This window comes from Phoca vitulina, unplaced genomic scaffold (assembly GCF_004348235.1).
Source record: "Phoca vitulina isolate PV1807 unplaced genomic scaffold, GSC_HSeal_1.0 scaffold131, whole genome shotgun sequence".
Classification (NCBI taxonomy): Eukaryota; Metazoa; Chordata; class Mammalia; order Carnivora; family Phocidae; genus Phoca; species Phoca vitulina.
The window spans coordinates 84,868-373,225 of NW_022589834.1; the positions used below are offsets into that span (position 1 = coordinate 84,868).

Here is a 288,358-nt window from a genome sequence, read left to right on the forward strand (position 1 = left end):
TGCTCTCTCTTTCTCTCTCTAAAATAAATAAATAAATCTTTTTAAAAACTTCAAGAAGAAATCACAATTTTATTAACAGGGACTAAAAATATATTTTATAAAATTTAGCAGCCATTATTGATAAGATTAATGTAAGTGTATATATATATATATGTAAGTATATATATATACATGATTAAAAGAAAAAATATATATAATGACTATTTACAAACAAATATTATCCAAAACACTAAGACTATTTAAATCAAAGTCAGGAAGTGGATAGGATGCATGTTATCACCACTATTATTTAATATGACCTTGGAGGTCTCAACAAATGCAATAAGACAAGAAATTTAAATAACTGGTATAAACCTTGGAAAAAAACAAAACTACCTTTTTTGAAGATATGATTATATACCTAGAAAGCTCATGACGGTGTTAAAAATTTACTAGGTTCTGGGGATGGACTACTAATGGGTATGGAGTGTCTTTTGGGGGTGATAAAAATGTCCTAACATGGATTATAGTGATAGTAGCATAACTTTATTCAATGGTCTAAAAACCACTCAATTGTGTATTTTAAATGGACGAATTGTATTGTATGGTATCTCAATAAAGTTGTTAATATTCTACTAGATTAAATAACAAAATTTGATAGTTTATTTTAAAATAAAAGAATAAGTATACAAAAATCAATAGCTTGCTTCTTCTAGCACTAAACATTTAAAAATAGAAATCAGAAAAAGTATTTCATTTAAATAATGGCAAAGCCTATAAAATACTTAGAAATAAATTTAACAAGACACATGACCTATATTAAGAAAACATAATCTGATTAAAGAAATATAATCTCATTAAAGAAAATAAAACCAGATCTGATGTTGGGGTACACACACGCAAAAGCCATGGTTTAAAAGGACAATTAGCATATAAAAGAGCTAGCACTCTGCCAAGCAGTGGGGGAGCTGCTGGAACACTCTCTGGGGGAAGGAGCTGGCAGCATGGTTTATGCTCCCCCTCCACCTTAACAATATGGAGGAGAGCAGAGCCCAGGTGCACTGGCTGGTCTGCCACATTAGCGAGCCCATGTCTGTAGACCCACACCAGCCCCAGTTGCACAGGGGCACAGAAAAAAGCCATGGTTTGAAACAGCAATTAGCATAGAAAAGAGCCAGCCCCAGATTTCAGCCGGATGGCAGGGGAGCTGCTGGAATACTCACTGGGAGCAGACAAGTTTACACTACCCCCCCCCCACCTTGAAGGCATAGAGCAGTGCACAGTTCAAGCACCCTACCAGTCTGCAGCTTCACTGAGGCTCAGGCCCCTAGCCCACATTATTCCCAGTCATCCCACTAAGATGACCACAGGGCAGTGTACATGAGAACACTCCTAGTTAGTGCTCACTACAGCTCTAGCTTTTGTGCCAAGGTGACATGGGTGCAAAGCACTCTGGAACACTCCAGGCCTATGCCATTTTGGATTGCTAGGCACCCCCAGTGCAGAGTGCCTTGGAACTTCCCAGCTGATATCTGCTTCAGATACAGCCACCCTGCCATAGTGACCCCTGAATAGAGCACCCCAGGGACCCTAGAGTCAGGTCTGTTTTGGTTTTAGTTACCCTGCCAAGGCACCTTCTGTGTGGCACAACCTAGAACACACTCACCTGCACTGACCTCAGTGCACCTCCAACCAATGGGACAGGGTCCCCCTTGTGCCGAGCATCTTGGGGCAACCCAGCTTCCAACCACTTCAGCTTCAGCTGTTCTGCCAGGGGCACATTTTACACAGAGAGCCTAGGGATCACACCAGCCTATGACCACTTTAGCTTTAGCTGTTCTACCAAAGTGCCCCTTGAATGGAGTACCTCCAAGACTTCCTAGCCTATACCCCACCTTTGCTCCAACTACCCATTCAGGACACTCTCTGTGTGAAGAGTCCTAGAATACCCTAGTTTACATTCACTTGAGCTTCAGCTATCCTGACAATGTACCCTCTCTGAGTAGAACCCTATGTCCTCAAGACTGTACCCACTTTAGTTTCAGCTATCCTGCCAGGGCACCCTCTGTGCAGAGAGCCCAGAGACCTCCTAGTCCACACACTACCACAACTCCAGCCACCCTGCCAGGATGCCCCCTGCAAAGAACATACCAGAACATTCTGACTTATACCTGTTTCAGCTTCAGCTGTCCTTCCAGGATGACCTCAGTGCACAGAACCAGGAGACACCCTGCCTTGTACCCACTTCAGCTTCAGCTGTCCAGTTAGGGTGCCCTCTGCATGAAGAGCCCTGAGATTTCCCAGCCTACACACTGCCTCAGCTCAAGCCATGCTGCCAAGGCACCTTCTGAGCAGAGAGCTCCAGGATACTCCAGATAACACCCACTTCAGCTTCAGCTATCCTACCAAAGTCCCCTCTGTGTGTAGTCTTGGGACACCATGGCTTGCACACACTTTAGACTTACCTGTCCTGAGAGGGTACCTGCTGCATGGAGAGCCCAGGGAATGCACTGATCTGCACCTACTTCAGCTTTAGCTATCCTGCCAGGGCTCCCACTGAATTGAGATCCCTGTGAACCCCACCTCACACGTCACAGCTTCAGCCAGCCAGCAAAAGTCACCAGCCATACATAACCTACATGGGGGACAACCATACACAAGACCATGCTTTCAAGTTTAGGAAAAGTAACTGTCCCATTAATTCATAAAAACAAACATAGAAAGTCAAGCAAAATTGCGAGACAGAAGAATACATTCCAAAAGAAAGAATAAGACAAAACCTCAAATAATGAACTAAATGAAATGGAGAAGTGAGGAGAAGAAGATGGCAGCAGGGCAGGAGGACCCTTGGCTCACCTCATCCCACGAGTACAACTAAATAACTATCAAATCATCCTAAATACCCCAGAAATCAAACTGAAGACTGACAGAACAAACTCCACAACTAAAGGGACAGAAGAGGCCACATCAAAGAAGGTAGAAAGTGTGGAGACGTGGTTTAGGGGAGAAACGGATTGCAGGTGCTGCAGAGGGGAGGGAGCCATGGTCATGGAATAAGGCAAGGGAGAGAAGCCCACACAGGGGAATGCACAAGGAGAACATTTCCCAAAGCCAACAGTTTGGAAAATTAGAGGGGCTGAATTTTGTGAGTTCTTGCAACCAGTGGGACTTAAAGCCTTGAGTTTTAAAGGTCAGGGGGTTTGGCTGGGATAGAGCCTTGAGGGCACTGCCCTGCTCCCAGAGAGAGGGCAGGCAAACAACTCAGAAGCAGATAGGGTGGAAACAATGATTTGAAGAAGGCCTGGGGCACACAGGTGGGAGATTATTTGCTCTTCTGGAGCCTGTCCCTGAGAGGTAGTGCTCATGGAGACACCTCTCACGGAACAAAGGAGCTGGCCAGCACCATTTCCCTACCTCACCCTTCAGCATAAACACACAGCCACCTTCAGGAAGCAGCACAGTTCTGACACCGACTGCCTAAGTTGCTTACACCAAGCCCCACACCGCTATGCTCTGGCAGGACTGCCATTATAAGTCAAGCTTGCCTCAGTCCCAGTGCTACCAGCCCCTCCCACAGAAGACCTGCACAAGCCCCTGCCCACACCATGTCTCTAAAGTGTGGAGTTTTAAAGGTCAGCAGGATTGGCTGTGATAGAGCCCAGAGGGCACTCCATTGCTCCTGGAGAGAAGGCAGGCAAAAAACCCAGAGCCAGACAGCATGAAAAGCGCAATCTGAAAAACACATGGGGCATACAGGTGGCAGATTATTCACTTTTCTCAGAGTGTCTCCCTGAGAGGCAGCATTCATGGAGACACCTCTCCAGAGACAAAGATTTCCCTCCCCTGCTCCTCAGCATAAACACAGAACCACCTATAGGAAGCAGAGCAGCACCCACACTGACTTGACTAACTTGCTTACACCAAACCCCACAGCCCCACACCCTGACAGGACTGCCCTTTTCAGTCAAGCATCAGTCCCAGTGCAATGGGCTCTTCACCCAGAAGACCAGCACAAATGCCTGCCCACACCACATCTCCCCACCAGAGGGTTCTGCAGGGCCTCAGTTCTCATGGAAGTATATCAGGTATCATTTAACAAGCAGACCAGAGCACACCAAGTTAAAACTTGCCACATTCTGTCCAAGGACCAAACACTGCCCATAGTAGGCAAGGAGAGCCTCTGCAGAGGACTGGCCTGAAGGATAGAGCAGTCAAAACACAACATCAGAGCACATGCAGCACACACCAGAGACACTCCCTGAAGTGCCCATCCCTGGGCACTCCATGTCTTCTTCCTTATGAAGCCATTACTCTCAGGAACAGGAAACATAACTGGCTTTTCTAACACAGAGAAGAAGGCAGAGACTTAGAAAAAACGCCAAGATGGAGGAATTCATCCCAAATGAGAGAACAGATGAGGCCACAGCCAGAGATCTAACTGAAACACATATAAGTAACATGCCTGATGGAGAATTTAAAGCAACAATCATACAGATACACACTGGGCCTGAGAAAAGAACAGAAGAGACACATCTTCACTTCTCCTCAGGGAGACCCTTTCCATAGAGAAAAAAGACATGAAAAAAATCAATCAGAAATGAAGAATGCAACAAATGAGACTAGAAACAGGCTTGATGCGATGAGCAGCAGGCTGGAAGAAGCAGAGGAATGAATTAGTGACCTAGAAGACAAAATAATAGAAAATAATGAAGCTGAACAAAAGAGGGAAAGAATTACAGGCCATAAGGATAGACCTAGGGAACTCAGTGACTCCATCAAATGTAATAACATTCATATTTTAGGAGTCCTAGAAGAAGAGAGAGAAAAGGAGGCAGAAAATTTATTTGAGGAAATAATAGCTGAAAGCTTCCCTAATCTGGGGAAGGAAATCTAGGAAGCATAGAGAACTCCCATCAAAATCAAAAAAGCAGGCCAACACCAAGACATATTGTAATTAAATTTGCAAAACAGTGATAAAGAAAATCCTAAAAGCAGCAAGAGAAAAGAAGTCCTTAACTTACAAGGGAAGACAAATAGGCTAGCTGCAGATCTCTCAAAAGAAACTTGACAAGCCAGAAGGGAGTGGCATGATGTATTCAAAGCGTGGAATGGGAAAAATCTGCAGCCAAGAGTCCTCTATCCAGCAAGGCTATTATTCAGAATAGAATGAGGGAGAAAGAGTTTCCCAGACAAACAAAAACCAAGGGAGTTTGTGACCACTAAACCAGCCCTGCAAGAAATATAGGGGACTCTGTGACTAGAATGGAAAGACCAAAAGTGATAAAAACAAGAAAGGAACAGAAAAAATCTCCAGAAACAATGACAAAACAAGTAATAAAATGACACTAAATACATATCTATCAATAATTACTCTGGATGTAAATGGACTAAACACTCTAATCAAAAGACAAAGGGTGTCAGAATGGGTTAAAAACAAAACAAAAACAAAAACAAAAAAAACCAAGACCCATCTATATGTTGCTTACAACAGATTCATTTCAGACCTAAAGTTACCTGCAGATTGAAAGTTAGGGGATGGAAAAATATTTCTCATGCGAATGAACATCAAAAGAAAGCCAGAGTAGCAATACTTCCATCAGGCAAATTAGATTTTAAACCAAAGACTATATCATAATAAAGGGAGTAATCCAACAAGAAAATCTAATAATTGTAAATATTTATGCACCCAACATGGAAGCACCCAAATATATAAAACAATTAATAATAAACATAAAGGAACTCATTGATAATAATACAATAATAGCAGGGGACTTTAACATCCCATTTATATCAATAGACAGATCATTTAAACAGAAAATCAACAAGGGAAAAATGGCTTTGAATGACACACTAGACCAGATAGAATTAACAGATATATTCAGAACATTCCATCCTAAAGCAGCAGAATACACATTCTTTTCAAGTACACATGGGACATTCTCCAGAACAGATCACATACTAGGTCACAGATCAGGCCTCAACCAGTACAAAAAGATTGAGATCATACCATGCATCTTTTCTGACCACAAGGCTATGAAACTTGAAGTCAACCACAAGAAAAAATTTGGAAGACCAAAGTAGCTTAAACAACATATTACTAAACGATGAATGGGTCAACCAGGAAATTAAAGAAGAAATTTTTTATGTTAATAATGTATATATAATAAAAAACAAAACAAATGAACAAATTTTTAAAAATTTAAAAAAAAACAAAAACAGACTTAAATACGGAAAACGAATTGGTGATTACCAGAGGGAAGGTGGGTGGGGGAAGGGTGAAATAGGTGAAGGGGATGAAGAGTACACTCCTTGTGATGAGCACTGAGTAATGTATAGAATTGTTGAATCACTATATTGTACACCTGAAATGAATATAACACTGTATACTAATTATATGTCAATTAAAATATTTTTAATTTAAAAAAGTTTTAAAAAGTAATTAATTAAAATAAAATACATGGAAACAAATGAAAAGGAAAACACAACAGCCCAACACCTTTGGGATGCAGTAGAAGTACTCCTAAGAGGGAAGTATATAATAATACAGTCCTACCTTAAAAGCAAGAAAAATCCCAAATAAACAACCTAACCTTACACCTAAAGGAGCTAGGAAACAACAACAAACAAAGCCTAAAGTCAGCCAGAAGTGGGAAATAATAATGGTTAGAGCAAAAATAAATGATATAGAAACTGAAAAAACAATAGAACAGATCAATGAAACCAGAAGCTGGTTCTTTAAAAAAATATATTAAAATTGATAAACCTCTAGCCAGACTTATCAAAAAGAGAGGAGAAAGGACCCAAATAAAGAAAATCTAAATGAGAGGAAATAACATCCAGCAACACAGAAATACAAACAATTATAAAATAATGTTATGAAAAACTATATGTCAAAAAATCAGACAAACTGGAAGAGATGGATAAATTCATAGAAACATATAAACTACCAAAACTGAAACAGGAAGAAATAGAAAACTTGAATAGACAGATAACCAGCAAAGAAATTGAATCAGTAATCAGAAAACTGCCAACACACAAAAGTCCAGGGCCAGATGGCATCACAGGCAAATTCTACAAATATTTAAAGTTCTTCACATAGTATTCCAAAAAATTGAAAAAGAAGGAAAACTTCCAAATTCATTCTATGAAGCCAGCATTACCTCATACCAGAACCAGATAAAGACTCCACTAAAAAAGGAAACTACATGCCAATATCCCTGATCAACATGGATGCAAAAATTCTCAATAAAATACTAGCAAACCGAATGCAACAGTACATTAATAGAAGCATTCACCACAATCAAGTGGGATTTGTTCCTCGGTAGCAAGTGTGGTTCAGAATTCACAAATCAACATGATACACCACATCAATAAAAGAAAGGATAAGGACCATATGATCCTTTCAATAGATGCAGAAAAAGCATTTGACAAAGTACAACATCCATTCATGATAAAAGCCCTCAACAAAGTAGGGTGAGAGGGAACATACATCATCAAAAAGGCCATATACAAAAAACCCAGAGCTAATATCATCCTCAATGGGGAAAACTGAGAACTTTTCCTCTAGGGTCAGGAACAAACAGGGATGTCCAATCTCACCACTCTTATTTAACATAGTCTTGGAAGTCCTAGCCACAACAATCAGACCGCAAACTGAAATAAAAAGCATCCAAATCGGCAAGGAAGAAGTCAAACTTGCACTACTTGCAGATGACATGATACTATATACAGAAAACCCGAAAGACTCCACCACAAAATTGCTAGAACTAATAAAAAATTCAGGCAAGTCACAGGATACAAAATCAATGTACAGAACTCTGCTGCATTTCTATACACCAATAATGAAGCAGCAGAAAGAGAAATCAAGAAATCGATGCCATTTACAACTGCATCAAAAACCATAAGATACCCAGGAATAAGCCTAACCAAAGAGGTAAAGGATCCGTACTCTGAAAACTATAAAATGCTGATGAAAGAAATTGAAGATGCCACAAACAAATGGAAAGACATTCCATGCTCATGAATTGGAAGAACAAATATTGTTAAATGGTTATATTACCCAAAGCAATCTACATATTTAATGCAATCCCTATCAAAATATCAACAGCATTTTTCACAGAGCTAGAAAAAACAATCCTAATATTTGTATGGTACAACAAAAACCCCAAATAGCCAAAGCAACCTTGAAAAAGAAAAGCAAAACTGGATTCATCACAATTCTAGACGTCAAGTTATATTACAAAGCAGTAGTGATCAAGACAGTATGGTACTGGCACAAAAATAGACACATAGATCAATGGAACAGAATAGAAAACCCAGAAATGAACCCACAACTATATGGTCGATTAATCTTCAACAAAGGAGGAAAGAATAACCAATGGAAAGAAGATAGTCTCTTCAATAAAGGGTGTTGAGAAAACTGGACAGCAACAATAAAAGAATGAAACTGGAGCACTTTCTTACACCATACACAAAAATAAATTCAAAATGGATAAAAGACCTAAATGTGAGACAGGAAACCATCAAAATCCTAGAGGAAAATGCAGGCACTAACCTCTTTGACATCGGCCATAGCAACTTCTTACTAGATATGTCTCCTGAGGCAAGGGAACAAAAGCAAAGTAAACTATTGAGACTTCAAAATAAAAAGCTTCTGCACAATCAACAAAACTAAAAGTCAACCTACGAAATGGGAGAAGATATTTGCAAATGACAACTCTGATAAAGGGTTAGTATGCAAAGTATATAAAAAACTTATCAAACTCAACACCCAAAAACCAAATAATCCAGTTAAAAAACAGGCAGAAGACATAAATAGACATTTTCCCAAAGAAGATATCCAGATGGCTAACAGACACATGAAAAGATGCTCAACATCACTCATTATCGGGGAAATACAAATCAAAACTACAATGAGATGTCACCTCACACCTGTCAGAATGGCTAAAATCAACAACACAGGAAAAAACAAGTGTTGGCAAGGATGTGGAGAAAGGGGAATCCTCTTCCACTATTAGTGGGAATGCAAACTGGTGCAGCTACTCTGGAAAACAGTATGAAGTTTCCTCAAAAAGCTAAAAATAGAACTTCCCTATGATCCAGCAATTTCACTACTAAGCATTTACCCAGAGGTTACAAAAATAGTGATTTGAAGGGATACATGCACCCCAATGTTTATAGCAGTATTATCCACAATAGCCAAATTATGGAGCAAGGCCAAATGTCCATTGACTGATAAATGGATAAACAAGTGATGTATACATAAACAATGGAGTATTACTCAGCCATAAAAAAGAATGAAATCTTGCCATTTGCAATGACGTGGATAGTGCTAGAGAGTATTATGCTAAGCGACGTAAGTCAGAGAAAGACAAATATCCTATGATTTCACTCATATGTGGAAGTTAAGAAACAAAACAAATGATCACAGGGGAAACAAAGAGGAGGTAAACCAATAAAGAGACTCTTAACTACAGAGAACAAACTGATGGTTTCTAGTGTGGAGATGCATGCGGGCATGGGTTAAATAGGTGATGGGGATTAAGGAGTGCACTTTTCGTTATGAGCACTGGGTGTTGTATATAAATGTTGAATCACTAAATTGGACACACCTGAAACTAATATTACTCTATATGTTAAGTAACTGGAATTTAAATAAAAACTAATATAAAAAAATAAACATAGTGCTCTTCCCATACACTTCTACAGAAAACTTTAAAAAATAATTTCAGCAAATAAATGAATATGGAATGATGGCATATCACTATTTTGCAACTTTAAATGAATTAATGGATCTAGCCATTGAGGGACACCCAGACATTATGTGACTCCTGATGAGAGACCTCCCCATGAGCTGTCTAGCCAAGAAAATTGAACGTGAAGCTGATTAAGCCTCTGAAGTGAAGCACCAATTTGTAGGAAATACAGAAGACAGAGAATATAATATGTTAAACAATACCATGGCAATGAAATCAGCAAAGTCCAACTGGGGTAATCCTACCGGACAAACAAGCAGATTTCCTCAATAAACTGCAAGGAAGAAAGAAGAGATAAGAGGAGAAACCTATGGCTTAAAAGAGACAAAAAAATTCATGAGCCATATAAATCAAATGCAATGCATGGACCTTATTTGGATCCTGATTCATTCTTTCTTGCTCTGTCTCTCTGTCTCTCTGTCTTTCTCTCTCTCTCTCTCTCTCTCACACACACACACACACACACACAAGCATTTATGAAATAATTGGGAAGTTTGAACAAAGAAAGAATATTTGATGATAGAAAGGACTTGTATTTTAGGTGTAATGGTATGTAATTATATTTAATAAAACTTCCTTATCTTTTATAGATACATACTATTTATGGACGAATGGATATGATGCCTGAGATTTGCTTCAGAACAATATGGGGGAAAAGAAGGCAGGAGTATAAATGACATAAACAAGATTATTAGTTGATAATTGTTGAACCTACATGGTGGAATTCATTGTATTGTACATTCTGTCCTTGTAATAAGATATTTTTAAAATGTGTCCATTTATTAAGTCACAAAGTAATACAGAAATAAAGATATACTCAATAAATAAAGCTAAGAGCTGGCTTGGGGAAAGACTAAATAAAATAGACAAACTTTTGGACAGGTCCATCCTATAAAAAAGGGAGAAGACACAGAGAAAGTACGTCAGGAGTACAAAGGATGACATAATCCAGATTCAAAGGAGACTTAAAAGTTATAAGCAGTTTTGCACAACTTTATATAAATAAATTTTGACCCCCAAAGTATATTTGGCAAGATCTGGAGACTGGTTGTTACATCTAGGGGTGGGGAGGATGGTACCACTGACATCTAGCTGGTAGAGACCAGGAATGCTGCTAAACATCCTCCAGTGTGCAGGACAGCCTCCACAACAAAGAATCATCAAGTCCCAAATGTCGACAGTGCCAATATTGAGAAACCCTGACCTGGATTAAATTGGCGTTTTCTATGGAAACATTAATTATCAACAGTGACCCAAGAAGAATTAAAAATCTGGATAATGCAATTGAAATTGTTTTCACAAATCTACCTATTCCCAAAAGACCCCAGGTGAAAGAGTCCTACCAAATGAGGTTCTACCATAACTTCAAGGAACACATAATTTTCATTTCATATAAACAACCTTAGAGAATAGAAAAGAGGGGAAAGTACCAAACTCATTTCACAAGTAAGCATAACCTTGATACTAAAACCATACAAGGACTCCATAAAAAATAATATTATAGGCCAATATAATATAAAAACAAAGATGCAAAAATCCTAAATAATATATTAGTAAATTGAATCTAGTGCATATTAAAGGGAGGGTCCATCATGACCAAGTGTGCTTTCTCTCAGCAAAAAAAAATATGGTTCACCATAAGGAAGCCTATTGATATAATTCACACATTAGCCAAATAAAGGACCAAACAAATGATTCTTTTCAATACATGCAGGAATATCATTCAATAAAATTCAACATTCATTCATAATAATATTAATAATAAAGATTTAGGAAGTCAAGGAGAGAAAGAAATTATTTTAATGTAATAAATGGTATCTTCTGGAAACCCAGTGAAGACATATTTAATATGAAACATTAGAAACATTAGAACCAGTCCATTAAAGTCAGGAACAGGAAAGGATAGCCAGTATCCCCACTGTAAGTTTTCTAAAGATTTGAAAGGTAAAGACATAACTGTTACTATTTGCAAACGATATGCCTGTTGATCTAGAAAATCCAAAAACATCACCTTCAGACATCTAGTGAGTTAACACAGGAAGTGGATATAAGATAAACATACAAAAACTATTTTCCTATACATAATAACTAATTAAAATGTAATATACGGGAAAAAATCTTAATAGCAACAGAAACTACAAAGTACCAAGATACATAAAATTTACCAAAAAAGTGCAAGGTCTTCATGGAGAAAACTACAAAGTTTACTAAAAGAAATAAAAGAAGTCCTGAATAAATATACATTGTTTGTAGACAGGAAAGCTAAATATTATCAATATGTCCATTCTCCCCAAACAAATCTATAAATTTAGTGCAATTACAATAAAAATCAGGCTTTTCCTTAGAACCTGATCAAATAATTCTAAAGTTCATATGAAAGATTAAAGCTTGATGATGGTGAAGGCACTGCAATATTAATGAAGGAATGGAAAAATAGATTAATGAAATAGACTAGTGATCCAGAAACAGACCCATGGGTATAATCAAAGTAGCATTTCAAATCAATAGGAAAAGGATAACTCATTAAGTGGTGTTAGTGCAATTGGCTAACCATTTAGGAAACTATTAAGTTAAATTTCTATCTAAACCCACTTGTAAAAAATAAATTATAGAGGCATTAAAAGAGTTATAGATAAAAAGCAAAACAATAAAAGTATTAGAAAACTCGATAATGTGTTAATGATCTTAGGGACAGAAAGGCTTTATTAGATTTTTAGGGTTGCCATAACAAATTACCACAAACTGGGTGGTTTAAAACAACAGAAATTTATTCTCTCACATTCTGGAAGCCAGAAGTCCAATATCAAGGTGTCAGTATGGTTGGTTCCTCCCAGAGGCTCTGAGGGAGAATCTGCTCCATGTTTCTCCCCTAGCTTCTTGTAGTTGCTGGCAATCCTTGGCATTCCTTGGCTTGTAAACGCATCACTTCCATCTCTGGCTCTGTCTTCACATTGCCTTCTCCTCCCTATGTATCTTTTCCTTTTCTCATGAGGACACTTGTCATTGGATTTAGGAGCTAGTAGGAAATCCGGCATGATCTAATCTCCAGAACCTTAATTACATCTGCAAAAGCCCCTTTTCCAAATAAGGTCACATTCACAAGTTCTGGGTGGACATATCTTTTGGGGAGTCACCATTGAACCTCCTATAAAAGCCTTCTAAAATAAGACGAAGACTCATAAATTTGACTTCATTAAAAATAAAAACTACATGAAAACACCATAAAAATGCAAATAGATAAACTGCTTATGGTAAAACAAGTACAATATCTCTTTTAGATTTCTTTTTTTAACAAAAGCTAAAATGCAGAATACATATATTTTTTTAAATACCTATAAACCAATAAGAAAAACAGCCCAATAGAGAAATGACTAAGTATATAAAGAAGACATAAACTAACTAAACATAATATAATAAAATATAAATTAAATTGAACATAAAAAGATGCTTAGTGACATTAGTAGTTAGGTAAATGAAACTTAAGGTAAGATACCATTTTGTACCCACTAGATTGCTCAAAATTAAAGTCTAATCATATCAAGTTTTGGTAAGAATTGGGGAAGTGGAGACTCATTCACTACTGGTTGGTGCAGATAATTTAAATGGCTTTTTGGCTATATCAAAAATTTTTAAATGCCTATTTCCAAAACATCCATATGCATTTACAAGAAGACATATACGCATATTCCCTGAAGTACTGTTCTCAAGAGTTCAAACCCGGAAACAAACTATGTAAATGCTCATCAATAGAGGAATGCTTATTTCTGTAGCAAAAATGCTTTTGAAAAGTTTTCAATCCCGTAGAAAGTTCCAAGGTCTAAATATATATGAACTTTTTGTATTGTAGTAAGTTGTTCTGTTACCCACACATTTTAGTCCAGATGGCTATTCTGAGACAGTGTAAGCAAAACTGGTTATAATAAATGAATTTTGTATTCCCAAGATTTGTTTTTCTTTCAGTATGTTATCATTTTGAGCTACATTTCTGGAAGCATATATGACAGGTGTACTTACCAACTGTGCCTGAAATAATTACATTTTGAAAAAAATCTGCCACTGCAAATCTCTAGCTTCCTGTCATTTCTTCATGTTGAAATTATTCCTACATGAATTTGTTTACTTCATATTTCTCAGGTGTGTTTATTTAAAATTTATACCCTGCCTACTTCCCAAATGATTTTAAGATAGCTTTTTAAAATTCATGTATAATAAGACAATTAAAAATAGCTCAAACTCATATGAGTGTATGTGAGGGAGGGGTTCTCAGGGGAAAAATACATATGCTTTAATTCTCAGTAATTTATATTAAATTTAGCTCTGAACTTCCTGGTAGAAGCACTGATTAAAAGAGGGACTATTCCAAGTTAATTAGAGTTGACAACTATTTTCTTTTTCTCTTCCTAAATTCTGAAAAGCATTTCTTGCATGGTTTTTACCTATCCAGGAAATATGTCCTCTACAGAACTTTTGCAAAAGCTGCAGAGATTTTCCTCATATCCTAACGCATCCTTGATAATGTCTTTTAGTGAAAGTGTTGGTTGATTTTTGGGTTTGGAGTTATTTTATTTCTTTTTGGTGAGACTGGGCTAATGTGGTCCAGTTATGTTGCTTTCTGCTATGGTGAAAAATAAAATATTTAACAAAGTATTTATTAAAAGATGGCCCCCTTACCACCTGCAAAATAAAAAAAAAAAAAATAGAGGAATGCCTACATAAACCATGGTGTATGATAACATGACAAGATCTCCATGACATAATTTTGGATGAATAGGGCAATCTGCACAACAGGAAGTAGGGTATAATATTGTTTATATTAAAAGAATACACAGAAAACAATGATATTTTATATGCATTTCGACATATATATGTTAATCCATCGGAAAAAAGTCTGGAAGGATACAAACCAATCTTATAACAGAGGTTACCTTTGGGAAGGGAGATAGAGGAGCCTCTGATTGTGGGTGATAGACATAGGGAACTTCAACCTTATCTGTAATGTTTTAACTTTTTTCATGAAGAATGTGCTTATATAGTGCTTCTATAATTTTTTCAAAAAATTGAAAGAGAGTGAACGGGAAATGATGGAAAGGAGATAGTGTATGAACCTTTTCTTTCAAGAAATTTGATAATAAAAGATTTATTTTTACTTAATAATAAGAGAATAGCTAAGCAAACTGGAGGACATGTACTAGAGGGAAGATTAGTGCAGATATTAACATAAAATGTAAACCATGGAAATATTTATCAAATGTGAAGTTTTAAAAATTTTGGATTTTTGAAGATTAGTATAATGAAAGCTTCCAGGAAATATAAAGGATCGACAATAAAATATTCCGAGGAAGTTGGAAATAAAATTTTATTTTAGAGTTAAACTATAAAATTAATATACTTTGAATCAAATAGAAAAATCACCTTCAAGAAACATAATGGCTTTCAGACTGGCAAGTCTTGGCTATAACCTGATTGATAGTTTTGACATATTTAACAAATGTGTCAGTGAGCCATGGAAGCACAGAAAAGGGAGAGTTGGTGAAGCCAACATAGAGCAGACGTGTTAGTTACTTAATCCTCCCCTGCCCTAGTTTCTCCATCCCTACGATAGGGTTAATAATAGTATTTACTTCATACAGTTATTGTATAAAACAAAATAGCACTTGGTAAGGAGTAAGGCTTATGCAGTATTTAAGGGAGGGACCCGTGGTGATGAGGCCAACATAAACCGTCACAGTTCTATTTCTCATTATCAACCAGCTCTCTGGTTCTCATCCATCAATCTCATAAGGTAATCAGCATGAGTCAGCCTCCTGACGCTGACCAGTTCTGGGGCACTGAGGAGATCAAGTTTCTAAGGCTGAAGGACTATATACCCAGCCTGGACTGAGGTTGAAAGCACCAAGCTAACGCCATTCCAGCCAGGCCTCCTGTTAGCCAGCCAGTTACCTTTCTTGGTGTCACCCTACCTTGGATATTCCTAATCTAGTCATACTTCTAAATAACTCGGGGCGCGGGGGGGGGGGGGGGGGGGGGGGGGAGGGAGGTCTGTGCAGAAGAAATAAAAAGACTAGAAAAGTTACACTAAAATATTAACAGGTGGTTGTGTGTGTGAAGGAATTATGGGTGATTTGCTTTACTTTTCTATACTTCTCAAGTTTTCTTTACTGAGCATTTATTATTTTAATATTTTTAGAACATTTTTAAATGATGGTAAGGTGAAAAAAAGAGAGGGCAGTAGCCTGAAGGGGACAAGGATAGAGACAAGGCTTCGGAGGCTACAAGCTGAGGGGAAGATGTCAGGGAGTTAGGGCCAGAGCAGGGAAGGTCAAGCACTCTTTCGTCCAAAATGAAGTAGTTTTCCCTGGAAAGACTTTTTCTTCCCCTGTGCCCTTGGGCCTTGAAATGGCTTATTTGCCAATCCTGGCATTTGCATAGCAAGCGACTGCAATGGGAACTATTTGCTTGAGAATTCTAAGTGTATCACCGTGTCTAATTGTATCACTGACTGGCTGTTGAAACTGAAAGTTCCAGATCTGAGTTCTTGAGCATTTCCTCATTCCTCATCACCAACATTAGGGAATATTTGCTAGTCACCTCCTTGGTGCCAGGCTTGATGCTAATTTGGGCAGGGGTGCGCGGGGTGTTGGAAGGGAGGGAGCTTGTGAGAAGAGACTAAATTTAGAGAAATAAAAAGGTAAATGAAAATACAAAATCACCGTAGCCTGGGCGAGGTGGCTGGAGACGGCTTAGAACCACAGATTCTCGGAGTTGGAGTTGAAAAGTCAGTCTAATTCTCTTACTCTGAGATTCAGAGAGCAGCTGGTACTTAAAGCGAGCTTTGAAAGGCGTGCAGGCTTGGCACCAGCGGAGATCGAGCGTGGGGGTTGAGGGCCGCAAACGCAGGGAGCAATGGCCCTGGCGCCAGGACACCGAGCGGGGTGCGGGCCGAGAGTACCCTGTGGCCAATGATCAGTGTTACCTACAGGCTTCTTTTCTATCCTCCCTTTGGCCCCTTTACTTTCAGCTGAGTCTTCGTTGCCTCAGCCTTGTGACCGACGTGCGCACGAGGAAGCCTTCCAAAGCAGTTACACAACCTCCTCCAACTCCTCTCCAGCCAAGGCCGTCCTGAGGCCCTGCTGGCCTCGCAGCCCAGGCCCCCACCCGGGGAACTAGTTTCCTCAAAGCGCACCACTGCCCCCTCCTTCCCGTGCCTGGCTCTTCCCCAGTTTCTAAGGAAGAAAGTACCTTAGGGAGTTCTTTCTTGTTCGGTTTGGGTCAGAGTGAGGAGTTTAATCTGAGCTTTTAGTCAAGAGTACGAAATACAGTAAAGCCCCGGAGATTCCAATTCTTTAGACCCTGGCCGCCAAGCGCGCATCTCGCCTTTTAGGTTTGAAGTTTCCCTAGGTTCCTAAAACCAGGCCGGCGGAAGAAACGGCCTCCTCAACATCCTGCGTGCACAGCAAGCGTGGAAAACTTAACTAGTCATTGGAGGTGTTTCGAAAATAAACCTCTGGAGGCATATTGCCTACGGTGACACATTCTCGGCCGCGGAGCGGGCGGGGGCGCTGGGGACCCGCGCGGGCGGGGCGGGCCGAGGCGAACCCCGAGGACGCAGCGCGCAGCTGCCAGGACCCGCCGCGCCCGCCCCGCCCCCCGCTCGCGTCTCCCGCAAGGTGGAGACGGCGCTGGCGCCCGTGACCCGCTGCCGGCGGCCGCGTCCGGGAGTTCGGCGGGGGATGCAGGATCCTCTCTTGGAGGCCGGACGGGAGTAAGGGCGGCAGAGGGCGACGCCGGGCGGGGAGCTGCGGCGGGGCGCTAGACCGCGGGAGTCTCGGGCACTTGCTGGCGTGTGCTGGGGCTCCAGAGGCCGCCGGCGCGCAGACGGCCGGCGCCAGGCCTGAGCGGTGGGAGGGCTCAGCCGGGGCCTGGCACTCGGGCTTCCCACCGCGAGGGCGGAGCTGCCCTGGAGCCTCCTCACTTGGAGGACCGAGGGCCCCTGTGGCACGCAGGCCGTTTCTCTGAGGGGATTGGAAACGTGGCGCGATGAGGAGCCGGAGTAACTCTGGGGTCCGACTGGATGGCTACGCTCGGCTGGTGCATCAGACCATCCTGTGCCATCAGGTAGGTGAAGGGGTGTCGCCTGTAATCACCGAGGGTGTGCAGTGTGATAGCCTAGACGGAGACGGCTGGATGAACGCCCCACCGTGTGTGTGTGTGTACGTGTGTGTACGTACCAGGTTCTCCCGCCCCCTAGCTGGGGAAGCCTTAGAGGACCCTGAAGAAAAGATAGGTGTTGGGCTTGGGCCGAGAGCAGAACTAGGGGCAAGCACCGTTAGCGGGGAGCCCTGAGCCTTGGCTTCTAAGCCCTGCCCTTCGCCCCCTCCGCCGTCCCCCAAGCCACAGCAGGGTTCCAGGGGGGCACAGTTGAAAGACGTGTTGAAGGGGCGCCTGGGTGGCTCAGTCGTTAAGCGTCTGCCTTCGGCTCAGGTCATGATCCCGGGGTCCTGGGATCGAGCCCAGCATGGAGCCCCGCATCGGGCTCCCTGCTCGGCGGGAAGCCTGCTTCTCCCTCTCGCACCCCCCCTGCTTGTGTTCCCTCTCTCTGTCTCTCTCTGTCAAATAAATAAATAAAATCTTTAAAAAAAATAAAATAGGGGCGCCTGGGTGGCTCAGTTGGTTAAGCGTCTGCCTTCAGCTCAGGTCATGATCCCAGGGTCCTGGGATCGAGCCCCGCATCGGGCTCCCTGCTCGGCGGGAGGCCTGCTTCTCCCTCTCCCACTCCCCCTGCTTGTGTTCCCTCTCTCACTGTCTCTCTTTCTGTCAAATAAATAAATAAAATCTTTTAAAAAAAAAAAAAAGAAAGAAAGAAAGACGTGTTGAAGCTTGTTTATAGACAACCCCCTCCCCTGCCCCAGGCTTGGGCGTCATTTTCTTGCGCTCCAGCCGAAGAAGAGAACTAGGGGAACATTTAGCCATTTTAAGGCTAGACTAATGTGAAGATTTGAGGTACCTTGTATATACTGTTAATTATATACTTTTTTCTAGTCCTTTAATGCTAGTTTTTCAGTTTTGATAGTTTATTCTTTCTAACTGGGAAGTTAAAACACTGCCTTTCTTTTAACTACTCACATTTCAGACTCGTAAAGCTTCAGCTAGCTTTTTCCCCTTATTCAAGATAGCAGTTGCTTGCACTTGGTAGGAAGAGGAGGTTCTAAAACTCGGGAGTAGTGGAGTAGAAGAAAGACCAAAGTCCCTAAGTGACCCCTTTGATAAGTTTGGTCTCCTCATATGAACAGCTTATGGTTACCTGCCTGTCCTGTTTTTCTTGGTCTTGCAGAATCCAGTGACTGGCTTGCTTCCAGCCAGCTATGATCAGAAGGATGCCTGGGTCCGAGATAATGTGTACAGTATCTTGGCTGTGTGGGGTTTGGGCCTGGCCTACCGGAAGAATGCAGACCGGGATGAGGATAAGGCAAAGGCCTATGAACTGGAGCAGGTACTCAGAATAAATACACAAGGAGATCTGGAGCTGTGTGTGGTAGTGAGGGTGGGAGGGCGGGTTGGGGAGCAGGAATTAAAGGAAATGTAGCTCTAAGGAGCTAAAAGAACTGTATTTTGCCTTTCTCCCTCCCTCTTCACTTTGTTGAAATTACATTCCAAAAAGCTTTCCTGTATTGTACTAAATTTTTTTTTGATGTAGTGGAAACTTGAAACTTGCTGATTCAGGGGAAGAGGGCACAGTCTGTTCTGTTATAGTGGAAAAGCCTATCCTGGGATCTTTGCTGAAATTTATAATCCTCTTCCTAAGTAAAAGTATTTTGCAGCCTCGAGGATATTTATTCTCATTGAGAAGAATGTTTGGGGGCAGGTATCTATCATTTTACTTCATTTTTAAAAAAAATTATAGGTGGTATTTGTATGAGGGTAACTGATACAAATTCGCAGACCTTCACAACTAGACACAAGTAAAGAATTTAGTTGTTGAATTTTATACCTATGACCTCTGTTTCAGAGCCTGTCCCCCTCCCTCAGCAAAATAAGGTCAGAGTCAGCAGATGCCTTTAAGCCAACTTTTAAGGCCCTTCACCTTTATAGAAAGTAGCATCCTTTATAGAACTGTTCAGACAGAGGGTGCTGCGTTCTCTTGAGTGACCCAGAAAGTGATATTCTGAGTTTCATAGGGTCTCTTAATGTGATACTCTGCTGTCCGTTGTAAGGTACATGTGAACTCTTTTCCATTAGTGGAGAAGATTCTACACCAGCCGTTTGCTCAAGTGGTATCCCTCTGACTTAGGCAATCTGAGCTCTGGTCTTCATCTATAAATCAGAATATTAAGGTTTGGTTATTTTTAGAGGGCATCAGCATATTGTGGGGTTGCAGTCCCTGGCGATAGGGAAGTTTCACTATATTGTCCTCTGCACAGCAGGTATTCATTATTCCTTCAAGCCATTATTGAGAGGGACTTAGGCCCATCAGAAAAAAAAAAAAAAACTGTTGGAGTTTTTGCTCTAGCCCAGGAAGTATAGATCAATATTTTTATGACTTATAAAAATAATACATAACTATTGTAAGAATTTGGAAAATATAGAGGAGTATTTTAAAAATCCTGTAACCCTACTCCTCCTCTCACCCCTGAAATTCTACATCCTACTGTAATGTTTTGCTATTTTGACCTCAGTATTTTGTTTGTTTTGCTAGAGATTAATATCAGTGGAACAGTACCCAAGATTCCATACCTAGTACCATTTGACCGATTTTTTTTTTCAATACTATTAGAAGAAATCTGTTGTCTCCTTGCTGACATTTTTCCTTCTATGGTCCAGGAAGAAATAATTTAACAGAGGAAGGGGGGGAAATTAAGGAAAGACTGAAATGTTTATTTTTTTATTATGTTCAATTAACCAACATATAGTACATCATTAGTTTTTGATGTAGTGTTCAGTGATTCATTAGTTGCACATAACACCCAGTGCTCATCACAACACGTGCCCTCCTTAATGCCCATCACCCGGGTACCCCATTCCCTACCCCCCCCTTCTGTAACCCTCAGTTTGGTTCCTGGAGTCCAGAGTCTCTCATGGCTCATCTCCCTCTATGATTTCTCTCCCTTCAGTTTTCCTTCCCTTCCCCTATGGTCCTCCGTGCTATTGCTTATGTTCCACATATGAGTGAAACCATATGATAATTGTCTTTCTCTGCTTGACTTACTTCACTTAGCATAATCCCCTCCAGTTCCATCCGTGTCATCCATGTCAATGCAAATGGTGGGAATTGTTTACTTTAAAATTTTAATGTTTCATTAAATAGTTTTTAACATAGCCCAAAAATATTTTTCATACTACCTCAATAATAACTTCGAAATATCTCAAAAACATTACGGCAATAGGAAGCATCTTCAAAAAAGAAACATTTCTCTGGGAATCCTAAAATTTGTATGGCCTTTCATTATGAATTAAAACAGATTTTATTATTAGGTCTCATTAACTTTTTTTCTCAAACCTGACTCAGTTAATTCAGACCAGGGATCAGAAAACCATCTCTGTAAAGGGCCAGGGAGGAAATATTTTTGCCATTGTGGGTCATGTGTGATCTCTGCCCAAATACTCAGCTCTTCAGTTATTGCACAAAAGCAGCCAGAGATTTATTTACAAAACACGTGGTTAGCTAGATTTGTCCGTAATCTACATGAGTGGTTCCAAACTCTGGCTGTACAGTGGAATCATTTGAGAAGCTTTTAAGAACTACCCTTACTGGACCCCACCCTAGAACAATTTAGATAAATCTCTGGAAGTGAAGCCCTGGGACATTAATATTTTTAAAAAATACTGATTCTAAAGTGCAGCTAGGGATAATAACCACTGATTTGTGGCCAATAAGTGAGTATAGATTAAATCCAGGAAATCCATAGATTAAATTCCCACCTATTCTCAACTCTCCACTACTGTGTGGATTTTCCCAAACCACTGACTGTTAATCATTTTCACCCTTCCTTCCAACTCTCACCTTGGTTCCTCTCTAAGAAACAATATCAGAGAACTAAAGAGAATTAGGAGACAAGGGTTTAGGTGACTATTTCTATCTTAGATTGAGAATATAACTGTGCACATATATGTTTTTATAAATGCCCTTTGCTCTTGGTCACATAGATATAGAAATACACCCATAAAAATAAATAGGCATACAAATAGACATAGCTCTTTGGATGCCTTCAGTTCTGCTTCCTCCTCAGTTTTGTTCTCTTTGTGTAGTCTCTTATCTTTTCTCAGGAGTTAACTATTCCCTTTCTAAGGATGACTTCCCAAACTGCATCTTTAAATCTGATCTCACTTGTTTCAAACCCTGATTTTCATTGTCTTCTGCTCAGCTGCACCTGGCTTCTCAAGCTCAGAATGTCTGAAACCCCATGTTCCCTACTAAAAACAATAAAACAATAAAAGCGACTCCCGAAAACAGCAACTCAGCATACATCCTTTATTCTCTTATTGGTGTCCCCGTTCTACCTCATTCACCTGGGCAACATTATTTAGAGAATTTCCCATAGTGTATTCCACGGAACATTAGGTCAAATAAGTTTGGGGATATGTTAAACAGTGTGTTTCTTTACTCCATTATTTCTCAGAGTCTTTGATGTACTAATGTGCATTTCGAATCTAAGATGAGGGTGGGTTTTACAACCTTTCCAGAATTTCCTGGACTAACTAGTGTTCTATAAAACAGTGTTTGAAAAGTGCTGCCCTTAGGGTGATTTTTGACTTGCCCCTTTTGCCTTTTGATACATGCAGGCCAAAGTCTGTTGATTCTTATAATTTTTCCTGAATTCATCTCCTTTCTATTCCCTTCTGCCTCAACCACAGTCTAGACTTTGATCACTTAACACTGTTGTGAAAATTCAAATCATACCATTTGCATCCCCAGCAATTTTTCTCTGGCTCTCATTTCCCTACCAGTAAAATCCAGATGTTTGAGATTGATAGGCAAGACTCTCTGGGGCTTGGTCCTAGCCTGCTTTTTCAGTATCGTATCATTCTGGTGCCCTGCATTGTCACCCCCAGTTCCAGCCAGTTTGGTGTCTTCATTACTCCTCTAACAATCCCTTAATAAGAATACCTGACATTTGTGTAAATACTTTTTGTTGTACTACATACTTCCCCATAATTACTAGTATTTTATTCTCACAGGACCCTGTGATTTAGGTATTATCTTCCCCAATTTACAAGTGAAGGGTTTGAAGCTTGGAGATGAGGCTGGAATTCGGTGGTGCCATGAACACAACCTGGACTTAATGACTACAGATTAAGTCTTTTTGAATTTTTCCTCCCTGGAAGTCATGGACATTCTCACCTTCAAATCTTTTTACAAGTTGTGTCTTCCACCCCTAATGCCTGTTGTCTTCCAATCTGAACTAATACTCCCCTTTCAAAGCCCAGCACCACTCCCACTTTTTCTGTGGTTCCTATCCTCATAAGACCACCACTCAATTGTATAGTGACCACTTCTTTCCTGGGACTACTTTCTTGGAATTTCTAGATCACTTGTGGTCTGTACCATTCAACATGTTCACTTTTTCATTTAGCAGACTTTATGTAATTTGTCGTGTGCCAGGCCCTGTGCTAGATATAAAAAAACAAAACGGGACAAAATGTTTATATTTAGCTCTCAACTTCTTATTTTTAAAATTTTTAATTTACAGAAAAGTTTTAAAAATAGTAAAATGAGCATATTTGTATAGACTCTTTATCCCGATTCACTAAATTGTTAATATTTGGTCATACTTGCAACCGCCCTCTCTCAAAATGCATGCACACACACATACACACACACGCAATTTTTTTGATGAGTGATTTGGGGGTTACTTGCAAACATGGAATATACATTTTTAAAAATAAAGCCTGTGTGGGGCGCCTGGGTGGCTCAGTGGGTTAAGCATCTGACTCTTGACTTCGGCTCAGGTTAGGATCTCAGGGTCATGAGGGCTCTGTGCTGAGCATGGAGCCTGCTTAAGATTCTCTCTCTCTCCCTCTCCCCCTCCCCTGCTCCCTCTCTCTCTAATAATAATAATAATAATAATAATAATAAAGTCTGCTCAGTCCATTGACTTAAAGTTTTATTTCTGAACCTGGTCTCTGTCCCTTTTTCTTAAGGAGTTTATAGTCTAATGGAGGAGACAGATATATAAGCAAACAGTTAAACAATACATTAGGACAGATACTGTAGGCACAATATCTATAGGAGAGAAGTACAATAGAAAGTGCTGTGGGACACAGAGGCAGGAATGTCTTTACTTTGAGCAAAGCAAGGAAGGACGCACAGAGGAAATGGATTTTAAAGGATAACTAGGAGTTGTTAGGTAGACTATATTTGTAGTTTACTTTTTTTTAACTTTTGTGTTCTGTCTCCCCCTTATCTTTATGTTCCACAGAGTCTGGTAGAGTGTTTTATATATTTTAGATGCCCAACAAACATCTGATTGTACATATAGCTGGAGAGCGAGAGAGAGAGAGAGAGATGAATACTTACATAGATATGGTGGCACTTGATGTGGTTAGAAGTGCTACTATATGAATGAACATGTATAATTAATGCTAACTAGAACACTGAAACAGAAAATGGCCAGTTTGGGGGAACACCAAGTACAGATAGTTTCCCTCATTCCTATATCCCCATGCTTTCTATTAATTTTATCCTGACTTGGAAGTTAGAACTTGAGAACAGAGATGACTGGCAGTGGCCATTCCAGGAGGACAAAAGTGGAATTAGGAATTCTCCCCTGGGTCCATGATTCCCACGTTTGCTGTTTAAGTTAAAGAAAACATAGGCGTGCCTGGGTGGCTCAGTCAGTTACGAGTCCAGTTCTTGATTTCACCTCAGGTCAGGATCTCAGCATTGGATCATGAGATTGAGCCCCCTGTAGGGCTCTGTGCTGGGCGTGGAACCTGCTTAAGATTCTTTCTTCCTCTCCCGTGGCCCCTCCCCCTCCCTGCTCTTGTGGTCATTCTCTCTCTCAAAAAAAAAAAAAAAAAGAGAAAAGAAAAGAAAATGTAGGTGGCAGTAACAGGGCTTGATGGTAAAGAAAGTTGAAAGAATGTGATAGAAACCTGTGAGTATGTGGTGACATGTAGAAGATAGTTCGGAATTGAATCAAGTTCCCCACAGAGGAGGCTGTGTTAAATGCTTTCTCTAACAGGGTATATTAAAAGGATGGTCTCTTCCATTAGGGTCAAAGTAGTGATAGAGATTTTTTTTTTTTAATTTACGTGACAGAGAGAGAGAGAGAGAGCGCACAAGCCAGGTGGGGGGGGTGGCCAGAGGGAGAGGGAGAAGCAGGCTCCCCGCTGAGCAGGGAGCCCGATGCAGGGCTCGATCCCAGGACCCTGGGATCATGACCTGAGCTGAAGGCAGATGCTTAACTGACTGAGCCACCCAGGTGACCCCCCCCTTTTTTGTGATAGAGATTTTTCTTATAGGGGTTGCAATCAGTTTCACTATTTATAATAAATGCTTCATGCTTTAAAAGGTGACGAGATCATATACTGCCTGCCTGCTCTCTCTCGCTCTCTCTCGCTTTCTCTGTCTATCTATCTATATATACATACATATGTGTATATATATATACACACTTCCCTTGCTCTGTAAGGGGAGGGTACCATTTGTAGACAGAAATTACTTAAGAAAGGGAACTCTCCCAAGGAAACACTTTTTATTTTTTCTCAATAAAAGACTACATAAAGACTTGGAGCATAATTTAATAGATACTTATCCTTATCATGCCTGTTGCTTATAGTCCCACTTCAGTGTTTTGAAGGAATGACAGAGTGATCTGGCTCCCAAGCAGATTAGTTTTCAGGGATGTCCTGAAGCCACCTCTGAGCTAGCATTCCTTGGAGTAACCTGGTTGTATTTCTTTTGGACTGTGAAACGGAAAGCTTAAAGAAATGGAGAAGCCATTTGATGCTATGTTTTTCCAAAACATATTGCCTACCCGTGCCTCTGTTGATGGGCCCGTCTAGTGTCATTTACTATAACTAGTGTAGCATATTATTACTATACCATATTATAATTAAATATATTATTATTACTATGTTATGCCAACTAGTACAGTATATAGTTGGTGATCAGAATTTTGGAATGTGATTGGAAAACTAAGTGCGTTAGAAATTGCCAAGCCCTAGTAAGAGAAAGAGTGTTGATTTGATAATGAAGAATGGCTGTAGCTTTTTTTTCATGGAAAAGAGGTTGAGTTGCACTAACAATTCCCCTTTACACTTATTCTGAATTGAAGTTCATTTATTCTTTAAGGAAAATGTACAGATAAATATTTCTGTGAACTCCTGAAGATAAGTCTTGGCTACTTTAGAAAAAAGAAAATGATGATGTTGGCTTCTCTAGGCCATAGGATCTATGATAAAATATCCTCATAGCTTTAGGAATTTTGAGCTGTCTTTTCTCCAAGCAGAATGTCCTCTAACAGGATGGTTGGCTTGGTTTTATATAAACCTGTTGGAGCTTGGATTTTTTTTTTTTTTTTGACTTGAAGGAGGCACCAACTGCAGCTTTTGATTCCACTTTTAGCTGCAGTTTAGCTCTTCTGTGTGCCTATAAAGTAAATGCCATGTAAATAGGAACCCTGGATAGGGTTACTTGTTCTGAAAAGGTCATGTACCAACCGCAGTTGCTGAGTAAGTGTTCCTGCATCTAGGGGTGTTTATAACAGTCTTGTTTCCATTTATTTCTGCAGAGTGTAGTGAAGCTGATGAGGGGCCTGCTGCACTGCATGATCAGACAGGTATGGCATTGTTAACAGCTCCCCCTGTAATAAAAGCACATTGTAATAGTGTCTCTACCCTTTAGGAATTGTTCATAGCTTATATTCTTTCGATTTCACAAATAGTAGACACTAATTTTAGAAAAATTTGTAGAATCGAGGAGGGAAATGTCACCCGTGTTCTCACCACCCAGTTACCACTGAAATGTTTCTTTCCAGTCTTTTTTTTCCCCTCTACAAATGCCTTTTTAGTAGACTTCATCATTATTGTACACGCAATTACGTACATTGAGTAAAGATGATACAGGCCTATAAGCCCTCATATGAAACCCTTAGGACCAGATAAATTTTGGAATTCAGACTTTTTCAGATTTTTCAGTACAGCACAGATACTAGGATATTATGCTCTCAGCAGGTCCAGAACAGCACCGTATCACCAAAAACATTAATCTCTCCATAGAGAAACATGCATTTTCACACTCAGTGAAATAAGAAAAGACTACAAATAGCCCCATGTCAATTTGAATCAAGTGTTGCCACCAAGTGAATTTTGGCACAGAACTTAAAGAGGAAGAACTTTTGTGGCAGTATTTTAGATTTTAGGATTAGAGATTAGTGCCAAAGACTTATATCTGCTTGCATTAATTTGCATTTTCCTGACCTTGAATGAAGTTGAGCATCCTTTCCTGTGTAGATTGAAAACTTGCATTTCCTCTGTTAATTGCCTGTTAAGTCCTTTGTCTATTTTTATTTTGGGCTGTCTCTTTCTTGACTAATTGAGGAGTTGCTATACATTATGGATATTAATGTTTTGTCACACACACTGCAAATTTTTTTAGCATCCTATGGTTTATCTCTTGGGTTTATGTTTTTTTTCATTCAAAAGTATTTTACTGAAAAGAAAGTGTTTTGCTTTTATCCTAGGAGATCTTTACACATGCTGCACACATTGAATCTGAACTGACTTTCTTGAGACCAAGATTACATTTTATTAGAAGAAGCAGTCGAGGCCCAGATTAATAAAGTGACTATCCACAGGCACCCAACAAGTCTAAAGTAGAAAGAAATCAACTCCAGACTTCTGAACTTCTTTATCAGTGCTCTCTCGCCTGGGGTAGCTCATTGCCATCATTTCTTTTTTCCCCTTCTCTGCTCCTTTTTTTCTTTTTGTATTTTAGATATTGTATTTTCTATTTTCCACCTTACCAAATAGGTTTAAAGCCACCAACTTCATGAACCTTATTTAAAGGTATAGTAGTTTCTATCACATATCAGATGCACATACAATCCAACCTCAGTTTCAGGAACAAAGTCTTTCAGTTGGTCCCTTGCACGATGTTTCCTTTCTGACCTCTGGTTTCAGCCTTCGTTCATACGTTTTCTCTGCCACTGCATGTATCTCTCCCCAGCTCTTTTCAGTATTCCTTCAAAATAGATCCCCTTATCCTAATTTCCCTCAACATTCCTCCCTCTGTTTCAGGAACAAAGGAATCTTTTTTACAACTCAGTTGTCTCTTACTAGGCTGTTCACACTCAACCCCTCTGCATCTCGGTTTGTATCTACAGTGTGACAAAACAGCCATCTGAAGAGCAAAAGAGAGGTAGTGAGTAGGAAATAGCTGGCTTTAACTGGCATGAATTTATAATTGAATTGCTTAAATTAAAAAAAAAAACAGCAACAGCAGACTTTCCTACTTGCCTTAGTGCCGGGGGGGGGGGGGGGGGGAAGAAGTAACAATGTACTTCAAATATTCACCATCGCCTGAAAACTAAATGCGGTGATACATGTTAGAGTACTACAGAAGGATGGCATATGGGACGAAGTTTCTGCATTGCCTTCCTTTACTGTTCTTGTTTTCTTCAGGTGCATAAAGTAGAATCCTTCAAGTATAGTCAGAGTACCAAGGATAGCCTCCACGCCAAGTACAATACCAAAACCTGTGCCACTGTAGTGGGTGATGACCAGTGGGGACACCTGCAGTTGGATGCTACCTCCGTGTACCTGCTGTTCTTAGCGCAAATGACTGCCTCAGGTCAGTACCAGGACAGAATGGCTGGGAGCCCCTGCAGTAAGGAGCACGTGCTCTGGCACGTGTGGCTTCTCCCAAGGTGTTGACCGGAAAACGACATAGCTGTTGACGTTCCTCAAAGACACACAGCGGAAATATAATATTTTGCAAATTTTTTACAGAGAAACAACTCTCTGAGGTCTAGTTAGTATTCTTTTACCTTGAAAAACAAGTCTGGGGTACTAATTAATTTTTTTAAGAATGGAGAACCAAGAAATCTGGGGTAGATTTTATTTAGGTGGGTATTTTTTATCTTTATCTTTCATTATGCCTCAGATACCATGAGATGGTGACATGGGAAAGAAGGGCTAGGGTTTATTGCTTGTTCTCATGCTATGCACTGACCAGCCTTTAGTAAGTATTAACATAACTGAATCACCTACTTTATACTACTCTTTATGTATATATTATAAACAAGGCATCTAAATTATATTAAGGGAATTAACTTAGGAATCAGAATTCAAATATTGATTTTTTTTATTATTGAATAATATACCCTTTTCAGATGGTTTTGTTATTAGCTTTAGGTGCTTTACCTGAAAAAGGCAAGTGTAAGAACCAACATAATTCCCTTTCATTTCTCCTAACTTGGGGAGGACAATGAATCTGATTATACTCAGTTTGTAAATTAAACAGGACCTTTTCCAGATCTTCCTGAGTAATTAAAATGTACTCAGAATACTACATTTTTGACATTCTAATTTCCCTCTCTTTCTATCTGGCTATAGAACTAAGTACTAAGGGCATTCAGGATAAGAATTGTCCCAGAATATTCTTGTTCTCCTTTTCTTGCATAAATAAATATTTGGTGATAAAGCCTTCCTTTTTTTTCCCTCTGCAGTGCACAGCCCAGAACCTGAATTACCTTTTATTAAAATTATAACATAGCTACCCACATACTCCCATCTTTTGGAGGGGAGGTTCATCCCTGAGTAAATATATTTTTAAGTTTTATGCATTTAAATAGAAGGCAGCTATAACTCCATTTCTAATATTCTTTTAGTACCAACTCTGGAGTGTTTTCCTACAAAGCAAACTGCCTAAATATTTCTTATGGTTTTCATTTTGAGTCCAGAAAGGAAGCAGAAATATACTGAAGAGGCTTATATGAGACATACGCATTCAACAAATATTTGTTGATTTCTGACTTAATATTTGATTTTCACCTTAATAAGCTGACTTTGGTAGGTGCTTGGAAAAAAAGATGGATATAATTTGATCAGGCCGGGCACCTGGGTGACTCAGTTGGTTAAGCATCTGCCTTCGGCTCAGGTCATGATTCCAGGGTCCTGGGATCAAGCCCCACATCAGGCTCCCTGCTCAGTGGGGAGTCTGCTTCTTCCTCTGGCCCTCCTCCCCCATGTGCTCTCTCTCTCATTCTTTCTCTCTCTCAAATAAATAAATAAATAAAATATTTAAAAAAATAATTTGATCAGGCCTTTGCAGAGTAAATAGGAATAAGTAGAATTTCACAAGTCAGAGAAGGAAAGGGAATAGCATGGCTACAGCACAAAAATTGGAAAGATACTGGCCACCAAGGTAAGACTAGTTATCTTCTATGGCTAGAGTATAAGACAGATCTGGAAAAATGCCAAAAGCTGAAGCTAGAAAGTTGGAGCTAGCTGTTTAAGGGCCTGTAAATCATGCTAGGTAGTTTGGAGTTTAGTCTATAGTCATTAGAGAACCACTCAAGGTAAACAGTCAAGAAAGTTTCAGATGATTTGCTCAGTTGCAGGAGGATAGATGGAATGGGAGAGAAAATTATGCTGGAGGACTAGTCAGGAGGTTAGTGAAATACTTTAGGCAAGAAATGATGGAGAACATATGTAAGGCAGTAGCCTTGAGGATGAAAAGGATAGATGTGAGAGATAATCAGTAGATAACATATGAAAGATCTTTATGGAAAATTTTCATCTTTCATGGAAGCAATTCTCTGCACATGTTTGAACTCTTAAAAATCTCAACCTTGGTTAAAAGAGAGGCTTAGACAGAAGCTGACTGCCCTCCCCCCCAGCAAAATAACCATAAATTATGAAAATATATTTTTAAGAAAACCGACCATTTAGTCACTGGACGTTGTCCTAAGGGCATACGGCAAGTAGAGAAACATTTATTCAAGCAAATCTAAATCTTGATAAGAGCAGTGAGAGTGTGGCATTTAGACCACAACCTACTCCCTCCCTCTCCCCGCTCACCATGACACAAGCACTACTGAGCATGGATGTAGCCAAGAATATAAGGCTTCCTCTTCCCCTAGCTCCTGGTTTAGGGCTATGATCTCTCCCCGAGAGAGGTTGCCAGCATTTCTCATTCTCCCCACCTCTGTGTTACAGAAGCTCTGGTCTAGCCAAGAATAACTAAGAGGTCTGGAACTCCGTTCCTACTCCTCAGTCCCACTCATGGAGCTTAACCCCAGGCAGAGCAGTCCAAGAATAATAGGCCTGGCCCACCTTGCTAGTAGCATGGAAGGAAAGGTAGGCCACGTGAACAGAAAAGCTCCATAGTCCCTCTCAAGAAAACTGACTTTATTTGGAACTGACTGTGGGAAAGTTCAAGTCTAAGGGCGCTCTGAAAAACAGTGAAGATTTTTGTTCTAAGAAATTATGAGGCGTCTGATGCTCAATTAGAGCAACACACTAACCCATAGACTAGCTAGAAGTTTTAGCAAAGAATCAGGGACAGAGACAGCTAAAAAGAGTTATCCTAGGGTTAGAACAAGTGTCAAAGGCTGGCCTCAAAATCCTGAAATGGGTCTTGAATTTAACTGGATGAGACCGTGGAACAATTTTTACTTCAGGGCAATATACAATCAGCTGGCAATTGGTGGAGGTTAACAGCTGAGTATGATACCAACAGAGGCAGACACTTAATAGACCACAGAAGACTAAAACAAAAACTGTGATCTTCCTTAGGTGACAGTGTGTATGCCCAAGGCTACATCCTCCAAGGAACAGCATCAGAGGCTGCATACTGTGGGAAAAATAGAGTTCATTGAAATTGTCCAGCCAAGTCACTAAACAAATAGCAAGTAAACATAAACAAGCCCCATATAGGAGGGTATCGACATATCTATAGAGTTTCTACAACATATTATCCGCAAAATCTAGTTTGCAACAAAGACGTATGACACATGCAAAGAAACAGGAAAGTCTGAGTCAACACACACAAAAAAGCAGGTAACAGAAACTGCCTTTGAGAGGAACCATTATGTTGAATTTAGGAGACAAAGACTTCAAAGCAGTTACTATAAAAATGTCCAAAAATCTAAAGGATACCATGCTTAACAAAGTAAAGGAAAATATGATGAAAGTATTTCATCAAATAGAGAATATCAATAAAGAGATGACAGACCTGTACCTCTGAAACAAATAATACATTATATGTTAAAAAAAAAAAAAAAAGAAGAAGATAGCAGGAGGGGAAGAATGAGGGGGGGGAATCGGAGGAGGAGACGAACCTTGAGAGACTATGGACTCTGAAAAACAAACTGAGGGTTCTAGGGGGGAGGGGGTGGGGGGATGAGTTAACCTGGTGATGGGTATTAAGGAGGGCACGTTCTGCATGGATCACTGGGTGTTATATGCAAACAATGAATCATGGAACACTACATCAAAAACTAATGATGTACTGTATGGTGATTAACATAACATAATAATAAAAAAAAAGAGATAAAAATGAACCAAATGGAGATTTTGGAGTTGAAAAGTATAGTAACTTATTTTTTTTCCAAATTTTTATTTCAATTCTAGTTAGTTAACCTATAGTGTAATACTGGTTTCAGAAAAGAATTTAGTAATTTATCACTTACATATAACACCCAGTGCTCATCATAACAAGTGCCCTCCTTAATACATATCACCCATTTAATGCATCCCCCAACCACCTCCCTCCATCAAACCTCAGTTTGTTCTCTGTTGTTAAGAGTCTCTTATGGTTTGCTTCCTTCTCTCTTTTTTTTCCCTTGCCACATGTTCATCTGTTTTGTTTCTTAAATAACACATACGAGTGAAATCATATGGTATTCGTCTTTCTCTGACTGACTTATTTTGCTTAGCATATAGTACACTCTAGCTCCATCCACATCATTGCAAATCGCAAGATTTCATTCTTTTTTGATGGCTGAGTAATATTCCATTGTGTATATATACACCACATCTTCTTTATCCATTCATCAGTTGATGGACATTTGGGTTCTTTCCATAGTTTGGCTATTGTTGATAATGCTGCTATAAACATCAGGGTATATGTACCCCTTTGAATCTGTTTTTTTTTTTATTTATTTACTTGACAGAGAGAGATACAGGGAGAGAGGGAACACAAGCAGGGGGAGTGGGAGAGGGAGAAGCAGGCTTCCTGCGGAGCAGGGAGCCCGATGCGGGGCTCGATCCCAGGACCCCGGGATCATGACCTGAGCCGAAGGCAGACGCTTAACAACTGAGCCACCCAGGCGCCCCTTAAATCTGTATTTTTATATCCTTTGGGCAAATACCTGGTGGTGCAATTTCTGGATCATCAGGTAGTTCTATTTTTAACTTTTGGAGGAACCTGCATACTCTTTTCCAGAGTGGCTGCACCAGTCTGCATTCCCACCAGCAGTGTACAAGTGTTCTCCTTTCTCCACATCCTCACTAACATCTGTTGTTTCCTGACTTACTAATTTTAGCCATTCTGACCAGTGTGAGGTGGTATCTCATTGTGGTTTTGATTTGTATTTCCCTGATGATAGGTGATGTTGAGTATCTTTTCATGTGTCTGTTGGCCATCTGGATGTCTTCTTTGGAAAAATGTCTATTTGTGTCTTCAGCCCACTTCTTAACTGGATTAATTTGTTTTTTGGGTGTTGAGTTTGATAAATTCTTTACAGATTATGGATACTAACTGTTCTAAAGAAAAGATTCACGGCAGCCATACTCTTAGTTTCAAAGGGGAAAAAATACTTTATTGATATTATAAAAATCTAATAGAAACAGAAAGAAGAAAAGGGAAATCTACACATAGATGAGGGCAATACTAAGCAGAAAAGGAGAATAAGACAGAGTTACATCAAATTGGGTACTTACAACATCCAGTCTCATTAGCTGGGGAAGCCCCTTGGAGATAGCCAGGCCGGAGACCTGATTGAGAGGCCTGGACGGAGAGTCCTCCCCTCAGGTGGGACTTCCAACTGACCGTCCCCATAAGGGCCATATTTATAGGTCAAATGACATGGCAAGTGATGGGGTCTGAAGTTAAACAGTTGTTTGCTTGTGTGCAATTTGGAGCAAGCTGCAGTCCTATATTATCATATCTTTACATATTCAAGGATCCTGGGTTAGGTGTGCTTGCCTCCCCTCCCAGATTCCACTGGGGCGGGGGCGGCAGCCCAGCCTGGAGCTGGAGGGGATGTAAGGCAAAATTTATAGCTCTTGGCATCCAGACCAGAAGGGCCAATTCTGACCTAGAAGCCAGCTAATGTCAACTAATCAGGCTCCCAAGGTCACTTACACAGCACAAGTGTCACAAATAACATTCTTTATCCCACCTGTGTAGGTACAGGTTGGGGTGGTCAGTTATGCAAAACAAATCATAGAAACCTCTATCCATACAAAATACTAACCCTTTATCAGATAAGTCAATTGCAAATATCTTCTGCCATTCCATATGTTGCCTTTTAGGGTTTTTTTTTTTTAAGATTTTATATATTTATTTGAGAGAGAGAGTGAGAGAGAGAACATGAGCAGGGACAGAGGGAAAAGCAGACTCCCCTGCTGAGCAGGGAGCCCAATGCAGAGCTCAATCCCAGGACCCTGGGACCATGACCTGAGCTGAAGGCAGGCGCTTAAGTGACTGAGCCACCCAGATGCCCCTGTTACCTTTTAATTTTTTTAATTTTTTCCTCGCTGTGCAGAAGCTTTTTATCTTGAGGAAGTCCCAATAGTTCATTTTTGCTTTTGTTTCCCTTGCCTCCAACAATGTGTCTTGTAAGAAATTACTATGGCCAAGGTCAAAGAGGTGGCTGCCTGTGTTCTCCTCTAGGATTTTGATGGTTTCCTGTCTCACATTTAGCTCTTTCATCCATTTTGAATTTATTTTTGTGTATAGTGTAAGAAAGTGGTTCAGTTTCATTCTTCTGCATGTTGCCGTCCAGTTTTCCCAACACCATTTGTTGAAGAGACTGTCTTTTTTTCCATTGGATATTCATTCCTGTTCTGTTGAAGATTAGTTGACCATATAGTTGTGGTTCCATTTCTGGGTTTTCTATTCTATTCCATTGATCTACGTGTCTGTTTTTGTGCCAGTACCATACTGTTTTCATGACTACAGATTATTTGTAATGTAGCTTGAAATCTGGAATCATGCTGCCTCCAGCTTTGCTTTTCTTTTTCAGGATTTCTTTGGCTATTCGGGGTCTTTTGTGGTTCCATACGAATATTAGGATTGTTTGTTCTGGTTCTGTGAAAAATGCTGGTGCTATTTTTGAAAATTTCACTAGAGAGGCTGAACATATTTGAGCTGGCAGGAGAAAGAATCAACATACTTGAAGATAGATCAACAGAGATTATGCAATCTGAAGAACAAAAGGAAAAGATAATAAAAATGAATAGAACCCAAGAGAAATGTAGGACACAATTTAGAGCATCAACTCATGTGTAATGAGAGTATCCAAAGGAGAGTAAGGAGAGAAAATATATTCAAAGAAATCGTGGCTGAATACATCTCAAATCTGATAAAAAAACATTGATCTATACATCAAAGAAGCTCAATGATCTCCAAGTAGGATAAATAGAGATCCACACCCAGAAACATCATAGTAAAAATATTAAAAAGCCAAAAATAAACAGAACATCTTGAGAGCAATATGAGAAAAATGACTTGTCATGTACAAGGGAACCCAAATAAAGTTATTAACTGACTTCTCTTCAGAAAAAAAAATGGAGACCCAAAGGAAGTGGAATGATGTATTATTCAAAGAAGAACCTGTCAACAAAGAACCTTTTATCCAACAAAACTATCAGAAATGAAGTGAAATGAAGACATTCTCAGATAAATAAAACCTGAAAATTTGTTGCTGGTAGACCTACTGCATAAGAATTATTAAAAGAAGTTTTTCATATTGGAATCAGGTGACCCCAGATAGTAATTGGAATCCATACCAAAAAAAAAAAAAAAAAACTACTTGTGAAAGACAAATACCATATAATTTCACTCATATGTGGAACTTAAAAAACGAATGAAGAAACAAGAGACAAAATGAAAAAGCAGACTCTTAAATACAGAGAACAAACTGGTGGTTGTCAGAGGGGAGGTTGGTTGGGAGTGGGAATGGGTGAAATAGATAAAGGGGATTAAAAGTACACTTAACTTGGGGCACCTGGCTGGCTCAGTAAATAGAACATAGGACAGTTGATCTCAGGGTCATGAGTTGAAGTCCCATGTTGGGCATAGAGCTTACTTTAAAAAAATAGGTAAAAAAATTTTTTAAAAAGAGTACACTTAACTTGATGAGCCCTGGGAAACATATAGACTTGTTGAATCATGATATTGTATACCTGAAACTAATATAATTTTTTTAAAAATGAATTTTTTATAAATTAAAAAAAGATAAAAATAGAGAAAAAACAGTGGTAAAAATAATTATAAAATGCAATATAATTACATATCCCTTCTTTCTTAACTGATCTAAAAATCAATTGTATAAAATAGTATAATTGTATCACTGGGGCTATAGCATATAAAAGTGTAATGTATTTGATAATGACAGAATTAAGTAAGTGTGTGGGAACAAAGCAATATTGAATTAAGGAAATAATACCAAATGGTAACTCAAATCCACAGGAACAAATGAAGACCACCAGAAATGGTAAATTATAAGATTAATATTACAAAATGTAAATATGTAATTTCCTCTCAACTTCTTTAAAAGATATACAATTATATAGAAAAGTTTGAGATGATGGTGGCTGAGTAGGAGGACCCTAAGCTTGTCTTGTCCCACAAACACAACTAGATAACTATTCAAATCATTCTGAATACCCCAGAAATCAACCTGAAGACTGACAGAACAAACTGCACAACTAAGGGGCAGAAGAAGCCACATCAAAGAAGGTAGGAAGTATGTAGACATGCTTTAGGGGAGAAACAGATCATGGGGTGCTGCCAAAGGGAGAGAGCTGTGGTTGAAGAGAGAGGAGAGAGGGCGGGGGGGAGAGGGAGGAGCACATTAGAATGCACAAGGAGAATGTTTCCTCAAAGCCATTGGCTGGGAAAATGAGAAGGGCTTACTTTCGTGAGTTCTTGCAACCAGCAGGGCTTAAGGACTGGAGTTTTAAAGATCAGCAGGCTTGGCTGGGATGGAGCCATGAGGGCACTGCCCTTCTCCTGGATAGAAGGCAGGCAAACAACCGGGGGACAGATTCTGTGGAAACAACAATCCGAAGGGCACTTGGGGCACACAGAGGGGAGATTATTTGCACTTCCTGGAGCATGTTCCTGAGAGGCAGAGTTCAGAGAGATGCCTCTATGGGGACAAAGGAGTTGTTTGGCACCATTTCCTTCCCCTGCCCCTCACCATAAACACAAAACCACCTGTGGGAAGCAACACATTGCCCACACTGGCTGCCAAACATGCTTACACCAAGCCCCCTCTCCCCTGTGTTCTTGCGGGACTGCCCTTCTCAGTCAGGCTTGCCTCAGTCCCAGCATGGCAGGTCCTGTGCCCGGAAGACCAGCAGAAAAACCTGCCCACACCACGTCACCTGACCAGAGAGTTCAGCAGGGCTTCAGTTCTGCTGGAAATGGTGTCAGGTCTCATTTGACAACCAGACAAGAGCATTAGTTAAAACTAGTTAAAATGTGCCACATCATGGCCAAGGACCAAACACTGCCCACTTCAGGCAAGGAGAGCCTCTGCAGATGCCTGGCCTGAAGGATAGAGCAACCAAAACATGACAGCAGATGCATGCAACACATACCAGAGACACGTCCTGAAGCACCAAACCCTGGACACTATATGACTTCTTTATTCTCAGGAGCAGGAAACATATGGGCTTTCCTAACAGACAGAAGAAGCCAGAGATTTAGACAAAATACCAAGACGGAGGAATTCATCCCAAATAAAAGAACAAGATAAGGTCATGGCCAGAGATCTAAGTGAAACAGAAGTAACATGCCTGATGGAGAATTTAAAGCAAAAATCATAAGGGTACTAACTGAGCCTGAGAAAAGAATGGAAGCCTTCAGGGAGGCCCTTACCACAGAGATAAGAGAAATAAAAAAGAATCAGAAAAAATGCAGTAACTGAGAATGGAAATAGGCTTGATGCAATGAACACAAAGCTGGAAAAGAAGAGAAATGAATAAATGATGTAGAGAACAAAATAACAGAAAATAATGAAGCTGAACAAAAGAGAGGAAGCTGAACATGAGAATACACTTAGGGAATTCAGTAACTCCATCAAATGTAATAACATTCATATTGTAGGCATGCCAGAAGAAGAGAGAGAGAAGGGGACAGAAAATTTATTTCAGGAAATAATAGCTGAAAACTTCCCTAATCTGGGGAAGGAAACAGACATCTAGATCCAGAGGCACAGAGAACTCCCATCAAAACCAACAAAAGCAGGCCCACACCAAGACATATTGTAATTAAATTTGCAAAATATAGTGATAAAGAAAAAAATCTTTAAAGCAGCAAGACAAAAGGAGTCCTTAACTTACAAGGGAAGACCCATAAGGCTAGCTGGAGATTTCTCAACAGAAACTTGGCAAGCCAGAAGGGAGTGGCATGATGTATTCAAATGGTGAATGGGAAAAATCTGCAGCCAAGAATCCTCTCTCCAGCAAGTCTGTCATTCAGAATAGAAGGAGAGAAAGAGTTTCCGGACCAACAAAAACTAAAGGAGTTCATGACCACTAAACCAGCCCTGCAAGAAATACTAAAGGGGGACTCTTTGAGTGGAAAGGAAAGACCAAAAGTCACAAACACAAGAAAGGAACAGAGAAAATCTCCAGAAACAATGGCAAAACAAGTAATAAAATGGCACTAAATACATATCTATCAATAATTACTCTGAATGTAAATGGACTAAACACTCCAATCAGAAGACAGAGTGTTAGAATGGATTTTAAAAAAAACGAGATCCAACTATATGCTGCCTACAAGAGACTCATTTTAGACCTAAAGGCACCTGCAGATTAGAAAGTGAGGGGATGGAGAAACATTTATCATGCAAATGGAGATCAAAAGAAAGCCAGAGTAGCAATGCTTATATTGGACAGAGTAGACTTTAAAATAAACTGTAACAAGAGACGAGAAGGGCACTGTATCATAATATATCAAAAGGGGAAAATCCAACATGAATATCTTAAAATTGTAAATATTTATGCACCCAACATGGGAGCACCCGAATATATAGAACAATTCATAATAAACATAAAGGAACTCACTGATAATAATACAACAATAGTAGGGGACCTTAACACCCCACTTACATCAGTGAACAGATCATCTAAGCAGAAAATCAACAAGGAAACAATGGATATGAATGACACACTGGACAAGATGGACTTAACAGATATATTCAGAACATTCCATCCCAAAGCAGCAGAATACACATTCCTTTCACATGCACGTTGGATGTTCTCCAGAACAGATCATGTACAGAACAGATCTAGGTCACAGATCAGGCCTCAACCAGTACTGATGAGATCATATCGTGCATCTTTTCTCATCGCAAGGCTATGAAACTTGAAGTCAACCACAAGAAAAAATTTGGAAAGACCACAAATACATAGAGGTTAAATAACATGCTACTAAACAATAAATGGGTCAACCAGGAAAAGAAAGAAGAAATTTTTAAAAATACATGGAAATAAATGAAAAGGAAAACACAACAGTCTAAAACCTTTGGGATACAGCAGAAGCAGTCCTAAGAGAGAAGTATATTACAATACAGGCCTACCTTAAGAAGTGAGAAAAATCTAAACAACCTTACCTAAAGGAGCTAAAAAAAGAACAACAAAACCTAAAACCAGCAGAAGGAAGGAAATAACAAAGACTAGAGCAAAATTAAATTATATAGAAAATTTAAAAACACAATAGAACGGTCAATGAAACCAGGAGCCGGTTCTTTGAATATATTAATAAAATTGATAAACCTCTAATCAGACTTATTAAAAAGAGAAAGGACCCAAATAAATAAAATCAAATGAGAGAAGAGAAATAACCAACAACAGAGAAATACAAACAATTATAAGAGAATATTATGAAAAACTATATGCCAACAAATTGGAGAACCTGGAAGAAATGGATAAATTCCTAAAAACACATAAACTACCAAAACTGAAACAGGAAAAAGTAGAAAACTTGAACAGACCAATAACCAGCAAAGAAATTGAATCAATAATCAGAAAACTCCCTACACACAGAAGTCCAGGGCCAGATGGTGTCACCAGCGAATTCTGCCAAACATTTATAGAAGAGGTGTTGGGGCGCCTGGGTGGCTCAGTCATTAAGCATCTACCTTCAGCTCAGGTCATGATCCCAGAGTCCTGGGATCGAGCCCCACATCGGGCTCCCTGCTCAGCGGGGGACCTGCTTCTCCCTCTGCCTCTGCTGCTCCCGCTGCTCGTGCTCTCTCTCTCTCTCTCTTTCTCTCTCTCTGTGACAAATATATAAATAAAATCTTTAAAAAAAATAAAGAAGAGGTGTTAACTCTTCTCAAACTATTCCAAAAAACTGAAAGGGAAGGAAAACTTCCAAATTCATTCTGTGAGGCCAGCATTACCCTGATACCAAAACTAGATAAAGACACTACACAAAAGAGAACCGCAGGCTAATATCCCTGATGAACATTGATGCAAAAATTATCCACAAGATACTAGCAAACCAAATCCAACTGTACATTAAAAGAATCACACCACGATCAAGTGAGGTTTATTCCTCAGTAGCAATGGTGGTTCAGAATTCTCAAGTCAATCAACATGATACACCACATTAATAAAAGAAAGGATAAGAACCATAAGATCCTTTCATTAGATGCAGAAAAAGCATTTGACAAAGTACAACATCCATTCATGATAAAAAGTCCTCCACAAGTAGGGTTAGAGGGAACATAACATCATAAAGGCCATATATGAAAAAAAACCACAGACAATATTATCCTTAATGGGGAAAAACTGAGAGTTTTTCCTCTGTGGTCAGGAACAAGACAGGGATATCTACTCTCACCACTGATATTTAACATAGTACTAGAAGTCCTAGTCATAGCAATCAGACAACAAAAAGAAAGAAAAGGCATCCAAATTGGTAAGGAAAAAATAAAATCTTCACTATTTGCAGATGACATGATACTGTATATAGAAAACCCTAGGGACACCTGGATGGCTCAGTTGGTTAAGTGTCCAACTTGTGGTTTTGGGTCAGGTCATGATCTCATGGGTCATGGGATTGAGCCCACATCAGGCTCTCCACCCAGCGGGAAGTCTGCTTGAGATTGTCTCCCTCTGCCCCCTCCCCCAACTCTCCCTCTCTCTCTCTCTGTAAAATAAATAAATCTTAAAAAAAAAAAAAAACCCTGAAGACTCCACCAAAAATTGCTAGAACTGATCAGGAATTCAGTAAAGTTGCAGGGTATAAAATCAACATACAGCAATCTGTTGCATTTTTATACACCAATAATGAAGTATCAGAAAGAGAAATCAAGGAATTGATCCCATTTACAATTGCACCAAAAACCATAAGATACCTAGGAATAAACCTAACCAAAGAGGTAAAAAACCTGTACTCTGAAAACTATAAAACAGTGATGAAGAAAATTGAAGATGACACAAAGAAATGGAAAAACATTCCATGCTCATGGATTAGAAGAACAAACATTATTAAAATGTCTGTGTTATCCAAAGCAATCTACACATTTCATGCAATCCCTATCAAAATACCAATAGCATTTTTCACAGAGCTAGCACAAACAATTCTAGAATTTGTATGGAACCACGAAGACCCCGAATAGCCAGAACAACCTTGAAAAAGAAAAAGTTGGAGGCATCACAATTCCGGACTTCAAATTATATTACAAAGTTGTAGTGATCAAAACAGTATGGTACTGGCACAAAAATAGACACATAGATCATGGAACAAAATAGAAAATCCAGAAATGAATCCACAACTATATGGTCAATTAATCTTTGACAGTGGGGGAAAGAATATCCAATGGAAAAAAGTCTCGTCAGCAAATAGTGTTGGGAAAACTGGACAGCAACATGCAGAAGAATGAAACTGGCCCACTTTCACACACCATGCACAAAAATAAATTCAAAGTGAATTAAAGAGCTAAATGTGAGACAGGAAACCATCAAAATCCTAGTAGAGAACACAGGCAGTAACCTTTGTGACATCGACCATAGCAACTTCTTACTAGATATGTCTCCTGAGACAAGGGAAACAAAAGCAAAAATAAACTACTGAGACTTCAACAAGACAAAAGGCTTCTTCTGCACAGCAAAAATCAACAAAACTAAAAGGCAGCCTAAAAAATAGGAGAAGGTATTTGCAAATGATGTATCTGATAAAGGGTTAGTATCCAAGTATATAAGGAATTTATAAAGTACAACACCTTAAAAACAAATAACCCAGTTAAGAAATGGGCAGAAGACACGAATAGACATTTTTCCAAAGAAGACATACAGATGGCCAACAGACACATGAAAGATGCCAAACACCATTCATCATCAGGGAAATACAAATCAAAAGTGTAATGAGATATCAACTCACACCTTTGGGAATGGCTAAAATCAACAACACAAGAAACAACAGGTGTTGGCGAGGATGTGGAGAAAGGGAACCCTCTTGCACTGTTGTTAGGAATGCAAACTGGTGCAGCCACTCTGGAAAACAGTATGGAGGTTTTCCAAAAGTTAAAAAAAAAAAAAAGAACTACCATATGATTCAGCAATTGCAATACTAGGTATTTACCCAAAGGATACAAAAATACTAATTTAAAGGGATACATGCACCCTGATGTTTATAGCAGCATTATCAACAATAGCCAAATTATGGAAAGAGTGCAATGACCAAAGAACAGATAAAGAAGATGTGATAAAAAAAAAAAAAAAATATATATATATATATATATATATATATATATAATGGAATATTACTCAGCCATCAAAAAGAATGAAATCTTGCCATTTGTAATGATGTGGTTGGATCTAGAGTGTATTATGCCAAGTGAAATAAGTCAGTCAGAGAAGACAAATACCATATGATTTCACTCATATGTGGAATTTAAGAAACAAAACAGATGAACATATGGGAAGGGAAAAAAAGAGAAGGCAGCTAACTGTAAGAGACTCTTAACTACAGAGAACAAACAGGGTTGCTGGAGGGGTTGTGGGTGGGGGGATGGGCTAAATGGGTGATAGGTATTAAGGACGGCACTTGTGATGAGCACTGGGCTTTCTTTTTTCTTTTTTTTTATTATGTTCAATGTGCATCAGTAGCTTTTTTTTTTTTAAAGATTTTATTTATTTATTTGACAGAGAGAGACACAGTGAGAGAGGGAACACAAGCAGGGGGAGTGGGAGAGGGAGAAGCAGGCTTCCCGCTGAGCAGGGATCCTGATGTGGGGCTCAATCCCAGGACCCTGGGATCATGACCTGAGCCAAAGGGAGACACTTAATGACTGAGCCACCCAGGCACCCCAGTACATCAGTAGTTTTTGATGTAGTGTTCAACGATTCATTGGAGCACTGGGTTTTATATGTAAGTGATGAATCACTATATTCTACTCCTGAAACTAATATTACACTGTATGTTAACTAACTAGAATTTAAATAAAAACTTGAAGAAAAAAAAAAGAAGAAAAACAAAATAAAAATAGGGATAGACATAAAAAATCAACAAAAATAAAATGAAAATTAAAAAAATAAAAAACTTAATTGCTTCCCTAAAAGTCTTATCTCCAAATACAGTCACATTGAGGATTAGGACTTCAACATATGGATTTCAGGGTGACACAATTGAGTTCATAGCAAGCACTTAAGGAAAATATAGTAGTAAATCTTCATGACCTTGGATTAGACAAAGCCCTGTTAGATATGACATCAAAATCATAAGCAACTAAAGAAAACATAAGCTGAAATTTATCAAATTAATAACATTTGTGTTTCAAAGGATCTCTAAAGAAAGTTACGAACAATCCAGAATATGATAGAAAGTATTGATAAATCATATATCTGATAAGGGACTTATATCTATAATATATAAAGTGCTCCACAAATCAATAATAAAAAGATAACCTAATTTTAAATAGGCAAAGAATCTGAGTTGACATTTCTCCAAAGAAGATATTTAAATGGCCAATAAGTACACGAAAAAAATGCTGAACATTATTAGTCACTAGGCAAATGCAGATCCCAATAACGAGATACCATGTCACACCCCCTAGGGTGGCTAAAATCAAAAAGACAGAAAACAACAAATGTTCCTGAGGATATGGAGAAATTGGAACCATCATACACTGTTGGTGGGAATGTAAAATGGTGCAGCCACTTTGGAAAATAGTCTGGCAGTTCTCAAAAGGTTAAGCAGAATTACCATATGATCTAGTGATTTCACTCCTCGGTATATGCACAAAAGAAATGAAACAGTGTTCACTCAAAAGCTTGTATATATACATGAATGTTCATAGCAGTATTATTTATAAGAGTCAAAGAGTGGAAACAACCTAAATGTCCATCAACTGATAATTGGATAAATATGATTTATTCACACAGTGAAATATTTTTTTAGCAACAAAAAGAATGGAAGCACTGATACGTTCTGCAACACGTATGAATCTTGAAAACATTATAAGTGAAAGAACGCCACATGAAAGGCCACATACTGTATGATGAACGTACGGTAAGGCAAATCTGTGGCGACATAAAGTAGATTAGCGATTGCTTAGGTGGAGGGAGAGGGAGATCAAGTCATGAAAGGAAATGGGGAATGACTGGTAATGGGTATAGTGTTTCTCTTAGGGGTGATGAAAATGTTCTAAAATTGATTGTGGCCATGGTTGCAGAACACTGCATGCCCTAAAAACCATTGAATTATATACTTGAAATGGGTGAATTATATCTCAATCACGTTGTTAAAAATGAAGGAGAGAGGCTTATTGATAGATGAGTACAAGTCAATGTAAGTGGAATAGACCACTGAGTTGGCCTCATTTCTGGAGCTCTGCATGTTTTAGTATGCCTTAAATAGTACTGCCGTCTTTGGCCTTACCCAGCCCTACCTCATTTCATCTCTATGTATCCTCTGTTCTACAAGCAGTGTCTTGGCTCCACAGAGGGGACAGGATGCAGAGGTCCTGAATGTATGGTGTTGCCTCAACAGACAGGTCCCTCTCCTGTGGTTAACAGGGTTGTTTAAGATCATTCAGTAAATCATTATTGAACATCTATTGTTCAGTATTATTTAATACCATTCACAATACTATGTGAGATACTTTTGGGGACTATAAATATAAATAAGAAATGGTTCTCTCCTTCAAATTTAGGTACAGATTTATTTATAGTACAAAGTAAAAAGTAAGTTCATTAGAGCAAGGAAAATAAAATTCTATGAAACACAGAAGAGAAGAATCAATGACAGCATCACAGAGGAGATAGAATTTGAGCTGGGCCTTGAATGAACAGTTTAGATTTCAAGATGTGGAGAAGGCCGTTTAAACAATATCATGAGCAAAGGGACAAATAATAGAAATGTGGCATTTAAATTGTATAGTGATTTGTTAGCTGTGACGCAAGTCTGAGAGATGGACAAAACCAGTTTCACACCGTCTGCCTTCTCTCAGTCTCTGCACAAGCACTCTGGCACACAAAGGGGACGAGATAAAGCTGTGAAGCTGATGTCCAATATTATAACTCTCGTCTCTTTTTTCTCTCTCTATCCAAGAGGTTAAGGTCATTACTGCTACAAGAAAGACACATTGCTAATGCTACTGCCCTGTGCTGTGGTTGCTGGTTTTGACAGAGCCATGCATCAGGAGGAGTTTGCTGTTTGATGATATGGATCATACAGTCCTTTTTGGCTCAAAAGTTACAGAGTTCTGTGATCTAAAACCTCTGTCAATAGATAAAAGATTTAAATGCAAAAAAAAATGAAATTATAGGGGTGCCTGGGTGGCTCAGTCAGTTAAGAGTCCGACTCTTGGTTTCAGCTCGGGTCATGATCTCATGCATGGGTCGTGGGATTGAGCCCCGCATCAGGATCCACGCTTGGTGGAGAGTCTGCTTGAAGATTCTCTCCCTCTACCCCTCCCCCCACTCTCTCACACTCTCTCTCTAAAATGAATAAATAAATCTTTTTAAAAATGAAATTATAGAAGTACCAGAAACATTCATGGGATAAAGCTTCTTAATTAAAGAGTCTGAGAATAAAGTAAGATAAAAACAGAGAGGGAAGCAAACCAGAAGAGACTATAGGGAACAAACTGAGGGTTGCTGGAGGGGAGTTGGGTGGGAGGATGGGATAATGGGGTGATAGGCATTAAGGAAGGCACGTGATATAATGAGCATTGGCACTGGATGTTATATGCAACTGATGAATCACTAAATTCTACCTCTGAAACTAATAATACACTGTGTGTTAACTGACTTGAATTTAAATAAAATCTTAAGAAAAATAAAAGTTTCTGAGAAGAAAAATATACTGTAGGCAAAGTCAAAGTTCAAACAAACTAGGAAAAATACTTGCAACACATATGATGAATAAAAGGATAATTTCCTTAATGTTCATCAACATGTCAGTAGCTCAAAGACCAGCAATTCCATGGAAATTGGCAAAGGACACAACCAAACAGTTCGTAGGAAAAGAAATGTGGATGGCAATAAACATATGAAAAGACTCACAACCTTACCCACAATTAAAAGAACTACAAATTAAACTACAAAGAGATTTTATTTCTCCTTCATTACAGTGGCAAAGATCAAAGATTTTTATTAAAGCCTGTGTTGACAAGGGTATAGGGAACAGGCAGGCAGGGCTGATTGGTATGTAAACTGTAGAACTTCTTTGCAGAGTAACTTGGTGATGATTATCAATGTTTAATGTACACATGGTGAAGTATTTAGGGAGAAGTGTACTGATATTTGCAACTTACTTTGAAATGTATCAAAAAAGATGGATTGATGGATGGATCAATGTTAATGTTAATGCTTGAATCCAAATGATGTGCATACAGATGTCCACTGTAAAATTCTGTCATTTTTTCTGTTTGTTTGAAAGTGTTCACAATACAATGTTGGGAAAAAATAATATGCATAAATCTGTGACTCAGCAATTCTTCTAAGAATTTACCTTGATATACTGGTACATGTGCACAAAGATATATAAATATATCACTCATGTATATATCATATATATATTCATGTGTATCATATATATCATATATGTATTCATATATATATATGTATTCATTACAGCCTTGGTTATAGTGATGAAGCATTAGGTACAACCTAAATGTTTTCAATAGGGAAATGGTTATATAATTAGCCATTTAGTGAAATGCCATGTTGCCATTAAAAAAAATACGGCAGATCTCTTTAAAATTGTCTCCAAGGTATATATGAAAAAAGCAAGGTACAATATAGTATACTACTCTTTGATACTTTTTATATATGCATAATATTGCTCTGAAAGGATACAGAAGAAACTGGTAAGACTGGTTTCTTTTTTTTATGTAACAGAATTTTTATTAAATATTACATAATTAAATAATCGTTTTAATATTAAATAATGTGAGGGGATCACTTCACATATCACACAAACTTTGCAAAATGTGAAAATGCAGACTCCTCCTGCCTCCCTGGAAATCTTACCATTTGGAATACCTCATGCAGCACTCCAGTCTTTCAGCATATAAATGGCTCTCTTTTTTCAAGTCTATCAAAGTATAATTTACCTACAATAAAATCCAGCCATTTAAGGGGCGCCTGGGTGGCTCAGTCGTTAAGCGTCTGCCTTTGGCTCAGGTCATGATCCCAGCGTCCTGGGATCGAGCCCCGCATCGGGCTCCCTGCTCCATGGGAAGCCTGCTTCTCCCTCTCCCACTCCCCCTGCTTGTGTTCCCTCTCTCTGTCAAATAAATAAAAAAATCTTTAAAAAAAAAAAATCCAGCCATTTAAAATGTACATTTCAGTGAGTTTTTACAAATGTATAGTTAAACCTGTTGTGTCTTGTGTTGTTAATTTTAGCCATTCTGACTTCTTTCAGAGAGGAGTTTTGGCAGGTGGGGAATGATGTGATTCAGGGTGGGAGAAAGAGTCACTGTATGCCTGTTGGTATTTCTTTATAGGGGTTGGGGGGACAGGAGAGGGGAGAGGAGTTTGTTTTGTTTGAGAGGAGTTAATTTTTAAAGAAAAATGTATCGTACTATACATACTGGGAAGCAGTATAGCATCTTGGTTAGGAACTCAGTCTCTGAAGTGAAACAGAAGATGATAGTTGGGTCTGGTTTCACTATTTATAGTTAAATGGTCTTAGGCAAATATTTAATCTCTCTAAGCCTCATGGAGAAAATAGAGGTACCTACTTCTTAGGGTTGATGTAAAAATTAAATGGATAATTCATGCAAAACACTCCATTTGTCAGCTATAACTATCTTTGTATAGTTTACATTTAGAATAATTATCATTTTTTTACTCCAAAAAGTATAGTTTTAAGTTTTCCTTAAAACCATAATCTTTTTCTACTTCTTGCTTAGTATTTAGACTCTCTCCAACTCTTTTTTGAAATAGTTGTCTTTCTTCTTCCAGATACCTTAAGGTACATTATAAATTAATTACCTATAGAATTAGGAGTCTGAGACTTTCTATGGAAACCTACAAATAACAGTTAAAATTCTTCCATGTTATAATATGCTGGTATCTCACATAGTCGAAGACTAGCCTAGGTCTGATTTGTGGTTTTGCTTTTATGGTTTAGGAATCAAAGTGCCTCTCATTGTTCCATTACTTAGGAGTAATGGGATCAGTTAGTTACTGTGGCTGCCTATAAAGCCTATAGTGATAATTGACCAGCTCTATATCCTTATTCTCTTTTTCCTCAGGACTTCATATCATCCACAGTCTAGATGAAGTCAATTTCATACAGAACCTTGTGTTTTACATTGAAGCTGCATATAAAACTGCTGTAAGTACTCATTTGGGAATTGATTTTAAGCATATGTTTCTAAAAATACTGAACAACCCCCTCCTTCTCCTAATGCTGCCCCTCATAGTGAACCAATCTATAAAACTTCTGGCAGAAATTGCCTTCAGCCTCTTTCTTTGCTAAGCTCCATCATCCTCTGTTTGCCTTCTCTCCAAAGGAGTTACAGAGACAAAAGGGTCAAGATGCTATGCTTCCACTCCTGTCAAATTCTGTAATATCTCATATCATGTATTTGGGAATCTGGAGCTAAATTGTCTTATTTTAGTGGTCTGTGGTCTTGAACTGGAGCAAGATGGCTAGGGAGTATAATGGGTAAGTTAGCTACTTAGACATAAAATTTAGTCATATGTTTAATATTATCTGTAGACATTCAGTGCTTACTATACAAAAAATAGTTCCTTTTTCTCACAACTACCATATGAGGTAGGTTTATATTAAATCATAATATATTTAACATCTCCTCTCTCAGGGATCACTGTTCTTCATTGCATAATGTTCACTGTATTGAAAATGGCTGTGTCATAAATAGTCCAGTTTTTTTAGTCATCTAATTGTTTAATTTGTTTAGTTGTTTCTCGCTGGTTTAGATGGGAGCGTAAACCTGTGGCCTGTCACTCCATATTTGCCAAAAGGATAAGTTTAACATAGATATATTTGATGCAAGCAGACCTTATTTGTTGACTGATCACTTTGCCTTCTGATACCGTAGGCCTGCTAAGGTCCAGGGTACAGGTCAGGGTTCTCTGGCCTCTCCATTGCAGCCAGGGGTTGCAGCAGCAGAATTAATGACATGTGCCTTCTCATACTCTAATCTTGCTGCACAAATTAGGGTAGAGCTGGGTTTGGGAACAAGTGAGGCTAGCCATGGGATAAATATGGCTTACCTTCCAGAAGCTTCACTTTAACTCAGAGATTTGATATAAAAAGTAATTTAAGGTAAATATAGAAACAAACATAGGGGGGTGTGTGTGTATGTGCATGCACACATGCATGTGTACACATGGATATTTCCAAATTCTGTTCAATGAGAGAGCCTAGAAGCAATGACACCACAGTGACAATGAGCCAGTGCCTAGGTCTTGGATTGTAACTATTCGTAATAAAAAAAAAAAAAAAAAAAACAGGTTTCCTTGTAGAAGTGATTGTTTCTAGGGCTGGGGGGAGGAAAATACAAGATGAAACTACAGTATCTTGTAGTGACAGAAAGTGAGGACGTGTTCAGAAAGAATGGGGCATGTCCAAAGGGTGCAGGAGCCAACCTGGAAGAACTCCCAATGGCTAAAGCTGGAACAATTTGAGCAACAAAACAAGTAATGATAATATTTTATTATAACCCAGAGAATAACCTAAATATCTATAAGTTCATACTGATATAAACAAATGAATAAATGAGGGAGAAAGGACAGCTCTTCCTTAGAGAAGAATTGCAATTAATGACTGTAGAGGTAATGAAGGAACTAAAAAAATCACCATTGAAGCACCACTGTAATAATTGTTGCAGACAAAATTCACCAATGGTTGCTAAATTGGTGGGTAGATGTTTGAGGAGATACAGGATATTTGCACAGTTGTAAAGTATCTTTCTTGAGATAGTTATTAATCATACGGGGGAAAATGGTAACAGTAGACTGGAGAAACCCTGTAGACACCACCTTAACCGCGTGATGAAGGTTAACATCACCATAATAGGACATATCAACATCGTGTACTCCCTGATATGATGCAGTGAGAAGGACACAGCATAACATCTGTAGAAATCTTGACCAAAAAATGCACAATCTTAATCTAATGAAGGGAAGACATCAGGTGAACCTAAATTGAGAGAAATCTATAAAATACCTGACCACTGATCTTCTGAAAGTGTCAAGGTCATGAGAGGCAAGACTTGAGAAACTTTAACTGATTGGAAGAGACTAAGGAGGCATGACAAATGCAGCATGGTATTCTGGATTGGATCCTGGAACATAAAATGGTTATTAGTGGAAAAACTGGTGAAATCCTAACAAAGTCCATAATCTGGTTACTAGTATTGTACTAATGTTAATTTCTTAGCTTTGACAAGTGTTATGTCAGATGTTAACATTAGGGGATGTTGAGTGAAAGCTATATGGGAACTCACTGTAGTATTTCTGTAACTTCTCTGTAAGTTTAAAGTTATTTCAAATAAAACAGTTCTTAAAAAGTAATTTTAAATGTTATATTATCGAGGGGCCATATACAGCTATGTTTAAGAATTTACACTTTGGACTGAGAGTACTTGGACTCTAATCCTAGCTCTGTCACGTATTAGCTGTGTGGCCTTGGGTGAGTCACTTAGCCTCTCTCTGCACCTTAGTTTCATCATCTATAAGATAAAAGGATTAAGGAAGATAGTAGTATAAAGTGCATAGGTTAGTGTATGGTACATTGTCAATGCCAACAGAGAGTAAAATTAGATATTTAAGATAAAACACTGGGGTGCTGTTTGGGCTCCATCTTCTAGACCCCCTGAGTATCTGCCTTGATAAAAAATTTTGAGAAGCATTTCTCTACATGGACTGAGTTATACTTCTTAGGCCTGATCAGCTGTTGAGGAGTCTTCCAACTTCTTAGAGGTCCCAGGAGAATTTGAAGCTACTAGGAAAAGAGCTACAGGGGCAACCCAACTCATTGGCATCTCCTTAATAGGTGTTGTGGGTACACATATGTATGGCAAATTAGCTACTATGTGTGCCTTTTATTCAAGAATTGTGTGTCTAGTAAGCATTTAGTAGTAATGACTTGCTAATGGTATGCTGGTTATTTTATGCTAGGACTTTGGGATATGGGAACGTGGAGACAAGACCAACCAAGGGATCTCAGAATTGAATGCCAGTTCAGTTGGCATGGCAAAGGTAATTTTCCTTGCTTTGTTTGTACCAAGTGTGGGGTAAGGAAATACACCTTTATCATAGATAAAGGCTTAACATGAATTTGGATCATCATCAAATTTTAAGACACAGGCAAAATTTGGATTCTCCCATAGAACTATGGACATGTAGGTAAAGATTTATTTCATTAGCTCCAGATTTGTATATCCAACTGCTTTCGTAGCATATCTCTACTTACATATACCACAGAGACCTCAGAGAACATATTTTTTTAAAGATTTATTCATTTATTTGAGAGAGAGAAGTGAGTGTGTGTGCACATGAGGGCCGGGCAGAGGGAGAAGGAGAGAGAATCTCCAACAGAGTACCCACTGAGTACAGAGCCCAACACAGGGCTCGATCCCACGACCCCAGGATCATGACCTGAGCTGAAATCAAGAGTCAGACACCTAACCAGCTGAGCCACCCAGGCACCCCAGAGAACGTATCTTCAACTAAACTCATCTTCTCTACCATTACAAAAGTAAAAAGAGGCCTTCCCCTTCCATACACCAGTTGACAAAACTTGATTGTCAGAGAACCATCTGTCAATCCTGAACCCCCCTCACTCTCCTGAATCCCACATATCATCATCATCATCATTAACTACCTTTCCACTTGACTCCATCTTTTCCTTCCCATTGCTACTGCCTTAATTTCAGCTCTTATTTTTGGAGACAGAAAGAAGCCATAAAATAGAATAGCAGGAATAGGATCAGACATATCCATTATAATAATAAATATGCATGACCTAATTGAAGTTTCCCCTCCAAAAGACACAGATTGATTTTAAAAGGATAATACATCCCTGTGTTCATTGCAGCATTATTTACAATAGCCAGGATATGGAAGCAACCTAAGTATCCATCTATAGATAAATGGATAAAGAAGATGTGATACACACACACAATGCATTACCCAACCATAGAAAAGAATGAAATCTTGCCATTCATGACAACATGGATGGATGTAGAAGGTATTATACTAAGTGAAATAAACCAGACAGAGAAAGACAAATAGCATATGATTTTACTTATGTGTGGAATCTAAAAAACCAAAACAGTAAGAGCAACCTAAATTTCCAACAATTGTTAAATGGTTAAATAAATAAGAGAGAATATTATGTTGAAATACAGAATTTTCATAATATGGAGAAACATTTATGCTCTAGTATCCTAACCAAATTTCATATGAAACATGATCTCAACTATAGACAGATTTACATAAAGAAAACTAATAGGAAACATGCCAAAAATATTAGCATTATTTTGGGTGATTTTTTTGCCCTCTCTATACTTTTTATGTTTTCAAATATTCTATAACAAGTATGTTATATTTTATAATCAGAAAAGCAAGAAATTAATAAGCAAATTCTATTTTTTTAAAAAAAATCTTCTGCCTTGGTGACTAGTAACTTTCATCTTTAAGTCAATCATAGTATCTTTTTAGGGTATTCACTTCCCTATGGAAACTCAGTGATGTGCCAATACCTAATGGCTGTTGCATTTTAATATCTTACATCCACACAACTTCTAGCATTTCTTATGTGCTGGTATCATACTTGCAGCTACCCTACCAGAAGAGTGGTTTACTATAAATTCATCTGTGCCTTGTTCAAATTACTTTTGAAGTGTGATGCTTGGCTTGATAATGCTATAACTTTATCTATGCTGTATCTTTTTTTAAATGCATTTTTAAAGAATTCAGCCGCTGGAGATAAAAATAATAAAACAATAAAATTTTAAAAACAAAATGTATCTTTATTGAGATGTAATAGGCATATAACGTTGTGTAAGTTTGGAGTGTACAACATGTTGATTTGACACATTTTTATTGCAATATGATTACCACCAAAGTGTTAGGTAACACCTCTATCACATCATACAATTATCATTTTTTCTGTGATAGGAATGATTAATATTTGGTCTCTTAGCAACTTAGAAGTTTATAATACACTATTATTGTCCATAATCACTGTGCTATGCATTAAGTCTCCAGAACTTATTTATCTACTGGTTGCAAGTTTGTACCTTTTTTAAAAAAGAATTATTTATTTTAGAGAGAGAGAGAGACAGAAAGGGAGCAAATGGGGGGAGGGGCAGAGGGAGAGAGTCTTCAAGCAGACTCCCTGCTGAGCATGGAGCCCTGTGTGGGGCTCAGTCCCACCACCTGTGAGATCATGACCTGAGCTGAAACCAAGAGTTGGGCGCTTAACCAACTGAGCCACCCAGGAGCCCCGCAAGTTTGTACCTCTAAACAACATCTCCTCAATTCCTCCATCCCCCAGCCCTTGGTAACCACCATTTTACTCTGTTTTTTGAATTTGACTTTTTAAGTTCCACATATAAGTGATGTAGTACAGTATTTGTCTTTCTCTAACTTATCTCACTTAGCATAATGACCTCAAGGTCCATCTCTGTGGTCACAAAGGACAGGATTTCCTTCTTTCTCACAGCTGAATGATATTCCATTGAGTGTGTGTGTATCATGTCTTCTTTACCCATTCATCTGTTGACAGTGTTTCTGTATATTGGCTATTGTGAATAATGCTGCAATCAACAGGGAGTACATATATCTCTTTGATACCCTCTTTTCATTTCCTTTGTATATGTGCCCAAGAGTGGAATTTCTGGATCGATCATATGATAGTCCTATTTTAAGTTTTTGAGGAACCCCCATAGTGTTTTCCATAGTGGCAGAACCAATTTGCATTCCATCCAACAGTGTATGAGGGTTCCCTTTTCTCCACATTCCCGAGCCACTTGTCTTTTTGATAATAGCCATTCTTGCAGGTGTGAAGTGAAATCATATTGTGGTTTTGATTTGCATTTCCCTGTTGATTAGTGACTTTGAACATCTTTTGATGTACCTGTTGGCCATTCGTATGTCTTCTCTGGAAAAAATATCTATTCAATTCCTCTGCTCATTTCTTAATTGAATTGTTTTTTTATTTTTGAGCTGTATGAGTTATTTACATATTTTGGATATTGACCTCTATAGTTTGAAAATATTTTCTCCTATTCCATAGGTTCCCTTTTCATTTTTTTGATTGTTTCTTTTTCTGTGCAGGGACTTTTTAGTTTGATGTAGTCCCACTTATTGATTCTTGCTTTTATTGCTTGTGCTTTTGGTGTCATATCTAAAAAATCATTGCCAAGACTAGTATAAAGGGGCTTTTTTCTTATGTTTTCTTCTAGAAGTTTTACAGTATCAGGTCTTATGTTTAGTCCATGTCAAGTTAATTTTTGTGAGGGTGTAAGTTAGGGGTCTGATTTCATTCTTCTGCATGTGGTTATCTAGTTTTCCCAACACCATTTGTTGAAGAGACTCTTCTTTCTGCATTGACTCTTCCTGGCTCCCTTGTCAAATATTCATTGACTGTAAATGCAGGGGTTTATTTCTGACTTTTATTCTGTTCCATTGGTGTGTGTGTCTATTTTTATGCCCATACCATACCATTTTAATTACTATAGCTTTGTAGTATAGTTTAAAATCAAGAGTGTGATGCCTCCGGCTTTGTTCTTTCTTGTGATTGCTTTGGCTATTTGGTGTCTTTTGTGGTTCCAGACACATTTTAGGATTGTTTATCTATTTCTGTGAAAAATGCCATTGGAATTTTGATAGCAATTGCATTGGATCTATAGATGGCTTTTGGTAGTATGGACATTTTAACAATATTATTTCTTCCAATCCATTGAACATGGGATATCTTTCCATTTGTTTGTTTTTAATTTCTTTCCTCCAAGTATTGTAGTTTTCTTTTTTTTTAAAGATTTTATTTATTTATTTGAGAGAGAGAGAATGAGAGAGAGAGAGAGAGAGCACATGAGGGGGGGAGGGTCAGAGGGAGAAGCAGACTCCCCGCCGAGCAGGGAGCCCAATGCGGGACTCGATCCCGGGACTCCAGGATCATGACCTGAGCCGAAGGCAGTCGCTTAACCAACTGAGCCACCCAGGCGCCCCAAGTATTGTAGTTTTCATTGTATAGCTCTTTTACCTCCCTAGGTAAATTTACCCTTAAGTATTTTATTACTTTTGATGCTATTGTGAGTGGGATAGTTTTCTTTATTTCTTTCTCCAGATGTTTTTTTTGTTGTTGATGTACAGAAGTGCCACTGATTTCTGTATGTTGATTTTATATCCTGCAACTTTACTGAATTTATTGATTGTTCCAACACTTTTTGTTTGAGTTTACAGTTTTCTGTATATAATATATCATCTTCAGATAATGACAGTTTTACTTCTTCCTTTCTGATTTAGATGCCTTTTATTTCTTTGTCTTGCCTAATTGCTCTAGCTAGGACTTCAAATATTATGTTGAATAAGAGTGGTGTGAGTGGGCATCCTTGTCTTGCTCCTGATCTTAGAGGAAAAGCTTTCAATTTTTCACTATTGTTTTTGTTTTTATTTGAATTCCAGTTAGTTTCAGGTGTGCAGTATAGTGATCCAACACTTATAATACCCGGTGCTCATCACAACAAGTGTTAGCTGTGGGTTTGTTGTATATGGCCTTTATTATGTTCAGGTATGTTCCTTCTATACTGAATTTGTTGAGGTTTTTATCATGAATGGTTGCTTGCAACCTCCATCTTAACTGTCTCTGGGATAATATGGGAGGCAAAGAAAAACTCAGAGGCCCCTGGGAATAAAGAATGCTACATTGTTTTTGCTGTTCTGCTGAACAAATTAAAAATGACTTCATATGCACTGATATGATACTGGGGTACAGGGAGGAGAAATCTGTATCTTTTGCGGAAAATGTCCTTTCTTTCTTTGCTCTTCATAGGCAGCCCTGGAAGCATTGGATGAACTGGACCTGTTTGGTGTGAAAGGTGGGCCCCAATCAGTTATCCATGTCCTGGCTGATGAAGTACAACACTGCCAGGTAAGAGAATAATGAAGGACATTATAGAAAATGTTATTCTTACCCAGACTCGGGATGAGAATGGCCTTGAGAATAAAGAGACCCGAGAGTACATAATCTGATTTATTACCATGTGCCAAAAATGTATTATCCAAGCTTCCCATGCTGAGATAAGGCTGATATAGCATGAACTATAACATACGTCATAGTCCTGTTCTCTCAGCCATACTTATAAAGGAATCTCATCATAGTATGTGGAATTCTCCACTGTTGTCCTATCAAGGGTCTATGGGCTCTGCTCCTTTTCTAAATATACCAAGAGAACAAGAGGTGACTGATTTGAGTGTTCTTCTTGATAGTGGCTTTGAAACATTCTCTTGTCCCCAGTTGGCTCTAGGCTTAGATGTTTGGAGATTAGACTGTTTAAGTGGTAAATATGTATCTTCACTTTTGTTTAGGGTTACTCTCTGTATTGAAAGAGTAAGGTTCTTCTCATTGGCAAGATGACTTTCTCCCCATCTTCAAACCCTGATTAGATAACAATGGCGAATATAAACTCATCTTCTCATTTCAAAAATGTGAAATTTTCCTTGGAAAAAATAAATGTCAGCAGTGTAGGAGCTGAGCTTTCCACATCCTGCTTTCTCAGCAGCTGCATTTTCTCTATCTTTATGCTTCAGTGGTTGCTAATGGCGCAAGGGGATTGTGGACAGATGATGTTTAGAGTATTCTTTATCCATTAGCAGCTCTTTAAGATTCAGGATTGGGAAGTCTTGAGAGCAGTATTAAGACAAGAGATGATGTACAGAAATAGCTAGTTTTCTAAGCTCTCACTTAGAAATTATTACTGAATTATTATGGAATTCAGTGTTGATTATCATTGAATCATTATTATGGTATAATGTTTAGATTTTCTCCCGAATGATCCTCTTCCACATAGATCATTTGAAACTAAAGCTGTTAGTTTTATAATCCCAAGTTATTTACTAATGTGCCACTTTTGACTTCCTTTCTTCCTTTTTAGTCTATCCTTAATTCGATACTCCCCCGCGCTTCCACATCCAAAGAGGTAGATGCTAGTCTGCTTTCAGTTATTTCCTTCCCAGCCTTTGCAGTAGAGGATGGCCAGTTGGTAGAGCTCACAAAGCAAGAAATCATCACCAAGCTTCAGGTATGTCCATACGTGCCCTTCTTTTCTTTAAGGCTTTGACTTTAAGGAGAAATTAATGTCGTTGGGGGCTTCAAGTCAGTGATTTAGCCAAATGATCAGGGTTAACACCCCCAGTAATAGAACATATTGACCAGTGTGGTATCTGTGCAAACAATGCATTATCTCAGTCTAATCATGAGAAAACATCAGACAAAACCAAATTGAGGGACATTCTGCAGAATAATGGATGATCTCTTCAAAAGCGTCAAGGTGATGAGAAACAAGGAAAGACTGAGGAACTGTCACAGATTGGAAGAGACTAAAGAGACGTGACAACTGAATGCAGTGGGATACTGAAATGGGTTTTGGAAGAGAAAAAAAGCCATTAGTGGAAAAACTGGAGAAACCCAAAGAAGTTTTGTACTTTGGTTAATAGTGTTGTACCAAGATTAATTTTTTAGTTTTGATAAATGTTCTACAGTTATGTAAGATGTTAATATAAAGGAACAGTGGATGAAGGGTAATGGGGACTCTCTGTACTATTTTTGCAACTCTTCTGTAAGTCTCAAATTATCTCAAAATTTAACAAAAAATATGTTGTCTTTTCTTAAAAAAAAGCCTGTTGCTCTCTTATGAGCTCTGTGAACAGGACCACATAGATTAGTAATTGGGCTGTTACAGACTTACCCTATGGTGGAAAGTGATGGAGAGGATAATATTAGAAACTCTGCTTTAGGGAAAAGCCTGTAACTTAGCCCTCACTTGAACTCACATTGATTGCTGAAATCAGTTTCTGCTGCTGGGCTGATATCAGAGGTTTTTTTAAAAAAATTACATTTTATTATTTTTTAAATCCTGTATCTGTGTTGGTGATAGGTCGGCACGTGTAGCTGTTGCAAAGGATGTATTTCTGATGCATTATATGACTGTACCAATGTACATGCTTCTGATTTTTTTTCTCTGCATTCCCAGGGGCGTTATGGTTGTTGTCGCTTTCTACGAGATGGATATAAAACTCCTAAAGAGGTAGGTTTCTTTTCCCCAAAATGAGTCCACGGTAGAATGGTCACTACTGTCCGCGGTCTCATTCAGAGAAAATACTTATGTTGGCTAACTGAACATAATAAAAAAAATACTCAAAAGAGAAAATACTTAACTCACTGGTGGTACTTAAAATAATCACTCAATAGGATAACAATAACTCATGTTTGCTACCTTCGTTGGGCTTAGTTGCCAAGTTCTATTTGTGAGCCTTTATGGATTAAATAAAATAGAGGAAGGTGCAATTCTTCCACTTCTTGCAGCTGGTTGGTTTCAGGAAAGAGCTACTGATAGATCCTTAAATCAGTGGATGAGAGTTTAAGCAGAAACAGAATATTTGAATAGTCTCAAAGTATCTCCCTCCCCAATATTTCATAATTACAAAGGGGAAAATCTTTCCTTTGTTAGGTCTTCCTGGCCCCCTTCCATCTCTTGCAGTTGGTTAGTTCTAAACAGAACCTGATCTTGAAAAGTTAACATCCTTCTGTTCCACTTGTCAAAAGTTCTCCATGGAATTATCAATGGAGAAAATTAAGTATTAAAGGGAATGAATGGTCAAGAAGGAGCACTTCACTGGCAATGTAAACGTTGTTTAGGGCTTTTTTTAATCATCGAGCTCAAACTCTTCTGGTCTACTTCCCTTCTTCCACTTTATTCTTTAGCCCTGTTGATTTCTAGCTCTACCAATCTATTAAAATTACACTCTGAAATATCATCAGAATCTCCCAAGTGATCAATCCAATAGCCTTTACCCCATCCTTATTATACTTGACTTCTCTGTCGTACATTACTGTTCCCTACCCCTCCATTTTCTTGAAATTCTTTTCCCATTTACTTTATACAACACTACACTATCCTAATTCTTCTCTTTTTGTTCTTTCCTCACCGAACTATGAGGGTTTACCAAGATTCTGTTCTTGGGTCCTTTGTTCACTGTATGTAGGTGCTACATCTGTAACTTGTGCTTCAAGTGTCACCTCTACAAGAATGATTCCCAAACCCTCATCTCTTGCTGTCCTTGTAAACATTTCTGTTTGTATGTTCTGCTGCTACCTCAAACTTAACAGATATAAAATCACACTCATGTTTATTGTAAATGAATCTCACTTCTTCATATACCTGCCTATGGTATCATTCTTATCCCAGTTCTACTAGTTACAAGTCACATCACAAAGTACTCGCTGGGGGAGGGGGAGTATGTAATGCCCTGCCTTCTCCGAAACAAACTATCAGAAGTGAAAGGCTGTGTTATGAGACCTCCGAACAAAAGACGTATGGCCGACTTTGCAGTGATAAGATAGACTTTTTTGTGTTTTTACCAGGATCCCAGTCGCCTGTATTATGAACCATCTGAGCTGAAGTTATTTGAAAACATTGAGTGTGAATGGCCACTGTTCTGGACGTACTTTATCCTCGATGGGGTCTTCAGTGGCAATGCGGAACAGGTAATATGCCAGAGAAAGAGCTTTCCAGAAGAATGGGTTTTAGTATGTCTTCGTCTTTCAGTTAATGGCTGTGCTGACCCTGTGACCAAATGGAATTCTTCCCTAATAGGGAAGAAACAGAGTCCTCTAGAGTCTTCTAGAGACTAGTACTTGAGGGTACTAGGTTAAGAGTTGGAAGGCCTTTATATTGCCATCACTCAGACTTGGCTTTTAACAAACATAGATAGCAAAATAGCAAGCCCTGTCCACTTGCCTCAGTTGTTACAGGTGCTTGAGTTTACTTCCTGGCTTTGTGTATATATATATTTTAATAAATCTTGGAAATGATGTTCTGACTTTAGCCCCCCCAAAACAACAACAACCCATTTATACCTTGTCCTTGCCCCCCAAAACATGGTCATCATTGCTTTTTTGAGCTACATGAATAAAGTAATTTAGAAACCATCATTGGAAAATAGTGAGACTGGGAGATTTGATCAAGGAAGTTTAGTGCCAGGCATTCTACAAATTGGCTATGGTCTAAACTTGGACATAAATCCAACACATTTGGAAGTCACTTATACTTGGCTACATAAAACGCAATTCTGTGTAATTTGAATGCTTTGGCCAATATTAATCTGTAACTGCCAATATGAGTTTAAATAATAGGGTTACACCAAAGTTTCAGGGGCCACAAAGTGCTGTTCTACTCTAAATTTCAGTAAATTAAAGGATATCCCTTTTTGAGAAATCAAATAAGATAACAGTAATAGAAATAACCCACCCTATTTTGACCACCCTATTTTGATTCTGCCATTTTTCTCAGACCTCAAATTCCACAGGATTATTTATCAAAAACTTTTCTTGCTCAAAGAAAGATGTATTTATCAAATGTGCCTACGCCTACTAAGTACAAAGCACATTCAGGTTTTTTGGACTCGGGGGGTGGGGGAAAGAGTTGGGAAATCTGGATTCTTTTTTATTCTTTTTTTTCTGGCTTCCCTCCTGACTCTTTTTTTTTTAAGATTTTATTTATTTATTTGAGACAGAGAGAGAGCACAAGTGGGGAGGAGGGTCAGAGGGAGAGGGAGAAACAGACTCCCCAGTGAGCAGGGAGCCTGACGTGGGGTTCGATCCCAGGACCCTGGGATCATGATCTAAGCCCAAGTCAGACGCTTAACTGACTGAGCCACCCAGGCGCCCCATTCCCTCCCAACTCTTGAGTAGCCCAGATATAGTCATTGACTTCTTCGGATTCTCTGTATACAATGGAAATAGTTTTTCACTCTTCTTTAAAGAAGATGTCTCTAAAGTTGTTTTTTTTTTTTTTAATTTCACAGATGAAGATATGCCATAAGCACAAGGGACAGTCAGTTCGGCTATAATAAGACATACATGTTTCTTGAAAATCACCATGCTCTGCATATTTGAGAAATAAAAACTATAGGGCTCCTGGGAAAATGAGGTTGGGACACAACATTTTAAAAGTTTGCCAGAGGGCTCCTGGGTGGCTCAGTCGGTTAAGCATCTGCCTTCGGCTCAGGTCATGATCCCAGGGTCCTGGGATCAAGTCCCACGTTGGGCTCTCTGCTCAGCGGGGAGCCTGCTTCTCCCTCTCCCTCTGTCTGCAGCTCTGCCTACTTGTGCTCTCTCGCTCTCTCTCTGTCAAATAAATAAAAAAAAAGAAGTTTGCCAGAAATACATACAAAACGATAGGAATCTGATAAACACAGCATCATAACTTTATGCATGTGAAATGGTTAAGAAGTACATAAATACCACAGTAAATATGGCACTTGTAGCTTTAAAAAGACCTTAGGTTTGCTCGTGGGTATGTGCACCCTCGGTCCTGCCAGCTCACCTGACGGGCTCCCATGCCCACCACCCTGCGTGCCAGAGGAAGGGAACAAGAAAGATGGCAAAAGAGTGAGGGGAAGGAGAAAAAGAACATAGAGCAGACAGGACGAATACAAAATAAACTGAGGAGAAAGGGGAAGAAATGAAAGAGAAGGGAAGGCACCCAGAGTCAGGCAGCAGCTCAGGAGTGATTATGAACCGGTAGAAGGAGTGTTCCCTGAACTCAGACAAAAAGTTCTAACACGGAATGTGGATGGGTGGGGTTCATTGCCGTCCTGAGGCATGTCCATGTGCGTGTTTTGGGTATTCTTACAGGGGCTCAGTTCAGCTGAGTGTACTCTCAGGTCAAGACTGTGCATAAACACATGTCAAATCTGGGTGATGCTCAAATCATTCCGTCATACATCAGACGCATTGGAATAAATGTGTGCTTTCAAAACGACTGTGATAGCAGAACTGTTTTTTCCACCATAAATTATAGTGGGTTTTTTTTTTCCTTTTTGTGTTTTGGTGTTTGCTTTTTATGTATTACTAATCTAGTCTACAGCAAATTGTTAAGCAAAAAATGTGAACTTCACTACAAGAGAAACTTATTTTAGCAGTTAAATTCAGTTTTTAAAGCCAGTACATGTAAAGGCAAGAAGCTGTATTTCAAGTAGTGGATAAAAACAGGCCTGTGGGGCTCCTGGGTGGCTCAGTCGGTTAAGCAACTGCCTTTGGCTCAGGTCATGATCCCGGGGTTATAGGATCAAGCCCTGCATCAGGCTCCCTGCTCAGCGCGGAGTCTGCTTCTCCCTCTGCCTGCCACTCCCCCTGCTTGTGTGCTCTCTCACTCTCTCTCTCTCTGTCAAATAAATAAATAAAATATTAAACAAACAAACAAAAAACAGGCCTGCGGAGGCAGGCTGACTTGGGCTCAAATCTGGGCTCAACCTTACACTTGCTGTGTGATCTTCCACAAGTTCATAACCTCTTTGAGCCTTACTTTTTCAGGAAAAAAGGCTTTAATTGCATATACCTCCTAGGATGGTTATTAAAATTAAAGGTGTTATACACAACTAATGAATCATTGAACATTACGTCAAAAACGAATGATGTATTATATGTTGGCTAATTGAATTTAAATTAAAAAAATCAAATGTGTTAAAGCACACAAAATTTCTAGCATAGTATCTGGCCTGTAATAAGCATTTAGTAAATGCTACTCTCCTTTCTTCTCCCTTTCACCAGGTGAACATGCTCCTTTGCAACAGGAACTTCTTTGGCTACAACCCTCCCTGAGATCCCCAAAGGGAACTCTATAAACTTTTTTCTCCCTTTCTTTTATCTACAGGTTGAAGAATATAGAGAGGCTCTTGAAGCAGTCCTCATCAAGGGCAAAAACGGAGTCCCACTCTTGCCAGAGCTGTACAGTGTTCCTCCAGACAGGGTGAGTTGGACAGTGCCTTAATAACATGGAGCTGGGAGAAGGAGAGCCGGACCTCAACAGGACTGCCTCATTTGAGTCAGACAGTTTTTAATTTTCTGATTTTAATGTTCTAAAACTTTGTCTTTTGGTATAAGATGATGAAAATATGATTTTAGGCCTTTGAAAAGAAATTTTTAAAGCAGTCTCAGGTATTGCGCCATTGCATAGTGAGACAAGAGTAAGACCAAACGTTACAATGCTAGTTTCATGGGTGTATTACTTACCCTCAGACTCATCAAGATGCATACATTAAATACGTAGGGCCTTTTTATATGTCAACCATACCTCAATTTTTAAGAAAAAATTAATTGTTTAGAAATTGATTTTTTTTAAAAGACCAAACCTTAAAGTTGAGAATGATACGGAGTTCAGTAGGCAGAACTAGAGCGGTGTTCTGTGCGAACTCTCAGGATTTGGTGTTCTCTGCTTTGAGGCCAGTAATCTGGGATTGTTTGAGTAGATCAGGCTTGGAAAATGAAGTATGTCCTCATTTCCCCACAATGCCAGTTGGGAGTACCGTTGTTCCTCTTCTCCGTTACGAAGGAGCATTAGCCATGGGAGAGTTGCGGTCTTCCATTCTGGTGGAGATGGATGGAATAAGCTACTAGCAGCATCGGCAGCATCACCTGAGAGCTTGTTAGAAATGCAGATCTCAGGCCTTCCTCCACACCTACTCGGTCAGAATCTGCCTTTGGACAAGGTCCTTAGGTGATTTGTATGTACACACATTTAGAGGAGCCCTTCCCTAGACTGTAGTCATAGTGCTGGACTTTTCAGTGCATTGCATATGTAACTGTTCTATAGGGTATGAGTCACAATCCAGATTCAGCCTTTTTGTTGTCTAGTATCTTTAACCTTCTATCACCTTTTGTGTGGCTTCTTTATCTTTTCTTTTAGGTTGATGAAGAATATCAAAATCCTCACACTGTGGACCGAGTCCCCATGGGGAAGTTGCCTCATATGTGGGGTCAGTCTCTGTACATCTTAGGAAGTTTGATGGCAGAGGTAAGGGGAAACTTCAAGGCTCTTCCACTTTTTTTCTCCTTTAGTCATTATAATAATGAGATTTGTGAGTAGCTCATTAAATCTGGATCTGTCTTTTGCCTTTTATATTCTGCCTTAATTATATATTTTCCTCCAGGTCAGGTCCTTAGAGTGGGAGCAGTGCCAATCCTTGACAAAAATCTTTTCCCCCTGGCAACCATGTCTCTCATACTGCCCAGGGCTTCCTACCTTGACACTACTTGGACCTGCTCTCGGATCAGGGCCTCAATCTGGCCCTTTCAAAACAACCCCCTACCAGTGCCTTGCCTCGTGACTGATGCATGCACCTGTGCTTGGTAGTAATGATGACTGATAATGGATTTAAGTACTAACTTTTTCAAGCAACATAATGTTTCATTATCTAATTGAATAAACTGATAAGATAATTTTAGGCATCATGAAAAGTGGTTGGGAACATCATTGTTTTTAAAAATTTATTGTTTGTGTACTTTTTGCTGTGGGGCTCTTTAAATGTTTTTTATGTTAAATTCGGTTGAAACAGTCTTGTTTTTTGGCTTTTTAAAAAAAGATTTATTTATTTATTTTAGAGAGAGCGTGCAAGCATGGGGAGGGGCAGAGGGAGAGGGAGAGAAGTTCTCAAGCAGATTCCCCGCTAAGCACGGAGCCCCCACACAGGGCTTGATCCCAGGACCCCAGATCATGACCTGAGCCGAAATCAAGAGTCAGATGCTCAATGACTGAGCCACCCAGGCGCCCCTTGGTTGAAACAGCTCTCAGTGAAGCACTTGGGAATTTTGTCCTTAATGCCAGCTTTTTTTGAAATTGTGAGCTATAGTAAGGGTTCTCTTTCTCAAAGTTTTCCAGATTTACTGACAAATCTACTTCCCCATTATAGGTTATTATGGTAAGCTATAACTGAGGCTCCTAGAAGATCCAAGGTGGGACTTAGCTATCCTTTCTGGGTCAGACTCTTTGACCTGTTTATGTATGACTATTTATTTTCTGCAGCTGTTTCTGTTCACTCTGTTTTGGGTTTTTTCTCAGTTTTACTGAGATATAATTGACATACATCAATGTGAATTTCAGGTGTACAGCATAAAGGTTTGATTATCTTTAGTTGATGTTATGAATAATGTAGCAATAATGAGCAGAAAGATCTGTTTAAAATAATCCTGACCTGATGACTTTCTCATTCAATGCTATAAAGAAATTAAATATGTGAAAAAGGAGGAGATGAATGGCATTTTTAAGGGTAAAATGGGTGAGTTCATCCCGTTTCATCAAGGACAGAAATTCAAGTCAAAAGATACCTGCTGGGGCACCTGGGTGGCTCAGTCAGTTGAGCATCTGACTCTTGGTTTCAGCTCAGGTTATGATCTCAGGGTCCTGGGATCGAGCCCTACGTTGGGCTCTGTGCTCAGTGCAGAGTCTGCTGGAAATTCTCTCCCTTTCCCTCTGCTCCTCCCCCTGCCCTCCTTCCCTCTCTCTCTGTCTCTCAAACAAATAAATAAAATCTTTTTAAAAAAAGATATTTGCTGAGCAGGACGTATAGCAGTTACATGAATAAATGAGAAAACAAGACTTCAATTATTGATAATAAGCATTGTGGTCTGATGGTCTAATTATATACATCCAGAGAGCAGGTGGAAGTGTAACTAAAAAAATCTTTGGGCTTATCACTTGTACCTCCTCTGTTTCCAACAAAGAACTTGTGGCCATCACTAGAAATTAATTCCAGATGAAATTAATTTGGATGTGAATTCAGGAGTTCAAACATGTTTTATATAGTGAAGGTATTTTTTTCCTTTCCATACCTGCCTCTCACATGTTATAGGGCAGGTTTTTGACACTGGTATATTGTTTCTCCTCAAACATTAGCTTTTTCTTTGAGAAATAGTAACCTGTCTTTTTATGGTTTTTCTTTAGGGATTTTTAGCTCCTGGAGAAATTGATCCCCTGAATCGAAGGTTTTCTACAGTACCAAAGCCAGATGTTGTGGTTCAAGGTATGGATTCTTATTCCCAGCAGCAGAAACTTTATATTAACGATCTGTTTTGGACCAGTAAATGATGGTGTTATTGTTCATCTCATGGGTTTTGTTAGGCCTCAAAAAGTATACAGTGACCTCGGTTCTTTTTGGCTTCAAGATTGCTATTAATCTTAATCATGAACAAATGCTTAATAAATGATGTTATTTGGCACTCTTAACCACTTCTTACTTCTAGAAACTCTTTTCAGTTGTCATGATATTGTAGCCTTTAGATTCTCTCTGCTTTCTTTCTGAACATTCCTTCTGTGCTTTTTCTGTTAGTATTCCTTTCTTCTCATGCCCTTTTAGTGGTTGTGTACCTAATCTTATACTGTTGTCTGTCTGTATTTACACTCTGTGTTAGTTTGCTAGTGCTGCCTCCTTCATAATACATTTGCTTCCATGGATCCAGCTATTCCTTCTTTGGAGAGTACTGGAAACCTTTATTTTTTGTTCCTAACAATTAACTTAAATTTTGAGGTATCTACTCTATGCAAAACGCTGGGCTAAGCTCTATAAACATTATAAGAATTCTAGTCCCAATATCTATAAAACATCTTTATCACTGATAGTTCAAATGCAAAATTGACCTCTTTTGTCTCCATCCCATCCTTTCCCCCCTCCCATGAAAAGCAGATCTTTCTACCCTCCTTATCTCTTGTAATGAGCTCACTATTATTTTAGTCTCCTAGGATATAAAGTTCCAAGTGATTTTTGACTCTCCAACGACACAATCCAGTATGGTACTAAGCTCCTATAAAACGTCTCTGGTCACTTGACTTTCGGGTTGGTGCTATATGGGAAATAATCCTGTGTATTTTACTCTTCCCTTCCCATGAGACACTTCGTTCTCCTTTGAGGCTTATGCCATCTGGCTGTATTGATCTCCTGGTTGCTCTAATTTATTCATTTAGCTTACAGCCTTCCTCTTCTTCCCCAATTCCTGCCATAGTGCTAGATTTCAGCATCATAATAAGTGCCATCTAACATTTTAGCCTCAAAATTCTTGGATACCCATAATCCTAGTGGCATTTCCCTCCACCTCTGTGTTACCCACTCATTTTGAGGACCAAACTTTGGAACTGTTCCACCTCATATATCTTTGATTCCAGAAAATTCCAGTTTATGGTCATAGCTATGTATTATTTCAGTTTTCCTTTCTACCCATGGCACTTGTCTCTATTTTCTCTGAGTCTGCTCTTCCCTATTTGCTGATCATTTAAATATCTTAATCACCCATGCACCATAATTCTACTACACCCACCAGAAAAATCATAGCCCCACATCAATCTTACAGTCTGCATTTTCTTTTTCTACTAAGTTTTTTATTTTAATTCCAGTATAGTTAACATATAATGTTATATTAGAATCGGATGTACAATATAGTGATTCAACCATCTTATACATTACTCAGTGCTCATCATGATAAGTGTACTCTTTAATCCCCATCACCTATTTCAACCATCCCCCCCCACCAACCTCCCCTCTGGTAACCATTAGTTTGTTCTCTATAATTAAGGGTCTCTTTCTTGGTTTGTCTCTCTTTTTTTTTTTCCTTTGCTTTTTGTTTTATTTCTTAAATTCCACATATGAGTAAAATCATATGGTATTTCTCTTTCTGTGACTGACTTATTTCATTTAGCAGTATACTCCCTAGCTCCATCCATGTTGTCACAAATGGCAAGATTTCATTCTTTTCTATGGCTAAATAATATTCTATTGTATATATACACACACATATATATAATGGAATTATATATGTGTATATACATGTATATATATATGCATATATATAATGAAATTATACATATGTATATGTTTAATGGAATATTATTCAGCAATAAAAAAGAATGAAATCTTGCCATCTATATATGTAAATATATGAAATCTTGCCATATATATGTGTATACCACCTCTTCTTTATATATTCATCTATCAATGGACATTTGGGCTGCTTCCATATGTGGCTATTGTAGATAATGCTGCCGTAACATAAGGGTGCATGTATCCCTTCGAATTAGTATTTTTATATTCTTTGGTTAAATACCCAGTACTGTGATTACTGGATCATAGGGTATTTTTTTCTATTTTTAACTTTTTAAAGAAACTCCATACTGTTTTCCACAGTAGCTACAGCAGTTTGCATTCCCACCAACAGTGCAAGAGGGTTCCTTTTTCTCTACATCTCAACAGCACTTGTTACTTATGTTTTTGATTTTAGCCATTCTGACAGGTATGAGGTGATTATCTCATTGTAGGTTTGCCTTGCATTTCCCTGATGATGAGTGATGTTGAACATCTTTTCATGTGTCTGTTGGCCATCTGTATGTCTTCTTTGGAGAAAGGTCTGTTTATGTCTTCTGCCCATTTTTTAATTGGATTATGTGTTTTTTGGGTCTTGACTTAGATCAGTTCTTTATATATTTTTATACTAACCCTTTATCAGATATGTCATTTGCAAATATCCTCTCCCATTCAGTAGCTTGTCTTTTAGCTTTGTTGATTGTTTCCTTTGCTGTGCAGAAGCTTCTTATTTTGATGGAGTTACAATAGTTTATTTTTGCTTTTGTTTCCCTTGCCTCTGCAGACATATCTAGAGAGAAGTTGCTATGGCCTAGGTCAAAGAGGTTGCTGCCTGTGTTCTCCTGTAGGATTTTGGTGGTTTCCTGTCTCACATTTAGTTCTTCAATCCATTTTGAGTTTATTTTTGTGTATGGTGTAAGAAAGTGATCCAGTTCCATTCTTTTGCATGTAGCCGTCCAGCTTTCCTAGTACCATTTATTAAAGAGACTGTCTTTTTCCCAATGGATATTCTTTCCTCCTTTGTTGAAGATTAACTGACCATATAATTAAGTTTATTTCTGGGTTTTCTATTTTGTTCTATTGATCTATGTGTCTATTTCTATGCCAGCACCATGCTGTTTTGATCACTACAGCTTTGTAATACAACTTGGAGTCTGGAATTGTGATACCTCCCATTTTGTTTTTCTTTTTTGAGGTTGACTTGCCTATTTGGGGTCTTTTGTGGTTCCATACAAATTTTAGGATTGTTTGTTCTAGTACTATGAAAAATGCTGTAGATATTTTGATAGGGATTGCATTAAATCTATAGATTGTTTTGGATAGTTAAAATAGATATTTTAGCAATATTTGTTCTTCTAAACCATGAGCATGGAATGTCTTTCCATTTCTTTGCATCATCTTGAAATTCTTTCATCAGTGTTTTATGGTTTTCAGAGTACAGGTCTTTTACCTTTTTGGTTAGGTTTAGTCATAGATATTTTATTGTTCTTGGTGAAAGTGTAAAAGGAACTATTTTCTTGATTTCATTTCCTGTAGCTTCATTATTAGTGTATAAGGATGCAACAGATTTCTGTACATTGATTTTGTGTCCTGCGACTTGTCTGAGTTCATTTATCGGTTCTAGTAGTTTTTTGGTGGAGTCTTTAGGGTTTTCTTTTTTTTTTTTAAAGATTTTATTTATTTATTTGATCGAGAGAGAGAGAGAGAGCACAAGCAGGGGGAGCAGCAGGCAGAGGGAGAGGGAGAAGCAGGCTCCCCGAGGAGCAGGGAGCCATTATGTGGGGTTTGATCCCAGGACCCTGGGATCATGACCTGAGCCAAAGGCAGTAGCTTAACCAACTGAGCAACCCAGGCACCCCTAGGGTTTTCTATATAGAGTATCATGCCATCTGCAAATACTGTAAATTTTATTTCTTCCTTACCAATTTGGATGCCTTTTATTTCTTTTTGTCATCTGATTGCTATAGCTAGGACTTCCAGTACTATATTGAATAAAAGTGGTGAGAGTGGACATCCTTGTCTTGTTATTGACCTTAGGGGAAAAGCTCTCAGTTCGTCCCCATTGAGGATGATGTTACCTGTGGGTTTTTCATAAATGGCCTTTATTATGTTAAGGTATGTTCCTTCTAAACCTATTTGGTTGAGGGTTTTTATCATGAATGAATGTTGTACTCTGTCAAATGCATTTTTTGCATCTATTGAAATGATCATATGGTTCTTACCCTTTCTCCTACTGATGTGATGTATCACATTGATTGATTTGCGAATATTGAACCACGCTTGCATCCCAGGAATAAATCCCAATTGATCATGGTAAATGGTCTTTTTAATGTATTGTTGGATTTGGTTTGCTAATATTTTGTTGAGGATTTTTGCATGTATATTTATGAGAGATATTGGCCTCTAGTTCTCTTTTTTTGTGGTGTCCTCATCTGGTTTGGGTATTATGGTGATACTAGCCTCACAGAATGAATTTGGAAGTTTTCTTCCTCTTCTAACTTTTGGAATAGTTTGAGAAGAATAGATATTAACTCTTCTTTTAATGTTTGGTAGAATTCGCTTGCGAAGCCCTCTGGTCCTGGACTTTTTGTTTGTTGGGGGTTTTTTTGTTACTGATCAGTTTCATTGCTGGTAGTTGGTCTGTTCAAATTTACTTTTTCTTCCTGCTTCAGTTTTGGTAGGTTATATGCTTCTAGGAATTTATCCATTTCTTCTAACTTGTCCAATTTGTTCGCATATAGTTTTCCATAATGTTCTCTTAACAATCCTTTGTATTTCTGTGGTGTCAGTTGTTATTTCTCCTCTTTCCTTTCTGATTTCCTTTATTTGAGTCTTCTCTCTTCTTTTCTTGCTAAGTCTGGTTAGAGGTCTATCAATTTTGTTGATCATTTCAAAGAACCAGCTCCTGCTTTCATTGATCTGTTCTATGGTTTTATCAGTTTGTATATCATTTATTTCTGCTCTAATCTTCATTATTTCTTTCTGTCTGCTGGTTTTGGGTTTTGTTTATTCTTCTTTTTCTAGCTCCTGTAAGTGTAAGGTTAGGTTGTTTAATTGAGATTTTTCTTGGTTCTTGAGGTAGGCTTGTATTGCTGTAAACGTCCCTCTTAGAACCATTTTTGCTGCATCCTGAAGATTTTGGACCATTGTGTTTTCACTTTCATTTGTTTCCGTGGAATCTTTTATTTCTCCTTTGATTTCCTGGTTGAACCATTCATTGTTTAGTAGCATGTTATTTAACCTCCAAGTACTTACGCTCTTTCTAAATTTTTTCTTGTGGTTGATTTCTAGTTTCACAGTGTTGTGGTCAGAAAAGGTACCTGGTATGATTTTGACCTTTTTAAATTTGTCGAGACTTGTTTTGTGGCCTAATATGTGATCTGTTCTGGAGGATGTTCCATATGCACTTGAAAAGAATGTGTATCCTCATATTTTAGGATGCAGTGTTCTGAAAATATCGTTAAATCCATATGGTCCAGTGTGTCACTTACAACCACTGTTTCCTTGTTGATTTTCTGTTTGGATGAACTGTCCATTGAAGTAAGTGGGGTGGTAAAGTCTCTTACTATTATTGTATTCCTATAATTAGTTCCTTTATGTTTGTTATTAATAGTTTTATGTATTTGGGTGCTCCAATGTTTGATGTATAAATATTCACAATTGTTATATCCTCTTTTGGATTGTCCCCTTTATTATTAAATAGTGTCCTTTTTTGTTGCTTGTTGCAACCTTTGTTTTAAAGTCTAGTTTGTCTGATACAAATATTGTTACCCCAGCTTCCTTTTGACCTCTATTTGCATGATAAATGTTTCTCTATCCCTTTACTTTTAATCTGCAGGTGTCTTTAGGTCTGAAAGGAGTCTCTTGTATGCAGCTTATAGAAGGGTCTTGTTTTTTATCCATCCTGTCACCCTAAGTCTTTTGATTGGAGCATTTAGTCCATTTACATTTAAAGTAATTATTGTTAGATATGTATTTATTGCCATTTTGTTACTTGTTTTGTGGTGGTGGTTGTAGTTTTTCTCTGATCCTTTCTTCTCTTCTTGCTTTCTTTCATGGTTTGCTGCCTTTCTTTAGTGATATACTTGGATTCCTTCTCTGTATTCTTTGCATATCTATTAGTGGTTTTGGATTTGTGATTACCATTAGGTTTGTATATAACATCTTCTGCATATAGCAGTCTATATTAAGTTGATGGTTGTTTACGTTTGAACCCATTCTTTATTCATCTCCCCACCATTTTAGGTATATGGTGTCATATTTTACATCCTTTTATTTTATGAATCCCTTGACTGATTTTTACAGAAATACTTATTTTTACTGCATTTGTGTTTTTTACTTTTCATACTCTCACTTATGGTCTTTCCTTTCCGCTCCTTTCTTGTAGGGCTGGTTTAGTGGTCATGAACTCCTTTAGTTTTTGTTTGTCTGAGAAACTTTCTCTCTCCTTCTATTCTGAATGTTAGCCTTGTTAGAGTAATCTTGGCTGAATATTTTTCCCTTTCAGCATTTTGAATATATCATGCCATTCTCCTCTGGCCTGCAAAGTTTCTGCTGAAAAATCTGATAGCCTTATGGGGTTTCCCTTTGTATGTAAATGTCTTCTCTCTTGCTGCTTTTAAAAATCCTTTTTTAATAGTACTTTTTGCTATTTTAATTAGTATGTGTCTCAGTGTAGACTTCCTACGATTGATTTTTTATGGGGATCTCTGTGCCTCCTGGATGTGGATGTTTCCTTCTCCAGATTAGGGAAGTTTTCAGCTATTATTTCTTCAAATAAATTTTATACCTCCTTTTCTCTCTTTTCTTCTTCTGGGATCCCAGAATGTTATTACCTTGATGGCATCACTGAGTTCCCTAAGTTCCCTAAGACTATTCTAAGTTTGTATAATTTTTTTTTCTTCTCATTTGCTCAGCTTGGTTACTTTCCATTACTCTGTCTTCCAGGTCATTAATTCATTATTTTACTTCCTCTAGCCTGCTATTTATTACACCAAGTGTATTTTTAATTTCCGTTATTGTTTTCTTCATCTCTGATTGGTTCATTTTTTATCTCTTTGTTAAAGGTCTCCCTGATGTCCTCCACTCTTTTCTCAAGGTCAATGAGTATCTTTATGATCATTACTTTAAATTCTCTATCAGGCATACTACTTATATCTGTTTCACTTAGATGTCTTGCTATAGTTTGGTCCCTTTCTTTCTTTTGTGACATATTCCTCTGTCTCCTCATTTTGTCTACTCTCTGTGTCTGTTTCTGTGTTAGGAAAGTCAGCTACTTCTGTTGCTCTTAATGATAATAGCCTTATGAAGAAGAGGTCCTGTAGTGCCCTGCAGTGCAATTTGTCATTCCCAAGGACCTCGTGCTTCAGGGAGTATCTCCTGTGTGTGCTGTGTATGCCCTGCTCTTGAGTCCTGGCCTCTTTTTCCTTCAGTCCAGTTGTCTGCAGAGGCTCTCTTTGCCTGTTGTGGGCAGTGTTTGCTCCTCAGCTGGGTGAGGCATGTTTTAACAAGGTGTGCACCTGTCAGCTTATGAAGTGAGTCCTGCCACCACCACTGGAACTTCAGTCCCACAGAACATGTGGATTGGAGATAAGGTGTTAGTGGGGTTTGCACCTGTGTTCTGGGGGAGGGGACTTGCAGCACCATGATGGAGGCCGGCGTGACTGGAAAGGGAGGATCTGCCCAAGCACGGGAGTGACAGGGTTTGGTGTAAGCAAGTTAGTTAGCAAGTTTCAGCACTGTGCTGGTTCCTGTGCAGGTGTCCATGTGTTTATGCTGAGGGGTGGAGGAGGGAAATAGTGCCTGCCAGCTCCTTTATTCCTAGAGGGGTCTCCCTGCGATCCCTGCCTCTCCAGGACATGCTCTGAGAGGAGTAAATAACTCTCCCTCCCATCTGCCCCCAGCATTTTTCAAACTGCTGCTTCCACGCTGTATCTCTGCTGGCTCTTTTTCCTGTAGCCTCTTAAAGGGCAGGGACTCCACTTCCTAATGCCTTCTGGGTTCTCCCAGAACCAAGATTGCTGATTTTTAAAATTCCAGGCTTTAAGTCCTGCTGGTTGTAAGAATTCACAAAATTCGGCCCCTCTCACTTCCAAAGCCAAACGTTATAAGGATTCATCTTCCTTGTTCAGGCTCCCCGGTGTATAGTCTGTTTTTTGCCTTTCTCTGTGCCACCAGCTTCCTCCCCACTGCAGATGGCCATGGTCCATTTTGCTCCCAAACTGCATCTCCATCCTTCCTGCTTTCTTCAGTGTGGCCTCTTCTCTACCTTTAGTTGTGGAGTTTGTTCTGCCAGTCTTCAGATCGTTTTCTGGGTTATTTACACTGCTGAGTGTTATCTAGTTGTATGTATGGGACGAGGCAAGCTGAGGGTTCTCCTCTGTCATCTTCCCAGCCTCTTCCAGTCTGCATTTTCTGATCCTGTACCTGGCCTGCTAAAACTACTAGAAAAAAAAAATCACACAAAGGAGCAGATGGTAGCACTGTAATTCTGCAGTCTCCAACTCAACTAGACTCACAGTGCCTCCTGCTGGTCCTTGTTCTTACTGTTACTCAGCATTTTCATTCTTTTCGACCACTATTCCAAACCTGTTTTCAACCCCATCCCTTACTTTCATCCTCTTTCTTGGCCTGCTACCAAGGTTAGATATCTTAATCTAGCTAGATAATCTTAATATTCTGATTGTTGTCAGTTTCCCAGCCCCCCACCACAATCTTACTTATATTTTCACTCATCCTTGTCTCCTTTTCTCTGGTCTCAGAAAAGGTATTTCTTCTCTTCGAGGCCAACTCCTCCTTCCAATGCTTGATCTTATCCTCTTCCCCAGCCTTCCTAGAAACCTACTCTTTCCTGTTTCTTCAAACTCTTCCTCTCTGTTGGTTCTGGTTTTTAGTTTATTTACTTAGTCATCTCCCTTTAGTTATCCTATCTTTCCTTTCTCAACTGAATTTCCTCTTCTTTATATGCCATGCATTCTGCAGTCCTTTCCAGTAGCTTATAATTCCTCTGAAAATGCTTTTGCTTAAGTTATTGAAAAATTCAGTAGGTATTTTTCAATCCACATCTTAGTAGATCTTTCTGTTTCATTTATTGTTTATCTTTCTGGAAACTCTTAACTCCCATGTCTTCTGTGATACCATCTCTTGGATCTTCTTCAACCTAAATTTTGCAATTTTCTGTCTCATTCTGGGCTTCCTATTCTCTTTGCCCCCTAACTGTTGGTATTCCTGGGAGTTCTGTCCATTGACCTTATTACTTAGATTATTTGTTCTTGTCTCTCAGCCTCCTCCTATTCCAAACCTTCTCCCTTTTCCTGTCTCCTGAGTTCTTCACTCTCAGAAGATGACTTCACCTCCTATACCACAAAGAAAATATAAGCCTTGGGACAAAAACTCCTCATTCCCACCCTAGACTTTTCTTCATCTGCCCATTTCTTGTATGTTGAACTTCCTCAAGGTTATATTCTGGGGTCTCTTTTCTTTTTTTCTATATATATTCTCCTTGACCCATCTCATCTCTTTATATGCTAATGACTCCTGAATCTATATCACTGTTCTTTAAGATGACCTCACTTGGATGTTTCACATGCACTTTAAACTCAACATGTCTAAAATTAGACAGCTGCACCCTCCTACTATTATATCATCCATGCCTGCTTTTCTCCCTATGTGCCTGTGTCACTAAAGGCCACACCATTCTCTTAGTTACACATACAAATACCTGGGAAATCATTCTCAATATCTCCCCCTCTTTCACCTCCTATATTCAATCAGCTAACAAATCCTGATTTCTTTACCTTCTAATTGATTCTGAAATCCATCTAGTCCTCTCCAGCACAAATGTCATGATCCTAATCTAGGTAATTAGCATCTCTCACTTACATTAGTGCAATAAATTTTTAAGTGGTATCCCTGTCTTCAGTCTAGGCCCACAACAGTCCATCAGTTTATTCTTTAATCATCAAACATTAATATGTTCTTTTTTAAGGTGCAGTTATGGACATATTAATCCCCTCATTACAACTTACAAGGGTTTCCATTGTCAACCTCCTTCACATGGCTTATAAGGCCTTTTATGATCTGGTGTCTGACCCTGTCTGCATTGTCATTTTTTTACAATGGCCCCTTCACACTCCACGCTCCTACTGTAAAGAACATTTTATAATTCCTAGATCTGCCTTGTTCCATGTTGCTCTTGAGCCTTTGTCTGTGCTGTTTCTTCTACCTGGAACAACTCCCTTACTTTTACCTTCACCTTTGCCAGATTAATTTCTATTCAGCCTTCTAGCAGAACTCAGTATCAGCGCCATTTTCTCCAGGGATCATGTCTATCTCTGTACTCCTAGCATTTGGCAGTGCTTAGCACATAGGTGGAATTTCCTAAATATTTTATAAAACATAAAGTAAAAAAAAAAAAAAAAAGCTCAGATGTTGGGGTCGAAAGTGTTCCTAGCACCCCTAAGTGTTGTTCATTTGCCTCTCTTTCAGTGCATTGCTCTCTGCAGATCCCTGAAGCTCAGTAGAATGCAGTTTGGAAATCATTACCCAAAGATAAAATACAAAATCCTAAAAGTGACACATACGCCCTCCATAAAGATCTAGCCTCTGTCTGCCTTTCCAGATTCTTTTTTTTAAACCACTGTGCAAACTATTTTATGCTACAGCAATATTGAAGTGTATGTAGTTCCTCCCCAACCCCCACACACGTTCTTTTTTCATTTCCATGTTTTATGATCATCGTGTACCTTGTACCTAAAATGGATTTCCCCATCCCTATTCCCTTCTTTCTCCTGGCTAACATTCATTCTTTCAAACTCAGCTTAGACATCATCTCTCATCTCTTTCAGAAAGCCTTTTCTGAAACCACTCTCTACCTGTCCCAGACTTGATACGTGTCGCTCTTTGGGGCTTACAGTGTTTTGTGCATATCTCTAGTTACCTAGCAGCTTATTTTATAATTGGCTTATGTGTGTGTCACTTCCATTACACTGTAAGCTCTTCAAGAGAGAGACTAACTTACCCATCTCTTTATCCCTAGTGCCTAGTATAGTACTTCATCCATTTAGGTGCTTAGTAAATGTTTGTTAATGAATGAATGGATGACCACATGTGTTTTCCTGGACTTTCCTTAGCTCACTATCATTCTTCCTTTGTATATTTTCCCTGGAGAATCTTTGTCATTTTCATGTTTCCAGTTATAAGTAATCGAGATTGTGTTATGTCCAGAGGGCCCTGTGATCACTATATCCTGCATATCCTGACCCAGACCACAGCAGCACAATACCATGAGGCTCCCAAGATAGAAAGATACACACACACACACACACACACACACACACACACACACACACAAAGAAAGACATATACGAAAGACAATGGCAAAGAAAAAGAAAGTAAAACTCTGTTAACTAGGGTTTTGTCCCAAACACTCAACATAAAAAATACTGGTAAACTTGAATGAATCAAATGGTACCTTCATTTTCGCATAAACCCAACTCAACACATCCACCAGCACTGGAGAAACAGGAATACGGCACATATTTGCCCTCAGTGCTTAGTGTCAAGCCAGCTGAGGCCCCACTCAGGTTATTAGCCCCCAGCCAGGTATCTGTCCCCTAGAGGGAAAGTAAACAGAAGGGTCAGGGAGCTGACTTGGCCTCCTCCCTTGTGAGTATGATAAGCACTTCAGAGACATGAATATAACAGGAATAAAAGGGAGCTGTCCAGGCTTGTCATGCTCAGAGTCTAGAGCCTACCCCCCCAATCCCAAAACAACCACACACAGTTTTAACTATGGCACCTCAATTCTTTATTCCCAGTTTACCTTGTCTTCTACCATGCTCTGGCTATAGAGTAATTCTTATTATTTGGGTGTTCTTTATTACCCTCAAACTCCTGTCTGGTCTTAAGGATATAAAAGAGCCTTGGAGAATCAACTTTTACCAAAGCTGTAACACACCTCATGTTGGATTTTTTTTCCCTATTCAAACATGGGATCTCAGATATAAAGAGTATTGCATTCTCTAGGAGCACATAGGTACTTAGCCAAAAAAGCAGAATCTAATACTCTAGTCATGAGATCCTTTTTCCTTTTCCATTTAGGTAATAGTGTTATGTACCTAGCATGAGACTTGTTTCATCAAAGTTCCTCAATAACTGTTAATTTCCTCCCATTTTCTTTCTCTTCCCTTCAAAAGAAATTATGTGGCTTGAGAGATTTTTAGGTTCCTATTGAAATAAAAGTTTCTGTTGACCTCATCTTCTTTCCTTCCTATAGTTTCCATTCTAGCTGAGACAGAAGAAATCAAGGCCATTTTGAAGGACAGGGGAATCGATGTGGAGACCATTGCTGAGGTATACCCTATCAGAGTACAACCAGCCCGCATTCTCAGCCACATTTATTCCAGCCTAGGTAAGGAGATCGGCCTTAATAATCTGTCATTATAACAATCAAAGCATTATTCGATACAGGCTGGTTTCTATCCTTTTTATTTATTTATTTTTGATCTTGTACTGCTTTATTAAACTGGATCTGAGAGGGAATTTAGAGCCTCTGGAACCTGTTTCTAATCCAGTATATCCTGAGCAAGCTTGATAATTTTAGATGTGCTTATGAATCTGGTACATAGGGTGTGACTGTTAGCAAATAATATTGTATCTTCATTCCAAGTGCATGCTTAACTAACATGTTCTCCCCTTTCTTGAGACCTATATTTCCACTTTGAATACATGTTAATTTTATGTAGAGTAATAGCCAAGGAACTTTTTTTAGGTCTTTTATACTGTCATGTAATGAATTGGTTGACAATATTAGAAAATTCCACTTAATCTAATACTTATTTTAATTAGTACTTCAATTTTTATTTAATTTATTAAACTTAATGATAGACACATTAAGCAGATTACTACAAATTACAAACTTATACAATTTATTACAAATTTGACATTAAACAAATCACTACACTATTAACTAAAAAAAAAAAAAAAAAGCTCTGCAAATTTCCAAACTACCCTTGTGGAAGACTGATTAATGGTCCCCAAAGGTGTATAGGTCCTAATTCCTGGAACCTATGAATATTACTTTATATAGGCAGGTATGATTAATTTAAGGAGCTCAAGACAAGGAAGATTATCCTGGATTTTCCAGGTGGACCTTAAATGTAATCACAAGTATCCTTATAAAAGGAAGGCAGATGGAATTCAGACTATAGAAGGTAGGACATGTGACAACAGAAACAAGAGATTAGAGTGATGCAGCTATGAGTCAAAGATTTCCAAGGAATGCCCACAGCCTCTAAAAGTTAGAATTGGCAAGGAACAGATTCTGTCCTGAAGATTCCAGAACAGCCTTTTTAACGCCTTGATTTTGTTTTTAGTCCTGAAAGACTCATTTTGGGCTTCTGACCTCCAGAAATGTAAGAGAATAAATATGTGTTGTTTTAAGCGATTTAGTTTGTGGTACTTTGTTAACAGCAGGAATGGGAAAGTAATACAGATTTTGGTACTAAGAAGTGGGGTAATGCTGTAACAAATATCTAAAAAATGTGGAAGTGGCTTTGTAATCAGGTAATGGATAGAGGCTGGAAGAATTTTGAGTCACATGATAGAAAAAGTCTATATTGCTTTAAACAAACTGTTGGTAGAAACAGGGATGTTAAAGGCATGGCCAGTGAGGGCTCAGAAAGAAATTAGGAATGTGTTATTGCAAACTTGAGGAAAAGGATCCTTGTTGTATAGTGACAGAAGGATTGTTAGCTGAATTGTGTCCTGTATTATGTGGAAAACACAACTATAAATTATGAACTTGGATATTTAGCTGAGGAGATTTTCAAGCAAAGTGTTGAAATCATGGCCTGGTTTTTCTCTTGCTGCTTATAGTAAAATGCAAGAGGAAAAAGGTAATTGAGGGAAGAATAGTTAAGCAAAAAGGAACCAGGACTTGATGAAAGTCTTAGATGGGAAAAGATGATAAAATTAGGAGATTGGCTGTCAGGAAAGCATGCTCTGGAAAAAAGGTCAAGGATATGGCTGGACAACCTTCTTCTAGAATTTCAGAAAGATCAAAAGATCGGTTGTATTCATTCACACTCTTTGAAGAGATAAGGCTGTGACTCATGGATTCCCTCAACCATATTAGCAGAATCTAGGAATAGAGATATGATTATCCAGGAAAGATCTTAGGAAGGACACTCTTGTCTAATGGCATGAACCCCCATGACATATATGCAATACCCACAAAGTTTTTGAGAATGTTATATATGCAGAAACACTGCCAAATTGGACTGAAAGAGACAGAGGACAAGATTAAAGAAGAATATTGAACTCCCCAAGTTCTATAGCCAGGAAGCAGGCTGATAAAACTACTAAGCTGTGAACAAGTGCTATTCTTCAAGAAAAAGGAAGGATGACTCCAAGGGAGGTGCCTTGGGCCCAGAGGACAGAGCCTCAAACCACAGAGGATTACTACCATGCCTTGAAACCTAATGGAGTTTGCCCAGTTGGATTTTAAAACTGTTTGGGGCTGCTGACTCCTTCCTTCCATTTTCTCCCTTTTGGAATGAGAATGTCTATAATTTGTATTCTACCCCTGTATTTTTAGAGAATATAACTTGTTTTCTAGTTTCAAATGGAGAGGAATTTTGCCTCAGGATGTATCATACCCATATCCTCACCCATACCTGATTTAGCTGATGAGATTTGGGGCTTTATAAATAATGATATTTAGAAGAGATTTGGGACTTCAGTTGATGCTGTAATGTGTTGAGAGTTTGCAGAATGTTGGGATGGGATGAATACACTTTGTAAGTGGGAAGGATATGAATCTTTAGGGGCCAGGGGATGGACTATGGAAGGCTAAAAAATGGTCCCCAAAGATATCCAGGCTCTAATCCCTGGAACCTGTGAATGTTACCATGTATAGCAAAAGGGAATTTACAAGTGTGATTAAGTTAAAGAGATTGAGATGGGAGGATTAGTCTGGATTATCCAGGTGGGCCCTAAATGTAATCACAAGTGTCCTATTTATAAGAGGGAGCCAAAGGGAGATCTGCCTATAGAAGTAGATGTGAGGACTGAAGCAAGAGATTGAAGTGATAAGGCTACTAGCCTTATCCTCTGAAGTTGCAATAGGCAAGGGACAGATTCTCCCCTCGAGCCTCCAGAAGGAACCAGCCCTGCTGACATTTTGATTATACCTTATAATACCCATAAAGCCTATTTTGGACTTTTGACTTTCAGAGCTGTAAGAGTTTAAATGTGTGTTATTTTAAGCCACTAAGTTTGTAGTAATTTGTTATAGCACCACTTAGAAATTAATACAATCTTAAATCAAGCCACAAAAGGGCAAATTTATAAATAAAGATTATATCCTAGATAATGGATTGTCACTTACAAACCCAAAGCCTACTTTGTGTGTGTGTGTATATATGTATATATATGTGTGTGTGTGTGTACTTTTCTTTTTCACCAAGAATGGTCTGTTAGTAATTACAGCCAAGCCAAATCTTGTCCAGCTCAAAACCAGTCTCCTTTCCTTTTTACTAACACCTACTTCAGACACTCAATTTCTACAGCAGTTATGTATGTAGATCTCAATTGAGATGGAATCAACCAAGGAGGAAAGGACCAACAGTAAGAGGTGACTTTTCTCTGTCTCTCCTAAACACTCATATTTTATGCCAATAGGGCCTTAACTCCCAGAGCTATTAATATTACATCTGACTTTAGGAATATACAGATTTCCCCTTTCTTCCATCCTAGCTGTAATGTACAAAATTCCTTTTCTTTTTAATTCAAGTGCAAAGTTGAAATGTTCTAAAGAAACTTTACTTTAAAAAATGGGAAACTATGATTCATCAGTCTAACACAATTCACAGAGCTCACCATAGCACATACCATCCCCAATGTCCATCACCCAGGCACCCCATCCCTCCCACCCCCCACCACTCCAGCAATCCTCAGTTTGTTACCTGAGATTAAGAATTCCTCATATCAGTGAGATCATATGATACTTGTCTTTCTGTGATTGACTTATTTCTCTTAGCATAATACCCTCTAGTTCTATCCACGTTGTTGCAAATGGCAAGATTTCATGTTTTTTGATGGCTGCATAATATTCCATTGTATATATATATATATATATATATATATATATACCACCTCTTCTTTATCCATTCATCTGTTGATGGACATCTTGGCTCTTTCCATAGTTTGGCTATTGTGGACATTGCTGCTATAAACATTGGGGTGCTCATATCCCTTCGGATCACTGACCTCTACCTCTGAAACAAATAATACATTATATGTTAAAAAAAAAAAAAAGATAGTAGGAAGGGAAAAATGAAGAGGGGAAATCTGAGAGGGAGACGAACCATGAGAGACTATGGACTCTGAGAAACAAACTGAGGGTTTTAGAGGGGAGGGGGTGGGGGGGATGGGTTAGCCCAGTAATGGGTATTAAGGAGGGCACCTATTGAATGGAGCACTGGGTATTATATGCAAACAATGAATCATGGAACACTACATCAAAAATTAATGATGTAATGTATGTTGACTAACATAACCTAGTAAAATAAAATTAAAAAAATGGGAAACTAAAATATAAACACATCGAAATCAACAAGTTGATTGAATATAGATCTCAGCTCTTAATTAATTTCTGAAATCTAGCCACAGCTTAGCTTGACTATTACAAAATACTGAGCCCCTGGTTCCCCTCACTTATTCAACCCTATCCGAGATAAATTCCAAGTCAAGACTCTGAAACTTCAGAGATTAATTTGGGTTGATTGTTTACAAGATGGGATGGGTATTTTAGTCCTTCCCAGAATCTGCTTCATGTTTTTTATCATCTCGGCCATTCCCTCTAGTCTCAGACTATAATGTGCTCCTAATTTCCAGATACCAGTCCACTAAATCTGTTGACATAAGGAAAGTATTTCTCTATCTAGCCCAAATCTTATTCCAGGAACAAGTATTAGTTGATTTTCTAGTCACCTTCTTTGCCCCTCTTAGAAGTCTTTATGGTTTGAAGTTCATGTAAGTCCTACTGGTGCCTTTGACCTGATTATCTCTGGCTCTTACTCAGAAGATGATAGGTGAAATTTACCCTTTGCTTCTTCACATTTATTGTTCTAAATTCAGCATAATCTTACTAGGATATAGGTAATTTCCAAGTGCTGGGCCATTATTCTTGGAATCGACCTGCATCACGTCACATTTTTCCAATAAATTGAAGCAAACTCCTTACTGATTGCTTTTTCAAAGCCTACACTTTGTTTAGAGCCTCTTCCTAAGTTATTATTTCCTAGTCAAAGGAAATGAAGACTGATGGGTCTTGGGTTTAATGAGTGATTAACCATTACAGGGACTCTAGTAACAAGCTGCATTTCCTTTCCAAATATGTTCTTTCGTTTGCTTCATTCATTTATTCTTTCATAACAATCTGTTGCTCACTTATTATGTACCAGGCACTGGGCTAGATGCTGTGGGTGACATAGACATGTAACCAGCTAATTATAGTGCAATCTTATAAATACTGTAGTAGTGGTGTTATGTACAAAGCCCAGGAGAAAAAAGGTAGATTTGTCTGCAAAAGTCATAAAAGGCATGATTTGATAACTTATCAAATGAGTGAATCTTCAAAATTTTATCATAGCAACAATTTCACAATTACAAAATTACTTCAAGCATACATAAAGTGACAACTGTAATACCACCAAAAAAAAGATTTCTTCATCAGGTGTGTTCATGTATATATGTTAACTAAATGGGAATGTTTGCCTCACCTCAAACATTGTATTTCATGTATTTCAGTTCCATAATATATTTTTAAAAAACTTTTAAAGTATGAGATTAATTGGGGCGCCCGGGTGGCTCAGTCGGTTAAGCGTCCAACTCTTGGTTTTGGCTCAGGTCATGATCTCATGGTTGTGGGATGGAGCCCCATCAGACTCCATGTTCACTGAGGAGTCTGCTTCTCTCCTTCTCCCTCTCCCTTTGCCCCTCCCCCGCTCACCCATGCCCGCTCACTTGCTCTCTCTTAAATAAATAAATAAATAATAAATAAATAAATAAATAAATCTTGTTTTAAAAGTATGAGATTAGTCAACTTTAGGAACATAAGAACTTCATAAATGTTCAACTTAAATCTTTATATAATTCTAATTCTTTTCTAATCTGTTAGGGCACATAGATATATAGTTTTCAGTGTATGCATATTAACTTGTGGTTTTTTTCACTTATTCTTTCATGTGAGTATTCTTACATATTGAAAGAACTATATATTATTCCATCAAATTAAAGTAATTATTCCCTAATTATTGGGTACTTGAATTGTTTCAAAAGTTTTTGTCATTCTATGAATGCCTTTGTATAGGCTTTCATATGTATACTTCGGATTCTTTGGAGTATATTCTCAGAAAAGGGATTCTGGATAAAAGAGTATGGACGACTTTGTAGTTCTTGTTTTATGTTGCCAGATTATTCTTTAGAAATACCAACCAATTTTTAGTGACATCAGTAAATAATAAAATATACCTTTTTATTTTTACTACACCACCAACATTGGATTTTTATCATTTGTTTTTGTTAGATTAATAGTTTTACTACACGTGCTATTTTAATTGCCTTTCTTTGATTCCCAGTGAGGGTATGCATTTCTTCACTTTTGCTTTACTTTTTTTTGAAATTGTGTTTCCTATGGCTTGCATATCTAACAGGATCTGCACATTTTCATATATATTTATCAATTCTTTAAGTATACGTTATGGTAAGCTTTTATCAATGAAGTTTGTAATGGATATATTTTCTGTTCTGTAATTTTCTTTTAGATAATTATTTTCTTGCTTTTGTGTAGATTTTTGAACATCAAATACATCCATTTTATCAGATACATCTTTCATTTCTTCAGGAATTGTAAATTTATCTCCTAGTTTCATTTGAATAGATGTGCTATTCTCATTCTCTTCAGTTTTCATAAGTAGTAAGTTGTGATTACAAATTGATATGTACATGTTGAATGAAGGGAACTGGAAAATAGAGAAAAGCACAAAGGAAAAAGATAAAAGTCACCTATAATTCTAAACTCATAGGAAGCCACTATTTTTGTTTTGGAGTATTTGCTTCCAGTTATTTTTTTATAAAATAAATACACACTTGTTTTTTAGAAAAATGGTGTCAGAAAGAATAGTCTTTGCTATTTGTACTTTGCAACATAATAATGTATGATGAACCCTATTATATTTTCTTTTTTTTTATTACATTTAAATTTTTTTATTGTTATGTTAATCCCCATACATTACATCATTAGTTTTAGATACAGTGTTCCATGCTTCATTGTTTGTGCATAACACCAAGTGCTCCATGCAGAACATGCCCTCCTCAATACCCATCACCAGGCTAACCTATTATATTTTCTTAAATAACCTCCTACAACACTATTTTAATATCTGTGTTAGCATGATTTCAATTTTTTAGACATATGGATGATAAATTGTTTTTATAAATTAAGTAGATGTTTTTTCTATTTATTTTGCAAATTATTTATGTATATTCTTTTGCCATTTTTCTACTGGAAAATTGTCAATTTCTTATTGCTTTAGACATGATTTTTTATATATTAGGGATGCTAATACTTTGTCTTCCACGTGTTATTGCAATATTTTGCTATTTTATTATTTGCCTTTTAATTTTGTATTTGATTTTGATATATAAAAGTTTTACATTTTTGCATAGTAAAATTGTCTCCTTTTTGGTTTCTTTGTTGTTATGCTTAGAAAGATAGATTCATCCCTAGGTCAGATACATTTTCACTATATTTTCTTAGTTCTTTATAGTTACAATTTTACTTTTAGCTCTTAGTCTAGAATTGTAATTTTAGTTTATTTTATGATGTAAGAATCATAACTTGTTTGCCAAATACTTCCCAGCACTATTGACTGAACAGTTCATATAAACACTGTTTTGAAATGTCACCTTAATCATTTACTGTACATACATAGACTCACTAACACATGTATGTGTGTGTATGTTACTTTTTGGTGCTGTTGGTCACAGTTTCTCCTTTTTAAGTCGTCAAGCTTCAGCCTCTTTAATAATTGGGGAAATGTAAGATAAAACAACAATGAAATAAAAACTTTTCCCCATCAATTTCACAAAAGTTAAGATTGATAATATCTATTGCTGGTGAATATGTGGAGAAATGGACACTCTCAGCACTCCTGGTAGTAGTGTAAATCAGAGGCAATTTGGCATTACCTATAAAAAAAATTTATACACATATCTTTGACTAACAACCTTACTTACAGGAATCTATCCTATATAGTGCTCATACAAGTGCACAAGGATATATGTACAAAGCTGTTCATTACAACATAATTTGTAATGGCAAAACAACAGTTAGGAGCAACCTAATATGTATGAACAAGAATGGTTGAATTATGATATGTTGTGCCACAGTTAAAAAGAATAAGGTAGACTTTCAGCTTCCAGCTGTGAAATTGTTTGTATCAGACTAATCTTCATACTAAGAACAACTACAATGGCTATATTTAAAAAATAAAGGTAAATGAGGGCATTAGAAAATAATTAAGGGGGCGCCTGGTTGGCTCAGTCATTAAGTGTCTGCCTTTGGCTCAGGTCATGATCCCAGGGTCCTGGGATCGAGCCCCGCATTGGGCTCCCTGCTCCGTGGGAAGCCTGCTTCTCCCTCTCCCACTCCCCCTGCTTGTGTTCCCTCTCTCGCTGTCTCTCTCTCTGTCAAATAAATAAATAAATTCTTAAAAAAAAAAAGAAAAGAAAATAATTAAGATGGCCAGAACTTGAGAAGCCAAAACCCTGAAGAGAAGAGAACTTCAGAAAAGTAAGCACCATTCTTTATTCTCTGTGCAGTTTCCCTTTGAGGCATTTGCTGTGCTTGCATGGGATGAGAGACCAAGAAACGAAGTATAAAGTCTCACTGCTAGGAAAACAAAAATTTTATTTCAGGACCTTTCTTTGTGGAAGAAGCTGTGATAAACAGTCCAGGTTTTCAGCTGAGTCCCTGAAGGGTGAGCTACACCCTAAAAGTAAAGGCAAATCGCAAATAGACCTGTTCTTGGAAAGCCTGAAACACAAAGCCTAAAACACAGTCTTCTCAGTCACTGATTGGACTGAGGTGATCTGCTTGTAGTGTATCTGCCTGCCAAAATAAACTAAATCACCTCTGGAAGAAAATAATATCGTCCAGAACCTCTACAATTCTTTGTATAGTGTATTCAGCATTGAAAATATATAATAAGATATGCTAGGAAACCAAATAAACGAAAGCCAAAAGAAAAAATACAATCAAAAACAGAAATGCAGACTTCTATTTAACATAGTATTGGAAGTTCTAGCCAGAGCAAGTGGGCAAGAAAAAGAAATAAAAGGCATTTAAGTCAGAAAGGAATAAGTAAAAACGTTTGCAGACTACATGGCCTTACATGTAAAAAAAACCCTGAAGGTTCTATTAAAAAAAAAAAAAAAAGCACAAATTCAGCAAAATTGCCGGATACAAAAGCAACATGCAAAAATCAGTTGCATTTTTAGACATTAATAATAAACAATCCAGGGGCGCCTGGGTGGCTCAGTTGGTTAAGCGACTGCCTTCGGCTCAGGTCATGATCCTGGAGTCCCTGGATCAAGTCCCGCATCGGGCTCCCTGCTCGGCAGGGAGCCTGCTTCTCCCTCTGACCCTCCCCCCTCTCATGTGCTCTCTCTCTCTCTCATTCTCTCTGTCTCAAATAAATAAATAAAAAATCTTAAAAAAAAAAAAAATAATAATAAACAATCCAAAAGGAAAATTAAGAGAACAATTCCATTTACAATTACATCAAAAAAATAATAAAATAGGTTGGAATAAATGTAACCAAGGAGGTAAAAGATTTGTACACTGAGAATTGATAAAATGTTATGAAAGAAATTAAAGAAGACACAAATAAATGGAAAGGCAGCCATGTTCATGGATTGGAAGATGTCAGTACTATCCAAAATGATGGACAGATTCAATGCAATCCTTATCTAAAACCCAATGATATTTTTAGCAAAAATAGAAAAATTCATCCTGAAATTCATACAGAATCTTAAGGGAGCCCAAAACAATCTTGAAAAAGAAAAACAAAGATGGAAAACTTACATTTACTGATTTTATAACTTACTACAAAGTGACAGTAATCAAAAGAGTGTACTACTGGCATAAAGACAGATCCATAGAAAAAATGAAATAGAAATCCCAGAAATAAATCCTTGCAGATACAGTCAAATGATTTTTGACAAAGGTGCCAAGTCCATTCAGTGGCGAAAGGTCAGTCCTCAAGATACTGTGCTGGGAAAACTGGATATCCATGTGTAAAAGAATGAAGTTGAACCCTTACTTTACCATATACCATATACAAAGATTAACTCAAAATGGATCAAAAACCGAAACCTAAAATTATACATAGAATAGAGGAGGAAAGCCTCATAACATTGGATTTGCCAATCATTTCTTGGATATAACACCAAAAGCACAGACAACAAAAGAAAAATTAGATAAACTGGACTTCATTAAAATTGAAAATTTATTTGCATCAAAAGACACCATCAACAAAGTGAAAAGGCGACACACAGAATGACAGAAAATATCTGCAAATCTTACCTGATAAAGGATTAATATCCAGACTATATTGAGAACTCCTACAACTCAATAACAACCAACCATTACGAAGCCATGTATAGATTCAGTGCAATCCCTATCAAAATTCCAGTAGCTTTTTTCACAGAAATAGAAAATATAATCCTAAAATTCATATGGAACCATGAAAGACCCTTAATAGCCAAAGCAATCCTGAGAAAGAACAAAGCTGGAAGCATCATACTTCCTGATTTTAAACTATATTATAAAGCTATAATAATCTAAACAGTATGATACTGCATAAAAATAAACACATAGACAAATGGAACAGAATCAAGAGCCTAGGAATAAACCCATGGTCAACTAATATGTGACAAGGGAGCCAAGAATATTCAATGAGGAAAGGATAGTCTCTGAAAAATGGCACTGGAAAAACTGGGATAACCACATGCAAAATAATGAAATTGGACCACCATCTTACACCCTCACAAAAATTAACTCATAATGGATTAAGGACTTAAATGTAAGACCTGAATCTGCAAAACTCCTAGAAGAAAACATAAGGAAAAATCTTGACATCAGTGTTGGCAAGGATTTCTTGGATACGACACTAAAAGCACAAGCAACAAGAGGGACTACATCAAACTAAAAAGCTTCTGCATAGAAAAAAAAATGATCAAAAAATGAAAAGGCAGCCTATGGAATGGGAGAAAATATTTCCAAACCATATATCTGATAAGGGATTAATATCCAAAATATATAAGGGAAAAAAAACCCAAAATATATAAGGAATTCATACAACTCCATAGCAAAAGAGCAAATAATCCAATTTAAAAATGAGCAGAGGACTTGATAGACATTTTTCCAAAGAAGACATCCAAATGCCCAACAGGTACATGAAAAGAAAAAGGTACATCAGTATTCAACAGTGAAATACAAATCAAAACCACAATGAGATGTTACCTCACACCTGTTAGAATGGCTTTTGTCAAAAAAGACAGATAACAAATGCTGTCAAGGATGTGGAGAAAAGGGAACCCTTGCACACTGTTAGTGGGAATGTAAATTGATATAGCCATTATGGAAAACAGTATGGAGGTTCCTCAAAAAATTAATAGAATTACCTTATGATCCAACAGTCCCACATCTGGGTATATATCCAAAGGAGATGAACTCACTATCTCAAAGAGATATCTGCACTCCCATGTTGATTGCAGCACTATTCAAAATAGCCAAGACATGGAAGCAATCTAAATGTTCATTGGCAGAAAAACAGGTAAAGAAATGTCATATACATATGTACACATATGTGTGTGTGTGTGTATATATACATATATATGCGTGTATATATGTATATATGTGTGTGTGTGTGTGTGTGTATATATATATATGTATGTATATATATTTATACACCAGACTCCTAGAAACAGGGTAGAATGGTGAGTACTAGGAGCTGAAGAGTGGAGGAAATCAGGAAATGTTGGTCAAAAGGTACTAACTTTCAATTATAAGATAAATAAGTTTGGAGATCTAATGTGCATTATGGTGACTATAGTTAACAATACCATATTGCATACTTGAAAGTTACTATGAGAGTAGAGCTTAAGGTTTTCACCAAAACAATAACAAAATGGCAATTATGTGAGGTGAAGGATGTGTAAACTAACCTTATTCTGGTAAACATTTCATAATATATAAATGTGTCAAACCATTACATTGTACACCTTAAAGTTATACAGTGTTATATGCCAGTTATATCTCAATAAAGCTGGGGGACATTTTTTTAAATTAAAAAACCCAAACCCAATTAAAAAGGGCAAAAGACTTGAATAGACATTTCCCCAAAGAAGATATATAAATGGTTAATCAGCACATAAAAACAGGTTCAACAATACTAATCATTAGGGAAATGCAAATCAAAACCACAATGATGTATCACTTCACACCCATTAGTATGGCTATTGTAAAATGAATAAATGAATGAATCCATCCATCCATGCATCCATCCAGAAAATAACAAGTATTGGTGAGGATGTGGAGAAATTTGAATCCTTATGCTCTGTTAATGGGAATATAAAATGGTGCAGCTGTTATGGAAAACAGTATGGCAATTCCTTATAAAATTAACCATAGAATTGATCCAGCAATTCCACTTCTGCATATATACCCAAAGGAAGGGAAAACATGAACTGAAACAGATATTTGTTCACCAGTATTCAAAGTAGCATTAGTCACAATATCCAAGAGGTGGAAATAACCCAAATGTCCATTGACTGTTGAATGAATAAACAAAATTATATATATGATATGATATATTATTATAATTTTACATATAATATAGCATGTTAATATATAATTTATAAACTTAATTTATAATGTATATATATATATATATAGAGAGAGAGAGAGAGAGAGTATTATTCAGCTTTAAAAGGATGGAAATTCTGACACATGCTAAAACAGGGATCAACCTTGAAGACATTATGTTCACTGAAATAAGCCAGATACAAAAGGATAAACATTGTATGATTCGATTCCACCTATATGAAGTACTTAGAATAGTCAAGCTTATAGAGACAGAATATAGAATGGTGGTTGCCATTAAAGCATTAAAGGTTGGTTGCCAGAAGGAAAAGGTAATGGGGAGTTATTGTTTAATAGGTATGAAGTTTCTGTTTGGGATAATGAAAAGTTCTGGAGATGGGTAGTGGTGATGGTTGCAGAACAGTGAGAATATACTTAATGTCAGTGAGCTGTATATCTAAAATGGTACGTTTTATGTTGTATATATTTTAGTACAATAAAATCAATTAAATTTTTTGAATAAAAAGATAATTCACATTTTTGGAGTTATCAGACAGTTTGTATAAACTATGCTGTATGTTCAAGAATAGATTCGGAATTAAAAAATAAAAGAAGGTTACAATACAAAAAGAATAGGTTTGGAAGATGAATTTCACTAGAAAAATGAAAACTATAAAAAAAGGATCAAATAGAATTCCAAAACCAAAGATTACAGTAACTGATATTGGGAATGCAATAGATGGGATTAACACCATAGGAGAAACAGCAGAAGAGAGGATTGATGAACTAAAAAATAAATTAGTAGAAAATACTCAGATTAAAGCACAAAAGAGAGAAAAGAATGGAAAATTGAAAAAGTATTACAAGACAGATATAGTGGAGGGTCTGGAGTCCAAGAATAAGAGGAAAGAATAGAACAGAAACTGTATTTGAAAAAATAATGACTAAAAGTTTTTCAAAACTGACCAAAGATATTAATTCACACATTCAAAAAGGCTAAAAATCTGTGAGCAAGATAAATACAAAGAAAAACAACCTAAGCATTTAATAATCAAACTTCTGGAAACCAAGACAAAGAGAAAATCTTAAAAATAGCCAGAGTTAAGAAAAGATACATTTCTTCAAAGGAACAATGATCAAATTTATAGCTTACTTTTCAACAAACCAAAGAACTCCACAGGACAATGAACGACACTTATGAATTACTGGGAGAAAATAACTGCCAGACTAGAATTTTATATCCAGTGAAAATATCCTTCAGAAATAAAAATGATATGGGGTGCCTGGGTGGCTCAGTTGGTTAAGTGTCTGCCTTTGGCTCAGGTCATGATCTCAGGGTCCTGGGATTGAGCCCTGTGTTGGGCTCCTTATTCAGCGGGGAGTCTGCTTCTCCCTCTCCCTCTGCTCCTCCCCCCTGCTCATGCTCTCTCTATCCTTCTCCCAAATAAATAATCTTTAAAAAGAAGAAATAAAAACAATATAAAGTCATGTTCAGATAAGTAAAAATTGAGACTGTATCAATAGCAGACTTATAGTAAAAGAAATACTAAAGGGAGTTCTTTAGGCAAAAAAAAAAAAAAAAAAAAAAAAAAATGACCCCAGACAGAAGCATAGGAACACAGGAAGGAATAAAGAGAAAAAGCAATTGTAAATATAAAAGACTATTGACTGTTTAAAGCAACACTAATAACAGTGCTTTGTGGACAAAATAAAAGTAGAGGCGAAATAAATGACCAAAGTGGCAAAAAAAAAAAAAAAAATGCAGAATACGAATGGAGTTAGTGTTGTAAGATTCTTGCATTATTCAGGGAATAGTAAAAGTACAAATTTAAGATACACTCTAATTAGTCAAGGATGCATGTTTTAATTTCTGGGGCAGCTTTTCTCAAGCAGGATTCTGTGACAAAATTAAACTACAGAAAATGGGGTTTTTCAGTTCCCCAAGGGTTGCACATACTAGTTCCATTTTAAATGCAAAGAATGTAAGTTAATACTTACAATCAATGTCTTAAAAATTAGAGCATAATACTCTGGTAGAATCTGGTTGAGAAGAGCTGTTACGGAGTAACAGTCAAAGGAGTAATGAAAGAATGTTTGACAAGCTGATGGAGGTGAAATGATATAATAAAATTCATGTTTAATCCAAAAGGAAGTGAGGGAAAAAAAGGAATAAACAGAACAAATAGCAATTCTGTAGCAATTTGTAAGATTTAGGTTGGCTCAGAAGATGTTGAAGTAGGAGAACCCTAAGCTCACCTTGTCCATGGATGCAACTAGATAACACTCATATCAGCATAAATAACCCAGAAAATGATCTGAAGACTAGCAGAACAAACTCCACATCTAAAGGTAGAGAAGAGGCCATATCACAGAAGTATGAAGGGCAAAGATATGGTTTAGATGAAGACAGACCATGACCACCTGTGGTGAGGAGAGAGCCAATGGTGTGGAGAAGGGCAAGAAACAGATTTTCACACTGGGGAGCATGCAAACAGGGAGGACGAATCCTCATAACATTTACCTTTGAAAGTGAGAGGGGTTGAATTTCATGAGGTCCTAAAACCAGTGGGACTTAAAGCCTGGAATTTTAAAAATTGGCGGGCTTGTCTCTGGGAAAGCCCCAAAGGCATTAGGAAGCTGAGTTTCTCTCCCCCCCCCAAAGAGACAGCACTACAAAGAGCCCATGCTGATACAGCATAGAACCAGCAGTTTGAAAAACACCAGAGGCAGATGGGATAGAGAGTGATTTGCTTATCTCAAAGTGTGGCCTGGAGAGACAGGGATCATGGGGATGATCCCTCCAGGAACATAGGAGCTGGCAGGTACCATTTCACTCCCCCACCCAGCATAAACAATGGCTACCTGTGGAAACCAGCACAGCACTGATACTCATTACCTAACTTGCTTGCACAGGCCCCCTCCACAATGTGTCAGTGTATTTACCCTTCCCAGTGATGCTGGCCTTGGTCCCCATGATGTGGACCCCTTCACCCAGAAGACCAGCACCAACACCACATCTCTTGACCCACACAGTTTTGTGGGACTTCAGTTAAGGCGGCAGTGGGGACAGGCCTCATTTCACAAGCAGACCACCATACACCTTATTAAAACGCACCCTATCCCTGCTGGGGACCAAACACTGCCTGCCCAAAATAAACAAACAGGGCTTCTGGAGAAAACTGGACTGCAGGAAAAAGAAGCCAAGTTTCAAGAGCAGAGCACTAGCAACACACATAGGAGACACTCCATGAAGCACCAGCCCTCGGGAACAGGGGACACTGCACTGCAGGACACTACAGGACCTCTTCTTCAAGGCTATTATTAGCAAGAGCAACAGAAGTAGCTGACTTTCCTAACACACAGAAACAGGCACAGAGAGTTAGACAAAATGAGGAAACAGAGATATATGTCCCAAATAAAAGAACAGGACAAAACCACAGCAAGAGACCTAAGTGAAATGGATATGACTAATATGACTGATAGAGAATTTAAATTAATAATCATAAAGATACTCACTAGACTTGAGAAAAGAGTGGAGGATATCAGTGAGATCCTTAACACAGAGATAAACAAAAACAATCAGAGATCAAGAACACAGTAAATACATTAAAAATACACTTGATGGAATAAATAGCGGGCTAGAGGAAGTAGAGGAAGGAATAAACGACCTAGAAGACAGAGTAATGGAAAGTAACCAAGCTGAGCAAAGGAGAGGAAAGAAATTATACACACTGAGAATACTCTTAAGGAATTCAGTGATGGCCATCAAGCATAATAATATTCACATTATAGAGATTCCAGAAAAAGAGAGTGAAAAGGAGGTAGAAAATTTATTTGAAGAAATAATAGCTGAAAACTTCCCTAATCTGGAGGAAACATCCACATCCAGGAAGCACAGAGATCCCCACAAAAAGCAACAACCCTAGGAGGTCCACACCAAGACACATAAAAATTAAAATGGCAAAAAAGTGATGATAGAGAAAGAATTTTGAAAGCAGCAAAAGAGAATAAAACAATTACATACAAGGGAAACCCCATAAGGTAAGTATTTCTGTAAAAATCAGTCAAGGATTAATAAATGTAAAATATGACACCATATACCTAAAATGGGGGGGGGATAAAGAATGGGTTCAAACTTAATGATCAACTTAATATAGACTGCTATATGCAGATATTATATACAAACCTAATGGTAACCACAAATCCAAAGCCAGTGATTAGCAAAAATAAAGAGAAAAGAATCCAAGTATATCACTAAAGAAAGGCAACAAACCATGAAAGAGAGCAAGAGAAGAAAGGATCAGAGAAAAACTACAAAAACAACCATAAAACAAGTAACAAAATGGCAATAAATACATATCTAAGAATAATTACTATGAATGTAAACAGATTAAATGCTCCAATCAGAAGACATGGGGTAACAGAGTGGATAAAAACAACAACAACAAGACCCATCTATATCCTGCCTACAAGAGACTCCTTTCAGACCTAAAGACACCTGCAGACTGAAAGTGAGCAGATAGAGAAATATTTATCGTGCAAATGGATGTCAAAAGAAAGCTAGAGCAGCAATACTTATATCAGACAAAATACAATTTAAAACAAAGACTGTAACAAGAGACAAAGAAGGACAATATATATATTAATAAAGAGGACAATCCAATAAGATTATATAACAATTGTAAATATTTATGCACTGAACATGGGAGAACCCAAATACATAAAACTATTAATAATAAACATAAAGGAAATAATCAATAGTAATACAATATTAGTAGGAGATTTTGCCACTCCACTTACATTGATGCACAGATCATCCAAACAGAAAATCAACAAGGAAACAGTGGCTTTGAATGATACACTGGACCATATGGATTTAACAGATATTTTCAGAACATTCCATTCTAAAACAGCAGAATACACATTCTTTTCAAGTGTACATGGAACATTCCCCAGAATAGATGACGTATTAGGCTACAAAACAAGTTTCAATAAATTCAGAAAGATCAAAATCATACCATGCAACTTTTCTGAACACAATGCTATCAAAGTAGTAGTCATAAGAAAAAATCAGGAAAGAACACAAATACATGGAGGTTTAAAAATGCTACTAAACAATGAATGAGTCAAGCAGGAAATAAAAGAAGAAATAAAAAAAGTACATAAAAACAAATGAAAATGAAAGCACAATGGTCCAAAATACTTGGGATGCAGCAAAAGTGGTTCCAAGAGGAAAGTTTATAGCAATACAAGCCCACCTCAAGAAGCAAAAAATAAATAAATAAATAACCTATCCTTATACTTAAAGGAGCTAGAAAAGAAAGAACAAACAAAACACAGACCCAGCAAAAGAAAGGAAATAATAAAGATGAGAGCAGAAATAAATGATATAGAAACCAAGAAAAACAATGGCATAGATCAATGAAACCAGGAGTTGGTTCTTTGGAAAGATCAACAGCATTAATAAACCTTTAGCCAGACTCATCAAGGGGCGCCTGGGTGGCTCAGTTGTTAAGCATCTGCCTTCGGCTCAGGTCATGATCCCAGGGTCCTGGGATCGAGCCTCACGTCGGGCTCCCTGCTCAGCAGGAAGCCTGCTTCTCCCTCTCCCACTCCCCCTGCTTATGTTCCCTCTCTTGCTGTGTCTCTCTCTGTCAAATAAATAAATAAAATCTTTAAAAGAAATAAAATAAACCTCTAGCCAGACTCATCAAAAAAAAAAAGAGAGAGAGAGAGAGAGGACCCAAATAAACAAAATCAGAAATGAAACAGGAGAAATAACAACTGACACCACAGAAATGCAAAGGAGTATAAGAGAATATTATGAAAAACTATATGCCAACAAATTGGACACCTTAGAAGAAATGGATAAATTCCTAGAAGCATATAACCTACCAAAACTGAAGCAGGAAAAAATAGAAACTTTGAACAGACCAATTACCAGGAATAAAATTGAATCAGTAGTCAAAAATCTCCCAAAAAGATAAAAGTCCAGGACCAGAGGGCTTTACGAGCAAATTCTACCAAACATTTGAAGAAGAGTTAATACATGTTCATCTCAAACTATTCCAAAAAAATAGAAGAGGAAGGAAAACTTCCAAATTCATTCTGTGAGGCTAGTATCACCCTAATACCAAAACCAGAAGAAGACACCACAAAAAAGAGAACTATAGGCCAATAACTCTCACAAATATATGTGCAAAAATCCTCAACAAAATATTAGCAAACCAAATCCAACAAAGCATTAAAAATCCTAAAGAATGATCAAGTGTGATTTATTCCCAGAATGCAAGGATGGTTTAATATTCACAAAACAATCACATGATACATCACATCAATAAGAGAAAGGATAAAAACCATAAGATCATTTCAATAGATGCAGAAAAAGCATTTGACAAAGTACAATATCCATTTATGATTTTTTTAAAAAAACCTCTCTGCAACATAGGTTTAGAGGGAACATACCTCAACATAATAAGGGCCTTATGTAAAAAACTCACAGTCAACATCATACTCAATGGGGAAAAAATGAGAGATTTTCCCTAAGGTCAGAAACAAGAATGTCCACTCTCACCACTTATTCAACATAGTATTAGAAGTCCTAGCCACAGCAATCAGACAACAAAAAGAAATAAAAGTCATCCCAATTGGTAAGGAAGAAGTAAAATTCTTACTATTTGCAGATGACATGATACTATATATAGAAAACCCTAAAGATTCCACCAGAACACTACAGAACCCATAAATGAATTTACTCAAGTCTCAGGAAACAAAATCAATGTACAGTAATCTGTTCATTCCTATACATTAATAATGAAGCAGCAGAAAGTAAAATGAAGGAAACAATCCCATTTAAAGTTGCACCAAAAACAAACATAAACTATTGGGACTACATCAAAATAATAAGCTTCTACACAGCAAAGGAAACAGTCGACAAAACTAAAAAGCAACCTATGGAATAGGAGAAGATATTTGCAAATGACATATCTGATAATGGGTTAGTATCCAAAATATATAACAAATTGATAAAACTCAACACCCAAACAACAAATAATTTAAAAATGGGCAGAAGACATAGACATTTGTCCAAAGAAGACTTACACATGGCCAACAGGCACATGTTCATCATCACTTCCCATCAAGGAAATGCAAATCAAAATTACAATGAGCTCTCACCTCACACCTGTCAGAATAGCTAAAATCAACAACAGAAGAAACAAAAAGTGTTGGCGAGGATGTGGAGAAAAATGAACCCTCATGCACTATTGGTGGGAATGCAAACTGGTGCAACCACCAGTGGAAAGTAGTATGGAGGACCCTCAAAAAATTAAAAATTAAACTGCCCTATGATCCAGTAATCACACTACTGGGTATATACTTAAAAAATAGGAAAACATTAATTCAAAGTGGTACATGCACCCTTATGTTTATAGCAGCATTATTTACAATAGTAAAATTATGGAAGCAGCCACATGTCCATTGGTAAATGAATAGATAAAGAAGATAGAGGAGGAAGATGGCAGTTGAGTAGGAGGACCCTAGGCTCACCTCATCCCACAAATACAACTAGATCACTATCAAATCATCCTAAATACCCTAGAAATCAACCTGAAGACTGACAGAACAAACTCCACAACTAAAAGGAGTGAAGAGACCACACTGAAGAAGGTAGGAAATGTAGAGATGTGGTTTAGGGGGAAAACAGATCCTGGCTGCTGCAGAGGGTTTGGAGCCATGGTCTTGGAGAAAGGTGAGAGGGTGGGGAGCACACAAGGGAATGCACAAGGAGAACCTAGAGCAGCTGAATTTTGTGAGTTCTTACAACTAGCAGGGCTTGAAGCCTGGAGTTTTAAGGGTCAGCAGACTAGACTGGGATAGACCCCAGAGAGCCCTGTGCTGCTCCTCAAAAGAAGGCAGGCAAACAACCTAGGGGAATCCAGCATGGAAATAATGATGTGAAGATTGCCTACGGAACACAGTGGGGACATTATTTGCTCTTCCTGAGTGTCCCTGAAAGGCAACATTCATGGAGAAATCTGTCCAGGAACAAAGGAGCTGGCTGGGGCCATTTCCCTCCTCCGCCCCTCAGCATAAACACAGAGCCACTGGCTGGAAGCAGCCAAATGCTGACACTGGATACCTAACTTGCTTACACTAAGCCCCATCCCCTTGCACTATAGTGGAATTGCCTTTCTCAGCCACGCTTGCCTCTGTCCCAGCACAGCTGGCCCCTCCCCCAGAAAACCAGCACAAAAGACTGCCCACACCACATGTCCCAAACGGAGAGTTTTGCAGGACCTCAGTTCTTGTGGAAGTGGTGTCAGGTCTCATTTCACAAGCAGACTAGAACACACCTAGTTAAAACCACATTCAATCCAGGGAGGAAATAATGTCCACAGAAGGCAAGGAGAGCATCTGCAGATGACAGGCCAGAAGGATAGAGCAAAACACAATAGCAGAGCACACGCAACACACACTGGAGGCACTCCCTAAAGTGCTAGGCCTTGGGCATTACATAAGGACCTCTTCTTCATAAGACCATTACTTTCATGAGCAGAGGACATAACTGGCTTTTCTAACACAGAGAAGTCAGAGACATAGACAAAATGCAAAAATGGAGGAATTTATCCAAAATGAAAGAACAAGATAGGGCCATGGTCAGAGATCTAAGTGAAACAGATAGAAATAACATGCTTGTTAGAGAATTTAATGCAATGATCATAAGGATATTCACTGGGCTTGAGAAAAGAATGGAAGACACCAGTGAGACCCTTACCACCAGGTTAAAGAGTTGAAGAATGCAATAAATGAGATCGGAAAGTCTTAATGCAATGAACAGCAGGCTGAAAGAAACAGAGGAATAAATTAGTGACATAGAATACAAAATAATGGAAGACAATGAAGCCAAACAAAAGAGAGAAAGAATAATGATGGAACACGATAATAGACTTAGGGAATTCAGTGACTCCATCAAATGTAATAGCATTCATAATAGTAGGAGTCCCAGAAGAAGAGAGAGAAATGGGGGCAGAAAACTTATTTGAGGAAATAATAGCTGAAAATTTCCCTAATCTAGGGAAGGAAACAGACATCCAGATCCAGGAGGCACAGAGAACTCCCATCAAAAAAAATCAACAAAAGCAGGCCAACACCAAACCGTATTGTAATTAAATTTGCAAAATATAGTGATAAACAAAAACCTTAAAAGCAGCAAGACAAAAGAAGTCCTTAATTTATAAGGGAAGACCCATAACACTAGCTGCAGATTTCTCAACAGAAACTTGGCAAGCCCGAAGGGAGTGCTGTGATATATCCAAAGTGCTGCATGGGAAAATTCTGCAGCCAAGAATCCTCTATCCAGCAAGGCTATCATTCAGAATAGAGGGAGAGAGAAAGAGTTAACCAGACAGACAAAAACTAAAGGAGTTCATGACCACTAAACCAGCCCTGCAAGAAATATTAAAGGGGGACTCTTTGAGTGGAAAGGAGAGATTAAAAGTAACAGTATAAAGGCAGGAAACAAAAAAGCAGTAAAAAATGAATATTTCTGTAAAAAATCATTCAAGGAACTCATTTTAAAAAGGATATAAAATATAATAACAGACCTAAAATGTGGGGGGGAAGAGGAGAAAAGAATGGGTTCAACCTTAATTGAACATTAACTTACTATAGAGTGCTATTTGCAAAAGAGGTTATATACAAACCTAATGGTACCCATATATCAAAGACCACTCATAAGTGCAAAGAATACAGAGAAAGAAATACAAATATATCACTAAAGAAAATCAGCAACACAAGAAAGACAAGAGAGGATCAGAGAAAATATACAGAAGCCACCAAAACAAGTAGTAAAATGGCGCTAAGTACGTATCTATCAATAATTACTGTGAATGTAAATGGACTAAATACTCCAATCAAAAGACATAGGGTGTCAGAATGGATTAAAAAAAAAAAAACCATCTGTATGCTGCCTACAAGAGATACATTTTAGACCTACAGACACCTGCAGAATGAAACTGAAGGAATGGAGAAATATTTATCATCCAAATGGATGTCAAAAGAAAGAGTAGCAATACTTATATCAGACAAACTAGACATTAATAAACACACTAAGAAGAGACAAAGAAGGGCACTATATAATCATAAAGGGGCAATCCAACAATAGGATATAAAAATTATAAATATGCACCCAACGTGGGATCACCAAAATATATAAAATATTTAATAATAAGCATAAAGGAACTCATTGATAATGCAATAATAGTAGGGGACTTTTACACCCCACCTACATCAATGGAGAGATCATCTAAACAAAATCTGCAAGGAAAAAATGGCTTTGCATGACACACTGGACCAGATGGACTTAACATATCTATTCAGAACATTCCATCCTAAAAAAGCAGTTCTTTCCAAGTGCAAATGGAACATTCTCCGGAACTGATCACATAATAGGCCACAAAACAGGCCCTAACAAATACAAGAAGATTGAAGTCATACCTGCACCTTTTGTGACCACAATGCTATGAAACTAGAAGTCAAAAACAGGAAAAAATTTGGAAAGACCACAAATACAGGGAGGTTAAATAACATGCTACTAAACAATGAATGGGTCAACCAGGAAAAAAAAGAAGTAATTTAAAAATACATGGAAGCAAATGAAGATAAGCTTTCCTAAGAGGGAAGTTTATAGCAACACAGAACTATTTCAAGAAACAAGAAAAATTTCAAACAACCTAACCTTACACCTAAAGGAGCTAGAAAAGGAACAACAAAGCCTAAAGCCAGAAAGAGGGAGGAAATAATGAAGATTAGAGCAGAAATAAATGATATAGAAACTAAAAACAATAGAACAGATTAATGACACCAGAAGCTGGTTATTTGAAAAAATTAATAAAGTTGATAAAACTCTAGCCAGACTTACCAAAAAGAAAAGAGAAAGGACCCAAATAAATAAAATCATAAATGAGACGGGAGAAATACCAACCAATACCACAGAAATATAACAGAATATTATGAAAAACTATATGCCAACAAATTCCTAGAAGAAATGAATAAATTCCTAGAAACATATAAACTACCAAAACTGAAACCATAAGAAATAGAAAAGTTGACCAGACTGATAACCAGCAAAGAAATTGAATCAGTAATCAAAAAACTCCCAACAAACAAAAGTCCAGGACCAAATGGCTTTACAGGCAAATTCTACCAAATATTTAAAGAAGAGTTAATACCTATTCTTCTCAAACTATTCCAAAAAATACAAGAGGAAGGAAAACTTCCAAATTCATTCTATGAGGCCTGCATTACCGTGATACCATCACCAGATAAAGACACCACAAAAAAAGAGAACTACAGGCTAATATCAGTGATGAACATTGATGCAAAAATCCTCAACAAAATACTAGCAAACCCAACCCAACAACACATTAAAAAAAGTCATTCACCACGATCAATTTGGATTTATTCCTGGGTTGCAAGGCTGCTTCAGTATTTGCAAATAAATCAATGTGATATATCACTTTTAAAAAAGAAAGGCTGGGGCACCTCGGTGACTCAGTCAGTTAAGCGTCTGACTCTTGATTTCAGCTCAGATCATGATTTCAGGGTTGTGAGGTTGAGCCCTGCATCAGGCTCCATACTGGGTGTGGAGCCTGCTTAAGATTCTCTCTCTCCTTCTCCCTCTGTCCCTCCCCAACCTCTCTCCCTCTCAATAAAAAGGAAGGATAAGAACCATATGATCATTTCAATATATGCAGAAAAAGCATTTGACCAAGTACAACATCCATTCATGATAAAAACCCTCAATAAAGTAGATTTAGATGGAATATACCTCAACATAATAAAAGCCATATATGAAGAACCATAGATGATATCATCCTAAATGGGGAAACACTTGAGAACTTGTCCTCTATGGTCAGGAACAAGGATGTTCACCTACCATTTTCTTCAACATAGTACTAGAAGTTCTAGCCACACCAGTCAGACAACCAAAAGAAATAAAGGCATCCAAATCAGCAAGGAAGAAGTCAAACTTGCACTACTTGTAGATGACATGATACTATATATAGAAAACCCAAAAGATTCGCCAAAAAACTGCTACAACTGATAAATGAATTCAGTCAAGTCACAGGATATAAAATCAATGTACAGAAATCTGTTGCATTTCTATACACCAATTGTAAAGAAGCAGAAAGAGAAATTAAGGAATCAATCCCATTTACAGTTGCACCAAAAACAGTAAGATACCTAAGAAAACCTAAAAAAAAAAAAGAGGTAAAAGACCTCTACTTTGAAAACTATAAAGCACTGATGAAAGAAATTGCAGATGACACAAACAAATGGAAAGACATTCCATGATCATGGATTAGAAGAACAAATATTGTTAAAATGTTTATACTTCCCAAAGCAATCTACACATTTCATTCCTATCAAAATACCAACAATATTTTTCAAAGAGCTAGAACAATCCTAAAATTTGTATGGAACCAGAAAGACCCCAAATAGCCAAAGCAATCTTGAAAAAGAAAACCAAAGTGGGAGACATCACAATTCCAGATTTGAAGTTATATTACAAAGCTGTAGTGATCAAAACAGTATCAACTGGCAGAAAAAATAGACACATAGATCAGTAGAGCAGAACAGGAAACCCAGAAATGAACCCACAACTATATGGTCAATTAATCTTCAACAAAGCAGGAAAGAATATCCAATGGGAAAGACACAGTCTCTTCAACAAATGTTTTTGGGGAAACTTGACAGCAACATGCAAAAGAATGAAACTGGACCACTTCCTTACAAAATAAATTCAAAATGAGTTAAAGACCTAATTGTGAGACCTGAAACCACAAAAACCCTAGAAGAGAACACAGGCAGTTACTTCTTTTTTTTTTTTCCACACTTTTTTAAGTAGGCTCCATGCCCAATGTGGGGCTTGAACTCATCACCCCAAGATCAAGAGTCACATGCTCTACTGAGGAGCCAGCCAGGTGCCCCACACAGGAACTACTTTGACATCAGCCTTAGCAACTTCTTCCTAGATATGTCTCCTGAGGCAAGGGAAACAAAAGCAAAAATAAACATTGGAACTACATCAAAATAAAAGGCTTCTTCACAGCAAAGGAAACCATCAACAAAACTAAAAGGCAACCTACAGAATGGGAAAAGACATTTGCAAATGACATATCTGATAAAGAGTTAGTATCCAAAATATATAAAGAACCTATACAACTCAACCCAAAAAACAAATAATCCAATTAAAAATGGGCAGAGGGCCTGAATAGACATTTTTCCAAAGAAGACATCCAGATGGCCAACAGACCTATGAAAAGATACTCAAATCACTCATCATCAGGGAAATACAAACCAAAACTACAATGAGATACCACCTCACCCAGTCAGAATGGCTAAAATTAACAACACAGGGAACAACAGGTGTTGGTGAGGATGTGGAGAAAGGGGAACCCTCTTGCACTGTTGGTGGAAATGCAAACTGGTGCAGCCACTCTGGAAAATAGTATGGAGTTTCCTCAAAATGTTAAACATAGAACTACCCTGTAATCCAGCAATCACACTACTAGGTATTTACCCCAAAAATACTAATTGAAAGGGATACATGTACCCCAATGTCTATAGCAGCATTATCTACAATTGCCAAAGTATGGAAACAGCCCAAGTGTCCATCGACTGATGAATGGGTAAAGATGTGGTATTAATATATACAATGGAATATTACTCAGTCATAAAAATGAATGAAATCTTGCCATTTGCAATGACGTGGTTGGAGCTAGAGTACTACGCCACACAAAATAAGTCAGTCAGAGAAAGACAAATACCATATGTTTTCACTCAGGTGGAATTTAAGAAACAAATGAGCAACACAAAAAAAGAGAGAGACAAACAGACTCTTAAGTACAGAGAACAAACTGATGGTTATTAGGGGGGAGGTGGGGGGGTTAGGTTAAATAGATGATGGGAATTAAGGAGTGTTCCTGTCAGGATGAGCCCACCGGGTTATTTATGGAATTGTCAAGTTAGTATATTGTACACCTGAAACTAATATAACTATGTTAGCTAACTGGAATTAAAATAAAACTTTTTAAAAATGCAAATAATGAAAAAATGTAAGATTTAAACCCAAACATTCAGTAATTATGTTAAATGTAGATGGACTAAATGTTTCAGTTAAAAGATAGATTTGTCAAATTGGATTATAAGGTAAAACCCAACTTTATGCTACATAAACAAGTCTTACCTGAAGTATAAGGACACAGGTTGAAAATAAAAGGATGTAAAACAACATTCCATGCAAATAGTAAATAAATTGAAGCTGATGTAACTATGCTAATGTCAAAGTATACTAAAGGCAAGAAATATTAGTAGAAACAATGAAAAACATTTTATGGTAGTAAAGTGTCAATTTAACAGGCAGCTATCCCAATCTTTAATTTTTATTTATGTAATAGCATAGCCTCAAAATATACATAGCACCAAAAAAGAGCAAAACTAAAAGTAAAATAGATAAATCTAAATCATAGAAATTTTAACACATTCTTGTCAGTAACTGATAGAAGTAGACAAAAACATCAATGAAATTAACAGACTTGACCTAATTTGTAAATATTGAACACTATACCCAACAACTGCACAATACATATTCAAGAGCAAATTGAATATTTATCAAAACAGACCATATGCCATGCCACAATGCAAGTTTCAACAAATTTCAAAGGATTGAATTCATATAGGGTGACTGAAATCAATGTGGTCTCTGACCACATTAGAATTAAGCCAGAAATAAGTTTTTAAAAGATAGATAGGAAATCCCCAGTGATTAAGCATTGTACTTATAAATAACCATGGATTAAAGGAGAAACAAGAAGATTGGGATTTAGAGATCATTTTCAACTAAACGTATGCATGGGTGGTTTAACATTTATAAATCAATCAATATATTCCAACATAAAGAGAATAATGGAGAAAAAATCTGAGCATTTCAATAGATGCAAAAAATTGGTAAATTTTAATAGCCATTCATATAAACATATTATAGGAGTCAAAGGAAACTTCCTCAAATGTTATTAATAAAGGATATATTCTTAAAACCTAACATCATACTTAGTGGTAAAATATTAAAAGTTTCCTCACCCTACCCCCTCGGATTAGGAATAAGATGTCTGAAATGCCCACCACCACCACTTCCTTTTGGCATTGTACTGGTGCTTATAGCCAGTGGAGCAAGGCATGAAAAAGAAATAAAAGTTATTAGGATTGGAAAAGAAGGAAAGCTGTCATTACTTACAGATCACATGATTATATAAGTAGAAAACCCAAAGTAATATACAGATAAGCTATTAGAATTTATAAGTGAATTAATAAGTTTGCTAGATGCAAGATCAATTCACAAAAAATTAATTGTATTTCTGTATATTAGCAACATTGAATTAGAAAATAATTTTTAATTATATCATTGACAATATTATCTACAAACATCAAAACAAAACAAAATATGTAAAAACTAAAACCAAAAATATGTAAAAACAAAATGTGCAATAGTATTGGGACATGGGCTGCAAAGCCTAAAATATTTACTATCTGTCCCTTTATAGAAAATGTTTGCCAGCACCTGGATTAGAAAAATCAAACTTTTAAAGATGTCAGTTTTCTATAGTTGCAATAATTCTATTTAAATTCCCAGCAAACTGTGTGTGTGCATGCATGGATGTGCATGGATGTAAGATAAGAGATGATTTTCAAATGTATAGGGAAATGCAAAAGGCTAAAAAGAACCAATAAAATCTTAAAGAACAAAAATCAAGTTTCAGGACTTCTACACCCTATTTTCAAGATTTATTATAGTGCTACAATTTATATGGCACAAGAATAGACAATTAGGTTAGTGGAACTATGCCAGAATAGAGTTCAGAAATAGACCCACATGATTTATGGCATGCTGCCGTATCAGTGCAGTAGGGAATAGATGACCTTTTCAATAAGTGACACTGAATCCATTGTATATCATCTGTGAAAAAAACTAAAGGACCTTGACCCTACCTCACACCATATGGATTGTATGCCCAAATATGAAAGGTAAAATAGTAAAGTTAATGGGAGATAGAGTAGGAAAACCTTTTGGCAACCTTGGGGATAGGCAAGGGTTTTTAAATCAGGACATGGAAGGCACTAAACTTAAAGAAAGATACTGACAAAATTAAGAACTTCTAGTCATCAAAAGAAACTACCAAGAATAAAAAGACAAGCTACAGAATAGGAGAACATATTTGCAATTCACATAGCTGACAAAAGATTCAAATACAGAATTTATAAAGGACTCCTATAAATCAATAAGGGAAGACAACCCAATATAAAAATGAAGTTATTTCACAAAAGTAGATGACCACTAAACATATGAAGAGGAGCTTAACTTCATTATTTCATCAGGAAAGTACAAGTTAAAGCCACAGTGAAAATACCCCTACATACCTCTTAGAGTGGTTAAAATTAACAACTGATCATACCATTAGCAAAGATGTGGAACAAATGGAGCTTGTATACACTGCTGGTGGGAATGTAAATTGGTACAACTACTCTGGAAAACTATTAGGCAGTATCTGCTAAACCTGGACATACACATACCCTGTGACCTATCATTTCTACTACTGGGTATATACTCAACAAAAATGTATATATATATACACACACACACACACACACACACACCATTGTTAGAAAGGCCTGCTTGCAAGGTTGGCCCTTGGCTGGCATCTGAAGACTTGGATTTGGGGAAGGTTTCCACCATCTTTCTTTTTTATTATTATTTTTTTTATTAACATAATGTATTATTTGTTTCAGGGGTACAGGTCTGTGATTCATCAGTCTTACACAGTTCACAGGTGCTCACCCTAGTACATACCCTCCCCAGTGTCCATCACTCAGCCACCTTATCCCTCCCACCCCCCTCCACTCCAGCAACCCTCCCTTTGTTTCTTGCGATTAAGGGTCTCTTATGGTTTGTCTCTCTCTCTGGTTTCGTCTTGTTTCATTTTTCCCTCCCTTCCCCTATGATCCTCTGTCTTGTTTCTCAAATTCCTCATATCAGTGAGATCAAATACTTGTCTTTCTCTGACTTATTTCGCTTAGCATAATGCCCTCTAGTTCCATCCACATCATTGCAAATGGCAAGATTTCATTTTTTGATGGCTGCAAATATATATATATGCCAAAATGTTAACTATATATATATATACCACATCTTTATCCACTCATCTGTTGATGGACATCTAGGCTCTTTCCATAGTTTGGCTATTGTGGACATTGCTGCTATAAACATTGGGGTGCACGTGCCGCTTCAGATCACTACATTTGTATCTTTGGGATAAATACCCAGTAGTGCAATTGCGGGGTCGTGGGGTAGCTCTATTTTCAACTTTTTGAGGAATCTCCACACTGTTTTCCAGAGTGGCTGCATCAGCTTGCATTCCTACCAATAGTGTAGGAGGGTTCCCCTTTCTCCGCATCCTCGCCAACATCTGTAGTTTCCTGACTTGTTAATTTTAGCCATTCTGACTGGTGTGAGGTGGTATCTGATTGATCCACCATCTTTCTAATGATAAGTATAGTTTAGTAAGTCTTTCTTTTTAAGATTTATTTATTTATTTTGAAAGAGAGAGCACGAGTGGGAGGGACAGAGGGAGAAGGAGAGAGAATCTCAAGCAGACTCCATGCTGAGCACAGAGCCCAACGCGGGGCTCGATCCCATGACCCCAAGATCATGACCTAAGCCCAAATCAAGAGTCGGATGCTTAACCGACTGAGCCACCCAGGTGCCCCTAGTTTATTATGTCTTAATTGTGCAAATAATATAGCTTCTGCTGAACACCTGCTCTCCTTCTGAGAGTCTCGAGTTTGGGTACCTGTCAGGCAGAGGGTGCCTATATGATCAGCCCCTTTATTAAAATATTGGGTACCAATTCTCTAGTGAGATGGTAAGCAGCATTTCACACGTGTTGTCACAATTTGATGCTGGAGAAAGTAAGCATGTTCTGCATGACTCCACTGGGAGAGGACTCTTAGAAACTTGTGTCTGTTTTCCTCTAGACTTCCCACCATGCACCTTTTTCCTTTGCTGATTTTGCTTTGTATCCTTTTGCTGTAATTAGTCTTAGCCACAAGTATGACTAGAGTCCCATGAGTCCTTCTTAGCACATCACCAAACCTGAGGTGGTCTTCAGGACACCCAACACAGTGGTGACAGTGGTGGGATTTTCTAGAGTGACCCTAACTCACTTAAATATGGCAAAAGCATTGTTTGAAAAAGGGAAGGTAGAGGATGACAAACCTGTGGTACCTGGGTGGCTATGGATTTATCCATGATACAGAACAACAGATGAGCTGCTTTCTGTTGTGAGAGGTAAAAGTCACCAATGAAATTTGAAAATGATTGATCCAACTCCAGGAGAGTTGGCTCAGTGGATCCTCTGGCTACTTTTGGCCATGATGGCTGAAGTGAGGGGGAGGGGAAGTGCATCCTAGATGACACCTTCGGTTTTTCTTTTCTCCTCCAGGCTGGAGGAGAAAGGGCCCAAACTTTGCTCCCAAAGGGGATCCATGGATGGGCCAAAATGTTAAGAAATTCATGCACCTTTTGTCCAAGTGGGAGGAAGAAAGGTTAAATCACTTCCCAGGGCTGGAGCAGTTTTATAAATCAAAGGGCAAAATACTCTGGCCACTGCTACAGCAGCCTCCCACCCCCACCCCCTTATTACAGCTGGGAACTCTCTGCAACTATAATGTTACATAGGTAAATGCTGAATTTTCTGCGAGAGGTTTGAGCAAACTTTTAATAAGGGGGAAAAGGGAGAATTTTTTATTTTATTTTATTTTATTGTTATTATTATGTTCAGTTAGCCAACATATAGTACATCATTAGTTTTTGATGTAGTGTTCAACGATTCATTAGTTGTGTATAACACCCAGTGCTCATCACCACACGTGCCCTAAATGGCTTTGTTATTTTGTGGCTATTGCATCTGGAGATAGGACAAAAAATGATGTAAAATGTTATATTTTTGTAATCTCGTAAAGCTAGAGGCATCATTCTGATCAGGGAAAGATACAAAAAAGAAAGAGTGTTAGTGGAACACAGCCACCTTGTTCTTTGTTGCCAGTGAGCAGATAGAAATTCAAATTCTTTGAGTAATGGAAACAGAACTAGTCTCCATAACTAATGATTTTTTTTCATAACTAATGATTTTATACTATCATTTTTACCTATTGGAGCTTCTAGAAAAAGGAAGACATGAAAAGACGATCTCCAGATGAAAATAATTTTTTTGAGTTTAAAAAGCAGGTTTTAGTTGGTAATAAGCTTTTACAAAACCAAATGGCTAACTCTTAGAGACTGATAATTTTTCATCCTGATGTGCATAATTTTGAGTGGTCAGTTTGGACTGTAAGACACAATAAAGAGTTTAGGGAAGTCTTGCTTATCACTTAGACTTGGACTTAGACCATGGCCGACTGGCCCTGTAGCATCCCAGCTTTGCTGCTGCCTAAGAAAGCCTGCTAACTTTATTGACATCCTAATTTGGCATTCGCAGATCCTAATTGCCTGGACCCGACTCTCAGCTGAAACCTGGGATGGTCTGCTATAGATTGTTCCCACCTCAGCACCAGATGTGCTGAACTGAAAGCAGGCACAAGCTAAATGAACTCTAAAGGAATAAAATGAACTTTAAATGAATTCAGACTCAAATCACTACAGATTTGGGTCACCCCTCCTGTGGGGCTCTAAATTTATGAAACCATCCTGCGTTCTGGCTGGGCCATTTAGGACAGTTGCTGATGCCCACAGGAAAAGGCTTGTTCTCTGACTGGACCATCTGAAATTGATCTGCTGCTTGGCTCTTTATGTCTGATACACAAACTGATTGCATTCTTGTGATTTCTGCAAAAACTATAAATTGGGGGAAGGCACGTCACAAGAAATGTGACCCCTTCCCCACTCCTGACAGATTGCTCTTGACCCCTTCTTGGGACTGTACCACTGCTGTTGGTGGTTGTGTTTGGCTTTCCAAATTAGTTCCGGTTTACAAAAATGGATTGATAACTTCACTCCTCTCACCTTTCTCCTGGTACACAAACCTTAGTAATGCAATTTGCTTAGTAAATGCAGCTGTCCCCAGAAAGAGAGTGATAACTTTTCTAAGCTGCTCACTGGATAAATGATCAGGACAAAAGGGAAGAGTGGTATGAAAACTCATTTTCAAAATATTTGAAAATTCAGGATTTCATCTTGACCAATTCCTTGACATGATATGTCTTTCTGGTTAAACTGTATAAAAATGTTTGCCTATGAAAATGCTCTTAAACATCTTGCATACAGTTCTTCCAGACAAAAGTTCTGAATGAGAGGAGAAAATTGTAAAACTCTGGTTGCTAAATGAGACAGCTGCTTTCAGGAGACACTCCCATTGGAATCAAAGAATGAACTGAATTGTTTGGACTGGAGTGGAAACCTTAGGATAGGAGGCCTGCGATGGGAGGCCCTATTGGAGGTCCTGTTAACCTAAACTGCCTGATTAATGTATGTGATGCCTAACATTTGTAAACTCTTTTTGTCCAAGAGTACTGTGTGTGCCCTCTGGAATTGTACTTGTCTGTGAGCCCTGACTGTCCTGGCACTGCCTCAGCCTTGGAAGGCATTCAGGTCAGGTTCAATTTACTGGCCAGGCTTGTGCTGTGCCTGGATTGATCCCTCAAGCCAGGAAAAAAAAAAAAAGGTTAATACAGAAACTTAAGGAGGAAGCTTCCTGGTTGTTGAAGATACATACTTATAGTAATGGCTTATTCTTTTTTTTTTTTAAGTTGTATCTTTTTTCTTTTTTTTTATTATTATGTTATATTAATCACCATCACTACATCATTAGTTTTTGATGTAGTGTTCCATGATTCATTGTTTGCGTATAATACCCAGTGCTCCATTCAGTACGTGCCCTCTTTAATACCCATCACCGGGCTAACCCATCCTCCCACCCGCCTCCCCTCTAGAACCCTCAGTTTGTTTCTCAGAGTCCATCATCTCTCATGGTTCGTCTCCCCCTCCGATTTCCCCCCCTTTCATTCTTCCCCTCCTGCTATCTTCTGTGAAATGCTATCTACCAAGGATGTTCTTAGAGACTCAAACTTGCAAGCAGTTTTTTTCTAAGAATAGCATTCTCAGGCTTGTCATGTGAACTCTTTTTCTGCACAGTCCACCCCATTGGCTCTTGGCCAAGGTGTCTTTGTCAGTAGGCCCCAATGCAGCAAAGTAAGCTTAATCTATAGTGTTAGCCTCAAGACTAAAAACTGCTTGCAAGTTTGTCCCTTGGATGACATCTGAAGACCTGGATTTGGAGAGGATTCCACCATCCTCTTAAGGATAAGAGTGGTTTACTGTGTGTCTAAACTGTACAAAGAGTATGCCTTATGCTGAATACCTGTTTTCCTTTTGAGAGTCTGGAGTTTGGGTGTGTGCTATGCAGAGGGTGCCCATGTGACCAGCCTCTAATAAAAACATTGAGTCTCTAAGAACATCCTTGGTAGATAGCATTTCACACATGGTGTCACATTTTGATGCTGGAGGAATTATGCATGTGCTATGTGACTGCACTAGGAGAAGAATCTTAGAAGTTTGTGCCTGGTTTCCTCTGGACTTTGCACCATGCACCTTTTTTCTTTGCTGTTTTTGCTTTGTATCATTTTGCTTAGTAAACCTTAGCCATTAATACAGCTGTATACTGAGTTCTGTGAATCCTAGTGAATCACCAAACCTGGAGGTAATCTTTGGGACCTCCAGAACAACAAGAATGTTCATAGAAGCTTTATTTATAATACCAAAAAATGGGGGGGGGGATCTCAAATGTCCATCAACAAGTGAATGGGACAAATAATTATACATTCACACACTGGAATATTATACAGCAATGAAAACAAGTGAACCAATTCTACATACACCAATATGGTTGAATCTAATAGACATAATGTTGAGTGAAAGAAACCAGATGCAAAAAGGTACATATTTTATGATTTTATTAATATAAAGCTTAGAAATGGACCTACTTATTTATGGTGATTGATGTTTGAATGGTGATTAACTTTGGGAGCTGGGGGATGTTAGTAACTGGAAAGCGGCACAAGGGAGGCTTCTGCAGTGCTGATAATGTTCCATGTCTTTTTTATTATGTTCAATTAGCCAGCATATAGAACATCATTAGTTTTTGATGTAGTGTTCAGTGCTTCATCAGTTGCGTATAACACCCAGTGCTCATCACCACACGTGCCCTCTTTAATATACATCACCCAGTTACCCCATCTCCCCAACCCCTCCCTTCTGTAACCCTCAGTTTGGTTTCTGGAGTCCAGAGTCTCTCATGGTTTGCCTCCCTCTCTGATTCCATATATTGATTTGGGTTGTGTGCTTACTATGTAAATATTCATTAATTTTTACATTTAACATTTATATACTTCATGTATATTATACTATAAGAAATTACCCCCAGAAAATACTCTAGTGTCCAGTGATGGGTGAAAAGATAAACACAACGTGGTGTGTACATACAGTGGAAAATTTTTCAGTCTTGAAAAAGAATAAAATTCTGACACATAGTACAAAATGGGTGAACCTTGAAGACATTATTCTAAGTGGAATAAACCAGTCACAAAAGGACAAATATTGTATGATTCCACATATATGAGGTACCAAGAGAAGGCAAATTTATAGATACAGAAAGAATGGTGATTGCCAGGGGCTGGCGAGAAGGGAACATGGGGAGTTATTGTTTAATGGGTACAGTTTCAGTTTGGGAAGATGGAAAAGTTCTGGAGATGGGTGGTGATGATAGTTGTATTACATTGTGAATGTACTTAATGCCACTGATTAAAAATGGTTAAAATGGGGCGCCTGGGTGGCTCAGTTGGTTAAAGCGTCTGCCTTCGGCTCAGGTCGTGATCCCAGGGTCCTAGAATCGAGCCCCATGTCAGGCTCCCTGCTCAGTGGGGAGTCTGCTTCTCCCTTTGCCCCTCCCCCTGCTCTTGCTCTCTCTCTCTCTCAAATAAATAAATAAATAAAAGATTTATTTTAAAAAAATAAAATAAAAATTGTTAAAATGGTAAATTTTATGTTATATATATTTTACTACAATAAAAAAAGAAACAAAATGGAAGGAGCAGTGTATAAACCTGGTTGTGATATCAATCTAAGGTAAAATGTGTGCTTTCCAGAGTGGACCCTGGAATATGACCAAGGCATTGACAGCTCTCTGGTTCTTTCCCTAAAAGTGAAGCAACACTAACAATGTGCATCTTTGATAAGTTTCATACTTAGGATAAAACAGGGGCAAAAATAAAATCCCCAAGAAAAATGTGTTCCAAAAAAAAAAGTGGTACAGTTCTGTCAGTACTAACATGAAATGATATTCAGTGTATATTTTGGGGAAAAAGTTTGAGAACAAGCTCTTTGTGTATAGTGCTATCCTATGTTATACAATATATCCTATGTTATAAAAGGGAAAAAAATGTGTGAATAAATGAACTATTTCCTTGTTATAAGAGGTATTGATGTAATAATTGCCTTTTGAAAGACAAAAAGAAATTCAACTACATGTAACATAAACATCAATTATCAGATAGATTCTAATTTCAGAATGCTAACCTATAAAAAAACAAGACATCTTATATTCAGGGAAATAAGGTGTGTGTGTGTGTGTGTGTGTGTGTGTGTGTGTGTGTACATGCATACATACACACATAATATTTAGACACATGAACAGATTCTGTATAAATTTTCATTAAAATTATGCCTTTTGTAGCTGTCTGATAGTTCAAGTGTTCCCTTAAGTTTTCAAAAATGTTCCTCTGCCAAGTGAATTTTACACTATGTGTAAGGTTTCACAAAATTTCCTATCAGACACAATAATATTAAAATATTTTGACTTATTTGGATAAGATGTGCTGTTCATTGAATTAAAATGTGTCAGCACTATGCAATTGAAGGAGATCAAGATAAATTCATTTCAGTTTTTTGGTTTAGTATGCCATCTTTAAGCTGATGAGCTTTTGTTCAGCTTTATTGAAGCATAGTTTACATTAATATTTGATAGTCAATATAGCTTTTGCCGTTTTCGTGGGATTTAAGGAAATTCAGCATATAAATATCAGTAATAGAATTTTATCATTCATAGAACTATTAATTTTCATGTGCATTCTTTTCTCTCATATATAGATTATGTGACTTCTTTGTAAAAGCATAAAGTCCTTTAAGAACAGAGATAATTGCATACTCTTTCTCTTGGAGAGCCCTACAGTGCTTCGTATGCCCTTGTACATGACATAGATACTAACTTTGAGACACAGAACTTTGTTCAGTCAGGAAGTGTAAACCTAATACAAAGGAAAAAAACTGTTTCCTGATTGGATTTGTGCCCTAGAAAGATCTTGAGCATTTCTCAATTCTATCTCAGGATGCAACAGTAGAATGAAACTCAGTGGACGACCCTACAGGCATATGGGAGTCCTTGGAACTTCAAAACTCTATGACATTCGGAAAACTATCTTCACCTTCACTCCACAGGTGGGTGGAATGAGCTTTAGCATGCATTGAGATGAATGAAAGTAAAACAGAAACATTATAGAAATAAAACATTACTGGAGTTAGAACAAGTATTAGAGTATTTTAGAATTAATATGTAACAAGTATTAGGCCTTGCACATATTAAGTTGCTTAATAAATATTTGTTGAGTTGGACTGAATGGAAGTTGTAGCACAGAACAATGCCAAGTGATTGTGGCTACCAAGAGTAGTCCTGGGTGTTGCAGAAACAGTGACTAGGGATTTTATAAATGTTGGAGTACTTTAAAAAACACTCCTTTTAAATGTTAAAAATAAGACTGTATTTGTCCTTTATTAACAAAATACAGTCTTTTTTATTTAGCTACCGAATTATGTGTTCCCTTTGTTTTGGGCAGGGGCCCTTTTTATATGCCTGGAAATCATTGATATCCTCTTCTAAACAAAAATGTCAGTACTGTTTTAGCCATGATTATGCACATTATTAGCCTGATATTTATTAGCCACATTACAATAATAAGCCAAATTATATGTGTGCATAGGAGGAGAAACTATTTTCCGGAAAGAAAGCTGATGCTCCCCATTTGTCATCTTATATCTGAAATTGTGCAGCTGAGGTATAGACAAAAGAGTAATGGACCATAGATTCTATTTCTGACCTTGCCATTTGCTAGCCATATGACTTTGTTAATCCGCTTAATGTCTCTTGGCCTTATTTTCATCTATTAAAAGATAAGCCCTCACTCATTTGTTATATAATTAAATAAAATTATGTCCTTGAAAACATTTTGTAAACTATAGTACACTGTAAAAATGTCAAAAAGTATTATATGTACTAATGGACTATCAGATTCTTTGGAAAGAATGAGGCACTAAAGTTGGGGATATTGTTGCCTCTGTGACATGTTATATAGCCCTGTGAATATGTGAGTACTTTAAAATATTACTGGACAGTTGTAAGAGCAAATTATTCTGAGCTGTTATTTTTCTTCTTTTTCTCAGTTTATAGACCAGCAACAGTTCTACCTGGCTCTGGACAACAAGATGATAGTAGAAATGCTTAGAACAGACCTCTCCTACCTCTGTAGCCGCTGGAGGATGACAGGCCAACCCACCATCACCTTCCCCATCTCACATACCATGCTTGGTAAGGTTGTATGAGGCAAGAAACAAATGTATTTTTGGAATAAATCATGTGGTTAGTCCTTCAAACGCTTAGAGTCACCGGAGAGCTACTCATTATCATTTAGTCTTTCAATACTTATATATTAGCCCCTATTTTGTGCCAGGCACTTATCAAAGCACTTGGGTTACATGAGGTGAATAAGGCAGCTGAGGTTTCTACTCTCATGGAGCTTATGTTTTAGAATTAATATGTAACAAATGAACCAATGCAGAAGAATATTTCAGATGGTTTGAGAGCTATAATTCAAAAAATGTAATAGAATAACTTGGGGGATACTTGGGGACTAATTGGCTTTTAGGTCAATTTGCAGAAACTTTATTAATGCAATTCATTTTAAAGATAATAATAATACATTCTGCATCTGTCTTACTCCAGTGGAGCATCAAGATTTTATAGATGAGTTCCCAGACTTATCCTTCCAAGGCTTGCCTAACCGAAGCAGTAAGATTTAACAGGGAGAAGTGAATAGGCTTTCAGTTTATCTTTCCCTTATTGACTGGGCTTCCTGACATTGCTTATTTGAAACTGGGTGAAAGGACTTATTTTTCTTTCAGTTCCTGGAGGACTAGAGCCAATACTGAAGCACTGCTTTCTTTCTGTGTCTTTGCAATTGCTTCCAAAAGCCTGTTTGTACTGCCAGAGTACATAGAATTCCTTTTCATTAGAGAAGAATCCTTTCTCATAAATCATTCAATGTCCAGTCAGACTGTTAGGGATATTGGTCACATCTCTAAAGTGCTTCAAAAACAGAGGAACTGAGAAAGTAGGATAGTCTTTCTTCTTTTTGCCTTTCTTCTTTATTTAAGCCAATTAACAAATACCTCATTAATAAACACTGTGTTCCCAAAATTGTCTTCAGAAAGTATAGAGTCCAATTGGAGAGGCAAAGCTGATACACAAAAATAATAGAAAACAATTGAAGACAGTATATAAAGAAGTACCAAACCATTAGATTAGTATTTTAAGGTGAAGGCGATCAAGTTGTTAAAGAAAATTTCTTGACTGAGGTGGGACTTATCAAGGCTTTTTGGGTTGGGTAGAATTCATATGGGAAGAGGGAAAAAGGAAAGGCACTTTAGTTAAGGGAAAAATACCATGAATGAGACTAGAGACAGGGTTGAGCTTGACTTGTGAGTGCACAATGGAGAGGCCAACCTGCATAGAGTGGCTTTGCATGTTAGAGTATAATTATCCACAAAGTTAGATAAGGTGGGGTCACATTATGAAGGCATTGAAAATAAGCAAAGATATTTAACCAGATTTTCTCAGAAGTCTGAAAGTATCAAAAGTTTTTGAGCAAGGAGCGACATGATGAAAGTAGTGTTTACAGAATATTGATTTGATGACAGTATACACTGTAGTGAGGAGAATTTGATATCAAAGAAAATAATCCAGGTTTGAGATGATGAGAAGATACATTGGATTGGTGGTAATAACAATAGAGTGGGAAAGAAGAATACAGGAGTCAGTTTAGACAACACCTGCAAGTCAAATGTTGGCTAACTAGATATGGGATATGAATCAAGGTGATGTGAAGATTTAGAGACTAGGTAAATAATGCTGCCTTTGATAGAAGCAGAGAAATTCTATAGGAAGATGCCAATTGTAAAGGGACATGTTGAATTTGTGGTGACAAAGATTTCAAAATTGAAATATCTAATAGGTGAGATACACAGCCATGGCTTGGGGAGAAAAATAAAACTAAAGATCTAGATTTAAATCACAAAGTTTTGATACTTGGTATTTGGTCACACAACAAAAGTAGCAGTAACAATAGCAGTAATAACTGCAATATTTATTGAACATTTTCTCTGTGCTAGGCACTGAGCTAAGTGCTTTCAATGCATTATTTTGAAATCTCTACAACTCTATTCAGGTAGGTAATATTAATAGCCCCATTTTATAGAGTCACAAAGCTTGTGACAGAGTCGGGCCTCTAACCAGGTCTGTCGGTCCCCAAATCCTACATTACCAACAGCTGTGTGTTTTTGGTAGTGACAATTTTGTGCTGGTGAAATGAGAATGAATATGCCAGCGATCACATTAAAATGTGAATTAGTTAAATTATCATATTAAAGATAAAGATATCCAGAATACATATAAGACCAAAATCCAGCTAGATGCTACTTACAAAAGCTATCCCTAAGATAAGATTATACGGGAAAAACAGAAAATAAAGGAATGTGTAAAGATAAATCATGTAAATGCTAACAAAAAGGAAGCAATGGTGGCAACACTAATATTAAAAATAGTAAATATAATTCAAGGCACATGTCAGTAAAAGGGACAGGAAGGATATTTTATATTGATAAGAGTTACACAGAAAAAAGCAGAATCAAATCTATAAATACTGATAACAAACTGATGGTTGCCAGAGGGGAGGGGGTTGGGGGATTGGACAAAATGCGTGAAGGGGAAAGGGAGATATAGGTTTCCAGTTATGGAATGAATAAGTCATGCGAATCAAAGGCACAGAATAAGGGGTACAGTCGATAATATTGCAATAGCAATGTAATGAAACAGATAGTAAGGACACTTGGGGTGAATATAGCATAATGTATAAACTTGCCAAATCAAAAAAAAAAAAAAAAAACTTGCCAAATCACTGAGTTGTACACATGACACTAATGTAACATTGTGTGTCAACTATACTCAAAAAGGGAGTTGCAGTATAACAAGATGATATAACAGTTTTAAACTTTTATCTACACAGCATCAGTGAAATGTATAAAGCAGATATTTAGGAAAACTTAAAGACAATATGATAAAACCATTGTACAGTCATAGTGGGAAGCCATAACATACTTCTATCACAATGTCACAGATCAATTATAAAAAATAAAGATATAGAGGGTTAACAAGCCTGATTTTTGTATTTATGGGTATATATAAAACTATATCCAAAAAGAATACACAAAGAATGTTTATTTTTTAAAAAGTAGAAATCATGTAGATGATATTGCCAGACATAAGACATAAAACTAATTAACACAAGAATAATAAAAAATCTGACCATGAAGGAATTAATTTTTTTTTACAAATGATACTTAGATTAAAGAAGACATCAAATTTGAAATTAGTGTTCTAAAAAAAAAAAAAAAATGATACTACTACTTATCAAAACTTAAGAGATTTGGCCGGAGTCATCTTTGGAAATTTTCATATCCATAAATACTTTGGAAAAAAAAAAGGGAGTTCCAGTTTCCAGACAAAATGGAGTAGACTCACTTCTCACTATTCCTCCTGCTAAGTACAGTTAAAAACCCTGGACATTATCTATAAAAAAAAATAAGAAAACTCTGAAAGTCTGAAAAAAGAAGGGAGACTGGCTAGGGACTTTGCACCTGAGAAATGACACAGCAGTGAGTATTCTGTCTCATATATTCTGGACTGGATGCTGGAGAAGTTTTTATCCCAGAAATCCAAATGTGTAGCTTTAAAAAGGCCCAAGAAAAACCTTTCTTTTCTAGCCAAAGTAACAGGAGATGGACAACCTAGCCAGACAGAAAACTTTCAGACAGTAACTGTCCAACTCTAGCCAAAACCACAGAAAAAAACTGCAGCCCCACTCCCACTCCTATAACCAAAGGCTGAGTCCCCAAAGGGGACCCTAGACTTCTACCTTCACATAGCTGTGAAGAAGCACCCCTCTTCTTCCTTAGGGGTAGTGTCTGAGAAGTGCTAGTGGGGAGCTTAGACTTTCGTCCTTGCCCAACAATAGAGGAACCTCCTTCCGTACCCACTATTAGTAACAAGGCAGTGTTCCCTTCCCTGCTGCACAGTATCAGAAGAGACGTGCTGAATCAGAAGATTCAGTAAGATCCAAAGTCTCATAAGATGATACCCCATATTTCCAGAATACAATAGAAATCACTTATACCAATGTCCAAGAAAATCATAACTTCAATGAGAAAAATTGATCAGCAAACACCAATACCAAGATAACAAAGATGTTGGAATTGTGACAACGATTTTAAGGTAGTCATCATAAAAAAAAGCTTAATGAGAAATTATGACTGCACTGCTCTTGAAACTTGAAAGTAGGAAGTCTCAGCAAAGAAATAGAAATCCTCAGCAAAGAAAATGAAGATATAAAGAACCAAATGAAAGGTTTAGAACTGAAAACTACAATAACTAAAGTGAAAAACTCACTAAATAAGCTCAATAGCAGACTAGAGATGATAGAGTGAACTTGAATATATAACTATAGAATACCAGGAGGAATTAAGATGTGTGGAAGAACTTCACAATCAAGAAATGTAGAAATGTAAAGAAATGCAATTAAAGCAAGAGAAAGACTGACGTAGAAGGGAAAAGAGATGAAGACTGGTCAATATGAGATGGAAGAACAAATGAGACACCAAGGAGAGGAAAGTTATAGCCAGATGGGCTACAGGGATCCAAGAGAAAGAGACATGGGAATGGGTGGTAGAGGAGCAAAGAACATGGGAGAGCCCTGTGATTCAGGAGGCCAGAAATTTCTACCTCTAGATGGTGGTGTGGCATAGGTTATGAAGCTAATCCTGGAGTTCCACCAGCAACCATGAGTAATGCCATGATGGGAAGCAACATATGTACTGAGCCTTTGGGGCAGAGAGGTGTGACACCTGTGGGTGGACAGGGTCCTCGAGGAATGAGGCCTAGAAATCCAGAAGGATGCATCAGAGGGAGAGAAGAGTATGAAGGCCCAAACAAAAAGCCCTGATTTTAGATGTGATATCTAGGTTTTCATTCCAGTTTGTTTTTGTCTTTTCTTTTTTAGATACCAGTCTTTCAAATTCTTATATTTTAGTAATAAAGCTGCCTTTTCATGGATGTTAGCAGTTTATTGACCTAATATTTGTAAATGGTCTAGTTGGGCGGGTACAATTACATAATGCAGTGTTTGAAATGGGAATTTTTTTCCTTATTTCCTTTTTTATTGTTTATTTAAATTCAATTAATTAACATATAATGTCTTATTAGTTTCAGAGGTAGAGGTCAGTAATTCATCAGTCTTATATAATAACCAGTGCTCATTACATCATGTGCCCTCCTTAATGTCCATTACCCACTTCCCTCTCCCCCCACCCCCCACCCCCCCAGCAACCCTCAGTTTGTTTCCTATACTTAAGAGTCTCTTATGGTTTGTCTCCCTCTCTGATTTCATCTTGTTTTATTTTTTCCTCTCTTCCCCTATGATCGTCTGTTTTGTTTCTTAAATTCCACAAATGAATGAGATCATATGATAATTGTCTTTCTCCGCTTGACTTATTTTGCTCAGCATAATACCCTCCAGTTCCATCCACATTGATGTAAATGGTAAGTATTCATCCTTTCTGTTGGCTTGAGTAATATTCCATTATACATATATGTCACATCTTTATCCATTCATCTGTCAATGGAAATCCACGTTCTTTCCATAGTTTGGCTATTGTGGACATTGCTGCTATAAACATTGGGGTACAGGTGCCCCTTCAGATCACTACATTTGTATCTTTGGGGTAAATACCCAGTAGTACAATTGCTGGGTCATAGGGTAGCTCTATTTTCAACTTTTTGAGGAACCTCCATACTGTTTTCCAGAATGGCTATACCAGCTTGCATTCCCACCAACAGTGTAAGAGGGTTCCCCTTTTTCCACATCCTTGTCAACATCTGTTGTTTCCTGACTTGTTAATTTTAGCCATTCTGACTGGTGTGAGTTGGTATCTCATTGTGGTTTTGATTTGTATTTCCCTGATGCCAGGTGATGTTGAGTGTTTTTTCATGTGTCTGTTGGCCATTTAGATGTCTTCTTTGGAGAAGTGTCTGTTCCTGTCTTCTGCCCATTTCTTGATTGGATTATTTGTTCTTTGGGTGTTGAGTTTGATAAGTTTTTATAGATTTTATAGATTTTGGGTACTAGCCCTTTATCTGTAACCTTCTCTCATTCTGTCAGTTGTCTTTTGGTTTTGTTGACTGTTTTCCTTTACTGTGCAAAAGCTTTTTATCTTGATGAAGTCCCAATAGTTCATTTTTATCTTTGTTTCCCTTGCTTTTGGATATGTGTCTAGCAAGAAGTTGCTGCAGCCGAGATCACAGAGGTTGCTGTCTGTGTTCTCCTCTAGGATTTTGATGGATTCCTGTCTCACATTTAGGTCTTTCATCCATTTTGAGTCTATTTTTGTGTATGGTGTAAGGAAATGGTCCAGTTTCATTCTTCTGCATGTGGCTGTCCAATTTTCCCAACACCATTTGTTGAAGAGACTCTCTTTTTTTCCCTTGGATATTCTCTTCTGCTTTGTCGAAGATTAGTTGACCATAGCGTTAAGGGTCCATTTCTGGGTTCTCTATTCTGTTCCATTGATCTATGTGTCTGTTTTCATGCCAGTACCATACTATCTTGATGACAGCTTTATAATAGAGCTTAAAGTCTGGGATTGTGATGCCACAAGCTTTGGATTTCTTTTTCAACATTCCTTTGGCTATTCGGGACTTTTCTGGTTCTATACCAATTTTAGGATTGTTTGTTCCAGCTCTGTGAAAAACGTATTTTGATAGGGATTGCATTCAATGTATAGATTGCTCTAGGTAACATAGACATTTTATTTTTTTTATTTTTTTTAAAGATTTTATTTATTTATTTGACAGAGAGAGAGAGATAGTGAGAGCAGGAAAACAAGCAGGGGGAGTGGGAGAGGGAGAAGCAGCCTTCCCGCCAAGCAGGGAGCCCAATGCAGGGCTCGATCCCAGGACCCTGAGATCATGACCTGAGCCGAAAGCAGACACTTAACGACTGAGCCACCCAGGCGCCCCAGCATAGACATTTTCACAATATTTGTTCTTCCAATCCATGAGCATGGAATATTTTTCCATTTCTTTGTGTCTGTGCCCAGCTAGTATCTTTATAATCGTTATTCTGAACTCTAGTTCTGACATCTTACTTGTATCCATACTGATTAGGCCCCTGGCAGTCAGTACTGCCTCTTGTTCTCTTTTTTTGAGGTGAGTTTGTCCGTCTTGTCATTCTCACAGAAAGTGAATTCTATTTGAATTTGAATTCTATTCAAATAGAAAGTGCTTTTCTATATGTAGAGTTGCAGCTATTATTTTCTTAGATCTCTGATTGAGTTCACAGGTGTTCAGAATGATTTGATAGTTATCTAGCTGAATTCCTGGGACCAGACAAAACTAAGATCTTCTACTCCTCTGCCATCTTGGACTATGCCCTTAGTACCCCCCCCGCCTTTTTTTAACTGTATAACGTCCCTCAAGCTATGCTAGTATACCTTGTGCCACTAAATTTCCAAAGTGTACCAATTTTTTCAACTGTGCTTCAAATAAATAGAAAAATAGTGATAAAAAATAATAAAAATTATAAGAGAATACCAAATTTAATTTTGTAAATCCAGATAAAATTAACAAATTTTCTAGAAAAGTAAATCATATAAGAATAAGCTTAATAAGAAACATGCATAGAATCATATGAGAAATTATAAAACTAATGAAGAGCATAAAAGGAGATTATAATTACTAGAGAGACATACCATGTTGCTAGATGGAAACAGTTAATATTGAGAAGATGTCAATTCTCATTAATCTATCAATTCAGTGCAATTCCAAATCAAAATAAAAACTCAAATTTTTATGAACAAGCTGAATCTAAATTTCATATGGAAGAGAAAATGTGCAAAAATAATCAGATTTTTAAAAAACTAAAAATGATGAGAGGAGACAGAGCCACTGTAGTTAAAATAATGATAAAAGTTGCAATCCAGATAGAGGCCAAAGAACATTATCAACAATAGCCAAATTATGGAAAGAGCCCAAGTATCCATCAGCTGATAAATGGATAAAGAAGTTGTAGTAGATTAGATAGATAGATGATAGATAGATAGATAGATAGATAGATAGATAGATAGATAGATAGATAGAGGAATATTAGTCATCAAAAAGAATGAAATCTTGGCATTTGCAAGGACATAGTTGGGGCTAGAGAATATAATGCTATGTGAAATAAGTCAGTCAGAGAAAGAGAAATACCATATTATTTTTCTCTCATATGTGGAATTTAAGAAACAAAACAAACGAGCATAGGGGGAAAAAAAGAGAGAGAGAAGCAATCCAAGAAATAAACTCTTAACTGTAGAGAACACACTGACAGTTACCAGAGGGGAGGTGGGGGGTGGGTTAAATAGGTGATGGGGATTAAGGAGGCACTTGTCATGATGAGCACCAGGTGTTGTATGAAGTGTTGAATCACTAAATTCTACACCTGAAATTAATATTACACTGTATGTTAACTAACTGGGATCTAAATAAAAACATGAGAAAAAATATGTAAATAAATACATTTGGGAAAATCATTCATTTAGGCCTGCTACTTTACATTTTATTCAAAATTAAATTCTAAATAGTTTAAAAATCTAAGCAAAAATAAGGGCGCCTGGGTGGCTCAGTCATTAAGCATCTGCCTCCGGCTCAGGTCGTGATCCCAGGGTCCTGGGATCAAGCCCCACATCAGGCTCCCTGCTTGGCGGGGAACCTGTTTCTCCCTCTCCCACTCCCCCTGCTTGTGTTCCCTCTCTCACTGTCTCTCTCTCTCTCTCTGTCAAATAAATAAATAAAATCTTAAAAATATATATAAGCAAAAATAAATAAACCTATAAAAGTATTAAAAGGAAATATGGGAGAATGTTTTTGTGATCTTGAGCTGAAAAAAGCTGTACTTTTTGACACAAAAAAGGAAAAAATTGGCAAATTCAAAAACATGAAAATTTAAATAAGTCTTTTATACAAAAATGAACTATGAGGTTGAAAGACAAATAACAAAGTAGGTATTTTCCATACATATGGTAGAGAAAAGAATAATATTCACAAAACATAAAGAACCCTTGAAAGTCAATTAGCAAAAAGATAAATAATAGAAGCAAGGGAAAAAGGACACGAACAGGCAAATCATAAAAGAAATACAAATAGCCAGTATATACATGAAAACATGCTCAATCTTTTTTTTTAATTTTTTATTGTTATGTTAATCACCATACATTACATCATTAGTTTTAGATGTAGTGTTCCATGATTCATTGTTTGTGCATAACACCCAGTGCTCCATGCAGAACGTGCCCTCCTTAATACCCATCACCAGGCTAACCCATCCTCCCACCCCCCTCCCCTCTAGAACCCTCAGTTTGTTTTTCAGAGTCCATCGTCTCTCATGGTTCGTCTCCCTCTCCGATTTCCCCCCCTTCATTCTTCCCCTCCTGCTATCTTCTTTTTTTTTTCTTAACATATATTGCATTATTTGTTTCAGAGGTACAGATCTGAGATTCAACAGTCTTGCACAATTCACAGCGCTTACCAGAGCATATACCCTCCCCAGTGTCTATCACCCAGTCACCCCATCCCTCCCACCCACCCCCCACTCCAGCAACCCTCAGTTTGAAAACATGCTCAATCTTACTTGCTAGTAATAAAACAATAAAAAAATAAAAACAGTATCTTATAAGTATCACATAAACAAAGATTTAAAAGATCATTATTAAAGATGTGGGAAAACAGCCGCTTTCTATACTGATGGTGGAAATATAACTGGCACAACTTTTTTAGTGGGCAATTTTGGCAGTCTCTATAAAATTTTTAGTAAGTGTTCCCTTTGTCCTAACAGTTTTACTTATTAGAGTTTATCCTAAGGAAATCACAGAATAGGTGCATAAAGATGTAAGTACAGTGATCTTCATCACAGTGTTGCTTATAATACAAAAATAGTTTAAATGTCTGCTCTGGAATCTTTTTTAGCTTTTACAAAGGATAAGTTAGAAAAAGTGGATCATGAAAGAGTATGTATAGTATGATCCCCTGCACATAAAGTCAGGTAATTGTTAGCCTTCTTTATTTTGTATGCCTACACACACACACACACACACACACACACACACACACACACCAAGGCTCCTTACATGAGATAATATATAAAATGTTTAGCACAGTGCTTGGCACCTAACATTAAACAAATGGTTGTTGTTGTTATTGTCAGCTTTCAGTAACCATTAAGTATTCCGCCATCAGGCACTGTGCTAAGTGCTTATGATAAGATACTATCTTTGAGGAACTCTGTCTATTGGTAATCGCCCTTACCACTTGCCCATTCTATGGTGTTGTTGGCTCTCAGACCAATTGTTGAAATACAGGGTGGACAATGAAGAGTGTCTCATCTGTACCATTACCACCAGAAATGTTGGTTTGAAATAATTGAAATATTCCCCTTATTTCAAAGTTAAAACCACAAAAAATTGTTTTAAAATTCTCTTCATTTCAAGATGAAGACGGAACCAGCTTGAATTCAAGTATCCTAGCAGCACTCCGAAAAATGCAGGATGGCTACTTTGGTGGAGCAAGGTAAGTGACCTCTACACACTTTTTAGTGAAAAGAAATGAAATTTGGAAACTGGGTATAGTAATGGTAGACTTGTAATGCCTTTCTCTGTGTCTTTTTTATTTATTTATTTAAATTCAATTAGCCAGTACATAGTACATCATTAGTTTCAGATGCAGCGTTCAACAATTCATCCGTTGCACAGTATGGTCCCATTCTATTTAGAGGAACTCATTTTTGATAGTTCGAATGAAGGAATTTAATGTTATAGAGAAGGCTTGGAATGTTTCCCCACCCTGTTCTTTGCCTAGACCTCATCAATTCAGTGGACCAGAAAACTTATTCTTTCAAAAGCAAAAAAGCTACTGAACTGTTCAATTCTGGCTGCTTTTCTTTTCTCTTTTCCCTAAGTTTTTATTTGAAAAATTTCAAGCTTACAGAAGTGTGCAAAAATGGTATTGAACACCATATACCCTTCCTTAGGATTCACCTGTTGTTAACATCTGTTTCACTTGTACATTCTCTCTCGCTCCTCTTCCTTCCTCTCCTCTCACTCCTCCCTCCCTTCCCTTCTTCTCTACTCTCCTCCCTCTCTCACACATACATATGTGCAAATGTACACACACACACACACACACACACACTCTTTAATTGCTGAAGTATGAGATTTAGCCAGAGACATCATGACAATTCAACTCTAAATACTTCAGTTTGTCTTATGAGGACAAGGGTATTCTCACACATAGCTACAATACAATCATCACACTCACAAAATTCAATATTGATACAGTACTATTATTACCTAATCTAGAGTCCATATTCACAATTACCCAATTGTCCTAATAATGTTTTTTTCCCATACCTTTTTTTCCCATTCTAAGACCCAATCAAAGATCACACATTGGCATTTAGTTATTATATCTCCTTGATGTCTTTTAATCTAGAACAAATCCCCAGCCTTTTGTGAACCTTTCATGACAGTTTTCAGCACAGTTTTGAAGAAAGAAGGTCAGTTATAATGCAGAATGTCTTTCAGTTTGGTTAAAGTGGTATCTGGTAGGTTTCTCCATATCCTTTCTATGATAATCTTTAACTAGTCTTATCTTCCATTGGTGAATCAGTTATTACTAATGGGGTTTTAAAGTGATGATTCTGTGTTTCTATCATCCTGTGCATATTTATTAGTTAGAATCCTTGTGTTAAAAAAAAAGAGAGAGAGCTTTCCGTTATCCCCTTTTATTTTGTAGTTTTAGTGTAGCATAGATTCATGGATTCTGATTTTATTCAATATGCTATGCTCCATTCCTGTCATTGTTTTTTTCAGTGTTCAAATTATCCAAGGTCTGGCCTTTGGGAGCCCCTTCAAGCTGACTTCTTTTTCTTTTTTGTACATCTATTTTGAGTAATGGCCTTTATTGAGCCTGTCCACCAATTCTGCTTTGAGTGGGTTTTTTGCTTGAGCAGCAACCCACAGCTCGCCTCACTGAAGGCAGAAGGACAGTCCCTCCAGTCTGCGAAGGGAAGTGGGAAGCGCATTACTCCCCTTCATGGAAAGGAGGACAATGTCCTTCCTCTGAGAAAGCGACCAGGCTTAGTCCTTGCGCTAGCTTCCTTAGTTGATTGTGTCCTGGAAAACGTACAGGATGTTGGTGGCAGCCACAGCAATAATGTTCTCCGCCAGGTGCCAGGCTGTGGTTCTTGAGAAAATCAGTACTACTGACTTTCCCTTTGGGTTTTGCAATTGGCTTTATACGTAGGAGAGGATATGGCCTACAATCCTCTATAATTCATAAAATTTTCAAATATCATCTTTCAATTCCAAAATGATCTTTGAGTATTTTTTTCTAATGATGTGATGGATTTGTGATGATTTCTCTTCATTCTGTCCCAGCTTCTCTGCAGCCAGTGGAGATTTTGGCTGGATGTTTGACATAGTTAGCAGCATAGTATATGGCAGTGAAAGAGAACAAAACTGATCTGCTGGTAGATTGTGAACCCATAATTTTAGTCTTTGTTAACACAACACCCCAGCCTACACTATACCATGCCTAGAAGTGCTATAAAATTTCATATTTACAAAATTTATACTAATATATAAAAGCATTAGAAGTCCCCCAACCACAAACATTCTACGTATCCTTTTTCTTACTGAAATGTGGGGTTTTTTTAAAAGATTTTATTTATTTATTTGACAGAGAGAGACACAGCGAGAGAGGGAACACAAGCAGGGGGAGTGGGAGAAGGAGAAGCAGGCTTCCCACTGAGCAGGGAGCCCGATGTGGGGCTCGATGCCAGGACCCTGGGATCACTACCCGAGCCGAAGGCAGACGCTTAACGACTGAGCCACCCAGGCGCCCCCCTGAAATGTGTTGTTTTAAAAGGATTTCCTCTGATTTTCTGTTTTCTATTTGCCCTGTAACTGTCAGGATTCAAACAGGTAAATTGTCGGAGTTTTTGACAACATCTTGCTGCACACATTTGAGCTTCATGGATCCTCGACCTGAGGGTAAGCTGTACAGTGAAGATTATGATGATAACTACAATGAGCTGGAATCTGGTGACTGGATGAACGGCTCTGATTCAACCCGTAATGGTAAGGGAGCTTCATAAAGGCAATGGCCTTGCTGGGCAAGAATACAAAGTAGTGTTAAGCATCCTCCTTAATATTTCTCACCGCCAGCACTCTCACCCCTATTTAATACACCTAGACTTCTACTTTTGTTTGGCTTCACCTTTCATCCTTCTACTTACCTTTGGTTTCTGGTCTAATATCCCTGTGGTGATTGTGGATTATGGAGTTTGACTCTCTCTTACTAAGGTTAGGGAAGATTTCTGTCCTGTATATATATATATATGAAATGGCTGGTGATTTCAAAATGAGAGGAAGCAATGGTAAGTGAGAGCTATTTAATCAAATATGTAGTAGGAGAACTGTACATATACAGCACTGCTTTTTGACATTTAAAAGTATAAAAATAAGAAACTCAATTGGAATGCTTTTTATATATAATGTTACCAGGGCCCATTAGAATCTCTGGGGAGGTCTGCATAATTTGAAAAAGCCTCTTCAGTGTGCCTTTTGCTTTCATACTGCAAACTAGACAAATAAAGCACAACAAATCTAATTGGCTACTAGGAATACAAGGATGATATAGTGAGAAAGCATCATGGGGGCATATATTAAAAATGTCTGAGAAACACCCTGAAGTGTTAAAACACTAACCTAGGCAAGGCAGGAATTACATTGTTTGAATCCCAAAGAGAGAAGGGCCAATAGGAGCGAATTCTTCTAGCTATCTAAAAAACAGTTCGCCTGCTTTCATTGTCTGGGTATTTGCCTGTTAGCCTATATCTTAAGGCAGCCAATTTCTTTATCTTAAGAGTGGTATGTTAGAGAAAAGAATAAAAATAAATTGGCTTTCTTTAGTGAGGTAGCAAGCATTATCTCATATACAATAGACCAACACATTATCAGTCAGAGGATGATTTTCTTGTTTGGGCTCAGCATTTACTCACCTAAGTGCCATTTAATTCACTCTGCATTTGTTTTTGTAAGATCTAAAATAGTGAATTTCTTCACTGGAAGGATACTATAAATACAAAGTTATTTCCTGCTATTAATAATTACCAAAGTCATGAGATCCATCTTGGCATGAACAAATATTTTGAAAAGCAGACCAGAATAATCATATATTGAGGTTGTTTGCTATGCTATGGGTAGTTGTGACTTTCATCTGTAGCACTCATTCTCTTACTTTCTAAAATGTTATCTTTTTCATGATATATATTACTATATTTGATATCATGCATTCTAAGTCACTTTCTCCTCTCTGGTTTTACTCATCAGTGGTCTCACAATGGCCATGTTTATTGCTTGCCAGCCCTGCCATGCCAAGAACACATCTCTCCCTATTCTTCATAATCCTCCACTCAAGTATCTATATTGTATTCAAGGTTATAATAATTGTCATTAGGATGTCACTGAGAATGAGTTCCATTTTTACAGCTTTGCTAGTTTCCATTAATCACATCAGAACAGGAGCGCCTGGGCGGCTCAGTTGGTTAAGTGTCTGCCTTTGGCTCAGGTCATGATCCTGGAGTCCCAGGATCAAACCCTGCATCGGGCTCCCTGCTCAGCGAGGAGTCTTCTTCTCCCTCTGACCCGCCCCCCTCTCATGCTCTCTCACTCTCAAATAAGTAAATAAAATTTTTTTAAAAATCACATCAGAACACAGAAAAACATCTGTAGAGATCACTGAAGATGATCAAAAAAGATGATACATAACTGACCTCACAGACTTTAATATTGAACCAAACACTGTGCTTTCCAACTATAAATGTTGCAAATGTTCATGTACAGTCTGAAATGTTAGGATCCATGAGGTATGTGTATGTGTTTTGTTTCCATTATCCATAGTCAGAGATAATGTTATAGGAGGTGTATGGGGGAAGGAGAGTCCAAGAGGATAGGGACCATGTCTGTCTTCTTCACCACTGAAACCTCGGCACCTAGTACACCCCCTAGTACATAATGGGCAATAAATATTTGGTGAATAAATGAATACGGTGATGAAAAGGACCAATGTGTGGCCAGTAATCCTTTTGACACCAAGGCAACATGGAGATTGTTCTTTCCATTAGCAACTATAGCTGCCATTTATGGGATTTGTCTGTTTTTAGCGAGCTTCGGTGTTTAGTTGAAGATTTTTGCCTTTGCTCACAAAAGTCTCCTCCTACCAGTGAGACTCCGAGGGCCCTATTCCACTCCTTGACCACCACTGCCGCCACCACCACCCCCATCACATGCACATCCGCAGATTATGAAATCCTTGTTCCACCTGTCCTATAATAAGCTCATACTGCTTTCAAGGACCGTAATAGTGTGTCAGCAAAGTTGAAGAACAGGTAGGTCCTGGTAAATGGCCATAGTTTCTAAATGGTAAAGCTACAAGATTGTACAGTGATCACAATCCCCCCCCCCCACCCCGCCAATGACCTAAAACAGCCTACTTCCGGTGCTATGTTATGGGCACAGGAGCTGATCATTCTCTGGTGGGGCAGATTGTGAAGTAACTAAAATGTTCATTTTTTTTCTCTTCCCCCTACCCCCACTAACCTTGCAGCTCGCTGTGGTGATGAAGTTGCTCGTTATTTAGATCACCTTTTGGCACACACTGCTCCCCATCCTAAACTAGCCCCTACCTCACAGAAGGGAGGGCTAGATCAGTTCCGAGCTGCTGTGCAAACAACCTGCGATTTAATGTCCTTGGTGACCAAGGCCAAGGAGCTGCATGTACCGAGTGAGTAATGCCATGACTCACTGGAGTCAGGCACAGGATTGACGTGAAGCCCAGGATGGGGGCGGGACGTTTATTACAGTGCAAGCAGGAACTGTTTTTTCACTGCTATATCCCCAGCAGCTCAGACAGAAGGAACATATTAGGCACTCAGATATTTGTAAAGTTAATGAATTGTGTATAGTTTTGCTGCTGATAGTGCCACGTAGCCCAGTTTAACCATTACCTCATGAGAAGCAGCAGAACAAGAGACATGGAGCATTTGAACATCGGGGTTAAAATGATGGAAAAAGGTGTTTCCTTTGGGAAAGTTACTCCTTTGGAAGCACTTTTATTTAAAGAGAAAGCACTGCCAACTATTAAAAGATAACCTTGCACCGAAGAGGGAGATACTCTCCCTTGAGCAAGCCGCCTCTGGTTCCCTTAGGCCAGCTGTGCCATTTACAGTCAGTTGCTCCGGGCAGCTTGTAGAGCTGCATTTCTCAACTACAGTAGTACCGCAACAGCCCTGTCGTTGTCCTCCCCGTGACCACTACCCCCCTTCGGTGGGTATTTGCAGTGGAGGATGTCTTCTACTACACACTGCTAGGAATAGCCATGGCTCCTAAGAGTATTCAGTGCCTCTATGGTAGCTGCATATGAAGGGACAGAAGGGCTCCTTGACCACACCGACAGGACCTAAATGGTAACATTTTACAGATGATGAGAATGATTGAGATGCATGTTCTTGCTGTCTAAAACTTAATTGACCATTACTAACCACAGATATTAAACATGAATCATTTAACATTTAGAACAGGGAAGAGCTCAGCGTACCCTTTGAGGATGCCTCCTTGACAAAGGGCTTATGTGAAAAAATCAACTTTATTAAATTACACTTCTACATTGTGATTCAGGAAACTTGAACTTAATTCCCGGCTCTGCTACTTACTTGCCTGAACAGTTTTTTGAACTCTGTATCTTTCTTTCTGTATCTATAAAATGGTGAAAGGGACCAGACAGTCTCTCCTTTAAGGTTATGGTAAGTATTTGGACTATAAATAAAAACATTAGGAATATCTCAAAGTAGGTCAGCCACTACATTTTGGATTCCCTACGTGGGGTCATCCATTTATCTATTCTCAAGGAAACACAACTGCTGACAGCCAGAGATTTCCCCAGGGCAGTCCAGAAAATAGAAAACAGAATTGGGTTCTTTCTGTTATATGTGGTATTCTATCAAAGTATCAGGAATAGCACCATTGTGATGTTGATTACATCCATAGGCTTTAGTATCTTAAATGGCCATTTAATGCTACAGTTCTAGGCATTCCATTGAAAGTATGTTTGATGGAACAATCTTTAAATTATCTGATACTCATATTTCTTTTCTGTGATATTAGCAAGAAACGATAAATTTCTTACTCTTGTTCTATAGAGAACAACTCCTATGCAACTCCATTTTGAGGGCAACTATGAATTTTTTTTTATTTAAATTCAATTAGCCAACTGATGGTACATCATTAGTTTCAGGTGTAGTGTTCAATAAATTATCAGTTGCGTATAAATGTGAATTTTTTTTTTAGTCTCCTAAGTTATCTAACCTTTCGCATAAATGTCAACCTCTTGCAGATATTCACATGTATCTTCCTACAAAGATATTTCAGGCTTCCCGACCTTCATTCAACTTACTTGACTTGCCTCATTGCCCACGAGAGGACCAGGTAAACTTGCACATGAGGTTTTTTTCTGTCAGCTATTCACAAAACTGCCATCTGTATGGCAAATAACAGAACTAGCCATTATAGTTTCTGCTAGTAGCTGGTGGTAGGCAAAAGGCTACCCTGGTGAAGATATACTCCTTTTTAGTTCACTTTTTTCTTTTTTTTTAATTTAAATTCAATTAATTAACATGTATTATTTGTTTCAGGGGTACAGGTCTGTGATTCATCAGTCTTATATAATACCCAGTGCTCATTACAACACATACCCTCCCCAATGTCCATCACCCAGTTACCCCATTCCCCCCACCCCCTTCCCCTCCAGCAACCTTTTCTAGCCAGGCTCTAAGAAAACTAAATTGCTACATCATTCATTTTGAAGGTTTCATTGTTTTGTTTTACTTCTCATCAAAATTTAGGGAATTGTTATAGAAAAGGTTTAGAGGTGAAAAGATCAACACTCTAGGGCATTATTTAAGTTGAGCACTTGTGGACTTATTTATTTATTTATTTTTTGTCCTTTCTCAAACTAAAGGTTCCCTCTGTTCGTGTAGAAAGACATCTTCCTAGAGACCAGTCTGGGGAGGTGGACTTCAAAGCACTGGTTTTACAGTTGAAGGAGACCTCCAGCTTACAGGAGCAAGCTGATATCCTTTACATGCTGTATACTATGAAGTAAGTGATAAATATTCTGTCTCCTTTCATGTTCACGTAGAGAGGAAGTAAAACATAGTAAATACAGCACAGCTTTGGAGTCTCATTGACCTGGATTTGAATTTTGCAACCTACCCACTGTGTAGCCTCAAGCCTCAGTTGTTATCATTTATAAAATTTGGATTATACCTATACTCACAGAACTTGTAGAGATTAAACAAGATATAATATCTGCAAAGTCTCTAATACAATGCCTGGTACATAGTAGGTGACCAATAACTGCTAACTATTATTATCATTATTATAGTTATTTATGGTTATTTCAAGCCTCTGTTACTTGGTAAAAATCCACAGATAAATAAATTCTTAACTCAAAAGAAGTATGAACATGGAGGCTTACAGGAAACGATAAACTAGCATTTCTGAGTATTTGCTATGTGTCCGGAACCCTGCTAGGTATTTATACCTCAAACTCAGTATACCTAAATTAAACTCTCTCCTATCCCTCGCTTCCCCCCAAATATAACCTGAACTTCCTCATTTATTCATGTAGTCATCAACCTGAAGAGGCAGGATGGGCTTCCCTCCCCTAAATTTGGTTTGGATGTTGAGACTGATGATGCCACCCATGTACCAAAAGAGTGTAAAATGTTTATTACTCACATAATGAGACTTCTGGGGAGAGTGGAACAGATTCCCAAGCTGGTCAAAAAAAAAGCATAAGTGAGCAAGGAAAGGAATCTGCATTGGGGTTTTATTATGATTAGGAGGTGAGGCTGAGATAAAGGTTCTCACCAGCACCAAAGGAGGGAACACTCGGATTTCCCTGGCACCATGCCCAGGTGTAGGCCGGAAGGGAAAGAGGAGCGGTAGGACTTGGAAGCGGTCAGTAGTCAAACATTAAAAGTGGAGTCACATTCTGAAATTCTACATCCTTGTGGTTGAAACCAATACCTGCCTAATCAGCAAGCTTCACCCCATGTCCAGTTAAGCACCAAGGCTATTCAGTTTTACCTCTAAATGTTTACCTTCTGCATCACTAGCATGGCTGCCTTCACTCACATCTTTGTCTCTCACCAGGACTATTGCTATGGCTTTCTAACAAGTCTTCCTATTTCCACCCTGTTCTCCTCAAGCCCAGCCTCCACAGAGGAGGGAGAGTAACTTTTCTTTTTTACTTTCTAGGATAGAACGTAAATTTATACAAAAATAGAGAGACTAGCATAATGATCCCTCGGGGACCCATCACCCAGCCTGAGCAATTATAAACACATGGTTAATCTTGTCACATCTATATTCTCGCTCTCTCCCAGAGTATTTTGAAAAAGAGACCAGACGTTTTATCATTTCATTCCTGAATATTTCAGTATTATTTCTAAAAGTCAGTGAAGCTCTTAAAACATAACCACAATGGGACTTCTGATTCCAGACAAGAGAGATAAATGCATCTCTCTCTTTGTTCCTCCTGCTAAGTACAAGAGGACATTATTTATAAAACAAACATAACAAGGTGTTAAAAGGTGGAAAGAAGAAGGCAGACTGGTTAAGGACCTCAGGATCTGAGGACTGACAAGGTGGTGATGTACCTGGGTTTTCTTTGTTGCCTCATATATCCTGTAACAGATGCTGGAGAAGCCAGCACCCTGAAAATGCCGATGGACACAGACGACAGGAGCCCTCAGAAAAACCTGTTCCTTCTAAACAAAGGACCAGGAAAGGGCAGACTAGCAAGACCAACAACTTTTAGACAATAACCACTCCTACCATAGAAAAATCTGCAGCCCTGCCCCTGTCCACAAGGACTGAGTGCAAAGCCCAGACGTCCACTCTGGCCCTACTGTAACAAAGGAGGCACTGCTCCACCTTCCCCTACTGCCACGGTGGGGTCAAAGAAGACCAAGTAGGGATCTGGGACTTCATGCCCTCTAGGCGGTAATGAAGTCCCCCGGGTCTGTCTGACTCCAGAGCCCATGCTGCTTCCATCAGATCGTGCTGGTTAACGAGTAAGTGACAAAGATAGCTGAAAAGACCACCAGCCCCAGAATCAATTTTTTACACCATTCCATTGTATCAAAAGTAGCCCAAACATATTTTTAGCCATTTGGGGCCTGCCTCCTTTGCATACTCCTTGAAACCTACTCCACATCTGCCAATAAGAAGCAACTAAAATGGGGCCACGAATACCCCAAACCACTGCTGCCATTCATTGCTCTCTAACCGAGAGAATCCCCACAGTGCTACTGGAAGACATCACCTAGGCATGTAACTTCCTGTTCCCCTCTCCCCTGGGAGTTCCCTTGTGCTCCACCCCTTCTGGATGGTAGAGCTGGTGCCCTAGATAAGCCTCTGGACAGTCTTCTGCTCTGAGGGACTTCCCTTCTCATACAACCCTAAGTGCCACCCAATAAGCCTTGTTATGTGCTACCGCCCAAAAAATGACATGACATGACACCCCTGTTTCTTTCGTTCTTCCCTTAGGGTAAGGCACTCTATTCAACAAATACCTGTTGAGTGCTTATTATGTGCCAGGCACAAGGCTAAATACAAAATAATGAAGAGATAGAGAAGGTAAAACGAGATAAGGGGTAAGGACAGAATGAGTGTAGCTTGAATGAAAACTGAAGATTCAGTCAGGTAGCTGATACGAGCAAACAAAGGGAGTTGTACATGAGAAGCTCATACTTTCCCACCAATTCAGATGATCCAGGGTTGACTGCCAACTCTTCTGTTCCTAGCATGGGTTTTCTTTATCTAATCCTGTATTACTAACTTCACCATAACATCTGATTGAACCTGCAGTCTCCCTAAAACTAGTATTCCAGGTAATGTCAAACCACTTGGGCAGAGTGTATATGATGTGCTGCATGGGTTTTAATACACTTGGAATTCTGCCCAATATCCCTCGTGGATTTAAGAGTAGAAGTTGGAGGTGGGGTTTCGTATCTCTGTTGATTAGCATTCCTTCTGCAAATTGTCCGTTTATAACCTTTGTTTGTTCTATATTGAGTTATTTATATTTTTCTTATTGATATTAGATATTACTATTTTGTTTATTATACTTGTTGCAGATATTTCATCCAACTAATTTGCTAACTATTTATATGCCTTTCTCTATGCAGAAGTTTAGTTTTTATACCATCAAATCTGTCAGTCTTTTCCTTTTTGGCTCTTGGGTTTCTTGTCATGGATCCCCTCCCAGAATTTAAAAAATATTTTAAATACCTTTAATAATTTTTAAAGAAATTTTTATGTCGGGGCGCCTGGGTGGCTCAGTCAGTTAAGCGTCTGCCTTGGGCTCAGGTCCTGGGATCAAGCCCTGCATTGCATAGGGCTCCCAGCTCAGCAGGGAGTCTGCTTCTCCCTCTCCCTCTGCCCCTCCCCCCACCGTGCTCTCTGTCTCTCTCTCTCCCTCTCTCTCTCTCTCAAATAAATAAAATCTTTTTAAAAAAAGAAATTTTTATGTCTTTAATTCTACTTGGAATTTATATATGTCTTCTTACTCAGCATATCTAAACTGCAGTTCACTGTCTTTATCAGAAACCTACTACTTCCTGACCATGTTCATAGTATCATCATTCTTTTAGTCACCCAGACTTGAAATTGTGTCATCTTCAACTCGTCCTCATCCCCTGCCTCTCCCTGCAACATCACCACCACCATTGGGAATCAGTGGCCAAATACATCCTCTGTGATCTGACTTTCAACCTTTATCTACTATTGCTCCCCCGTCACAGTGTGAATACTTTCACCAAAATAGCCCACTGTACACAGCCTATACATAACGACTTTCACACCTTGGCTCATGTTCTTCCCTCTGCCTGGACTACTCTCCTTTACCACACCCCATCTCTCCTTGTTGGAATTCTAGCTGTCCATCAAGGCCTAGTTCATCTGTCATCTCCAAAAAGCTTTCTCTAATCTCTAGGAATGAAAAGGTTCATCCCTGACTGTGAGATCTCAAAGCATGTCCTTTAATATTATTTATTTATCTATTTTTATTTTGACCATTTCAAACTTAGAGAAAAGTTGTAAGAATAGTACAAAAAAAATTTTATGGATATCCTTCGTCCAGATTCCTCAGGTTTAATTTCCCTCTCTCTCTCTCTCTCTCTCTCTCTCATTCTCTCTGTCATCATCATCATCATCACATACATATGTTTTTCTGAATCATTTGAGAGTAAGTGGCAGACCTGATCCCCTTCTACCCCTAAGTATTTGAGTGTGTATTGTGTATTTCCTAAAGACTAGGAATTCTCTTACATAAGCACAGTACATTTGCGAAAATCTGAAAATTAGGGGCACCTGGGTGGTGCATTTGTTTGAGTGTCCAACTCTTGATTTCAGCTCAGGTCATGATCTCAGGGTTCTGAGATGGAGCCCCACATTGAGCTTCTCCCTCTCCCTCTGCCATTCTCTCCCGCTCGTGCTCTCTCTCTCTCTTTCTCTCTTTTTCAAATAAATAAATAAAATCTTTTAAAAAAATAAAAAATAAATCCATCGGTATTTGACATTTTCTTTTGTGTCTTTTGTTTCTTTTTTTTAAATTTTCTATATTTGTTGCAGTTCTTTCTTTCCCTCTTTCTTTCTTTCTTTCTTTCTTTCTTTCTTTGAGAGAGAGAGCATGAGCAGGGTGAGGGACAGAGGGAGAGGGAGAGAGAATGAGGAGACTCCCGCTGAGCGTGGAGCCCAACGGGGGGCTCGATCTCATGACCCAGAGATCATGACCTGAGCTGAAATCAAGAGTTGGACACTTAACCAACTGAGCCACCCAGGCGCCCCTGTTGAAGTTCTTTATATATTAGAGAAATTGGCCTATGAATTGCAAATACTTTTCTGTTTGTAATTTGTCCTATGACTTTGCTTACAGTGGTTTTCTGCAGTATGAATTTTGTTGTTTTTATGTATATAAATGCATCACTGTTTCTTTTATGGCTTCTTGTGCATAGGTTATAGTTAAACAGTCCTCTTGCCCCCAAAGTTATAAAGTAGTTCTCCCATATTTTTTCTAGTACCTTTACATTTAAATCTTTGATACATCTGGAATTCTGATGTTCAGTGCAAGGCATGAATCCAACTTCTTTTTCAGATGGCTACTTGATTGTCTTAACGTTGTTTAATAAATAATCTACCTTCATCATAAATTAAATTCTCAATTTCGTAGCACTTTACATGTATTTTATGATACTTCACGGTTGACTTGTGTTATAGTAATCTTTACAACAATAATGTATATGCATCCTTTAAAAATAAGCACACATCCTTTCCTTTTATCTCTCTTAGTTTCCTAAGTGTAGCATACTTTCTGAACTTTCAATAGTTAAATTAAGTCTTTGACTTTATTTTCAGCTACGTTGAAGCCTGTGAAGAGGGTAAAAGAATGCATTTTGTCAAAGCACAGCTGAAACTAAGACTTGTTCTTGTCTAGGTATTTGGGTTTCAGAGCCGACTACTAATCATGGATTTACAAGGATTCTTGGTAAAAATACATTTATTTCCTAATGAGAGAGACCTATCAAAAACAGTCATATCCATTATAACACTGAAACAAATGATTGTTGCCAGCAGCTTTACTTATAATTAACATAGGCCTTTCTTTAACATTCCAGAGGACCAGACTGGGACACTGAATTATATGATGAAGGGGGTACGACAGTCCGAGAACTGCTTACTGAACTGTATGGCAAAGTTGGAGAAATTCGTCACTGGGGCCTGATCCGATACATCTCGGGAATCTTAAGGAAGAAGGTGGAAGCACTTGATGAGGTACTATAAATTCTTCTTGAATTTATACCAAGTCTAAATGGAGGTGCTTTTTAAAAATTGGTTTCCATAATTGGTTTTTAAGGCAACCACAGCATCTAATCATTTGAGATGTTGTCTTTCCCGCATAAAGTTCCTGATATTCAATTAGCTTTTTGTTTGTGAATGTCAAATATACAATACTGAAGTTTATAAATGATAAGATGTTATAAACGATAAGAATTCTACAGCTCAAGAATGAATTTGCAGTAGGCTAAAAGTTCTTACCTCTTAGGAGATAAAGATACCTCATTGTTTCTTAAAAATCTCTCTCTTCTGATCTACATGGTATTTCCTGAGAAAGAGGGTTTGGTGTGTCAATAAATTAAGGGGAAGCAAAGGTCTGTGGGCTGAGAAGAATAACTGTCATGGAAAGCTGAGGTGTTATGGGAAGGATAATGCTGTTATGCTATCTCTTCTTAGGCCTGCACAGCTCTTCTCTCCCACCAGAAACATTTGACAGTGGGACTCCCTCCAGAACCTCGAGAGAAGACCATCTCTGCGTGAGTATGGTTTTTGGTTGGGTTTGATCAAGCTTCTCTGAGCCTTTCAGGAGCTGTGTGGACTGACCACAGTTCTCTTGCCCTAATCTGTCACTGGATGATAATGGCCTACCTGTGTGGGCTTCTGTCAGAGACACTTGGCATGAGAATGTTGATAATGACAGGGCATGAGTAAATGAAAGAGTAAATCCACAAGAAGTAGTACGCAAATGTAGTTTGCTTTTTACGGGTTTTTTTGGTGGTGGTGGTGGTGGTGGTGGTGATGGTTTTTGTTTTTGTGCTTGTTTTTTATTTACTGACTTTCCCAAACCTCACATCCAAAAGCAGTCCAAAACAGGGCGGGCAACTAGAATTAGCACCCACAAAAAATCCGCTATACTCTAGACTTTCTTCCAAGCCTCTCTCTTTGGCTTTTAGATGGCTGTTTGCTCCCTATGTCTCTTCACATTTCTTTCCTCTATATGTGTCTTTGTGTCCAAATTTCCCAAATTTTTATGTAAGAACACTAGGCATAAAGGTTTAGGGCCCACAATGACCTTACTTTAACTTAATTACCTCTGTAAAAACCTCATCTCCAAATGGGGTCACACTCTGAGGGACTCTGGGCTAGGATTTCAATATATGAACTTTGACAGGACATAATTCAACCCATAGTGCCTTACTCTGAGCAAACAGAACCTTCTTATCACAAATCAGATCAATTTTTGCCACTACTGTGGCAATCCAAAAGAAGATGGCATTGTCCATGCCCCATTCCTCCAGAGTGCTTAGTATCAACAGGAGAGTCAGAAGTAGGAAGAGGTCGGCATACCCCTGTGTGTGTGTGTGTGTGTGTGTGTGTGTAAACTGATGAAACTAGAAAATCAATGTAACTAAGGTGTGATCATAAAGTAATAAAATGGTTTCCAGAAGGCACAGCTTAAATTAAGTTTATTACTTTCTGGCCATAATAGTTACTTGTCATATGTTAAGAATTAACCATGAAAGACTGATCTGGAAGGACCTCATGGGGTGAGTTTTAAATAAAAGTTTGAAGGAGAAGGGCAATCCAGCTTTAGAGAGGAGAGGGTAGAGCTCTCCTGAGTTGATATAGGCCAAAGTGGTTTGGGGAGGCAATGAACTTTAAAGACTGAAAGAACCAAATGCTACCAGCTATGATGGGACGTTGAAGCGGTGACTTGGAGCTGGGAGGAGATTTTTTATATTCTCCGTGTATTTAAGCTTAAATAGTCACAGAATTTTGTCTTTCTTCGCGGTCTTCTCCCTCAGACCTCTGCCCTATGAAGTGCTCACTCAGCTGATAGATGAAGCCAGTGAAGGGGACATGAGCATCTCGATCCTTACACAGGTGAGCAGAATTATGACGTCTAAAATGGTGATTGATATTTTTGTTTTCAATTGATCTGGCAGTTTCCAAAGCCTACCAGGTAGGCTTTGTGAGACCTGGACCATATTTGTTTCTATATTCATTCCATGCACAGGAAATAATGGTATATCTAGCCATGTATATGCGAACTCAGCCTGGTCTCTTTGCTGAAATGTTTCGACTTCGAATTGGTCTAATCATACAAGTTATGGCAACAGAACTGGCCCACTCCCTTCGATGCTCAGGTACTCCTTTTAGTAACTATTTTTGGCAGAATTCACTTTTAATGTAGGGCTATTGAGTTTGGGATCGGGAGGCAAAGAAAGAGAAAACATTTTATCAGTAGCTCAGAAGCTGCGTACAGTCAACCTCTATTTATACAAACCCCGAGACTGGTGTTATGACAGATTTATGTATTCGTTCTGCAACTTCACAATTCCACCTCTTGGGGGCTCTGCACTCCAAATTACATGCCTTCCAACTCCTAGCGTGAGCCTAAGTGTGCATCGAATTTGAGTGGGACAGACTGGGTTTCATTCTGACTCAAGCAGTGAAGCTTCTTTTTTTTAAGATTTTATTTATTTATCTGTCAGAGAGAGAGAGCACAAGCAGGGGGAGCGGCAGGCAGAGGGAGAGGGAGAAGCAAGATTCCCGCTGAGCAGGGAGCCCAATGCGGGGCTGGATCCCAGGACCCCGGGATCATGACCTGAGCCGAAGGCAGACACTTAACCCACTGAGCCACCCAGGCGCCCTGGTAGTGCAGCTTCTTGACCCCAGATTAAGTCATCACATCAGTTTGATCATATTGTCAGTATTCTGTCTAGTCAACAACAGGATCGAATAAAGGAACACCCTATTTCTATTGATATTTACCTGACAGGGCTCTCTCTGAAATTAACTGTAGGTGTATTTGGCAAGACAACAGGTTTAGTTAGAAGAAAAGTGGGGGCCTGTGGAAGCTGCAGCACAAAATTGTATAAAGTGTGAGGGAGGGAAAGGGACCCCCGTGGCGTGACTATTTTTTTCCATTGGTATTTGTTTGATTTCAATAAGAATGGTAAAATTAAATAGAGATAGAGATTGCATACAAAAATGAAATTAGAGTTGCAAAACTCAATTTTAGCCATTATTTGTTACCTTTCCCCGAAAGGCTTTTAATTGAGCTATTAACAAGTAGCTAAATTTATTGGCTTGAGTCTAACCTGAATTACATAAGATAATTTATATTAAAATAACCCTTTGAAGGAAAAGAGCGAATGATTATTTTCTATCTACCATATGTCAGACTCTGTGCTTTTTTGCTTTATATTTACAAACATTATCTCATTTAATCCTTATGACCACCCTCTGGAGAAGATATTTTTGTTCCTCTTTTAAATAAATCATCTGAATCTCAGAGAGATTAAATAACTTGCCTAAAGTTACATAGTAACTGTACTTGCCTAGTAAATAGTACAATTTGAGTCCAAGTCTGCCTGATTCCAAATGATTTCCAGTTTAGCACATTGTTATGGATTACATGTATTGCATTATACACACACACACACACACACACACATATGTCTGTATATACACATATATATATATTCTCTAGCTATGGTATGCAGGGATGTTTTATTAGGGTCTAATTATTTAATAATAAACCTCAACAAAGAAAAAAAAAACAAACATTCTTCACTTTCCTTTAATTGCCTATTACTGATCTTTTTTTCCCTGTGGCTTCATCAAAACCAAGGCCCTTTACTTCTCATACAATAAAGTCAAGATCCCTTGTTCTGATACTCAAAACCTCAACAACCTTATCTCCTACTTTCACAGTATTTCCCACTAATTTTATCAGTCACCATCCTTGGAGATTGATGTCTCCTCTGATTTCCAAAGCATTTATTGTCTATACTTCTCATTTGGTACTTAGTACTAACATGTTTTATTATTGTTTATCTTGTTTACATGTGTAATCTGTCCCAAATAGCTGTTCAGCTTCTCAAGGTCAAGTACATGTCTTAACTGCTTGTTACTAACATTGTTTAAAGTTATGACCTACATGTAGTAAGCTCTCAATAACTGTGATTATTTTTTATCTTTTTCAAGTTTTTATTTAAATTCCAGTTGGTTAACATCCAGTGTAATATTAGTTTCAGGTCTAGAATTTAGTGATTCATCACTTATATACCACACCCAGTGCTCATCACTACAAGTGTACTCCTTAATGCCCATCACCATTTAACCCATCCTCTCTAGTAACCCTCAGTTTGTTCTTTATAGTTTAGAGTCTGTTTTCTCTCTCTTTTTCCCCTGTGTTCATCTGTTTTGTTTCTTAAATTACACATATGAGTGAAATCATATGGTATTTGTCTTTCTCTGACTTATTTCACTTAGCATAATACTCCCTGGCTCTATCCACATCATTGCAAATGGCAAGATTTCATTCTTTTTGATGGCTGAGTAATATTCCATTGTATATATATTCCACTTCTTTATCCATTCATTGGTTGATGGACATTGGGCTCTTTCCATAATTTGGCTGTTGTTGATAATTCTGCTGTAAACATTGGGGTGCAGGTGCCCCTTCGAATCACCATGTTTGTATCCTTTGGATAAATACCCATAGTGCAATTGCTGGATCAAAGGGTAGCTCTATTTTCAATTTTTTGAGGGACCTCCATACTGTTTTCCAGAGTGGCTGTACCAGCTTCCATTCCCACCAACAGTGTAGGAGGGTTCCCCTTTCTCCACATTCTCACCAACATCTGTTGTTTCCTGACTTGTTAATTTTAGCCATTCTGACTGGTGTGAGGTGGTATCTCATTGTGGTTTTTTTTTTTAAGATTTTATTTATTTCAGAGAGAGAGAGAGAGAGCGCACAAGTTGTGGGGGGAGGGGCAGAGGGAGAAGGAGAAGCAGCCTCCCCACTGAGCAGGGAGCCCGACTCAGGGCTTAATCCTAGGACCCTGAGATCATGACTTGACTCGAAGGCAGACACTTAACCTACCGAGCCACCCAGGCGCCCCACTCATTGTGGTTTTGATCTGTATTTCCCCAGTGCTGGGGGATGTTGAGCATTTTTTTCATGTGTACATTGGCCATTTGTATGTCTTTTTTGGAGAAATGTCTGTTCACCTCTTCTGCCCATTTCTTGACTGGATTATTTGTTTTTTGGGAGTTGAGTTTGATAAGTTATTTATAGATTTTGGATACTAGCCCTTTATCTGATATGTCATTTGCAAATATCTTCTTCTCCCATTCTGTAGATGGTCTTTTAGTTTTGTTGACTGTTTCCTTTGCTGTACAAAAGCTTTTTATCTTGATGAAGTCCCAATAGTTCATTTTTGCTTTTGCTTCCCTTGCCTTTGCGCCAAGGATGGTTCAACATTCGCAAACCAATCAACGTGATACACCATATTAATAAAAGAAAGGACAAGAACCATATGATCCTCTCAATAGATGCAGAAAAAGCATTTGACAGACTACAGCATCCTTTCTTGATTAAAACTCTCTATAGTGTAGGTATAGAGGGAACATACCTCAATATCATAAAAGCCATATGTGAAAAACCCACAGCGAATATCATCCTCAACAGGGAGAAACTGAGAGCTTTTCTCCTAAGGTCAAGAACACAGCAGGGATGTCCACTCTCACCAGTATTGTTCAACATAGTACTAGAAGTCCTAGCCTCAGCAATCAGACAACAAAAAGAAATAAAATGCGTCTGAATCGGCAAAGAAGTCAAACTCTCACTCTTTGCAGATGACATGACATTCTACGTGGAAAACCCAAAAGACTCCACCCCAAAATTGCTAGAACTCATACAGGAATTCAGCAGCGTGGCAAGATACAAAATCAATGCACAGAAATCAGTTGCATTTCTATACACTAACAATGTCCTAACATTTCTGATGACTAGCTGAGGAAGCCACAGACAGCCTAATGAATCTCAGTCCTTCGGCCTTGAAGAACCTCCTGCATCACATTCTCAGTGGCAAAGAGTTTGGAGTGGAACGAAGTGGTAAGATTTGAGTAATGGCATTTCCATTTCAGAGTGTTAGTTTCATTTCATTGATTTTAAAATGTTTTTCTTTTATCAGAGGAACCTTTCCCCCAACTAAATAGAACCCCATTATATGCAACAGTTAAAAGCAAAGCTGTCTTCTGGAACAAGATTTGGAAACTACTGTGTGTCTCTTTTTTCTCCTTAAATGATATATCACCTAAGTGGATTACTACCATGTTTTGTTTTGAACTATCTATTCCTTTACATTATCCTAAATCTCCACTTTAGGACAACTAACAACCCATATAACTTGAAACTTTCTTGTATTCCATTTGGCAGTAATTCAGTAGCATTTACAGTGATGTGTCTATGTGTATGTAGTTGTTACAGTGCATCTGACATATCCTTTCACCTTTGAATTCAGACACATCTTGGGATCCAGCACAAATTAATCCTCCACCTGCACTTGGTGGTTTGGCAGTGGTATTTGGTATAAGGTACCTAAAACAGGGCAAATTAAAAAGGTTATCTCTCATGCTCAACTTTTAGGCTTAGGATAAAATAAATATATAATGTCAGACGATGGATACTAGACCCCAGAGTGGTAAAAGAAAGTTATAAAGCAGTGCTTCTCAAGCCTTACTGTGCATAAGAATCACCTGGGGAACTTGCTAACATGCAAACTGATGGCCTGGAGGGTGACCCAAGATTCTACTAACAAGCTCCTAGGTGATGCTGATAGACCACACTTTGAATAGCAAGGTTATAGTTGGTTGGTTGCTTTTGATTATTATTAATATAAAAGGAGGACACATATCTAAGTCTTTTAAGTGTGGTGGAGCAAAATAATTGGAACCTGATTATCCTCTCTCTTTCTCTTTAACCTGTCATGCTATATAGTTCGTCCCACTGATTCAAATGTTAGCCCTGCTATTTCTATCCACGAGATTGGTGCTGTTGGGGCAACCAAAACAGAACGAACTGGGATAATGCAGTTAAAAAGTGAGATAAAGCAGGTAAGACATCTTGGGATATCTTGGGAGATGAGCTGGGATATTGTCATGCTCAAGAACATTCTTTTGGAATCAGACTTTGTTGGGATCATTTATTTTGTTTCATATCCTGCATTTAATCAGAGCCATTTTTTTTTTCAGGTGGAATTTCATAGACTATCTGTCTCAACTGAGAGTCAGGTGAAACAACTAGGGACCCTTTAACATAATTTAACCTACCTTTAGGCATGTATATGACATGCATGAGTTCATGGCCTTTTTACAAATAAGATAACAAACCACACAGCAGCTTGTTTGATTCTCCTTCATAGCATTCATTTTACAGATAGCTTTCCTTTTCTGGACCAAACTATTTTGCTAATTTTAGGAGGGAAGTAATTTGTTTCTGATAATAAGAAAATAAAACCCTGAATTCCTCTTGTTAGAATTAACATGTAATTTTGGACTTAATTTTCTTTATGAAACTAGACTCCAATTCTCACTTTTAAGAACAGGTACTAGAGAGAACACCAGATTAGGTGAGAGCCTTTTTAAAAATCTACTTTCAGGCATTGTCCCCAAATTAGATTTTTATCATTGTCATGATAGAGGTAGACAAAAAGTGTATGGACACATAGAGGAAGAAACATCTAAATCACCCTGGAGTTGGTGGGAGTCCTCAAATATCATACTGTAGCCTCTTACTCTTTTTTTTTTTTTTTTTTGGTCACCTCTTACCCTGCAGATGAGAATAGGCAAATTTTTGTGCTCTACGATGAAATACTTAACATAAACTTCCATAGCTTCTTTCAAAACTCTGGGAAATCATGTGATTTCAGGGTCTCCGAGTTGAGAAGGTACTGAGTTGGTCTCCCCTAGTAGCGCTTTTTATGAAAATCTTAAAACTACTCCTCCTGCCTTCAAAATTGATTTACAGTAGCTTGAAGAATTAAAGCCCATCCAGAGGAGGAGAGGCAAAATGGAAATTTTATTTGTTTGGGGTTTTGTAGGAGTCCGAACCATTTAGGACAAGAATGAAGCCAATGCTTGAAGTTCAATTTGAAGGAAACTTTTCAGATTTATATTATGCAAGGGCAAGAACTGAATGGACTAAGGAAGGGCTTTGTAATAGAAAAATGTTCACTACTACATGTTTTTTCGCAGAATATTTGGATAATCTGAACATTTTCCTATCTGAAAAGTGAAAGAACTATGCTTCATACTGAAGAGTTAAACTGATGTTGGTAAACAATCCTTGTTTTGGCCAAGGGTGATTGGCTAAACATTTTACAGTTGTTTATAGTCACACAGTATTACTTACAAGTTCATTATATGTTTAGAACTTGAAGTCCATGTTCCCAGCTAGATTACTATGATATTAAGAACTTGACCTATCCAGCTATATCATTTAATTCTTTTTTTACACATCCACTACCTATAGGACTGCAAGAAAGCCCAGATCATTAGGACTGTAATTTCGAGGACTGAGAGCCCTAAATGTTCATTACTTTCTAATTTCTAATTATTGATTTCCATCCTTACCTGCCTCTCTGGTATTTTGTATTGTTTAAGTCCTTTTCTCTACCACTCACCAATGCCCTTTTTTCTGATCATGGAAAAAATATTTTTAAACATAGTTTGTTGTTGTTTTTTTCCCCTACAGTAAGGCTATTTATCAGCTTTTTAAATAACATGCTGGCTAGGGACATGAATTGTCTGTAATTTTACTCTACTAATAACTTTTAAAAACACAAATAATGTTTGCCTTGCCTCATCCCTTTTAAAATCTTATTTTCTCAATTTTTTTTTTATAGTCCAGTGGTGGTCATCCCTTGGGTATAGATTTGATGTCACCGTCTTTTCTGGTAACTGCTGTTATATTATATACCAATCACAAGTGCTTTGAGTGTGCTGTTACATAAGTCATGACATATACTGACTGACTGAAAAGATAAACAAATGAATCAAGAACTAAAATAAGTATAAATCAACTTCATATATGGTGGTAAAAGTCTTTCCATTTGTTTTCCCAAAAGGGCAGGCAGGGGGTTCAACTCCAGCCTCTTTTCCATTTCAGAAAGTAAAATTCAATTTAATAAGTATTTGTTAAGTGTCTGTTTATACATTTATTCTTTCGACTACTCTAATTAACTGCATGCCTACTATGTGCCAGGCACTGTGCTAGATGGTATCAGCATCCCCTGGGAACTTCTTAAAAATGTAAAATCTTTGTCCCCACCGTAGGCCTACTGAATCAGAAAGGCTTGGGTGAGGCCTAGCAATCTGTGTTTTAATAAGCTTTCTAGGTGATTCTGATGCACTTTTAAGTTTGAAAACCACTGGATCGGCTATTATTCTGATTATTAATTTATCTAGTAAATATTAATTGAGTGCCAATTTCGTGCCAGGCACTGGAAATACAATAGAGAACAAAACAGATATGGTCCTTGCCCTCATGAAGGTTACATTTTAGGAAGACTGATCTCCAATTAAATTTCCTTGGTTTAAATCAATGATTCATAATATAATGGCCTATGATTTCAGATTTCTTAAACTGAAGAGATTAAGGCAACTCCAACTTTGGTCTTTTTTTTTTTTTAAGATTGTATTAGCTATCATGGGTCCCTTGAATTTCCATATGAATGTTAGGATAAGCTTGTCAATTTCTGCGAAGAACCCAGTTGGGATTATGATGAAGATTGTGTTGATTCTGCAGATAAATTTCAAGAGTATTGCCATCTTAACAATGTTAAGTCTTCTGACCTATGAACATGGGATTTCTTTCCATTCTTTAATTTCTTTCAACATGTCTTAAAGTTTTCAGAGTATATGTTTTACAACTTCTTTTGTTAAATTTATTCCTACGTATTTTATTCTTTCAGATGCTATTTTTTTTAAGACTTTATTTATTTATTTGACAGAGAGACACAGCAAGAGAGAGAACACAAGCAGGAGGGGGAGTAGGAGAGGGAGAAGCAGGCTTCCTGTGGAGCAGGGAGCCCAATGAAGGGCTCGATCCCAGGACCCCGGGATCATGACCTGAGCTGAAGGCAGACGCTTAACAACTGAGCTACCCAGGCACCCCCAGATGCTATTTTAAATGAGATTGTTTTCTTAATTTCATTTTCAGAATATTGATTGCTACTATTTAGAAATACAATTGATTTTTATATTGATCTTGTACAATTTTACTGAGCTCATGTATTCTAATGCTTTTCTGTGAATTCCTTCTATATAAGATCATGTCATCTGCAGATGTAGTTTTACTTCTTCCTTTCCATTCTGGATGATTTTTATTCCTTTTCTTGCTTAATATCACTGGCTAGAACCTCTGGTACAATGCTGATCAAAAGTAGCAAGAGTAAAAAACATCTTTTTTTTGAGAGAGAGAGAGAGCGCGCGCACAAGTGGGGGAAGGGGCAGAGGGAGAGGAAGAGAAGATCATTAGCAGGCTCCACTCTCAGCACAAAGAATGATGCAGCGCTTGATCTCATAACCCTGAGATCATAACCTGAGCCAAAATAAAAAGTTGGATGCTTAACCAACTGAGCCACCCAGGTGCCCCTACTTCTTTTTTAGTACAAGTATTTATAACATAAATTTCTCGTTAAGCACTGTTTTAGCTGCATCCCTTAAGTTTTGGTATGTTGTGTTTTCATTTATCTCAGTGTTTTCTAATTTTCCTGTGATTCCTTTCCTAAACCACCAGTTATTTAGGGGCGTATTGTCTAATTTGCACATATTTGTAAATTTCCTAAATTTCCTTCTGTTACTAATTTCTAATTTAATTTCATTGTAATCAGAGAACATGCTTTGTCTGATTTCAGTTCTTTTAATTTGATTGAGGCTTGTGTTGAAAGCAACAAACTAAGCCATAGAACAGCTAGAAGTTTAACAGAGAGATAACCAAGTAAAGAGACAGCTAAGAACCTCCCAGATGATCAGTATTTTTATGGCTCCTTTTAAGTATCACTAGATTGCTTTCTAAAAAGGATTGTATCCATTTACATTGTCGCTAGCTATTCATCAGTCTACTGGCTTCACTGTAATCTCTTTATCTTGGATGTTACACTTATTATGTGGTTTCTAATTCTACAGTGTGTTTATTATTCTGTTCAGAGGAACAGAGATGACTTTTGCTTTATGTTCTTTCCTCTCCTTTTGTCCCAAGTCACCTGGAACACCTGTGGCTTCAAGTAGTGGGTCCTTTCCTCGTGCATATGCTCAACAGACATCTAAAGATAATCGTCAAGGTCAGTGGCAACGCCGAAGAAGGCTAGATGGAGCACTGAACAGAGTCCCAGTTGGATTTTATCAAAAAGTATGGAAAGTTTTACAGAAGGTGAGAAAAACACATTGTAGACATCTCTTTATTTTCCCCCTTGATATCCTCAATCTCCTTGGCTGAGATATGACATGACTGTGATGTCACCACAATTATATAAATGTCATATGCTCATATGGACAAAACCTAGAAGAAGACCTAATTAACAAAGTTGATTTGTTATTTTGATACTATTTATGATTCAGTCTCTTTCTATTATTGTTGCTATGGCTATGGTGTTGTTTATAAATTAGATTTCAAAAATCATGGCTTCTCTGCTTTTGGCCATAGTTGAGCATTGTTGGACATTGTGATACATTTATCAAATTTGGCAACAAAGAGCCGCTTTCTTTGTAGCTACTGTAGAGTGGAAATGTTTTCTGTAGCAATGTGCTAACGCTATTGTAAAATGACTGTGGTATCTGGGGAGTTAGTGTAAGGAGCTATTACTTATATTTTTTTCTTGGATGAAAACTACTAAATAAATGCAAGATCATAATGATGCTAATGGTCCAAAGACTCTGTTGGCATGACCAATTTTTGTTTTTCTTTCAAAGGCCTAGCTTGCCAAAGACAGTTAAGGGGACATCACACCATTATGATTGTGACAGCTTTAGAGGGCCGAGAAGTCCACTGTACTCGTTCATAGGTCTCAATTATAGTCTCTTGGGTGCCACTTTCAGCTTTGTCACCCTTGGCAAGGACCTGAAGGAAATATCATCCAGGACATCAAAACCTTTAGTTACGTTTCTCCCCTTAGCACACTGATATTCTCCCAGGGACAGAAACAGGTGATCTTTTGGAAAGGTAGAAGTTGAATCCTCAGACTACCAGCTCTGGCAATCTTCTTTTCAATGAGTACTTAAAACTTGCTTTCCTCCATCTAACCTCTACAGACAGGTATTTTATCTGCACAGTTATGCCTGGGCTATGGCAATTCAATTTCACAGACATGTAGTAAGTGCTCTTCTGCCCCAGATACCATGGAAGGTATGTGTTCTTGTCACCAGGGAGTTTAATCCATAGTTACCTTCATAAATAGCAGCTATGATGCAAAGCCAAGATGTGTTATGATAAAGGTGCAAAACCACAAGGCCTTGAGACTACAAGAAAAGGAACATTTAAATATGACTGGGAAGATTGACTATTTTGTGGTAGAATCAAAACCTGGACTTGGAACCCTCATATAAGAGGAAAAACAAATGCCCTCTGCTTTGTCATTCCATTCCTTTTAGAGTATGAATGTAACATAATTACTTTGCGCATATGTTTGCAAGCTGGTAATTCTCTGTACAAAGACTGTTATTTGGCATATGGAACATAGGATGGAAGCGTCTGGGGGTTGGAATCTTTGTCTGTGGCTTACTGTGTATTGTTTTGATTTACTTAACATCTAAAATAGCAAGTCATTAATTCCCATTGCTCTTTAATAATTGAGTTGATGGTGAGAGAGAAGATGAAATATCATTCATTTCTGTACTATTTCTTGAGCATCCGCTGTTGCACTAGGCAGTGTCCTAGGTGCTCACAGCGATACAGCAAAGAACAAAATAGACAACAATCTCTGTCCTTATGGAACTTACATTCTGCTAGGGAGAGACAAGCAATAAATAATAAACATACTAAATAAGTAAATTATCTAGAATGTTAAAAGATGACAAGTACTATGGAAAAAAGTACAGCAGGGTGAGGGCATCATCAAGGGTGCTGACGGGGGGACGCTTCACTAGAAAATGCAGTAATACATGTCTGCAAATGCAGCTTTTGAGTTTTCTTCAGCCTAAACATCTTTCTGAAAGCTAATTTGTGATGAGTCTGGGACCTAACATGATATCCTCTTGGGTAGTCTCTGAATCTTTGGGGCTAGTCTCTCCCAGAAGGTAGACCTTCTCTATCCCTTCCACTCCTTTAAATAGAGGGTAAATCTTGCATGTCCTGTAGTCCACCCCTGATTCTTGCCACATAGTAATCACAACCCCTTGGCAAGGACACTTGGGCTGCAGGGCCTTCCACTGGCCTGCGATTACTCAGCATCTATCTGATGGAACACACTCAGAAATACTAAGTGTCTTCTTACAGGCCCCCAGTTGTCAGCATATCCTTAGTGACAACATGTTTTTGCTGTTTTGCAGTGTCACGGACTCTCTGTGGAAGGTTTTGTGCTTCCTTCTTCAACCACTAGAGAGGTGAGATTCTGTGTCTTTCACATTTGTGTGATTGATAGTTTGTGTAGCTCAAGTATTTCAGGGATCATTTTTCAAAGTAATGGTTCTATGACTCCAAATCAACTAAAAATGAAGTGCATTGGAAGAAAGGAGAGAATGTTTTTTAAAAACAGAATGGGAACATGAGAGAGCAATTATGTGTTATATTAATTATATAAGGACAGCCTCATTTAGTGGTTGACTAAATTAGGCTGGTTTATGTGAGTGTGGCCAGAGTCGGAGAGGGCAGTCAAGATAGAGATCTAAGAATGTCTCTCATTTCCCCATCCTTCTCATCCCAACCTTTCTCTTTTTTTTTTAGATTTTTTTTTTAATTTTTATTTATTTGACCGAGAGAGAGACAGCAAGAGAGGGAACACAAGCAGGGGGATTGGGAGAGGGAGCAGGGAGCCTAATGCGGGGCTCGATCCCAGGATCATGACCTGAGCCAAAGGCAGATGCTTAACAGCTGAGCCACCCAGGTGCCCACCCCCCACCTTTCTCTAGTAGGATGCTTGTAGACTTTTAGATGATGAACTAGTGGTCCTTAGCTCGAACTATGTGTCACAGCAACCTGAACGCCCATCTCCAACTTAGTGGATTAAAATCTCTAGGGATGGGGCCTGAGCATCTGTACTTAAAAAAAAAAATCTTTAGAATGAGTCTGATAGATAACCATGGTTGGAAAACATTGCCGTGAACCACACACATATATTATCGGGTACCTTTATATTTCCTTTCTCGCCCAATCACATAGAAATGATAAAGAATCGCCTTTATACAAAACCAACAAAGGAACTAGAATTAGCAAATTAGGAATTGTAAGATTGGATAGTGGGAAAATTCTCAAAAACACTGGAGTTGTTGCAGATGATGGCTGGACGGGCTGGTACAGAAAGCTAATGCTATGCTTCAGGGCTTTACTCTTGCCTAGAAGCCTCTTCTCTAATAAAGAACACTGTGACCTCTATTTGTCCTTTCTCTGCTTTTAAGCATGATCAGAATGTTAGTATAATTAATAACAATGCATACCTGAATGGTACCTTTACGAGTCTTCAAAGTACCTTCACAAAGGTATGTGAGACAGCCAAGGAAGGGATCATAGTTCCCGGTTTACAGATAAGGAAACAAATTTAGGGAAACAAACTGTTCAAGGTCATAGAACTAGTAACTGGCAAAGACAGGACTTGAACCCTGGTCTTTAAAGTTCAAATCTCCAGTGCCACTGTAAAGTATATACTCAATACTGTTTTACCCAAACTTATCCCTCAATCCCCTTCACCCTAAAATAACTTTTTATTTCTTCCTGCCCATTTTAATCTAACAGTATATAACTGTTTTACATAATTCTAGTCATCATGTAAATACGACTTTAAGTTCCACTTAGATTTTTCTTTTATGCACGGTCGTCATATTTATTCTTTCAAATGACTCTATAAAAACTCATGAAGTTGCTGTACCATGATGTGCCATTATTTACACAACCATTCCCGTGTTCAGATTACTTTTAGTTTTACACTTGTGACTAATGCTGCTATAAACACTCTTGCACATGGGGCTTTTTTTTCCCCCCTCTCTTGAATTATTAACTTAGGACGAACTCTCAGAAATAGGATTGTGGGTTAGAGGGCATTGACACTTTTATGACTCTTGTTATGCGCCACCAGACTGCCTTCCAAAAAGATTGAACCAATTTATACTCACTCAGGTACTTTGAAGGAGACTGAGCAGCACTCTTGGCTATTTGCTTTTACTGCCTTTCAGAATAGGTGATTGGTGCCTCCCCAGTGATGAGCGCTTAGGAATTGATTTTCTTTTTCTCTATCACAGATGACTCCGGGCGAGATTAAATTCTCTGTTCATGTGGAATCTGTCCTGAATCGCGTACCTCAGCCCGAGTACCGCCAGCTTCTGGTTGAAGCCATCCTTGTCCTCACTATGATGGCAGATATTGAAATTCATAGCATAGGAAGCATCATTGCCGTGGAAAAAATAGTGCATATTGCTAATGACTTGTTCCTTCAAGAACAGGTAGGCAAACGGCAACCCGGTTGTTTTCTCGAAGGGGAATGTCCGACACTAACCTGGCTGCACTCAGAGAGCTTCATGAAGCCAAGGTCACTCTTTTGCGCCCTCTTCCTCAGCTCTTTTCTGGTCCCCCTTTGTAGTGAGTGGCTCTGAGCTCTGATGGCAAAAGAAGTAGGCGGTGGGATGACCTCCATGTTTCACCAAGTGTTTTGCGATTGTATTAGATGGTAAAGTTGCCTGGAACTCAGGAGGCTTTTATGCTTTTCATCATATTTCATTCTTCTTATCACATGACTTTCTGTAGCAAGAAGGACTTAATAAGAGACTATTGGATAGCATATCCTTTTTTGGACTTTTAAGGAAAAGAGAAGGTTTGATTTTACCTTGGTTTGGTTTTGTTTTTGCGTTTGCTACTTACCTATAGGAAAATATTAAAGTGAAACTTTTAATTCTACATTTAAAAAATTTTTCTCAACATACCTTCTTCCAGGAAATTAACCACATTTAATAAATGCAAACTACTTATTGAAAGCTTTCCAAATGTTTCCCAGATGAAGAGTAGGAATACTAAGGTGAAGGGCATGCACTCTTGTCAATAGGAAAATCTCCAAAATATATAATAGGTGTTTCATTCTATTTGGCACTGTGGGGGAATGCAAAAGAAATCACAATTATTTTGATTTTCCAGGACAGTCCTAATTTTAAATATTCTGGATTGCTCTCTTTTCCCCAGAAAAGATACTCTTCCATGTATCGGATAATGTGATCCCTTTTAGGCGTAGGCTCTAGCTTGGAAAGCTTACAGTCTATTTGAATTAAGGTGACTTAGAAAGAAATCAGGATCAAATGCAAGATAAAATAATACTAGCTGAAATCAGTGGTACTAGAAAGATTCAGACCAAAGTCCCTCCGGGGTGATTTGTTGGTATTAACATTTGACCCTTAACAGACACAACTCGTTTAATTAACTGTTATCTTTAACTTTCAAAACTTCTACACAATCAGTTCTTTACAAATAATGCCATAGGATTTGGGGGATCTAGTGAAAAATGCATGTACAGAAATCCATATTCAACAGTTTGTGCCAAACTCTGATCCCTTCCTACCTACACAACCTAAGACCCAAGTAGTTGGCAATGGGGAGGAGGCTCGGAGTTATCCTAATCAGGACTTTAATCAGTAGGATTAGTAATCTTGCCTTTCCCCTGTGTTCTCCCACCCTTAAAAACCAAACAGAAAACCCTCGGTGCAGATGATACCATGTTGGCCAAGGATCCTGCGTCTGGCATCTGTACTCTTCTGTATGACAGTGCACCCAGTGGCAGGTTTGGCACCATGACCTACCTCTCCAAGGCAGCCGCCACCTACGTGCAGGAGTTCCTGCCCCACAGCATCTGCGCCATGCAGTGAGGCCTTTGGGCCCTGGCTGCTGGGAGCCTTTTGACAGCTTGTTCCTGCCTCGGTTGATTGTGCATGAGACTGAAACGTGTTGGCCTGATCACTCCTCCCCTGCCCCTTTCCACCCCATCCCACCCAAGAGGAGTGAACGTTTTCGACAAACTAATTGCTTTAGAAGTGAACCCTGGCCTGGGGGAACATGCTCCCCACCAGGCACTCCATCGTAGGCCTTAATTCTTTCATAGTTCCTGAGAGTTTGCATGTGTTTTTATTCTCTAGATCTGTTACAAACGTAGTTTTCTAACTACTGTTTGGAGAGCAGGTATTAATAATAACTTACTACTAAAGTTTGGTTTTTCTCATGTGTAGTTTCATTGTGTGAATGAGTGATGGGTGCTTTGGGACATTCTTTCAAGTGGGTAAACCCTAAATTGCTGGATTTTTATACTGCCATAACTTGGAAGTGTCTATTCTAAGTGCCTTTTCTGGGGAAAAGAGAGTACCAGGTCATGGTTTCCTTCTTTACTCACATGTTGCCCCCCACAGAGTGATGAACTCCTTTCTGTATAGAATTATCATCCCTGTTCTTGCCTTCACTGTATCCACATACATAATTGCTACTCTCCCTTTGGGGAAATATCAAAAAATGCTAGTGCAGCATCTATACGTAAGAATTTCTGTATTAATAACCGAAATCACATTGTATGAAGATGGCTGGTACTCCGAGATGTATTTGTAGCAGAAAGCGCAGAATAACCCAGGAGTCAGGAGCCCAATTCCCAAAACGAAGGGAGAAGATGCCTGTGTGGTGTCTTACACTTGGGGAGCAGAGAGGGAATCAGAGGTAGGTTAGTGCCCTGAAGAGAGCCTTGTGCGCCCAACTTTTGCCTCTGAAGAGTGGGCCGACACACAGCACACACGGCAATTGAAGTCTCTGTCTTTGGCAAACAGGAATCCAGCAGTCTAGTCTACAGCTGCCTTACCAAGCAGTCCTTCCTTGGTGGTCCTTACCTGTCTCTGTCTCACTCGCCTACTCACTTTCTCCAGCATCCAACCCCGGACCCACCAGCAACTCACTGCCCTCCCATCTGTTCTTAAACTCCTCACTTGCATTTTCACTCCCTGACTCTAGTGAGTGTTCGTAGCTATGTTATTTTGATATCTGTGGGCATCTATCTGTTCCTTGTAAATGCCTGCATTTGGGTGCGTGTCTAAGCATACATGGGAATTTTTCTGAATGTAAATAGTTTCGATGTTTCTGTATATCTATCTGTATCTACATTGGGCAGGCTATGTAAATATGTGTTTGTTACGCGGATGGTGGTGACCGTGGCCCCCCAGGGCTGACACCCCGAGGGTAATGGAGGAATCCTTAAGTCCTTTTCCCTAGTCCCATGTTAAGGTAGCCTTGTTTGAAGAACGCTTCTCCTAACTTTCTGCCTTAGTTCAGGCTGCTGTAACAAAAGACTGTAGAATGGGTGGCTTAGACCACAAACATTTATTTTTCACATTTCTGGAGGTTGAGAGGTCCAAGATCGCCAGCAGATTCAGTCCCTGGTGAGGACCGGCTTCCTGGTTTGCAAATGGCCACCTTCCTGCTGTGTTGTCACATGGCCGAGAAAGGGGGGGAGGGCGGGCACTCTAGTCTCTTCTCCTTCTCAATAAGGGCACTAATTTTGTCATGGGAACTCTTCCCTCGTGACTTCATCTAATCCTGGTTACCTTCCAAAGGCCCCCACCTCCAAATACCATCATGTTGGGGATTAAGGCTTCAAGGTATGAATTTCGGAGGGAAACACACATCCAGTCCATAGCACTCTCCTTCCCCTTATTTATGTGTAAAATCTCTACTCATTTCCCTGTTTGCACTCAGGTAACTCCCTACTTCAATCCTGTCCTTTCTCTCAGATTTTTCAGATTTCTCTCCAAGAATGGGGATGGGGATGGGGAGCTCTCTCAACCATTCTCATAGAACCAGTGACAATCTTTTGAGTACATGAATAAGTGAGCATAGGAAGTAGGGTGATAGAAAACAGGCGAGTGGAAGTGAGAGAGGATGGCCGACCTTTTTAGTATGTCTCTTAGAGCAAATGGAAACACACAGTAAGTAGCTTTCGGATCGTGTGATTTTTCTGGTCGCTGATAGAGAGAATTTACAACCTGTGCTGAAACTGTTGGTCTCCACACTGGCTGCAAGCCTACCCAACCACAGGAAGTACGTCTGGAGTGGCACGGGGGGAAAACCGCCACTCTCTGCCACGCTAAGCTAAGTTGCCTCAGCTAATACTGATGGCTGCAGTTCCCCGGGCTTTACGAAGTTGTCCATCACTATGCTCTCCATACAGCACAGCTTCACATTTAAAGCAACTTTTTGGAAAACTTGATTTGTATTTTCTTCCTTTTAAGCATGTGATACTAAAAGACACCTTGGACCTTCTTTTTTTTTTTAAGCACTTATGTCTTGAAAATAGAATTAAAAATTGGAATGTCCAATTAAATCACGTCTCATGCCAGTGTGCAAAACTTTATGTGTGTCTTTGTGATTGGAGTTTCTTTGGTGGCTCTATTTTACCTACTCTATTTAATTGCACAGTACAGCCAAAGCTCATGGAGTGGAATAATATTAGTATAGAAATTCTATATTATACGTTATATAAAATGTTAGATAATGTATGTAAAGAAATGCACTTTTATCTTTCAAACACATACCCACTCAAACTAGGCTCACTAAATTAAAATGGGCTTATTGACATCTTTAGGGAACCTGTTCTTTTTTTTTTCCAAATTTTTATTTAAATTAGTTAACATACAGTGCAATATTGGTTTCAGGAGTAGAATTAAGTGATTCATCACTTACATATAACACCCAGAGCTCATCATAACAATAGGGGACCTGTTCTGATAAATGAATAAGACCGATTTTGACTCAGAATTACAACTGTGTGCAAATGGTGCTTCTGTGCCACTGGAGGGTACTTAAAAACAATTTGGTCTCCGAAGTACTATAAATATTTAGCAGAAACTTGTTTATACTATGTATTAGCCTTTGTGTAACAAGTGAGGGTTTATGCAGTAAGGATGAACCAGTCTCCCGTCCCATCCTGGTTACTTAGGTTTTACTACCCTGTGGGAATTTTATGCAACTGGTGGGGCAAAAGTTGTTGTTCTTAGCCACAACTCACAAAACCTCTACTGTCCCCCATTGTACTTACCAAACACCTAGTACCTACACTAATGCAGTGGAGATAAATACAGTGTTGTCCACATTCAGTCTTCATTTCCTGTTAAACTTGAGTGACCTTAGGTCTTGGTTTGCCCAGGACATGCTCCATTTATGCCTGTTGTCCTAGCATAATTATTAATAGCACTCTTTGTCACTCTCAAAAGTGTCCTAGTTTGGATGATATGGTTGCCCTATATTTAGCAGAAGTCTGATTTCTTTTAAGGCTAGGCCTCAAAGCCAAGGACCTGTTCTCAAACCACGAACAATACTCTTGCAGTAGCGGTACGGGGGTAAGGAAACAGTGAGGGGAGACTTTCCCCCAAATTAAGGAACATTTGGCATATTGTCTCTTAGAAGATGAGCAATATTGGAGTGCTTACCAAGTGCCAGACGTTGTTATAAGGTAGCTGGCATGAACCATGTTATCCTGTCTTCACAATTACCATGTAAGATTAGAGACTGTTGTCATCCCCATCTGACAGATGAGGGAACTGAGGTGCTGGGCACTTAAGCAAATGGTTCAAGATCAAAAAGCTCGTAAGTGGTAGAGCTGGGATTTGAGCCCAAGCAGTTTGACTCTAGAGTTCACATTCTCAACAATGACACTCTCCAAGGAAAAGACATTAAAACAAGGGTCAGTCTGTTAAGTACAGTTGAGGCATCAGTGGGCAGATTGTATGGGGCGGTGGGCAACGGGCAGAAATGCACAAAGAAGGTAGCCAGAGGAGTAGTGCCTTTTTAATTGTTTGCTTCCCCTTCTGCCTGTTTCTGCCAGCAAGTGAAGACAGGAGAGATCACCAAAAGAAGTGGCATAGTCCAGCCTGACCTTGCTGGTTCAGAAACTACTTTTAGCAAAATAACGGTTGAAGAGAGTGAGTCAAGGAATTTACCCAGGGTCACCACACCAGTAAACTTTGGAGCCAAAATCCAACCTCCTTCCTTTGAACTTAAAGTCCTCCAACTGCAAATCCAGTGCTTTGGGAAGGGTTTTCTTCCCAATGTAAGGACCATATGGGGATTAAGCATGTGGAAAATTGAGGTTAGGGACCTGTGGCATGGCTTGTGCTCTGTTTTACTCATGAACAAGGGTCCAGCCACCCTGTGAGATTTGCTGCAGGGATATGCTGCCAATTTCAGAGCCTCGTTGCAACAATTTATCTTTCTCTGTACTTGAATCATCTTGCCACATTGTGTGCCAAATGAGGATACTGTTTCCAGTTTAGAAGTGTGTTGAAGTGTTCAGCTACCTGTTGCTAGATCTGAAAGAACACATAGAACAATCCATTTTCATGTCATCTTATTTTGGTCCGGATTTTAGGGCATCAGTTAGCCACCCTGTATCCTGCCCTCTTCCTCTCACTGCCTATCCACGAAAGCCCAGGACAAATCTCATTTCCTCTTTATATGGCCAGCCTGTCATGCTCTCACCTTTCAGGCAACTCCTACAGCCCCACAGACTCCTTCCCCTCTGTCTGTAAATATGTGCATTTCTCTTATCCTAAAAACAATCATTCATGAGCTCTACATCCCCTGATTTACTAACTCCTTCCTTCCACAATTAAATTTCTTCAAAGAGGAAGCTACACTTGACAGTGTTGACTTCACTCCTTAACCCCTTGCAGTCTGGCTTCCTCCCCTGCCTTGTGGTGTTTTTTGTTTTTGTTTTTGTTTCTTAGAACATCAGCGAGCTCCTAATGGCAATGACATTGTTACTACCTCTCCCTTCTTGTAACCCACATCATCCCTCCATGTCTGTGAAACTGTACTACACTTGTTCTCACCCAACTATTTCTTTTTTGTCTCCTTTCTGGCATCTTTTTCTCCTCCTAACCTCCACAAACAGGCATTCCCAAAAGTTACATTCTTCTTCCTAGCTCAAAAGATTCTCACCGTGAGGTAGGGGAGCCTTTAAAAAGTGACATGACCTGATTTACTTTTTGTTTCCAAGTTCATTCTGGTGGCTGCAAAAAGACTGGATTGTAGTTCTGCAAGAGTACAAGTAGAAACCTGTTAGATATTGCAGAAAGTCTGGGTGAGAGATGACAATCCAGGACGGGGGTAGTGGTTTCTGTGTTCCCGTGGCCCATACGCTAGTTTGAACCATCATTACTTTTTATGTGGACCATTGCAACACTGACTGCCTCTAGTCTTTCAATAGCTAATCTTTTCTACCCACCACTGCTGTGGAAATCTTTTTTTTTTTTTTTTTTTTAAGATTTCTGTTTAAATGTCTCCTCGTTTTCCACAGAGTGAAGTCTGTTCTCTTTAGTCTGGCATTCAAAACCCTTCATGATCCAGTCCCTTCAGCTAAACTTGACTAGAAATGGTCTCCTTTTTGTTTTTGCTTATGCTGTGGATTCTAGTCAGCATGCCCTCCCCTGGCTCTCATCCCCACCAAGTAAAATCCTGTCCATGCACTAAGGCCATCTCAAATGCCACTGAATAGGAATCCTAGTTGCCATTTATTAAATACTTAATGTTTATTCATTAAGTAATCTAAGCATCCTACATTCATTATCTGACTCTGCTGCATTGCATACAGTTTCTTATGTATTTGTCTCATCTGTACAAGAATGCAAATTCCTTGAAAGCAGAGATCAGATTGCAATTCATCTTGAGAACTGAATCCTTAGCCATAGTGTATATTTAGTTGATGTCAGATAAATGTTTGATGAATGACTGAATGATCACAGAACTTTGAACTAGTTGCTATGGGAAGATATAAAAGAAGCATAAGGGCTTACATTCTAGTTAAAGAACACATCACAGGGGGAAAATATTTCCAGAATGCTAAGTATTCAGGGAATACTAAATGGAGGGTTGAGCAAAGTTAGATTTACCACAAAGTCATCCTGGAGGAATGAAGTTTACATAGTGAAGGGAATGTTCAAAGGCTTCAGTGTCAGGTAGACCCGGTTTTGAATTCCTGCTTTTCTGCTTAGTAAGTGTGTGACGTTGAATAGTTATTTCCTTTCTCTAAACTGCCTCTGTAAAATGGACATATTACAACATCTTTCATAGGACTTTTGCAAAGGTGAAATGAGATAAAATATCCAAGTGCATATCACAATGCTCAATAAATGCTTAAAGAGTCCAAAAAGTAAGTTAGATTTTAAAGGAGGTAAGAATATTGGATTGTCTGAGGGGTGTTCGTAGGTCACTTCAGGTTAGATGTGAGAGGTGGAGGCTTGGGCATTGGCTTGGCCAGCTTGCATCATAGCATAGGGGCTGCCAGGAACCCGGAAATACTGATGATAATTCTAAAACCGCTTCAGGATATTGTTTAATGTAGACCCTCACACTAAACCTAAAATATGTCAGTAACGCTTGTATAGTTACAGAAGCAAAAGGAGGGAAGGAAGGGGAGCTGCAGTTTCCAAACATCACTGAAAGTATCTGCTTACCCCCCTTACTCCACATGAATTTTCAAAGAGTAATTTGACATCTTTGCTTGATTGGAATCTACAAAGCAATTTCCAGAGTACCGGCCAGACTCTTAGGAAAGTGCTATCGGCTTTGCCAGAGTAAATTATTGAGATTGTTAACTCTTACATGGACATGGATTGTTAATGATGAAAAGGAATAAACTAAAGTTGCGGTACAGAATTTACTGTGCAAACTTTTCAAACCCTTTACACCATTAATTAGTTCCGAAAAAAAAAAAAAAAAAAAAAAGCCTTTCTAATGTAGCTGGGTGGTGCTGGGATCTTGGTGGCCACGTTGTGTCTATTTTTAAATATTTATATGGCTGTATTTGCAGATTGAAACAATTCATAAAGAGTTGAGGCTGCTTTTTTTTTTTTTTTTTAAGCGCTAAAACTCACATTCGCGGCTATTTTAGTAATTAGCCCCGGCTCTTCCGCTACCCGAACCCCTCAAAACTACATCTCCCAGCATGCTCTAAAGCTGGTCTGACCTCATCTCAAATGGCCCCGTAGGGCAACAAGGATGGTTAGTTTTGACCGTGCTTATTTGTGCCATAAAATATTGATCCTAATTGGCAGCTATTTGGGCTTTTATATTTGCCGACCTCCCGTTTTTGAGCCGTGGTCACTAAATGAAGAGGTTCTGGCCTGGGAAGGCCCATGCATTCCTTCAATTGGATGGGGAGCTGGGACAGTGTCTCTGGCGATAGCGAGAATAGGAGGGAATGTTGACCAGGGAGCACCGCTGCGGCCGTTCAGAGGAGCAGGAACCGGAGCCCGGGTTGAGTCCGAAAAAAGCCGGATCCAGACGGTGGCTCCGGAACGGCTGCAATTGGAAGATGGAGGAGCCGGAGGAACCGGCGGACAGTGGGCAGTCGCTGCCTCCAGTTTACATCTACAGTCCCGAGTATGTCAGCATGTGCGACTCCCTGGCCAAAGTCCCCAAACGGGTAAGAGAGCTGGGGGAAAAAGACCGTGGGCTTCTGGGGTGGGGGTGGGGGCCGTTGGACCGGAGGGCATTAGGACGGGGCAGAGGATTGGGCTGGGGAAAATCAGCAGAAATTTGGGCAGCTGCACCAGGTGATGGAAGAAGTGTTCCCTTATAGTTTCTGAGAGCGCAGCATTTATCTGGGGGGCGTCCAATGCACCGGAGGGGGTAGGGGTGCGGGGGAGGGGATGGCACTGAGGCGTTGGTGTCTCTACTACAAGGGATCCCTGAAGTGGGGAAGACGCTGCAGGAGAGAAATGTTCCATCACCTCCGTAAGGCCCGGTAGCTTTCGCCTTAGCAATTTGTCTAAAGTGCATTGTAACTGTTAAGTAAAAAGAGGGGAGTTAAAAGTTACTTTCTTTGTTCAGGATGATGAAGTTGATGGTATTTCTCTGAATTAAACATTTAAGAGACATTTTTTTCTGCCTTTTTTTTTTCTTGCTTTTCTTTTCTTTTTTTGTTGATGTTTTTAGGCCAGTATGGTACATTCTTTGATTGAAGCATATGCACTGCATAAGCAAATGAGGTAAGTTGTCTTTCATGAACAGAGCCCTGAACCTAGGTGTTCTAGCCTTAATATCCTACTTCACAGTGGAGCAAATTAGAAAGAGAATGGTCCTTTTTTTTTTTTTAAGTTTTTTTTTTTTTGTTATTCAACGTTTGTAATGTCTGTAATCTAGTGAAAGTTCTTGAAGAATTAAGAAAACCTGAGAAAAGTACCTGAAGCAGTTAAGATCCATTAGAAATAAGACTCTATTGCTGGAAGGGAAAGTATTCTAGGGATAGGTGCTTTGTGGAGCTTTTGAGGAGAGTTACATTAGGGTACTAAAACCCACCTGATAGGGGAAAAAAAATTGGTGTTTGGCTGGGAGGTGTTCTGGGGTTTGTGTGTATTTGTTTGCAAGCCAGATGTGAGGGTGTGTGTTCAACTTCAGACTTTTAGACACCCCATCACCACCACCAGACCTTTACGAGTAAGCCTGGAGACAAGTCAAGACCAAAGCAAAATTCCTGCAACTAGGCCAGAACTCAGCACTGAGTTAAGTGCTTCTTTAAGAAAAAAAAAAATGAACTTGCTGTTAATCTTTGCAGAGTAAATCTTATAACCCTGTCTTGTAGGATTGTTTATGACATTGTCTGGCCAAATAGGTGAGTGTCTGCACGGGCTTTTGTGGTATGATTCATTTATCTCCCAGAAGGTAGTGTAATAGGATTTCAAATTTTATCCTTATTATCAAAATCATTTATTGAGTACCTTATTTTTTAACCCATATGTTTGTTAGACATAAGAACTACATGCCTTCCATTTATTTAACCTTTCTCTTTTTTTAAGATTTTATTTATTTGTCAGAGAGCGAGCACAAGCAGGGGGAGTGGCAGGCAGAGGGAGAAGCAGGCTCCCCTCTGAGCAAGGAGCCCGATGTGGGCTTCGATCCCAGGACCCCGGGACCATGACCAGAGCCGAAGGCAGACGCTTAATTGACTGAGCCACCGAGGCATCCCTCAGTTATTTAACTTTTCAAAAGTTACTTTAAGACAAACAGGAAATCAGTGCAAAGCAAAACTGTCCCATTTGCTTGCTATTAAGCAGAGAGGCTTTCCTTGTTTGTTAAACAAGAGGAAGGGTGCTAGAAAAGGGACCCATTAGGGCTGGGAAACATGGTCCAAGAAACTGTAACATTTTTATTTTAATGTGCAGATTTGTCACCTCTGAGGGTGTAGCCATATTTTCTTGAAGGAGAAGTAGGAATCCTTGGCTCTTGACCATATACATGATTTTTTTTGAGGCTGAGCTACAGGATTTTTCTGGCTTGCTTGGTGATATGGTAGCCTGTATAGTCATATTAATTCATGAAAAACTCATGGCTGAGTTCCCATTCAGCAAACATAAAAAGCCACTACTGCCTCCCTGTAGCCTAGGTCATTGCTCTTCCAACTTGAATGTACATATGAATCACCTTGTTAAATTCCGATTCTGGAGATCTGAGGTGGGGCCGAAGTTCTGCAAGTCTAATGAGCTCCTAGGTGCCGCTGCTGCTGGTCCATAGACTACCCTTTGAGTGGCAGTGGCAGAGTCGGGGAGAGGAAATGGGGAGTAGGCAGCTGGAGGTTAGACGTGGTAAGTCCTGGCGTTAACATCACCCTGTATTCTCTCAGTCGCTTCTTTTTTTTTTTTTAAAGATTTATTTATTTATTTGAGAGAGAGAGAGTGGTGGGAGGGGCAGAGGGAGAGAATCTCAAACAGACTCCACACTGAGCACAGAGCCCGACACAGGGCTCCATCTCTCGACCCTGAGATCATGACCTGAGCCGAAACCAAGAGTTGGACGCTCAACCGCCACCCAGGTGCCCCTCTCTCAGTCACTTCTATTTGTCACTTGTTGTGAGGAGTTGATTAGGAGCTTCTGAGTGAAGCCCAGTTCCAACCAGTTTGCCCCTTCTCTTTTTCCTCTCAGAGGTAGGTGTGAGGGACCAAATAGAGAAACTTTTATGTTTTGAGTTGCCATTTTTTTATCCTTTAGTATTAATAATAATGATAGTTACCCACAAAGCATTTTCATATGTTATCATTTAATCTTCATATATGTCCCATTAGATCTCCCTACTTTACAGATGAGAAAACAACTATACAGAACAGTCAACTTACCTGAGGTTATAGAGCTGTTAAGTAGAGTTAAAAAGAGGTGCCCAGTTCTCTGACTCCAAATTCAAAATTCATGAAAATACAGTTGCCTACTGAAGTTAAAATATAGAGTTAAGTCTTGATTTCGGCTCAGGTCATAATGTCAGGGTCTGGGCATGGAGCCTGCTTAAGATTCTCTCTCTCCCTCTGCCCCTCCCCCCCCCAAAAAAATAAGTAAAAAAACAATAAAGTAAAAATATAGCTGAAAGGATTCTATGTACCAATTAGGAACTGATGCAATTGAAAATATCTCTGCCTACTAGTTTGTCATGCAAGTTGTAACTCACAGAGTGAAGTTTGTCCAGTATCTGATTATTTAACTTAAATATATATTTAACTTAAATATAAACTTTTTTTTTTTTACGTACCTATAAACTCAAGGGCTTCGAAGATCGGTCCTCTCACCCCTTATTAATGGAATCATTATATCGATGTGAGGAAGTGAAGACTAGATCGCACAGTAGAGGAACAGAACGTGTTCATTATTTGAGCCCACTGGAACTGGAAGCTGGGAGTTGTATTTTCTGCTCAGACTGCTTTCCCCTGCTTCCAGTTTCTGGCATACTCTGGGTCTGACTCACTCACCTCTCTTTGTTCTCTGTTATTATTAGGATAGTTAAGCCCAAAGTAGCCTCCATGGAGGAGATGGCCACCTTCCACACTGATGCCTATCTGCAGCATCTCCAGAAGGTCAGCCAAGAAGGAGATGACGATCATCCAGACTCCGTAGAATATGGGCTAGGTAAAGTCATTATCGGGCAGTGATGGGAGGTAGACAGCCTCCATCTGTAAATTGTAACCACTCATTTCATAACTTGCATGATGGTCTTTAGTATTTGTTAATTAAGAACTAATGTGTTAACCACAATCTTAATCTCTTAGTTTAGATACACATATCTCGCTTGCTGAGCAAGCTGTATGAGTTGAGCAAAACTGAATGATGGATCAGATGGGGGAAAATCTTTTAGTTGTCGAGGCCCTAATAGTAGTGCCCAGATTGGGCCTGGCTCTATGTATGCTGATTTAACCATCTCGTGACCTTATATTTTAACTTGAGTACATATTTATGTTCCGGCTAAGTTTTCAACCCTGCTTCATGTTGAACAGCTGTATTTTTTTAAAAACTGTAGGTGGCCGATAGGATAGTCTAGAGAAACAGCATGGTTTGGTAGAACTCTGGTCTGGGAGATGGGTGAGTCAAGGGACGTGGGTCCCAGGCCTGGCTCTGTGTGACCATAGATAAGACATATCACCTCTCAGGACTCGGTTTCTCCATCTGTAGGATGTGACTAGCTAATCTGGAAGGTTTAGCCTCTCTAGTTCCAACACTTCAAAAAATTCTTCCCCCAACATTGGAGATGTTTATCTCTCATTTGGAAGCTGATGTTAGCACAGTCGCTTTTTGGTAAGATATGTTGTTGTCGCACCTCAAACTATTCCTCCCAGTAGGGTTCTAGACCCAGTTCCAATGTGTGGAGGTGGGGCTTTCCTCCCACACCACCCAGCAATGCTCAGGACACCAGCTGGGTGTCCTACAATTCAACTCAATTCTGACACTATCTACCTGGCCATAGATCAGGTCCCACAGGTTAAGGGCTCAGTCCCACAAGACTGCTCTGCGCGTCACATGCCAGTCACAAGCCCAGCTTGCTACCTGTGCTTCTGACTGACTGGCTATAAATCAGAAGGTTCCCACAAACACCCTCTTTTGGGTTGAATTTGCTAGAGCAGGGCACAGAACTCAGGAAACCCATTTACTCACTAGATTACCGGTTCATTATAAAAGGATATAACCCAGAACTGCCAGATGGAAGAGATGCATAGGGCAAGGGATGACCAAAGGGTGTGGTGTGGGGCTTCCACGCACTTTTCAGGCATGCCCCTCTCCCCACATCTCCACACGTTCACCAAACCAGAAGCTCTCCCAGCCCGCCTTTTGGGTTTTTATGGGAGGCTTCATAACATAGGCATGCCTGATTAAATCATTGGCCAATGGGTGGTTGAGCTCAATCTCCAGCCCCTCCCCCTCACAGGAGGAGGTCAGGGGGTAGGACTGGTAGTTCCAATCTTCCAATCACCTGGTTTGCTCCACTGCTCACCGCCCGCCCCCACCCCCACCCTGAGGTGTGATCCGCAAGTCACCTCATTAACACAACAAAGACACCTTTACTGCTTTCCTCACTTGGGAAATCCCAACAGCTTTAGGAGCGCTGTGTCAGACACGGGGATGAAGATCACGGGACGAATTTCTTATTATGGGAACCACCGTATCACACCTGCTCTTTCTGCAGTTCATCTTGTAACAAGCTCTTCTGATGTTTTTGCCCGAAGGTTATGACTGCCCTGCCACGGAAGGGATATTTGACTACGCAGCAGCTGTAGGAGGGGCCACAATCACAGCTGCGCAGTGCCTGATTGACGGAACGTGCAAAGTAGCAATTAACTGGTCTGGAGGGTGGCATCATGCAAAGAAGTAAGAAAATGACCTTTCTGCTTTCTGCCTCTTTCCTTGAGTCAGTTTCTCAGTTATGCAAACGCTGATGCTTATTGTATGGGCATTCCTTGAGAGATTTGTGTATGAATATAGCCCTTTTCCCAGGCACTCTGAAGAGATACAAGTGAAATAGAAGAAGGTGACACACAGTATAATGGAAAGCACTCTATCGAAAGTCAGGATACCTGGGCCCCATGCCTAGTTTTCCTGCAAACTTGGCTAAGTGACTTGGAAAGATTAACCTCTCAAGGCCCCAGTTTCTTCATCAGGAAAATGGGCAGGGCGAAGGATATAACTAGGCAGTCTCTACATCCCTTTTCCAGCTTTTTGGAAATGCCCCTGTCTTCAAGGGACTTATGCTCTAGAGACACTCACAGAACTAGAATAATTAGGGAGCAACATCAGTTTGGGTACCAACTGAATATACGTATGAGCTGAGGAGATTGTAGTGCTATGCAGAAATTAATCATGGAAGTCTTGGAAGAGGTGCGATTTAGAGCTAGTTCTTGAAAGAAGTGCCAAACAGGTTTCCAAATAGGTGGGAAATTGATGAGAATAGATTTAAAACAAAAGGCTGACGAATCAAGGAAGCTTTTGCCACCATCTCTAAGGCAAGTGGCAAGCGACTGAGAGAATTAACTGTCACTCTAAGGAGAAAGGGCTTGTGAAACAGCTGTTCTCAGGTGCTACTTGGAGCTAGAGAAGTCCTTTTGGAGTTTCATGTTGACATTTCAAACAGCTCTACCCTGTGTGTGACAAGGACCGCTGGGACGGCATTTGTCATCTTGCTTGATATGCTTGCTTGCTATGTGGGTAGTAAGTACTTAATACATACTGGAGGAGAAGAATTTTTAAAACTTTGAATTGCTCTATGTGCTGTGTGAGTGAAATGAAGCAGTGGTGGTAGTAACTGGTGATGCATCTTTCACACGCCAGTTGTTCATACTGTTGGCCATGACCTTGATCCTCCTTGGTGCTCTTGAGTCCAGAGAAAATGTGGCGTTTTTTTTTTTTTTCAGACTAAAACCTTGAGCACAGTTTCAGCATATGCAGGTTAAGATGATAACATGGAATTCTTTTCATCAAATCGACAGATTTCATGACCAAGGAAGTCCTTGAGAAAGTTTACTACTAGAATCTACTACTGAGGTGATGGAGCAGAGAGAACCAGTGTTTAATAATATGTTTTACATGGCCTTAGAAACAAAGAGAAACCACCTACCTTTTGTTAGCTCTTGCTCTATTAAAAAATTTCAAAATAAAGACAGTGATCCCTAGGACAAAAAAGAAAAGAAAAATGACCCTCTCTCCTTTAAACTACAGATGAAGGTGGGGGGGGGAACCAAGCCTCTCTGAACCAAGGACCTCTTTTCCCTCTTGTGCTTAGCAAGTTGAGAAGAAAAGTAGTGTGGTTTCATGGAAAATGCCTGATCCTGTTAATCAGATCTGCTTTCTGCATGTGGCACTGGAGGATCTTATATATTTAAATTAACTGCTTAAGGCCTGCTAGGGCGTGGGTCAGTTTCCAGTGGAATACCCGGATACTTGCCACTTCTTCTCACTGTTTTGCTTTGAAATGAAGCATGCTCTATCTAGAGCAAATCATGGCTGCTTCTGGGCTGCATGTAGGTAGGTATTATCTTAACTGTTTCAGACAGCTTTCAGCTGATCCTACCTGGAAACAGACACTGTGGTGGATATAAATTGCATAGAGTCTCTAGGGATCTCCCCAATTCAGGTCCAAATTCTAGGGGGTTCTTGGCACCTCTAGAACATCTCTGCAGGTGGACTCCAGGCATTTAGCCCACAAACTGACATCTAGCCAGCATTATCTTTCATAAGCGCAGTATTTGTTTAAACGTTTCCATCCCCAAATATGTGTATAGATTCATACATGCCATTTAGTCATTCAGCATGCACTGATTAAGCACCTACTGTATGTCAAGCATATGTTTATCATCACTAATAAGCAGAGAGATAAAAATTGAAGCATGGTATCTTTCTCCCCTACCAATGTTGAAAAAAAATCTTCAAAATATCCTCATGCTGGCATGATTACGTGAAATTGGTACACTCTTTTTGAAAACTTCGGAGCTAAGTGTTGAAAGAGTGGGGAAAACATTCATACCTGTATGACTCGGTAATATTGTTCTTAGCAGTCTATTCTAAGGAAATGAACCAATCCGGCCTTCACAGAATCCATATCTTAGAGGTAAGACAGCAAATAATTGCATTTGGAAACTAAAGAACAGTAATTTTCAAAGAAAATTCTTCAAAAGAAGAATGATGAGTGATTAATGCTATTAGATATTAAACATACAAAACTAGAATAATGAAAACACTGGTACCCCTGGTATAAGAGGAGACAGATGATATTATACTACACTCCACAAAGAGACTGTTATGTATAAGAATTCAGTCTATTATAAAAGATGCTTTGCAAGTGGATGGGAGTGGAAAGGATTCGTCAGTAAATGGTGTTGTGACACCTGGCAGCATTTATACCCTCATCTCTTGTAATAAACGAAAAAAAAGTGGCAGCTAGATTGAAGAGTTCAGTGTAAAAAAGCAAATTTAAAAAAACTAGAATGAATGGATATTTATCAAGCTTCTCAAGGAGAATAGTTTCCCTAAGCTTAGGAAGTAATAGAGAAAGAAAAAAAAAAAACTCCCAAAGGAAACGCTCAACGAATTTAGGTGCATAAAATTTTAAAACCAAAATCACTTTTAAAAGTTTTGTGGCCCTTTAAAACACAACATCTAAATACAGACTAAAAAGGCATATTTGACATAAATATGACAAAGTGTGGTAGGTTTGTGTTTTCTAAGGCACTCATATGGTATGATGTGTAAGAAGAAGTATGGGCAAAGAACGTGAAGAGACAATTTGCAAAGGTGTTTAAGTACCACTGGAAAACATGGGGCAATGTTCATTGCTACTAATCAAAGAAATGCAAATTTTAACAAGTAGGTAGCCCCTTTTTAAGCCAGAATTGGAAAACATGGTACTCAGTTGGCTAGTAATAGCGTGGTTTTTTTCAACCCCTTAAGAAAGTAACTTGGTAGCTAAGGTATATTAATGCCCTTTGTCTACTTTAGGGATAGGATTAATGCCCTTTAATCCTACTACTGAGAATGCTTCCTGAGAAGACCACGCAAAATATGGAAAAAACTATTTGCATGGAGGTGCTTATCAGTGTTCTTTATGAAACAAAAAAATTAGAAATAACATGAATATGTAGTAATAAGGAAATGGTCAATCTGCTCCATAGAATATTATGTATTATTTTAAATGATGATTATGAAGACTATAGGGCATTTCAGAAAAAAAGACTTGTGTTAATAAAAAGGCAGGTTTTAAAACTGTATGTACACCACAATTACAACTTTATAGAATGCACACATATAAAAAAAAGCAGTGGGAATGATAATAGTGGCTATTTCAGGGTGGCAGCATTATTGATGATTTTTTTAAAAGTGTAATGCAAAATTTCTGTAATGAGATTTTATTACTTTTGCAGCTAAAATATTACCAAAATGAAAAGAGGCAAAAAAAAAAAAAAAGTTGCAGCAAATACTACAAAGGGTTAAAATCTTTATTCTAGGGGTGCCTGGGTGGCTCAGTCAATTAAGCTTCCAACTCTTGATTTCGGCTCAGGTCGTGATCTCAGGGTTGTGGGATCCAGCCCCGCATCAGGCTCTGTGCTGAGCGTGGAGCCTGCTTGGGATTCTCCTTCTCCCACTCCCTCTGCCCCCCCCTTTCCCCCTCTCCCTCTCTCCCTCTCTCCTTCTCTCCCTATCCCTACCTCTCTCCCTCTCCCCTCAAAAAAAATAATAAAATAAAATCTTTATTTTAATTGATTTTTTAAAACACTGAAATTTAGATAAGTGGGCAAAAGACATGAACAGTTCACAAAAGAGGAAACAAATAGTAAATAAATATGAGTAAATATTTAGCATCACTAAAATTACAGGAAGGGAGATTGAAACATAATATACACCTGCATGTATGTTTTCCCCTCCCAAATTTGAGCTGAAAGAAGAAAGATTCTTAACTCATATATCTATTACTCTCGGTAATCTATTCTAAGGAAATAAACCAATCCAAAATATTGGAGAACCGTGTGTATGAAGATGGTAATTTCTCTCTTAATTATAATAGCCCAAAAAAAGGGGGGGAAGGAGGGAGACCTAAATATTCAACAACAGCAGAATGTTCAGGATGTTTAGGTAGTATACTGTAACATATCCACTTTATGGGCTATTATGTAACCATTAACAAGTGGTGGTTAGGATGACTGTATAACAAAAAAAAAATTCATATCGTATAATGTTGGCTTTGTTCTTAAAGCGCAGGTAGCTACAACATTGCACATTCACTCTGATTAGTCATGTTAAAAAATAGATGCTTACGAAAAACTCTTAGAAGGAGGGGCGCCTGGGTGGCTCAGCCGTTAAGCGTCTGCCTTCGGCTCAGGTCATGATCTCAGGGTCCTGGGATCGAAGCCTCGCATCGGGCTCCCTGCTCCACGGGAAGCCTGCTTCTCCCTCTCCCACTCCCCCTGCTTGTGTTCCCTCTCTCACTGTGTCTTTCTCTGTCAGATATGTAAATAAAATCTTTAAAAAACAAAAAAGAAAAACTCTTAGAAGGAAATACAACAAAATGATACCCGTGACTTTGTGAAGCTGACGATACCATGAGGGATAAAGAGGTATGCACGCACACACACATATACATGTATCTTTCTTCTGTTTCCTATATTTTTCCTGTGTTTTCTCTAATGTGTATTAGTTTTATCAGTAGAACTTTTTATAGTAAAAACTGCTTGGAACAAGCTGGGAAGCAGTTACAATACAGACACAGTATGGTCAGTGTATATGCTGCAGTTATGTGCAAGGTAGTGGAGTGTACAGAAGGAGGAGAAGGAGTTTGCCTTCCCATCGGTGGGGATAGAGAATTCCAAGCAGAGGGAATAATAAAAAACATGGCAGTGGAAAGCATGGGACATTTGGAGAATTACAAGTTGTTAAATGTGGCTAGAATGTGAGAGCAAATAGAGCAAGACCAGACTGTAAAGGTTTTGTCAGCCATGCTGAGGAGTTGGACTTCTTTTTTTTTTTTTTTTTTTGGACTTCTTTTCTGGGGCCAGTGGGAATTTATTGAAGAATTTTAGAGAAGGTGGCAATGTGCTGATTGGATCAGAGGGAACTGAGACTAGATAGGGAGGAGAAGGCCATCACTGCAGTTATTCATTTAACAAACTTTTATTAAGCTCCTGCTGTATGTGAGGCAATGAGGAAACAAAGGATTATAACAGGAAGTTCTTATTATTTGAGGGCAGTTGGTACCAGGCAGAAGACCACCAAGTGAATCCATTTAAAAGGGGGACTAAAATTTTCGAGTAAATAACAGAGAGGGCAGGACTTGATTAGCATACTAACTTGAATAACTATTAAAATATGTCTATTTGGTCTCTTTTAATAAAATTGAATGCTACATAATTCTTCAAACAAAGAATGTATCAAGGATTGATTGTTTTGTTTCGGCCTAATTCTTCTAACAAAATTGCATGATATTTCAAGATGGTATATTTTACTTCCTGTGAGATTTTTGCAGCATGATCATTAAGAGGGTTGATTTTGCCAAAATGTTCAAGGGCCTTTTCAGTTTTTTCTGAGGGCTTCTCCTTAATCATTTTGGCATTCAAATCACTCTCTTTCGAACCACTTCCAAAATCATTATCCTTATCCTTATTTATATTTCTCCTCTTCAATTGTAAACTGGTCTACAGATCCTTGCCAGTTTTGTGTGTTGACTTCAGGGTATCTTGCATCCTTTTATAAGATTTGTAATTTCACTTTGTGATAGATTTTCAGTGAATTGCTCACTGATGTATCTGACAATCCATAAAAGACAAAGTGATTGAACAGATGGGGAAGGATAGGTGCTAGGACTTAGAGGAGTAGGTTGTTTGAATGGGGACTGATAGAAGTGGTCGATTCATTAGCAAGTGCTTTCATGCTATTGACAGCTTTTGTATCCCTAGGAAACCTCAAAACCTTGATGCTTCAGGGACTAAGATAATAAATACTCAGTAATAAGAACTTCCTGTATGAGCAAAGGTCTAGTGCAGTGTTTTTCAAACTGAGAGTTGCAGCTCATTAAAGAACTCATATCAAGTCAGTGGGCTGCAACCAGCATCTGTTGAAATCAAGGTAGATTTCACAAAACTTGTTCTAGTGTATGTGTATGAATTTGTGTGTACTAGGCCACAGGGGAAAATGTCAGGTCACTGTAGAGTGGAATGACTATGAACTTTGAAGTAAGACTCCAGTGCAAATCCAGGCTGCACCATGTACTGACCATGTAGACAACTTGGGGGTTATTCCAGAAACAGCATGTGCAGGGGCGGAGAGGCATGAAACCTGAGGGAACTTCCAAGTCCGTAATTAAAGCTGGAACTCCTGTAGGTAAGTGACTGGAAGTAAGGTAGGGGAGGTATAAAGGGTCCTTGTATGCCAAACTAGAGAGTTTGAACTTGATCCTTCAGGTCAGTGGTTCTTGACCTGTCTCGGTCACGGATCCTCTGAAAATCTGAAGAAAGCTATGTATAATGTCCCTAGAAAAGTGTACATATGCGAATTTTTCCTTGTAACTTCAGAAAGTATCAGACTCTCTTGAAGCCCATGTATGAATGGATGGATCCCTGGTTAAGAACCCTGGCTTTGGACAGTGAGAAATCACTGAAGGAAGTTTTAGCCAGGAGGAGGTAACATGATTAGATTTGCATTTTAGGGATATGATTCTAGCAATATGGTTCTATTCAAGCAGATAAACTGGTGGGGAGTCAGAGAAGGATGTCGATAGAGAAATCAATTAGGACTTGACTGTAATAATATACCCAAAAGGAGGTGAAAGCAGTGATGATGAGCATAGAAGAGAGAATAAATTCAAGAGCCATTTAGTAGCTAGAATAGATAGGAGTGGTAACTAATGATAAGGAAGGAGTGATCTAGATTTCTTGTGTAGATGACTCAGTAAATTTGGTTACCATTAACCAAGAAGAGTAAGGGATGAGAACTGATGTGCTTATGGAACATCCAATTCAAGAAGTCTGCTAGAGGGCTTTTGAGCCTGTAATGTGCATATGAAATACTTGGGCGTCTTGATAAATATGTAAATCTGGTTCAGGAGGTCTGTGGTGAAACCTAAGAACCTGCATTTCTGACAAGCTCCCAGATGATACTAAATGCTGCCAATCTGTGAACCATACTTGGACAGCAAGAAGCTGGAGCTCAGAACTGTCTCCACTGAAGATACAGATCTGGGAGTCAACAGCATGATAGATGGTAATTAAAACTAAGAAAATAGATAAAATCACCTGAGAAGCATCTATAGGATGATACAGAAAACAAAACAAATACTGAGCCTTGTGGAAGGCCAATGTTTACAGGACAGGTAGAAGAAAGGCCTACAAAGGAATCTTGAGAAGAAATGGTCAAAAAACAGGAAGAGAATCAGTAAAAACTTATCACGGAAACCAAAGGTGAACCTTAAGAAGACCAGTTTGGATAGCAACGTCTGCCACCAGAGCAAACACTGATTCTTGGAGGGGGTGGGGAGGGCGACAAAAAGCCTAGATGTTACAGGGTTTATGGCCCCCCAAAGGGTGACAGTACATAAGCAGATGTTCAGTATATCTGTGATATGAAAATTGTGTAGAGTGGCCCGTTAGGAAAAGGTATCTGAAAAGGCTCCTTGGATTAGGAAATGATAATGAGCAAATGGTTGAGAAACAGCGCTGTAGAGGAGTGAAGTAAGATATGTCAATAAGGAGGTTATGGTGAAAAAAAAAATAAGGAGGTTATGGTGAAGACTTCAAAGGATGCAGAGGAGTGAGTGTGCCAGGGAGAGAAGAAAGTGAACAGCATTTCAGAAGGCCACCACTGCCTTTGCAAAAGCAGAGCAGTGTAAATAAAACAGCTTGGTGGATTTCGGGAATGACATGCAGCCCACTATTGCTGGAGGGTTACAGTACAAAGTGGACAACGGCAGAAGATGAGGTAGAGAAGTAGGAAATGGGTCATGAAAGGCTTTGCATATATCTGAAGCACCAATTTGACAGATGCAGATATCTAGTTCTTTCTCAGAGATCTTGATCAGGTAGGTTCGGAGGAGTGTGTCAGAACCTGAACTTTCAAACTCCAGGAGTGATTCTGCTGTGCACACTTTGAGAAACTCTGTGGTAGGAAACGGAGGGCCACTACAAAATCATGTGAGGAAGTAACATGGTTAGATGTGTGTTTTAGAAAACTTAAGTCTGACTATAGTCCTAGAGGATGGATTGATGGAGGTGTAGACTGGAGGTAGGGAGAGTGAATAGGGTACCAGCAGCCCCAATGACAAGTGATGAGGACCTGAACTAAGGCAGAGCAGTGAGATTGGGGGATGGAGAATGGTGAAGGCTGACTTGAGACAGCTTCAAGAGATAAAATCCAGTATCAGTGATTAGTAGATATGGGTGGAGAGGAAAGATGAGGAAGATCACTCAGGTTTCTGGCTTGTTTTGAGCAGAGTCCCAAAGAAGATAGGACTTGATAACAATAGCCAACATGTGTTGAGCTATGTGCTAGATGCTACCTTACACGCATTGTTCTCATAGATTCTCATATTTCTTGTATATTCTGGAATGAAGAAGTGGATATTGTTATTTGCTGTCTTTTACACATGGGAGTACAGAGAGGTTAAACAACTTTGCTCAGGCTTGGTAAGTGATGACGTTGCAGTTCAAACCCAGGCAGTCTGACTCATCAACCTGTGTGCTTAACCCTTGTATACCTCAGTAAATCAAGAGTAGGAGTTGGTGTGCAGCAGAGGTAATACCCAGAGAAAACAGATACTCAGACTTGGAGATGGAGGTGGAAGCTAGAAATAGAAAACAGATGTGTTGCCAGTATATAAAGGGGTGGTGCAAACCATGACAATGGACAGAATAACTGAGGGAAAAGGCAGAGAGAGAAAGAGAGTAGATCCTAGAGCCCCAGGAAACACCAACTTGTAATGGGCCAGTACAAGAAGAGGTCCCAGTGCATTCAGCCGAAAAGCAATAGTCAGGGCTAGCCAGATAATCAAAATAGAAAGGGACCGCGGAATCCCCAGGGAGCAGAAGAGTTTCAGGAAGAAAAGAGCTCTCAGTAGTGTCACACACTAGGGAGGGGTCAGTCCAGAGAGGTACTAAAGTGTGTCAGTCATATTTGGCAAGTAACATAGTCAATAATGATTTTGCTAAGATAACTTCCCAGAGAGTGAGGGGAATGCAAACTGTTGAGGCGTGAGTAGGAACTAAGGAAATGGGCAGGAAAGGAACATAAATGGTCCAAAAGTTTGAATGGGAAAGAAAGGAAAGAGGAGGGCAATGGCCAAGGGAAAGTAAGGCTTGAGGGGTGGCCCGTTGGATTTGTTCTCAAAGATTTAAGAGCATTTATGGGCTGAAAGGGAAATCTTGGAAATATGAGAAGGATAAGAATGGAGCAAAGTCTCAGAGGAGGCAGGAGAAGATGGGGTGAGTGGCTTTGGGAGGAGGAGAACCACTGCTTTTACAGTCACAGCAAAGGAAATGAAGGAGGGTGTAACGTGAGTGTGTGAGTTGCCTAGTGAACTGAGGGAGCACCTGCCCCATGACCCCTACTTTCTCTAAAAAAAAGAAAAAAATACTCTTGCCCTCTTCTAGCACTTGCTCACAGGCTGTTTCGAATCCTTCGATTCTGCTTTTTGTAGTCAGTCTCTTAGGAAGTCACCTTGTCCCATCCAGATTCCCTTCAATGGGACTTACCCTCTCCATGTAAATATGTGCTAGGAGATATTAAAACCCAACACAGAACAGTGACTCCTAACCTCCAGAATTTGCCAAGAGATATCGGATTTGTCTGCTTTGACTGGCTAGTCCTCATTCTTGCCTCTCCTGGTGTCTCTTACCCTATTTGGCTCTGCATCTCAGCTCCCAGTATTTTCCTTTACCTACTTCTGATAATCCACTTAAGACCTACATCCCTAGCTCCACCATGCACTTCTTCCTCCCACAATTCTATCATTTGCCCTCTCATCCCATGACATTTCTGCCTACCACCTGGCAACACAGGATCTATGCCATGTGGGCCCCCTCTGTCCTGCTTCCCTGCTCGAAGAGGGAGAGAGATGTCCTCGAATGTTGTTGGTCTCTGGTACTTCCACCTGGGGGCAGTAAATGGCAGAGCCATGAAACTGTCTTGTGTCTTGGCAAGCTCTATAAGAAGAATGTAGAACTAGACCTCTAGCCATTAGTCATCATCCACCTGGAGGTTAGCTCAAAGCTACTCGAGCTATATTCTCAAGAGCTCCAGTTCCTTATGCAGATATAAAGTGAGTGACAGTGAATTGCATTACAGTTCCAGTTCCCCCAAAGGGCTGTATGAACAGTATAACTTGTTAACCAAGCAGCCAGCCCCCCTCCTGTATCTGCTCTACCCACCCTCCAGCCTTGACAAACAGGTAACTACATGAAAACAGAGGCCTGGATTCTCTTTATACCCGTTCAGTGCTGGAACCTGCAGAACGGACACATCACCAGACCAAACAGACAAGCCTTTACCACGGTCGCCCAGATCATTCTTTCAATACATGTCCAGCCTGTAAGGCATCAGCCCTCCCATCAGAAAACTGCCCAGCCAAGCAGCAAAGTAGGAACCAGCCAAGACATGCTTTGTCCCTATGGCATCCCCACCCTTAGCCTCTAGGGGATGGGATGTGTTCCTGTACTTCCTACAGAACTGGGGAAGACCGTATATCACAGTGGTTCAGTGTGGCCCAGGGAATCCCAGCTCCATCAGTTATTAGCTATAAAACCTCTGTGCCTCAGTGTCCTCATTTGTAAGGTGGAGATAATAATAGCATCTACCTTATAGGGTTATCAGGGTTAAATCTAATAATTGCATTACAGAGCTTAGCCAAGAGCCTGGCACATAGTGTTTGATACAAGTCACTTATATCTAGGCTGGGTTATACTCAGGGGGGACCTAGGTAGCCTCTAAGAACTAAGTCCCTGGTCCAGAAAAGTTCCCACTACCTATCTAGCTGAAGTCAGCCCTGCCTGGTACTGCTTATCACCCACTGCACTTAGCTTCCTCTTGGCCCATAAGCTGCTCCTGGCTGAGAGTGGACTCTTCACTATTGCCTTTAAGACCCATGACCTTTGCTTTGTTAGAGTTTTACTGCCAGCCTTCCCTATACGCCTACCCTCCCAAACATCACATAGAATCCCCCGCTCAACTAACCCTTTATACTGCTAGGGCTAACCCAGACCCATAAGGCAAATGAAGGTGCTCTCTACCAAGAGACCGAGAGATTGCCCCTCATTGGCAAATTGTGCAGTAGTGCTGATACCCCAGGACTGTTCCTTAGTACCAGAAGAGCAGATGTTCTCAGTCTAAAATCAAGGCCTTCTATAAAATAAAAACTTTGAACAGCAACTTGCAGCAGGTTTCATCAGATCCTCCATTCCTTCTGCAGTGGCCTTGAGACTCTTTCTGAAAATAAAACACAGGGAATACTTCTTGTCAAGATTATTCCATCCTCAGTGTAATCACTATTCAAAATCCTTTCCACTAACCTAGGACCTCCTAATTTAATTCCATAAGGTTCTGGCATCCACAGAGCTTTCTGTACCTTAGGGGCACCAACAACCTCATCTAGATCACGAAAGGTAGCGTGTGGAAAATTCCTGTGTTGTGCTCCTGCCTTCTTCCAGCAAATGAGATCACACTACCTGGGCAATGGTTTGATAACTGCATTTAATGTGACATCACAGAATCTCTGAGCTACATGGTAATGGAATGGTTACAGTAGCGCTGTCTCCAGGCCAAGCCCCAGAGTGTCAAAGTGTGAAAATGGTGTTTCTGGAGAGGGTTTACATAGTGCTGGGTAAGATGTAAGCCTTTCTAGAATGAAGTCCCCTAGGATGACTGAAGACATCAGCAATCCCTTGATACCACCAGCAATTCATCTACTACCTCTGCATCTTTATTATCCCAGTATCCTTTCTCCTTAAGAGAAAGGAATTTGGTCCCCAAACACAAAAATGACCTTCCAGTGGCTGAAGGCCTTCTACCCCCAGCCTTGGCCTGTACCGTTGTCTAATGCCTTCAGCATCCAGGTACGAGGGTGTGGATGGGAGGGTGATGGATTGGAGTTGTCCTGTTGCAGGAGGACCTGGATACTTAATCTCTGCCCCTGCACCCACATCTCCAGGAAGTTGGCCCTAACCAAGGCCAGTTACCCCAAGTGGGGATGAGAGCTCTTAGTGATCAAGGCCACTTTCAAGATAAGGAGACACGTCCTTTAAGAAGGACAAGCAGTTTGTGATCATGAGCTCAAAGCATTATATCCCCGAGTAGCCGGCTAGGGCAGACTTGTAAACTCAGCCCATACCAGGTGAAATAGACCCCTCCCAGAGTACCCATCCCATTTCAGAATTCAGAATATCAACAGGGTTCCAGGCTGAGAATGTCACAGCTATTTACCCTAGCCACAGCATAGTGAGTGGGCAGATGCATGTGTGGAACATAAAGATCCAGGCCCATTCTGGGGCAGCCCAGAGGTTTATGTTGTCCCAAAGTACCTCATTCTGTTAGGATCAGGGTTTGCCTGTGCTCATGGGTACCACTCCAAAAGGCCAACACAGCCCGTTCAAAACTTTGCATATTATAATCTCATGAATTTAGTCTCATACTGTGATCTGCAGACCACCTGCATCTTAATCCTAAAATGAAGATTCCTGAATCAGGCCCTCCAGGGGCAGAGCCCAAGAATATTCATTTTTTTACCAGTGTCTCCCAAGGTGATTCTGATGCAAAGCACAGTTTGAGAACTCCTGGTCTAAAGGTTTTTCTAGTTGCCCCACTCTGACCTAACCACTAGTATACCTCTATAAGTACTACAGTTGAGGCAAAAACAGACCAAGGTAACCTTCAGGCTCTTGGGACATTGTACCAGGGAACTTGTGCGCAGATCTTTCATCCTCCCATATCTGTAACACCTTCTTACTAGCTGCAGGTCCCTCTCTCCCTGTTACCTCAGTTCACACCAGCCATTGCTGCCCATGCATCTAAAATGTCTTCCACTTCCATAGGCTCCATGGCCATCTGCTTCCCAACCACAGCCCCCGGTTCATAACACTAGTTTTGGAGAATGCCATGTAAAATCCTCCTCCACATTTGCCTCCCCACCATTACCACTACCAGCAGACACATGGATTAACCAGGTCTGGCAGGGGTGGGGGCCAGCACTCCTGCTATACCTCCAACACATAATACAATTGGCCCCTGGGCCCAACCTCCTCCTCAGAATTCACTTCTAACTCACTACACCCCTCTATCCAGACCTCTTCCCTTCATGGCATTACTTGTTTCCAGCCTACTGTTCCCCTAGAACCACTGACATCTCTGAACCTGGTCAATACCTAGTATAGCCACCCAAGTATGGACTACCCAAGGACATGTTCAGTTAGCCTTCACCCTACAACATGGCACAGAGGTTAAGAGCAGGGACTCTGAAGTCACAATGCCTGGATTTGAATCCCAGCACTACCACTTTCTGTGTGACCTTGAACAACTTACTTACGCTCTCTGTCCCTTGATTTCCTCGCCTGTGAAATGGAGATAATAATAGTACCTACCTCGCAAAGCAGTTGTATTACATGAAGTAGTGTGGGTAAGGCACACAGAATAATGTCTGGCACAGAGAAAAAGCGTCTGCTGTTGAGTAGATAGGAATTACACTAACTGGATCATCCAGGGTTGAGACACCAGTTAGATTTCCTTTTGGCATAGCCCTGTCTACCCATGCCAAAAATTGGAAGACTCTTACCTAGAAACCTTTGACATGAAATTTACTCTTGTGCCCATAGACCTTCTACATCCACAGCTTTTAGAACTTTGTGCCCTTCCTACTTCATGATCACCCATCCAGTCTTTTGCTACTGCCTGATGCACTTGTCTACCCAGTACCCTGCAGTTAGCCTCAGCAACCTAAGGCTGAGACCAGTTTCATCCTACAAGAGGTGCTAGCTTTCCAGCAGCATCATGATTGGCCCACTGCCTGATTCACTGGAAGGTTGTTGATCAGGAAATAGTTGGGAGGACCACCCACAGGCACCTTGATCTTAGAATCCTATTAGAGGCATGCTTTCCCAGCTCAACCTCAGCATTTTCTCTTAAATGTAACTTCTGTGTTTGCTTTCAGGTCCAGGTACCAGGACTGCGCATAATACACTCTTATGCCCTGCCCTTTACCTCCACCTCCTCCTGATCCTAGATCAGTGGGACCCTTCTACCCAGTCTCATTTATGCCCAGAGCCCAGGGAACAGATCTTATAAGTATGAACAACAGTAGAGACAGAGGATGTAAAAAGGAAGAAAAGCACTTGAGAATGATTTTAGAGGCTTAACTGACAGAGCTTGGTGATCAGTTGGCTGTTGGGGGTAAGGAGAAGGAACAAAACATTGTATTGGTTCCCTGTTTCACTCAGAGTAAAAGCCAGAGTCCCTACTATGGCCTACTGAGCCCTGCACCTTCCTTCCTTTAACCCCTTCTCCCTGTAGAACTACTGTTTTCTTTCCTCGCTGTTCTCTGGCCCCTGGACTTCTCGTGTCCCTTGAACCTACCAGGCGTGTTCCCACCTCTAGGCCTTTTGCCTTGCTGTTCTTACTGCCTGAAATACTCTTCCCCCAGCTAATGCCTTTTCACCTCCTTCAAGTCTTTGCTGAATACTCACCGTCTCAGTAAGGCTCCCTGACCATGTTTTGAGATTTGCATTGCCAAAAAAGTTTTCCATTGCCCTTTCCCTGTTTGATTGCTCTCCATAGTATTAATCATCAAAAAAAATTATTTAATTCACTTCTTGTTTATTTTATGTCTTACTTCTGCTCCCACTAGAATATAAACTTTATAGGAGGTAGGGATTTTTTATCTGTTTTGTTCATTACTAGAGCTCCACTGCCTAGAACTCTACTTGGCACACAGTAAACCCTCAATAAAATTTTGTTGGGTAAATGATCAAGTGTGAAAGCTGGAACGGATGGGCAAGAGAGAGGAGTGGGAAACATCGATTCCATTGATTCCCAACCATTTGGGGGAGTGTCCCTCATAGTATTACCAGTTGACTTATTGAATGTCAAAATGTTTGGAAAATAAAAAACAAAGTTATTAAGTTGGAAAGATGAGTTAATTCCTTCTCAAGGTAGGCCCTCAATAAATATTTGTTGAATGAATCAATGATATCTTAACAGCTTTTATGAAATTATCAGAACCAGGAGAGAGCGAGAGAGAAAGAAAGAAAGAGAGAGAGAGAGTTAGAGAGGAAGGCAGGGAGGGAGAGAGGAGACTCCATACTTCAGTCAGAAGTTCAAGTGCTCACAAAGTCGAATAAGCGGTCAATAATATGTCAGAGTTCCAGCATGTGGAACATGATGAAACTGTGGGCCGTTATATAAGCTTTGCATTTTAACCAAGCGACCACTAGAGGGCGGGCAAGGTTAAATCAAGAATGCTTTCCGCCTGATGAAATTCTGTTTAACGTCATCCACGTTTCTATTTATTGATCTGATGTTCATATAAACTGTTTCATCAGTTCCAAGTGTTCTCCTGAGCTAATTTTTTCCATCATCTTAGTATCTGTCTCATAATCGTTCTCCAGTATTTATAATTTGAACGAAAGAATGAATATTTAGAATAAAGAGATTTTTCACCTTGAAATTTGACTAATTAGCTGTGGTCAGTATTTCCATTAAGAAACTATCCTTCAGAGTTCAAAACCTGGCTGGTAAATATAGAATCCATGGTCCTTGGTGCTTAAAGAATCCTTAGGCAAGAGAAGGGCAAGAGTCTGACTTGGCATTTGTGTGCTTTATATGTGTAAACGGTAGTGTTAGATAACAGTGCACATTGTAGTGCCTGAGCTAGGAGTCACTGACCGCCCCAGCTGCCTCTGCTCTGATACCAGCCTGGCAGCTGATGAAGGATGCTGGTTACCTGGGCTGGCTGCCTGCCCCCCCCCCCCCCACCGCCGCCACCCTCCAGAATTGTTAGCTGGAATTTTGCAAATGGAGATCTCACTGCTTTTGAAACCTGCTGCCCACAGTGTGTTTGGGAGCTGTAGGGTTGTCTGGGATGAAGAAAGTTAAACAGGCTTTGCTAATTGTCTTAATTATCAATTGTTGCCATTGAAATTCTCTGAAGGGGTTTTGGGTGCCTGGATTTGCAGCTTTCTGAGCTGGATAACTATGGAGGTGTGGAAACCTTGTCCTGTTGTCAACTGATAGCTGATGTCTCTGAACGCCCTTGATTCAGGCCCATGAACTGGGCTCTCAGTATTAGGTATTTTTTCATTGGTGTATTCATTTCAAATAGCCTGAGAAATATAACCCATTTTTAATAAACTTTTTTAGGTTAGTCTTAGATTTACAGGAAAAATGAGCAATGGTATAGTGTTTCCATGTACCCCACACCCAATCCCCAACATCTTACATGGATATATTTGTTATAATTAATGAACCAATATTGATACATTATTATTAACCACAATTCATAGTTTACTCATTTTTCTTTAGTTTTTGCCTCATGTCCTTTTTCTGTCCTAGAAGCCCATCCAGTATACCACATTACATTTAGTTGTCATGTCTCTCCTGCTCCTCCAAGCTGTGACACTTCCTCAGATTTTCCTTATTTTGATAACCTTGATGTTTTGAGAGGTACTGGTCATAATATTTGGTATTATGTATCTTTCAGTGTATTTTATGTATTTTAATGTGTTTTTCAGTCTATTAAATGGACTCATTTCAAATAACCTGAGAAATACAATCCATCTTTATTCCCAGCACTGAGTTTTGGAATCCGAATGGTTCCCGAAGCTGGTCCTTGCTAGAGGAGGGCAAGCGTCTATAGCATTGGTGACTTTTTCTAATACAGTGTACACTCAGAGTAAACCTTTTTATTTATTGTCCATAGTCACCAAATTCATGCTGGTATCATCTTGTCTCAGGAAACTTAAATGGAAATTGAAGGTGCAAATTTACAGTATGTATCTAGGACTAATTGGTCTTAATTTTTTTTTTTTTGTAACATTTGAACCATAGTGAGAGACTTCATTTTAAGTTTTACTGTTTAAATATAAGAACCAAGAGTTCTGTGGAGGAGAAGAGGAAGGAATGCTGGGTAGGGCCACATATCGTTCTACAGCTTTACCTTAATTTAATTTTCTACCCCAACCTGTCTTTAATATAAACTGTATTATCACCAGGATAAGACTCAGCTTTCTTTCTCTTTTAGCATATTTTCAAATATTTAATACAACTACCCACACAGATTCTTACACAATGATCCCACTAAATTTAGTTGGAATGCTAGTAAGCGACATTCACTTCCTCGCTGGTCTTTGCTAGAATTCTGTGGATTTTTCTTCTGAGAATCTTTATTTGTCGTGCCTTTTATGAACTGTCTTTGGAATTTAGTAAAATTGGCTCTTTAAATTCTTCTGGAGACTGGGGGCAAATCAAGGTAAGGTGTAAGGTGAGAGGAGCGAAAATCACTAATCTTGCCTGATGTACTTAAATACAACAGTAATAATAAATCATACAAGGTAGATGAGTCAAGTGGTAATTGTGGACTTTATGCCAGACAACCAATAAAACCTCTCTAAGAGGTTTACAGATTCCCCTAGGAAGTATCTTGAAGGTTGTTAAGCTCTTATAAATGTTCTGACCAGGAATCCCTATCGGTGAACTTTCTTTAAGAAAGATATACATCCATTAAGTAGGTACCTGAATTAACTTTAGAGACTTCTGTTTGCCCTTCAGAACTTATTCATATAAACAATATCAACATTTACTAAAAATCTCAGAAATGCATGCCAATTGTAAGAAATGTAGTGTAAATGATTGGAATTCAAGCCATTCGCATGAAATAAAATTGATTATTGGAGGTAATGGTACAAATTATAAAACTTTTAAAATGGTTCAGATAAATAGGAGGCCTTTCCACCTTATTAGATGACAACTTTGGAATAGGCTCAATGTTGAATCCAGGTCATGGAGACTGAATAATGTATCTGTTAGTTCTCAAGTGCGTTTTTGTTTCTGATGAAAGTTGGTTTTCTTGCAGGCGATATCAGTGGCTAGTTAGCTCAAGCAGTTCGAATACAATGTTAATAATGCTAGGACCTTGATTTTTGTCTTTGTACAAAGACAGAGTTAGTTTTTGCTGATTCCATTGCTATTGGCTGCACCATTCACCTTGGCCTGCCATCTTTTCAAAGGCGTATCCTCAGTCACAAGGGAGGCCAAACTGGGAGATGCAGATTGATAAGTGTAAATCTTTCCCACCTTTAAAAAAACAGCCCCAAGCCCCCTTTCTCCCGGTGGGGGGGTCAGTCGCATCATTTCCACTGGTTTGCCTTACCATGTTGTTATGAGTACCCTAAAATGTAGAACTATGTCCGTTGCCTTCTTTGTTTTATATTCTATTAGCTCAGGAAAGTTCTTCGTTCCATTGAGCACCAGACTGTGGGGTATATTTTTGGAAGCAAGTGTAGGTGTACCAGAGCCAAAAAAGGTTGGGAACAACTGTAGACAAACTGATCTCACTGTTCTTAGAGCTGCCAGCTCTAGGCATAGAGCCCTTAAAGTGGACTATAAATGTAGAGTACATGGTTAAAAGAAAATCCATTATGTGGGACTAATTTCTGGTTTCCCACAATCAGATGCATGTATTTTGTGTGTGTGTTTTATGTGGAGAGAAGCAGGTGTGCACAAAGCTGGTCTATTTAGCTATATTAAATTACAACTGGGGTCTTCTTAATGAGAGAAAAATTGTGAATTGGATAATTAGGATAGTTAGTACTTTGACTTTTTTTGTCAGTGCCTTTATTTAAACTCATCGTGCTAATATTCCTGTGAAGGAGATGCTTAAGCTAGGAACTTTTCGCTAAGTCCAAAAACTGAAGCAGAGAACCTAGGTCTCCTGGTTCCTACCCCAGTTTCTATCATTGGAACATGTAAGCCTCTAAGAGGACTTGCTGGACATAACTCTGAAATCAAATTACAGAAGGATTTCTGGTTTTTCATTCTCCCTCTTTGATAGAGGAAACAATGGCATTATAAATAAACACAGAAACTCTTGATCTGTAAAAGTTATTGAGCCAGTTCTCGCAAAAGACAGCAACATGAACTGGCTGCAGGAGTAGTAAACAGGGTGTGAGGAAAGGGAGCCCACAGAAGACATCATGACAAGGTTTGGACATTAGGCATGGAAACATCTGATTATATAGTATGTTAACCAGTCATAAGCTATAATGGCCCAAGCTAAGACCTGTTAGCTCATTTTTCCTTCCCTAGATCCTTATATCCAGCAGAGAGGAAAAGAAAGCTAGTGTATTCTAATAGTGATTTCAGCACTGTCTTAAAGATTAAGTACAGGTATGCTCCAATTTAAGAAAACCAGTAAATTAAAAAAATGCACACTGCCAAATGAATACATACAGGGGTTGAATGGAGAATTCATTTTCTAGAAGGAGTCTTCACTATGACAGGATTCACCTACTGAGTTCCTTAAGTCAAATTCTCTAGTGAATTCAAGATTTGATTTGCAGAGAGTGAATTAGCACATGACTTTTTAAGAATGTGTCTGCTGTAAGGTTTATCTTAGTATGACTATTTGGGAAAAAAATATATATATATATACAGTACAGTCTATGTACCAACATAAAGAGGTTTCAGAGAATTTTATTTTCCTGATTTTTTGTAGCACCGTATGACCTGTGTAGATTTCCATGTAGGCCAAAGCATAAAAACAGGATTATGAGTGCTGTCTAGAGAGAGTAAGAGACATTAGAATTCGATGCGTAAGAGATATTAAAAGGAAAGAACACTGAAAATTTTGACCATTTCTAATTTCTGGGAAAGCCATCTTGCTTTCCATCTCTGGTATACCTCTCACCTCTGACCAGTTAGTTGAAATTTTCTCTCCTGCTGATCTCCTATAACCACTGTAGCTCTTAAACATAGAAATTATCCATAAGGGTACAAATAGAATCATTTAATGAAGCAACAACAATAGAAGCACGAATAACATTCTCAGGAGGGTTAAGAGGTTTGATCAGCTAATATTGAAAATAAGGGGGCAAGTGCCTTATTTGAAAGTAAGAATGTAACTGTGTAAGCACAACCCCGGATCATAAAGGCTGCGGGCTCGGATGGGGGTGCTCTTTAATGCCGAAGATACAGCTAGAAAAACTGCCCTTGTCCGAAAGTACTAACAACCATGAAAATGTACAGAAGTTTCAACAGTTGCGGCTCTATAGAAAATGGTGGGCAGAATTATAAAAACACATTTCAGAACTTCCAGCTAATTATACTTAAACACCCAAAATATATGAAGGAAATAAATTTCCAAAGGGCATCTTCCCACATCAGGAGAAGCATCAGCTACTTTCTTTATCCTTTCATGTAATAATGAGCATATATCAAGCTCTGAAGCTCTACTAGGACAGGCCCCTTGGAAATAATGCATTTCAAGAATCGTGACTTCTTTCCATTTCTTTCGATCTTCTTTAACTTCTTTCAACAGTATTATAGTTTTCAGCATACAAGTCTTGCACTGCTTTTGTTAAATTCATTCCTAGGTGTTTATTCTTGTTGATACTATAATGTATAAGTAGAATTTTCTTAATTTCATTTCTGGATTGTTCATTGCTATGGTAGAGAAGTATAGTTGACTTTTATATTTTGATCTTATATCCTACAATCTTGTTAAACTCTTATTTATTGTGTTTAACAGTTTTTTAGTAAAATCCTTGAGATTTTCTATATACAAGATAATGTCACACTAGCCTCGTAAGATAAGTTGGAAAGTGTTCCCTCTGCTTCTGTTTTCTGGAAGACATTATAGATAATTGGTATTACTTATTCCTTATACGTTTGGTAGAATTCAGTGAAATCATCTGGGCCTGGGCTTTTTCTGCAGAAATTAACATGAAGGGGGCGCCTGGGTGGCTCAGTTGGTTAAGTGACTGCCTTCGGCTCAGGTCATGATCCTGGAGTCCCTGGATCGAGTCCCGCATCGGGCTCCCTGCTCGGCAGGGGGTCTGCTTCTCCCTCTGACCCTAACCCCTCTCATGCTCTCTGTCTCTCATTCTCTCTCTCTCAAATAAATAAATAAAATCTTTAAAAAAAAAAAAAAGAAATTAACATGAAGATCCTAAAATTCATATGGAATTGCAAGGGACCCCAAATAACCAAAACAATCCTAAAAAAGGAGAACAGAAAGGACTCGCACTTCCCAATTTTGAAACTTACTACAAAGCCGTAGTAATCAAAACAGTCTGTAGCTGGCATAAGGAAAGACATACAGATCAATGGAATAGAATTGAGAGTTCAGAAATAAACCCATACATCCATGGTCAGTTGATTTTTGACAAGGATACCAAGACCATTCAATTGTGAAAGATTAACCTCTTCAATGAGTGGTTCTGCGATAACTGGGTATCCACATGCAAAAGAATGGAGTTGGCCCTTTATCTCATACCATATAGAAAAATTAACTCAAAATAGATCAAAGACCTAAATGCAAGAGATAAACCTCTTAGAAGAAAACTTAGGAGTAAATCCTTGTGATCTTTGATTAGGCAGTAGCTTCTTAAGATGAAACGCCAAAAGCACAAGTGACAAAAGAAAAAATGAATTGGACTTCATCAAAATTAAGAACAGTTGTGCTGCAAGTAATATCTTCAAGCAGAAGGGCAGCCCATTGAATGTGAGAAAATATTTTCAAGTCATATATCTGATAAAGATCTTGTATCCAGAATGTATGTAAAACTCTTACAACTTAGCAATAAAAAGAACAATAACCCAATAGAAAAGTATACAAAGGATTTGAGTAGACATTTCTTGAAAGAAGATATACAAATGGCCAATAAAGACATTAAAAGATTTTCAGTATCATTAGTCATGAGGGAAATGCAAAGCAACTCTGCAGTTAGATACCACTTCATACCCACTAGGATGGCTGTCATAAAAAAAAATGGACAATAGCAAATATTCAAGAAGATATGGAGAGATTGGAACCCTTATACATTGCTGGTGGGAATATAAAATCATATAGTCACTTCAGAAAACAGTTTGGCAGTTCTACATAGTTAAACATAGAGTTAGAAAAAAATACAATCCAGAACTTCTATTCCTAGGCATATACCTGAGAGAATGGAAAATACATGTCCGCACAAAAATTTGTATGCTAATGTTCATTGCAGCATTATTCACTATAGCCAAAAGATAGGAAAAAAACAAATGTCCATTAACAGATGAATGCAAAATGTGGTATATCCATACAATGGGATATTGTTTGACAATAAAAAGGAAGGAAGTACTGAGGTAGGCTACAACATGATGAATCTTGAAAGCATTATTCTAAGTTAAAGAAGCTAGTCACAATGACCACATATTGTATATTCTATTTGTATGAAATATCCAGAGTAGATGCATCTATAGAGACAGAATGTAGATTAGTGGTTGCCAGGGCCCAGGAGCTCTCAAGAAAAATGAGGTGTAGTAACTGCTAATGAGCACAGGGTTTCTTTTAAAGGTGATAAGAAGGTTCTAAAATTGATTGTGGTGATGGATAAACACAACTCTGTGAACATTACTAAAAGCCATTGAATTATACTCCCTAAATAGGCGAATTGTATGGCATGTGATTTATAGCTCATTAAAGCTGTTTTTTAAAGGAGGAGGAGGAGAAAAACCATAATAATAAACACAGTTCTGGGTGAAAATAAGTCAGACTGAGGAAAACAAATACCATGTGATTTCACTCATGTGAAATCTAAAAAACAAAACAAACAAACAAAAAGCAGAATCAGACCCATAAATACAGAGAACAAACTGATAGTTGCCAGAGGGGAGGGGAGTGGGGACGTTGGGCAAAAAAGTGAACAGGAGAGGGAGATACAGGCTCCCAGTTATGGAATGAATAAGTCATGGGAATAAAAGGCACAGCATAAGGAATATAGTCCATGATATTGTAATAGTGCTGGATGATGACAGATGGTAGCTACGCTTGTGGTGAGCAGAGCATAATGTATAGAGATGTTGGATCGCTATTTTGTACATCTGAAATTAATGTAACATTGTGTGATAACTATACTCAAACAAAAAATTTAATAAAAATAAAAAGCTAAAATAATGTTTAAAAAAGGAAATTCCGGGTCTTACAGTATAGATATGCATTTTAGTGATCAAAAAAGGATTTTTTCCTGAATAATCAGCGTTCTATTTTTCTATTCAGTGGAAGGAAAGGATAGGGAAACAGGAATTAACTCAGGGACCTCTCCAAACTTACACTTTTCAGAAAGATTCTGATTATTGTTTTACTTCTTTAAATAATACAGATTTTATATAGTAATTTCACAGTTTTAAAACATCCTCTTTGCAGTGCAAATTTTCTATTGGGGGGTGCTTTTCACGTGGAAGTAGAAATCAGATCCACTGGTTTCCCTTCACATATAAAATACAAGTCCAGACACTCCCTAGGATGGCTTTAAAAGGCTGACTTTAGCCTATGTTTCTAGCCTCATCACCTTATCATTCCCTGTTCTAGCCAGTTCTTCATTTTGCAGTTGTCTGTGACTTCCCATGTGCTCCTTCTGTCTAGAATGCCCTATATACCTCTTCTCTTCCTGGAAAACTCCTTCCAGGCACAGCTTAATTTTCACCTTCCTAGAGTTCTTCCTGACTCTCATAGACAGAATTAATTGCTCTTGCCTTTGTTTTAATTGTATTTGTTTTTGCCTCTAGCATGTTGTGTTATAATATGTCAGTTTAGCAGTCTTTGTCAGCCAAGCCTTTGATAACAAAAACCAAGTGTTTACTTCTATATCCACTGAATGTACCAAGTCTATGCCTGGCCCATTGTAAGGTAACAATCAATGTTTGACTGATAGATGGATGGATGGACAGACAGACAGATAGATATCTGATACTAATTGAGTCAGCTTGCTGGTTGGAATCTGGAAAAAGGAAGCATAAGATTATGCTTCTCCCCCTACCCAGCTTCTTGATTGTCAGCAATAAGTATTTCCTGAGTCCCTGTGGAATGTCTAGTATCATGGCAAATCCAAAAAAATATATAAACCATGGTCCCTGCCCTTAAGGATCTTCTGTAATTGAAGAGATAGACTCCGATGTTTGATGCTAACTAGAAGATAACAGAAAATAACATATAATTGAGTGCTCCGTAATTTTATAATTGCTATCAGAATTCAGTGAAAAAGAAACTTGTTTCTGTCTTCAAGTGTTAGGGCCATATGGCAAACATAGCATTTCAGACAACAGGAGGGCCCTAGAAGTGAACCCAAGTAGAGTTCCAAAGTGGCACAGGCGGCTAACAGTTACCAGCACCATGGTGGGCAAGCAGTAAACTGCGCAAATAATCCCCAAGCCAGCCTAGTCAAGGGAAAAGTGAGTCGTGGCTCCTTGGAGCATTTGTAAAGCTTTCAAAGGCTCACTTTCACTCAAGGGACTCCCTATATCTTTACCTCTTTTATGGAACTTTTTTAAAAATCCACTTATTGGGGCACCTGGGTGGCTCAGTCGGTTAAGCGTCTGCCTTCGGCTCAGGTCATGATCCCAGGGTCCTGGGATCGAGTCCCGCATCGGGCTCCCTGCTCGGCGGGGAGTCTGCCCCTCCCACTCCTACTGCTCCTGCTCGCTCGCTCTCTCTCTCTGTCTCTCAAATAAACAATCTTAAAAAATGGTTTTAAAAATCCACTTACTCACAAATATTTATTGAGTGCTGTATTAGTTTCCTATTGCTGCTATAATGTGACCACAAATTTAGTGGCTTTAAACAATAGGAATTTATTCTCTTACAGTTCTGGAGGCCAGAAGTCTGAAATGAATCTTATGGGACTAAAATCAAAGTGTCAGCAGGGCTACAGTCAGCTGGGCTATACTCTCTCTAGAGGCTCTAAGGGAAAACCTGTTTCCGTGCCTTTTCCGGTGTCTGGAGCTGTGTTCTTTGCTCATGGCCCCTTCCTCCAACTTCAAAGCCAGCCGCGTAGCTTTTCTCTGTGACTCTGCTTCCATTATGTGACCTTCTTTTCAGTGTCAAATCCCCCTCTGCTTCCCTCTTCTAAAGAACACTTACGATTACGTTAAGGGCACACCGAGATAATCCAGGATAATCTCCCCATCTCAAGAGCCTTAATGTAATCACGTTTGCAAAGTCTCTTTTGCCATAAAATGTACCATTCACAAGTTCGGAGGATTGAGACATGGACATCTTTGGGGGCTACTCTTCAGCGTTCCGTGAGTATCTACTAAGTAGCAGGCACCGTGCTAGGCACTTTATATCTCTGCTACACATACGGTATTCATAGCTTCTCTTTCCTACTGGAAATTCCTGGACGAGAGGTCCATGTTGCTTTCTCTTTCACAGTGCTTAGCACGTGGCCTTGCTTGTATAGAATAGATACCTGGTAAATAATTAATGAATGATATGAGCCACACCCTGTCACAGTAGAATTTAAGTTAACTTCATTCACAAAATATGTATTCAGTCATAGGGCAAGGGTCTTTGATATCTGGATAGTCAGATGCAATCCAGGAAATAGTTGTCGAGCTCCTACTGTGTGCCAGAGAACTTGCTAGTTATTAAAGATAAGGACAGAAGTAAGGTAGTCCTGCCCCTGAGGACAAATAACGAGCAGCTGTGTGCCCAGGCTGGCTAAGAAAGGTCTGGTTGGTGGAGAAGCCATGTCCCAATCTATGGGCACCTCTTAGGGGTACAGGTTAATGGATGGGCCATCTAGAAGGAACCCCAGGGGTCATCTAGCACCACCACCACCATCACCTCCAACCATCACCCCACCTTCACATTCCTATCTGCTGTTGAGATTCTCTGTCCGATATCACTGCCTAGCATTCTCCAACTTCTGATTATACACCTCTTGTCACAGGGAGGTCACTTTCCCCAGCGGCAGCCCATTTGATCTCCAAGCCAGTCTAAAAAGTTAACAGAACTCTTTCTTCTGTTGAGCTGAAATACTGCCACCGCTCTTCCTAGCCATTCTGCCTCCTGCAGCCACACAAAGCAGTGTACTTCCTCAGTCTGGAAGAGCCATTCAGATATTTCTAGAGGCTCCCCTAAGTCTTATCTTCTTACTCAACCATTTATTCATTCAACAAATGGTCTCTGAACATCTCTTATATGACTGCCACTGTGCTATGGACTGGAGATACAGAGATGAGTAGGACAAAATTCTGTCCTCAAGGAGCTCCCAATCTAGCAGGGAAGCAGTCGTGTGTACAACGTGACAAGTATTCCAGGAGAAGGAGCTGAGAGTGGAGACCAACCAGCTACACATAGGGCTATTAAGAGGTCAGGAAGGTGGTATTTGAGCTTGGCCTCATTCAGTCAGTCAGTATTAATTGAGTACCTACTGCACATCAGGTATTCTGTTGGGTGCCAGGGATGTAATAGTGACCTAGGAATTTACCAGGCAGAATATGCCAGGCAAAGGGATCAGCATTTGCGAAGTCAAGAAGGTGTTCACTTATTTAAACATTTCTTTTGGTTGTTGGGTTTTTATTGTGTTTGAAGCAAAGATGGTAGGCACTGGGGATACAGAGATAAACCACACTGACACTGTCCCTGACTTCAAGAAGCTTGTAGTCAACTGGGATATACTGACAAGTAAACTAGCATTCTGACATAATGTGATTAATGGCTGTAATAGGCACAGGGCACTAGGGAAGCACATAAACAAAGACACTAAGCTCAGTAAGGGTGTGGGGAGGTACTGTGTTCAGAGCAGGATTTTTTTTAAATATTGAGGCTGTTGTGATGCCTGAGCTGAGTCTTCAAGGGCAAAAAATTAGAAGCCAGGCGGATGTAGGGGAGAAGGATAAGGAAAAGGGTGCTGAACATGTGAAGGTGGGAAGGCATAAGAGAATAACAATTGTGACAAAACTTGTCAGGAGTTTGGTATAGCTGCGGCAGAAAGTTTGCTTGGGCCAGTGGCAGGAGATGAGGCTGGAAACTTAGATGAGGCCAGATCCTTAAGGACCTTGTGTACTGCACTAAAGTGTTTGGACTTTATCCTGAAGGCAGTAGGGAGCCAGAAAAGATCATTAACCAGGGAAGTGACACAGTCAGATTTTTCTTTGACAAAAATAACTCTGGCCACAGTGTGGAGGATTAAATCCAAGGGGTGAGACTAGAGGCAGGAAGACTGGCTGGAAGGCTGGTGCAGTCAGCCAGCGCGGTGATAATGAGGGCAGTGGCAGAGGAAACAGGAAAGGGGGGGGGCAAAGGGAGGGTTTATGAAGTAAAATTATCAGGGAGAGGAAGACAGAACAATCAAAATTGACACTAAGGTTGTCAGTTTGAAAAAACGATGATAGGAATACAGGAGGAAGAGTACGTTTCAGGGGGTGATGATGAGTTCATTGTTAGTCATGGGGTTTTCGGGGTACCTGAGAGATAGAGAGATGTCTAGGGAATTATCAAAGTTTGGAATGCAGTAGTGTCTGGGCATAAACTAGAATGGTGTGTGAAAATAACAGTTCTTAATTCAACAAATATTTATTGAGTGCCTATATGTGTTATACTAGAGGAGGTTCCTGGAGTTACAAAGATGAGTAAGACGGTCTCTGCCCCCCAAGAGTCCCACCTCATCGGGAAAGCAGAGGTAGAAGCAAACAATGATGAGGCAATGTGGAAACACAGCAATAGAGGTTCTGCACAGGATGTTGTTATAGGGACACTGCCAAGAAGCACTTCACCTGAGGGAGAAGAGGGAAGGCCTTCTAAATTAAGTGCTATTATCTCAGTTAAATCTTGAAGAAATAAGAGTTAACCATGTTTTAAAAAAAAAAAAAAAAGGAGAGGGAAGGACATTCCAGGCAAAGGGGACAACAAAAGCAAAGTCAGGGAGGCAGGAACAAAAACATGGTGTATGCATTTCAGTATTGGTAGAGTACAGAATACAAAGGTGAAATTAGAGTGTGTAAGGGCTGGGTCATGGAAGGCTTTATGCACCATGTTCACATAGTTTGGACTATAAACAAAGAAGAGCCCCTGAAGGTTTCAAGGAAAATGACACGGTCAGAGCTGCATCATTCTGATGGTTGTGTTTCCCTCTCCTAGAATACAAGCTCGATGAAGACAAAGAACATCTAGTAGACACTCATAGATATTTGTTGAATGAGGGAATTAGCATAGGGGGCCAACGTGAGGGGCCAAGACTAAAGGCAGGGAAATTATGGCAATAATCCAGAATGTAAATAATGAAGGCCTGACCTCAGATTGGCAGTGGGAGGTGCAAAGAAGGTGCTGGAGTCAAGAACTATGTACCAAGCTTTGGTCTGGCTAGACAGTGATACCTGCATGATTTTATCCTCCTTTCAATTTACCATACTGACATTCTGCTATGTCCTGGATACTGCTAGATCTCAGGGACACAAAGAAAAGTAAGATCTGTGCCATGCTTTTAGGAAGCTCCTGGTTTCGTGGATTAGACAGACCAATCTAGGAAAGATAGATACAGTATAATGTATATATTATGTATTGGTTCTACAATAGAGTTCTGAACTGGTGGGGGCACCATGTAGAAATGACTAATCCACATGGGGAAAGGCTTCATGGTAGTGACATTTGAGCTGGTTGTCAGACGTAGAAGGAATTGCCAGGCGGAGCAGGGGAGTATGGCATTCTGGGGTGAAGAATCATGTGCAGGTACATGGAATTGTGAAAGGCTTGGTCAGATTCCAAGACCAGTGAGAAGCTGGGTGTGGCTCTATACAGGGACGGCAAAAAGCTTTTATGTCATGTGCTGACTCCATTTGATTGATAGTAGCTACCAATCAAAGGTATCCCCATCTACCCAGACAAAAGCTAGAAACACGGGCCTCCATCATCTCTACATCCTACTCATTCTACCTCCAAAATGGTTTTTGACTCCAACCCCTTCTTTGTACCTCCCACTGCCAATCTCATGCCAGGCCTTCATAAAAGGAGGAAAGATTCTGTTAGGAAAGATTCTGAAGCCGTCTCTGAGCTTAATGGGAAAGAGTAATGTGATCAATTAGCAATGTCTGCCATGGGTATAAAAGTAAGGACTGGCAGTATGCAGTCACATCCCTGGGCGTAGAGTATGAGGTCAGGAATGGCAGGAACTGGTGCATTAGAGTCCAGTTTTGAGAATGTTGAGATTGAAGTACTTATGGGCTGGAGGTGTCCAGTCGATAAGCAGATTGAGAGCTCAGAAGATAGGTCAGTGACAAAGATGTAGATTTTTGAAATTATCTATGTATACATCAGAAGTAGATAAACTTTTTCTGTAATGGTCCAGATAGTAAATATTTTCGACTTTGCGGGTCATAAGGTTTCTATCCATACATGTTTAACTTTGCTCTTGTCGCCTCAGAGCTGCCATACATAGTATTTAATGAATGGGTATGGCTGTGTTCCAATAAAACTTTACTAACAAAAACACATTAGGCTGGATTTGGCCTGTGGGCCATAGTTTGACAACCTCTAATGTTGACAGGACATAGCATACCATCATGGGATGTAATAAAGTATACTTGGCACCAGACAAGACTTGAGTTTGGTCCCAGCAGCTCTCTACCTACTAACTTTGTGACTTTGGACAAGCCAGTTAAAATTTTCTTGACTCTGTTTCCTCTTCTGTAAGATGGAGCTTCATGCTAGTGTCTGCCTTACATGCTTCCTGTGAGGAATAGCTGAGCTCTTCCATATAAGCAGTAATTACAGTACCTAGAATTCAATAAATGTTTGCAATTATTACTATCACTATTACTATTGGGATTGTTCATGTTGTTAGAGATTTTAATTAAGATCATAGGAATGCATGAGATCACTGGGGGAAAGTGGGTAGAACAGAAGAGAAGAGGGTATCAACATTTAAGGGGCAAACAGAGGGGGAGAAACCAGAGAAAGAACTGGCAACATTGTAGGAGAGGACCCAGAAAGAAGTATAGGTGACCCTTGAACAACATGGAGGTTAGGGGCACTCACCCCTTGCACTGTCAAATATCTGCATATAATGGGTTGTGGGGGTTTTTTTTTTTTTTTGGTATATTTGACACACAATGTTACATTAGCTTCAGGTGTTGCATATAACTTTTGACTTCCCCAAAACTTTACTAATAGCCAGCTGTTGACCAGAAGCCTTACTGATAATACAGTCGATTAACACATTTTGTGTGTTGTTTGCATTTTATACTGTATTCTTACAATAAAATAAGCTAGAGAAAAGAAAATGTTACTAAGAAAATCATAAGGAAGAGGGCGCCTGGGTGGCTCAGTTGGTTAAGCGACTGCCTTCGGCTCAGGTCATGATCCTGGAGTCCCGGGATCAAGTCCCGCATCAGGCTCCCTGCTCAGCAGGGAGTCTGCTTCTCCCTCTGACCCTCCTCCCTCTCATGCTCTCTGTCTCTCATTCTCTCTCTCGCAAATAAATAAAATATTAAAAAAAAAAAAAAAAAAAAAGAAAATCATAAGGAAGAGAAAATGTATAATCTATACTATGTTTATTTTAAAAATATGTATATAAGTGGATGCACACAGTTCAAACCCATACTGTTCAAGGGTCAACTGTGATGTATAGGAATCTAAGGAAGGAAACTGTTTTAAGGAAAGGGCAAAAAGCAAAAGTCTTCCACATGAGAAAAATGGGAAAAGGCCATGAAAAGGCAGTTATCAAAAGACATACAAATGGGCAATAAACATTTGTTATAAAAAGATGTTCATTTTCACTGATAACCAAGGACATGAACAAAGAATCATGTGTTTTTGTTGCTTATCTGTGAGATTGGCAAAGATATAAAAGATTAACACAATGTTACCAAGGCTGTGGGGAAACAGGCACTCTCTTGTACTTACTGGTGGGAATGTAAATTTTTGGGGACTTTACAGAGGAGAGTTGAGCAATATGTATCAAAATGAAAAATAAACATATTTTATGAGGCAGCAGTGTTCTGAGAATTTACCCCAAAGGAGATAGAAAATTATACAAATGCTTTTTAAAAATACATGTAACAATGTTGGTGTCAGCATCATGATAGCAAAAACAACCTAAAATGCTCAACAATAAAATAGTCATGGCAGATACACACAATGGAATACTATACAGCCATTAAAAATTATGACATAGCTCTATACTTAATTGACGTGGAAAGATATCCATGGCACATTATGGAAGGTTATAAAGCATCAATGTATTTTCTCCATTAAATAAGACTTTGCTCCTAAGAAACAGTGTTTTTGGTTTTTTTCTTGGCAGTGAGGTTTCAGGTCATTGCACTTTTTGTTAAAGTTTGAGTAGTTGAATATATTTTACTGAACATGTGTCATTTTATAGAAACAGTAACAAGTAATATGCTGGCAACCCAGATCTCTGAAAAAATAAAGCCCTAAACTTGTAGTATTTGCTAATTTTGATGATATAAATACTCTCAGGGGCTTGCGAAATTCCTGAATATTTAATAATCAGCACTCACTAGCTGGCTTTGACATACCGCTGGCACTGAGCCACCCAGGCACCCCAAAAGGAAGTGCCTCTAAAATTATCCATATTGTACCAGGCCTCACCTATAACTCCCCTCCTCTCTCTCTGTCTCTCTCTCTCTCTACTGCCTTTACGTTCTCATCATTCATTTGCTCCTCAGTTTGCTCTTCTGACACCACTGAAAATATACCAGTAATCACCTGATTGCCAAATCCAACAGACCCTTCTCGGTCCTCAACATACTCAACTTCATTGTTACTAATAATACAATTTGCCCTCTTGTGCTAGGCTTTCTTCTCTTATCCCAAGCAAGAACAAACAAGGTTCATGGCTTACCATGGCCTGCCTAAGACAAGCTGAAAAAGAACGTAAAACTGTGGGAGAGGAAGACGTGGATTGGAGACGGGTCAGGTTATATGTGTTAGTGGCCACATTTTATCTGTCTTGGTAATTTTAGGGCTTAACCAGTGGGTGGAACCCAGCAGGCACACACAAATGTGGCTCACTCTCTGTGACATCTGGGGCAAGACACTTCATCTTTCTGAGCCTCAGTTTCCCCATGTATACAATGAGAGTCATAATAATACCAACCCTAAGGGTTGTTTCAAGAATATCCATGTGCCTGTATATTGTGACCTTTAAAGATTATTCAAACATAGGAAGTAAAAAGGTTTATAATGTTATCTTTGGTATTTCTTCCCAACCTCCCTAAATTAAACTTCCCTTGACCTTATCTCCCTCAAGCTACTATTTCTTTCCTTCCATTTTCCATAAAATTGCCTGCTTTCTCCATTTCTTTCTTTCCCATTTACTCCGCAACTGTCTGTTCCACTGGAACTCCTTTTACCAGGTTCACGAGAGACAAGTAATTTCTAATCTTCATCTTACTTGACCAGCATTTGATACTGGTAAATGTACCTCGATTCTTTCTTTTGTTTTAAACAGTTATCACCAGGGGGCGCCTGGGTGTCTCGGTCAGTTAAGCGTCTGACTCTTGATTTCGGCTCAGGTCATGATCTCAGGGTTGTGGAATTGAGCCCTGCATTGGGCTCCATGCTGGGCATGGAGCCTCCTTAAAATAAAACGAAGAAGAAGAAAAAAAAAAGATTTTATTTATTTATTTGAGAGAGAGCATAAGCGGGGGGAGGGACTGAGGGAGAGGCAGACTCCCTGCTGATCAGGGAGCCCAACTCAGGGCTCGATCCCAGGACCCTGAGATCATGACCTGAGCTGAAGGCAGATACTTAACAGGCTGAGCCACCCGGGCACCCCTCTTTTTAATGCTCAAATTATCCCAGATTTGGCCAATGAGATCTCCTCCAAGCCAGCACCTATGTATTTTTTTACATGACCCCATCACTTCTTTAATGTACCTTTGCTTTCTGGTGAACAAAATTTCCCCAGTTCACATTGAACTGTCCCCACTCCAGCCCTGGAATCAGCCATTTCTCTTCAAAGCCCTGGTTCCTATTGGTAGGAAACAGTATTTCATTACCACAGTCTAGGCACTAGGTATGCTCATTGCTACTGATGCATGTTGCTGTTAGACTTTTTCTGTTGACTGAGCTAGGAAATAATGTACTTTTTTGAAATTGTGAAACTATTAATGGAAATGGATTATAGCAACAACAATAATCATAATAATCCATTAGTCCATAGTGATATTCAGTAGAGAGAGAGGGGGAAAAAAGGGAGAAAGATCTTTTTTTCTAGCAGAATACTAGCTAATAAATATAAAAGGAAGATAGAATAGAAAATCACTATTTTACAACTCCCAGTATAATAATTGATTTTGACATGATTATCAAATGGATGCTAAAACCATTGAGTAAAAAGCTCTTGGGGAACAGGATATTCACACAGTCTCAAATTATCACCCCACAGGTTCCTTGCTCAATTACTAAGGGGAAATGTCCATTTACAATGGGAAAATCTAGCAGTCACTAGGTTAAACAAGTGATTAAACCCAGCATTGTCAATACCAGGACAACCTGACATTGTGCCTCCTGATGTAATAAGAAGTACAGAGCATCATTTATGAAATATTCTTGCCAAAGATGTTTAACCTGAATCTAAATATGAAAATAACAGTTAGACAAGCCTAGACTGTGAGACTTCCACCAAGTTAACTGGCCTGGACTCTTCAAAAAGCCACTATCATGAAATACAAAAGAAGGTAAAGGAATTGTTCTAGATTGAAAAAGAACCATGAGCTCTAGCAATCAAATACAATGTGCCAACCTTGAATGGATTCTGAATTAGGGGGTGGAGGATCATAAAGAGCTATGAAAGACATTTTTGGAATAACTGGGTAAATTTGAATTTATACTATATTATTAGATGACATTATTAAATTAATACTGATTTCTTAGATGTGACAATGTGGAAGACTTCTTTTTCTTAGGAGATGCATGGTGAAGTGTTTAGGAGTGAAGTGTCCTCATATTTGTAGCTTACTTTCAAATGACTCAGCAGAGTGTGTGTGTGTGTGTGTGTGTGTGTGTGTGTGTGTGTCTGGAGAGAACAAATAATGGGAAATTAGTAACCGTTTGTGAATCTAAGTGTAAGATGAGTGACTACTTGTTGTACTATTCTTCTAACTCTTCTGTAGGCTTGAAAGTTTTCACAATCAAAGTTAGAAAAACACTTCTTTTTAAAGCCTTTAAAAATATATGGTGAGATTCAACAAGTGGTACTGGGGCAATTGGATATACACATGCAAAAAGATAAAATTAGACCCTTATTTCGTACAATACACAAAAGTTATCTAAAAATGGATAAGAGGCCTAAGTGTAAGAGCTAAAACTATAAAACTTACAAAAGAAAATGTAGAAGAAAACCGTTGAGACCTTGGTAAAGCAATGATTTCTTGGGTACAACAACAAAAGCGTGATCCATAAAACAACAAAAAAATTGACAAACTGGACTTCATAGAAATTAAAAACTTTTGTACTTCAAGAGACATCATTATGAAGATAAAAAGACAACTCATAAACTGGGAGAAAATATATGCAAATTACATATCTGATAAAGGACTTGTATCCAGAATATACAACTCTTAAAATTCAATAACAACAACACAGACAACCCAATTTAACAATGGGAAGGGATTTGAATAGACATTTCACCAAAGAAAATATATGAATAGTTAATAAGCGTGTGAGAAGATGCTCAATATCATTAATCATAGGGAAATGCAAATTAGAACCACAATGAGATACCACCACGCACCCACTAGAATGGTTGTAATAAAAAAGATAGACAGTATATGTTGGCAAAGATGTCGAGAAACAGGAACCCTTATATGTTTCTGGTGGGAATGTAGAGTGGTACAGACACTTTGGAGAACAGTTTAGGGGGAGGGAGTTAAGATGGTGGAGAAGTAGGGGGACCCTAAGCTTTCCTTGTCCCTATAACACAGCCATATTGAGGTCAGATCACTTGGAACACCCAGGAAATTGATCTGAGGACTAGGAGAAGGATCTCCACGGTTGGAGGGAGACAGCAGGGCAGGTGCAAGGCTTATTTTAACAGACACTTTGGAGAACAGTTTAACAGTTTCTTAATAAGTTAAACATAAATTTATCATACATACCACCAATTCCACTCCCAATTGAAATGAAAACATATATCTACACAAAGACTTGCACATAAGTGTTCATAGCTTGTCTATTCTGCTCTATTCTATTTGGTTATTCATAATAACCAGAAAGTGAGAACAACTCAAATTTCCATCAACTAGTGTATGGGTAAAAAAATGTAGTATGTCCATATAATAGAATACTATTCAAGGATTTTAAAAGGAATGAAATACTGATACATGCTACAACATGAATGAGCCTCAAAAATATTATGCTCAGCAATCGTGCTCATAGGTATTGAGCCAATTGAGTTGAAAACTGATGTCCACACAAAAACCTGCACACAAATGTTTATAGCAGCTTTTTTTTTTCATAATGGCCAAGATTTAGAAGCAACCAAGATGTCCATCAATGGTAAATGGATAAGTAAACTGTTATATCTATACAGTGGAATATTATTCAGCAATAAAAAATGATCTATCCTGTATTGTAGGATTGAAATTAGCTAAGAGGTTAGAACTTAAATATTCTCACCAAAAAAAAGATAAGTATGTGAGATGATAGATGTGTTAATTAGATGGGGGCACTCCTTTCACAAGGTGTATGTGTATCCAATCACCACAATGTCCACTTTAAATATCTTACAATTTTGTATGTCAGTTACACCTCAGTAAAGCTGAAATTTTAAAAAGTGAGCTATCGAGCCACAAAAAGAAATGGAGAAATTTTAAATGCATATTGTTAAGTGAAAGAAGCCAACCTGAAAAGACTACATACTGTATGACTTCAACTATCTGACATTCTGAAAAAGGCAAAACTATAGAGACAGTAAAAAAAAAATCAGTGATTACCAGGGGGTTGGAGAGGAGAGGAGGAATACTTAGGCAGAGCACAGGGGATTTTTAGGGCAGTGAAACTATTCTGTATGATTCTGTAATTGTGGCTACATGACATCATATATTTGTCAAAACTCATACAACACTAAGAGTGAACCCTAATGTAAGCTATGGACTTTAATAATAATATATCAGTATTGCAACAAATGTACCAGGCTAATGCAAGATGTTAATAGGGGAAACTATATGTGGGGGAGAGGGTATATGGAAACTCTCTGTTCTATCTGTTCAGTTTTTCTGTAAATCTAAAACTGTCCTAGAAAGCTCTATTAATTTTAAAAATTATCTTAAGTAGGGGCACTTGGGTGACTCAATCAGTTGAGCATCCAACTCTTGGTTTCAGCTCAGGTCATGATCTCAGGGTTGTGAGATTGAGCCCCACATCAGGCTCCGCGCTCAGCAGGGAGTCTGCTGGAAATTCTCTCTCTCTCCCTCTTCCCCTCCCCCGGCTCATGCATTCTCCCCCCCCCTCAAAATAAATAAATCTTTTAAAAAAGAAAAAATATGCTAAGTAAAAGAAGCCAGATAGAAAAGACCACATAAGATATAATTCCATTTATATGAAATGTTCAGAAAGACAAATCTATACAGACAGTAGATTAGTAGTTTCCTGGCTCTGGGGGTAAGAATAGGGATTAACTGTAACAGGTATGAGGACTCTTACTGGAGGGATAAAAATGTTCTAAAACTAAATTATGGTGATGGCTGCCTAACTCAGTAAATTTATTAAAAATCATTGAATTGTATACTTAATATGGATAAATTTTATGGTATCTAAATCATATCTTAATAAAGCTGCAAAAAAATTCCTTTGATCCCACCTTTAAAAATTGTCTGTTACACATTAGTTCCTTGTAACTGTGAATCATATAAATAATGTGTAGTGGGATCCCATGTTCGTTGATCAGAAAACTTAATATTGTTAAGATGGCAACACTGCCAAGTTGATCTACAGATTCAACACAGTCCCTACAAAATCCTAGCTGGCTTTTTGTAGAAATTGACAAGCTGATCCTAAAATACATATGGAAATGCAGGGGACCTACAGAAAGCCAAAACAATCTTGAGAAAGAACAAAGTTGGAGGACTCACACTGTAATCAAGACAGTGTGGTGCTGGCATAAGGTTAGACATATAGATCAATGGAATAGAATTGAGAGTCCAGAAATAAACCCTCACATTTATGGTCAATTGATTTTTGACAAAGGTACTAAGACAATTCAATAGGGAAAGAATAGTCTTTTCAACAAATGGTGCTGGGACAACCGGATCCACATGCAAAAGAATGAATTTGGACCTCTACTTCCTACCATACATAACAGTTTAAAATAGATCATAGACCTAAATGTAAGAGCTAAAATTATAAAACTCTTAGAAGAAAGCATTGGAGTAAATCATCATAACCTTGGCTTTGGCAAAGCCTTCTTAGATATATCACCAAAAGCACAAGCAACAAAAGAAAAAAATAAATAGATTGGACCTCATCAAGATTAAGTCCTCCGGGGCTTCAAAGAACACCATCAAGAAAGTGAAAAGACAGCCAATAGAATGAGAGAAAACATTTCCAAATCATACACAGGCATACCTTGAAGGTATTGCAGGTTCTGTTCTAGACCACTGCAGTAATGCAAATATCACAATAAAGGGAGTCAAATGAATTTTTTTGGTTTCCCAGTGCATATAAAATGTATGTTTATACTGTAGTCTTCCAAGTTTGCAATAACAAATTATGTCTAAAAAAATGTATATATTTAATTTAAAAACACTTTATTGCTAAAAAATTCTAACCATCATCTGAGCTTTCAGTGAGTCATACTCTTTTTTGCCAGTGGAGGGTTTTGCCTCAGTGTCGATGGCTGCCAACTGATCGGGGTGGTGGCTGCTGAAGGTTGGGGTGGCCGTGGCAGTTTCTTAAAAGAAGACAATGATGAAGTTTGCCACACAATATGGGCTCTTCCTTTCAACGATTTCTCTAGCACGTGAGGCTGTTTGATAGCATTTTACCCATAGTAGAACTTGTTTCAAAATTAGTGTCAATCCTGTCAAACCCTGCCGCTGCTTTATCAACTAAGTTGATGTAATATTCTAAATCTTTTGTTGCCATTTCAACAGTCTTCACAGCATCTTCACCAGGAGTAGATTCCATCGCAAGGAACCACTTTCTATGCTCATCCATAAGAAGCAATTCCTTGTCCATAAGTTTTATCACGAGATTGTGGCAATTCAGTCGCATCTTCAGGCTCCACTTCTAATTCTAGTTCTCTTGCTGTTTCCACCATAAACCTTCAATTTGTTTTAAAAAAAGGCATTATCTGTGGAGCACAGTAAAGTAAAGTGCAATAAAACGGATGTGCCTGTATCTGATCAGAGGTTTGTGTCCAGAATATATAAAGAACTCTTCCAACTCAGCAATAAAAAGACAAATAGCCCAGTTAAAATATGGGCAAAGGACTTGAATAGATCCTTATACCAAGAAGATGTACAAATGGCCAATGAGCACATGGAAAGATGTTCAACATCATTGGTCATTAGGGAAGCGCAGAGCAAAACTACAGTAAGATACCACTTCACACCCACCAGGATGGCTAGAATCAACTAGACAGATGATGCCAAATGCACGTGAGGACAGGCAAAATTATAACCCTCACACACTGCTAGTGGGAATGTAAAATGGTACAGCACTTTGGAAAACAATCTGGCGGTTCCTCAAAAGCAAACCATATAACTGCAGATGCACACCATTATCCATTTGATGTTCTTAGGAAGAGCAAGAAGGCCATTGTGGCCAGAACAAAGTCAGTAATAGGGACAGGGGCAGGAGAGGACAGAGGAATTGATAAGGGCCATGTCATGCAAGGCCTTGCGGACCATGGTAGGACTTTGGATTTTATTGTGAATGCAATGGAATTATGATCAGGAGCTCTTGGGTCTTAGTGAGATTGTAGTATCCATTGTAAGGAGTGAGAAAGAGACAGCTAGAGGGAAGTAAATTATTACTGAGCAGCCTTGAAGACCCACCTGTGATTGGGAACCATAAATGTGTAATGGGGTACCCCTGCAGTTACATGGTTTGTTCCAATAGCACTTGACCATCCTAGCTTTGGGAACAGAAAAAACAGGTGGCCAGACTGACTTAAGGTTGGGATTTGAGGTTCAGATGCCAGGAGGAAACTGGCCGGTAAACTAACTCATAAGCAAGTACTAAGGTAGGTTCTTAACAGAGAAAAATCACATTTTCAGGAGTCTTTGAAAAAGGAAGTACTGTATTTCTGCCATCTTTCGCTGCTTTGCTGTAAGCAATTTAGAAGCAATTAATTTAGTGAAAGAAGCATTGAGAGGAGACTTAAATATGAGCCTCAGCTCTCCCAGTGACTGTGACACCAAGGATAAATTCTCAAAGCTGACAGCTGTGAGAGAAGGCTAAAGAAATTATCTTTCTGGCTGCTTGTTAAATCATGCCAAGAAATTAGCTTTATGCCATAAAATAAAACTCTTCAACCTCTCTTGGCAACAATTCTTCCAGATTTCCTCTGTGCTACCAAATTTCTCCCGATGCAGTTCAGCTCATTTTCCTTGTGCCAGGGATGACCTATACAACATCCCTTCATGGAATAAACGATAGTTTAAGTCAGATCCTACCCCTCCTCTGCTCACAACCCTCCAAAGGCTTCCTATCTCACTAAGGATAAAGGCCACACTCTTTGTGACGGCCCCTGTGATTTGGTCCCATCAGAACTCATCTTGTACTGCTCTCCTTCATTAACTGTGTTCCAGCCACACTGGCCTTTCAGCTTCTCAAATAGGCCAAGGAAGTTCTTTCCTGCCTCAGAGCTTTTGCAATGCTGTTCTCTCTGCCTGGAAGACTTCTCCATCTCAGTATGGGTGAGTTTCTTTTCACTTTTCAGGTCTTTGTCTAAATATCACCTACTCAGAGAATCTTTCCTGACCAACCTATCTGAAGTAACGCTCACACACACCCTGTTACTCTCTATCACATTACTGTGTGTTATTTTTGTGATGTCACTTGTCACAGGATGTTGTTTTCTTGTTTGTTTTTGTATTTTTCACCTGCTTCCACATAGCCTGCCCCCCCCACACACACACACACTGTGAAGTCCTTGAGAATAGGCTTATCTGTATGATCTGTTCATCTTTATTCCCAGAGTATATATAGAACAGAGTGAGTGCTCAGTACAAATTTATATGTTGAGGGAGGAAGGAAGGGATAGACCTCTTTTGTTACCTGTGCCCAATAAGTAATCATTAAGATTATTTCTCAAACCCTTAGTTATTTGTATTGTCCTCTACTGGACTCTTCCATAGTGGAATAAAATCCTGATTTCCTGACTGATCTTGAATATTAGAGAGAGGATTATCATATTATAGACTTTCAGAGTCAGGAAGAACCAGAAGTCATCTATTCTAACCTCTCTCTCCATGTAGAGACCTTTCTGCAGTATCTATCCCAGGATTCCTTAAGATGTCTCAGTGGCAACTACAGGAAGTAAAGGGGTAGCTAAGTATATAGGGTTCTGGAACCCCCGCCCCCAAGTGTCCACTCACGCTTTAACCAGAGCAGTGTTGATTTTGTTTGTTTTCTATATTGGGATTCCACATAAAATTCATTTAAAAAAAAAAACAGTCTGCTGCTCAAGAGAACTTTAAAAACTACAGATCTGGGGCGCCTGGCTGGCTCAGTCAGTAGAGCATGTGACTCTTGATCTCGGGGTCATGAATTCAAGCCCCACATTTGGCATAGAGCTGACTTTAAAAAAAAAAAAAAAGAGCTACAGATCTAACCTATGCCTGAACATGCATATCTTGATATTCCTTCATGCCATTGTTACATCTCTGTCTTCAATATTTAAAGATGACACAATGGACAGCAATCGCTATTTGTGCATGTGTTTGTCACTACAGAGACAAACGTACCACCAGATGGTTCTTTCTACATTTAAAGCCTGTCCATTGGTTTGAAGCACTAGGTTTTTATTTCATAGCATCAAGATGGTCTGTGCAGTCTCCCGGGAGTCTATCGCTGTGCTGCAGTACTGAGAACCACTTCAAATATGACCTTACAGCTATCTTCCACTCTCCTTGTTTGTCTCACATCGGTGAATTACCTTCTTTGTTTCAGTATTAAATTTCACCCTAGTGATATCCACCCACTTTGCCAATTGATTCAAGTCATTTCAATTTTGTGTCTACCAAACAAAACTGCCACATCTAACTTTATTTTTTGGATATATTTAATGCAAAGCTCCCTATTTTATCACACATTAAAAAAAAAACAAAACAAACTAATGACATGTCTCTAGATCCAGAACCAGCTTCTACCTAAATCCATGCTTTGTTTCTCTATTTGTTTGTTTGTTCGGCGGGGGGGAAAGAGGGGAGCAATGAGTCATGGATCCTTAAAATTTCCTGATTTGGGTACTGATCAGTCCAATTTTAGTGATCTGGCCCAATGTTTTTCTAGTTTATCACATTTGAATTTGTAAATGTATAATCTGAACATTATTTTTCGTTTATTCAAGGTAAAAAATATGAATCCTTTTCTCCATTCTTTAGACATTTCATCATTCCTATAAATTCTTTAAAATAAAAAAAAATGTTTTCTTCAGAGCCTGCCATGTGCTAAGCACTGTGCTAGGTGTTGAAGGTATAAAGATGAGTAAGAGATACAGTCCTTGCTCTCAAAGAGTTTATAAAGTCTAGTGGACGAGACAGGTACAGGAAGTAATCATGTGCAAGCCAGTCTGATAAGTACTGTGGTAGAGGTTTAAATAAACTGCTGGAGTACAAAAAAGGAATCAACTTTCTTTGCCTGCAAAAGGAAGGTGGAACTTCAGGGCCGTCTTCACAGCCAGATCTTAAAGGATGGGTAAGAGGTTGGCAGAGGAGATGGAAGTCATTCAACATCCAAGACTACATACGCGCAAAGCCCCAGAGACTTAGAGAATATACTGTGTTTGGGATAGGGAGAAAAGTTTAATGTGGTTAAATTCTAAGTACTTGAGGGGAATGGTGAGATAAGAGACTTGAGGAAGTAGGCCCGGCCAAGACCATGAAGGGCGTTGTGTACTATGCTAAAGAAAGGGTCTTTTTTCGTATAGGCATGTGGACTCCTTGAGGGGTTTTTAAGCAGGGTAATGACATTGTCAGAATTGTGCTTTAGAAACTTAAAATAAGCAGTGTAAAGTGTATGATAGGGAACACTGGGGGCACCTGGGTGGTTCAGTCATTAAGCAACTGCCTTCGGCTCAGGTCATGGTCCCAGAGTCCTGGGATCGAGTCCCACATTGGGCTCCCTGCTCCGCGGGAAGCCCGCTTCTCCCTCTCCCACTCCCCCCTGCTTGTGTTCCCTCTCTCACTGTGTCTCTCTCTGTCAAATAAATAAATAAAATCTTTAAAAAAAAAAAAAAAGGAAGGGAACACTGGGAGGAATATAGGACCCCTAGAAGCTCTATAGTATGTGGCCAATTCCCTAAGTACCCTCTGATAGAAATCATTTTTGTTTTTCAACTGTAAAAGAGGAATAGCCATTTCTTCCCTTACTTCATATGGAGCTAATGGGAGTAAATGAAATCGTATGTCCTCTGAGCCTCTTAGAAGAAAGCTTCCAGGTTAGGGCTAGGTGGTTGGAAGTTGAGAAAAACATAGTCTATACCATATAATTTCACACTTATTCATGCACATCTTATGGGTTTTTTAAATATGTATTTGTCTTATCTTACAGCTCGATTTGACTCAGTCATAATCTTTTGAAGGGCAGGGTCCAGGACATCTTGCATTGTCCACAACCCTTAGTACAGAGATGGAGCACAGAATGAGTCCTCAGCACCCTCCTGCGGATTGATCGCATACAGTGTCCCCTCTTAGGCAGACTGCCAAGACTGAGGTATCAGAGGAAGGCCGCAGTACTACTGGGGACTAGGAGTAATGTTATATTTCAAGGCTTATTTTCTGGGGGTGGCCAAAATGATTCTGAGTCTTGTTCAGCCAGGCCTACGAGTGCCAGCCAGGCCCCTTTACTCCCTGCCTTGGGCTTGACACCTTCTTATAAATATGAGGTAAATTATGAAAGTTCCCTCTGTATAAAATAGAAATAATTATCATTTTGCTAGGAAGTCACAATCTACAGCTGAAAACTATTGAGTAGAATATATGTATATTATAATTGTGAACAAAATTTCAGAATGTAGCTAGTCATTTGTTTGCAGAAAAGGTGTAAAAAATAGTGTTCCACCTTTTATATTTTGTCTTTTTGATACCATAATTAACGTAGATATAACATGACAACAACCCTAGGTGTTTTCAATCCAAGTTTTGAACAATTTCAGTAATACATGGTAAAATTTGTCAAGGGGCTTAATCCTATAGCCAAAGGACATTTGAGGAGCTCCCATATGTTTTTCTTGGATGTCAAAAAATTACCCTAGATTTGCATCAGCAGAAGCCAGAAAGTCTGAAAAGCATTCCCTGCATTTTTAAAGCAAGCACTCTTCCCTCTCTCCTGATTCGGCAGAGGTTGTGATCAGTTCACTGAGCAGAATGGCATTTCCTCCTATCCACACCTAATATAAACTCCAGCCAATTTAATGGGGTATATTACGTAGGTTGGGGATGCAAGCACATAAAGTCTTTGGCTCCTGAGACACTCATCTTGTGTGCCAAGACCAGGTGCAGAAATACAGATACATATATATTAAGCCTGAGACAGCTGCTTTGCCAGTGCTTTTGTGTTTTTTCTATTTAACTGGGAAAGGTTGAGCAGACACGGTTTCCATCAGTTATTCATAAAATGTTATTTTTCTTGTGGAGGAAGAGAGTACATTGAATTCCTCAACTCAATATTGATGTCTAAACTGTTGAGGCTTTTAAGTTCATTAATTGAGAGCTTAAAGTAAAAAGTAATTTTTTTGATTAACCAGAATGCTCAGGAATGGAATGTTCTGGTTAATGGACTTTTCTGGTTTAGGGAACAGTTGCACCAGACTTTTTATTTGTTTTAGACATATTCTTTAACCTTTTAAAAAAAATGTGCCTATAGCTTTCTGCCTTAGTAAGCACAGTAGACCAGACCTGATTGAATCTTGCTACTATCACTTAGAGTTACACAGTGTTTCTGCAAACCCTTGACTCTAATTGGATAAGATCACCAAAAGTCCTGGATATTGACTAAATCTGGACTGAACCTGGGGTATACACTGGGAAATTTGGGAAATTGTTTGGTTTCTTCTCATTTACTTCCTTCCCTAAAAGCAGAGTGATATAAAAGAAAAATTCACTAGCCAAGTGAAGACGTTGACTTGCTAATCTATACTTGACTGAATAAAACCATAGTTTAGAACATGAAAATTCTATGTCATCAGAGAAAAATGTGCTAAAAAGCTTAGATCCAAAAAATGAGACTTTGCGTGTCCAAAGGAAACAACAGTAGATTGAGTTCATCTTGACCTGTCGCTTCAATTTATTCCCTAACTGAATTAATCTTACAGCAATTATCAGGGACCTAGTCACTGCTTTGACTCTTCTGTAGTGCAAATGTTAGGTTTTGTTTATAAACTAGCTAAGGTTCTTGGCGGTAAATAGAACTGCTTTATACTTCTCCCATTCGTTTACCTTAGACTATATAGTTATCCAAAGGGAAATATGGTCTGTGAATTCTGAAAGTGGCCTTCCAGCACTTTTCACCATAATGAATTCATAGTCCCTTTTCTTGATTCATTTTCAGGCAAATATTACCATATTTCTATTCTCTCAAGCCTTCATTTGTCTTTAATAGAGACTGCTTATCATGTCAAATGGTATGGAAAGAGTGAGAACTGTGTAGAATTATGCTGCTGTCACATTTATTTTATTTCCTGGATAACATTTTCAGTTTTGTCACACAGTTATTGGATTTGTTTCTATTAACAAGTAGAGCCTTCTTGACCTGATCCTTTTTCACACATATTCCTGTATAACTTCTAAATCCAAAGGTGCTAGGACAGCAGCTAAATTGGGTTTATAGAGGAGAGGACCACCACGAAGTCAGTTGGTACAAATTTGGCCCTGGGTCACTTACTTGCCTTTTGGGGGAGATTTAAAAAAAAAACAAACCCTTTATCCCAAATCCACATAACCTGAAAGTTGAAAAGGATTAAAGTTTGGTGAGATATTGTAGGAGAAACCTGGAGAGAAAAGTTGCTACTAGAAGGATCTGTGGCAGTTCCTTTTTTGACCAAAAAGCTTCTAAATGCAAGTTAGAAAATGGCAAAGGGGAGGGAGGCGAACAGAAAAGGTAGTAAAGTGGTGCACGAAAGATAAGCGAAGAGGTAGGAAGAAACTGACCAGATAGACTAATTTCAGCAACATTATAAATGAAATGGAAACAGGAATAGGCATGAAGGAGAGGTGGAAGAAATTATGAAGGAGAGGAGAAGCAACAAATGTTGACAGAAGTATATCATAGCTGTTTACCAAAGTGATTAAGCTTATGTGCAGAAGAGCCAGACTGCCTAAACTCAAATTCAAGATCAACCACTTCCTACCTACGTGACTTTGGACAAGAGACTTAATCTCCCTGTTTTAGTTTCCTCATTTTTAAAATGGAAGTAATAATAGTATCTACCTCACAGGGCTGCTGTGAAAATTGATTGAGTTAACACATTGAAAGCACCTAGGACAGTTCCTGGCACAGGATCATCACTCAATAAATGCTGTCCGTTATTTTTATTATATGCCAACAACAGAGAAAAGCCAAACCATACTACCGGCTGGTTCCAAAATAGCTATAATGAAAGTAAAGAATTATAAGAGTTATGCTAACACTAAAAGAGAAAATAGGAAAGGGCCAAATAAGTAAACACTGGAAATCTATGATGCTGAATTTTGATGCCAGGACTGAACAAAAAAAAATGTTGCAAAATCTTTGCCAGTAACAATGCAGCTGTTGAACAGTGCAGGTATCTGGCTCTGCCTGGGTGAGGTAGCCACCTGATGTTTTAAAAAAATGTCTTAATGTCATTCAAGATCCAAGCATCCCTGATCTGTGGCCTAATGGACATAAAAACAGCAAATACATGTGAGTAAATGCAGTTGACTGGGCCCTGTGCTTTTTCTTAAAAATTGACTTTGTGGTTTATAGTTCACCAGGGCATTTAAGAAGCTAAATGTTTCTGGTAAAGAAAAAAAATATTGCCTGGGGCACCTGGCTGGCTCAGTTGGTAGAGCATATGACTCTTGGTCTCAGGGTCATGAGTTCAAGCCCCACATTGGGTGTAGAGCTTACTTTTTAAAAAATTTCCTAACCACAGTGCTGCAGACACATTTCTCAGAGTTTTCAGACGTATGTTTGCTGAACCTGATCTATCCTCTGAATACATTTATGTTGATGATGTGAAAGAGAAATGCCCTGCACGATGAGGAAATGATTTTATTCAGCTATTGCAATAGGGAGAACATTTATGAATAAGGAATATCTCAAAGAAAAGTAAGGGAGCCTGGGGCTTTACAGAGACAGGTAAATAAGGGAGTCATCTGCAAGTCTTGTGGGAGTCATTGGGAAAGATGGAGATGGGTATTATTTTAAAGTAATATGCTGGGGTAGGATGGTACCTTGCAATTCACCTTTTCCTGGAAAACAAAAGGGGCCAAGGTTCTTAAACATTACTGCTTTCTGGGGCGCACAGGGCTCAGATAAACTTCAACAATGTCATTTTCCCCTTTTGTTCAGGACAAGTATTATCGCCAAGCAACTCAGAGGTAATGGTAAACCTCCTGAGTATGCTGAAGCAGGGTCTAAGAAATAGTCTCTTGAGCACTCTTAGCTCCTCCTTTAAAACCAGTTGAACAATCTGTTGAGAGGTAGTGGCAAAAGTCAGTTGTTGTAGGGTTTGGAGTTCAGACATCTTTAAAGAGGGAAGACTAAAATGGAAAAAAAAAAATAATATAAAAGATTATATTACAGAAAAGAACCAGCCAAGAATTGAACCCTGAAGGTAACCAGTCAAGTGGATTCTAATACATCGATGGAGGAAAATCTGTTTTGCAGCACCACTCATGGAGCAAAGATGTCAGTGTTCTTGGTGACACTGTCCGTAGTCTAGGTTACCTCTCATAGAAGGACATGCATGACCTGAGCATTTCCTCAGACACCCTTCGTGTTCTAGGTGGCAGCTTGTTCAAGGAGAATTCCAGTCATACATGGTCTGCTGTGGTGACCAGTTCTTTCAGATTTATATTGAGTCATTGGGCTTTAGCTTGCAGGACTGCTTCAGATCCCAGAGAAAAGACGAAGCTATAAGGCAACACAGGGTCCTGATAGGGACTTGGGCAGTCAAGTTTTAGTCCTTGGTGACTCCAAGTCAGGTGAGAGGAAGAAAAATTGGAAAAGTTCATTTGGAGGATATTAGCCAGATATTGAAGAACACTGGAAGAATAGAAAATTTGGTAAGGATCAACAATTTGGGCAGGGTAACAAGGTCCAGTCCAGTTTCCAAGTAGATACCAAAACTGGTTCTTCCGCATGGGGAAGTCAATTATATCTCTACCAGAGAAGACAAAGTTTGCATACTCATCAGTAACCTGCAGTTTATGAAGAGATGATAGCTCAAAGACAATAACTAGATTCTGAATACCTGGAATGGTGTACTATAGATGACACAGAGTTTTCCTTTAAAACACAAGATTTCTCTGAACAGTCATGTCCCTTTCTATCAAAGATAATCTCAAAGAAAGATTATTCTTGAACTCAAAATAAGGTATCTGGTCCCACAAGCCACAAAAGAAAAAAATAAATAAATTGAAGTTCACCAAAATTTAAAACTTTTGTGTATCAAAGTACGTTAGCAAGAAAGTGAAAAGACAACCTACAAAATGGGAGAAAATATTTGCAAATCATATTTCTGATAAGCGTCTGGTATCCAGAATATATAAAGAACTCAGACAGCTCAACAACAAAAAGTCCCAATTTAAAAATGAGCAAAGGACTTGAATAGACATTTCTCCAGAGAAGATATACAAATGGCTAACAAGCATACAAAATGATGTTTGACATCATTAGTCATCAGGGAAATGCAAATTAAATTCACAATGAGACACCACTTCATACCCACTAGGCATGGCTAGAATTGAAAAAGCAAAACAGAAAATAACAAGTGTTGATGAGGATGCAGAGGAATTGGAACCCTCGTATACTGCTGGTGGGAATGTAAAATGGTGCAGCTGCCATAGAAAACAGCTTGGCTGTCTTCAAAAGTTAAACATAGAATTACCATTATGTCCTAGCAATTTCACTCCTGAGTATATATCCAAATAAATTGAGAAAAGGTACTCAAACACTTGTACACACATGTTCATAGCAGCACTATTCACAAAAGCCAAGAGGTAGAAACAACCCAAATGTCCATCAGCAGATGAATGTATAAACAAAATGGGGTATGGCCATACAATGGAATATTACTCGGCCATAAAAAGGAATGAAGCACTGACACATGCTACAACATGGATGAACCCCAAAAACATTATGCCAAGAGAAAGAAGCCAGACAGAAAAGATCACATAGGGTATGATGTCGCTTGCAGGAAATATCCGGAATAGGTAAATCTATAGGGACAGAATACAGACTGAAGGTTGTCAGGGGCCAGCAGGAGGGAGAAACAGGGAATGACTGCTTAATTAGTGCAGGGTTTTCTTTTGAAGTGTGAAAATGTTTTGGAACTAAATTGAGGTGGAAGTTGTGCGATATTAGGAATGTACTAAATGCCACTGAGTTATAGAGTTTAAAGTGGTTATTTTAATATTATGTACATTTTACCTCAATAACAAATACTTAAAAATAAATATTGGCCTCATCAGATTTAGCCTGATTATTTACCTAGGTGCAGCAAGAATGGTAATTTACCATTTGGACCTTCTTAAGCTTGTTTTGCTGGAAGTTTTCATAAGAAATCTCACTTGGAAATTTTAAAAGCCTGTTAAAGCTAGGAAGCCAAGCTAAGGAGATTTTATCTGCAGTGTTTATGAATTTGGGACAATTCCTCTCTTCTTGGGGTCTCCAAGATATCCTAAGCTTCCAGGGCTTGCCAGGAAGTAACCTTCCTTACTCGCTTGTAAGACTGGGAACTCTGTAAGCCAGGTACCAGGTACCAGGCTAGTTTTCCCAAGAGGGCTTTGTATGCATTGCTCAATAAAGTCAACCTTAACTTCCTTAAAAGTGTTTGATCATATCTGATTCAGTGAGCATCATTGACCAATATGACATTCCAGGCAAGGCGTTGGTTATATAACCAATGTTTCCAGTCACGTCCTGATAACAGGTAGGACAGATAATTCTTATTGAACCTATACAAATAATTATATTACTATGGAAATCAGAATGCTCGACAAGAGTTTCTGAATCCTGGAGGGCTCAGGCAGGGGCAATGAGGTATCATTTACAAGTGTGTCATTTCTGTTTGCAAAAAGCCTGGTTTACTAAATTATTGTGAGTTATAGCTAGCATAAGAAAAAAGAGAAATGAGTCCCTTATACATCCGGAAATCAGAACATTAAAACATCAGCAATAGTCTTTGTTTTAATTGAAACATAATTAACATATGATGTTACATTAGTTTCAGGTGTCCAACTTAGTGATTCTACAACTCCATAGGTTACGCTTTGCTCCCCCCAAGCGTAGCTGCCATCTGTCACCATCCAGCACTATTACAGAATCATCGACTACATTCCCTATGCTGTGCCTTTTATTCCCATGACTTATTCATTCTACAACTGGAAACCTGTACCTCCCACTCCTCTTCTCCCATTTTGCCCATCCCCGCACCCCTCCCATCTGGCAACCATCAGTTTGTTCTCTGTATTTATGGGTCTGTCTGCTTTAAAACATCAGTAATATTCTCAACAAAATCCACAATCATCCCTCATCAGTTTCATTCAGGTCTGTGTAATTAGTTTTGTTCCACTCGACCTTGCAGCAGCGGTCTCACTAACCCGTCTACTTGTCAACTAGAGTTCTTGAAATCCTGACTCAGTTCATTGATATGGTCTCAAAGTCGTTTCAGCTATACCATAAAAAGCCTGTACTCAATATTTGGCAAAATCATTTTCCATGGGGCTCTGAGAAAGCCTTTCTTTGTTGAAGATGAAGCACTTTAGCTTGTACCTGATTGCAAGTGCTCTCAGGGACACATCAGACGAAAACACAACAAAACCATCTGTAAATAGCAAAGGACGTACAAAAGCTTTGGTTAACTTGCTGTGATCATTTTCAAAAATGAAAGATCTGATGAGAATTCATTACAAGAACAATAATGCAACTGACAAGGACATGTAGTTGTTTCTGTGGCATGCAAAACAATATAAAAGTCAATCCCAAAAAAGTTTTTAGACAGAATATCCATAAACATAATGATTAACCCTATTTCCAAAGAAGAGAGGGTATTATATCTAATTTATAAAAATGCATGAACATAATCGTTATAGAGACAAAAAGCCTTAAATATAACCTATAATAATCCTGATATATATATATACATGTATATATATATATATATATACACACCAAGCATACAGTTAGAATATCCCCAAAATATATCAAGAATATCAAGTAAAGAGGTTCAGTTAACTGGAGTAGGTCTTAAACATCTATATATTAATAAAATCCCATAGGTAAATACTGAGAATCCCCAATTGAAAATAATGACCTAGCAGATGTGAGATTCACAATAAAGAAGAAAAGTTGAAACCAAGTTAACATTAAAAAAATTTTTTAATTACCACTGAAAACACTATACTGTAGTCATCTAAAATCTGGCAAAGCAGCATAATGACTCTGACAAATAGAAACAAATCATGGCCAGTGAGGACACTGATGGATCTTTAGGAACTTCCTATACAATATACAATTTCTAAAATATTTATATTAATAACAATTTGCCTATACCAGTTTAACCTTGGGAAAGCTGAGCATCTCTTCTGATTTGGCAACTCTTCCTGTGCATCTCATCAATAGTAACATAACAAATAAACCCAATTATTTCTAGCACGTCTATTTATATAAGGTGAAAGAACAAATCTTTTGTGATTTTCCAGGGCCTTCTGGGATTCGATTAAGATAAGATGATGGATCACTGAAAAATGCTACTTGGTTCTCTATTTAACCAAAACCGTGATAAAAGATTTTTAACATAAACATAGGAGCTAATATGACCATAAAGAACCTCATCTCGGGGTGCCTGGGTGGCTCAGTCAGTTAAATGACCAGCTCTTGGTTTTGGCTCAGGTCATGTTCTCAGAGTCCTGCGATCAAGCCCTGCATTGGGGTCCATTGTTCAGCGCGGTCTGCTTGTCCCTTTCCCTCTGCTCTCCGCCCCCACCAGCCAGCTCTCAGGCTCTCACTCTCCAGCTGTCTCAAACAAATAAATAAATAAATCTTACAAAAAAGGAAAAAAGAACCTCATCTCTTTCCTAAGTAAGAAGACTTTGCTTTCTTAAATAATCAAGGCCATAAGAAAGTCAACATAAGCCATATAAGGTTATTCTAGAAAGACACAAAATCTTTTTTATTGAGGAAGATTACTTAGAGAGTGAAGCAAAACCTTTACAGCCTGTTATTGAGGATTACTTAGTGAAGCAAAACCTTTATAGCCTGTTATTAAGAGAAGGCCAATAATGCAAAAAAAATTACATTTTAACCAAGAGAAAACCAAACTCTAGCTCTGCAGCAGCGTATAATTTTTTTTTAATATTTTATTTATTTGAGAGAGAGGGACACAGCAAGAGAGGGAACACAAGCAGGGGGAGTGGGAGAGGGAGAAGCAGGCTTCCCGCTGAGCAGAGAGCCCGATGCGGGGCTCGATCCCAGGACGCTGGGATCATGACCTGAGCCGAAGGCAGACACTTAATGACTGAGCCACCCAGGCGCCCCAGCAGCATATAATTTTTGATACTGAAGTTCTTTTTGGAAATCTGATAAATAAGCCCATCAAACCTTAGCCAACTTTGATCTCAACAAATAAAATTCCCTTTCTGTGAACCTTCTGCCATTTCCTATATGCAAACACATCCTTTATAGTACAATTTCTATAAGTGGCCAAAAAGAACATGTTCATTAACAGACCCAAATACGTAGAGTTTTTCTCTGCATGTAAAAATAAAGAAGCAAAAGCATATAAACCCAAAATTATGCTTAATAATTAATGCATTCTCTTAGAAATGATATAGGTATCTAATGGATATCCATTAACTCAATTTAATATCAGCCCAAAGTTTTCAGTTACCTAAAGATCTTGTAAATTATCTTCAAGCTGACATACTACAAAACATAATTACTATTGAAATAAAGTTCGTTAGAATAATGATTAAATGAGGCTAAACAAATTTACATTTGTCATAGTCTCAAACATTTAGTAGAAGTAATGTTAGCTCATTTAATTAGTAAACCTGTAAAATTTAGGAAGAATATACTCAAGTAGAACAAAAATCTACATGTATATTTTACTTAACACTGATAAATTAGAAAAGACATAGCTAATTTTAGTAAACCAAATTTATTAAATTAGTCTTGTCTGCCAAAGATTTACCTAAATTATGCCAACTTGAATTCTTAAAACATTTGAGTTTGTTTCTAAAGGAATATTCTTTTAGTACATTAAAAGTCTTCAAAGTTTAATTTCCTTATTTTCTGGGAATTTTAGGAATATTCTATTTATCTAAGCACTTATTTCTATACTCCAGTGAGACTAGAGCTCCTTTAAGAACATATTACGAAAATATTACATGCAAAGGCCTTTCTGAATTACAGACATCATCATTATTAATATTATCTAAGCTATCGTCATAGGGAGGATGATCGTTAACAAATAACATCTCAGAGGAAAGGAAGGGGGCCAGGAGGTTTTTTAGAGGCAGGTATTCTTCTTTATATACCATATTATTTCTGCTTGCCTTGTTTGTTTGTTTTTTGGTTTTGTCTTTCTGTGCTTATGACTTGTCTCCCTAACTTAATTGTAGGCTCTGAGGGGAAAAAGTATGTCCTGTATTGATTTGTATTTCTCCTCCTCCCCCCTCCCTCCTCTTTACTTATTTATTTTTTATTGAAGTATAATTGACATACAATGTCCTATTAGTTTCAGGTATACATGATAGTGATTCAACATTTCTATGCACTACGAAATGATGCCCACAATAAGTCCGGTTACAATCTGTCACCATACCAAGTTATTACAATATTGTGGACTATATTCCCTATGCTGTACACTCCTCTTTTTGCCTAACACTTAACGTCCTGTCTTACCTATCCAAAAGTTATTGATGTTTCTCTTTTTTGTTGTGTTAAGACAGTAGACATAAAATGTAAGCCTTTCATGATTGGAAAACAGCATCCAGGAACTTTCAAAACTCTTATTTACAGAGAATTCGTGGGTGGACCAATCTTTTTCTCATATTGGTTTCTTCCCGGGTGCATATCTAAGGCCAAGCTATTTTTTGCTAGATGATCACTGAGTTCACTTTCATGAGAAAAATCAATGCTCAGTGATATTTTTTACCAACTTCCTGCTCGCCAGTGTACCTGTCTCATTGATTCAGCCTGTGAACCAGGGTATTGTTCAGAATATGAAACGTTATTATGGAAGAGATTTCATGAAGAAGTTTATGCATTGTGGACTAGAAAGATCTTACAATCTCATAGTACTGAAGATGCTATTTTAAATGATGCTCATGCTTAGAATTCTATTTCAAGTCAAGTATCAGGGAGAACTTGGGGAAGAAATGGGCTGGATATTTAAAGTGTCTGTGGAAGCTGAAGAGATTGAAGCATTTAGGATGAGGCCTTAAAAATAAACTATAATACATTTTTGATGATAAAGAGTGCTCTTTTTACATCTACACAACAAGACTTATTGGCAACTTAATAAAAAGAGTAGGCTAATAAGAGTAGGTCCCTCTTAATAGAGGAGTAGGTTAATGTTGACAAGAGGTTAAAGTGACACAGTATCACCAATAGCAGAAAAGTTAAAGGACACCAGTGAAGTCACTGAAGACAATTTTAGTGAAGGAAACAGTAACTTTAGAGGAGGCTGCTTCAGTCTCCCTTAATAATCACATTTACCGAAAGGCAACCACATGCCGCCCAGGAGGTTATGCATTTGTACATTTTACACTCAGCTTTTATGAGCAACAAGTGCAAAAACTTAAAAAAGAAAGAAACAACTTCTAGGTTATGTCATACGATCAGTACAGAGACTCCAATCTCCATCATCTTCTACATCTGGCTGAGCAAGATGGTCTTCAAGGCCCCTTCTAGATTCTAGCTTTCTTAAAGTCCTATAAGTGATGATCAGCGTTCATCATGATGACCCCAGGGTACTACAAGTTTTCAAAATCATTCCTGAATCATTAGAGAAAAGCTCTGTTTTGTCCAATATAGTTATAATATTCTAATTCTTTGAAAATCTGGGATCCTAAATTGGAAAATGTTACCAGTTGACCTGAATATGTAGTTTACCAAAACACTCCATCCCCTGATCGTTCTGAGCCATTTACTATATAATCTGTGTAGGTAGATTTTTGTTTTTCTTAAAAGAAGGGGGAATTGTAAGGGAATAGATCTCAAGGGTTAGAGCCTTGGCTGTAAAGACTCCCTTGGATTGCTTTTGGCTGTTGGCTGTAGCAACTTGTTTTCTTACAGAGATGAAGCATCTGGTTTTTGTTATCTCAATGATGCTGTCCTGGGAATATTACGATTGCGACGGAAATTTGACCGTATTCTCTATGTGGATTTGGATCTGCACCATGGAGATGGTAAGCCCTTCACTTTCAAAGGTGCTTTGCTGCTAGGCCAGAAGGTTTTTATCAGTAAAGCTGCTTCTAGGCGACTGGTAAAAGGAGAAATGCCTGTTGCAATTGAAATTCTTCTAGAATCCTAAAGTAAGGTAGAAGAGAGATTCTTTTAAGTGACGTAGTTCCTCCTGTGCTGACCAAGATGCTTTAAAATACCAGGTTCCTGTCATTTCCCCTCCCCTCTCCTCCACCAACAAAGTTCTCCAGGAGAGAACGGTAAGAAGTGGAAATCTTGTCCAGTGCATACTCAGCGCTCAGTCACCTCCCTCAGGGCACTTGCATAGGTTCTAAGTGAAATCGGCCGTTACAGCTGACAGCCTTGTTGCTACTCTTAAGATTGAATGAGTGTATGATGGACTGACACTCTGAATTTTTCGCCCATAGGGATACCAACTCATGTAGTGATCAGAATCTGTGCCACTTTCTTTGTATTGCTAAAATATTTAGTGCTGCACAAACTCAGGGCACCTTGTGTAACTTTTTTTTTTTTTAAGATTTTATTTATTTGACAGAGAGAGACACAGCGAGAGAGGGAACACAAGCAGGGGGAGTGGGAGAGGGAGAAGCAGACTCCCCGCTGAGCAGGGAGCCCGATGCGGGGCTCGATCCCAGGACCCTGGGATCACGACCCTAGCCGAAGGCAGACGCTAAACGACAGAGCCACCCAGGCGCCCCCACCTGGTGTAACTTTTAACAGCAGCAGAATCTTGATTTGCCTCACACAATTAATGCCCCCTTATAGGATTTCACTGGAAGGATGCTACCCAAGCCCTCCTACGTACTTTCCATCTAGAATGTAGAGCTTCAGTGACAGTTACCCACTTGCTGTTTCTTTAATAAATCCTGTGTGTGACACATGTTTCCGATGACCTAGGAACACTTATCCAGTAAAATTAATTAAGGGTATCCCCTCCTCTCCTCCCCACCAGTGATGGCTGCTTCCCTGTTTCCAGAGATTTTGGGAGACAAACTAACATAATCAAGGCATAAGTGAGGAAAAGAATAGTATATGACAGGGGATAGGATCAGCTCTCCTGCCAAAACAGAAAAAGAAGGAAGAAATTGTGGGGGAGACCTCCCCAAGGAGTTCATCTAGATGGATGCTTCCATGGAATGGTGACAGAAAATTAAAGGTAACAGAGAAAAGAGTTAAAACAACCAACTTACCACTTTGAGAACCACGTCCACTGAGTATCTGAATCCTCAGCCAACGCGAAACAGCCTTGCTCAAAAACCTTCAGAGGCTCCTTATTGCCTGTAACGAGGGTAACATTTGGCCCATGGCTTGTTTTTGTATGGCCAGCAATTTAAGAATTTTTTTTTTTACATTCTTACAAGGTCATAAAGAAAAAAAAAAACGTAGTAGAGACCATGTAGGCTTGGCAAAGCCTAAAATATTTGCCATGTAGCCCCTTGGTCGGCTAACCCTTGGCCTATAACACTGGTTCTCAAATTCGCATATGTAGCATGGCGACCCCAGGAAGCTTGTTTTAAAATGCAGATTCCTGGGCCATGTCCACCAGATACTCAGATTCAGTAGGTCCGGTCACGAAACGCAAGAAGCTGCATTTTAGCTGCAGTCCAGCCAGTCCACAGGCCACACTTTAAAAAGCAGTGCTCTGCAAGGTAAAGTCCGCACTCTTTGCCCTGTCTTTTGAGGCCTGCCTGAAAGAGACCTTGCCTCCTCTCGCCAGTCTTCTCACTCACTACCTGCTGTCCAGGCTACTCGACTCAGTGATCCCCAGACATGTCTCAGTGCTCCCACCGTGCCCCCCCCCCGACTTTGCATTACTCTTTCCTAACTTAGTTTTGCTTTTTCCTCCAAGTTCTCCCCAGGAGCTCAAGTTCCAACAGTAGCACATTTGCCCTAACCACTCCAGCCCAAGTGTTCTCTCCCCTCCTCAAGTCCTGTATTGTTTATATCGCTGACTTGCTATTTAATTATATATTGTCTTGTATTGTTAGTTAAATCTTTAATGTGTCTATGTCTTCTCCTCCCATAGAAACTTTCAGTTCCTCCAGAGCAGAGATCAAGTTGTTTACTTCTTTCTGTCCTGCACAATGGCTTGAACAAACAGAACTATGCATATAGCAGTGGTTCAGTAAAATATTTGTTGAATGAATGATTATGAAATTCAAACTGTTAGTCTCAGAGCTCAAGAATAGAATCAACTCTAATTGAACCACGTAAGAATGAAATGACTGTCACCTGAAACCGTTCTTTCCATTTGCAATGTTATTTCTACACCATTTAGAGTTTCCTGTTTTAGCCCAACTTTTATGGTGTGTTTCATTTCAGTTTATTTCCCCCTCTTCAGCACCTCCCTTCCAGTGACCTCTGCCCTGCCTCCAAACTCTTACACATTTGGTTTATTTTAAATCTCCCATGATTCCATAACTAGCATTCTGTGGTGGCTTCGCTAGCACTCTTAGCCTGTCCTCACTTTCTTTCACCTCCTTTTGTTTACCTAACCACTGTTCTCTTTCACACTTAGCCCCATACCCTCCACCTATCTGTCTGTGTCCCTTTTTTAAAGTGTGATTTGCTAACAATACCTAATGGCATTTCCTGTGAGAGGAGATACAAATAGCTACTAAACATACGATAAGGTCCTCAACACTCTAACACTCAGAGAAACGCAAACTAAACAAGATCCTTTTTTCTGCCTAAGTTTAAAAAGAATAACACCCATTGACAGTCAGGGTGTGAGAAAATGGGAACCCTCGTACACCACCGATAGAAGGATAAATTGGTACCACCTTTGTGGATCAAGAAATAATCAGGATTTTTATGAATTGTCCTTGTTTATACTTCAGTTTCTAAATTAAAATGCGATTTTAATGTTTTGTTTTGTTTTATTTTGTTTACTTAATGCCTTGTGCCTGGAGCCTTTAACTGGTTTTAACTGCCTCCCTGGGGCAAAACATAAGGCTTGGGAAATTCAAACATACCTGTGATACACAAATACAGTTAATATTTTTCTAAGGTCTCTTTTGGCCTCTAATGAAGACTGAAAGCATTAAGTAAACACAGAGACAGTTTCTTTATTTGAAGTATAGAAGAGGATAGTACATGAATTTGCTAATAGTCCTTCCATTTCACAAATGGACTATCTGAATATAGTATGACAATAGGTGATTCTGGGAGGAAAGGTGTGGAGGTGGGCAGTGCATTTATCTGAAATAAGTAGTGGCTCGTAAGAGTTACATCTTCCATCTCCCAAACCTGTATTCATTTTCTGCCTCTGTTTAAATGGAAAGGAGACACCTTTCTAGAAAAGCACCCCCCCCAACCTTCTTTCTTCAAGCTTTAAAACTTTGTTATAAAGGTACTATTAAGGGATACGCCAGGACTGTTAGCCTTCCTTGTTTTGGCGAGAAAGATATACTCTAAACTGCTTAGACTTTGGGTGATTGGCACTTATAACCAAATCTGTATCATAGAGAAGCACTTTATAATTAGGTTTTCACTACATGATGCCTCATGTTTATATTAGTCATATATTGCAGAGGATTGCCACATTGTACTTCTTTGGGAAAAAAAAAATCCCAAGAATTTAACTAGAACCACTGAAACAAAACAGATCATAAAACTTCCAAGATGGTGCCAGTTCCCTATTGATAATGCTTCGATTCTGAGCTCGAGCCCTCCACACCTTTTAGAAGAGGTTTTTTGTTTTGTTTTGTTTCTTTTTTAAAAAAGATTTTATTTATTTATTTTTGTGAGAGAGAGAGAGAGCATGAGCAGGGGGAGGGGTAGAGGGAGAAGCGGACTCCCCGCCGAGCAGGGAGCCCAATGCGGGGCTCAATCCCAGGACCCCGGGATCATGACCTGAGCCGAAGGCAGCCGCTTAACCGTCTGAGCCCCCCAGGCGTCCTAGAAGAGGTTGTCTAAGGGAGCCTGGACACCCGTTGCTTGGAAAGGGCAAGTCAAGTTATAACTTGCCGTGCATTTGAAAAGGAACCCCAAAACTTCACTTGGGACCAGAGTTTACCTCATCCTATAACAACAGAGATCAAAGACTGGAGGGTCTTGTTCCTTTTATTCCTCAGCTTGTTAGCTTTATTATTGCTCTCCTCCCTCTTACTTCCCACAGCTGCTTCCTAGCATTTCAGTTGTTGCAAACGGGAGTTGCATATATAAAGTGATTCTTCTGCTGTTTTTTTTTTCCTCTGGTAGGTGTAGAAGATGCCTTCAGTTTCACCTCCAAAGTCATGACAGTGTCCCTGCACAAATTCTCCCCGGGATTTTTCCCAGGCAAGTAATCTGTGTGCTCAGTATTACATTTGAAGAAGAAATGCTACAGCTCTTCTATACATGCTTACGTTTCATATTTAGATAGTTCCATGCTGTTGGTACTTTATTGGTGTTACTCTGTGCAACATTTTAACACAGGTCATTTCAGGCGACAATGATAGGAGGAATGAACTACTGTTTCTCCAGATGACTTTTATGGACTGTCAATAGCTCACTTATACTTCCTGTCCTATCAGATACCCTTTGTAACTCCTAACGTCCTGATAAGTGCAATGATATACTAATATTATATCAATCCAAGACATATGGAAAGTCAAGCAAAGCAGTTCACCTTTTTCTGTTCTTTAATTTGATCTAGCCAAGTGGAAACTAAGGTTTTTCCATTTTCTTATGGTTTTCCTCTTTCCCCAACATTGTTTACATCAGTTACTTCTCTGTATTATTTTTCTTAATTTCATTCCCTCAGAAATCATCGCTAATCCAGGACCATTCTTCTACTTGACGTTTTACTGTCCTGAAGTCCTATCAGAGAATCCTTCGAGTTTTCTAATGCTCGTGTTCTTAAAACTGTTCCTGGTGCTCCTCTCTTTCACAGGAACAGGTGACGTGTCTGATGTTGGCCTAGGGAAGGGACGGTACTACAGTGTAAATGTGCCCATTCAGGACGGCATACAGGATGAGAAGTATTACCACATCTGTGAAAGGTATGGCAGTAACACTGGGCCAGTAACAAGTGGATTGCGTTTCTGTAGGATGAAAGGACCCCCAATCTTACAGAATTCTTGTTGTCAAGGAACAATTTGGGGAAAAAAAAAAAAAGAGCCACTGTATACCTATGTAGCTTTTGTACACTGATCGTTGTACTTAATTGATCAGGTTGCCATCACTTGTTTAGGAGAGCTGAGCGTTTAGAACAGAGCCACACTCTTGGTTTGATCTTACCTGCTGCCCCATCTGATTAAGGTCATCCCAAGAGCAGAGCTTCTGAGCTGGCCTGGGTTATCCCTTGTCTGCTACTTTCTTAGCCAAAACCTGCATGTATTTCATTCCATTAGCCTGCGAGGGTTCATTTCCACGTCCCATTATGGAGATCTGCTTCCACCCACTGGTGTGAATATTAGAAAGTTCTTCATTACGAGTTCTTGAGTTCTGTCCTTTGCGTTACAATTGGGGTCAGAAATCTGTTCTTTTTACACTGTGGTTAAGGATCAAATTCCAGCCACTTGTAGGAAGACAGTTTGGTGCCAACGAGGACGTGTAGACCATTGGGACTGAAAAGCCCTACAGAACGGGGCGGGGGGGAGGGGTAAACTCATATGCATAAAAATTGCGATTGGTCAGGTACAAATTCACTGCTGACATCGGCAGTAGAGAAAGTAAGTCTGACTAGAAGTCAGCAAGTCAACATTACTTAAGGTAAGTAATGGGGATGGAGGTGCTTTTGATTCCTAGCCCACTCAGCTCAGATTTTGCCCACCCTCTGGTGGAAACAGGGACTCCCCAAAGGAGCCCACGTTGGCCATCATCACCAGCGGTTGTATAAACAAAGCAGAAGTATTAAAAAATAAAAACTTGATGCTTCAAAGGTGCCTCTTAGCTCAAGAGATTTGGCAAGCCAAGTCATCATGCAGCAGCTCTAGCCTCTTCATGGTTTTGATCATGTCCCCTGGCTACCTCTGTATTGTCAGACTGAAAAGGCCTTTATTTTTGGAGCCTGCCATTGATGGTTTTAATTGCCTTTCTTTGTTCCCCTCAGGCTCTGTTCTGTCCTTGAGATGTGCAGATCAGAGCTGCTTATGTAACTTTACCAATGAAGATATCCTGTGGTTCTGTGTAAAAGGAGAATTATTTTGTTTTTCTTTTAATCCCCTTCTCGAGAGTGTTCAACATTTTGCTGTCCTTTTTTTTTTTTTTTTTTTTTTTAACCATAGCAAGAAACTCGGTTTTTCTCTTCGGTGCTCTCTCCACAGGGTTTCCTAGCGCTTGCTTTTTCCTGGGCCTTAATTGAAAAGTCAGCACCCATCATCCTGCAGGGAGGGTTTGTAGTACCTGGCCTTCCCTAAATAAATTACCTTACACATGCCCCTATTGAAGCCCATCTGCCAATCATAAAACCCTCTGGAGATCTACTTTTATCCCCCATCATTTTGGCATTTCACTGACTAGAAAAGCTGAGTATTCTCTGCCGACCTGGGGAGTGCCCACTCCCAAGGAAATCTACTACTCACCCTCCTTCCGTGAGCATAATGTCTGTTTCTCCCTTATATTTTCTCTCTCTCTCTCTCTCTCTCTCTCTAAACCAGTTCCTACTACAGGACAAAAAAAAAAAAATGTTTAATCCCATAGTAATTCCTGTTTCAACATAGATTCGGTATCAGACTTAATTAGAAGCATTTAAAAAGTGAATTTAGTGGACGCCTGGGTGGCTCAGTTGGTTGGGCGTCTACCTTCAGCTCAGGTCATGATCCCAGGGGCCTGGGATCGAGCCCCGCATCGGGTTCCCTACTTGGTGGGGAGCCTGCTTCTTCCTCTCCCTCTACCATTCCCTCCACTTGTGCTCTCTGGCTGTCTATCTCTCTGTCAAATAAATAAATAAAATCTTTTTAAAAATAAATAATAAAAATAAATAATAAATAATAAATAAAAAGTGAATTTAGCCCCAAAGAAAAGATCCACGGGCAATCACATATATGATTTCCCTTTACAGAAATCATGTTGCAGCCCCCACCCTAGTGTACAGGAGGCCAGCACTGATTAAAGATTCTCCCAGCTTGCTTACTAAAGTACCAGACACTCATCACCTTATAGTTCCCAGGGCCCCTTTTGTGTCATGGAGGCACACCACCAATCTACACAGTGATCATCCAGAATAACAGGTTCCGGGTTTTCATGAGAGGTACAATAATTGTCCCCTTTGATTTCTTTCAGAAGTCAAGTCTGGTCAAGGCGTTATGTGAAGGCACTTCTGATTCCAAGGGTGCCAGGAAGGCTTCCTGACCCAAACACCTCTCCCATCTGTTGCCTGAAATTCCTTTAACAGGAAATATACTTTTATTCTACAATGAGAAATAGGTTTTTAAAGTGGAGTTTTGCCACAACCCCTCCTCCTAACTTTCACTCTGCCAGAGACGTATGCTTTCTCCATAGCAAGTTTTGAAAGGGTTAAGAGCACGAGCACCCTGAGCATTCAGAGGAGCAAGAATTGGGTTAGTGGAGCAGTAGAAGGAAAGAGGCACAAAAAACCAAAACAATCTTTTCCAACTAAATAGTTTTGCAGAGGTTCAGCCCTGGTAACTATATCACTTAGGTCCAGTCATTATGTTTTTGACTGCTTGTAGTTTGTTGCTGGGGAGCAGAGTCTCTTGCCCTTTTTCCATTATGCTCGCTGACCCATTTGCCTACCTCAAAAGATATAGTCAACACAGGAATGGCTTACTCATGTAAAAAAGTCGTGCAGTATATCTGCTGTCTCCTTTTAATCCTTCGTGTTCCATGAGCCCACTGATTTTCTGGCTCGCTCCTTACCTCTGGTAAATAAAAGATCTCTTATTACTGGTTCACTTAAAAGATGCTCTAATTTTCGTTTGCCACTCAATTTCTAGTTTGCTCCTGAACTGCCTCTCCCTGTGGGATTCATGAGTCCTTTTTCCTTTACTATCCTTTCTTCCTGTATGGCTTTTTCCTCTGCTATAGCATTTTTGACTTTGCCAGCTAGTCTGACTTAATGATTTCATCTTAAGGTTGAGCACACCCTCTTTTTTTTTTTAAGATTTTATTTATTTGAGAGAAAGAGAGAGGGAGAGAGAGCACAAGTGGGAGGAGGGGCAGAGGGAGAAAGAGAAGCAGATTCCCCGCTGAGTGGGGAGCCCGCCGTGGGGCTCAATCCCAGGACCCCGGGATCATGACCTGAGCCAAAGGCAGACACTTAACCGACTGAGTCACCCAGGCACCCCGAGCACACCCTCTTAATTTAAGAAAAAAACAGGGGAGGGGGGCTTAGGGTTTTTTTTTTTAATAGACTAGATAAGGAATCTACATAGACATTTTCAGCACCAAAAGACCTTGGGTTCCATCTTATATGCAAGATAATCTCAGTCAGAGATACCTAGGTCATTCAATACTCATTTGGAAGGGCAAGGGTCACTGATTCCCAAAAGCTTCCCATAATTTTCATGGGAGCTACTAGAGTTGGTATTATAAGTAGAACCCTGTTTTAACTAGCATAAAGGAATATCAACATCATTCTTGTAAGCACACCTCCTCCTTCAAATAGAAGCTGTGGGCCCAGTAGAGAGACGATGGTTATATTCTTGATTTACATGAAAGCCCACTCCCCCTCCTTGGCCACATGCACACATACACACAAAGTTTGCTGGAAGAGGAAGGCTGTTTTGCCAAAGGGAGGGTTTTGCTGGTTTCCAAGCTATGTCATCTGAAGGAGGAAATACTGCTCTGCCTATGTTTAACTTGTTCTTGCTCTCTAACTGCATCTGAATGCAATGAGATAGTCTTAATAATGTTTAAGCTATTACCTAAAACATTGCGTTGATGACTTTGGGAGCATTTATAGTTAAAGACTATGGGACAGAAGGACAATGACACGTACGTCCTTGCTGTGGGTTCAAGAGAGGTTTTGATAAATAGTAGGGTACTGCTCTGAAACCTCAAATCTTGCAAAATGACCAAACCACTTGCCCACTGTGAACTGTTATGACATATGTGTAGTTTGAAGAAGAAATTCAGGGTTGTACTTAAACTTCTTAGTTTTTATGCTACCTATCATTTTATAGCTCTAACAGCCAAAAAACAGCCTTTACTAAATATCCAATTAGTATATACCTCATAGGAAAGCTAGCTTTCCTATGAGGTATATACTAATATATATATATATATTATATTAATAATATATCTATATTATATTATATATAATATATATATATAGTGTGTGTATGGATACAAAATATATTGAAGTTGACAGTTCAACATTTTGGAAAAAACACCCTCACATTTTATTAAGAATATTCAACTATTAACTTGGTAAGATAATTAAGTACAGACACTGCATAAATATTTCACCGAAAGAAAAACACATTGTTAAACAAACTTCACAATGAACAGGACTAATGAAAGGCTCTATTAAACAGGACTTTTCATGCAATAGCAGTCTTTATATCCACATATGCAAAACTTTGCTCATAAGAGCTATCAACCCAACCAAGGAAATAATCTCATTCTGCTGAACTAGGGTTCCTAATAGTAGTTTATTAAAGTAAAAGTCTACCTGTATTCAGTCCTTGGCCTATTTACCTTGAGTCCTGTGGCTTATCTTCTGTAGCTCAAAATTGAAAGAAACCTTTCTTACCCCTCAAAGACCACTGACCTAAAGAAAAATTTAAAGATTCCAGAAGTGGAAAAAAAAAACTTAATATTTTCCTCCTTTCTTTTATGAGAGAAATATTATACTACTCTATTGTAAATAATTTTTTATAACTCTTCAACTGCTAACTGCAAATGTTAATTGTCCTGTGCATGGGCTAACCAGAGTAAACTACCCAGAAAGAACTTGTTCTCTAGGGCAACAGCAAGCTCATTAAAGGAAGAGCTCATTTAAGCCGAAGGTTTTTTTTTAAGATTTTATTTTTTTTATTTATTTCACAGAGATAGAGAGCACAAGTAGGCAGAGCGGCAGGCAGAGGGAGAGGGAGAAGCAGGCTCCCCACTGAGCAGGGAGCCCGATACGGGGCTCGATCCCAGGACCCTGGGATCATGACCTGAGCTGAAGTCAGATGCCTAACCGACTGAGCCACCCAGGCGTCCCTAAGCCTAAGTTTTTATTCCTTTGGGGAATTCCTTTTGTCCATCTATACTGAGCTCCACGGCTATCCAACAAGGAAGAGAAAAAAGCATCACTAATACTTAATGTAATGTCTCAGTAGTTTATGTTTATTGTGTGAGCCAGAATTCACCTCTCGGAAGCCACTCTGACCTCCCTACGAAAGAACTGAGCACCTCAAGTCATCTTACAAGATTTTTAAAACATTAAAAAAATAAAGTGGGGGAGCTACCATGCAAGTAGGGGATTTGTGTATGTTTAAGTATAATAACACGGTTTTATTCATTCATTCAGCAAATATCTGTTGAGCATCTGCTTTATGCCGGCACCGTATCTAGGTACTGACGGTGGTAAACAAGACGGATTAGGCTCCCACCCTGGAGCGTAGCTCCAAGGGAGCACTTGCCTATGTCAGGAATTGCACGAAACATTTATTTGATCCTTCTCATTTGATCCTTATAGCAACATATAATCTACAATGCCTACAAAGGTAGGTATTCTGATTCCCATCTTACAAATGAGAAAACTAGAGCTTAGAAAAATTGATTTGCTTCAGGTCACACAACCAGTAAGTGGTGAAGCCAGAGTTTAAATCCACATCTGTCTGCCTGTTAGCCATCAGCTACCATGTCCCCGAAGTGTCACCTAGAAGTATGAATTTTTTTTCACAAGGCAAAAATACCATCCCCAAGACTTCTTGGAAAATTTTATCTCGGGGGATTACAGAAAACCCCTTTAAAAAGAAGCCATTTAAGTTTATGCATATGAGCCACATGATTTATAGTATACATAATTCGTCGTGTTTATGTTCGTGAAAGTGCAACTTGGGTTTTTGGGGGGAAAATAGAATCTCCTGATCCTGAGGAATTCATTTGTAATTTTATGGATAGAAAACAAGAATAACTATTGCCAGATTTTACTTCTTGGGTTTTAAATTCCTAATTAAAGTTTGGAAACATGGAGATTGTGTAAATCTGCTTTTTCCTTTATTTTCAATGGAGAAAATCCTGACTTTCTGCTTTAGAAAAGTAAAGAGTGTCACATGTCATTTTATAGAGGTCTTCTCATGGAATTATATCCGTTTCACGTGTGTTTCTTTAGATTGGTATTGCTAAAGACTTTTAACATTATGCATTTTTGCAACTGTAGGCATAATTTATATCATCTCTTGGTCCTGGCAGAAGGCCCTATCTACGTGTAGGGTAGAGATTCTTCGTCCGTGCTATCAGCCATTCATCCATACCGATGGAATAAAATGAGAACCAAGAGACATCGCTAAAGGACATTTAAGTGAAATGTTTCCATTCAGTATTGACTTTTAATGTTAATATTTAAAGAAGAGATGTTTTAATGATGATAGGTTTTTCTTTCATTGTAATGATAAATCATCTAGAATTTATCTTCCACTTGGGACTCCAAACTCCTTATCATTCAATTTTACAATCAGGTAGATAGATTCTCAGTGAAAGAGAACCCAACAATTATAGCCTACTGCTCTAGGCTTGGTGATGTGGCAAAAGCTATACAAGTACGTGTTCATACATAAATATTTTAAGCAATACAAATATTTTGAAATTCTCTTTCAATTGATGAGAAGGGAAGAATCCTCTAGAAATCTGCATTTAAGAACAGATATTCAGATAGCCTTACTTACATTTTTATCACAATCTGAGAGCTGGTAAAAATTCTTTACAAAATTTTTCTCCCCCACTTCAGTTGGGTCAGGCTTCACCACCCTGATCATCCCTAGCTCACTTTGGCCCAGTGATAAAGGCAACAGAATCTGCTACTTCATTTTCTAAGCCTTACACTTTGATCTCAGCCCTCTATGAGTAAGATATTTGCATTAAATGCTTTTGGTCTATTTGGTAAACTTCTATCCTGCCTCTATGTGTGGTATGGCAGATGTAAAATTGCCTATTGTTTCTGGAAGAGGGATGACTCAGACACTAATTAAATTTGCTATTAACATTAGCCACAGGTGAAAATGAGGCCAAAATGGGCCATTCGTTTATTGTTCCTAGTTTGATGTGTCTTTTAAGATATTACATTCAAAAGATATCAAGTGCCTATGAATATAGGATAATTTGGAGGGAGGATACTGACCTCAATTATCTAAATTGTCCTGTACCCTCTGTCAGTGCGCTCACCCTGCCTGTCCCCAGTACTTAGTTAGGGTTGCAGTGGAGAACTGGTTTTTTTTTTTTCCCTCTCTGATCCTTTGAGCTTTAAATCCAGGTGCTTAGGGGTACCTTGGTGGCTCAGTTAAGCGTCTGCCTTTGGCTCAGGTCATGATCCCGGGGTCCTGGGATCGAGCCCCACATCGGGCTCCCTGCTCGGAGGGGAGCCTGCTTCTCCCTCAGCCTGCCGCTCCCCCTGCTTGTGTTCTCTCTCTCTCTCTCTCTGACCAATAAATAAATAAAATCTCTTTAAAAATAAATAAATCTAAATAAATAAATCAATCCAGGTGGTTAGAGGGACAGTTCTTATATTCGTCTCCTCTCCCTCTTGGCCAGTGTCTTTCATGACCAGGAGTTCCTAAACTCCTGCACCAAGTAGCCCTGACACAATGACAGCCCCCTACTCCAGCAGTCTTCACAGGTGATATTTTTTTCATTTAAGTCAAGGAGGCCAATCTGGAATTCTGTGGGTTGGTTCTGCCAGTCCGGTGTGTACCTTTCCTTCTCTCTTCTTAGTGCTGAATGATCCTTATGCCCTGGAGAAAGTGACCTGATTCTTCCACAGCAGTTTAATAGGTTCTGATGCTAGAACATGCTCTGAAACTATCCAGAGACAGGAAGACCATGCTCATAAATGGAAATCTTGGGAATTATACCCTTTCGTGCAGGGCTGCTCTGAAAAGAATTCTAAAATTGACCATATCTGTACTTGATAGAATGTTCTGACATCAAACTCATATTACCCCTCTCAGCTGCTGTCCACGATGTACCCCCTACCCCCATCCCAAGTCTCCCCCCTCCGATGTTATCTTATCACTGCTCTGTCCCTTCAGTCAAGCCAAGAAAAACTACCCTTTAGGCTTTGCTTTCACATGTTATAGCTTTTCATGACCGCGCCTGACACTGCTGTTCCACCCAGCAGCTGCCAGCACTGATGAGCTGCCTTGGTGTATTCTGTTGACATGGACCATACAGAGATTAAGTCAGGTCTGGTGTCCCCCACCTGACAAAAAGGCCCGATGCTAAATTGGGCTGAGCTCTGCTCTCTGTGCACTGTTACCCACTGCACTATCAGGAAAGAGGCATACCCACTGGTCTCCAAAGAAGGACCAAAGAACAGACCCCTATAACCCAGCAATTGCACTCCTGCGTTATTTACCCCAAAGACACAGATATAGTGAAAAGAAGGGCCATATGCACCCCAACGTTCATAGCGGCAATGTCCGCAATAGCCAAACTGTGGAAAGAGCCAAGATGCCCTTCAACAGATGAATGGATAAAGAAGATGTGGTCCATATATACAATGGAATATTACTCAGCCATCAGAAAGGATGAATACCCAACTTTTACATCAACATGGATGGGACTGGAGGAGATTATGCTAAGTCAAATAAGTCAAGCAGAGAAAGTCATTATCATATGGTTTCACTAATTTATGGAACATAAGGAATAGCATGGAGGACACTAGGAGAAGGAAGGGAAAAATGAAGGGAGGGAAATCGGAAGGAGAGATGAACCATGAGAGACTATGGACTCTGAGAAACAAACAGGGTTTTAGAGGGGAGCCGTGGGGGGATGGGCTAGCCTGGTGATGGGTATTAAGGAGGGCACATATTGCATGGAGCACTGGGTGTTATATGAAAACAATGGATTGTGGATCACCACATCAAAAACTAATGATGTATTGTATGGTGACTAACATAACATAATAAAATTTAAAAAAAAAAAGAAAGAAAAAACCGTACTGAACAAGCAGCCATTGAGTTAACAAGTGAAAGGGTACGTGTGTGTGTGTGTGTGTGTGTGTGTGTGTGCGCGCTGGGCACTAAAGGCAACGTGTTTGCCTAGAGACTACGCAAGTGCCGCTGAGGAGTGAGCCGGAGGGAAAGGGGTTTATGTGTGCCCACTCCAAGCAGAAGAATCCCAAAGAGAAAGGCAAGGGATGTAGCAGTAGGGGTGGGGGGACATCTTAAATATATTAGGAATGAAAGTAGAAAAATATCTCTTCCATTTAAATATAGGCAAGCCTCAGTAACTCAGCCTAATGAGAGGAAAGTCAGTCTGAATCATGGAATATTTTTTAATGCATTTTTATTACTTTCAAGCACTGGACATGGTAGTAATTCAGCCTAGACTAACAGCATCATACAGCACCTCGGGGAAGGAGCTTTAAGAATCATTGGTAATTAGCATATCAATTATTTGTATGTAAGTGGATGTGCACAAAGTGCACAAAAAGTTTATTCTCCTAAGTAGGACAAACATTCCCCAGTGCAATCCTGTTTACACTATTAATTTGCTTAGCCAGCCCTTTTTGTGCCAAGATAGATGTATGTAAGACATGCTTATTTCCTCAGGGAAGAATGAATCGCTTCCCTGTGTTTAGTCCAGTAACTAAGAAGCGGAGCGCCACTTGATTGGTTTGGGATTTCCAGGATATGGAGTTTTGAATTTGCATACAGACTAGAGAGATTTCATATGGAGAAGATCTGGCGGCCATTGCCAGAGACCCAGTTTCCCCATCTGGATTTCATTGAAGTGATCTGGATTTCATCAAGCAACAGGACACTGATCCTAAATGATCCACCAGACACTCCAACATAGGCATGTTTAAAATACATCCTGCCCCAGAAAAATAACTGTTAAAATATGATGAGTTGGAGTTATTCTATGTGCAGTGCTTAAAAGTCATAAAAACGCATTTCTTTTTAAGTCCCACAAAAACCATGCAATATCAAGTTAATGATGAAAATCAATCCCCAAACTCTTTCTTACACACCTCATTGTGTGACGGCATTGCAGAAATTTCCAGTCATCTGGGAAATGATATTTTATTTTGATGAGCTGCACCAGGTGCTAACTATATGGCAGGATTTTGTCTTTGAATCTTAGGGAGGCCCTCCTTAGTAAAGAAGAGTGAGGGAAAAGCTAGGGGCATGTTTATTGTTAACAAATCATTATTTTCTACCTAAGTTTGAAAATCAGAGCAGTCGAATTGAAAAAGAAGTGTCACGTACATAGGGAAGGTAAAAAATATGATTAGGAAATGAGAAACAGAGATACGGGCCTATATTTCTACCTGTACGTATTAAACTACGCTCTAGGTAAATTGTAAAGTCTGCAAGGCTTTGCATAAGCACCAGCAGTAAATATACACACAAATGTTGCAACTACAGTTTGGAATGATTCCAGCTCTCTCCTTTCCCCCAAGGGCATCACTATCCAGGGTCTGCAAAGGCCAAATAGCTGTTTGGCTTCCAATCTGATTTTTTGCCCAAGAAATCAGAGAAGTCAGTTTCAATTTTAATAATATATTCTCCCAACCTCTATCTAACAGAAAGGCATTTGTGTTTCTGCCCCTTCTTAAAGGGAATTTTGTGTTTGGTGAAAGGTAGTAGATTGGCAGCACTGGAAAAGGAATTACTATATTCCCAGAACAGGTATAACCGGGCAGTGACACTATGAAATTGCTCTCTGCCTTTGGGGAACATTAGAGTACTATTTGGGAAGTCACTGCTATGGTGCGCTGTGTTGAACTCCACAGTATCATAGTGGGCTGAAAAAATTAGCATAGCACTCAAAGGGCCTGACTTCAGGCCATTCATTTACTCATTCAGCATTAGGGAGCGCTTATAATGGGCCTGGTGCTGGGAGAAGACTTTTGTAAATGTTCTATCGTTTAATCCTCACAACAACCCTGGGATGGAGAAAATACTCTTTTTCGTTTTACAGAGAAGGAAACTGAGGTTCAGAGAAGTGAAGTGATTTGTCCAAGTTGCTGTTGCAAGCACTTTGAGCCCAAGTGCAGTGTTCTCCCTGAACCCTGTGCTGTGGAGGCCGCATAGAGGATGGATGAGACCTATACCCAAATAATGTGACATAGAGCTGAATGCAGTCTATGCTATGTGAGTGGTCTTGGTGGTTACAGAGCAGTGACATGTCCTACCTGAAAGGAAATAAAGAGCTGATTCGTATACATCTAGCCTTAGGATTCATATTCTTTAAGTCTTCTTCCATTTCGGTTTTGTTTGAGTTTTTTGTTTATTTGTTCCAGCTTAGCTCTCCAAACCAGCCTGCCTCTTCCCCCTGCCCAATAATACACACTCTGTTTGCTAGGGCCTCTGGCCTTTCAGAATAAGAGGAGCTAAAGAGCACTAGGGTTGAGTGAAAAGAGCACTGGATTCGATTTAGAATTAGTGTTCTAATTCTAACTCTGATGATTCACTCTGGGCCACTGGTAAGGTCCTTTAATTCTGAATGACTCACTTTCTCCTGTGAGAATGAGAATGGTTTATTTCAAAGAGGTAAAGAGATTAAGTAATAATAAAGTAAAAATAGTGCACAGCCCTTTCTGTTGCCAAGATGACATATAATTGATGAGTAGAATTACTACAAGGCATGTAATAAAGAAAGAAATGCCAATTAGAATTCATGTTTCTATATAATAGACTCAGCAGTGAGAGAAGAGATGCCCATGTAAAATGTTAAGAAACTGCGTCTTGAAAATTAAAACAGCCAAAGGGATGTAAGGATTGATTGTTTGTTGGGGGTAGTAGTTAGGGGTTTCGGGGCTTGAGGTTTGTTTTATTTTGTGACTTCGGGTTTTTTGTTTTGTTTGTTTGTACTAAAGATGTTAATGAAACCAGCACAGCTTGTCTGATGCTAAAAGCAGAAAGAGAAACTTAATAGGGAATTAGATGTCTTCTGGATATGGCCAAGGGGTACCCATGGCCCCAAACAAAATGACACATCATCCTCATTGCAGGGAGCCCCCCACCCCAATTCTCTGCATCCCTGAACCATTTGTAAAAAATATTCAGGAATCACTGAGGCATTTACCATATGCTGCATCCCCTGGCAGGTTGAGTTTTTGCAGAATGAGTCAGCAGTACCTGAGTTGAGATAGGATTGAGGGAATTTAGAGAAAACATGCCTGTGAAAAGTTGAAGAGCTCCCATTTGGGACTTGATTAGTGATACTTTGGGTCCTTAACACAGTCCCTCTCTGAGTCCCATCCAATGCAATCGATTTAAAATTTATATTATAGAAAAGGTTTCACTGCTGGCAATAACTTTGCTCAGGCTGATTTTGGGAGTGAACAGCATTAGTAACAAATACTTCTCTCTTCTCTCCCTCTGCATTCTACCCTTTTTGGTTTTTCAACTTTGAATTCCTCCTTTTTAAATCTTTCTTGAGGAAGTCTCTAGAGGATGCTGAGAGTGCTTGTTGGAAAACATAAAGATGATAAGACTGGTCTAGGCTGGTTTGCAAGTTAGAAAGTCAGGAGATGTGGGCGCCTGGGTGGCTCAGTCGGTTAAGCATCTGCCTTCGGCTCTGGTCATGGTCCCGGGGTCCTGGGATTGAGTCCCGCATCGGGCTTCCTGCTCGGCAGGAAGCCTGCTTCTCCCTCTCCCACTCCCCTTGCTTGTGTTCCCTCTCTCGCTGTGTCTCTCTCTGTCAAATAAATAAAATCTTTAAAAAAATAAAAAAAAAGTCAGGAGATGAGCCTGCCCCATCAGAGGTCTGGCTAGAATGACAAATTTGGGTTACATGATCCTACCATCAGCATTGATTACGGGTAACTGTAACACCATCTCTCTGGCATCCCATTGCCCCGAGTTGAATCTTTTAGGACTTTAAGTATTTAAAAACAAACAAACCAAACCAAACCAGGTTCTGCCCCTGGTATTTAGAGGTAAAGTGGCACAAGTGAATGACCTCAAGGGCACACCATTGACAACTGTGGTCTACCCTGATAGACTAAGAGAAAGGAGGATAACTCTACAGTTTGGTTCTTGGGCTTTTCCTTTTATCTGAAAACGTCATTAATGTCATCACCCCTGGCTTTTATCCTCCTCAGGCACCCACAGCCTTCCTCAAATCAATGCCTGTAGAAACAACTGCCACAGCTCCTCTTCCTCATTTACATAGCCTTGTCTGAAAACCAGACTGCCAAATACTGAAGGATTAGGTTTCTCATCAAGAAACTGCTTTTCAAATGAATATCATTTGTGTTTTAGGGAAGTTACTAATGTAGTGTAATGAGATGCCTGTCCGTCCTCCCCACCCCTCCCACCCCGCCTCCTTTCTGGGGAAGAGATTTTAGACTTTTCCAAAACCTAAAATTAATGATTTGCAGGGTAGCAAACAGTACTGTTAACAGTGGTTAGGGAAACTTTCCCCAAAGCAATCTAGAGTGATAGTTTATTCATTTAGTCACTTAATGATTATTTATTGAATGCCTACTATGTATAAGGTATTGATTCTACCTGCAAGGAAGTTAATGGAAATTTTGACATTATAGATACATAAAGGAATATACATATGTATTCATAATCAAACAGTTAAATAAAATAAAACGTAGGAAGTCATAAGAACCGTCAAAAATAAAATGCTATTGCTACTCAAAGGGAGAAAATACTTCAGAAAAAGACTTAATTGAGGAGGTAACATTTGATCTGGGCTCTAAAGGTAGCTAATTATCTTTACAAAGTGTGAATATGTATGTGTTTATGAAATCTGGGTCAAATTTAAATAGATTATAGGGAGGGAAGGATTTTCTACACAGAAGATACAGAAAGATCAAAGTCAGGAGAGGCTGAGCTATGTACAAAGAACATTGGTTTAGTTTGGCTGGACTGTAAACTGCACGAGAGGGACAAGTTGCAAAGAAGATTGGAAAAGTGGGTGGGACTCACATCATGAAAGAGCTGGAATTCTTAGCTATGAAAATTTGTACCATATTCTGTAAGCATTTGGGGAGCTGCTGAAGATTTTAGAATGAGGGAATAATATGATCAGAGCTTGCTCAGCAAGATTAACACTCAACAAAATAATAATGCTGTGGCTGCTGCTGCTGTTATACAGAATAATGTGTGTGAAGTGGCTGGCACAAGTACCTGATGGGTAGCAGCTCAGTAAGTCATGGAAGCAGGTACACTGTAGTAGTTTAGAGCATGGACTCTGGTGCCAGGATGCCTGGGTTCAAACCCCAGCTCTGTCACTTAATAGCTGCATATCTTGCACAGATTTCTTAACCCTTCTGTGCTGCTGTTTCCCCATCTATAAAACAGAATTAAAAACAATACCTATCTAATAAATTGTTAAGAGAGTCAAATGAGCTAATACATATAAAGTGCATAGAACAGTGCTATGTTTCGACTAAAGTGCTCAGTAAATGTGAGCTGCTATTATTATCAGTGTTTATCCATGAAGGAGATGGAATGTGAGCTAGCCTTTAAAGAGTAAATATGATATACATGTGTAGAAAGGTGATTTGCAGGCACACGGAAGTTTATGACAAAAAGCATACTTTCTGGGCAAGGTGACTGAGGTAAACCATGGACGGTTTAGTTTGCCTACAGAATAATATGGGCTAAGGGGTTATTGGAAAATAAGATAAAAAGGTAGGCTGGAATCAGATCATGAAGGACTTTAAATTTTAGGCTAAGAATTTTAAGCATTGTCTAAAGACAATACAGGGATGTTGAAGGGTTTTGTGTAAGGAGGTGACTTGATCAAAACAACCCCTAAGGAAAATTAATCTGATGGTAGTTAGAGTGTGTGCATGATGGATTGGAGAGGTAAGAGACTTGAGACAGGAAAATTAATTAGGAAGCTATTGATGTAATCCACAAAGGAGGTCATAAGTGTTAGTACCGCCGTGGGAGTGGAGAAGAAGGAATGGGAGAGAGATTGGTGCAAGACTGGTAACTGAAGAGGAGCAGGGAGGAATCACAAAGAGCCTCAGGGTTTTGAACATAGGTGACTGAAAGGATGGGGTATCATTAGCAGAGACAAGGAATAGAGAAGGAGGTAAGATGACAGGTGCGGCAGTCAAAATGGAGCTGTAAATCACAGCTGACATTGTAGAGATTGCCAAGCTGATCCTAAAATTTATATGAAAATTCAACCCAGAATGGTTACAACAATCTTGAAAAGGAAGAACAAGGCTGGAAGACTTAAACTTCCCAACTTCAAAACTTACTAAAAAGCTACTGTAATCAAGACAGTGTGGTGCTGGCATGAGGTTAGACATATAGAGTAGCGGAATGTAGTTCAGAGTCGAGAAATCTATACAGTCAATGTTACCCATTTGGATTTTACCCAAAGAGTGCCAAGACAATCAAATGGGGAAGAAGAGCCTTTTCAATAAATGGTGCTGGGACAACTGGATATCAACATGCAAAAGAATGAATCTAGACCTTTACCTCACACCATATACAAAACTTATGTCCAAATAGTCTGAATGATAGAAATAAAACTACAAAATTCTTAGAAGAAAACGTGGATGTAAATATTCATGACCTTGAATTAGAAAATGTTCTCTTAGATATAATACCCAAAAGCACAAGTAACCAAAGAAAAAATAGATAAACTGGATTTCATCAAAATGAAAAAACTCTTGTGCTTCAAAGGACACTACCAAGAAAATGAAAGACAACCCATAGAATGGGAGAAAAATTCTGCAAATCACGTATCTGATAAGAGACTTGTATTTAGAATATACAAATACTTACAATTCAATATTAAGAAGACAAATGGCCTGATTTAAAAATGAACAAAGGGGGCGCCTGGGTGGCTCAGTTGTTAAGCGTCTGCCTTCGGCTCAGGTCATGATCCCAGGGTCCTGGGATCGAGCCCCACATCAGACGCCCTGCTCAGTGAGGAGTCTGCTTCTCCCTCTCCCACTCCCCCTGCTTGTGTTCCCTCTCTCACTGTGTCTCTCTCTGTCAGATAAATAAATAAAATCTTCTAAAAAAATAAATAATAAATAAAAATGAGCAAAGGACTTGCATAGGCATTGCTCTAAAGAAGATATACGAATGGCCAAAAAGAACATGGAAAGATAATCAACATCATTAGTCATTAGTGAAATACAAATCAAAACCACCATGAGATACTACTTTACACCTACTAAGTTGGCTATAATCAAACAAAACAGAAAATAACAAGTATTGGTGAAGATGTAGAAGAATTGGAACCCTCATACATTGCTGATGTGAATGTGAACTGGTGCCACCACTGTGGAAAACAAAGTTCCTATAAATGAGGCAAACTAAACTGTTCATGGTTCACCTTGGTAACCTTGCCCAGAATGTATGCTCTTTGTCATAAACTTCCTTGTGCCTGCAAGTCACCTTTCTACACATAGAGTTACCATATGACCCAGAAATTCTACTCTGAGGTATGGAGCCAAGAAAAATGAAAACCTGTCTACACAAAAACTTACACACAAATGCCCATAGCAGCACTTTTCTTTTTTTCTTTTAAAGATTTTATTTATTTATTTGAGAGAGAGAAAGAGAATGACAGAGAGAGAGCATGAGAGGGGAGAGGTCAGAGGGAGAAGCAGACTACCCGCTGAGCAGGGAGCCCAATGTGGGGCTCGATCCTGGGGCTCCATGATCATGACCTGAGCTGAAGGCAGACGCTTAACGACTGAGCCACCCAGGCGCCCATAGCAGCATTTTTCTTATTAGCCAAAAAAGTAGAAATAACCCAGATGTCCATCAGCTGATGAATGGATAAAGAAAATTTGGTATTTACAGACAAGGGAATGTAATTTGGTCATAAAAAGGAATAATGCACTGATATATGCTATAACACAGATGAACTGTGAACATATTATACTAGATGAAAGAAGCCAGTTACAAACCACATATTATATAATTCCATTTATATGAACGGTCAAAATCAGACAAATCCATAGAAACAGAAAGTAGATTAGTGGTTGCCAGGGCCTAGGGATTGAAGAATGGTAGGAATGGGTAGTAACAGCTAATGGGTACAGAGTTTCTTTCGGGGGTGGTGAAAATGTTCTGAAATTCATTGTGGTAATGGTTGCACAACTCTGTGTATATACTAAAAGCTGTCAAATTGTACACTTTAAATAGGGGAATTGTATGTTATGTGAACATCAATAAAGTTGCTTTTTTAAAAAGGTTTAAAAATATTTTTAATGGAGCTGTAGCCACTGATGACCAACAGCAGATTTGGGAGTAGAATCAACTGTCAGTTGCTTCTGAGAAGTTAAAAAAGATAATGAAGAAAAGGTTTGGGGTCTCATAACCCAGAGGTCTCTTTCCCTTCAAGAGAGAAACAGAACAGTAAGATCAGAAACTGGATTGCACGAAGGTTGTATAGGTGGCCTGTAAGTGGGTAAATTTGGCAGTGCAGAGAAGGGGAGGAGGAGATAGACAACTTATAACCTAAAGGAACAGAATTAGTGGGAAGGCAGAGGCTAAAGATATAAGAAAGAGCTCATTGGTGATACATGGCCCTTAGAGCAATAGGGAAGAGGATCCAATGCCTAGTGGTAAAATTAGCCTCAAGGAAAAGGAGGAATATGAGGGAAGACATTGTCGGGTAAAGAAAAGAGGTAGAGGGGTGCCTCAGTGACTCGGTCGTTAAGCGTCTGCCTTTGGCTCGGGTCATGATCCCAGGGTCCTGGGATCGAGCCCCGCATCGGGCTCCCTGCTCAGAGGAAAGCCTGCTTCTTCCTCTCCCTCTCCCTCTCCCTCTCCCTCTCCCCCTACTTGTGTTCCCTCTCTCTCTGTCTCTCTCTCTGTCAAATAAATAAATAAAATCTTTAAAAAAAAAATGAGAATAGAAAGAAACAGCAATTTTCATCATAACAATATATACAAAATATTTTAAAAAAAGAAAAGAGGTAGAGGAAGGCAATATTAAGAAATAATCTAGAAAGATACACATCAAACTGTCTGCCTCATACTTGACTGAGCTGGTTGAAGCTATGTGTAATGAATCAGCAGTCACCTCTGGAGAGGGAGTGGGGATGGAGAGAGATTTTTCACTTTTATTTGATAGACTTTTGGGGTTTTTTATTTTTATTTTTTTAAAGATTTTATTTATTCATTTGAGAGAGCACAAGCAGGGGGAGCTACAGAGGGAGAGGGAGAAGCAGGCTCCCTGGTGAGCAGGGAGCCCGATGCAGGGCTCTATCCCAGGACCCCGGGACCATGACTGGAGCCGAAGGCAGATGTTTAACTGTCTGAGCCACCCAGGCGGCCCTTTGATAGACTTTTATATTTATTTGATTTTTTTAGCATCAAGAATGTACACTTGGGATGCCTGGGTGGCTCAGTCAGTTAAGTTTCTGCCTTCAGCTCCAGTCATGGTCCCGGGGTCCTGGGATCGAGCCCTGTATCGGGCTCCCTGCTCGACGGCGAGTCTGCTTCTCCCTCTGCCTGCAGCTTCCCCTGCTTGTGCTCTCTCTCTCTCCCTCTGACAAATAAATAAATAAAATCTTAAAAAAAAAGAATGTACACTCATTGTATTTATATTTTTAAAAAAATAGACTAGGTGCTGCAAGAAATGTAATTGTTTATGAACAAGAGGTGAAGCAAATTATTGCCATGCTGCACAGAGGAAGTGGCACCTATCGATCACTCAATAAATGTTTATAGAATTTGTTGAATTGGAGTCGTAAGCATAAACTATAGAGGAAGCAATTGGCTTAACTTCTCAGTTTTCTCCAGCAGAACAGAGCAGAAAATACTGACAGAGTGGTTTATCCCAGGGCTTAAGGATTGACAAGGCAAAAACGACAAAGGTGTGAGGGAATTAAGTATGCTAATTAGAGTTTTTGAAATGACTAATCATATTCTCCAAAATGAGTAGTGAAGCAAATGAGGTCAAAGGATAAACTGGTGGACTTTGAAAATAGGAGGAAGACAAGGAAATGGGAGTTAAAATGAGAATGAAGAACAAGTTCAACAGAAAGATAAAAAATTGTACACAGAAAAAGCAGTTCAGAGTTCAGGGTGTTAGAAGTAGAGCATTTACAAGCACTTCCTTAGCAGGCCCCAAAGCATGGCTATGCCTAGAGATAACAGTGATGTGCATGTGGACATCACTGTTGTTCAAAAGGTGAAGAAACTGTGATTTCAGAGAATCAGAAAGGTAACAGGGGGAAGGGGCAGGTCTCTTCAATACAGTAAACCCGGGGCGCCTGGGTGGCTCAGTCGGTTAGGTGTCTGCTTTCGGCTTGGGTCGTGATCCTAGGGTCCTGGGATCGAGCCCCACGTCGGGCTCCTTGCTCAGCGGGGAGCCTGCTTCTCCCTCTCCCTCTGCTGCTCCCCCTGCTTGTGCTCTCTCTCTGTGTCAAATAAATAAATAAATAATCTTTCTAAAAAAGATTCAGTAAACCCTTTGCCCAACGTAGTGCCTGGTATACAGTAGGCTTTTATGTAACATTTTTTTTGAATGAGTGGATGGATATTATAGCACTGATCACAGTTACTTGTTTTCCTATCTTCTTTCCCTATTGTGCAATATGCTCCTTGGGGCTTATTTCTGTATCTCTAGTGCCCAGCATAGGTAAGAAGAGGTGCTTGAATCAAGATGTGAGTAAGCAAATGAATAGTGAACTACAAAGAAAAATGACAGGGAAAGGGAGAGACAGAAAAACTTGTGAACCAGGTGCTAAAGTCCTTAAGGGTGGTGAAAGAGTACCTTGTAGTAGGTCTCTAGCTAGGAACTTTGCTACTGTTTGAGTAGTATAAGCAAATGACATTGACTCAAAAGAGGCGAGATTGATGAGAGGGAAGAACACCGGATTTGGAAGTTGCAATAGGAGAAGGAATATTTCAGTTTCTCTTTCCCCCTCCTGTGAATTCTGGAGGAATTGGCACAGTGTGTTTTCTACTCTGTCCGCCCCCAACCCCCACCCAGTCTGTCACCTAGCCCTCTCATTTTTTTCCAACTATATCTTACTTTGCTTCCTGATGCTCTTGTGCTTAGAATGCTTCAGTACCCTTTTTGCCAACCCCTCTGCCTCCAGACTTTCTCTCTTTGGCCTTCCATGCAACAGCAAAAATCAGAGTTCCTAAGCATCATTTTTCAGCAACATCAGTCCTTATACTTCTCCAGTGACTCCCGTTGTTCTGTCAAACCAAATGGAAACTTTCAGTCTTTAAGAGTGTCCACCATGTAGCCCTCACATGGAAGATGTCCTCACTTGCAGTGGCCTTGATGTTTACACTGTGTACAAAATACCTTACCTTTTCCAAAGCTTCTAATTTACCCTTTTCTCTAGCCATCCAGAGCCCTCTTCATCAGAATTCCCTGGGGACTCGTTTTCTCTTCCTGGCTATCATTCAAACAGCTGTCCCAGAAACACCTGCCTTCCTTTATCCTTTTCCCTGTCCTAGTACAAAACACTCATGAATGTTTTATATATATGCTTTTCTTGTGTGTCAGTATGTGCTGCCCTATCAGTTCTACCCTAGAAGTATCCCCCAGATCCATCTCTTCTTCCTTTGCCTTGCTGCCACTGGCCTGGATGGGTGCAAATGCCCCCTGATAACCTTCAGTATATCCTATGCTATAGCCAGAGTATCTTTTCAAAATGGAAATCTGATCATTCCCCCAACACACGTACATGCATGGAAACACACAGACACACATAATGTTTGAGATGTTCCATACTCTTGAAGTAAAAGTCCCCACTCATTAGCCTGCCTGGCATATCTGGCCCCATGTGTCCTAACCCTCTTTTACTTCACTAGCCTCCCTCCCACCACTGCCTGTTTCAAGCCATCATGCTTTTGTATGTACAGTTCCTTCTCTGAACCTTGCCTCCTACCAGTAACCCTCAGAACCATTCCTGCTGCCAACTCCACTATCTTCACCCCACATGCCTGTAAACTTTTCCTATTCTTTCTTTTTTACTTTTTATTTTGAGATAATTATAGATTCAAAGAAGGTTGCAAAGAAATGTACAAGAAAGTCCCAGCCTCCTCCAATGTGGACATCCTGCACAATTATAATTCAACATCAAATTAAGAAGTTGGCATTGGTACAATTCATAGAGCTTACTCAGTTTTCACCAATTATGCATGCACTCATTGTGTGTGTGTTTGTGTGTGGCTCTATGAGATTTTTATCACATGTGTAGCTTTGCATAACCACAACCACCACCACAATCAAGATACAGAACTGTACCATCATCACAAGGCTGTCTCATAGTACTATTTTATAGCCACACCCATCCCTAACTACTGGCAACCTCCAATCTGTTCTCCATCCCTCAAATTGTTATTTAACAAATGGTGTATAATGGAATCATGCAGTATAGATTTTGTATTGGTCTTATTCACCCAGCATAATTCCTTTGAAAGCCATCCAAGTTTTTTTTTTTTTCATTTATCAATAGCTTGTTTCTTTTTATTGATAAACACTATTCCAGTGGTATGGATATACCACAGTTTGTTTAACCATTCACTTATTGAAGTACATCTGAGTGGCTTCCAGTTTGGATTGTTACAAATAAAGCTGCTGTGAATATTTGTGTACAAGTTCCTATATAAAAATAAGTCTTAATTTCTCTGGTATAAATGCCCAAGAAGGCGATTGCTGGGTCATATGGTAAGTCTATTTTTAATTTTGATGGGAACTGCCAAACTATTTTCCAAAGTGGCTATACCATTTTGCATTCCCACCCACAAGCTATGTGTGGTGTAGTTTCTCCACATCCTCACTAGCAATTGATGTTATCACTATTTTTTCATGTTAGCCATTTTAATAGGTGGTTCACTGTAGTTCTTATCTTTTAAGACCTAAGTCAAAAGTTACCTCTGTAGAGCCTTTTCTAACATCTTCTAGAAAAGTCAGTTAGTCCCTTCTCTGTGCCATCTCTGATACTTCATTTATTATTGTATTTTAATTACTGATTAACATAGTATGAGCCTTCCCCTCTGTTCTGAGCCACATGAATATAAGAGCTGTGTCATATTCATCTTTGTTCCTGCAGCATCTTGTACAGTTAGATGCTGGACACACAGAGGGCACTCAGTAAATAGGTGCAAAATGAGGGAAAGAATGAATGAGGAAACATTAGTCTTTCTTGCCTCCCCTTTCTTCCTGTTAAGCTATAAACCTCTACAGAACAGAAATCATGCCTTCTTCTGTGTCTCCTGATAGCAGCTAATAGGGTGCCCTGTACATGTAGATGCTCAATAAATGTTAGCTAACTATTCAGGTGGCTTATCTTCCCTCTGCATCAGGAGATAAGCACATGAAAGAGAGAATAGACTTGAGTATTTCTCTATTAAGGATCATATGCCATAAGTTTTATAATATTCTTATAATTTCCACAGTCACACAATATTTGTCTGCATAGATGAGAAATCAAAACAAAACAGTCTTTTGAGTCAAAGAATACCTCTGTAGCTGAGCACTTTTCAATAGTTTCAATACCCCGGTTACATATGAATTTGGGAGAATAACATTTTATATCCCTTGAATTCTTTTTGCAGTTTTCGGAGGATCTGGAATTTTTCTGTTTTTGCTGCACTGGTATAATTTGACATGTTGATTATGAAGGGGTCATTAACCCCAACATTTTTTATCACTTTCTGAGTCTGCATTTTCTCAACTCTGAAGTATGTTAATTTGCACTTGTTTATATGTCTCTGTAAGAGTTACTCAGGCCCATGAGGACTGGTATATGTTTTGTCTGGAAACTAGATTGTAAGCCCCTTGAGAGGAGGGACCTTATAACTCCTAAGAATGTATTCTGGACAGTGTCATTGTTCAATTAATGATAATACTAGAAGCCTGACTAAGGTCATCTGTCACATTGACAACTTCCTTAGAAGTTAGATGCTTCTAACTGTCAGGGAAAAAAAAAGCTGTTACATTGATTTAATAGCACTGTATGATTCTACCCAAAATTATCCTTATTATTGCACTACAACTTATTCTTTAGGGTGCTTTCATATTTATAATTTTGGATCAATGGTTATCGTTTCCTACTCTATAAGACTCTGGTTACATATGATTTAGGGAGGGCTACATTTCATAACCCAGAAGTCCTTTAGCATAATAGAAAGTAAGCTGGTAACATCTATGCTTTCAAAGCATGTTAATTCTCTTCAGCAATTTCCATTGATAACTAGATAATAAACTCCAAGTATGTTGACAATCTTAAATCATCAGAACTGTTCAGTGTATATGTCTTACTTTCCCAGATTGTAAAATGGAGTAAATATGTATACTCTGTCCTGTGGCTGTTGAAGTTAAGTGAATATGAATATTTAAAGGAAGTTTGTGTTCTAAAGCATAAGGGTAAACTTGGTCCTTGGTAAGGTGAAAGTGGAGGGAATGTTTTTCCTGATTCGGGTTTTTTAAGGTATAATTTACATACAGTCTGATTCACCCTTTTTAGATGAAAAGTTTGATGACTTTGACAAGTTGGGTCTTTTTTTCCTTCACTATTTGCTGACTCAACTATACCTCCAACTGCCCCCCCACCACCACCACCCCTAGACCAAACTGATCTATCTTTTTCTGACATTTTCTATCCTTTCTCTTTTCTACAGTGTACTAAAGGAGGTATACATAGCCTTTAATCCCAAAGCAGTGGTCTTACAGCTGGGAGCTGATACGATTGCTGGGGATCCCATGTGCTCCTTTAACATGACTCCAGTGGGAATTGGCAAATGTCTTAAGTACATCCTTCAATGGCAGTTGGCAACACTCATTTTGGGAGGAGGTGAGTACAAAGGAAGGTCACCAGGAGAATTTGCTGACCTTCTTCCACGTTTTGTCCATTGACACTGAGGAAAACTTGGCTTTCTTAGATTGGATAATACCAACCTGCCTGTGATCCAGAAGGCTGAGTCAAAGAACTCTGCCCCCTTCACAATTCAGCATAAGGAAGTACTGTGACACACTTCTCCTCAGCTTGGCATGTGCATTGACTCCTTGGCACTCTGAAGTCTCAGTTTCACTTCCTGAAGCAAAGGTCCTTTGGTTAAAGGTGCCATCAGATCTTATTAAGAATAGCAGATACTAACCTCACTGGACCTCAATCCATCTTCTCTCAATATAGTTTTTGACTCTCAGTTCTAATAATCATCTTCTGGAAACGTACCACTAACATTCTAAGTCTACTCATATATAAGTAGTAAATACATGAATTAATTAAATATCTAAGCTGAATTCAAGAATGACTTCTCCCCCTAACCCCCACCAAAAGAAGCGTGGATTTGTTACAATAAAGCAAAATTGAGAGATCTAGAGTCTCTTGGGCATCCTTGCCTTCAGTGTGTACTGACATTTTGTATGACTTAACCAACATAAAGCTGGGTCTATTCAATAGAAGCATTTACACATTTGCGAAAGGTACTTTTTACAACCTCAACTACCTTTGAAGATTCCTTGCTAAGAATCTTCTGACTATCCATCTGGCACAATCTTTATTTCACTGGGTGAATGGATTGGTGTGTTAAAATAACATGGTCAAGCAGATTGAGCTTAAAATGCATGTATTATGGAACAGCTAATAGTTTGTTGTTTTGTCATCCTGTTGTAAAAACCAAATTAGAGGAGGCTGTGGGAAGGCCTTATGAAAATGAGTGAGCATTCAACACAAATACACAAGCCTGGTCCTTTGGCAGCCTCAAATCCTAGAGGGATCAAAATTACAGGTGCTTACAAGAGGCAACATCTTATGAAAAGCTGGCAAAACATCTATTAACTTCAACTCAGGGAAAAGATAAAATTGATAAGTATTGTATGACATATTACTTTCCTTGACAGCACTAAGGATGCTGATGATGATACAGGTACAACTAAGGGGAAGAAAAAAGCCCTTTCCACAACATACATCTGCACAAATTCAACTTTTGTTTGTGGCTACTGCCTTTACTTGGCATTTTCAAAGTCTCTTTGCTTTCTCAACCCAAAGTTTTGGCTTTTGGATATATAACTCTTCTTATGCAGTATGTGTATTCCTGAAAATTCCTGTATGTAAATGGAATTTTTGCAAATCAAATCATATTGTATATGTACCAGAGAGAGCTTACTACTTAAAATCTAGAGTGAATCTTTTTGAAATCAAATAATCATACCCAATAAGTTGATCTTCTAAATTCAGATTTTTCACATCAGGAGTGTTTAAAGTAATAAGTGTACTATTTCACTTAAATTCTCAATCCCCAGTAACACATAGACAACCAGTGGAGATGGCCATGTCCCCAAGCTTCATTGGACCCCACTGAGGCCTAAAAGACATTCCAAAATCCCCAGTATCCCTGACCTTTCAAGGAGAAAGGCTTTCAAGGCTTGAGAGAAAGGTGACCATATATCCCAATTTATACATGTTATCCCAGTGTTCCCTTTTACTGTTAAAATATACCATTTGGACAGTAAATTATATGGTTACCCTACCTAAAATAGACCAGCTTCTATTTCCCTCAGGCTGCACTGAGGTTAGGAAATCAGTCCATTTCATCCTCACACTCTTGGAATTTAGCTAAAGGCCAATGTTCTAATGCTTGCATGGCAGAACACATCTATTCAGTGCAAAAATATGCTGATTATTAGCCAGTATAATATGGCTGCTGGGTGACTGTGACAGAACCTGACGAGATGGGTCAGAGCGTCCATCAACAGTCCCCTCCTCATCTCATTCTCTTTGATCTCTGTCACTAGGCCTGTGTTTTGTGGAGAAAAGGAAAATGCTGATAATTGAAAGAAGGAAGTCTATGTCTGTCAGCATTTTCCATTTCTCTTTCCTGGGTGTTTCTAGGGCTATATCTGCCAGTGGCTTTAACATACAAATTACATCCAGCAGCCGTTTTATAGAATTGTTGCAAAATTCATCACAGAAACCTTGACGTTGAGTAGGTTGCCCCAAGAGATCCGGGTTCCAGGGATCTCAATCTTGCTGATGACTTGATGAAATGGAGGAGCTTGGAATCCTCGGATACATATTTGTTCAGAGATGAGGGCCTCTTTAATCTTTGCAGGCCTTAGACTTCCTAGTTCCACACTATGCATGGTCTGACTAGTCCACTAAAGTCCGTCTACTAGGTGGTTCAAAAACATCATAAAGGGATGTTTAGGTGAAATTCTGCAAGTTGGAGTTGTCTTTTTAGCCCTTTTATTAAAACATTTTTCTCTCCTTCCTTACCCTCCTTCCCTCTCCTGCTGTTTTGTGACTGTTCTTTCCTAACTTCACAATTCTTGATGGAGACAGGAGGCTATAACCTTGCCAACACGGCTCGATGCTGGACATACTTGACCGGGGTCATCCTAGGGAAAACACTATCCTCTGAGATCCCAGATCATGAGGTAAGTAAGGCTCTGACAAGTCCTCTCTTCTTTAAGGGGAAGAGCTGAGTCATTCCACCTAATCAAAATCACGTCCTCACCACTCAATACCGTTTTGTTGAGAGACACTCCAATAACAATAACACACTGTCTTGGCAGAATAGTGGACTCTTGTTCCAAAATATCCAAGACCTTCTGCCTTTTTTTACAAGAGATCTCAAAGGCCAACTAACTTTAATTTCTCAATTAATTACAGAGACTGTGGGAAGGGGTCACCTGTTCACACAAAGAACTCTTTGGAATATGTGCATATTTTCATCCCCTAGTCTCAAAACAGAAGGAGCAATTTTTAAAATGTATAAGCTGGGTTCTTGTCTATCTTTAAAAAGTCCCATAGGTGGTATGTCACACCTATGTTCTTTGGGGTTAGTCCTGGTCTTTCAGTTTTCTTTGACTAATGTAAAATTTAAGAAACACAGAATCACCACAAAGATGTGTCTGGTGTTTTTCCAGCAATTAGTGGCGCACAGAGGTTGGGGGAAGACCATCTAAAATGTGAAACTTCATTTGAACTTTTGCCATTTTCTCTAGTCAGATGAGATGGGCTATACACTTTCTGAAGCAAAGATGTCTCTTTTAGCTTTCTCAAAACAGGTTAACAGAAAGCTGTCTGAGCCCAGTGAGTGTGCTGATTATCCCTTATGTGAAGGTGTACCCCTTCTCTTCCCACCCATCCCCACACCTGGCAGGAAGCATGTCATCACAGATCAAGATGTATAGTTGTAGGGCTTAGATTGATTGTGTGGCTTGTAACAAAACCAATGTGCGAACCAGTACCCGTAGCCCCACTTTCTCAAGCCATTCCCCGTAGAGATGGTACTTTGGGTATGTTTTGATTCCTGCCACATGCAGGATCTGTACACTTGGGAGCATTATTCTTTTTAAAGTTACTATTAGTTTTTTAAAAATTAGAAACAACTTAAACTAATTCCCTTCCAATTTTCTTCTAAACACAAATGAGGTATAATATGTATCTCTGAAAAACCACTCAGTGTGTCTAGAATACAAAAAGAAGGCATGCTATAATTTGAGACAGTTTGCTGGTGTCAGGGTTAATAGAAGTCTCTTTTCTTGACTTACCTTTGTTCAGTATTTGGAAGCTTTATGAAATATAAAGATAAGCAAACAAATTACATTTGTGAGCAAATGTAATCGCTGTTATTGCTGTGGGACTATCTCCGATTGCATTGTAATTTAAAGCATTGAGACTTTAAAAACTGATCAAGTTATGTCAAAAAGGAGTTTTAAACTGTAGGGGCTTGAATTGAAAATGAGTGTTCTGTTCCTAGGAAACAATGCAAATCCATAGATTCATCTGTCTTAAAAGGTTGATAAAATTTTAATAAAGATGAATACTGCCTCTGGTACCTGGAGAAGCTATGTGCCTGAATAGATAGGGTTTTGGCCTTATACATAGACATGTCCTCTTTATGCTGACATATTCTGCCAGATTAAATAATATACAATGTATGCAAATTGCCTAGCACAGTTCTTGGCACATAATAGGCACTTTTGAAATGCAAGTTTTCTCCTTCCCCTTTGCATGCTCCCAGCAACTCCTTATACCCAGACATTTATGACTTTGTCGCTCATAAATATGTCCAAACCCTTTTTGAATCCCTTCTGTCATATCCTTCTGGTATAAGAGATGTGAGTCATCCAAGAAGGAACAAAGAAGAAAATTGAAATGACAGTCTTCCATGTACAATAAGATAACATTTTAATGAAAATTGCCAAAAATAGACTGCACAGTGTGAAGGCATATATAAGTTTTGTGCCACAATACACAGTTGCACACAAATATCCTTGTGGTTCTCTGTAATCAGATCAACAAATGGTGCATCAAAAAATATTTACTGAGCACCCATTGTGTGGCAGGCACCATGCTGGGTGTCTTGGAAGATGCAAAGACACTAAGACCTCATCTTGTCTCTTACCTCAAGCAGCCTGGGAAGGAGGCTGGTATAAGTTCTAGGGAGACAAGTAGATACACAAATAATTATATTACAGAGCAGAGTAAGAACTACAAGATAGTAGGAACAATGATTGTGGAGATGTGCATCAAATATGAAAGGGATACAAAGGAGTGTACAAAATACCCTGCCTTCCAGGAGCTGAAAATATAATTGAGAAATCTAGTCAATGAAAAGGTCAAGATAGTGCAGCAGTCAGCTACAGTCTGGCTGACCCCCTCACTGTCTTCACTTTCAGTCTTGGGCTTGTGTTCTTCTGTGTCCTAGGATAATAATCTTCCTCCTCCAAATGTTCTTTCCCCATCTGTCTCTTGTCTTCCTAGGTGCAGCTTCAAGCCCTGTGCCTTTAAAAATCCCTTGCCTAAGTATACCAAGGCCCTTTGAGCTCTTCCTTCACATTCATTTATTCCTCCATTCATTTAACAAGTATTCATGGGGACCCTATTACTTGCCAGGCCCTATTCAAACTTGAATTCAGAGCTACAAAGACTAGCAAGTAAACCCAGTGCCCTCAAAAATTTCACCATCTAATAAAGGCGACAGACCAATGTGCCCAAATCCAGGACAGTTGAGGAGAATAGAAGAAATGTTTCACCAAGACTTTGAACTGAATCTTGGAGGTTGATTGGGAGTTTGCCAGGTGAAGAAGAGCGAAAGACATTCTAGGCAAAGGGAACAAGGATTGGAAAAGACCTGGTGCCTCATGGGATGAGGGAGAAGTTTGATATGTAGTAGAACAGAATTTATGAGGGAAAGTGGGAAGAATTAAGGCTTGAATGGAAATTGGAGCCAGATTATGAAGAGACTTGAACGCTGCACTAAAGAGTTTATTTATACTTTTTTTTCTGTGAAAACAGATGAGCTTTGGTTTTTAGAAAGCTTATTCAATAGCATATGGAAGATGGATTGCAAAAGGGAGAGACTTGAGAAAGGCAAACCTGTAAAGAGGTTCAAGTACACTCCTATAACATAGTCTATACCATTCATTTGGTCATCTGTGTTTTGGTTGTCTGTATTCCCCCTCAGTGCTTAGCACAGTGTTAGCTACCGACCTTGTTGGTGTTCATTCATTGAATGAACAACTTAATAAATGAGTGTTTGAATAATAAGCATCTCAACATTCACATTGGAAAACTCTTTTTAAGATGGAAGAATTGGAAGCCTTTTGCTGGAAAAGCTTCCAGTAGCAACTACCCATCCTTTGCAAGAAGTACCAGGTATCCCAGCTGTAGGAAACAGATGTGTCCATGGGAAAACACTAGATTGCCAATTGAGGGAAGGGAGTTGAGAAGACAAGCCCAGCACAAATATTATAAGTCATTAGTGGTGAGATTTCAATCATAGTGCTCATGAGATATAAAACCAGTGATGTCATAAAGCCAGTGATCAGGGAGTTAGTCCCAGCTCAGGAATTGGGGAGCCGGGCATGGAATAAAGAAGCAATCCCATCTGGAAGAAGAGTTGGGCCCAGCTTGGAAAGCTGAGAGGAAGGAAACCTGCCCATATGCCTGGCTCAGGTATCTCTACCATAGAGAAAGCCCAAAGGTGGCATGAAGTCCCATACAAAGACCAGTACATGGCTAATTTAGCAAATCACCCACTCTGTATAATAAAGTTTATGGACTATCATATATAAGAATGTTCTGTAATCCAGTAATACTATTTGGATCCTATGATCCAGGATAGAGTATGGCAGTTATGTTATATAATGTATGCATATATACATATATATATATGTATGTACAGACATATTAGGTATATGTATATATCTGAATCAGATAGATTTACTAACAAAATTTAGTGAATGAAAAATATTTACTTAACCAGACCACTTTTGATGGACTGGTTGGATAAACTATGCCTGACTCATATGAGGGAATATATGTAGCCATTGAAAAGAATCAAGTAGATTTATATACAAGAGTGTTACTGATGTAAAACAGTCTTGCAGTGCATCTGTGGATTGCACTGAATCTATAGATCGATTTGGGGAGGAATAACATCTTAACGATATTTAATCTTTCAATCCATGAATTTGCTATATCTCTCCATTTTCTTAGGTCTTTAATTTCAAATTTTCATTTATACTTTTCAGTGAACACCTCTTGCACAAATTCTGTTATATTTATCCCTAAGTATTTCATGATTTTGATGTTATTATAAATGATATTTTTAAATTTCAGTTTCTAATTGTTTGTTGCTAGAATATAGAAACCCAATTGATTTTATACTGATCTTGAATAATGTATCATTGCTAAACTCATTAGCTCTAGTAGCTTTTTGTAGATTCATTAGCATGTTTCATGTATACAAACATGTCATCTATGAATAAAGAAAGTTTTACTTATTCCTTTACAATCTTCATGACTTTTATTTCTTTTTCTTGCCTTATTACACTGGTTGGGACCTCCAATTTGATGTTAAATAGAAGTGGTTAGAGCAAACATCCTTGTCTTGTTCCTGATCATAGGGGGAAGCACTTAATCTTTTACTGTGAAGTGTGATGTTAGCTGTAGGTTTTTTCATAAATGTTCTTTATTAAGTTGAAGAAGATCCCTTCTGTTCCTAATTTACTGAGAAGTTTTCTCACAAATGAGTGTTAAATTTTGTCAAATGCTTTTTTCCCCATCTATTGGAATGATCATATGGTGTCCTCTTATTCTGTCAATACAGTAAATTGCATTAATTGTTGCCTTTTTAAATGTTAAACAAACCTTGCATTGCTGGAATAAACCCTAGTTGGTCACGGTATATTCTTTTTATATATTGCTGGATTCAGTTTCCTGAAATTTTCTCAAGGATTTTTTGTGTCAGTGTTGATGAGGGATGTTGACCTGCTGTTTTCTTGTAATGTCTTTGTCTGGTTTTGATATCAAGGCAATGCTGATCTTATAAAATGACTTGGGAAGTGCCCCCACCTCCTCTCTTTTTCTGAAAGAGTTTATGTAAAATCGATACTATGTCTTACTTAAGTGTTTGATAGAATTCACCAGTGAAGACATTTGAGCCTGAAGTTTTCTTTGTGGGAAGGTTTTTAATTATGAATTCTATTTCTTTAATAGTTACATAACTTCAGATTTTCTATTTCTTCTGGCTTCCATGTTGATAATTTGTCTTTGAGGAATTTGCCCATTCGCTTATAATATTATTTTATTATTGTTTGAATGTCTGTAGAAGCTGTAGTGATAGCCCTCTTTCATTCCTAGTATTGCTAATTTCTTTCTGTTTTTTCTGATCATTTTATCTTGTGGCTTATCAGTTTTATTGAATTGTATTTTTTTCAAAGAACTGGCTTTTAGTTTCATTGACTTTATTTTTCTCTTTTCTATTTTATTATTTCTGCTCATATCTTTGTTATTTCCTTCCTTCTACTTACTTTGTATTGATTATTAATACTTCTAGTTCTTCTTCTAGTCTCTTATGATAGAAACATAGTTTATTGATTTTAAACCTTTCTTCTTTTCTAATACAAGCATTTTATTCTATAAATATTCATCTAAGTACTGCTTTAGCTGCATCCCACAGATTTTGATGTTTCCATTTTCAGTTGCTTCAAAGTATTTTCTAATTTTCTTCTTTAACTGATGAGTTATTTAGAAGCATGGGTTTTTAAAAATTAATTTCCAAATATTTTAGGATTTTCCAGATGTCTTTCTATTTACATTCATTTTAATTCTGTTGTGCTCAGAGAACATACTTTGCATGATTTCAGTCATTTTATATTTATTGGAATTTGTTTTACAGCCCAGCATATGATCTATCCTGATGAATGCTTTATGTGCAATTTGCAAAGAATGTGTATTTTCCTGTTATTGGACAGCATTTTTTATCATTGTCAATTAGGTCAGGTTAGTTGAGAGTGTTGTTTATATCTTCTATATCCCTACGGATTTTGTCTGCTTGTTCTGTCAGTTACCAAGAAAGTTGAAATCTCCAACCATGATTTTGGATTTGGCTATTTTTCCTTTCACTGATGTTGATTTGGGCTTCATGTATTTTTGAAGCTTTGTTATTAGATGTATACACATTTAGGGTTGTTATATCTTCTTGATGAATTGACCCCTCTATTATTATGAAATATTGCTCTTTATCTCTGGTAATATTCTTTGTTCTGAAGTCTACTTTGTCTGATTTCAATATTGTCACATCTGTGACAATTTGATTATTATTTGAGTGGTGTGATTATTATGATTATTATTTGTGTGGATATCTTTATCTGTTCCTTTATTTTTAACCTATTTGTGTTTTCATATTTAAATTGAATTTCTTATAGATCACATATAGTTGGGTCATGATTTTTTATCTAGTCTGGTCTGACAATCTCTGCCTTTTGGTTGGTGTGCCTACATCACTTATGTTTACATAAATTATTTATATGTTTAGGTTTAAGTCCATTTTCCTATTTGTTTTCTATTTGTCCCATCTATTCCTTGTGTCTTTCTATTTTCCTGACTTTTTTTGAATTAAATGAATATTTTTAAGTCCATTTGTCTCTTTTATTTGCTTATTATCTGTAACTGTTTTGATTTTTTGTGGTTCCTCTGGGGTTCACAGTATGCATTTCTAACTTACCATATTTTACCTTCAAATAGTATTACACTACTTCATGTACAATATAGCACCCTTATTACAGTGTTCTTCCATTTTTCCCCTTTCCTTCCCTTGTGCTATTGTAGTCCTATATTTTACTTTTGCATATGTTATAAACCCCATGGTACATTGTTATTGTTTTGCTTTAAACAGTCAATATATTTCTAAAATTTTAAAACATTTATTAATTTACTTAAAATAAGAATAATAAACCCAGTACACATTAGCACAAATAACATGTTGTGATTTTTAAAAAATAACTCTATTTTTCAAAACAAAAAAAAATGTCATGAGAAGAATGTCATTGCTATACATTTTTGCAGATCTCTATAATGTCTGGCTTAATAAATGACAGCTTACTTCTCATACCAGCCTCTACAATGTGTTATGATGTTTTTGTTAAAGTACATGAAGAAAATCCAGCTTCACATAGATATGTAGTTGGAAAAGGGAGGAGTATTTTATTAACCTTTACAGATAACTGTGGATATGCTTCTTTGATACTACATAAAAACTCTACAAATGGTAGTTTCTTAAAGGTTAATGCTGTATGGAATCTGAAACTGTTATCAGTGAAATTTTCATATACTGTTCCATTAAAATTCATTAGTCATCTTGTACTTTGAATAGATATTTGACCCATCTTGTACATATTGATTACTTGGAAAATATTGGTTCACCAAATTATGTGAATATTACAAATGCTGAAACAGCTTTTGCACTATCAAAAATCACATTGATATCAGCACTAATCTCATTGGAACAAAGCTTAAGTTTGGGAAAACTGTCAAGCTTACAATGGCAGAATGAAGTTTTCCAATATTTTAATTTTCACTCAAAAATGTAAATACCATTATTGGCAACAAATTATGTCAGTTGTTTACCCTAAAAGCTCACCTCATTTTTGAGAAGTATCTGCCAAATACCCAAGTATTGAATCATGGTTTTTCCATCAGTTGTTCTTTCAAGCAAACATGGTGTTCCTGAGAAGTGGCTAGTTAAGCCACAACCTAATTATGGGTGTCGTTTTTTTTTTCAATACAATCACCATAATGTAGTTTATAACAGAAGCACTTTTTCATAACTGCTATTTTGTCACACAGAATATTAAACCCAGGATCAAGATTTAATAATTTTTAGTGCTTCACCAAGGACATTCTTAAGTGAAACTGAATTTTTAATGTGATTACATGGCAGTATAAAGAATACAATAGCTACTGGTATACTTTGGTGCTAACTGCCTTAATTTATATCATGATGCCTGCAGTTTTATCTACCCTTGTTTTTGTACCTTCATGCAAATATAAACAAAGTTGCTCCAGGAGGAACCATGAGATTCAAACAAGTTATTCAGCACTTTCAATATTTCAATGCCACTTATGTTTGTTGTCAACCATTCACAAAGAAAAAAGTCTTCTTCAAAGATTTAGTTAGTGCTGATACCACATGACTAAAAGCAAAACAGCAAGTCCAGACACATCTGTAGACTTGTCTATAAGGTGAAAGTACAATCATGCAAATAAGAATTAAGTCTTCATGTTTAGAGCTAAATGTTTAAATAAACAAGTTACTGTGCCATTGAAAAGAGGCACTACCATGAGTTATTTTAGTAACTTTCCATTCAGTAGGCATTGAGCAATGTCAACTGTTCAGGGCTTTATTGATCTCTAGACTATTGTGTGCATTGCCCCAGTCCATGCAGTGCAATAACTTATGCATAAGATGCTTCAGTGACTTTTTCTTGTTTGAAAAGCTCTAACCAAACAACTTTTGGGTTTTAATAAACTCATCATGTCTACACTTAAAATACTCAACTTCTCTCCCTTTAACTATGAATGAATGGTCTGAAAATGATGCCACAACTTAAATAGCAAATTATTCTGAAACTATATAAAATGACCTGTGCCTAAGACACTGTAAATTAATTACATATATAAAGGTAATTTTAATCATATTTTCATTTCGTGCTTACAATTTCACCATGTCTTTGAAGTAAATGTCTTCCTACCATGAGTCAGAGCCCTCCCTGATACTTCAGTTTCATCTTTTTCAGCTTCTTTAAACATAGATGTTACAGCTCTGGTTTGAGAAAGCAAGCCTTCTAAGCTCACTTTATTAAGCCAACAATCCATATTCTTGTTATATTTCTATCTAGGTAGAAGCTCGTTTATTATCTAAACAATAATAAAGTTATAGAGATTATAGCGGGCATAACTAAGGATACTTTTTTCATGTCCCTCTTGTGGTTGTGGAGTACAGGTACTGGTCATGGTGCCGGCACTTCAGAGGAGAGAACTGAAAAGCTCAAAGGAAGGGTTGGAAGAGAAGATCCAGAACCTGACCAGGCAACAGGTCTCATAGTAGGGGAACCTGTTGTATGGGCCCCAGCAGGGGGCGCAGGGAGGCTAGACAGCTACTCATACGAGCCAAAGGATCTAATGTTCAGGCTAGAATGTCCCAGCTATGAGCAGCTCTGGACCATATCCCCTATCCGCCCACCTGGGCTGTGCCACCTTTTGGCTGGACTTGCTGCACTTACTCTGCCACCTGGCTGACAGCCTGCCTCACTCCTCCATGGCCTTCAGTGGCATTCCTTTGCAGTCAGCACATATACAGCCACCACTGGACGTGCTGCTCCCAACATGGCCCTAGATTATCAGTTAAAGAAATTAAAAGATGAGTAAGGAAATATTTTTTTACATTTACCCATATATTTATCCTTTCCAACATTTTTCAATCCTTTGTGTAGATCCAGGTTTCCATCTGGTAAGAGCTACATTTTGCCTAAGAACTTCAGTTAATTTTTTATTATAATGCAGGTCTGTTAGCAACTGATTTTCTCAGCTTTTGTTTGAAGAGTCTATTTTGTCTTCATTTTTGAAAGATATTTTCACTGGGTATAGAATTCTAGGCTGATAATTATTTCTTTCAGAACTTTAAAGATATCATTCCGTTGTCTTTATGCTTGCATATTTCCTCATGAGAAGTCCTAATCATTCTTATCTTTTCCTCTGGCTGCTTTTAACTTTTCTCTTTGTGACTAGTTTTTAGCAACTTGATTACAGTTTGCCCTGGTGTGGTGTGGTGTGTGTGTGTGTGTGTGTTTATCCTATTTGGAACCCAAAGCTTCTAGGATCTGACAGTTTATAATTTTTATCAAATTTGGAAATATTTCAGCCATTATTTCTTTTCTGTCCTTTCTTTCTCTCCACTACTACTGGAACTCCGGTTAAACCTATGTTAGACCAGTTTTATTGTCCCATAGGTCATTGAGACCCCCTTTTTTTTGTCTTTTATTTCTGTGATTCATATTGAAGAGTTTCTGTTGCTTTGCCTTCAGGTTCATTGATCTTTTCTTCTGCAGTATATAATTGCTATTAATCCCATTCAGTGAAATTTTCCTTTCAAATACAGTATTTTTCATTTCTAGAGATTCTATTATGAAAAACTTCCAAAAATAATAAAATCTTTAAAAAAAAATATGACCAGGAAAAAAATCTTCCATTTCTCTCTTCACTGTATTCATATTTTCTTTACATCCTTGAACATATGGAGCATAATTATAATAGTAGTTTTAAGGTCCTTCTCTACTAATTCCATTATATCTGTCATTTCAGAGTTTGTTTCTGTTGACTAATTTTTCTCCAGGTTATAGATCACATTTTCCTGCTTCCTTGTATGTTTAGTAATTTTTTAACTGTATATCCAGCATTGTGAATTTTACATTGTTGAGTGCTGGATTTTTTTGTATTTATTTATAGAGGATCGTACTTTTTTCTGATAGACAAATTATTGTGGATCAGTTTGATCCTTTTGAGGCTTCTTTTTAAGCTCATTTAGAGTACATCTTGAGTAGCCTGTACTCTAGGGCTAATTTAGCCCATTTTGAAGGAACTGCCCCCTCTGAAGTCTTTACAGATGCCCCCCTGTATTCTTTGAGGTCTCTACTTTGACCTTATGTGAACTCTAGGAAGTGTTCCTCCTACAACTTCTTAGTAATTGTTTCCTGGAAAATTTTTTCTAGACTATCTTTGTGAAGTTTTACCCTATCCATGTTCAGGTTGGTATTCATCAAAAGACTCAAGGGGCCCTCTCTGCATATTTCTAGTACACTTTTTTTATTTTATTATGTTAATCACCATACATGACATCATTAGTTTTTGATGTATTGTTCCATGATTCATTGTTTGCATGTAACACCCAGTGCTCCATTCAGTACATGCCCTCTAGTACACTTTTTATGGCTTAGCTCCATCCCCACAATTTCTAACCACCCTGGTCCTTATGAATTCCAATCTCTGTCTCCTCTATTCAGACATTGTTAGACTCTGTTTAGATCCCCCCTCCCCTGCATCATAGTCCAAGGATTACCTCCTGGCAGAAAGCTGGGGTGATAATAAGGATCACCTCTTTTGTATTTCTTTTCTCTCAGATTAGTGTCTTGTGTTGCATATTGTCCAATATCTAAAACAAAAATATGTTTCCTTTATTTGGTAAATTTTCCAGTTGTTTCCAAAGAGAAAATAATTTCACATCCTCTTTCCCCTCACAGCCAGACGCAGAACCCTTTTACTTACCTGCTTCCGTTTTTTTTCTGCCTTCATTTTTGAAGAATATTTTTGCTGGATATGAAATTCTAGATGGACAGGTTTTTTTATTTCTGGCTCCATTTTTTATGGAAAGTCAGTCTTGTTCTTATCATTGTTTCCCTGTATATATGTCTTTGTTCTCTGGCTGCCCTTATAAATTTATCTTTGGTTTTCAGAACGTTGACCATGATGTGGCCCAGTATACTTTTGTATTTATCCTACCTGGGATTTCCTGAGTTCCTGGATCTGTGGGTTGCAGTTTTGGATATAATTTGGAAAATTCTTGGCTGGTATTTCTTGACTTTTTTTTTTGCCCTATTTCCCTCTCTCCTGTCTTTCTGAAACTCCTGTTACACAGGTGTTTGATTGATACTGTCCTATAAGTCACTGAAGTGCTTCTCATTTTTTAACAATTTTTTTCTCTATGCTTCAGTTTGCTTAATTTCCACTGATCTATCTTCAAGTTTACTGCTCCTTTCTTCTTTAGTATTTAGTCTATATTAACCCCATCCAATTAATCTTTTATCCCATTCCATCCAATTATTTTTTTAAACTTCTTCATTTTGAAATAGTTTTAGATCCACAGATAATTGCAAAAATAGTACAAAGAAGTCTCATGTACCCTTCATTTAGTTTCCCCCAATAATAATAGCTTATATAACTATAGCAAAATATCAAAACCAGGAAATCAACATTGGTATAATCCACAGATCTTATTCAGATTTCATCAACTTTACATGCACTCGTTTGTATGTGTGTGTATTTAGTTCTTTGCAATTTTATCATATGTATAAATTGATGTAATCACTACCACAGTCAGGATGCAGAACTGTTCCATCACCACAAAGACCTCCCTTGTGCTACTCTTTTATAACCATAGCTGCCTTCTCTTCCCTCGACTCAGTCTCTAATCCATGGAAGCCACTAATCTCTTCTTCATATCTACAGCTTTTTCATTTAGGGTATGTGATATAAATGGAACCATGCAATATATAACCTTTTGAGATTGGCTTTTTCATTCAGCATAATTCCCTTGATGGCTGTCCAAGTTGTTCCATGCCTCAATACTTTATTCCTTTTTATTGCTGAATAGTATTCCATGGTATACAGGTCCCATAGTTTGTTTAATCATTTACCCATTTAAGAACATTTGGGTTGTTTCTGATTTATGGCTATTAAAATTAAACATTTATGTACAGCTTTTGTGGATGTAAGTTTTCATGTGTCTGGGATCAACACCAGGAATGTAATTGCTGGATCATATAAGTATAGGTTTACTTTTTTTTATTATTATGTTCAGTTAGCCAGCATACAGTACTTTTTAATGAAACTGCCACTCATGCTTTCTTATAACTGTTTACATATTATATCTTTTTCCATCAGTTTTATTTCAATTTCTCTATATCATTATCTTTGAAATGACTTTCTTATAGACAAAATATAATTCAGTCATTTTTTATCCATTCTACCAATCTCTGTTTTTTAATTGGTGTGTTTAATATTTTATTTTTTTAAAGATTTTATTTATTTATTTGACAGAGCGATAGAGACAGAGCACAAGTAGGCAGAGCAGCAGGCAGAGGGAGAGGGAGAAGCAGGCTTCCCGCTACCAACGCAGGGCTCAATCCCAGGACCCTGGGATCATGACCTGAGCTGAAGGCAGACCCTTAATTGACTGAGCCACCCAGGCACCACAGTTGGTGTGTTTAGATCATTTGCTTTTAATGTAGTTATTGATATGTTAAGACTTAAGTCTGCCATTTTATCATTTGTTTTTTGTTTGTTGCCTGTTTTTCCCTCCTGCCTTCCTCTGGATTACTTGGACATTTTTTTAAATTCCATTTTTATTTATATATAGTGCTTTTGAGTATATCACTTTGTATAGATTTTTTTAGTAGTTGCTTTAGGTATTAACTTACATATAATATATATATAAACACATAAAATATATATATATAAAACAGTTTATTGGTATCAACATTTTGCCACTTTGAACTGTAGAAACCTTACCTGCCATTATGTCTCTTTACCTTCCTCTCTAATACAATATTTTAAAATTTTACTTTACATACATTGAAAACCACATTAGAAATTGTTATAGTTGGGTGCCTGGATGGCTCAGTTGGTTAAGCAACTGCCTTCAGCTCAGGTCATGATCCTGGATGAGTCCCGCATCAGGCTCCCTGCTCAGCAAGGAGTCTGCTTCTCCCTCTGGCCCTACCCCTTCTCATGTGTGCTCTCTCTCTCATTCTCTATCTCTCAAATAAATAAATAAAATATTTTTTAAAAAAGAAATTGTTATAGTTTTTGTTTCAACCATCAAACATAATTTTTAAAACTCAAGAGGAGAAGGAAAATGTGCTGTATTTAACCATATTTTTACTATTTCTGTTGTGCTTTCTTCCTTCTTAATGTTCTAAGATTTCTTTGGCTATTTTTTTAGGGTCGATCTGATGAAGACAAATTATCTTTGTTTTCCTTCATCTGAGAATGGCTTGATTTCTCTTTCACTACTGAAGGATATGTTCACTGGCTATAGAATTTGGGGGAGTGGAAGTTCTTTCTTTCAGCACTTAAAAAATATGCCTTTTCCTTCTGGCCTCCGTGGTTTTAGAGAGAAATCCATTTTCACCTGAATCATTGTTTCCATATAGGTGAGAATGTAAAGTGATGCATCATTTCTCCCTACCTGCTTTCAAGGTTTTTATTTTTGTTTTTTCTCCTTATGTTTCAGATACTTAAGTATGATGTGACTTGGAAGAGTGGATTTTGGGGGTTTATTCTTTTTAGGTTTCATTCAGCCTCTTGAATATGTAGGATTAATCTTTAATTAAAATTAACCAAATTTGGGATTTTAGCCATTATTTCTTTGAATATTTTTTTAAATGTCATCTTCATCTTCTTTTGGTATTCTGATGACACAAATGTTTGATATTTTGTTCTTGTCCCACAGGACCCTAAGTCTCTGTTTATTATTTTTTACTCTGTTTTCTCTATGTTGTTTAGATTGGGTGATTTCTGTTGCTCTATTTTCAAATTCAATGATGCTTTTCTTTGTCATATCCATTTTTCTATTAAGCCCATCCAGTAAGTTTTTTATTTTGATTATTGTATTTTTCAGTTCCAAAATTCCCATTCTTTATGTTTTCTGTTTCTTGGTTGATACTTTCTATTTTTTTTATTGTGTTTCTAGCATGCTTGTAATTGCTTCTTGAAACATTTTTGTAGTGGTTGCCTTAAAATCCTTGTCAGATAATTCTAACATGTATGTCATCTTGGTGTTAACATCTGTTGATTGTCTTCTCATTCAAGTTGAGATTTTCCTAATTCTTTGTATGATGAGTGGGTTTTTATTTGAATCTGGAGATTTTGGATCTTATTTTATGAGATTCTGGCAACTCTGAACTCTGCTGTGAATCCTCAGGCTAATAAGCCTGCAGCTATCTGCCTGAGCTCTACCACACATCACATAAAAGATATATAACTGTGACTCTTAACCAGTGTAGCTCCTTTCTTTTGAAGGTTGAATTCTCTCTAGCTTCTACCTGTTTTGAGATACTCTCTACTACCTTCAATTTATCATGACGGTTAGTCTGATAGAAACTATTCTATCATTACCAGAATTCAGAAGTCAGGACTTACTTTTCATAGTATAACTTTTGGTACCTTTTTAAGTTTTTACCATGTATGTATAACTTCTTTTAAAATGTAAGTTAATTGTTGAAATTAAAATATAAAAATTAAATGAATATGTTTATCAGACAGACCTGCTTTCATAGACCAGCTCCAGGGAGTGATCATAGTAACAATATATACTAGACAAGTTGAGAAAATTATTTTACCAGTTAGTCCCTCAGTTTCCTCACCTATAAAATATGGGATTATTGTGAGGATTAAATGTATTGGTCTACACAAAATGCTTAGAACAGTGGCTGGCATATTTAAGTAATATATATAAATATATCACTAATATATCATAAATAAAAAATACTAATATAAATTAAATTTTAGACATTATTATGGTTAATGTCAGAAACATTGGTAAAACTCACAGCCAAGGATCTGTTTCTTCTTAGTCCCTCAATACTGAGAATTTGGTCCCCAGTAAGTGCCTAATAAACTTTTAAAAAATGAACATGGCGCTGCTGTATTGGATGCTCTGCAGATTTAGCCTAACAGCCCTTGCTGACACTGAGAACTCTGGAACAAAAATGCTGAAAACATATCTAAATGAACTCTTATCATTTTATATGAACAAATATGAGTATAAGTAGATGAATACTAGAAATTTTATATTTGAGTTTTATATTTAGATAAGGTCATTGTACCTGACATTCAGCAAATGATCCTCCTATTGCAGAAAGGTTTTATGGAGGTAGGATTTAAGAACTGTTTGAATGAGAAAAGAACTTAACATTTATTAAGTACCAATTGTATCCCATGTAAGTATATCCATATGTTAGATCCTTTATATATATAATCTCATTCATGTCTCTTAGCAATTCTGGGAGGTAGGCATTATCCCTCATTTACCAATGAGAAAAGTAAGACTCAGAAAATAACTTGACCAGGATCGGCTAGTAAAATAGCAGAGCCAGGATTAAAACTCAAATTTTTCATATTTTGGGGCTTATCCTTTTTCTCTACTTTCAATGTTAAGACCCAGGATTTTGGCATAAAGGATACATGGGAGGAAAATAACCATTTATTAAACATCTACTGACCTGACAACATGCTATATGCATTATTTCATTTAGTTCTCAAAGCATTATTTTATTCAATCCTCACAGTAACTCCGAGAAGGAAGTAAAATAACATTTTTTGAGCACCTACTGTGTGCCTAACACTTTAGTAGGGCTTATATAAATTACTTCACATGGTCTCCTCACAGCACAGTGAAACCTGTATTGTCCTCACCACTAGGAGGAAACCAAGCTGAGCTTCCACCACACTTGCCTGCCTCCAAAGGCAGCCCTAAAGGACACCCGTATTTTTAAGCATTTCACAGAACACATATTCCACAAAACATGACTTTTTAAAGTCTAATCCACACAACACAAAGGTCTCTCCATACCAGAGACTTTTTAATCTTTTGGGTGGTCATGGACCCCTGATGGTCCCTCCTCCCAGATAAATGCTTATAATTACATGCTATTGGATACAAGTTTAGAACATTCAGCAATTTCCTAAAGACCATCAATGAATGGATTCTTCGTTTAAAACAACCACCAAACAAACAAATAGAAATCTGCTCTAAAGAACAGAAATAAATCTTAGGAAACGAGAGCTTATTAATGGCTTCAGTTATTAAGTTTTACAAATCCTCTAGAACACTAACACCTATATTTGGCCATTCTATTATGTTTCACAAAGTTAAATGGTTGTCCTATTTCTCGTGTTTTTTTAGTATTGGCATTATTGACTTTTCTTGTGGTATAATTCTTTGTTATGGGGAGACTGTCCTATGCATTCATAGGATGCTGAGCAGCATTCCTGCCCTCTACTCACGAGATGCCAGTAGCACACTCCCCGCACAGTTTTGACAACCGAGAATGTACCCAGACATTGCCAAATATCCCCTGGGGGGAGGCAAATCTACCCCTATTGAGAACCACTGGTTTATAGTAATTACATTTGTCACTCCTGAGTCACTGACAAGCATAAAGGGACTTAAGAATCAGACTTTTTAAAAGTATATCTTTTTCTTGCTTGATTAAGCTCTCCGACAATACTTCTCAACTGGATTGAGCAAGGTGATTCATCTCAACAATTAAGTTGTTAGCTGAAGTTATAGCTTTTCTTGCCTAAGAGACCAGCAAGAAAGTTTATATAGCCATCCTGCTTTATTAATTGAATGATTGACTTGTCAAGTCATTAAGTCATTCAGGGAATATTTATTGAATGCTAACAATGTGTCATATATTATGCCAGGTGCTGAGGCTCTAGTGGTGTGCAGTGTAGCTGTGGTTCCTGCATCATGAATGTGCAATCCAGTGAGGAAGACAGACTACAGAACAAGTTAAAAATAAGTGAAAATAATTATAAACTGTGATAACTACCATGATGGAAGCACAAAGAGTACAGAGGTAGAGAAAAATGGATGTATATAGGGTCACTAGAAAAGGCCTCTCTGAAGATGTGACATTTAAGGCTAAACTTGAAGGATGAGAAAAAGCCAGCCAGGTTAAAAATAAAACAACTAGAGGGCAAGTGTTTGAGGCAGAGTAGGCAACCATATGCAAAGACCATGAGGTAAGAAAGATTTTGGTGTGTTCTGGGTCCTGAAAGGAAGTCACTGTAACTAATGCTAGTCAGTAAGGGGTAGGGGGTATAAGGTGGAATAGGCAAGGACCAGACTGTACAGGGCCCCCGTAGGCCATGGCAAGAAGTTGGATCTCATTCTTAATAGAGTGGAAAGCTTTTAACCAGGAGGGGTGCTGTGATTCAATGTATGTTTTAAAACTAAATATTGTGTGGAGTGGGGAGGTGGCAAGAATGGAAGTATAGAGACCAGTTAGGAGACTGATGACAGTTGAGAGATGATAGTGGTAGTAGTGGAGATGGAAAGAATGACCTATTTTAGAAAACACTAAAGACGCCACCAAAAAACTACTAGAACTAAATAAATGAATTCAGTAAGGTCACAGGATACAAAATCGATGTACAGAAATCCATTTCGTTTCTATGCTCTAATAATGAAGCAGCAGAAAGAGAAATTAAGAATATAATCACATTTACAATTGCACCAAAAATAATAAAATATCCAGGAATAAACTTAACCAAAGAGGTGAAAGACCTGTACTCTGAAAACTAAAACATTGATAACAGAATTTGAAGATGACACAAAGAAATGGAAAGACATCCCATGCTCATGGATTGGAAGAAAAAATACTGTTAAAATGTCCCTACTACCCAAAGCAATCTACACATTTAATGCAATCCCTATCAAAATACCAACAGCATTTTTCACAGAGCGTTTTAAAACAAACAATCCTAAAATTTGTATGGAACCACAAAAGACCCTGAGTAGCCAAAGCAATATTGAAAAAGAAAAACAAAATGGGAGGTATCACAATTCCAGACTTCAATTTATATTACAAAGCAGTAGTAATCAATAAGTATGGTACTGACACAAAAATAGAAACATAGATCAATGGGACAGAATAGAAAGCTCAGAAGTAAACCCACAATTATATGGTCAATTAATCTGCAACAAAGGAGACAAGAATATGCAGTGGGAAAAAGACAGTCTCTTCAACAAATGGTATTGGGAAAACTGGCCACCTACATGCAAAAAAATGAAATGGGACCACTTTCTTACACCATACACAAAAGTAAATTCAAAATGAATTAAGGACCTAAATGTGAGACCTGAAACCATAAAAATCCTAGAAGAGAATACAGGCAGTAATTTCTCTGACATTGGCTGTAACAACATCTTTCTAGGTATGTCTGAGGCAAGGGAAATAAAAGCAAAAATAAGCTATTGGGACTACATCAAAATAAAAAGCTTCTGCACAGCAAAGGAAACAACCAACAAAACTAAAAGACAATCTATGGATTGGGAGAAGATATTTGCAAATGACACATCTAATAAAGGGTTAGTGTCCAAAATATATAAAGACCTGCACAGAGTCTATAAAGTCACAGAAGAGAGACAATTAGTCTGATTGGGCAGGGGTGTGGGAGTCATGGAAGGTATCCTGAAGATGATGTCAAAGCTAAAGACTGAATTGAATATTAGCCAGGCATATAAATGTGTGAAAGCACAGGGGATTACAGAAACAGCAAAGGAAAGGCACACAGCCATGAAATAGCATGCTGACTTTAGGGAATTATAAACAATGCAATATTACTAGAACATAAACTTTAAGGCAGGAAATGGGAGGAGATGAGACTAGATACATACTATTGACAATAACTAACAATTATTGAGCACCTATTACATGCCAGGCAGTGTTCTAAGTGCCTTACATGGATATCTCATGTAATCAGATATGGAAACTAGGACAGAAGGATATTGGGTACCTTTCCCAAAGTTTCACACTGTCAGAGCTGAGATTCACACTGAGCAGTTTAACTCCAGAGCCCATGCTTTTAACCACAGAAAGTGGTTAAGTGTCATGCTGAAGAACTGAGAATGTACCTGTTAGCAGTACTGAGTCACGGAAGGGAAGTGAATGGTCAAATCTATGTTTTGATGAGATGACTCATGATAAACTTAAGAGAAGCCAGGCTGGAGACTGTTGCAATACATCAGACAAGTGATGAAGAGAGTTTGAAGTAGGGATGGAGACAAGGGAAAGATTTAAGAAATTTTTAGGAAGCAGAATTAGCACAACTTGGTGATTAATTATATTCTGAGGGTAAAGGAGAAATCTAGAATGTCACCATGTTTTCTGGTTTGGATGACTAGATGATGTTACTATATGATGAATATAGGAGGAGGAGCATTAAAAGTGACCCATTTTTTACATTGAGTATTAGGTGCCAGTGGAACACCCAAGTGGATCCTAACCAAGATGCAGTTGGATATGAGTTTGAAGTCCAGGGGATAAGTCATGACTGGATATAGATCTGAGTATTACAAGCATGTGGTTAAAACCAGAAAGTAAATGAGATTACCCATGGAGAATGTGTAAGAAGACCATAGGGCCAATGGAGGAATCTTGGAGAATTTCAGGGTTTAAGGGACCAGCAAAAATGAGCTCACAAAGGAGACTAAAAGTATGTTAAGGATCAGCAGTAAAACACAAATTAAAATCATGGACTCTGGACCCAGTCTGTGATTTTATATCCTCCAGGCTCTGCCACTTACCAGCTGTGTGACTTTAGGCAAGTTACTTCACTTCTCTAAGCCTTAGTTGTTTAAGGATTAAATGTACATGTAATGCATGCAAAGCCCTTAGAATAGTGTCTAATAAACACATAGTAAGTATTAGCTAATACTTACAGGAAGAAAACCAGAGTAGAATCATGCAAACCAAAGTTGAAAGTTTAAAAGATGGAGAGAATTCTGAGCCATGTCAGATGGCCTTGATGAGAGGAATTTCAATACAGTGGAAGGGGCAGAGGTGAGACAATAGTAGTTTGAGTGGTAAATAGAAGGTAAAGAAAATAACAGCAACATGCAGGGCTAACTCTTTCAAGGAGCCTGCTGTTTAAGAAAAACTCTCAAGTGAAGTAGAAATATGTATAAGGATGCTCATCTCAGCTTTTTTGATAGAAAAACACGAAACTGCCCCAAATGTCCAGGAGTGAGGGGATGAGAGGTCAATAGTGGGATTGGGGAAAATGGTAAATATTGTAACAGTAATTGAGAATAGAAGGAGCTGAGCAGAGATGAGTAAAAGGATAATGAAGAAGCTTGGAAAGTGCATCTCAAGTTCAAAACCGATTGGTGATACCAGTCTATCCAGTGATAGTCTCCTTCAGTGGTGACAGAACAGAGGAGACAAAGTGCAGAGGTTGATCTGGAGTGGGGATTATGCCAGACAGATGAGGCAAAAAGAGGTTCAAGTGTATAATCATGTGTTGGCCTCACATGTGGATGTGAGGCCAAAAGGAGGCAGACAAACCAGGAGGAAGTAGGGATCAGGGCACTGGGGTGTCTCTGTGAGAGATCAGAAAGCAGAATGGGGTGAAAGCACAAGAAAATTGATGGGGCCAGAAGTTGGACTCAGTGTAAGATATTGGAGGCAGCGTGGTAGAAAGGGCATAGATTTTAAAATCAGACAGACTGGAATTTGAATTGCAGCTCCAATTTGAATTACTTACATGACTTTAGACAAGCTCCTTGACCTCTGTAAACTTGTTTCCTTATGTGTAAAATAAGTATAATGACATCGATCTCAGAAAAACTGGCACATGGACATGATTCAGTAGTTGTTAGCCCCCTTTTCTCCCACTCAGCATTTATTGGGCACCAATTATGAAACATTGTTTTCTGGGGACACCAAGATAAAGGTCACTTCATGTCCTTTTAGGGACTCATGATTTAGCAGAAGTGACAAAAATACAAAGAGGTAAATAACAATACAATGTAACTGATAAATTATAGCTTCAGTTACTGTGTACAATAAGAGCAGTACGAACACAGAGCTGTGGGAACAAAGTGAAGATGTGACTAATAGTGCCTGATGGAGTGAGGGAAGTCTTCCCTGCAAAGCAATTCACAAACCCAATTTTTTGTTCTAATGTTGCTTGAAAGAAAGTAGTAGCAAATGGGGAGATGACACTTTAAGGGGGAAAAACAAAGAAGCTTTTGCTTTTATTTTCCTAGACAGTATTCCAAGGGGCAACAGGTTCAAGAGAAGTGTTTATTCAAGGAAAATGACCTGTGCAGGTCTGTTAACTGATAAGTAGTATGTAATGAAGTGAGAGAATTTAAGGTGATGGAGAGGAAAGGAAATAATCAAGAGTTCAAGGTTCCAGAGGAGCTAAAATCTGGAACCCACATTAGGGATTTACTCATGGACAGGATACAAAATAGCCCTTTCTCTAAAATGAGGAGAAGGAAAAAAATGATAAAAATAGACATAGATAATTTGCATCTAAAAAGAGGAAAGAAGTCAATTTGTGGAAATCGTGTTCTATCTATCTTGTTCTTTATAAACCAAGAATATGTGCTTAATATGTTCCAACAACAAATTTAAGGTGCTAATTCCTACAACTAATGGACTTGCCAACTGTTGGTGAAATGGAAGCAACAGAAATAGACCCTCCAAACCCTCCCCTCTGCACATGGAAAAAGGGGATGCTGACCGCTGCAGCAGCAAGAGAGGACTGTGACAGGGAGCAGCAACCTCTTCTCACTTGCTTTCACCTTCAGTTCTTAAGTGACTACATGAAACCCTATTGCCCATTCTAGTCTTTTTTTGTTTTTGTTTTTGTTTTTTGCTCCAGTCCACTTACATGCACACCACATGAAGTAATTTTCCAACCTGAATTTTGCCCACTTATGAATAGAATTGGCAGCACACACAGCAGCTGTGCTGGCTAATGGACCCAAAAGCATTTGGCTGCATTGTGCTCTCTCCTAACCTTTGCAGCCAGTGACTCCCCTTTCTGGGATACTATCCCACAGTTACTTCTCACTGGTGTGTACCTCCAGGAAGCAGACTTTCTAAAAGGAGGCTTGCTAGCCGTGATATGGAGCTAGCATCTCTGCCTAGCCCCACTAAGAACATAGTAGGGGGTAGGCCCAGGCACTGGGAATTTTTCCAGCTGCTTTATGCCCCAAACCTCTTCAAATTGCACCATTTAATAAAATCAGAGGAATTAATTAAAACTGCATTGTAGACGCCTTTAGTTAATTGCTGCTTTCCTGCTTCTGCTCTAAGCACATGCCAAGGTAACAAAATGTCTGTACAAATTGGAACCAGACTCCTTGTCCTTTTACTATTAACGTGAAAGATGTCTGCATTTCCTGCTAGATCACATGTTGGCCCTGTAAACTTTAGGACTCTTTTTTTATAACCAGGAAAACATTCCAAGGGAGGAAGAGTATCCCTGTAAGGAGATAGAGTTTCTGCCAAGGTGACAAAGAAAACAATTTCTCCTTAAAGGAGTACAATAGAGGATGAGGGCCCAGGAAGGTGAAGAGACTCTGTTTCTTTAAAGGGAATTGACAGAGCTCACTGAGAAAAAGCAAAAAAGAAAGGAAACTAACAGTTACGGGACACCTACTATATGCCAGGTACTGTGCTGGATGTTTTCACAGGCCTTATTTCATTTAAACTTCACAACAACCTTGTGAGGTATTTATCTACATTTATAGAAAACTGTGTCTCAAAGAGGTTAGCCGGTTGGCCCACGGTGACACTCCTAGTGAGTGAGTAGTAGAGGGAAATAAAGATCTACAAAGATACTTGGACAAGAGAATAGATCCCTGTTACCCCCATTTTGAAACTAGAGGATTAGTTGTGTGGTTTTTTTTTAAGATTCATTGTGTCAGTGGGCAGCACTTCTCAGTTCCTGTAGTGACCTTAGACTGAAAGGTTAATCATCATTTATAAAAAGGAACTAGCATTCTTTGGTCACTTTGATTACTTCCCTCTTGTCTCCATGTTCATTCTCTCAAATCCTCCAAGCTGATCTTCCAAACTACTCACTTCCTCAACTAATTAACATATATTCTCTATTCTTTCTATTCATTTGTTGGTTCATTATTCGACCAACAATCATTTATTAAATGACTACTATGTGTCAGCATTCTTCCAGGTGCTAGAAAAGCAAAAATGAAACCGTTTCCATTCTAGAAAGATTCACAATCTAAAGGGGGCCACAGGCATTGAAACATTGGTTTAAATCCTATTATAGAGAGCAGTGGTGGATCCAGGTTTTGTAGGTCTGAAGTACACACAGTTTTTTGGGGGGAGGGGAATGGGGGTGCTATTTAGGAAACAGACATAAAATTAGGTACAAGTGAATATTTAGAATGATAAAAGAAACTGCAACAACTTAAAAATTTTTTAAAGCTGAAAGATACTACAAACCTCACAAAAGCCAAAACCGTTCTAACATATGTCATATTAATTAAATGTGTGATGCAACTGTAGTACTTTTCTCCTACATTTTCTTAGCTGCATGTGTTTTTGTAATGTTATTTTCAATAGAAAGAATAGAAAGATAATTCAATCATTCCTTTAGCATGCTTGATCAAAATTTGTTCTTTTATTATTAATAGATGTATTAATGTGCCCAGGCTGCCATAACAAAATACCACAGAATGGGTGGTTTAAACAACAGAAATTTATTTCCCACAGTTCTGGAGGCTAAGAAGTCCCAGATCAGGGTCCAGCAGGGTTTGGTTTCTGGTGAGTCTTTCATGGCCTTTCCTCTGAGTGTACATGGTAAATGAGGGAGAGAAAGTAAAAGATCTCTCTTTTACTTCTTAAAAAACCACCAATCCAGCTGGATTAGGGCCCCACCTTTATGACCTCATTTAACCTTAATTATCTCCTAAAGGCCTTATCCAAATACAGTCACACTGGGAGTTAGGACTTCAGCAGATGAATTTGTGAAGGTGAGAGGGGGACACGATTCAGTCCATAGCAGATGGGATGCATAAAACATGTGACTATACACACAGCCATACCCTGTGTAATACTGCTGGAAGATTTGGATCCTTAAAAAACAGGAATTATGATCAATTCTATGTTGTACAATTTCCATGAGAAAAGAAAAAAATCACAGTTCATTTATTACAATGTATTGACTATATTTTTGAAAGGAGAAAACTTTCATTTTGACTAGGCATCATTAAAAAACAAATCCTCCACTTAAAATTTAAATGCAATGATTAGAAGAATTTTCCAAAGACTAACTTTGGACTTTGTACATTTCAAACACTATGTCTCCTCTATTACCCAATATGTCAAAGACCAAGCACTATAGAATACATTCACATCACAATACTGCTTTTGGCTGTGTCATTTTTGGGTAAAGACGTTGGGTGAGTCAGGACACTGGGCTACAGGAGCATCCCTGAAGCCATTCCTATACCATTAGCAATACATTAACTGTACACATAAGTTACTGTGAACCACATAAATATATCCCACTAATCCCACACTAAATCTATCCACAACTCAACTTCCTCTTAGCTACTCCAGTGCCACCCAACACAAAGGGGAACTCTGATAGAGGAAAACAGTCTTAACCAAATGTGGTTAAGTATCTTACTTTGCAAATTAGAAAAAACATATTTGTAAAAATAATGTTAGGGCCCTTCCCAGGACCTTGGAAGGGGTCTGTCCAAGTGAGGGGCTTTGAAGATTTATGATTAGCTTCATCGTAAATTAGCCTCCAAAGAAAGATATATTCAGATTTCCTTAGGTGATCAGCAAAAGCTTCACAAGGGAGGTGATATTTGAGTTGGATCTTTAAAGGTACTTAAGAGAAAGGACATTTCAAGACAAGTGATTGCATGTAAAAAGCTACAGAGGAGTTAAAGAACACATGGTCTTGGGGAAATATAAATAGTTTACTCCATCTGTAGGGCATCTGTGGGAATGGTGGGAGATGAAGCAGCAGAGGCAGACCTGCAATTGAAAAATATCAGACTTGGAAAGTCATGGAAAGCCCTGCTTACATCCTTTCCTAAGCTATCTTAAGTTCTCTGATCCTCATTGGGAGGAATAAATTAGTTTTATCTGTTCCTATTATGGGTGTAATAGAATAACAAGACAGAAAATCAGGAAAGATAAAGAACTCAACACTACCATCAACCTAGAGGATCTAATTGACATTTATGGAACATACTACCCAAGAACAGCAGAGTACACTTCTTTTCAAGTGCTCATGGAACGTATACCAACATAGATCATATAAAAAATGATGAAATAGGCAACCCCAAGGTACCATCACCCCCCACAGAAATATAGAGAAGCAAACAGAAACTGTCAGAAACAACTTTGTCAGAACCCTAGAAAACAATAAAAAATTTATAAGCAACCAAGCAAATGCTAGATCAAGGAAAAGTCAACTTAAAAATGATAAGAAACCACAATGTGTTACCACTTTATACCCCATCTTAATGGCTGTTATTTTAAAAATTGGGAAATAACAAGTGTTGGTGATGATATGGAGAAATTGGAACTCTTGTTCATTGGTGGTGTGAATATAAAATTGTGTATCTGCTGTGGAAAACATCTTTATGGTTCCCCTAAAAAATAAACAATTGGGGCACCTGGGTGGCTTAGTCAGTTAAGCGTCCCTCAGGTCATGATCTCAGGGTTGTGGGATTGAGCCCCACATGGGGCTCTGTGCTCAACTCAGAGTCTGCTTGTCCCTCTCCCTCTGCTCCTCCCCATCTCTCTTTCTCTGTCTCTCTCACTCTCTCTCTCTGTCTTTCTCTCAAATAAATAAATAAATAAAATCTTTAAAAATTAAAAAAAAACAGAATTACCATATGATCCAGCAATTCCACTTCTAAGTATATACCCAAAAGAAGTGAAAGCAAATATCAATGTTATTTGATACAGCATTATTCAAGAAAGCCAAAAGGTGAAAACAACCCACATATCCATCAAAAGATGAATGGGTAAACAAAATATGGTATATGCATACAATAATATTTTATTCAGCCTTAAAAAGGAATGAAATTCTAATACATACTATAGCACAGATGAACCTTAAAAATATTATACTAAGTGAAATAAACCAGACTCAAAATGGCAAACACTGTATGCTTCCACTTATAATACATACTTAAACTAGGCAAATACAAAGAGATAAAAGGTAGACTACAGGTTACTGGGGGTTGGGGGTGGGAGAAATAGGGAGTTATTGTTTCATGGGTATGTAGCTTCTGTTTAAGATGATGAACAATTCTGGAAATGCATAGTGGTGATGATTATACAGTATTGTGAATGTACGTAATGCCACTGAACTGAACAATTCCAAATGGTTAAAATGGTAAAAACAAAACAAAACAAAAAAGATTTCAACAAAGGTTTGGAAGATACAGTTGAAGAAATCTCTAAGAAAGAAAAAAAACTAGAAGGTAGGAAAAATGGGAAATAGAAAAGAGAAAAATAAGAAAATTAGAGAATCAACCCATGAGGTCCAACATTCAATAAGAATAATTCCTGAGAGAAAGAAGAAAATTAGGGGAGGAAGTTATCAAAGAAGTAATTTTAAAAATCACCCCAACCTAAGGACACAACTTTCCAGACAGACAGGGCTCATTCATTGGTTGCCTACACCATGAAGAAAAAAAGATCTCAAGACACAGCATTATAAAACTTTAAAACAAAGAGGGAAAAGAAGCTATCCTAAAAGCAAGAGCTTCCAAGGGGAAAGTTTCACATTAAAAGTTCCAGAAATCAGAATGGCTTTGGACTTATCAACAATACTGAAAGCTTGAAGACACTGGACCAGTGCCTTTAACACTAAAGAGAAAATGATTCTCAACCTTGAATTCTATACCCAGCCAAACTACCAAACTACCAAATCAGTTGCCAGGATAGAATATGAACATTTTCAGAAATGCAAGGTCAGGAACTTTGGAGTAAGTGTCCAACAAAATGAGGGCAATAAATCTGGAAAAAAGGAAGACATACAATCCAGGAAACAGGATCCAATGCAGAAGAGAACAGCAGGAATTTCACAAGGTGATAGTAAAGGGAAACTCCCAGGTACCAGCTGTGCAGAAGGCCTAGAAATCAAACAGTCCAGATGGGAGAGCTCCAAAGGAAAGGCTTTGAGGAGAAAATGGGATTTACAAATTGCCTGGTGTAGTCGACAGTACTGAGAGGAATAATACAGTTTTGTCATAGTGTTGCATGAGTTAGGAATAAGTACACAGAAATGGATACACATTAGTGATGAGTACATAGAAAGCTAAGCAACATATGAGGTAATTATTAATTCCAGAGGTGAGGTAATTATTAATCCCAGAAAAAAATTTTCCAAGGAAGAAAAAGTAGTCATACTATAGCACATGGCTCAGCTCTGACAGTATTTGTTGTCACCATAATTTAAACATTGAATGTTAATTTAGCCAAGAATTCTGAGATAATTAGAGAGTATGAGACAAGGTGAAATGTGTATAGATGGATGTGGAAGACAGTAGTAAGACTGAATCGTAGTCCTCCATAGAAGGGAGCCAGTAGAGCATATCAAAAATTGAAAAATAATTAGCAACCTTCTTGTGTTATTTCAACAATACTAGGAGAAGCTAAAAGAGTGAAAAGTGGCTTTTCTGGGGAGTGGAAATTGGAAATGGGGAGGGATAAGGTAGAGAATTGCTGTTTGTCATCATAAGACTTAGGTAATGTTTGACTTTGTAAACTATGTGCATGTTATTAAACTACTTTGCTCAAAATACAATTTAAGTTCAGGGTCAAATCTAAAGGTGTACCGTGTAATCCTAGTCCATATGCAATGCCCACTATGATAAACTACTAAAGGAAAAAAAAAAAAAACAGCTCATGGTACAAATAAAAAGATACCGAATTTTTTTTAATGGTAGGAGAGCTTTCTGATATTTTTCTTTGCCCCTGTCCCATTCCCACCCTGGCTGGGCAGCAGTCTTGAAAACAGTAGCCCATGTTCCTCATGTGGGACATGGTTTCAGAGGGAATAGAGTACACCTTATTTGAAAATTATTGTGTAAATATATTCTAATCTGTCAAGGATTACCTGAATGACAGACACCGGGCACTTATCTGTTGTCCTAACTTGGAACTCAGGCCAGAAAAGTGGCAGGCATTGCTTGGAAACATCTTAAGGTAGATGAACAACCCACAGATGCCTGAGGGAAAAGATTACAATTGAGACATGGAATAGACAATCTGAGGCCTGGAAGGAAAAGCCAAGGAGTGTTTCTTTGAAAATTAAGGCCATCAAAAGCACCTGTGTGTATGGAAAAATGCCCAGGGCAGCTAGCATGCTCAGGAAAGACCTAAGAGAACCTTAAAAGACTGGAAAGCGTATTTTGTTTGTTGGTGTATCTTTTAAACTCCTAGAATTCCAGGAAATCTCTGCACTAACAACTCAGTAGAAGCTTCAGGCACAAGATAGAATCAGTGAAGCTGAAGATAGGACAACTGAAATTATCCAGTTCAAGGTTCAAAAAGAAAAAAGAATAAAGAAAAGTGAACAGAGCCTAAGGGACCTGTGGGACACCGTCAAGGGGAACAACATATAAATCATGGGAATCCCAGAAGGAGAAGAGAAAAAGGAAGAGTCAGAAAGAATATTTGAAAAAATAATGGCTGAAAACTTCCCAAATTTGATGAAAGACACTATCTACACATCCAAGAATCTCAATGAACTCCAGGTAGGATAACTCAAATAGATCTAGAACAAGACCTATTATAATCAAAGTTGAAAGACAAAGACAAATAGAGAATCTTGAAAGCAGCAAGAGAGAAGCAACTAGTCACATACAAAGGATCTTCAATGAGATTAAGAGCAGATTTCTCATTGGAGACCATGGAGGCAAGAAGACAATTAGATGACATATTTTAAAACACCAAAAGAAAAAAAAAAACTGTCAACCAAGAATTCTATATTCAGCAAAACTCTCCTTCAGAATTGAGGAAGGAATTAAGACATTCTCAGATAAACAAAAGTTGAGGAAGTTCATTACCACTAGAGGTGCCCTAGAAGAAATGCTAAAAGAAGTCCTTCAGATTAAAATGAAAGGACACTAGACAGTAACTTGAAGCTATATGAAGAAATAAAGATCTCTAATAAAGGGAACTACATGGGCAATTATAAAGGCTAGTATTATTATATTTTTGGTTTGTAAGTCCACTCTTTGTTTCCTACGTGACTTAAAAGACAAACACATAGAAAATACCTATAAATCTATGTTATTGAACACACAATATATAAAGATGTAAATCGTGACAATAAGGAAGGGGACAGAACTGAATAATAGCAGAGTTTTTATATGCTATTGAAGTTAAGTTGGTATCTATTTAAACTAGAGTGTAATAAATTTAGGATGTAAAATTAGGATGTTAAATGGTAATTACAAAATAAATGTGTTTTTAAAATGAAAATGAGAAGACAAGCAAAAAAGTTCACTACAAATAATCAATTAAATACAAAAGAAACCAGTAATGGAGGACATAAGAGACAAAAAGGTATAAGATAAACCTATAAGATAAAACAAATAACAAAATGGCAGAAATCCTTCCTTATCAGTAAATACATTAAATGTAAATGGATTAAAGTCTCCAACCAAAAAGCAGAAATTGCACAAAGTGAATTTGAAAAAGAAACATGGTCCAACTATATGCTGTCTATGAGAAACTCACTTTAGATCCAAAGACACAAGTAGGTTGAAAGTGAAAGAGTGAGGAAAAATTTTTCATACAAATATGGTAACCAAAAAAAGCTGAGGTGGCTATACTAATACCAGACAAAATAGAAGTTAAGTCAAAAGCTATTACATGAGACAAAGAAAGATATTATATATTGATGAAAGGATCCATTCATCAGGAAGATATAACAATTATAAACCTATGTGCACCATACAGCAGAACTCCAAAAAATAGAATGCAAACATTTACACAATTGAGAAGAGAAATAGTTATACTATAATAGTTGGGAGACTTCCAATACACCACTTTTGAAAATGAATAGAACATCTAGACATAAGAGCAATAAGGAAATAGAGGACTTGAACAGTGTTTTAAACCAATTAGAGTAAACAGATATATAGAGAGCAATTCCCCTCAACAGCAGCAGAATGCACATTATTTTCAAGGGCACATGAAACATTCCCCAGGATAGACCATATGTTAAGACACAAAACAAGTTTTAATAAATTTAGGAAGATTGAAATTATACAAACTTCTTCTCCAACCACAATGGAATAAAGCTAAAACACAACAACAGAAGGAAAAGTAAAAAGTTCAAAACTATGTGGAAATTAATCAATGCAATCTTAAAACAACCAATGGATCAAAGAAGAAAACACAATGCAAATTATAAAATACTTTGTGATGGATGAAATTGAAAATACAACATACCAAAACTTATGAGATGCAGCAAGAGATAATCAGAGGGAAATTTATACCTGTAAATGTCTACATTAAAAAGAAGACCTCAAATCAATAACCTGTCTTTACACCTTGAGGAATTAGAAAGAGATAACTAAATCTAAAAAAGGAAAGAAACAACAAAGATTAGAACAGAGGTTAAAGGAAATAGAAAATATAAAAACAATACAAAGAATCAACAAAACCAAAAATAGGTTCTTTGAAAACAGCAGCAAAATTGGCAAAAGTTTTGCTAGGCTGATAAAGAAAAAAAAGATAAGATGCAAATAACTAAAATCAGAAATGGAATTAGGGACTACCAACCTTACAAAGATTAAAAAAAAAAAAAGAGTATAAGAAAATACAATTAACAATTGTATGCTAACAAACTAGCCTAGATGATATGGACAAATTCTTAGAAACAAATTACCTACACTGACTCAAGAAGAAATAAAATATCTCAGGAAACTTTTAACAAGTAAAGAAATTAAATTAGTAATGAAAAACCTCCCAACAAAGAAAAGTGCAGGACAGGATGGCTTTACTGGTGAATTCTATGAAACATTAGAAGAATTAACAGCAATCCTTCTCAAACTTTTTCAGATAATTGAACATGATGGAATACTTCCCAACCCATTCTATGAGGCCAAATTTATGTACAGGTTTAATACAATTCCTACCAAAATTCCAGCATGTTTTTTGAAGATACAGACAAGATTATTATGAAATTTATATGGAAAAACAAAGGAACTAGAATAACTAAAACAATTTTGCAAAAGAAGGATAAAGTAGGAGGAATCGCTCTACCAATTTAAAGACTTACTATTTACCTACAGTAATCAAGACTGTGGTATTGGCAAAGGAATAGACACATCAAAAGAACAGAATAGAGATCCCAGAAATAGACCCACACAAATACAGCCAACTGACTTTTGATTAAGATCCAAAAGCAATTCAATGGAGGAAACAACCTTTTCAA

The 288,358-nt window shown here is 38.6% G+C and overlaps 2 protein-coding genes across 10 annotated transcripts in view; both read left to right on the forward strand.

Annotated features, from left to right (window-relative positions):
* Positions 1-17,375: 17,375 nt before the first annotated feature.
* On the forward strand, positions 17,376-159,192 carry PHKA1 (phosphorylase kinase regulatory subunit alpha 1). Of its 7 annotated transcripts, XM_032399137.1 has the most exons (33): positions 17,376-17,849; positions 19,066-19,224; positions 26,465-26,512; positions 28,356-28,524; positions 48,635-48,717; positions 51,531-51,611; positions 56,413-56,511; positions 57,515-57,661; positions 58,613-58,666; positions 60,004-60,126; positions 63,296-63,391; positions 64,328-64,435; positions 66,362-66,440; positions 78,544-78,678; positions 115,695-115,804; positions 116,804-116,948; positions 127,268-127,346; positions 129,750-129,916; positions 132,447-132,623; positions 134,232-134,323; positions 134,856-134,995; positions 140,581-140,737; positions 141,197-141,276; positions 142,546-142,624; positions 142,758-142,887; positions 146,547-146,648; positions 147,534-147,649; positions 147,788-147,826; positions 149,440-149,490; positions 151,797-151,967; positions 154,082-154,135; positions 155,984-156,184; positions 157,418-159,192. In XM_032399137.1, exons 1-33 carry the CDS (start codon positions 17,772-17,774, stop codon positions 157,589-157,591), a joined length of 3,723 nt encoding a protein of 1,240 aa, XP_032255028.1. In that variant the 5' UTR covers positions 17,376-17,771; the 3' UTR covers positions 157,592-159,192. The 7 variants fall into 7 exon arrangements, with proteins under 7 accessions (XP_032255028.1, XP_032255027.1, XP_032255029.1 ...); XM_032399136.1 differs by having other exon boundaries at positions 147,534-147,826; XM_032399138.1 differs by lacking the exon at positions 147,788-147,826.
* A 5,466-nt stretch (positions 159,193-164,658) lies between these two features.
* Positions 164,659-288,358, forward strand: part of HDAC8 (histone deacetylase 8) — a 212,805-nt gene continuing 89,105 nt past the window's right edge. The window contains exons 1-11 of one of the 3 annotated variants that reach the window (XM_032399148.1): positions 164,659-165,177; positions 165,690-165,742; positions 168,511-168,641; positions 170,231-170,372; positions 210,261-210,368; positions 225,160-225,272; positions 229,492-229,569; positions 230,165-230,273; positions 253,929-254,101; positions 256,592-256,686; positions 259,022-261,717. In XM_032399148.1, the coding sequence (XP_032255039.1) occupies positions 164,953-165,177; positions 165,690-165,742; positions 168,511-168,641; positions 170,231-170,372; positions 210,261-210,368; positions 225,160-225,272; positions 229,492-229,569; positions 230,165-230,273; positions 253,929-254,101; positions 256,592-256,686; positions 259,022-259,048 (1,254 nt within the window). In that variant the 5' untranslated portion in view covers positions 164,659-164,952 and the 3' untranslated portion in view covers positions 259,049-261,717. Of the gene's footprint in view, positions 165,178-165,689; positions 165,743-168,510; positions 168,642-170,230; positions 170,373-210,260; positions 210,369-225,159; positions 225,273-229,491; positions 229,570-230,164; positions 230,274-253,928; positions 254,102-256,591; positions 256,687-259,021; positions 261,718-288,358 lie in introns of those variants that run through there. The other 2 variants (XM_032399146.1, XM_032399149.1) reach the window with 2 other exon arrangements.

Excerpts from the sequence above, each read along its gene's own strand:
- PHKA1 (XM_032399136.1), top strand. The coding sequence starts at position 17,772 with ATGAGGAGCCGGAGTAACTCTGGGGTCCGACTGGATGGCTACGCTCGG. Across the intron at positions 19,225-26,464 it reads AGGCCTATGAACTGGAGCAG|AGTGTAGTGAAGCTGATGAG; the intron begins GTACTCAGAATA and ends TTATTTCTGCAG. Across the intron at positions 129,917-132,446 it reads CTCTGATTCAACCCGTAATG|CTCGCTGTGGTGATGAAGTT; the intron begins GTAAGGGAGCTT and ends CTAACCTTGCAG.